The sequence below is a fragment of the Myotis myotis genome, unplaced genomic scaffold (assembly GCF_014108235.1).
Source record: "Myotis myotis isolate mMyoMyo1 unplaced genomic scaffold, mMyoMyo1.p scaffold_m19_p_18, whole genome shotgun sequence".
NCBI classification, from domain to species: Eukaryota; Metazoa; Chordata; class Mammalia; order Chiroptera; family Vespertilionidae; genus Myotis; species Myotis myotis.
In genome coordinates, this window is record NW_023416322.1 from 14,644,137 (window position 1) to 14,932,494 (window position 288,358).

At 41.5% G+C, this 288,358-nt stretch overlaps 3 protein-coding genes, 2 non-coding genes and 1 pseudogene across 22 annotated transcripts; 3 read left to right on the plus strand and 3 right to left on the minus strand.

Annotated features, from left to right (window-relative positions):
• Positions 1-1,965: 1,965 nt before the first annotated feature.
• Positions 1,966-40,375, plus strand: VASH2 (vasohibin 2). Of its 3 annotated transcripts, XM_036343033.1 has the most exons (9): positions 1,966-2,067; positions 2,435-2,477; positions 2,646-3,109; positions 11,804-11,892; positions 15,419-15,475; positions 16,025-16,099; positions 23,010-23,391; positions 24,754-24,869; positions 37,375-40,375. In XM_036343033.1, exons 3-9 carry the CDS (start codon positions 2,834-2,836, stop codon positions 37,445-37,447), a joined length of 1,068 nt encoding a protein of 355 aa, XP_036198926.1. In that variant the 5' UTR covers positions 1,966-2,067; positions 2,435-2,477; positions 2,646-2,833; the 3' UTR covers positions 37,448-40,375. The 3 variants fall into 3 exon arrangements, with proteins under 3 accessions (XP_036198926.1, XP_036198928.1, XP_036198927.1); XM_036343034.1 differs by lacking the exon at positions 2,435-2,477 and having other exon boundaries at positions 1,997-2,067; XM_036343035.1 differs by lacking the exons at positions 15,419-15,475; positions 16,025-16,099.
• A 496-nt stretch (positions 40,376-40,871) lies between these two features.
• On the minus strand, positions 40,872-55,933 carry ANGEL2 (angel homolog 2). 6 transcript variants are annotated; one of them, XM_036343028.1, is made up of 10 exons: positions 53,085-53,221; positions 51,377-51,627; positions 50,693-50,751; positions 49,745-50,001; positions 49,001-49,070; positions 46,824-47,245; positions 45,830-45,956; positions 45,350-45,407; positions 44,681-44,844; positions 40,872-43,276 (listed from the first exon to the last, which is right to left on the minus strand). In XM_036343028.1, exons 3-10 carry the CDS (start codon positions 50,697-50,699, stop codon positions 43,125-43,127), a joined length of 1,257 nt encoding a protein of 418 aa, XP_036198921.1. In that variant the 5' UTR covers positions 50,700-50,751; positions 51,377-51,627; positions 53,085-53,221; the 3' UTR covers positions 40,872-43,124. The 6 variants fall into 6 exon arrangements, with proteins under 6 accessions (XP_036198921.1, XP_036198919.1, XP_036198920.1 ...); XM_036343026.1 differs by lacking the exons at positions 50,693-50,751; positions 51,377-51,627 and adding an exon at positions 55,685-55,933 and having other exon boundaries at positions 53,085-53,410; XM_036343027.1 differs by lacking the exons at positions 50,693-50,751; positions 51,377-51,627 and adding an exon at positions 54,142-55,309 and having other exon boundaries at positions 53,085-53,410.
• Positions 55,934-64,837: 8,904 nt separating this feature from the next.
• Positions 64,838-224,592, plus strand: RPS6KC1 (ribosomal protein S6 kinase C1). Of its 11 annotated transcripts, XR_004973439.1 has the most exons (16): positions 64,838-65,072; positions 72,267-72,302; positions 78,282-78,402; positions 83,311-83,426; positions 91,665-91,758; positions 107,122-107,481; positions 129,908-130,023; positions 139,556-139,648; positions 159,461-159,508; positions 160,736-160,868; positions 170,192-171,769; positions 172,041-172,130; positions 190,832-190,914; positions 191,947-192,042; positions 199,240-199,369; positions 224,576-224,592. XR_004973439.1 is itself a non-coding variant. In XM_036344812.1 (15 exons), the coding sequence occupies exons 1-15, from the start codon at positions 64,968-64,970 to the stop codon at positions 199,288-199,290; spliced, it is 3,120 nt and encodes a 1,039-aa protein (XP_036200705.1). In that variant the 5' UTR covers positions 64,838-64,967; the 3' UTR covers positions 199,291-199,869. The 11 variants fall into 11 exon arrangements, 10 of the variants coding, with proteins under 10 accessions (XP_036200705.1, XP_036200703.1, XP_036200708.1 ...); XM_036344812.1 differs by lacking the exon at positions 224,576-224,592 and having other exon boundaries at positions 199,240-199,869; XM_036344810.1 differs by lacking the exons at positions 199,240-199,369; positions 224,576-224,592 and adding an exon at positions 197,636-198,608.
• On the plus strand, positions 82,093-82,198 carry LOC118673882. Its single transcript, XR_004973534.1, has one exon. It is a non-coding gene; the product is annotated as a U6 spliceosomal RNA (small nuclear RNA).
• Positions 117,191-122,263, minus strand: LOC118673177 (annotated as a pseudogene).
• LOC118673863 lies at positions 195,457-195,596 on the minus strand. Its single transcript, XR_004973519.1, has one exon. It is a non-coding gene; the product is annotated as a U4 spliceosomal RNA (small nuclear RNA).
• Positions 224,593-288,358: the final 63,766 nt, after the last annotated feature.

Sequence of the window (288,358 nt, forward strand, 5' to 3'; positions counted from 1 at the left end):
GGAAGATGAACGGATAACCCCTCTCTGGTCCCTAGGATTCTGATTCAGGCAGGGCAGGATCCAGGCCTTGGTTTAACAGGGTAATTGTAGTTGTTTGGACCTGGCTGAGTGCCCACACTGGGAATCGATACCAGGGAAGGTGACACTTGCCAGACATTCTTCGATGTTCACCAACGGGTCTGATCACTTGAGCTTTGAGAGCTCAGTTTTCTCCTGAGGGAGTGTGAGGCCAAATCCTCATCCTCTGCACACAAGTCGTCATCCTGAAATTCTAGTCTCCTGGACTTGAAACTCCAGGGCAGTGGGGAGAAAGGGACAGATCTGAGAGATGGGTGAGAAAAAAGGGAGGAAGGATGCTTGAGATGAGAAAACAGATTGCTCGCTGAGGCAGGTTTTCTTTTAATCAGGAAATGAAAACAGAGCCAATTATATGGTGAGAGGGTCATTTCCACCCCCCCCCCCCAATTTCCTGATACTTTTTCAGGTGTGATTCTCCCACTTGTATTATTCAGATAATTTCCAGAATGAGCCAAACCGTTTCCTTTGTGTTATTGGGACCTAAGTTATTATTCTCATTATTGAATGCATAAAGTCCTAGGCATAGGCTCTTGTCTGCAGCCATGCAGGGCTGGTCCAGAGTCCTGGGCTCCTCACCCATGTCCTGACTCTCAGCTATACCCAGTGACCTCTGCTGGCACTGGCCCCTCACCACGCCTCCCAGGGAAGAGAAGTTCCAGAAACTGATCTGTCATCAGTGGCTCTTTGACAACTGCATTCTTAATTCTAGGTTAACTTAGCATCGCTGTCACCACTGCTTTACCCTCTCAAAGCTGGCATGCTGGCTTGGAGTTGAAAGAGAAAGGAAACTAGAGACAGGTTCCTAAGTGCCCACAAGAGAGAGTCAGAGAATCACAGAACCTCAGAGCCAGAACAGACCTTGGAGAGTGAAGGGCTTGGCTTGCTCTCCTCTCCTCAGAAAGAGGAGCTAAAACCCAGAACAGGCAAGTGGCTTGTCCTGGGTCACACAGCTTAGCCCAGTGATAAATGTGGACTTAGAGCCAGCTCTCAGGTCAGCAGTCTGGTGCTCTTCCCATCTCTCCTTGCTCTTCTCTTTCTTTAAAGAGAAAAAAGAAAAAAAAAAGAGGCCTTTAAGGAAAAGTTGTTCCAGTGGGGAGTAGGGAGGGGTTTCCCCCTTCACCCTGACCTTGAAGCATCTCTCCAGCCCCTCCTCCAACTCTATAGTTCTGACCAAACGACCAGGGCGCGGCTGACCACCTGGGTTTTAGTGTTACATGTCAGCTTAGGTTTAAAAGGACTTGATTAATCACGGCTAACGTCAGACAGTACATGACTGTGCCCCCTTGTTAGTTTGGGGTAATTTGTCATGTGGGATTAAAAAAGAGATTGCTTTGTACCTTCCTGTACAGCCCCTGCCTGAACCCCCGGACAGAGGCAGGTGGCTGTGTCCAGCCTTCCTCAGGGAATGATGCTCAGAGGAGAAGCCCTCCTCTACTTCTGGGTCACTTCCCAGGTGACTTGTCCTCTGCTTCCCACAGCTGCAAACCCTCGCAGTGCCACGAGCCCTGGGGGAACTCGGTCTTCCGTCTCTTGGACAAACGCTCCAGCCCCAGGACACGACCGCGATCGCAATTTCGCGTGGCCGCGCGGCTCCCCCTGCTCCTCTCCTCCACCCCCACCCCCACCCCCCAGGCCCGGGAACCTCGGAGCCAATGGGAGCGTCGCGAAACTCCGGGTTGTAGAGTTCCGAGCCCGGGACCCGCCCCTCTTTGTTGCGGCGGCCAATGGACGCATTCGGAACATCGGCGGCTGCCCGGGTGACTCGGTTATATGTCACAGAATAACATTCGAGAATGGGACTTGGAATGAGGGGCCGCCCGCCGCAGCCGCAGCCGCAGCAGCCCCAGCCCCAGCCCCAGGCCCAGGCCCAGGCCCAGCAGCAGCAGCAGCAGCAGCAGCAGCAGCAGCAGCAGCAGCAGCCTCCGCCTCCGCCTCCGCCGCCCCCGCCGCCTGGAGTTGCGCCGCAGCAATGAGGCCAAGCGCCCGGAGGTGAGGTCCTGCAGCGGCGGCGCCCTTCCCGCGTCCCGCCTGCAGCCGGTCCCCCGGGGAACTCGTGGAACGCGGGCGGGTGGACCTATTTCCACGGGAGCCTGGGGGCTCCGGGAGGGCTTCCTGGAAGCAACGCGGCCGCCTTTGCAAGCCCAAGCGGCTGCTGCGCCCTCGCGCCGACCCCGGGCGCTCACGTGCGGGCGCGCTGCTGGTGTGCTCGGGGCTCGATCCCATCGGGCGACCAAGCGCTGCGTGGAGCCGTGCGGGGACCCCCTGCTCCTTCACGCTGCACGAGCCGCCTTTCTCCCCCCGCTACCCGGTCCACTCCGCACCCCCCACGCCTCTTTATTTCCCTCCCGGCGTGTAGGTGTGCGTGAAGCTTTGTGCCAAAATTCCAGTCGCCTTTCGAGGTAATTGCGGGGCTGGACGCTCGTAATTCAAATCTGTGGAGGGTCTGTCAGCGCGGGGGTGGAGGGGCGGGAGTGACGCGGGGACAGTCCGAGGCCCCACCGCCGTCGGGCACGGGGTCTCGGGGTGTCCACTTACCGCGGTGCGCGCTGTGTCTCCGCTGGTTGCAGGCTCGGCCCGTAAGCGGAGCGCCGGCCGCCGCTCCCCTTCGGCGCGTCCAGAGGCGGCGCGAGGCATGGAGGAGGCGGCCCCCGCGGGGCACTGATCCCCGCGCGCGCCCGCGCGCACACGCCCCCCGCCGCCGCCGCCGACGTCGCGCGACCCCCGCCCCGCCCCGCCTTTCGGCCCCGGCCCCACCATGACCGGCTCTGCGGCTGACACTCGCCGCTGCCCCCACCCCAAAGGCGCCAAAGGCACCCGGTCCCGGAGCAGCCACGCGCGGCCCGTGAGCCTCGCCACCAGCGGGGGCTCCGAGGAGGAGGACAAAGACGGCGGGGTGCTCTTTCACGTGAACAAGAGCGGCTTCCCCATCGACAGCCACACCTGGGAGCGCATGTGGGTGCACGTGGCCAAGGTGCACCCCAAAGGGGGAGAAATGGTGGGCGCCATCAGGAACGCCGCCTTCTTGGCAAAGGTCAGTGGCTTCGAAGCAGGGGGGTGGGGTGGGCGGCGAGGGGACATTTCGGTCTGTACAGGACAAATAGAGGCACTATCCACGTCCCGGGTTCTGCTACGAACACCCTTCCCCTCTCCAGTCTTCCCCACAATCCCCCCTCCCCTTTGCTTAATTGAGATGTTTGTCTTGGAAGCCCTAGAAATGGGGGAGGGGGAGGTGGTGGCTGGCTGTCCTGGGACTGTGTGGTCTGTAGTGCCAGGGTTTCCTTGAATCTCTATCCAAACTCTATTATTTATTTACTCACCCCCATGTCCATCCTCTTTCAGCAAGAGCTGTAGCCGCTCTGTTGCAGCGGTGATGCCAAGAATGCATAGGTCCCCTAGGGATCCCACCCTGCTTCTCCCCTTTGGAGTCTCCCCCTTGCAAATGATTTATTAGGCTGTGAATGAATTTGACTCAACCAGTCAGACTTCTCAGCGTGAATCATTTCTAGACTTTTTGCCAATTTTTTTTTTTTTTTATGACAGTGACTTTCACCTCTGAAACTTGCAAAAACAGTGAACTATCTCTTTTCCCGGCTTATCTGGGCTCCAAGAAAAAAAAAAAAAAAAGTTTTGGCCATGGCTTAAAGGGGACGTTCCAGTCGACTTGATGAATTAGTCTCACTGGATTGAGAAGGAGGCTTGGGAGTAGAACTCTTTTTACCTTGGAGAGAAGCCAGTGAGCTGATTGGGTTTGGTGGCCAAGGATCACTTAGCAAGACGGAGGGAGGGAGATGTGCAGTGGTCGCTATATGAAACATAAAATGCAAACCTGGGGGAGAAATGCTGCCAGAGCCTGCGAAGGGGGTGAGGGGGAATTGTAGCATGGCAGATGGTTTCCCTGGCACCCTGGGGACGCTGGCATGGCTGAGAAGATTCCTGGGCAAGTCTAGGAATGCCAGACCTGAGACCTGGAAGGCCATCTGGTCAAATCCCCAACCTGGAGCATCTGGTGACCTGAGCGTCTGAGCCCTACAGGCCAGAAAGCTGTGTGTGCCCTTGGGAGAAGTGGCTGAGCCGGTAAGCTTCCTGTCGCAGTCAGTCACAGTGTCTTATTACTCTGCCGGTCAAGGAGCTCTTCATTGTGCCCAACGAGAGTCCTGCCTGCTTTACTGTCAGCTGTAATTACCCTTGCTGAGACCTTCTTGAGCGTGAGAACAACGTTGGTCCTGGCTTGTGGTTTGGGCTTTGTCCATACTTAAGTGAGCCTTCTTTACTGAAGGACGAGCTGGGAGCCCTTAAACCTGGAGGAGAGGTGGCCACAGCCAACAGAGGCCTGTTCCTACTGCCCCATGCTGCCTTTCTAATTCAGCACCCTCAGCGGCGACCCTGCTTCTAATTGTGGCTTCATCCTTCTGATTTTGTGGGCGGTGACCCCCTTTCTCAATGGGAATCAGGAATGTTACTATCTCCCTTCCGCGTTCTGAAGACCTCCTGAGAACCGGGGGCTCATTGCCTCCCAGGGCAGCTGGTCCCAGGCCTGGCTGGATTTGATTAGTGGGAAAATCTTTCCTGAGATTGAACAGAAGTCCTCCTCCTCTCCCCTTAGTCACATGTCACCACGGATTCTTGTGTTGCCCTTTGAGCCAGAGTAGCACATGCCAACTTCCTTTGCTACTCACAGCTCCCTAGAATGTCACTAGACGGGGCTCTTAGAGAGGAAGGGACTGAATTCCAGTCCTAGCTGTGCCACTTCTAGCTTACTTAAAATCTCTGATCTCGGTTTTCTCATCTATACAATGGGAGTAGGCCAGACTTCAAGTAAAGTTCTTTCCAGCTCTCACATTCCATAATGTTATGACCCGTGAGTCTCCAGGTTCTAATGCTGACCTGTGTGACACCAGAGGTGCACGGAATTACAAGTCCTCAGAACGGTGACATCTGTCAGCCTGCACCTTCCTTTAGTCTCCTTTGTCCACAGGTAGTTCCTTTCACCTTTTCTTATTTGTTAGCGTTCCCAGATCAACTCACTCTTCTCTTCTTCTTTCTAGGACAATGGCTAGTTTGAAATCAGTCAATCCCCTAAAATAAGCACATATGAAACACAATATTCTAAATGCTGCCTGAGCAGCTTAGAACATAGATCACTGCTTCCAGAGACCGCCAATACTATGGCTGAATGCTGTGTTCTTAAAAAGGAGTGGTCCCTGCCCTGGCCGGGGGTTCAGTGGTTAGAGCATGAGCCAGTGCACCGAAGGGTTGTGGGTTTGATCTACGTGTATGGGAAGCAACCAATCAGTGTTTTTCTCTCTGTCTTCCCCCCTACACACACACACACACTCATCCCCTCCCTTCCACTCTCTCTAAAAATCAATGGGAAAAATACCCTCTGGTGAGGATCAACAACAACAAAGAGTGGTCTCTTTTTCTTTTTTTTTAATAGAGTGGCCATATTGTACTTTTATTTTTTTTTTAATCCTCATCAGAGGATATGTTTTTATTGATTTTAGAGAGAGAGGAAGGGAGGGGGGGGGAGAGAGGAGACTTATGGGCCCTGACAGGGATTGAATCCTCAACCTACGTATGTGCCCTGATCAGGAATTGAACCCACAGCCGTTTTTGGTGTATGGGACGATGCTCCCACTAATGGAGCCACCTGGCCAAGGCCACATTGTACTATTGTGATAACTCGTAGGTCACATTCGAACTCCTGCCAAGCCAGGACAACCCCAGCCTGAACGTGGGCATTGGCTTTCTGAACCTAAGTAAAGAACTTAACATTTCTCTCTCTTACATTGTGTCATAATGGTTGGTTCTCCACCCCCTGCCCCATCATGGGATCCTACCTCTCCCTGGTCCCGACATTCCCTAAACCTTGACTCCTACACAGGCTTTGAGCTGGGGACCGTTTCAAAAGCTCCTTTTTCTCGGTGCCACTCCTCTTGGATTCAAGGGCTATTCCTGCGCTCAGATTGGCAGACTTTTCCCTCTGGGACCAAGCCTTTGCTCCTTTAACCAAACCGATGCTTTACTGAGGAATTTGTAGAGAAGAGGAGGAAGTGGTGGAAGGGTTGGAGAGTTTCAGGGAGATTACGTTTTTTTGGCAATTGAATTTGGCAAAGAAGTGGGCGGAGGGAAGGTGTCGGAGGCCTAAGAGGGGGGGACTGAATGTCAATTCCTTTGACTGCCGGGCATTCTGTTAGCAGCCATGGTAAGTTGTGCCTGAAGGTCCAGGTACCCCCTCCTGGGGCGTGGAGGAGCTCACCTGCTCTGACATCTTCCTTCTAAATTTTCTACCAAAGACCCCTTCTCTGCTGGTTGCTACATCTGGAGTTAACAATTGTGTAGGTGAAGGCCAGGGTTTTTTAGGGATAGTGCAAAAAAGCAGCTCAAACCAGGTGGAGGATGATAGAGGATGGGAAGCCAGGGGCAGAGAGGGAGCTGGCCCAGAAAAAAAACAGCTGGGCTGTTTCTTGCAGAACCCACATTTGGTTGTGTGTCTCATTCTCACATTGATCCCAAATTGGAAAGTAATTCACATTTAGAGGATGCAGCTTTGCCTGAGTAAGGAAGTGAATGCTGTGAGGTGAGACTTTGCTGCAAGCAGGGCTCCACTCCTGCCCCCTGCTGGTTCACTGGGCAGCTCCCTCCCTCCCTTGTTCTGCATTCAAGACCATCCACTGGTCTTTCCTGCTCAGCCCAAGGTTGTGGCCCCTGGGCCTCCATGGCAGGCTACCACCAACAGATTCCAGGCTGCTGCTGATGCAGGGGTCTGGGGCCCATCTTGGGCTCACGAGTGATGTTCCTTGCTCTCCTCCAGGAGACTCTTCTGCCTGGTGTCTGCCAAGAACAGGGACAGCAGAAGGCTTTGCTTTGTCCTTGTTCTCTCTTGTTAAAGATCCCTGGTACCTGGGGTTCCAGCTGCCTCCCTGGCTCCTCTTTTAGTTCCCCCTTCTCTCCCACATGGTGATGATATGCACTTGTGTCCATCTACATCCCTTTTCCTTGCATTCTTCTTTTTCAAAAAAATATATTTTTATTGATTTCAGCGAGGAAGGGAAAGAGAAAGAGAGATAGAAACATCAATGATGAGAGAGAATCATTGATTGGTTGCCTCCTGTGCGCCCCCTGCCAGGGATTGAGCCCACAACCCAGGCATGTGCCCTAACAGGGAATCAAACCATGACTTCCTGGTTCATAGGTTGATGCTCAACCACTAAGCCATACTGGCTGGGCTCCTTGCATTCTTCTGACAGGTCATTGTATTTGGCAAGAATGGAGTGAAATTGAGTCTGTCCATAAAAACCTTGCCTGTGGTTTGTTTCATCATTATTCTTGAGCAACCCTTTTCCTGTCCACTCCACTTCCCCCTCCCACTCCCTGACCCCTGACCACAGGCATAGTATGGAAAGGGTCATTTTGACTTGTGCCCTCTAGATTCTGCCTCCATCAGTGGGGCTGTGGCTTGAGGGGACTGGATGCAGATAGCAGGAGGTGGGAATCTTGAGGGGCCATGGGAAATCTAGGCTGGCATTTCAGGTGAAATAGGGCAGGAAAATGACAGGAGAAGAGACTCTCAGGTCCCCAGTCATGGAGAAAACAAAAGGAGTGTGCCCTGGGCTTTTTGTTTTGGTAAACGGTTGTACCAATTTACACTCCCATCCACTGTATGGGAGCATCCTTGTCAGCATTGAGTGTCCACGCTTCAGAGCATCCCTGCTAAATGGAGAGGTGAAACTGACATTCTGCACTGGCTTTAATGTGCATTTCTTAAATTATTAGTGAGTTTGAACTTTTTTTTCCAACTATTTATCCACTATTTGCATTTATTTTTTTGTGTGAATTGTCTTTTCACGGACATTTAAAAATTGTGGTAAAATATACATAACATATAGTTTACTATTTAAGTGTTCGGTTCTGCCCATTGTTGTGCGTGTAACATCACCACCTTCCATCTCCAAAACCTCTTCTTCTTCCCCAGCTGAAACTCTGTACCCCTTAAACAGAAACTCCCTCTCCCTCCCTCCCACCCCTAGCCCCTGGCAACCACCCTTCTTCTTTCTGTCTCTATGACCTTGGCAATTCTAGGAACTCATATAAAGGAATTGAACGATATTCGTGACTGGCTTATTTCACTTAGCGTGAGGTCCTCAAGGTTTATCCCTGTTGTAGCATGTGCCAGAATGGCCTTTCTTTTTATTGCTGAATAATATCCCATTGTGTGTACATGCCCCATCTTGTTTATTCATTCACCTGGTTTGCTTCCACCTTTTGGGGCCATTAAAAAAAAAAGGACAGATTTATTTATTCATTTATTATTATTATTGATTTCAGAGAGGAAGGCGGATGGGGAGAGAGAGATACATCAATGATGAGAGAGAATCATCAATCTGCTGCCTCCTGCACACCCAACAGTGGGGATTGGGCCTGCAACCTGGTCCCTGACCAGGAATTGAACCGTGATCTCCTGGTTCATTGGTCGACATTCGACCACCGAGCCATGCCAGCTGGGCCAGTTTTTTTTTTTTCTCGAGGCCCCAAAGTTTTCTCATCACCTTGTGTGAACACTTCATGAATTAAGGAGGTTAACGCATGGTCCCAGAGAGAAGTGGATGGTTTCATCCTCTGTTATTAGGGTGAGAAGGCATCTCAGGAATGCTCCCGAGTGTCCAGGGACTCAAGCGCTGCTGATTCTGTTTTCCTGAAAAGTGAAGACATTTCAGGCCTCCCCGTTGTCTGCCCCTGAAGGCACACTTCAGACGATAATAACACAGCTCACACTTAGAGAGAACCCAGTGCCAAGCTCCAAGGTGCACGTTGTATACGTAGGTTATAGAATCCTCATGACCAGCCCAGAAGGTTTGGAGTAGGTGATATTCTCCTGTTTTATCGGGAAGGTAACAGAGGCTTAGAGAGGTCATGTAGCTTGACCAGGGTCCACAGCCAGCAGATGACAGAGCAGGGACTCCAACCTCGTTGTGTTGGACGCGTCATCACAACTGAAGGAGCCCACCTGGTTAATAGTTCATCGTCCTGTGGAGGCATTGGCAGCCTGAGGGGCCAGTTGGGAGCTGAGTCCCAGCCTGAGTCGCAGTCAGCTCTCCCAGATGTCAGAGTTGTAGCCAGATGACATCATCCCCTCAGCAGCCTCGGCCCCTCTTCCTGCCACAGCTCTGCTCCTCAGCTGGGGTTTGGGGGATGTGGCCACTCGCTCTCAGCAGGGGCTGAGGTAACCAGGCAGCTGTTCTTAAAAATCTTTGGGCGCCACTTAGCTTCTATTCTGAGGATCAGCTGCCGCCTGACTCCCACCCCGTCATCCAGCTCTTGTGGGCTCTGTTGGGTTTGCTGGAGTTGAAATAATTTGGTGGTTGGCCCCAACGGCCGGTTGACTCAGAACCCCGTCACTCTGGCCACCTCAGGGCTGTGGCCAACAGATGCCCCTCTGGGGATCCCTTAGGTGGTCCGTGCTTCTTTGGGGCATTTCCCTCTGCTTACCAGCTTTTCTATTAAATAGGTACTCTTCTGTGTGGAAGCTCATGACTTAATAAACTGTATCATCCCGCCTCTCTCTCTGTGCCCCTCCCCTTTGTGCCTGCTCTAGAGCTGGGAACACAACAAGTACTAAAGAGATGTTTGTGCGCATCTCCCATTCTCTCTGCTCTGCGGAATTTCTGGCACGTTCTTACACAGAATTCCCCGTTTGAGAGGATCAGAGGATGTTACTGCACAAAAAAAATAAGGACAAACCAGATACTTCTTGGTGTTTGTTAGGGCAGAAAACACAAAGGTACACTTTATTTTTTTTTAAATATGTTTTTATTGATTTTAAAGAGAGGAAGAGAGAGGGAAAGAGAGAGAAATATCAATGAGAGAGAAACATTGATTGGTTGCCTTCTGCATGCCCTCTATTGGGGATTGAGCCCACAAAGCAGGCATGTGCCCTGATTGGGAATCAAATCAGCGACCTCTCAGTGCATGGGATGATGTTCAACCAACTGAGCGACACAGGCCACAGCTACACTTCATTTTTTGACTGTGTGTGTGTGTGTGTGTGTGTGTGTGTCAGGGAGGGTGAGGGGCATGTGAGCAAATGTTCCAATTTGCTCCCAAAAATGACTCTCCAAGACAAGAATGTGATTTGAGTTGATATGTTGTACTCGAAATGTAGTTCACAGAACAGCTATGTGTGCACACACTCTTACATTCACACACACGCACAGCACCTTGGCTGTGAAGTAGGAAGTGTGACTAGTTTCCTTTCTGTTGAAGGGGCAGTTGCTGTGAAGTAGGAAGTCTCAGAGCCAAGAGAGAATAGAGGCGCGGAGAGAGGAAAAGAATGTCAAGTAGCATTATAAGTAAATGCAGCCTGGGGTACAGAAGTATGAGCAGCCCTCTCCATTCCCCCTCCTCCTCCCACCCTCCTCAGGCCCAGGGCCGGCATGCCCTCCAGCTTCACTGTGGGGCCTGAACCCAGGGAGCTGGGAGAGCTCTGGTGCCCAGCAGGCTGTCCAGCACTGCCCCCAAGTCAGTTGACCAGTGTCTTCACTGTCCATCAGCTAAGCCCTAAATCCCCAGGGCCTCCCTTTCCCTGTTTTCTCCCAGGATGGAACTAATCTGTCCTGAGGCCCTTTCTGCTCCTTCCTAAGCACATAGGCCTGCAGGAGCCTCCTCTCCTTCCTGACAACACACTGCAGCGGCCTCAGGCCCACATGAGCCCAGTGCCTCTGCCCCCAATGGCCCTACCCCACCAGCGAGGCCGAAGATGAGAAACTGAGAAACATACAGGGGGAGAGAAAGCAAAAATCGTCCCTCACTTCCCAGGAGTGACTGGATTGGAAGCCCCAGCCTGTTCTCACTCCCAGCCTCGTTGGCAGCCTGCTCAGCGCTGAGTGCTGTCTGAGCTCTAAATTCCAGACAAGAGGCGCCTACCTCCCCCTCTTGGCGCCCTTGCCTGCCATTGCTCCTTTCTCCTCCCTGCAGGGCTTAGCACTCTTCCCTGCAGGACTTGTAGACACTTGGTGAATGTTGACCAAGAGGCAGACTAGGAAACCAAGAGGTGGCTGGGCGGCCCTAAGGGGAAAAGGGTGAGGTGGCTCATGAGTCAGAGGAGCTGCACTTATCTGGGAAGAGTGAAGGCAAGAGGGGACTCTATCCTCATCCATCTGGGTCTAGACTCATAGGAGGGAGGAGATGGACATTGCAGGGGGTGGTGTTGAGAAGAAATGGTGGCCAAGGCGCCCAATATTGCATTTCTTCAGGGCACCATTCATCTTGCGTTCAATGGTGCCCTGGAGTGGGGCACCTAGAATGGGTCACACCAACCATGCAGCAAAAGGTTCAGTCATGCAGTAAAAAATGTGAGGGTTAATGGAGCGCCTCTGTGAACATCCTGGGCCAGGCTCAGTGGGGGACACTATAAGACATGGTCCTTGGCCTAAGTGAATGGCTGAGGCTCCCTGGGGAGGCTGGCTGTGTTCACACTCACAATACACAGAAGGCCATAGAGAGTCACTGTGACCCACGGGGGAGTGTGTATAGAAGGAATGCAGAGAGGGAGGACTTCAGCAGGGGACCAGCTGGTGTGGGGAAACCTTGTCCAGGAGGTACCACTTGAACAGGTGACCATGGCAGGGTGGCCATCTGCTCCCAGGAGCAGTTCTCCGGTGGTCTCAGTCCTGGACCTGCCACCAAGCACTGGGTCCCAAAAAGATCTCTCTCTACTTCTCTGCAGCCTTCAATACCCCAGGTTCCAAACTACAGGCTGTCGATGACGATCCCAGACTGGCTCCAGGCAATTCAGAACTACATGAAGACACTACAGTATCCTTCCCACGAGGGTCTGAGCAGACACAGCCAGGGGACGGGCGTGGTGATTGCAAGCCTGGTGGCCTGTCTTTCCCCAGCTGGTCAGCAAATACTCTCTAAGGTTGGTGAGGCCGGCATGGAGGGAGGCCACTATGTGAGAGTCTAGAAGGAGTGATAACAGAGGATGTAATTACAGTGATCAGACGCCCGCCCTTTAGAGCAGGATGTGGGCCAGGATGGCAAGAAGGCAGTGAGACAGTGGTGGGCCACCTCGAGCCCCTCTGCCTTCCAGCTTCTCTTTCTCCACTTCCTCCTCCTCAGTCATCTTTCCCTCTTTCTTCCTCTGCAGTCTTTCTCCCTCTTCCCTCCTAGTCTTCTGTTCCTTTTCTTTCCTCTCTCACTTTTTGCCTTCATCTTGACTGCTCATAATCTACTGGAGGCCCCGCTGGCGCTGCTTTTGGCTCTCTAGGTGGCCCCGACTGGTGGCCTTACTCCGTTCCTTGTGACTGAATGGGGCTCTCTCCCCTCATTTGAGCTTGACATAGAGCTGGGGATCCCGTGGGTCCAGGCTGGGTTCAGACCAGCCAGACTGTTTTTCTTCACATCCAGGGTTCCCAGGTTGTTTGCAGTCAGGTTAGATCAGTTCTGAGGGTCTGCGGCAGCAACATTGTCAGGACAAAGGGCCAGAGGCAGATGGCCCACTGGCTGCTCTGGTGTTTTATCAGGGGTAGGAGTCAGAGGGGAGCTGGGCTGACAGAGGTATATGTGAGAGGGACAAGCCATTTGCCCAAGCAAGTCAGTAGCATCTCAGAGCTAAGCCAGCATCAGATGCCCTGTAGACCCCCAGCACATTGTCCAGGATGCCAAGCCTCTTCTGGCCTCTGTCCTTCTTCCCTAAAGACCTAGAGTGTAGCAGAAAGGATTTCATGGGCACTGGCCTATATCCCACGTGCTGTCTGTGCTATAGGCAAGAGCCTTTCCTGTTGATTTATTGTGACTTCCCTGAAGGGATGAATACTACCAGGTGGGAACAACACCAGTTCTGCTGTTTGGGTAGGCAGATTACTCGATTAGCCTCTCAGTTTCCACTTTATAGATTATGAACTCCCCCACAGGGCATCTTCCCAGTGGAATCCTGAAGCGATGTTAGAAGGAGAAAGTAGCGCCACCCTCTGCGCTAGCCCTGGGAGTGTGTTGATCCCCAAACTGGACCCCACCTGGGGAGCTTTGTGTGGTCCAGAAGCATAAACTCCTACCAGGGTAGACTTGGACCCCAAGAACTGAGCCTTCCTGGATGTAACTGACTTCCTCACAGAACATTCTAGAAAGCAACAGAAATTAGAATGGCTCCTTCCTTCTGTCTACGACATGGGCTTCACAAGGACCATTTGAGCAGAGATGAAAGAGAATGAGCCTGGTGGGGAGAATTTGCACTCTCTCGTAAACCCAGCAGCACACCCTCAGCCAGGTTTTCATTGTTGCCCTGAAGGAGCTGCTTTTGCGCTTTTCTCTGATGCATTATGATGGTCACTGACCCAGGTCTCTGAAGGGAAGGCCCGGCCGGCTGCTGGACTGTGCTCCCTGTCACCTGACCATTGAGGCCACCACATAAAGAAAGCAGAGGGTGGTCTCTGTTCTAGCTTCTGTCCAGACTTTCACTTAGTTCCTTGGGATTGCCTATTGCTTTGTCCTGAACAACATGACCAGTGCTAGAGTACAGGGACCGTTCGGGGCCAGTCCTGACTATAGATGTGTGCAGTGGGTAGTAGCGATATGGAAAGACAAATCCTGCCTTCCCTTCTGACGGCCTCAGTGTCTTGGCCAGCGGGAGTGCTGATTTTGCACTATGTTCTGGGAAGAGGTGTCACCTGACTTTGCTGAGGGCGCACTCGGTCAGTGAGTCTCTCACCCTGAAGGCAATGTTTATAGGAATTCCCTCACCAGCTCACTTGCAGGAGCTGAAAACTCTTAGGAATTGAGAAAAGATGGCCAGATAATGTTTCATTATTTTATTACCGTGAGTTTGTCTCACTTTATGTACAAGATGTACAAACTAGATATACATACAGGGAAAGTTGGGCATACGCATTGCATTTTTGCCATTTGAATTCTACTTTAAATATACCAGAATCTCATTGTTTGAATGGCATCTTTGGTAAAGTAAAAAAGTCACCTAACAATGAGAGTAGATTTTTTTCTTCTACATCTAGGTTTTTGTATATTATTTTCCTAAAAACTAGGCAAGCCTATATTGTTATTGGTTATTCTTATGTTCGTGCCAGTACTTTCCAAACTGTGTGCTTATTAAAATCAGCCCCTGGTCCTCGCCCTGGAACTTCCAATTTAACAGTCCAAGATGAGGTGACTGAATGGCATTTAGGGTTAAAACCATGGCCTGAAATCAGAAACTCCCAAGGTCGAGCCCAGAATGTGCTTATAATGAGCTGCTCAGGTGGTGGTTCCGTGTGCTCGTGTCTGAGTGGCCAAGCACATCTGTGGCAGGGAGGACTCCCAGCCCTTCTCAGGAGGGTGTTCAGCACCACCCTCTGCAGCTGCCTCCACCACAGTAGGGGCACACATCGAACCTCACACACCCTCCCTGCCTGGGCTACAAGTTCACAGTTCGTTAGCAATTCCCAAACATGCCCTTTTTAAATAGAATTTTGTTTGAGGCAGTATAGGGAAATGCACAAAGCAATGTTTTTCAGGCTCAGAAAAATTAAGATCCAGTCTCAGAGAAGAGAGCATGACATTAAGGAATCTTTGTCATTCAGAATGACCTGGTACAGGCTCTCCAGTCCCTGAGACCGTCTGGGCAGCTAGCTAAATCCAAGGCTGTGGATAATGTTGTCATCTCACATTTAGTAATCAATGTCAAGTGTCAGTTCAGGCATGAAATGAAAGTAAGCTCTGCTGCAGTCTGAGAAACTCTACTGCCATCCATCTACTCTTCCGTATATATTCCCTTCTTCCTTCCTTCCTTCATTCATCTATCTATCCAGCCAGCCATCCACCTACCCTTCTATCTATCCAACCATTCATCCACCCTTCCATTCATCAGTTATATTCATCCTTTCTTCCTTTCATCCATTCACCCATTTATTAATCCATCATCCATTCATCTACCTTTCCACCCATCTATCCATCTATTTATCCATCCACCTGTCTACGCATTCATTTATTTATTCCTCATTCACTAGATTTATGCCGGGCTTTATGGTTGATATAAAGATGATAAACAAATGGTCCCAACTCTCAAAGAGCTTTTAGTCTAGTAGATGAATTAAGACATATATTCAACTAACCAGAATACAGAGCAGATTGAATATGGCTATTCTAAAGATCAAAGGTGCTTTGGGGCCTAAATTAGAAGTTAGATTTCCAGGCAGGACAGTGGAGGATGTTGACTACCTTCTGGCTACTGGACCCCTGGAAAGCTCTCACTTCCTCATCTCATTGAGAAATCAATGCATAGCTTCCTCTGTTGGATTCCTGGGACTTTGGAGTTTTCTCTTACTTTCCCTTTACATACTTCACACAGATACAATCATACAGGGACGCAGTTCTTTGAAATTAGAAAAATGAGGCCACTGAGTGGGTAAGTGGTGCATGATCTGTGGGCCAGGTGACCTCTTTCCTACCTGAAAGCTGCTAACTCCCTCTCCCGCCCTCCATCCCTGTATCCCAGTGCTCACTTTCCTGGTCTGTAAGGGCTGGAGACGGGGTGTGGATTGGGGGTGACCCAGGGCCATGTTAGAGGTGGGGCTTGGGTCTGTACCACCCTGGCAGCTGAGCTCAGTGGTGCAGACTAACTCATTCAGGGGGTGGGGAATGCCTATGAAATGTGTTTCATGTGGCCTCCTTTACTCCATGTGATGCCCCTAGTCCAGGGGCAGTGGGAGGACACTATGGAATATGGTCACTAACATCCAGGAACTAGTTCTTGGAGAGAGGAGTGGAGAATTTAGGATTTTATTTCTGCCAGGTGTGTATGTGCTTTGGTGTCCTCCTGCAAAGTGGGTCCTCCCTTTTCCCTCTGTATTCCTACACGGTGCCTAGTGTGAGGACAGGCATGCTGACAGATTGACAAGACAGACCAGTTGCATTAAGTAAGTCCTAAGACCCTTTGCTGTGCTCTATCCTACAGGTTAATGGAAACAGCGAAAGAAATGACTCGAGAGTCCTTGCCTATTAAATGCCTTGAAGCTGTCATCCTGGGCATGTATCCTTTAAGTTATGTTTGCTTAAGTTTAATCCACAGATGGACGGTGGCCTCATTGTGGGGCTGGTGTGCCTTCAATGTCCTAGGTCCACAGAGGTGATGACCATTGTCTCTTTGGAGGACTAAGCTCCCCTGTTGTGTCTCTTTAATGTCCACCATCTGGAGTTGAATCAAATCAGAGCTTGGCTCCTTGGACCATCATCACTGTAACCTGTTAGCTAAAGCCTGTATCAGGGCCAGCTCTTAGGCCAGCCTCACTAGTCGCAAGGAGAATTTTAACTTGGAGAAACTAGAGAGAGAGAGAGTGCATCATCGTTTTTTGCATTCATCTGGCATCGCAACAGGAAAGGCACTCAAGGGGAAATGGGGTCCTCCAAACCCATCTCCAGGGAAATTTCTAAGAGTGGATTGTGGAAGAGACCGTGTAGGGGTGTAGTGTCCTGACTGCAGAGCATAGAGCTGAAACCAAGGTCTGGTCTCTCTCACACCCTCTGTTCCATTTTCCACCAGACTCCTGGCTCCTCAGCTGAATATGGCCCAGAAAACTGTGATGGCACTGACATACTAGGGGTGAAGGCAGTAGAACATGATCTGATAGAAGAGCAAAGAAACTCCCAGTCCTTTGGGGTGATGGCTAGAAGGGCCTGTGACCAAGAGAACATGGCAAGACCCGGGCTTGAGAGGTGGTCCCAAGTCAGACCAGTTAGGTCCTTGGGTGCTGTGCCGAGAAGTGTGACCTTTTGCAAAAAGGTCAGCCCAGGTGAAAGATCTGGAGCAGGGCAGTGACATCATCAGGTGTGCGCTTCAGAGGAGGTAATCCTTAGGGCAGGTTGAAGAGCGGACGGGAAGGCTGGGGCTGGATCTGCAGAGCCAGGTAGGAGCTGTTACATGAGGGAAATGGTGGTGCTTGGACCATGGTCCTGGCAGCGGGAATGGATTGAAGAGACAGTTTCAAGAGATATGAAGGAGATAGAATTTGCAGGCCTTGGAGGCCAGCTAGGTGTAGAAGCTGATGAGGAAGGGATCAGCAAATACAGGTTTCTGGATTAAGTGACAGCCTGTGCAGGAGGGGCTGAAGGGGTGAGAATGACAGACAGGTGAGATACGTCAGCACAGATGTGAACGAAGACAGCAGCAATGAAAGTGAGGAAGGCGTTGGGGGTGTCATCAACTTGTGGACCGATCAGATGGGAGGAGTTAGAGGAGAAAGAGGCGGTGACTTCACATTTCTGGCTTGGAAAACCGGGGGATGGGATGATCCTTCAACAGTCCAAGGGAAGGACTTAAAAAGGAGGATTAGGTTTATGGGGAGATGAGTTCAGATTTGGCTGTGTTGGATTTGAGGTGCCTGTGGGGTGCCGGGTGGGGTATCGGGAGTGTGGAGCTCAGGAGGGGCTCAGCGCCCAAAATGCCACTTTGGGAGCCGTGTGTTTAAGGGGCTGTTCATGGAGAAGAGAAAAAGCTCAAGGATGAAATCTCATTATTTTTTGGTCTAGTTGACACAAAGCCCATAAACGACACTGACAAGGACAACTCCAAAGGTAGAAGGTAATCCGGCAAGGAGATACAGAAATGAGCGGAAGGATGGGTGGCTGAGAATCAGACGGGACAGTGGGACATTTTTATGGAAAGGGTACTTTCCGCCCTTCTGCAGTCTGCAGAGCACTGGCAGGCCTGGTCTGAACAAGAGTGTCCACAGGTGCCCGGGCTGACATTTCAAGAGTGGAAACTTGAGCCTTACAGAAGCCCCTCCCCAACCCCCTGTCAGACCTCCTCCCTGCTTCTCACAGAGATGAAAGGGGTGTCTGGGGAGTCCAGCAGGACTGCAGGATCAGGGTGGGTGGGGGCAGCAGATGGTTCAGGGCCCCACTTCCCCGTCCCCCCCGTCCCCCCCCGTCGCAAGAGGCAGCACAGCTGTTGGGCAGAGCCTCCTACAAGTTTAATGGGGGTGAACAGTTGTTGGGGATTTGCTGGGGGAGATCAGAGAAGGAGATCACAAACACAGACCCTTCGCTGGGTGGACAGTTCCCTTCAGACCGCCCGCTGATGGATGTCCGAGTGCACCTGGGCCATCTTGCTTTACAACAATCATGCACACAGTAGACTTGACCCTGTGCAAATTTATAAATTCAAGCCTTACTTGAAGTTACAGGAATTACCTAAAAACTTTTAGGCCTGGCCAGGGTGGCTCAGTGGTTGAGCATCGACCTATGAACCAGGAGGTCACGATTCGATTCCCAGTCATGGCACATGCCCAGGTTGCAGGCTCGATCCCCAGTGTGGGGCGTGCAGGAGGCAGCTGATCAATGATTCTCTCTCATCATTGATGTTCCTATCTCTCTCTCCCTCTCTCTTCCTCTCTGAAACCAATAACAATATATATATTAAACAACAACAACTTAGAATTGTGGGGCTAGATCTATGATGAGCCTCTGGGCCTGTCCAAATCCAAGGATATGCTCTTGCTTTTCCTCTGTTCTTACTGGTGTCACATTTAAGAAAACTGTGGGGAGGGTGGAGTAATTCGGCTCTCACTGCCGAACTCAGGGAAATTTGACCCTTGGACACAGACAAGAAACACAGCCCTGAATTCTAAAAGCTACAGCGTCTTTGTCTTTGCTCTTTGCTCTGTGTCAGCATCCCTGTGGCCTGCTTTGCTCACGGGCACAGTGAAGGACAGGACTTGGGTCATCTGTCTGGGCCTTCACCCCCCCCCCCCCCCCGCCCCCGCCACAGATCCTGGGAAACAACTGGTGCCTTGGCAACCTTGGCTCTTCTTTGAAGCCTGTGTCCTTCCTGTGTTCTCTCGTCTCGTTAGCCCGGAATTCGGGATTCATTCACAGAGAGCCACGGTTTCCGTCTCGCTCGAGCACGTGGGCGCACTTTCTCGTGCGTGCTGGAGTGATAGACCTTTGGTTCCAAATGGCTTTTTGAATAACGGCAGCGCTTTGGGGGCCCTAGCTGACCCTGGCGGGGCTTAATTGTGGTAGTAAAGTACAGTGGGGCCTTGACTTATGAGTTTAATTCGTTCTGAGACCGAGCTCGTTAACTCAAATTACTCTGTCAACGCAAAAAATCGGCAGAGAGACAGCTGGTATCTCAAAAAACTCGTTAGTCGGGACACTTGTAAAGTCAAGGCCACACTGTACTATGGTTTATTTATGTGGTTCATTAGCAGAGGCACGTTAGGCACATCCCCAGCAGGCTGGCTGGTGGGGCCCTGCTGGTCCCTCTTCCCCAGCAAACCTCAGGCTATTTCCCTGCCCTCACCACACCTCCTTGTTCCCCCCCCCCTCCCCCCTGCTTTGGTTCCCCACTGCTCCAGAACCCATGGCCTTACTGATGACTGTAATGATGGAACATGTCCTAGAGATAGTGACTTGTGACAGATGCACCTTCTGGTGGTCTCTCCCATCCCCTCCCCACGCCCACTCTCCCCATGGCTGACTCTATTTGTCCTAGGAGAGTCATGTTGGGGCCTCTTCTCTTAGGTCCCCAGGCTTGCCTCTTACAGCACACTTCATATTGTGAGTTTGTTTGTTTTTTTTAGTTTTATTGATATGTAATCAACATATAGTACTATGTACAGCATAATGATTTACATCTATTGTGACTGTGGGGTTTTAAAATTTGTGGTAAAATATTCATGATATAAACTTACCACTTCATTTAAAAAATTTTTTTTAATCCTTACTCGAAGATATATTTATTGATATTAGAAAGAGAGGAATGGAGAGAGGGAGTGAAAGAAACATTGATGTGCAAAACATCAATTCGTTGCCTCCAGTACGTGCTCCAACTGGGGATCCAACCTGCAACCCAGGTTATGTGCCCTGTCTGGGAGTCGAACCCTCAACCTTTTGGTGTGTGGGATGATGCTCCAACCATCTGAGTCACCCGGCCAGGGCTACCACCTTACTTTTAAGTGTGCAGTTCAGGGGCATTGCGAACATTCACATTTTGGTGTAGCCATCACCACCGTCCATCTCCAGAACTTCCTCTCCTCAACTGAAATGGCACACCCATTAAACACGACTTCCCATGCCCTCCTCCCCAGCCCCAGGCAACCATCACTCTACTTTTTGTCTCTCTGAATTTGACTACTGCAGATGCCTCATAAAATGGATTTATACAGTATCTATCCTTTTGTGACTGGCTCATTTCACTTAGCATAATGTCCTTAAGATTCATCTATGTCCTAGCATGTGTCAGAATTATCTTCTTCTTAAAAATTTATCGTTGACACTATTACAGACGTTCCCCATTTCCCCCTCCCCTCACCCACCTACACCCAGCCCCGTCAGAATTATCTTCTTTTTCAAGGCTGAATGATACTCCATTGTATGTACTGGTATATACCCCACTTGTTTATCAGTTCATCTGTCCATGGACACTTGGGTTGTTTCCACCTTTTGACAATTGTGAGTAATGCTGCTGTGAACAGGGTTGTGCAAATATCTGTCCTAGGTCCTGCTTTTAATTCTTTTGGATCTAGACCCAGAGGTGGAATTGCTGGATCATGGGGGTAAGTCTACGTCTAGTTTTTTTCAAGGAATCGCCATTCTGACCATATTGTGTCCCTTTTGAGTCTCTCTCTCCATCAGACTTGCAGAGAAGGGCTGCATTCTTCACCGTTGGCCCCACACCCCTGCCCAGCAGGCTGTTGGTCCAGGAGGCGCTCACTCAGTGTTTGTTACACTGACTTAAATAACTGAGGAATGCCCTTAAGCCAGCCCCAGAGAACTCGCCCCAGAAAGCAAGAAAGAATTTATGTAAGAGGCCTCAGAAGGATGTGATCTCACTCCCTGACTGCCAGTTCATCTCACATGACGAAGTGGCGAGAAAGCAGGAGAAGTCATTTTGGAGAGAATAGCCCTCCGTGATCACATTGAGGTCAAGGCTAACCTCGGGGCTGTGGGCTGAGTTCTAGGGGTGTCTGGATTAGGCCCCCCCCCGCCACACACACACTGAATGCAGTCCTTTTAAGTATAAGGGAACATATCCTCTTAATCTCAGGCTCAAGTACTTTCAGCAAGCACTCTGTGTGCAAGCACTCTGTGTGCAAGCATTCTGTGTGCCTGGAGCGCTATGCCAGGGAGAGGTAGCAGGATGCCCAACACAACTCCTGCCCTCACAATATACAAACAGCTAATAATCAGGATGCTGTATGAGTAAACAACAAGTGCTCTGGGAGTTCCTGGGGGTGGGTGGGGGAATACTTACCCGGGCTGAGGAAGGTCAGGGAGGCTATCATACTGGGAATGGGGAGGGGATACTAGTAGTAGTGAGGCTGTTCCAAGGGTGCAGGCTGTGTGAGCCCACAGCATCCTTGTCATCACGATTCTTAGGAGACCCCAAAGCTCTCTACCAGGTTTGAATCCCTCATGCTGGAAGGCCGATGTGTGAGTGGAGGCATAAAACAAGTTAGACCACAACAGGGACATGACGTAGAGCGTGTTTAGTGGCATGTTTCAGAAAGTTTCATAGATCACTTTGGCCTTATAGCTTGGTAATGTAAAAGTCACTTAAAAGGCTTTACATTTTTTAGTTATATTTGACTTTGCATTCTGGGGAGGAGGGGATGGGGTGCAGGATATATGTGCTGAGGGCAGCGGGCACAGATCTGGGCATTCATTATGGTCTTGGTGCAGCCTTCAAAAATGTCATGGGTCTGCTGTAGGTCAGGGTGCTAGTCCAGGTTGATGGAAAAATAAGACTACACGAAGGAATGACGAGCAGGGACCAAATTGTGGCAGGACTTTGCGAAGCGCTGAGAGGATGGCAGACACTAAAAACATAAGCAGGAGAGTGACATGTTCCAAATTCTGGCTTAAACATCCTTCTGGCCGCTGTGTGGAAAGCAAATTGGAGTGGGGGCCAGAAATGGTGAAGACAAGTCCTAGAGGGTGGAGGACTGTCCCCACCTCCTGAGCCCTTACCGTGCACAGGCCGCCACATTAAGCACCTGGATTGTTATTTACCTGAGGAACAGTCCGGAGTCACCAAAGATGTTCAGCCGAGGAGTGACTTTATGAGATTCCAGTAACCCTCTCCATAAAGGCTGGGTCTTTGGGTGGCCATGGCCTGGCCTGGGCTGTCCAACAGACTTCGAGATGGACTTGAGGATGCGGTGCCTCTTGTCCATCGTTCCCCAACGTGGAGCCGGTGGGGCAGTTACTTGGAGCTGCACCTTACACGGTTCCTGAGCCCAAACTGAGGTAATAACAGTAAGAGGCTGGGCTACTCCATCCAAATGAGCCCATGTGTGGAGAGAGCTGAGCTGCGGTGCCAGGTGGGTTGGGGACTGAGGGAGCCCTGAGGTTCAGGGGTTGCAGGCGGCTTTCTGTGTGGTCCCCAAGCCTGTGTCACTTCTGTGACGGCCATCGGGAGGAGAGGCGGACTGCACATATGACCATTCTGACACCTTCTGTCCCTACCATCTAGTTAATCAGCCAGTCTGTCCCTTTTACACGTCCACGGCCTTGCCTTGCTTCTGGTTGTCATTTCTCCCCTGAACATTTCAGAGGCCTTCGATTCTTGGAATGTCCCACATACTCCAGCCAGAATTAACATCTAGGAATGTCATTCCCAGTGCATATAAAACCCTTTAAAAGCTTGTCATTCGAGAGAGGAGAAAGTACTTGTTATTGTTTTGCATTTATTTAATTACTAAAGAAGATGGCCATTTTCCCTCTTTGTCCCACATTAATTTGGTTCTGGTGTACCAAATAGTAGGTACTCGAAGATAACTGTGAACCCTTTCAAAGAGGATTAGTCTGGAAAGGTTGGGTGTTGGCCGGCTCAGAGGCAGAGGGATGGACTGACCCATGGCCCCTTTCCCTTGCTGGGAATCCCAGCGCTGTGAATTTTCAAGGCCCCCTTTATCTTCCTTGATTCAGAATTATCTAAGATATTTAACCAATGGACAGCCTTCCATTGAGCGATTCCCCATCAGCTTTAAAACCTACTTCTCAGGAAACTACTTTCATCATGTCGTGCTGGGGATTTATTGCAATGGCCACTATGGCTCACTGGGCATGAGCCGGAGGGCTGAGCTGATGGACAAGCCGCTGACCTTTCGGACTCTGAGTGACCTTATCTTTGACTTTGAAGACTCCTACAAGAAATACCTGCACACAGTCAAGAAGGTCAAGATTGGGCTGTACGTCCCCCATGAGCCTCATAGCTTCCAGCCCATTGAGTGGAAGCAGCTGGTCCTCAATGTCTCAAAGATGTTGAGGGCTGACATAAGGAAGGAGCTGGAGAAATATGCCAGGGACATGAGAATGAAGGTAAGTGCTGGTAAGATCTCTCTCTCCCTTTTTGTCTCTGTCCTGTCTCCCCAATAACTCTTGCCTCATCCCCACATTTCTGAGATGAAAACTTTCTTGGGGTTATCTTGCTTGGTAGCCACCCTATTTTTAAAAAGAGGAGATAAGCCATTTGCTGTTTTACATGGACAATTAAAGTATCTCATTGCATATACTACCTCAAAAATGAGAGCTAAAGTCAACTTAGATGTCACAGTTAAAGCAATGTGTTGGTCTGCAGTTCTTTCTATGAAATCAATCTAAAATGTTAGTCATTTTATACTAAGGCTTTAGTTTTGTTCTGTTTTGCCTGTGTAATAGAGTGGCTGATCATCCCAGTTTCCCTGAAACTGAAGATTTTCCCAGGATATGAGATTTTCAGTACTTAAAACCAGGAAAGTCCTGCCCTGGCAGGGTAGCCACTTGTCCGGAGTGTCGTCCGTAAACACCAAGGTTATGGGTTCAATCCTCAGTCAGGGCACCAATGAATGCATAAATAAGTGGAACAACAAGTTCTCGTTCTCTCTCTCTCTCTCTCTCTCTCTCTCTCTCTTTCTCAATTTAAAAAAAAATTTTAAACCAGGATGAGTGAGTGGGTCCCCAGCTTTAGAAGAGTCACATTATATCTCTGCTTTGCTTAATAAACAGCAAAGCCCTTTGGCAAAAAATTCTGACCTGGTGTCACAGTGGCAAACAAAGGAGCACGTGCTCTGCTGGCTTTATATAAACTCTACTCATAAGTCCTTCTTCCTTCCACCTTGTCACTTTCAATGTGACATGATGCCTGCTTGTCCTTGTCCCTCCAGGGCCTGTGGAGTCACTGAGAGAAGCCTGTGCAGGCACTGAGGACCACAGGGGGAAGGGGTTACCACATTCAGACTTGGTTATGTTTAGCACGTGGGGACTTGTCATCTTCACTTGCGGGACCTGGAATGGAGATTCTTGGCAAATTGAAACCACTCTGTGCATGTGGGTGTGTGGAGAGCGAAAGGAACAAGTGATTTCTGGGGGAATGAAGATGGGACTTTGCCTGCACGAGACAGGAACTTGCTGAGCAACTAAACACAGCCCAGGAGGCGGAGGCACTGGGCTCTGCTCCTCTCTCTCTCTCTGCCTCGGTAAAGGGGGCATCAGATCCCCTGGGGAAGTGGTACCTTTGCTTCTCGCTTGTGCAGGATGAGAGAGGAACTCGGTGTCTCAGACTTCCTCCTGGAAGTCTCCCAGCTCAGGGCCTTCTAAACCATGTGATCATGAGGGGGCTGGGGGTTGGAGGCTGTGCTGTGGGAAGACTCAAGAACGGGGGCCGTTAGAAACCAGTGTGCCAACTCCTCATATCTCCCTCAGATCCTGAAACCTGCAAGTGCCCACTCTCCAACCCAAGTGAGAAGCCGGGGAAAATCCTTGTCCCCCCGAAGGAGACAGGCAAGCCCCCCGAGACGGCTCGGCAGGCGAGACAAATCGTGAGTAGTATTTCCTCACCTTTGTGGGTTTGTCCTGGCCCTGGGGACAAAGCTGTGTCCTGGGTTTGACACTTGAACCAAGCAATGCTATCCAAGAGGACTACCCCTCATTCGGGAGACATCTCATGGAAAAGGACCCACCATGCACATCACCCCTATTACCCGTACTCCATGACAGTCAGCTGTAGACACAGGTGGAGGGGTAAGCCTATGACTGTGTGAGATGAAGAGTAGCCCCAAATCCTGGCAGCATGGAAGGAACACTGGACTTAGAATTAGGATCCTGGGTCTGGACCCATCTCAGCTACGGGGAGCTCCGTGACTGAAACCTTTCTGGACTTAAGTTTTCTCGCCTCCCACAATGGGATTGTTGGAACTGATGAACTTCCTTAAAACCCTGTAGCCCTCCGTACCCAGCAGAAACTGTGATCACCCTCTGTGGGTGGTGGCATCAGAAATACCCACAGGCTCATCCTCTTCCTTAGCTGCCTCTACTCCCCCTGTTTTAGTCCTGAGGCTAGTGACTCCACACCTACTTCCTAGGTCAAAACGACCCACTTAGGAAATGACAGATTGGAGATGCTGAGGATGCTCAAAGTAACCAGTGATTAATCTACTGGCAGATATTTGGGCCATGATTACACTGGCGGGGGGGTGGGGGGGAATAATGCTTTCATTAACAACAGTGGCATGCTGTGTCACATGAGGTTCTGACCCTAATCCTGCCCCTGATGCTGACCACCACCCTTGACCCTTGACCCTGACCCTAACTCTATTTCCCCTTTCTGATCCAAACATCCATTCATTGCTTTCACTAACAAAGTAGTAGTTGTCTCAGAGGACTATGAATGTGTAAACCCTCCCCAGAGGGTCATTTAGCTTAGAGCGAGTGACCCAGAAATAGGAATCTGATTGCTCCTGAAGCAGGGGAGGAAGCCTTCTCATCTAATTTATTATCCTTTCTGCTCAAAGGGGGCTGAGTCCTTCCCTTAGGAGCTCCTAATCTTCAGCCAATGATGAGCAGTCCACAAAGCCTGCTCTTCCCTCTAGACCAGTGGTTCTCAACCTTGGTTGCACATTAGAATCACCTGGGAATCTTTTTAAAATCCTGATTTCTGGGCCTCATCCTCCAGAAATTCTGTTTCTTCATTATGGGGTGGGGCCACAACATTAGTAACAAAGAAGCAGAATTTCTAGAGGATGAGGCCCAGAAATCAGGATTTTAAAAAGATTCCCAGGTGATTCTAATGTGCAGCCAAGGTTGAGAACCACTGTTCTAGACTCAGGTCCAAAGCATGAGAAACCCTAAGCATTCTAGCCGATGAATTTAGGCACAGAATGGATGGCAGCTGTTGGCTTTTAAGATAATTCCCGTTGCTGAAACCGGTTTGGCTCAGTGGATAGAGCGTCGGCCTGCGGACTGAAGGGTCCCGGGTTTGATTCCGGTCAAGGGCATGTACCTGGGTTGTGGGCACATCCCCCAGTGGGGGATGTGCAGGAGGCAGCTGATCGATGTTTCTAACTCTCTATCCCTCTCCCTTCCTCTCTGTAAAAAATCAATAAAATATATTTTAAAAAAAACAAAAAAAAGATAATTCCCGTTGGATCCATTTTACTTGGACCCACAAGAACTTTGGAGTCCATGGCATGCTAAGTTTTTAATCAGAAAAGTTACCGTGGTTGACCAGGAATGGTAAAACCAATAAGGTCGCAGAAGTTGGTTGTGCAGACAAAAGTCAGAATGATAATAGGTGGTGGTGGTGATGGTGGTGGTTAAAGAAAAGTGGAGGGAGAAGGTGTCTTTGAGTTTGGACTGTGCAAATTGAGGTGCTTCTTAGGCAACCAGGGGCAGTGTCCTAGAAGCTGCTGAAAATGCAGATCTGGAATTTGAGGAAGTTGGGGTATAAAGATAATGATATGAGAACCATCTACTTAGAAGAGACCATTGAAATGATAGCTGGATGAGTTTGCAAGGAGAGAAAGAAGGGATGTCAAGGCCCTGCGTAGGCCAGAGGAAGAAGAATCTGAACAGAAGATTGCAAAGAGTCAGTCAGAGAGTGAGGTTGGAGCAGGAGTGTGAAGGGCATGTGTGTGCCACAGAGGACAGCTGTTAAGAGGGTAGCTGCATAGGAATCGGGGAAATGAAGGAGGGTTTGAAAACGGTAGATGAGGAGATGGAGGTGGATGTACTATATATTAAATGCTATTATCCTGCCTGTGAAAGAGGCCGAGTCATCTGGTGGGAGTGTCAGTACCAGATGAAGAAAGGACTGCACACAGCACGAGGGCCCAGTGGAGGAGAGAGAGAAGGGTCCTAGAACCCTGTCCTTCAACTTGAGCAAGCGGAGAATCACCCACAAGGCTTGTTAAAACAGATTGCTGGGCGCCTCCCCCAGCATTCCTGACGCAGCAGATCCGGGTGGGGCCTGAGAACATGGTGGTGTCCTAACGAGTTCCCAGGCGATGCTGATGGGTCAGGTCCAGGGACCACACGTGGAAATCCACTATTTTATCAGTCAGAACGGGAGAACTGACTGTGGGGTTGGCCTTAAAAAATAACAGGATATCAGCCCGGCTGGCGTGGCTCAGTAGTTGAGCATCGACCTATGAACTAGGTGGTCTTGGTTCCATACCCGGTCAGGGCACATGCCCAGGTTGCGGGCTCGATCCCTAGGTGGGGGCGTGCAGAAGGCAGCCAGTCAACGATTCTCTCTCATCATTGATGTTTCTGTCTCTCCCTCCCTCTTCCTTCCTCGCTGAAATCAATAAAAATAAATTTTAAAAAAATAACAGGATGTCAAGATGAAGGAGCAGATGAGGCCATCGAGTGTGGTTCAGGGGCTGAGCCCTGCCCAGTCCTGCCTAGGCTTCTAGATAGTGAGGTTGCTTAGATAAAGTTAAAGGGTGTGACCCTGGCCTGGACCCAATGGTTGGGCCCCACTGAAGTCTCTCTGGAAGCAGTCCAATGGCTCTTGTCCTGAGGGCCAGATAGAGAAACCCAGTTCTCAGTCCTCCCCAGGCCAAGCCCATACTCTAATCTCTGGCTACTTTGTTATGCAATCAAGGCAAGCGACCAGGCCTGTGCCTCAGAGGACAGATGTTAGACTACCGAAGCTGTAAGTGCAAAGCCACCTGCCAGTGTCGGGCCCACTCGCCCTCTCCCCTCCTGCCCACCTGAAGCCTGGGAGTGGGCCTGGGCATGGGGAGAAAGATCGGGGAGAGGACAGTAGTCACTGGAGGCGTTGGGAAGGAAGACCTGCAGGAAGATGGGGGTTCACTTCCGTCACCCTCCATGCCCAGTGGGGAGGCCCCTGGAGCACAGAGGTGATGATGGTTCATGGTTCAGTGAAAATAAACTTTTGCAAAATGGTGAAGAGTGGCTGCCTCCAGCCCCTGAATCCCCCACACCCATGCCCCTACCCCACAGCCCTTTCTCCTGGGCAGAGCCCTCATTCCCTGGAGTCTCTCTTCATAGATTCCTCCCAATGGGTCAGAATTTGGGGACTTTCTCAGTTGGCATTGGAAGAGTTTTATCATGAAGGGAGCCTAGGTGGCTTGTAGGTTCCTGTGGACAATTTTATATGAGCAAATCCAGTGAGACCACGGTTATCCTTGGAGTTGGAAGCCCCTGCCATTTCTTTTCTCTTTGCCCTAGCGGACAAATATCTTGACTGAAGTTTCAAAATGGATTGATGTGATACAGGAGAGAAGATTCTCTCCCCAGTTCCTCCTACACCTAAAGTCTGAACTGCAGGGCTGGGTAAGGGTTCCCAGGGCTGCCATGTAGGAAGAGAGGGAAGTGAGATGAGGAAATGAGAGTAGAACGAAGGGCTGCGAGAGGTGAGGATCACCGGAAGAGCGCAAGCCTCAAGCCCCTCCCTCCCTCTCTAAATCCCTGCTTCTGCCAGGGGTCACACTAGCACCCCAACACCCTGGTTCCCAGAGGTGTGTCCAGAGAAAAGGAGCGTTTCACTCGCCCAAGGCCTTCATCACGTAGGCCTTTCTGCAGGTAACCTTGCTGTGGGTGAGGAAAAAGTGACGAATTTTGTTATGACTCACTAATTCCGCCAACGCTGGGGACCCTACTATAGTCTGGTCAGGGCGCAGTAGGGTTGGGGACTCTGTCACAGAGTTATTATTTCAGCAATGACATAAGGCCATCGAGTCATTTCTAAATGTGCTGGGTGCCGTGATGCGGCTTTGGAGTGGCCCAGAGAGTGGAAAATGCCATAACAGGCAACAGGCCCATCAGCTGTGGGGCCCCAGGCCATCTGTGTGTGGGTAATTTTAGTGGCTGTACATCTCCCCTCCTCCCCGCAGCTGGTGCCACTGCCAGCCCTGCATGCCTCTCTATTTTTGCACTTGTCGGAATAATCCCGGCAAGGAGGATCCGTGTCACTGGGTTGACAGTCAGCTGAGTGGCACGTCACGAAGGGTGCACTAGTGCCAGCTGAGACAGTCTCAGGGGGAAACGACTCTCCCACTCTCCACCCACCAGTCCTTTCTCATACTCTCTCCCCGAGGAGAGCTGAAAGCACTGTCCACGCCGAACAGTCAAGTGGTTCCTGTGTTTTTTAGAGACAGGGAAATGGAGGTTGAGATCCCTGTTTAAAAGGTCTCCTGTGAACTCAGTTAAACCTCTGTCTTCACAGTCAGTTCCCTGCTAGCTCTTCTTCACGGAGGGGCGTCCATAGTGGTTCTCAACAGGGGCCAGGACGCCCCCTGGAGAAGGGTTAGAAATGCGGTGGGAGGGGAAGTGAGAAGGTGCTCCCCTCTAGGGTCCCGGGGTGCCAGGGACCGTAAATGTCCTAGGGAACTCAGGACCATCCTCCCCAGTAAAGAGCCAGTCCACCTAAAATGCAGCAGCGGCCCCACTGAGAACCCCGAATATCACTTGGGGGTCCTTTCCAGTCTGACAGTCCTCCCTCCATGCTTGCTGCCTGTGCCCTGGACCTGGGAGGATAGAGGTGAGGGGACAGTGGTGTTCTGGCTGGACTGTCTATGTTAGCATGGAAGCAACTCATACCCATTGGAGTGACACATGGAACGTTCTTCCAAATTGGAGCAAGAGTCACTGAGGACACACCAGAACCTCTGTCTTCTCTCCCTCTGTCCCTCTTTCACTCTTCGTTGCTGTTCATGATTCTTTTCCTCTCTTTTTTCTTCCTCTTTGATTCGCCTTCTTCGCCATTCACTCTATATGGAACAATCCCCGTCTTTATCCTTCTGTGAAGGGGCCAACCCCATGGTTCTTTCCTGCTGTTTCTTTCCTGTGTGCCTCCTTCACTTCTCACACAGACACGTCATCTCTGCTGGTTACCAGATGTGTGGTTTTCCCCACACCAAGCAATTCTCGGTGACGCCAGCTGGGTGTCCTACTCAATTCTGACACTACCTACCAGCTGGGTGTAACTCAGTTCTGACACTAACTACCAGGAGGTAGCGTCAGACCTCACAGATTAAGGGCCCAGCCTCACAAGACTACCCCCAACACATGCACTTCAGATGCCAGTCGAAATCCCAGGTTACCACTGATGCTTCTGACCAACAAGCTCTAGATCAGAGGTTCCAAGTACCTCCTCCTCAGGTTCAGTTAATTTGCCAGAGCGGCTCACTGAACTCAGGGAAACTCTTACCTATGTTTACCAGTTGATTAAGAACACAGATGATCAGCAAGATGAAGAGTTGCATAGGGTGAGAGGTCCCCGTGGAGTTGGGCATGTCACCCTTCGGTGTGGATGTTGTTCGCTAGCCTGGAAGCTCTCCGAACCCCATACTTTTGGGAAATTTTTGGAGGCATGATTGATCATGAGCTCCATTTTCAGCCCTTATCTCTTCTCAAGAGAATGGGGAGTAAAAATTCCAAGCTTCTAATCATGGCTTGGCCTTTCTGATGACCACCCCCCCACCACCCCCGCCCCCCAGCCAGGAGCCCATCCACAGTCACCTCTTTACTACAAAAGATGTGCCTAGTGCTCTAGTCACTTGGGAAATTCCAGTGGTTTTAGGAGCTCTGTGTTGAAAATGGGGTTGAAGCCCAAATTGAATATTTCTTCTTATAAATCACAATATCCCAATCTCTTTAGTGGGCTTTGCTCACCCTCAGGGTTGCAGAGGTCAGTCAGCCCCACCTTAATACAAGGTCGCCTTTCACTGCTGGGCCACAAGCTGGACAATGGAACTCCTACTGCACCCTGTGGCGAAGGATCAGGAAAATGTCTCCAGACATCTGGTTGAGTGAGGGCCAAGTCTGGTGCTGTTTAATGAAGTCACAGATAATCCATTTGGTTCCATGGTCTAATCACATTGACAGTGTGTTGAATGGGACCCAAGAAGTCATTCTGTTTAGATCCCAAATGAGAAAAGATCCCCAAGAATGGGAAGGAGAAAATTTCTTTAGCATGGAAGGCAGAGGGGAAGAGAGAGGGGGGAGAAGTGTGTGTGTGTAGAGAGAGAGAGAGAAAGTGAGAGAGAGGAGGAGAGAAAGTGAGAGCGAGAAGAAAAGCTATGGAGGGAAAAGTAAAACCTCCAAGATGGTGTGGAGTTTCTTTCCAGACTCCCAGAGAAGGTAGTTTCCAGCTCAGAGGATTGCCCAGCTCAGCTCGCCATGGGATTTCACATGGCCCAGGGTCCCTGGGGATGCTTGGAGAAACCAAGATGGAATGATGGGCCTCATCAGGGGAGACTGCCTTAGGCAGAGAGCCAGGTCTCCAGAGCTGACCACTGCAGACAGTCAGACAGGGTTGGGTCCTAGAGGGTTCTCCACCACAGAAAGGAGACGTGAGATCAGAGCCCCGAAGCTGTGCCCTGGAATCTCAAGAGCTGATGGCTCTTGGTCTCTGGCCAGAGCCTCCTGCCTGGGGAGGGCTTGGAGGAAAGGGCAAAGGGCTGGAGAGGCTCTTCAGAGCCAACCCTGTCTTGGCCGAGTCCTATTTACATCACAGCCTCAGCTGTCTGCCCTGTCAGCTGCCAGCAGCGGTGTCTGCAGTCCTGGGAAGTAAGGAATGTGAGCGAGGAGCAGGACTGGCCTTGAACAAGGGTGACAGGTGTGAAGGAACCAGTCCCCATCCCAGGGTTCCTGCAGAGGAGGAGGCCTGCCCAAATAGGCCACAGTCCTAAATCGGGGCCTGGTCTGAGCTGATTCCTTCCAGACTCTACAAGACAGGAGGGCCTGGGGTCTCCCGCTGAGCTTGTGAATGCTGGGCCAATACCACCCTGACCTCATCTGTTCCACGTCCTTAACAGACTAAGAGGCTGATGTTACAGCTGCACCTTTTCCGTGCAGGCCTTCCTAGAATCCTGAGTCCACAAAGAATCAAGTGTCTGGTTGTGAGGGCGCATGCACCCCACCCTAAGGGGCTGTGACCTCGGGAGACTGGAGCGAGAAGCATAGATGGACTGACTGGTGGCTGGTGGGTCCCCAGCAGGCAGCCCTGAGTGGACCCAGAGGTCCCATGTCCCTGAAGTGTCTCACACTTGAAGGGGGAGAAGCAAGAGGTAAAGTTGCATGGGAAGAAAGGGAATGGATTTGGCTCCACTGAGAGCACCCAAGACCTAGAAAGTTCTTGGCACAAAATGTTGCTAAATCAATTCTTGTGAATGAGTAAGTGGCGAGTGGGTCTCAGGAGCCCTGCTTTCCAGCTGCCACTTGGGTCCTCTGACGTGTCCTGACAGCAGCCAAGCAGAGTGAAGGCAGAGGGGCCGGGAAGGGACTGCATGGTTTAGGGGGAACCCTGGAGACTTGCCTTCCACTTACTGCTGCTTTCATGTATTTATTAAAAAATATTTTTATTGATTTCATAGAGAGAAGGAGAGGGAGGGAGAGAAACATCAATGATGAGAGCGAATCATTGATGGGCTGGCTCCTGCACGCCCCACCCTGGGGATGTAGCGTGCCGTACAGGTTTGTGCCCCCAACTGGGACTCGAACCTCAACCTTTTGGTTTATAGGTCGATGCTCAACCACTGAGCCATGCCGGCTGGGCACTGCTGCTTTTCTTAAACCTTAAGTCTCAGAGACACGCACCAACTCCTACATTCAGCCCCAGGATGCGATGTCATCCCCAGCTGGGTCCCCAACGTGCTGCCCACTTTCTGGTTCTGAGGCTTCCCTGGCATCAACATCCCGGCCAAAGCTCTTCCCCGCACTGAGGCACAGAGATGGTCCACCCTCCCTGCAATGTCGAGGCGTAGGCAGCAGTGGCGAACGCTGGAAGAATTTCCCACAGAATACCTTCCCTGGGGCAACTGCCTCTCCTCCCCAACCTGCCTCCTGAGTAGCCCGTCTCAGCTGACCCTGGACTGCAGGCCTGAGGTTGGGGTTCAGCGTAGATGTGGGACCAGGCCATTGAGCATCACCCTAGTTCTCCCTGGATACATTGACGTGAGAACAGACGCAGCTGGGGTTACCCCCAATTGGTGTGCCCCTGATTTCCTTCCACAGAGTGCGCATAGAAAACAAAGACCCCACCCTCTCTTCCCATAAAACAGAAGGTGGCCTGAGAGCCTTTCAGAGGAAAATCTTTTGATTTCTTTTCCTTGTTGGGGCTGGGGAGGGGTTTGGAGAAATATATTACTCCGTCTAAAAGAATAACTCTGGCTGTGATGAGAGGTTCTGGGCAAGTGCAGACGCGGCTGAGTCATCATCCTGGTGCTTGTGTTTCTTAAAAATAAATCCCCTGCAATGTTCTAATTATAGCCGGGGGAGCCCTTGGAAGAGCCTCTGCCCACACAGTCGTGCCAGCTCTGGCCCTGAGCGGAGCTGGCAGGGACGGAGCGGCGTTTCTGGCTGAGCCTGCAGGCAGGTGGCACTGCGATAACCCACTTCCCCCCTTCGCCAGGCCAGGAAATGGTGGCCAGTGTGGCTGTGAAAGACAAGGGTTTCCTCTTCCAGGCAGTTCACCGGGATTCTCATTTCCTGCCAATATTAGTCTTTTTTCCTCCCCTAGTTTCTGGGTACCTATGGGGACATAGGAGGGGCAGGGGTACAGCCTAGTCCCCTTCCTTCGGAAGCCCTCACTCCACCTGTCACTGCAGAACCACACTGAGCTTTCCAAGAAGGCAGGTTCCCCAAGTGGCTTCCAAGGTGAGGTAAAGCCTCTCCTATACGAAAAAAAAAACATGTTCTTCCTACTTATTGATTCTTATCATGTTGTCATGGTGACTTGAATTTCTGGCTCAGGGCCTTGTCTCTGTTAAAATGAAAATAGCCCCCGGTAAAGGTAACAGAATGAAGTCCTGTCCCCCATTTGCATGTTAGTGAGAACTGGACCAGTTTATTGAGAGATTTGGGATATTCAACCGTGGGGATTCACAGATGAATTTACTCAGTCCTGCTCTCAAGCTGATCACAGTCTCCAGGGCAGGCACAAGGTTAGGAAGCCGCAGGATGCTGGAACCGATGAACAAAAGGAAATGCCCTAGGAAGTCAGGAAATTCTTCACGGGAGAAGGGGCGTTAAGGCTGGGCCTTGAAGGAATGACAGAAAGGAAGACATGCGGGAGGGCGTTCCGGAGCCACGGTGAGGGGGCGTGAGTGGCGGGGCGCCGTTCTCCAGTGCGCGGGAGGATGCTTTGCGTGGGGCGCGGAGGACAGGGCGATTGGCATCTGGTTAAGGACATGGGCTCTAGATTCTGGGGGCAGACTCTGGCTCTACCACTTGCTAGCCATGTGACTTTGCTTTGAGCAAGTTCCCTAACTTTCAGTGCCTCTGTTTTCTCCTCTATGACATAGTTAGTAACTGTATCAACCCCATAAGGTTATGGTGAGAATGAATCCATATAACCCTCCTACAACAATGCCTGGCACATAGTAAGGCCTAATAAACAAAAGCTGTTTATAATGGGCATGTCTCTGCACCTGGAAGGCATGGGGGGAGCTGGTGGAAGTGCTCAGGGAAGGGTTAGAAAACGGAGGCCAAAGACCCCAAATTAAAGTGCATTTATTTTCAAGGGTGCCAATAGAAGAACATGAGTAAAGGTAAATGGTGGGGTGTTAGGAACACACAACCTATGAGAAATGTGGTGAAAATTCTGTTCCACGAGGCTGAGGGGCTCCAAAGTGAGCCCCTGAGGAGGTGGCGTGCCTGTGATTGGTTGCTGCGGGGACCCTGGGGACACCCACACTACAGGGCTGAGTGGGGAGGCTTTGTTCTCTCCTTTTTTTTTTTTTTTAAAATATATTTTATTGATTTTTTACAGAGAGGAAGGGAGAGAGATAGAGAGTTAGAAACATCGATGAGAGAGAAACATCGATCAGCTGCCTCTTGCACATCTCCTACTGGGGATGTGCCCGCAACCCAGGTACATGCCCTTGACCGGAATCGAACCTGGGACCTTTCAGTCCGCAGGCCGACGCTCTATCCACTGAGCCAAACCGGTTTCGGCTTTGTTCTCTCCTTGACCTACCCTGTAGCCGACCCTGCCACCGACTTTCCAGCAGGCACTGCTGGTGACAGGACTGAGGGAGAGAAAATATAGGTGGTGAGTGCAGATTTCTTTTTACCCCTGAAAAACAATAGTAAGCCGGTGTCTTACCAGCAGTTTTGTTATATAGGAAGGGCAGCACATTGAGAGTTTCAAAAGAGGTGTGACTTGGTGTGGAGAAGGGTCCCAGGCCAGGAAGAAGGGTTTAGAACCTGGGTTAGCTCATTGGTGGATGCTGCAAGGGCCATGGGACAGGGGTTGTCTTGTTAAACACAAGGAATTGCTTCATTTTCAGAGACAACCGGAGAGCTGATGAGCCACCAGGGCTTAGGTCCTACATAGGGTTCCAGGGAAGAGATGGCCTGTTAGAACCGTGGTCGGCAAACCCCAGCTTGAAGCTGTGGCTTAGCCATGATTCACCGTATGTGAAAGAAGCTCAACTGGGTGGTGGTTGGGGGGGCCTCTTACTACTCTCTGCCTCTTCAGAGAGCCACTTGAAGGGCCCAGCCCCAACTGTCACTTCCCCAAGAAAGACAGGAAAGGGAAAGAAGGTGAAGGGCACATGCCAGGTGTCTTTGAACAGGTGTCCTGGTAACTGACGGCCACTCCACATGTCTCCTTAGTCCAAGGCTACTAGCGCCCAGCGTCAGGGAGGCTAGGAAACATGGTTTGTATTCTGGGCAGCTCTGTGCCCAGCTAGAAATCAGGGGTGTCTTTATTGAGGAAGAAGGAGAAGAGTGGATGTTGAGGGGCAACTGACAGGCTCTGCCATACAGCGCATTAAAACCATCTGCTAAAAACAAGTGTCATTTATATCCAGGTAAGAAATCTATACTTACATAGTCAAAGTACTGGGAGAGGTAGTGTGGAAATCATATTTTAATTGCTCTAAGAAAGTAAAGATTAGCTACGAGTACTTAAAACGTAATCTTTGAGAAACTGAATTTTTTTTTTTTTAAATATATTTCATTGATTCTTTACAGAGAGGAAGGGAGAGAGACAGAGAGTCAGAAACATCGATGAGAGAGAACCATCGACCAGCCGCCTCCTGCACATCTCCCACTGGGGATATGCCCGCAACCCAGGCACACGCCCTTGACCGGAATCGAACCCGGGACCTCCCAGTCCGCAGGCCGACGCTCTATCCACTGAGCCAAACCGGTCTCGGCGAAACTGAATTTTTGATGACTGAATTTTCTAAAAGTGGGGCACACCGAGGCGGGGAAGACACATAAATGCTTCGGCGTAGCTGTCTGTTGGAAAGTACCGTAGAGAATGTGTTTAGGGAAGAAAGATGTTTTGCCACTGAATGATTTCGCAGTGTGCCATGCTTTTTCAGATGTATTCTCAAAGGTTCACTTGGTTATATATATACATTCAAGTCTGGAGTAACCCTCTCTCAAAGATAACAGCATCTCTCCTTGAGACCAAGTCACCTGAGACCTCTTGCAGCTGCTGGCTTCCCCCAGGGCACGGACACCAGGAAGCCAAGGTTCCGAGGAGACTCTGGCTCCAATTTTTAGTCCTACTGAAATAAATGCAATTCTTTAGACCCTTGTGAGGTCCACAAGTTAGAATGTGACTGAATTTTCAGGCTTAAAGTTGAACAAACTCATTCAGCAGCCCGTACATCTTTTTGAACTCTAGATTGAAAGCCTGTTAAAATGTTCCTTAAGACTTGCCCTGGCTGGTTTGGCTCAGTGGATAGAGCATTGGCCTGTGGACTGAAGGGTCTCAGGTTTGATTCCAGTCAAGGGCACATGCCCTGGTTGCGGGCTCGATCCCCAGTTGGGGGCATGCAGGAGGCAGCCAATCAATGATTCTCTTCATTGATGTTTCTATCTTTCTCTCCCTCTCCCTTTTCCTCTCTGAAATCAATAGGAATATATTTTTTAAAATGTTCTTTAAAACCTATAAAAGGTAGACAAGAACAAGAGGTAGAGTTGGGAGCTGAGGCTGGTGGGGTGGGGCGGGGCAAATATCTCAGGGTTAGGAAAACGGAGTAGAGGCAGCCCCTGAAAATACTAAGAATGATCTTTCTCCATCCCATCCCTTTGCCCCACCCCGTCTTTTACCCCTAGGCCTGCTCTGCCTGAGAAGAAGGTGGCTGACCTCAGCACTCTGAACGAAGTGGGCTATCAGATTCGGATTTAGGCAAGCCATACCAGCCGGTCAGAGGGCTTCTGTGGTGCTTCTCTCTGCACTTTACCCAGCATCTTCAGGAGGAACTGCAACTATTTATGAAGAACCTGTGGATTTTATTTTTAAGGATTCACTTGGAAATAGAATCTGAGTGGGTGGTAACAACGTAAAAAAAATTCACAAAGGGGCAACCATGAAAAGGCTAGTCATAAACCCCACTGGGGTTGGACTGTCTCCCTCACTCCTGATGGAAAGGATAATACTGCCACTGTAGTTCTCTATTTTTCCATTTACCCGCATTCTTTTACTTGCTTTCACCATTATCCCTCACCAAGTAAATGTTTCTGAAACCCTGCCTCCCACTTTTGATATATAGTAAGGTAACTCGATCAGTATTAATGTTTTTTGCAGCAATAACAGAGGCAAAGATTGGTGGGTGTTTTTTTAAGCCGTCAATATTACCTCAGCATTTTGACATCAGATATGCAAGCTTAATGGTGTTTTGTGTTTTATATTCTATTTGTATGGGTTCCCCAATATTTCCCATGGGGACCGCCACAAAGTTTGGAATTCTTTCCTGGTGCATACATGTGATGAGATTTAAGGTATTATATGCAGGTGTTTTGCTAAAAAGCACTGAAATTCTTCTGGCAATACGGGAAACCATTTTTAGGATCTTGGAGTCACTTCTTTCTTAAAGCATTCACTGACAGCAGCTTTTGTTCTTTCAAAACAAAACAAAAACAGCACAGTGAGAGCTAGTCTATATTCTGTCACTAACATTTAAACTTTGCAGCCTCTACAAAAGTAGAAGGGATCACGCAGTAGTGGGAAAATTTAGCAGTATGGCAATTACCTCTAATAACAAAACTCAGAAAGGGAAAACAGCAGGTCTTCAGAAACAGATCATCTTTCTGCTCACATTTCATCTGGTCCTTAAATTCTGAGCTGGGCCTTGATTCTGAAGGACTCACTGTTGTGAGAGACGTGTTCTGATGTCTTATATTAAGACCAAATGGGGTGCAAAGGGATTATTTTCCAGTACCTCGCTTTTCAGTATGACCTCATGACATTTAGGAACTGGTACTGGAAAAATCCAATGAATTAGAGAAGCATGGGACCTTTTTGTAAATGGAAAAGTCTTCAGGTCCCATGTTACACCTGAAAGCGTGACTTGGTCCATGTGAAGCACAGTATGACTATCTGGCCTGCACGTGGTAGTTACAGTGACTTCCAGCTGCAGATCATACAGCATAACTCCAACAGCATCCCAAGTCTGTATGTTATCAATATCAGGGGTGCAGCTTCTATTTCATTTGTTTTATCTTAGTAACCACGCCAACTCATGAGACCGAAAGGCAGAGTTAAGTGAAGTCCGCTAGTCAGCAAAAGTGTTAGTTCAGTCTCAGGGCTTCCCTCTGGCTTTGACGAGGTGGTTTTAGGAAAGGTTAAAAAAAGATGAGAATCTGCTCATTCAGATTCTTTACCTCTGAGGGTGACATGGAGAGCAAAAGGACTTCATTCTCTAGCCATCTGCACATGAACTTGTTACCCTTAAAGTCAATGTTATGACTGGAAAGTATTGTTTTCTAGGAAAAGAAGGAAGTCTAATGTCTTTACATAAACAGGAGCAGGTAGGTATACATCTCAATTAAAATATAGCATTAAGTTAACAATTCTGAACTTAATTGCTTCAATATATTATCAGTCAGCAGAATTTAAAATGAGTTATCTTTGTATATCTTCCCAAGGCAAATCCATTTGCAGCCCATGGCCACGTGCATTTAGAGTACTCAGTAAATCATTTCATTCTCATGCCGAAAATGATACTATCAATCTGAAATTTTATTATATATAAGAAGACTACTTATAACATTGCAATCGTTCTAAGAGCTTGGAATAGGATTTTCTAAGCATTACCTAAGTACTGTCCCAACTAAAATACAAAAAGTTCATAGCTACACAGCCTCTTGTTTCCTACAAGAGAGAGGAAAGTAGGGATATAAACTGTTTCTAATATGCTGATGGATGAACCTTAAAACTGCCAATTGACTTGATGACTCAATTTCTTCCATACTAACTTCCTGATTTTAATCATTTCCCCAAAGCAATAGTCACAGAAACATGAAAATTCATGGAAGATGTTTTAGTTGTCACTCTATTTTTAATGACTATGGAATGTTAATTTCTAAAAGATGTGAGAAAGAAACCAAACTTGTAAAGTCTAGTGCTGTAATTTAAAGTCAAAACGAACAAAAAAATCGAAAAAATCATGATATAACTTACCTCCCCAAAATTGATTTTGAAACCGGCTACAATTAAAAAAGATAAAAAATGAAACGGAGATGATTTGAAATCTAGTTTTGAAAAAGTTATTTATGTAAGAGAATTTTTATGCTTAAGCCACTGTGGCAATAAATGCAAAGTTTAAATGAATGACAGGAATCTTGATTTTAGACTACATGTTGTGCTGTTTTGAGTACACTTTATTTCAAAAAGTGATATTTAGTATTTTCTATACACTCTGAAATCATGAACATTTCACTTTTTCTAAGTCAATTATTTCATAAGGATTTTATTAATAGATATTGGTAAATAGAACTTTGGAAATCTTAATTCGGTATTCTTACTATACCCAAGGCTTTTGTAACCTAGTTTTATGTACAACCTTGTACAGTTTTTTTGACATACAATTCAGAATCTTGTTTATTCTCTTGGACTTTGTTCTGGCCAATACATTTTTTTTAAATCTTTAAGGAAAACTGTGATTGTTTTAGTGGGTATTTTTCTAAGTAAATGACAACTTGTACAATGTATTTTAGAGAATGCCAGATAGTGCATGTTTCAAGTTCATGTTTTTCTCATCACTTATATGTTTATACAGCATGAGACTTTAATAAAACCATCCTGGAAACTTAAGGATTGTTTTTCTTCTAAAAATGTGACATGATGTAATTTGTTTCCTTGTCCACTTACTTGTCCTAGTCAACTAGTTTCTCATTCTCTCAGCTTTGACTTCTTCCAGTTTTCAAACTCTACATTAAACATCACTCTGTTTTGGCACATCTTCATTCACTTATATTTTAGCATCAGCCTAAGTAATAAAAGCTGAAAAGGGTAATGGAATAGTTTAGAAGAGGCAACAGGCCAGCTTACTCAGCTTAGTATACCTTACCAAGAAAACCTCAGACACAGATCTAGCCAGTTTGACTCAGTGGTTAGAGCACCGGCCCTCAGACTGAAGGGCTACGGGTTTGATTCTGGTCAGGGATTCATACCTTGGTTGCAGGCTTGATCCCCGGCCCTAGTCAGGGAGCCTACAATCGGTGTATTTCAATCTCTGTCTCCCCATCCCTTCCACTCTCTCTAGTATCAATAGAAAAAATATCCTTGGATAAGGAGTAACAAAACAAACAAAAACACCCTCAGGCACAGATGGACTAGTATAATACTTTATTAGGTAATTTACAGGTACAAAGTGCAAATGACTTGATGGCTGTTTCCCCAACCCCTTATACTCTCTGGATTCTTACATTTTACTCAAGCAAAGGGTTAAAACCAGACTGGCTAAATTAAAAAAAAAAAAAAGATATAAAGGACAAGTTTTCAAACATGCCTATTATCTTGATATCAAAGGAATAATCAAACCAAAATTTCATTACTCCACAACATCCCTTTCCATTGAGAAGTTGGATAGTACAGCACTTGAGGTTGTGGGACTTAGTTTCAGCCAACAGCCAGATTCCATTGCTTTTGGCAGGTAAACAGTAGGCTCTCGCAGAGTTACCAACTCTTCTAACCAAAACAGACAAGTGGATAATTAATTTTAGTGAAGCTTTAAAAACTTGTGAAAAAGTTACATTGACCTTTTTGGCCTCCAGTCCTACAAACTAATACTTCTTCATTCTATAAGATAAAGGAGAAAGCAATTTTATGAATTAACTCTATAAAAGTGAAGCACATGAAAAGGGCCTAAAAGTCACAATATATTAATCAGGATATGAAAAACTGAATTTCCAAAGAGGTTTTCAGGGATGTTAGTCATATATTAACAAATAACTTTATATATAAAGTTATTTGTTAATAAATTCACACAACAGAAAGCAATAATCAAGGAATTTTCATTTTTCTTTCCCAAATACTAAAAGGGGATAATTATACTATCTGCTGTTATTATTTGATAATGATAATATCTGCTAATTAGGACAGATCAGAATATTCTGAAAACTGTGACTAGAAAATATGGAAAATCCTAGAACTATAGTTAATACCATAAATAAAAGAGCCCCAAAGTGAAAAATTAAACATTTAAAAGTATTTTCTTATTACAATTTTTACTAGCCAGATCCTTATAGCCCACAATGCCTTTTGGGGTATTCATCTATTTATTTTTTTTAATAATGGCAGTACAAAATACAAAAACTTTTAAAGTCCTAGACTATAAAGTAACTACTGCTTTCTAATTTAAAGTGAAGCATTATACTAAGAAAACTCACCGTAAAAACTTTACTAATTTAGTATAATTCAATATAAAATTATTCGGTAAAAATACACATAATTCTTTGATTACCATGTCTAAAAAAGGAGAAAATTTTCTTTTTATGGTTTAAAATTTTTGATTCAAACACATAGAGCCAAATGCAGAATTAATTATTAGACCCGCTCTTAACCACGTCCTAAAAAATGCCAGGACTATCTCACACTGCTACATCATGTTAAAACACACTTTAGAAACAGAACACTGAAACAGTTAACATTACTAAGGAATATTAGATCTCCAAGTCAGTATTTACCCACTAGATTTTTGCTGGCTTCCTCAAATTTCTGAGGCAAAACAAAAATAATCTTATAGCTGCCACTTTGTTCCAAAGACAAGTTTCCCAATAAAATAAATGTCTATAGTATTAGTTCACTAAAATAAAATCTTCCCTAACCCAGAGATCTTTTCTTGAAACTGAATAGAGAAAAGAAAAAAAATTGCTAGGGAAATGAAGACATAACCCCAATCTGCCTCCTATAATGGTCTGTCTGTTACAGGATGGAAAAGTGGGCTTGTGTAGTCTTCATCCCACTAGTTATGGGACCTTTTACACCAACAAAATGTAGATATATTACATGTCCCAGGATAGTAACAAGATGGATTAAACAATCTGTACAATTTTAAAAAGCATTATCAAGCCCCCTCAAAAACACATTGAAATGGTTGGAGACCTGAAAATGACCCAATGATTTCTGAGATTAACTAATTGGGACTTAACAAATTTATGGTCCTCACAATGAAATAAAGCCTTCTGGAAGGGAAATGAGTTGTGGTTTGCAAGAACTCAAAGACACTTTGGGATTCACCATAAAACTTGCCAAAAACATGAAATGGAATTAAGAGGATTAAAGATGCACTATTTTTAAAAGTCAGTCTATTTTACTAGAATTTAGAATAAAAAATATTTACAATTATTTTACAATAAAGAGCATTTAGATATCATTTGTCAGGAAAATATTCTTTCATTATGAAAACAGAAAATTGTTGTAAACTTGTGTCTCTGATATCAGTTTCAAGCATTTAACATAACCTCTTCAGAAACTCCACGGCGCAAAAATAAACAACATGCAAACTCTTAAGTACAACTTTACAGTCTTTGAAAAAAGAATATAAATTGCAAAGAAAAGTATATATATAATCAAAGAAGAGTCAGAGTTCAAGTCTGAACTTGGCCAATAAAGGCAGATGATCTGAAGAGTTGTTTTCATTTGGAAGTCCATTAACAGTCCACAAGTCTTGTTCTGTAAGAAGTGACAGTCTAGCTAGAAGTTTCAAGCCTCCAACCAAAGCAACTTCAGTTCCTACATTAAAGAAATATATTTAATGAAACTGTCAACAGGTTGTAAATTAATCATACGAAGTTTTTTCTTTCCAAACAACACAATACAGAACTTAAGACCCCTCTGGAAGTCTAAATGTCGAACAGTTTTCAGAATATGATAAAAATTTTTACTAATATAAGTTGTTAAAAGAAGTTTTGGGAATATAATTAAATATTTGTTGAATGTAACCTAATTATAGTTCTCAAATACACAGCAGTTTCAGATGCTTGTTTTTTTCTATTTAAGATATGTTTTCTATTTCAAGTTCTGAAAATAATCCAGAAGAAAACATCAATGTAATAAGAATGTTAAGATTGACTTGGTATTGACAACTACATAAGAAATTTATCCATCAACCATTCTATAGTTGTATAAAACCAGACAGGGACGGTCAAAGCTAAGTAGAAAGTTTATAAGGTGACTGGAGAATAAATTTATAGTCATTGCCAATTGGGTCAACAGGAAAAATAAAAATGGACATGCTCTTAAATGTTAAAATTGGAGGTGTTGGTCTATGGCACACTTCTGCCACCTAGTGAACAGTTCTTGCACGACAACTACCAGAACCTTATTACAAATTCAAAGGAGCATATTCTGTGGAGCTGATCTAGTGGGGAGGAGTAAGCCATCTCTTGAGTATTACTAATAATGTTATCCTCAGTAGGAAGAAAAAACAAACAAAAGGGGAAAAGAAAAGTAGCACTAAGAAATGAAAGCGAAAATAGGGAAAAGCAGAAAAGACAACAGCTGCCAACATTATGGACTTCCAAAGTTTTCTAAATGGTGTTTTCTGACTTCTACTTATATGAAACTGCATTTTCTTCTCTACGTTAAATCCTTGGTTAATAAAGTCTTGTTTTCATTGACTCATACCAAGAAATGTTTTATCACTTTTGCTTTATGAAAACACAGTCACAGACCTCTTTCGAGAAAAAAAAATAGTCTACAGTCAATATGACAAAACTGTCTATTGTTGGAAGTTTAAGCAAGGCCCTCCAATGAAGGCAGGGTGTGGCAATACAATTTAAGTACAAACAATATGATGTTGCTAGCACAATAAAACAGTAAATCACAGCAAGTAAAACAAAATGGCAATATGAAAGACCTAGAACTCAGAAGGTGACTGGGCTGGAGGGTAGAGCTGAGGATATAATTCCTAGATAATTTGTTTTGAGGTGTTCCACTGTCTCCATCTTTTTCAGGTGATTAAACGATTATTCAAATGCATTACCAATCTGTCAAATATATTACCAATTAAAAATATTTTTCACTTGTAAAGCTAGAACTTCATCTAGATGTTTAGCTAATAACTTTGCCAACTTCAGCCCTGACGTTTTGGTTACTGTGTTCTGGGCAGAACGTAAGCGTCCATGCTTTCTTTACCTGGCTCCCCAGCAACATCTTTCTTTTCCCCAGAATAGAAAATATAATCCACAGTTATGGCACTTCGGGAATGACAGGTGGTCACTTCTGGAATTCCAGTGTCAGGAAAATAATGCGAATACACAGATGACAAGCTGAAATGGTGCTGTAAATGTGAAGATAACCTAAATTAAAAAAAAAAAAGTGGTTAGTATCTATCAAGTTTTTCATGATTTATAATTCCTAATATTAAAGCACTTTTTCATTTAATTTCCAGACAAAGCCAGACATTAGGACAGCTTCACTTAAACAGACGATATCACAATTTGGCATGCATGCAGTGATATCAAAACCCATAAACAAGGCTGTGAAGCATGGCGGGGGGAGCTCAATAATTAACATATGCATGTGATTTTATTAATTCTATTCAGACCTCCACTTACCAATAAACACACATTCTAAAACAATTTACAGGCATTCCTCATTTTACTGCACTTCACTATTGCACTTTGCAGATGTTGCATTTTTTACAAATTAAAAGGTTTGTGGCAACCTTGCAAGTCTAATAGAGCCAACATTCTTCACCAGCACAGAGTATCTTCATTTTTTATCACTTTTTTAAAAGTCAGTTTTGAGGAACTCTTTTAAACTAAAGTCAGCTAATGCCCACTATTGCTTTTCAGAACTCACTTTTCAGCTGTTGCTAGGACTTCTGTTTTATCCAGCTGTGTTTGTGTCGGATCACTGTCTGTAAGAACAAAGAAAACTACATATTTTAATACTGTCAATATACTGTTTTATTCTAGTTTGCCTTAATACAGTCCTTTTATTCTAGCAACAATATTTAAGACATATCTAGTTTAGATACAATGCCTAGTTAAATGTTTCATACTAAAAGCTGTATGTTTTGATGATCTCCAAAATTAGCAAACATAAAATGCAAACATTTCCAAAGCAACATGCAAGTAATTCATGCAAAGATAATTTGGGAAGTTCAACTTTAAAAAGGTAAGTTTAGAGCTCTCTGAATAAAGGAATAAGTAAACAACTTCATGTTTTTATAGTATATGAATATTTATTCCTGAGATGTTATCCTTTTAAAATTTTAGTTTTATGTTCAAAGGGAAAGCATTATGAAGAAGACTGCCAAAATATATTGCAAACACTTACCTGTCTTTTCTACTTTTGGTACCTGCTGTACCTCATACACACAGTTCTGTGAGATACCTAGGTTTGGGGGCCAAATTGGAATAGATAAAATTCTTTGTCCCCGTGAAGACTGTTCCTGGCCAGATACCTAAACAAAATTTCAACAGGTATCTTAAGTGAGTAGATTTTAAATAGTTTATGTATTGAAAAGTTTGTTAAATGAAAGGGAATCCAAGAATGATAAATATTACTTTTTATTCATTATATTAAGTGACTATTTGTGCTTATAGGATCTTGTTCAACTACAGTTCAGAAAGCACTTATTTACATGGAAATGGCAATCTTTTCTTATACGTGTTTTTCTCTAATTTGGCCACCTAAATGATCTATCACTTTTGACTAATATTGCCCCTCCTTTTTGCTACCTGCAATATAGTTATTATAGAAAATACTAAGAGAGGTAAACTCTTACAAAGTTTTAAACTATCAAATGTCAGTGGTGAAAAACTTATTTGGTTAAATATACTGAAGATCAAGGGATCAAAAGTAAGCAGAAGAGAGCACAATGGAAATAATGGGATAAATGATACTCAGCTATGGAATTAAAATATTTATCATTATGCAAAGGAAATTATAAAGAAATATTAAATTACTATTTTGCTAACTGTATTGCTCACATCCAGCATTCCAAAGTCTATTCTGCCACCTTGTGAGTAGTTTCTTATTTATGAAGTATTCGTGTTTGTCAACGTTTCTTTTTTTTTCTCATCCATTTTGGATTTTTTGCAGCCCGCTAATTCCTCCAAGCAGAATGTTGCCACAAATAGATGGAAAAGATGAAATTCAACCACGTGGAGAAAAGTAATTATTAGTAGTCGTGGAAAATCAACATAGGTTGGTAAAGTGAGGGTACTGGATCATTCAAGGTTTCAAACAGGCCTGTGATGTCTATCCTCACGTGACTGTGTACAGAGAGCCAAGTCCACCTCTTAGTAATGATGACGTGAGGACTTACCTTTCCTATGGCAAGTCCTTCATAATTCAATTTTCCGTCCTTTATGAAACTATAGAGCGGAGAACCAGGAACAGAATTAAAGTCCCCACACATAATAATAGGGTAGAAGCTGCCATCTTTCTGATGGGCAACACTGGAAATCTCTGCCAGAAGCATTGCCAATTGGGTCAGCTTAATGTCACCTCGCCTTGGGTTATACAACAGATGTGTGTTAGCTACACAGATTGCAGGAGAGGCACCACTTGGGATTTTGGGCTGCAAGAGTAACACTAATCCAACATTGTCTCTGTCCAACAGAGGAACATCAGGGCGGTAGAATTCCACTGGGTTCACTGATAAAAGTGAAAATTTGGAATGTTTGAAGCAAATGGCACAGCCATCCGGTTTCCTTCCCGTACGCATCTTGTACTCACAGTGATAACCTATTAAAAAAAAAGAAATTTAAAACAATTTAAATTGGGACTTTTATATATATATATATATATATATAGAGAGAGAGAGAGAGAGAGAGAGAGAGAGAGACAGACCCAGTGCATGAAATTCATGCACTTGGGGGGGGGGGGGTGTCCCACAGCCCAGCCTGCGCCCTCTTGCAGTCCATGAGCCCTTGGGGAATGTCCGACTGCCAGGGAGCAGGCCTAAACCATCAGCTGGACATCCTTAGCGCTACCTCGGAGGCAGGAGAGGCTCCTGCCACCGCCACTGTGCTCGCCAGCAGTGAGCCCGACTTCTGGCTGAGCGCCACCAGGGGGCAGCTCATGTGTTGAGCGTCTACCCCCTGGTGGTCAGTGCACACCATAGCGACCGGTCATTCCACCATTCGGTCGATTTGCATATTAGCCTTTTATTATATAGGAAGTATACACACACACACACACACACACACACACACAGCTAATATTTTTGAACAATGTTTACCAAAGTGTTTTTTGCAAATACACTTTGTAGGAATAAGTGGAATCAAAAAAGTTTGGGACTAGGACTAAAATAGGTCTCTTTATGGGTAGATTTCAATCTTAAATATGCTAATGTGTAACATCATTGCTCTCATTTGCATCCTAGTAAAAATCAGTCATGACAAAGACAGCAGGGACTTATAATAACCTACCCACCAAGTACCTCTGATCTTTTTGCTCTAACTCTTCCCTTCTTGCTCCACTCCACACACACCAGTCTGCTCATCTGCCTTAAGGCACTACAACCTTAGGGCCTTTCCTTTGCTATTTCCTCAGTCTGGAATGGTTTAGGCATGGCCTTTTCATTCACCTCCTTCAAGTCTTTGCTCAACTGTCACTTTCTCTGATCATCTGTTTACAACTGAAATCTGATTCATTCCACTTTCCTGCTTTTCTCCAGAAAACTACCATTACTTCATGAACTATTTACACATTTATTTGATTTATTGTCAGCCTTTCTCCACTAGAATGTACACTGCACAAGGGCAGAGACTTGTTATCTGTTTTGCTCACTGCTGTATCCCCCCTGCCTAGAACAGGGGTGGGGAACGTCCAGCCCGGGGGCCATGTAAGAACTGCGAAATCCTTCTGTCTGGCCCTGCCTAGGCATTAGGGGTGAGTTCATTAAATGTTTGACCACATGTAGCGGGCTAATTTTTAAGTTGATAATTTTGTATGGACCACGAATGATGTTACAAATATGCAAATGGCCCTTGGCAGAACAAAGGTTCCCCATCCCTGGCCTAGAACAAACATTGCATGATGTTCAGCAGGTATTCAAAAAATATTTCCTGAATGAATGCAAAGTAGGCAGCATTTCTCAAACAGATAATTTAAAAGTGTTCACTCATCAAAGTTTTTAGTTTCTATCCATTAGGCACTTGTAAACACTTGTGTTAAAATAATGACCTAGACAGAATAGTCCCTCATTTCATGGAACTCAGAATTCTGAGTCTAGTAGTGATGGGCAAAGCAACTCCTACAAAGAAAGCTATTAAGAGATTCTTACACATCTTTCCCTTTGAATTAAAATTACATACCAGCACAAAAGTTTCACTTGAAATATGTCAATCTTTTCCTGGCCTTTTGAAATAGATATTACATTTTTCAAAATTAAGATTTTGGGCCCAAATACACCACACTTCTTTGTTAGCAAGTTATGCTTTAACAACATACCAATCTTCCAAAGTAAATTTGGCTAAAATAAAAGTTACATTGTACCCAACGATTCCAAACTTGGCCTGATCTCTGTTCCATAATGATCTTCTTGAACTTCTTGCAAACAAAGTACCTTGGAAGAAAAAAGAGGGTTTGAATTAAAAAAAAAAAAAAAAGAGACAGAGATAAATGTTCTGGTGCTTCCATCTCTGAACACAGGCTTTAAAATTTTAAAAGCCTGATGAAAATTGCAAAATCCTTGTTTTTCTTATAATTTACAGGTCAATCAAATTAATGTTATATTTCCAAATTTGACCAATGCCCCACGCCCTGGCCTTTACTCACATGAAGCTTTATTACTATGTAAAACTTAACTATATTCTTAATTTACACATCAGAATATTTTCCCTGAATTTATACATGTATTAGTACTAAATCCTTCTTGTCCTTTCTTAAGAAGTGATTTCTTTGAAAGTCATTTTTTAGATTAATTTTTGCATCAATTACTTAAATTTAAAATAAAAGGAAATATTTACTAAATGCTTAATATGTTGCTAGACCCTATCTCAGAACTGACCAATACTTAAGATTTTTGGATCTTTTTGAAAAGTTAGATGATTATTTGTACCAACAACCATTAGCAAATGATTCTTTGGAAGTCATGATACCTTGTTAAAAACTGTTCCATCACTATATTTAAATGTCTTCCCTTCTTATAAAACAACAGGGAGAAAACCATTTAGTTTACAAATAAACCATTTAACCCAACTCTTTCTTGTGTGAAGAATTTAGATATTTTGTACTTACATCTGCATCAAAGTTTTTAATTTCTTTCAGAATATTGGGAAACCTAAAACTCCAGTGTAATACTGGTCGCCGGCAGTGTCTATAGAGGTGTGAATTATCTTCCAATAAATTTTGTGAAAGTATATTATAGGACATCACTGTAAAGTCAAACTTGTTCTCACTGTCTTCACATATGGGGTCAACATTTTTGTCTCCGAGAATCTTCGTATTTTCTTTATTATGGTTACATATATATTCCCAATGCCGTTTGATGGTGCCTGTTAAAACATTGGACAAAATATAAAGAATTAATTTTAAAAACAGGCCATATGTTTTCTTGTATATAAATATTTTCTTGTCTTTTAAAAATTTCCATAAGCAACGAACATAATGTTTTCCCATAGAAAATGGCAATATAGCACTGAATAACCAGAAGTTGTCACCAAATTGATTAAAAGGCTGTAAAATGAAATACTGGCTAACAAGAGGTACACAACAGGTTAAAAGGATGTAGCAAGTCATTCTGGAGATGAAGAGTGTGTGTTATTAAAACTAAGACTATACAGGGGTCTGGTTTTTGACTTCTTTATGGTTAAAAAGTGACTTAGCAACTTTGTAACCATAATAAATATTTGTATGTCACAGCTGGCTTTCCAATAAGATCATTTCACATATTTTATTCCCTATTAGTAAGATAAGATCATCCAGTGATTCCATAAAGAACACATCTCAGAATTTTGCTTTAGACACAAATGGTGTATCCAGTGATTCCATAAAGAACACATCTCAGAATTTTGCTTTAGACACAAATGAAGGGTGATATATAGAAGCAGTATTTAGTGTCTAAAACTGAAGTGGGACGATGCAAACAAAATGAACAAAAAAATTCTTTTTAATGCATACCAAAGCAAAAGTTACATGTAACATAGTTACAGAATGCTGGTAAATGATAATGGCTGGTTGACGAACCTAGCATGCAGCAACCAGGAATGTGTGATGATTTATATTCTGCAAAGACATCATGTACCCTGAAAAAGTGATGAAAAGAGAATCAAAAAGCATGAGATTTTGCAATTACAGGCAGTCCTCAATTTAGAAATGACCACCATATATGTTTTCACCTTTGATCTTGTCTCCCTCATCCCACCACTAAAGGGCATACTTTAATGGCCTGGAAGCCATGAAGAAAAATGTGGAACTTTTAGAGAATGTATGAACTCAAAAGAAGGAGAAAACAAAAAATGGGAAGACTTTGGAGAAATAAACTAGGAGATGGACTTCCAAGCATGATTCAATAATATAAGAAATCTCAGCCCTAGAATCTCTCCCTTTTCTTGCACGAAGGTTTTTATTTTATCGGATTACACAATACCTAACATTCCACCAATACAGTGGCTTTCAACCTCTAGAGTTTGTACAACCCTTCACATTACGTTTCATGTCATGAACATCGATCCCTGGTATACTGGGACTGGGAGTGGAGTGATGGGGTAAATACATTTATCCTGACCACACTGCTTTGAATAAACATACAGAAATGTGTTTGAATGCTAGAGTTCCATGGAAGACAATTTGAAAACCACTGATAGAGTAAATAGTCTTTGGCCTTCACATACTTCACAACATAAATTCATACCACAAAAGCTTATATACCTTCCATGTCAGGAGGAACAAGGTGATCACAGCAGAGAAGACAGATGAATCAAAGAAAGTAAGCACTAGGCCTGATCAGGTTTTTAGGGTGCCTAATTAAAAAGTCTTAATTGTGTCACACAAATCCTTCAAATACCACTTTAAAGTGATAGGCAAGTTAGCAATGCTGTTCTCTTGATTGAAAAGTATTAGTGAAATATCGGAAGTCACAAATATGGCTTAACGAAGAGCATTTTCCTTATTCACAATACCTAGGAAGAATGGACATATACAGAGTCAGGTTGCAATCCAAGTTTATCAGTGTGTAAATGTAATTCCCCATCCATTAAAGGGAAAACACCACCACCACAATTTTCTGAGTACCTACTATGAAGCCAATAGTATGCTGGGCACTTTGACATATCATTTCATTGTCAACAGGCTTTGAAAGTAAGCATTACTTTACACTAGGAAACCAAGGAGCAGATTCAATAATCCGTCCAAGTTCACACAATCGGTGGAGCAGAATGACAGCAGGGAGTGGTTCCTAAGCCCATGCTTACGTCCTATGGCACATGGCACAGCTCCACCTGACAGCTACCAGATTTACAAAAGAGAAGTGTGCTGCCTCGATAGGCGATGAATACATCAATGAAAAGCAATCTCATATCATATAGCCCTAGATTTACAGACTATGGATTGTTCTTAGGAAACTAATTTTAATGCCTCTAAATCTTTCATTGATTCAAACTGTGGTTAATAGATTCTCATTTCTGAGTGAAAACAGATTTTCACTTCTGAGTGCTTAGAATTTCTACTTAAATGTGTAGTAGAATTTCATCTTAAAAGAACACTAACTAATCTTCTAGCTCTGACTTCCAGGTTAATGTCATCCTTTGACAAGGTTGTGTCTGCTCTCTACACATTAACACCTACACAGCCTACTTTCAATTATCTTCAGAGGCATCATCTTCAAGGAAAACCATAGCTCAGTCAAGAAGACAATTCCAATTATATCCTTGGGGGCAGGGTTAGGACTGGCAGCATAGAGGGAGTCTTGTTAATTGTTTAGAGTAAAAAGAATATGAGAAAAACAGCAATAACCAACACATTTAGAAAAAACGGTTTCTTAAAGTTGAATAAGATATTTTAAAAGATAAAACTTCCCACAGCCTCTCAAGATTAGATCAGTAGACCTCAGGATGAAAATACAGATTTCATAAGGTAAAATCCTATTCTGTGAGAAATTATCTTTCAATTGATTATTTCTATTTAAGAAAATTCTTTTGTCTTATTTTTAAAAGTTATCATTTTAAAAAGTTAGCTTAAAAATGAAAACATGAAATTTAGTTTTATAGATCTGTGGACTTCCAATAATACATCCACCAATTTCTAAGAAATCTAAGAACCTTTGTTTCAAAAACACTGGATTTAAAAATTATTCTTAAATTAAACTTAATGTTTTAATCTAGTCCTCCATTCTTTTCCACCTTATCCTATTTGTAAAGTCACTTCTGTTTTTACTGCCAGAAATACACAATTAATTGAAGATAAGAATAACTGCATTTAAAAAAATAATGTCCCTTTTCCTTACAGAAAACTACTGGCTGAAAGTAAAAACCAAACACCTCTAAAACCTGCAGGAGGTTTTCTTGAAGATTAGGCATGAAGGTTGCAATCAGTCCATGGCTTACATCTATTCCTGCACCAAGATAAATGTCACCTTTACCTTGGCGTTTTCTTCGTTTTGATGAAGGCTCATCTCCCTCAGAGTTCATGATGGAACTAGAGAGATGAATCAAAGATGTCTGGCTCAGGCTGTCAGGTCTCCAATTCCAGTACTGAAACTGAGTTCTAGACTCAAACAAACAAGGTGGTCTCCAATTTAATGAGAAATGCCTACTGCTGAAGTAGGGGTAAGGAGCACGAGAATAATGTCCAGGCCACCTCATACAACTAGAAATATGTCTGTTCCAGCAACACCTTTGCAGATTCTCCCACGGTGTAGTCCAGTCTCTGCCCAGACTCCTCTGGTGATGGGGTAACATGGGGTATCTAAAAGAAATAAATACACTCCTTGAGGCACCACTTTAGGTTCTGCTACAGTACACAAAACCCAAATCTGTTTCCTCGAGGGAAGTCAAGGTCTCATATTTACAATCTGACTTCTAAATCTGTGAAGGAAGTGGGAAAAGCAGCCATCATTTAACTATTAGAGCAGTATATCAATATTCTCCTAAACAACTAGGACTGGTATTCTAAACACTTACTGTAGAATCCACCAGTTTCCAAAACAACACATTCACTTCAAGAAGTCCACCACAGTTCAACTGAGAGCTAAATCAACCATCAGTTTAGCTTTCTGGCATCTAATAAAACGTAATGGACAAATAAAATCCACAGCAAGCATAATACTCATCAAATAAGTATTAACTAACACATAAGCTGACTACAATTAAAGTGAACCTGTCTTCCAACTTGGTTTGGAGTAAAAACTAAACCTGTTTCTGAACAGTTTTTTTTTTTTTATACCAAAGTTGTATCTTCCCAATGTTTGTATCGCTAAAACAAAACCCTATCACAACTTCACAAAAAGACCTCTCTGGCTAATCATTAGGTGGATAATTTATTTCTCTCTCTCTCTCTCTCTCTCTCTCTCTCTCTCTCTCTCTCTCTCTCTTTTTAAAAGCATGCTTTTCCTTGAGGGAAATGGAAGAGCATAGAGATTACTTACTAGAATTCACCAATTTAACCCATCATCCAAAATATCTCCAAAGTAGCATTACCATTATGTTCAGTAGATATGTTGCTCAGGCTCTATTGGGCACCATCTTCTTACTATACTATTCTGGCAAAATATTAGGATTGAGGACTTCTATCCTTCCCTTCCAGAATTCATTAAAGGTACATTTTTCCAAGGTGGTGTCAATAATGTCCACTTCTGTTACTAAAGGAATTTCGCTTAAAGTGTATCTTCCGTTACTTGACTTTTATAGGTTATGTTCTTTTCATTTTAACAACATCTAATTCTTATTACATATTTATGGTGTTTATACATTTTCAAACTGTTCTCTAAGTTCAACTTAACTGTGAATCTTTAAAGGCATGAATGGGCAGACTAACATGTCTGGTGACGACATTACTTGCTCAATATATTTTCCATCCTAATAAGCGACCATGTTGAAGTATCATACCTGCAACTACAAAACGTTCTCTATATTTGCAGTTAACTTTCAGGGTAGGGCAAAAGTAGGTTTACAGTTGTTCCCATGGAAAACAATACAACAATTAATAACTAATACAAGAATAAGTTGTGGTTCGGTACTCACAACAGGAAACCTACTTTTGCCCCACCCTGGTAGAGATGTCTTATGAGCTCCTGCAAAGCCAGAACTTTGTTCATCGTTATCGTTTTAACCCCCCGGCACTTCCCAAGTGCCTAGCACAGTGCCTGGCACACAGCTGGTACTCAAGAAAACATGGTTGAACCGAACTGTCATCAAGTCCCAGAACGACAGGAGTGAACACCCAATCCCCGCAACTGATGTCATCATTAATACAGGGCTGTGCTTCCCACGTGGGGGACACGAGCCAGTCCCATATGGCACACAATTAAACCGCTTGGTTTTTAACATCGGATTATTTACTTTAAAGGTGTATTAAGAAAAACCCCCCATCGGTCCATCCAAGCCAAGATTCCGCAGGTAACTGCTCAGGGCTTCGCTCCTGTGGGCAGCACTTATCCAAGTGCTTTTTCAAGTGAGTCAATTTCAAGGGGAACAAAAAATCTCCAGTAAATAACACAGGTGTGAACGAGAATTCGGTTGGTACACGAGTGACTCGAGTTTGGGACACACGAACACTCCAACCAAGCATCCCCGGCGTGTGTGCGGCGCGCGCCTCCCTCGGGGTCAGAGCGCGGGACCTATGGGGACCAGCGGCCTCCCGGGACCGTCAGCTTCCGGCCGGTGCAGCGGGGCCTGCGGGGCGCGGGGAGGCTGGGCGGGGGCAGTGGGCCGGGCTCCAAGCCGAGCCTGGTCCGGAGGGCACCCGCCCCGCCGGCCGCCGATGCGCTCCGCAACTGGGCCCGCGTCCTCGGGTCCCCGTGGCCCAGCGCCCGGCGGCGGCGGGCGGGTTTACCTATCCCTGGGGATCCCTGGGGGCCTCCGGAGGCTCCTCCCGGCAGCACCACCACCCGACCCTCTTCCTCCTCCTTCCTCCCCCTCCCGCCCGGCCCGGCCCGGCCCACCCCGACCGCCCGCGCCTGCCCCCGCCCCCAGCCGCCCCTCCCTCCCCTCCCTCCTCCCTCCGCCGCCCAGACCTACTGACCGGCCTCTGCCCACCACACAGCGGCCGTAGCCCCTCCTCATACAGCGCCACGCTTCCATCTCGCCCCCAGATGGCCGTCAGGGCCTCAGGCTCCCGGCTCCACCGCAACCTCTACGAGAGGTTTGGCGGCCGAAAGCCCCAGGGGCTCCCCATCGCCAGACACCGGCTCGCGGCCGGGCTGCAAAGCACGCTGGGAGGTTCAGTCTCGCCCGCGGCCAAGTCCCCATATTGCGCCGCGGAAGTCCCGGAATTGTGTTCCGGAAGCAGCTTCGCGGGGCGAGTGAAGCTCGGGCAGCCATTTCTGAAGAGGGCAAAACACCCGCCCTCCGCCTTAAAGAAACAGGAAGAAATAAACTGCTGACCAGCTTTAGGGCCTGTGGGAGGGGGTACAGGGTGGTTACTGTATGAGAGTAAAAAGAAAGAAATGTTATAGTCTCGCGTTTTTATAATGTCCTTGGGAGATTCGGAAGGTGGACGCTCAAAGTAGGGAAATACCCTTTTCTGGGTTCCCATATAGAACTTGGGCACCACGGATTTGGGCCATTAATTCTGCAGGAACACATCCGCAGAGTTCGCTTTGGAATGTACCTGTGCGTCGTGCCTGTCCATCTTTATGAATTTTGGCATATGACTCGATATGATTCTTGGAAAACAATATTTAAGTGAAGAACCCCCACTCCCCCTCCAAGAGAAAGAACTGCTCAAGAACAGAGGGGCTCTTTGGAGAGCAGTAGAGTCATGTCTTGGAAAGACTTTTTTCTCTCTTGGGTTTGTGGACGAAAGGGGCCACATGCTGACCTGACAAGCTCAGGAGAGGCCTGCATGGCAGTTTTGCAAACTCGGAGACCTAAAGTAACCACAAAGGATGGTCTGAAATTAAACTTTAACTAAAAGCAGTGATGGTGGGCAGTTACGTCCTGGGCCAGTATCTTCACTGACAAGGTCAACCTCTACCGTAACTGAGCCTATCTGTCTTTTTGCATCTATGATAACATACCCTTGAAATGTCTGGGTAACTTGTGACTTCTCTTTATCTGGAGCCCCTGGACACAACCAAATGTGCTGGGCCCCAGGACAGATACCACAAATTCCTTCATCATCATGTTAATTGTTCCTGCACCCACCTAAGTATGTGTCCATCATTTTACTTTTTATCCAATCCCAGGGGTTTCCCTGCTTTGCTTATCCCTCCTCCTTAATCTATCACCAATTAATTTCATGTAACCCACCTATGTTCCTTCTTTGATTGCTATGTATAAATACGGATGTAACCCCGCCATTCTCTGGAGCACTATCTCAATTCGTTGAGGTTCTGCTTCCCGGCATATGTGGACAGTTTGACTCAAATAAACTCACAAAAATTCTTCACAGGTTTCAATGGTTTTTTTTTTTTTTTTTTTTAATATATTTTATTGATTTTGTACAGAGAGGAAGGGAGAGAGATAGAGCGTTAGAAACATCGATGAGAGAGAAACATCGATCAGCTGCCTCCTGCACATCTCCCACTGGGGACGTGCCCACAACCCAGGTACATGCCCTTGACCGGAATCGAACCTGGGACCTTTCAGTCCGCAGGCCGATGCTCTATCCACTGAGCCAAACCGGTTTCGGCTCAATGGTTTTTTTTTACGTTAACAGGTTAATAAGGAAATAAGAGGCATTTGAAGAACACCCTTTTCCTTCAGTGTAAATATAGGTAATTCCCGTTATTTGTGCTAGTTATGTTCCAAAGCTACTACCAACACTGAATTAGCTAATACTGAACCATTGCTCCCAGGGGAAAACAGGGCTATTCCTGGTGAGCCACTCACTGGTCACAACGTTTTAAGTCACCTAATCAATACAAAACCCTGTTTTATGTGTTTCGGCTTAAAGACACTTTATCTGATATATGTTTTCCTATTAACATCGAATTCATGGCCAATAGCACTGTAACTCATGCCCGAGTGAAGCTTATCTACACATGCACTTCCTCCATAAGGCACATCGCAGAGATCTTGCACTTAAGAGCATTGGCTAGCACTTCAGCACTACCCTTAGGGACCATTTTAAACAGAAAAATTACCAACAAAAAGCACAAACGTGTGAAAAGCGTGGCACTAAATAGACTGTGAAGAGGATACTTGTTTACAGTGTGCGAGCTGAAATGAGAAGGCAGAGCTTTGCTTCCTTTGACCTAAGGAGGGAATGTGCACTTTGGGCAACTAAATTTTTCACCACTCTGCACAGATCTATAAACGGAGATAATAATAATTATGAAAGTGAGGATTTAATAAAAGGTAGCTGTGAAGATTCTGGTATAAGACACAGAGAGACAGAAATGTTTTATTTTTGCATCGATTTTGTATGCGAAATAAACGAATACATAAAATTGGTTAAATGAGCTATCAGATACTGAATAGATCAGGGGTGGGCGAACTTTTTGACTCGAGGGCCACAATGGGTTCTTAAACTGGACCGGAGGGCCGGTACAAAAGCATGGATGGAGTGTTCGTGTGAACTAATATAAATTCAAAGTAAACATCATTTCATAAAGGGGTACGGTCTTTTTTTTTTTTTTTTTTTAGTTTTATTCATTTCAAACGGGCCGGATTCGGCCCGCAGGCCGTAGTTTGCCCACGGCTGGAATAGATAATACACATACTTTAACAGAATTTTATGCAGATCCTTTGGGAAACTCAGAGGAAATTGAAAAGATAAAAGTGTTATAAAATCAAAAAGTAATATAGTGTAGATTCAATATATAAGGCATTTATTTAATACTTAGGTATTTTAGCCAAGAATGGGTATAATATGCCCTAAACCAGTGGACGGCAAACTGCGGCTCGCGAGCTACATGCGGCTATTTGGCCCCTTGAGTGTGGCCACAAAGTTTCAATCGCACTGTACGTGTGTGCCCACACGTGGTATTTTGTGGAAGAGCCACACTCAAGGGGCCGCAGTTTGCCAACCACTGCCCTAACCGGTTTGGCTCAGTGGATAGAGTGTCAGCCTGCATACTGAAGGGTCCCAGGTTCCATTTCGGTCAAGGGCATGTACCTTGGTTGCGGGCACAACCCCAGTAGGGGTTGTGCAGGAGGCAGCTGATCAATGTTTTTCTCTCTCATCGATGTTTCTAACTCTCTATCCCTCTCCCTTCCTCTCTGTAAAAAAAAAAAAAAAAAAAAAAAAATCAACAAAATATATTTTTTTAAAAAGGAATGGGTATAATAACCTATTTGGAATTATTGTTACAAATTTCTTCTGTTCTTCAAGAAACCTGTACCATTGCTGATGTAAACCTCCAAGTTAATGAAGTTACATAATCATATATACATGTGCCTAACATTCATATATGAATATAGAGTAAAAAATTATTTTTTCCCTTTGGCTCTTAAAGAGTAGAATTTAGCAACATGTGGATTGCAAGGAAAAGCTAAAAAATAAAGATAAAAATTCAAGCCCTAACCGGTTTGGCTCAGTGGATAGAGTGTCGGCCTGCAGACTAAAGGGTCCCAAGTTTGATTCCACTCAAGGGCATGTACTTTGGTTGTGGGCACATCCCCAGTAGGGGATGTGCAGGAGGCAGCTGATCGATGTTTCTCTTTCATCTAATGTTTCTAACTCTCTATCCCTCTCCCTTCCTCTCTGTAAAAAAAAAATCAATAAAAATATATTTTTTAAAAAAGATAAAAATTCAAGTTTGAAATGTCTCTCAACACCTACACATGTTCTTATACTTCACGCTCAACCTCCAAATTCTGGAAAATATTTCTATATAACCTACTAACTCAATAAAAATATCCCAGGTTGTCATGGTGACATAGTTCTTTCCCCTGCAGAACATTGTAGTCTGGTGCAGTGGTTTCCTAATTCCTTATGGTTGTGAAATCTTTCTTTTTCTGTGTTTCACCTTTCCAGCCTAATACTACATCTGAGCCTGCTAGACCGGTGGCAAATTAAAGATTTAATTTGGAATAAGGTAAACTTAATTAATAGTAAATCAGTCTGGAAAGCTGATGAGATCCTTTGTGGGTATATGTCCCGCAATGGTCCTTGATGAAAACATTACAGCATTCAGTCCTTGCTAGAATTTCTCCTTTATTTCTTAACCTGTATGGGCTGATTAAATTTTAAAAATCTTGTCCAGGTTTTTAGAACAATGATAGGAAATTGGTAGTCAGGATATGAACTTTGGGTTAGCTATTCTCTTCCCTTCACCACTAAACCCTTTTTTAGTCCCATCTCTCAGTCCCAAAATGGGAGCTTTGCAGGTTTGTGAGTTCCTATAGTGCAGAGACTTGTGGATGTCATGGATTTGAGCTCAGTTCTGACAAATGATCTTGCTGCCTACGTTGGTCTGCTTCAGGGCTCCTCGAGTTATCTTTGTGGGAAGGTATTCAAGAGCAAGGGCAGGTCTTGGCAAGGATTCCTTGGACACAGAGGAGAATGAAGAGGCTAAGAAATGGAACAGCAGAGGAAAGCAAGAGAAAGCCGCATGTAAGCAACAGGAAAACACTCTTTGTGGTTGTCTAATACCCATTTGAGGAGAGAAACCATACCTTTTGTTTGTCTATGTGATGAATAAATAAATGGCTATTTGGTGGTACCATTACCAAGTATTTTGACTTTGCCCATGCCCAAAGCACGTTCTCCATGAAGGCTAATATCAAAGTGTAAGGTATGTATCACTTTATTCTCTTTCATGAATCTTTAGTTCATAAGTAGTTATCTAAACCTGGAAAGTCTGGGATCCTAGAGGTAAAAAAAAATATTTAAGGGAGTCTTTGAGCTCTTGCAATATTTAGAAAGATCTAATTAAAATTGAGGGAAAATCTGCAACAAGGAAGCAAAGGCTTCCCAAAACATTGAGTTTCCTTGCTCTTGACTGATAATACATGAGTTTAGTATGGGCAAATATGTTATTTCATTTTGGTCACAAGCTCACGTCAGTAGTTATATGTCAATGACTTTGGTGAAGAAGATAAAACAAATCATTATAATTTAATATATTTAATTTTATTGGGAAAACAGAAACATCTTCAGAACCTTGGAGTTCAGACATTCCACAAATAACTCTTATCTTTTATTCACTGCAACACATACATGTCAGCCCTAAGTTAGCCAACATAAATATTACCACCCCGTCATAGGTGCTGTGCTTGAGAGGTAGATGAAATAGAGATGTGGGGGCAGAGAGGAAGGAGCATCTAATCCTCCTTGAAAAAGAAAAGAAAAGAAAAGAAAAGATGGGGGCTGTGAAAGAAGGCTTTGGAGAGAAATTAGTCCGTGAGAGAGCTGATTCCTGAACGCTGGTGGGGTTTTCAAAAGAAACAGATGGCTTGAAGATCTGGAGGTGCTAATTACAAAAGGGTTTAGCTGAAACCTGGAGAAATGAGACTGACAGTTGACAGGGACCAGACTTGACGAATCCTAAAAACCATAGCAGAGAAATCATGGCAACAGGATTCACTGAAGACTTTTACAGAGGAGTAACCTGATGACATATGCTTTAAAAATGGACAATTTTAATGATAATATGAAGCATGAATTGGACAGGGCTAGGAAGACCAGGCTCATTATTTTCTTAATTAAAAAACTTGTTAATTGGGTACAGCACACACACATGAAAGCGCATACATATTAAATGTTTAGCTTGAAGAACTTAGAGACAGAACCTAGGGAGAGAACATGGCAAAAGATCCTGGATAGAACCTGGCTACAGAACTTGGCTGGAGAACCTAGACAGAACATGGCAGGAGAACCTGGGCAGAACCTGGCAACCGAACTTGGCTGGAGAACCTACAGAACCTGGATAGAACATGGCAAGAGAACCTGACTAGAACTTGGTGACTGAACCTGGCTGGAGAACCTGGACAGAACCTGGCTGGAGAACCGAGCGAGGGAACATGGCTACAGAACCTGGCTGGAGAACCTGGCTGGAGAACCTAGCAAGAGAACATGGACACAGAACCTGGCTGGAGATCCTAACCAGAACTTGGCTAGAGATCCTGGCTAGGCTGCTGATCAACTGAAAAAAAAAATGTTCAGCTTGATAAATGTTTTCATATATATATATGTATGTATACATATGTATATATTTTTATGTAACCACTAACCAAATTAGGAACTTTTCCAACATCCCAGAAGAGTCTCTCTCCTGTGCTTCCCAGGCAATACCCATTGTAGCTTCCACTCCTTCACCCCACATTCTATGGAGAACCTCTATTCTGGCTTCTATCACCGTAGATTCATTTTTCTTTACCTTTATATAAATGGAATCATGGGCTATGTAATCTTATGCCTGACTTCTTATGCTCAACATTACCTGTGTAATTTCTCCTTGTTGATGAATGTAGCAGTTCATCCTTTTTAATTGCCATGTATATCCCATAGTATGATTTTATACCACATTTAACTTATCCGTCTTACTGCTGATTGACACTTGGGCTGTGTCAATTTTTTTGACCTTATGAATAATAGTGCTTAGAACGTTTTAATGTATCTTTTGTTAATGGATATACCCACTCACTATTCTTGGGTATATGTCCAGGAGTGAAATTGCTATTATAATCAGTATGCTTACTTTTAGTCATTCTGGTACCAGACTGTTAGGTGGACATCAGGCTATTATGAATAAAGCTGCTAAAGATATTCCTGATAGATCCTCCCTTCCCCCAACTGGTGGGTGGAATATGATGTAACCTGCAGCCCGGACATACCTGAGTGACTAACCATGTACCTTATATGGACTATACATTGGACGACCAACCCACACCTGCCAAATACCCTAAGCCCTTGTCCTATATGGATAATGCAGTAAGCCACCAATCAGTGTGCGCTGAGTACACTAAGCCCCCCACCCCTTCCCATTCCGCCCCTCAAAAGGCGTGCCCACCCCTGCACGTGCTGCTGTCCTCCCCTTTCGAGACAGCCCGGCAGGTCCTTCTCCTCTAATAAAGCCTGTAGTCCTGGTTTTCGGCCTCTGTCTCATCTTTCAATTCCCATATAGGTCTTTCTATGGACATATATTTTCATTCCTCTTGAGTTCAGGTACCTAGGAATGAGATTGCTGTGACATCTGGTAAGCCTATGTATATAAGAAACTGCTAAACTGTTTCCCAATGTGGCTGTATCATTTTGAATTCCCACTGGCAACTTGAGAGTTCCAGGTGCTCCTGTCCTTGTCAGTATTGGGTAGTGTCAGTTTAAAAAAAAACTTTAGCCATTGTTATAGTTCTAAGGTGATATCTCATTGTATTTTTTTTTAATTGAAATAAAATTTATATAACAAAATTCATCAGTTTAACCATTTTAAAGTGTATGATTCAGTGATTTTTAGTATATTCCCAAGAATGTGCAATTATTACCATTAATTACTGATTCAATAGTTTTAATTGTTGTAGGTCATGTATTCAGATGTTTTCTTTTTTCTTGAGCCAGTTTTGTTTTTGGTTTTGGTTTTGGCCAGTTTAAACATGCTTTCCTTTAGCTCTTTGAAAATATTTAAAATAGCTTCTTTAAAATCTTTGTCTAGTAAAGTCCAACATTTGGGCTTCCTCCTGGACATGGTTTTTATTGATTGCTGTTTCTCTAATTATGAGTTATACTTTCTTGTTTTTAGGATGCCTCATAATTTTTTTGTTGAAAACTGAACATTCTGAATATAATAATGTGACAATTCTGGAAATCAAATTATTTTCCTACCTCAGAGTTCACTGTTACTACTTGGCTATTCCCTATCTCTCTTTCAAGATTCAGCTATAGTTTCAGCTCTAACATAAGAAAACCTTAACTAATCTTTCATTCTGAATTAGATGTGCTCTACAGCTCTCTCTCTCTCTGTCTCTCTATATATATCCTGGTACTTAGCATGATATATTTTAATTACTCTCTGTTTTTTCCTACTAGATGCCACTAGATAGCAGGGACCATCTTTTTTAACTCCAATGCCTAATTAACATGTCTGGCATATAGAAGGTGGTGAATTCAAGTTTAATAAATGAATGATAGATTTATGCATATGTAGGCAGAGAAGGAGACAGTGATGAGGAAGAGATTAAAGGTACAGAAAGCAGCCCTAACCGGTTTTGCTCAGTGGATAGAGCGTCAGCCTGCGGACTGAAGGGTCCCAGGTTCGATTCCCGTCAAGGGCATGTACCTTGGTTGCAGGCACATACCCAGTAGGGGGTGTGCAGGAGGGAGCTGGTCTATGTTTCCAACTCTCTATCCCTCTCCCTCTCTGAAAAAAAAAATCAATAAAATATATTTAAAAAAAAAGGCTACAGAAAGCAGAGTTGGGATGCCATTGATGAAACAATGTCTGCCAAAGAGGATAGGTTTCAGTGCACAGGAGGAGTGATTAGTTTTAAAAATGAGATATGTCTACATCTCAGATCGGGATAGAAATGTGAGAACATGAAGGGATTGTTACTAAGGTTCATCCTTTTCTCCCTCTGTAAAGAAGTGGGGGCAGAGGGCAAAGGGTAGGGAGTCAAGACGAAGAGGAATAGAGGATTGAAGAAAATGACAAAGACTTGGAATGACTGTTATGGAGAATGGCAATTTCCTGATCAAGGAAAGGTAAAGGAATTGCCAAGCTGTGGATAGAATCAATTGAAACTGGAAACTCTATCTTCCTAGTTTTGAGAGCTCGTCTGATTCCCCCCGCAAGCCAGACACTGGCTCCCACTTTTAGAATCTGAGGGGATGAATTTCAAAATTGACACAGGGTTGGGGCTTGCGGTGCAGGCAGAAAGACAGGCGCACAGGTGGACAGGATGCCTGTTAGAGAGAAGAAAGAGTCATGTCTGCGGAAAGTTCAAATGCTATTGTAGGTATTTAAAACGATAGACCGTGAGTGGGGAAGGAAAGAAGATGCTCGGCCAGGGTATCGCTCCACCCTTAATACTTGTGCACACCGGCGGGGCAGGGGATGGAGGTCAAGCTGCCACCGGAATGTCGTGGCCGTAACAGCTGTCACAGAATCCGGAAGGGGACGGCGCTAGCGCATAAGCAGACTTGGGAGAGGCGTCTTGGTCCTCCGCCGCGGCGGTCCTCGCCTACTTGCCAAACCCAGGCTCGGGGCGGTTCAGAACCTAAAAGGAAGTTTTCCGTCCCCAAGAGGCTCCGACCCGGAAGTTCCTCTGCCGACCCGGAAGCAGAGCCGTGCGCCAGCGGCGCCGCGGCGGAGCCACCGCCCCCACCGCTGTGCGGCTGCTTCGCCCCACTGGGGACCCGGGGAGCGCCGCGCCGGGCGCCCAGATGGTACTCGGCCGGCGGCGGCGGCTGCGGCGGAGGGAGGATGACCTCTCCTCGGGAGCGGGGTGCCGACCTGGCCCGTTTCTACACGGTCACCGAGCCTCAGCGACACCCGAGGGGCTACACGGTGTATAAGGTCACCGCCCGGGTGAGTGCGGGTGTCAGGCGGGGGTGGTATCTTGAATTGGGAGGTGAGGGTCTGCGGTGGGGACCCTGGCGTGGGGGTGCCTGGCCCCAGTCGGAGCCGAGGGTGGGACTCGGGGCGCCTGGTGCCGGGCGTGTGTCAGAGGGGGGACTTGGGGAAGGCTGGGGAGCGCTGAGGGTGGGATGCTCGGGACTGCACCCGGGAAGGCTGCGGAGTCGTCCCCGTTCCCGGTGGGGCAGGGGTTGATGGTTTTCCATGGATGACTCAGCCCCCCATCCCATTTGAACTTTCTCTTCGGAGGCTGAAATTTGCAGAAGTGGGTTTGCTTGCTTCCGAGGGATGTGCAGGTTAAAGATAGAATTTATTGTCTTATCTTACTTATGTAATGGGCCTTTCTTCCCTCGGCCATTTATACAGCGTCATTGTTTGCCCTGAGGCAGAGGGACTCTCGAGGATGTCGGTGTTAGGGTCACAGCCCAGGACCTCTGCCGCCTGCCTTTTTGCCTTTGAGTCTTCCAGGGTTTACGGTGGGAGACAGAGGAGACATTCCAGGGAAGGTTACTTGGGCGAGCTGCCTTGAGAGCACATTTAAAGGCTGCGAGTCTCCTCTATGTTAACTTAACCGGGTTCAATTCGCAGTACCCGCTTTGGTACTAAAAATTGCTCTTGCTCCTTGAAAAGAGAGCTTGTGTCTCTCTCCTTGGGAAATAAAGAAGAGTACGATTAAGTAAGTCTGTGTGTAGGAATGTATGTGTGTCTGAGTATGCATATGTATCAGGCATTTTGTACGCGTCACCCAAGTTACTGCTCATTTTTACGAGGAGGAAACTGAGGTTGCCGGAGGTGGTGTAACTTGCCCAACTTTACGCTGCAAGTCAGCAGCGCATCTGGGATTTGAGGCCACTTCTGCCTAACTCCAAATGATACAAAAGGTTCAGAATTAGCTTTATCATTGCCATGAATTGCTTGAAAAAGGAGAGGTACAGATAGCAGTGATACCACAATACACGTTTGGAGGATGCAGTGATCATGTGTGACAGCTCAGGAACTAGGTCTTGAGAACAACTTGGCGTGTGCTTTATAGAAATGGTGCACAGTTGAGACAAATGTCAGAAGGTGGGATGAGCAAGTTTGTTTAAAGATAAGACCAGGCCTGGCCTAGAGGGCTGTGTTGAGAATAGAGGGAAATTTGCTACTCCCTGTTGTTTGCAAGTCAAGTTGTTATATAGGTGTAGTGTAAAAGTTTGTTTTTTTTAAGATTAAGGGCCCTTATTATACCATTCTTGAAACCATTGTAGGCCTTGGGACCTTCAAACATTGAGACTTAGTTTCCTAATATAATTTATGGAATTGGAACAATTTTCAACATAATGTAATGTTTCCCTCATGGCACCCCGTTCATCCCTTGTTATAACACCACAGTTATATTGTATTAATCTGTTATATGTCTGTGTCTCTAGTATATTCAGAATAGGTCTTTATCATTGGTATTTGTTTCCTTTTATAACAGCTAAGACAGTGCATGGCACACGGTGTCTAGAAAACATTGTTGAATGTTTTCCTCTCCATTCTAGGCAACACGCTCAGTAAGTGTTTAGTTCCAGGCACTACATGCTGCAAGGGATAGAGGCTGAATAAAACATGGGCCTTCTTTCAAGGATATTCATAGTAGAAGAGAGTTTACAGGTTTTGAAGAAGTATAGTACAAGACAGAAAGTGTTAAGTGCCACAAGAGAATAGAAAAGAGCTATGGGGTTTCAGAAGACAGAGATTGCTTCTGGCTCAAGGGATCTGGGAACATGTACCAATTAAGACCGGTGGTGAAAGATGAGAAGAATCCAGATAGGTGGTGACAAAAGGGGAGGGCGTCGTAGGTGGAAGGGTAGCTAGAAGGGAGAGAGCCAACAAGAGCTTGAAGGCATAAATGTGTTTGGAACTTGAATAGCAAACACTGTATATGATAATTGCTTGTATTCTTACTTTACAAAAGGAGAGGTTAACCCGATTCAGATCTTAAGTATCTTTTCTTAAGCTGTGAGCTATTTACTAGACTAACTTTTATGACAACATAAATTAGAACACAAAGTAGCACATTGCCTCAGGACTAACCAAATCTATATAATATGCATGCTACATATTGCTGTGGTTATTTGAACTTGAAAATTGCTTACACTGCTTTTCTTCTCTTTGTAAATGTTTATGTCCTCATTTGTTGCTTTGGTGACAGATTTTAATTTTAATGTTTGAGGGTCAACATGGAGATATACTTAAAAAGTAACTGTACTTAATATTATAAAACAAGTAAAATGTTGGTTAATTTTTTTTGAGACTTAAGGAGGAAAAAAAACATCTTTCCTCAGGAGAATTAACCAGGTAAGTAGTATTCTCCTGAGAGAACTTTATGAGATAAAAATTAGAAATGTCTTCTCTATGTTTCCTGCTACTGATTTACTTTAAGCTTTAAGGAATAATCTCTAAATTATTGATCCTTGCAGGGTTCTTTATGAAGGAGTAGATTTAGAATAATCAGAAGTATCATTATTAAATTTTGGGTAGCATAAAAGCTCTTGCATCTTCTTAAATCTCCCTTATACTTTTTTTTTTCTTTTTTAATATATTTTATTGATTTTCTACAGAGAGGAAGGGAGAGAGACAGAGAGTTAGAAACATCGATGAGAGAGAATCATTGATCAGCTGCCTCCTGCACATCTCCCACTGGGGATATGCCCGCAACCCAGGTACATGCCCTTGACCGGAATCGAACCTGGGACCTCTCAGTCCGCAGGCTGACGCTCTATCCACTGAGCCAAACCGGTTTCGGCTCCCTTATACTTTTAAAAAAAATAGTTTTCTGGAACCTTGTGGCCAGTTACAAGCTTGTTAACATATTTTCTAGTTAAACTCTGTGTTGCTTATTACTTTTTATCTAGAATAAGTACCTCTATTCAGAATTGGAAAATTCTTTTGTAGGTTTCTTTGATTCTTTAGTTGAAGGAGACAGAGATATAAAAAAACGATTAGCAGTTTTGGCTTGTTTCATCATGCTAAGTTTACAAAATTCTCATACTGTGATATAGATTTCTCATCAACATTAAGTTAATGGTAGTTCTTGCTTGTATTCTTTCCATGAGTATGGAAAGCAAAAGGTATGCCTTTATGTAAAAAAGACAGTGTTGCTTTATGACTTTATTTTGTTTGTATGACTTTATTTACTTTATATACAATAAAATTCACCAATTTTAAGTGTACAGTTTGATGAGTTTAGACAAATATATACATATTGGGTGTCCCCCAAAATATAGACACACATTTTGAATAATTATAAAGGCAGTGTGTATTAAAGTACATTTTATTTTCAAAATTGAGCTATCAGCCATAACAGTGTGTGTACATTTTTTGGGGACACCTGTAGTTGTGTAAGCACCACCACGGTCATCATGGCAGAAGCTCCCTGATGCTCCTTTGTGGTCAATTCCCTCTCTCCACTCCCTGTTTCTAGGCAAACTCTGGTCGCCTTTTTGTGATAGATTAGGTGTGTTTTCTAGAATTTTATATAATTGAAATTGTACAGTATGCACTTTTCTTTCTGGTCTGGCTTCTTTAACTTAGCATGATTATTTGAGATACAACTATGTTGTCTGTTTTTATTCTCTTTTATTGCTGACTGATATTCCATTGTATGGTTATATTACCATTAATCAGTTTACCTGTTGATGGACATTTGGGTTGTTTCCAGTTTTTGGTTATGAAGACAGCTATTATAAACATTTGTATACGAGTATTTGTATGGGCATGTGCTTTTATTTCTCTTGATAGCATATATACTTATAAACTGTAGCTTAATACTAAGTCCTTTTTTTAAAATATATTTTATTGATTTTTTTACAGAGTGGAAGGGAGAGAGATAGTTAGAAACTTCGATGAGAGAGAAACATCGATCAGCTGCCTCCTGCACATCTCCTACTGGGGATATGCCCGCAACCCAGGTACATGCCCTTGACCGGAATCGAACCTGGGACCTTTCAGTCCGCAGGCCGACGCTCTATCCACTGAGCCAAACCAGTTTCGGCAATACTAAGTCCTTTTTCAAAAAAAATCTTTCTTTTTGAAATTATTATATATGTCCCCCTTTCCCCCCATTAGCCCCCTCCAGCCTGCCCCCATCTCCCACCCCAGGCTTTCACCACCAAATTGTCCCTGTCCATGGGTTGTGTGTGTGTGTGTGTGTGTGTGTGTGTGTATATATATATATATATATATATATATATATATATATATATATATATATATATATATATATATATATATATTTAGTCTTTTGTTGATTACCTCTCACCCACCCACTCTCCCCTGCCTTCCTTCCTAAGCTTATATCCTTGTAAACTGTAGCTTAATACTATGTCTTTAAAAAAAATCTTTTATTTTTAAATTACAGTTAACATACAATATTATATTAGTTTCAGTTGTATAACCCAGTGATTAGACATTTATATAACTTAAAAAGTGATCACCCCGATAAATCTAGTACCCGTTTGCTTTTGACATTAACAGAGGCGGATGGATCACAAACATCACAGTAGCATTTTCCACTGTGTTCCAAATTTTAGTAGGTGTCACACTAAATACAAAAATAATAATAAATAAAAAACATATGATAAAAATAGAAAGTAGAGTAGATAGATGACCTTGGGAAATACTATATAGTTTCCTTTTGGAGATTTACAAGGCATCATAAAGTACTGTGTGTTTCTTTTTTAAACAAAGGTAAACTGAGTTCATCGTTAGTCTTTTGAGATCACTGATTTTAAAGAATACCAGTATTCCATGCAGTTTGGTTTGTGAAGCAGTGCTTTAGGGTAATAATTTTCAACATGACTTGGCAATAGAATTCTATCTATATCTATCTATCTATCTATCTATCTATCTATCTATCTATCTATCTATCATCTATCTATCGAGACTTCTCAAGTAAGTACTTAATGAGCCATTGGTAGTTAACGCTTGGAACAGAAATTTATGAACTTTAAATGAAAGATATCACTGCTTTAAATTCCAACTTTTATGGAATTTGTTGGCTGAATTTTGTGACAAAATATTGAAATTCACCTCAGGGAAAGATTACGAAGTAGTAACAGTCTATATCAGAGTGAATGTTGTATTTTTGTTTTAGAGTTGATATTACTTGTTGAGATCATTGCTAATATAGTATTAAAAGTTATAAATAGCTTGGTCTCAGGGTTCAACTTTGTTCATTTTCAGTATGGTCATATTCTTACTTCAGATTTCTGATTGGTTTTCTTATTTTTCATCAGTTTTGCTGAATAGAATTATATAATTAGAAAGAGTTGTTACTAATGGACATCTAGGCTCAGCCCATGTTATTCTAACCCCTTTGTTTTTGGTGTCCACGCCAGAGGACACATTCTTAACTGATTTAAATGAGATTACACCTGTGGGTCTACTGAACACCTCATAGTGGGTTGTCACTTGGTTGAACTTGGTAAGGTATCTGGCAAGTGATTATGTTTTTATAGTGTAGTGGCATAGGAATCAAGCCTGATGTATTCTCCATTATACTTCAGTACCTACCTGCAGAGTAGGCACTAATATTTGTTGAATAAGTGAAAGAATAAGTAAAATCTAATGGTTGACAGGGTTTTGTGGAGTACATAAACAATTACTGCTGTTTTTGTTTTGGGCTGCAGTAGTGTTGAGTTGATCCTAATCCCCAGTTCATGGTACTGTCAGTAGTTATCAAAAATGTTTTCTTCCTTTCATCTATAGGCAACCATTTTTATGTGTTTAATGTATCTTTTAGTTTTTGCAAAATGCGTATTGTAGCATCAAGTTCATGAATTTTACATTTACATAGATGTTATTATGTATTTAATGTGAGATTTTCCCACTCTACATTGCTTTTTAATGATTTAAGCACCCAGCCTTCTTTTCTAGTTTTGTGAGGAAATCTTTCTAAATGGTGTTAGACTTTTTGGCTTTTGTAATTAGAGAAATCTGAAAGAATCCTCCCTCCTCCTCTTTGCTCAGAGAATGAAGATAGCATTGCCCTTGAATGCTGATTATAATTTTTTATAAGTTACTTTTGTTTTCTTCACCATTAGGTGGTCAGTGATTACTTCTCATAGATATTGGTGTATCTGAGCATTGTGGCTGTATTTTTTTTTTTCATTGAAATTTTTATTGAGCTTAATTGTAGATTCACTTCCAGTTGTAAGAAATAATTCAGAGCAATCCCTGTATACTTTGTCCATTTGCAGCTGCTTTATATATTTTTAATTTATATGGAGTCTGAGAAGAGGATTAGACAAGTTTGGTAGAATAATGTCAAGTGAAAGTGAAGGCTGAGGCATTCTCGTGTAAATGTAATACATGAACTTTAGTATTTGGACTTTATTTCAGCTGCCTTTTTGCTGGATTTTTTAGTATGTGTTTCAGATAGTGAAGTTATATAGCTGAGTTCTGTGTAAGTGACATAATATGGTATTTCCTTCTTTTTTTTTAAATCCTTACCCGAGGACATTTTCTCCATTGAATTTTAGAGAGAGTGAAGGGTGAGGGAGAGACAGAGAGAAATACTGATGTGAGATGTGAGAGAGACACATTGGTTGCCTTCCGCATGCCCCTGACCAGGCCAGGAGCCTGCAACTGAGGTACGTGTCCTTGACTGGAATTGAACCCGAGACCCTTCAGTCTGCAGACCGACGCTCTATCCACTGAGCCAAACCGGCTAAGGCTATTTCCTTATGCTTTAAGTCAGTGGTTCTCAACCTCCCTAATGCTGCGACCCTTTAATACAGTTCCTCATGTTGTGGTGACCCCCAACCATAATATTATTTTCGTTGCTACTTCATAACTGTAATTTTGCTGCTGTTATGAATTGTAATGTAAATATCTGATATGCAGGATGTATTTTCATTGTTACAAATTGAACATAATTAAAGCATAGTGATTAATCACAAAAACAATATGTAATTATATATGTGTTTTCCGATGGTCTTAGGCGATGTGACCCCTGTGAAAGGGTCATTTGACCCTCAAATGGGTCGTGACCCACAGGTTGAGAACCGCTGCTTTAAGCAAATTGAAATTTTTATACAAATATTATTGAAAGTAATTATACAAATGTGAAATCTTAAATTTTGATAATGATGAGATGTTTCTGTGTATGTTTTGTTTCAGGTTATTTCACGAAGAAATCCAGAGGATGTCCAGGAGGTAACATGTTATATGAAAATTTTATTTTATATATTTGACAAAAAATTAACTAAATGCTCGATTGAACAAATTGAATTGTTTGTCAGTCTTTGTGTTGGTATGTTTGTGTAAAGATTGTCTTCAGCTCACAAAACAGTATCAGAAGTATCCTAGTTCAGACCTATTAAGTATATTTTAAGTTGTCATAGGTTTTAAGTTATATGACTAAGAATTTGAAGATTATTCAGATGTATTAAATATGTGTTAGATTTTAGTCGATGTTAAATTATAAAAATAAGATTTTTAGGAATTATAGTGCTATTTAATAATGTAATAATTTTTCTCATACTCATCAGATTTCAATATTAGTTAAGGGCTCCTATTTAACTATTTCTAAATTATGATGCCTGATTAATATAAACTTGAAAAGTATTTGGTAACTAGTATTCATTTTAAAGATTATAATATTAAGTTATGGGTTTCTGTGTACTTCCATTTTTATATTGAGTTGACATGTTGACATCTTGGAAAACTGCTTTGTGTGTAGATGTTTCTTTTTTAAATTTTGTAGATGCTAAGTTTCTTTTGTCAACTCTCCCTTTCTCTAAAATGATACCAGTTTGTTAAGGTTTTTGCTTAAAACTGTGGTTCTGTATTTATTATTATTTTGTACTTATATACCTTTAGGAATCCTATCTGAGGAGCTTACTTATTTTAACAGTTTTAAAATTTACTTTTATATTAGTGCTTGTTCATTTTCTTTAAAAAATTAATTTATTGTTTAGTTACAGTTGACATACAGTATTATATTAGTTCCAGGTGCACAACATAATGATTAGACATTTATATACCTTCCAAAGTGATCACCTTGATCTCATTTTCACTAAGATTAGAAGAACATAGCATGTTGGGGATTTTATTTCTTACTAAAGAAACAGACATTGTAAATGAGCAGTCTTAATTCTGCAACAGTATTTTTTTATTTTTTATTGAATTTTAATGTCTTTAGGTGGGGTATGTATTTTAGATTTAGCCATAAGCCCCACTACTTCTTACAGAAAAATCTTGCTTGATTCATACATTTAAGTGGATTGTTTGGTACTGCTTGGTTTGTGATGTGACATCAGATTTAGAATATATTTTGACTTTTATACATTACCATTTCTTATTATATCTAATATGGTATTTGTTTTTTCTCCTATGGTTAAAAATTAGTTCAATAAAGGACATATTTTTAAAAGATTCCTTACTATTTTCCTAGGGTTTTAAGATATCTAACTCCTCCCTACATCCTCTAGCCCCAATAGCCATGAAGAGACTATTGTAATGTTATTTTGGAAGAAAAGAAGATGTATCTATATATCTATCCTTCTAAAATGGCAGAGAAAGTGATTTGCACCATTGATTGAAGTACTCTCTCTACTTAAGTGTCAGCTGATTAGTATGAACTGTTCTTTAGGATTTAGAATTCTTTAGAGTGTTGAATTAGTAGTCAATGCCAGGGTTTTCTGCTTTTGAAATTTACAACTCTCTTAAACTGAAAGTGGGTTGTGTTTCTTTTGAAAATATTGTCTGATTGCTATGCTGTAGTTTGTAGCTTGATGTTCCCCTTTTCCAGGGAGAATCCTGAACCAACCTATCATGAACATACTCTCTGCCATTTCCTTAATCCTTTTTTTGGAAAAACTCTTTTATAATAACAACTGTTGGTGAACCATTCATCAGAAAACTCTTGTAAGTGTCCTTTAGTTAGATGATTGCATGGTCCTTTGTTAGAAATGCTATAAAAAAACCCAAAACAACCATGTCTTCTATTTGGCTTCTTAAAATATAGAATAACCTCAAAATTATAACAATATTTTTTAGTTTCCCATATGTTTCATTGAAACATTGGGATTCTCATTAAGGAGAGGAACTCACCCTTTATTTAGAATTTGTTTCCATTTCCTTTTCTTTTACTTTCTCTTTCTGTTAATTGATTCATTTAGTTATTGCTTTAGAATTTAGACTTTGCAGGAGTATTGAGGATTAGTCAATGTATACTTAATCTAACCAAATATAGGGCTAAAAATATGCTCTCCTTATAAAATGAGAAATTTTGCTGTTTGTTTTATACATACGTACATACATACATACCTACCTACCTACCTTAGCACGTGCAGTGTTTTCTTCCTAAGAATGCTTAAATACTAACATGGAATAAATAATTTTAAAATTATCAGCTTTTTTTTCTTATCTGTTAGACTTTTTCTCTAAATTTTTATTTATTAAGAGCAGCATGGATGAATTGGAGGGGGAGCAATAACAGTCAGTGTGGCCTCTTGTTCAGAAGAGTCTCTAGGGCATGAATACTTGTATCAAGTAAAGAGAGAGGTGGAAATATGCCCTCCCTCTCCCACCCTTTAAAGAGAGTAATCTATCTGGCTCTGTTTCTCTGTAGGTAGTACATTTTACTGGTGTCAGAAATGTGTCAAGGGAAAGAAAATTAGTAAGTAATAGTATGGTAGATGATTCAGCAGGTTCTAGTACTGTGGAAGAGTAAAAAGGAAAAGTTAATTGAATTGAGTGGTTTTGTAAAATACAAGAGATCTAAAGGTTTTTGGTATCATTAAATGAAGTTATCTTGCCCTAACCAGTTTGGCTTGGTGGATAGAGTGTCGGCCTGCGGTCTAAAGGGTCCTGGGTTCGATTCCCGTCAAGGGCATGTACCTTGGTTGCGGGCACAACCCCGGTAGGGAGTGTGCAGGAGGCAGCTGATCGATGTATCTCTCTGGATGTTTCTAACTCTTTATCCCTCTCCCTTCCTCTCTGTAAAAAACCAATAAAATATATTCTTAAAAAATGAAGTTATCTTAAAACTTTTTAATGTAAAAATAAGGGAATGTTTCTAATAATAATTAAGCTTTTATTAAATTTGTAGTCTATATATGATTGTCATTAAATTACTATTTAATTGAGGAATTTTACTCATAATTTTAATGAATAAGAAATTTCTGCAGAAATGGTTCAATACAGCAGTAGCTGTTAAACAGTGATTTTTATTTCATTTTATTTTTTCCATCACAATTTAACCCATCTATGTGCTCTCCCACCTCCACCCACTCCCCTTGATTTTTTTCTATAATAGGAAAAATTTGATTATTAGAGAAAATAATTTTTTGCATGTATCTGTTGCGACTATGTGTAGTCTAATTATAAACATTTATACTTGTTCATATAATGGGAGTGTGCTTCTGTTTACTTTTCCATTTTTAAGGTTTCTAGAAATGTCCAAACTTAAAAGGAGTCAGTAAATGGTGACATTTTGTGATGTTTTGGTTTCCTGCTTTCTTGAGGGTTTACATTTGTTCTTAGATCATTCAGTTCTAAAGTTGTAGTGTGAAAATAAGGAATATGGGAGTGAATAAATTAGGACATGGTGAAGAAACACAGATTCTCACCTTGTGGGGTGGTTCTTATTCTTGCTCTGACAATCTACTGGTTTGTATACCATGGTATTATTATCATTATTATGACTAAATTAACTTTTGCCCCTTAAGTTACACTGCCTTTATTTTACAGTGACCCTAAATAGAATATACATTTTATCTGCAGATTTGTTTCCATGAGCTCTATAGTCTATTGAATAGCTCTAATTTCTAGTTTATAATGGCTTTACATTTATCTTATGTAAGATTACTTTTACAAGCCAGTCACTCATTTTCTCCTTAAGCCCTTTGGCACTGTGGTACCACCATAATTTGCTCTATTTTAAAAATATGAAAGTAACATTGTTTTTTTCCCATGGCAGAATTATGTTCATGTATTAAAATTAAAAACTACAGAGAAGCACAGAATAGGAAAATTAAAATCACTTTAATTTTACCTATTCCAAGGACCTTTGCTTTTCAAGTATTGATCTGGCTCTCTCAATTCCTCTTGCTTTGTCTTTTACTGGAACTCTTGGTTCTTTGCCCTCAGCATTTGTCACATTCACTTCCATCTTAAAATAACATTTCTTCTTCTCTGTACCCTCTCTCACGGCATAGTCAAGCTTCTTAAACACTCTGCACTTGGTGTTCTTTTCCTTACTTCTCCTGGCCCCTGGGCGTTAAGGTTCCGCATCATTCTGTTGTTAGGTTCCTCATCTCATTACAGATGCTGAGCAACCTTTACTGCTTGACCCCAAATTAATTCATCTTGCTTAGTTCTTGCTCTCGAACCATAAACCCGTCCACCCTATGGGACATCTCCAATTAGATGTGTCACAAGTACCTAAATTAAATGTATCTAAAGTTGAACTTTGTTCTTATCGCCAAACAGCTTTTTCTCCCTTGGCTTTTCTTCTTAGGGAATAGCATCACCATTTATCCAGTTGCAAAGCTAAAATTGCAATAATTATATTTGGCACCGTTCTCCTTTTAAAAACTTCATCTACAACCCTTCTTTCTGTCTGTATTTTTGTTGGTTTAATCACTACTCCCCTTTAGGTCACTCACCGAAGGTAATACTTTCTGTGAAGCCTTCTTAGAGATCCAATGCTGGTGGAGGTGCTCCTTCCACATCGCCCTGGGCTGCCCCTTCTAGGGTTGATCGCGCTGCTGTCTTGTGATGTGCTTACTGTGTTGGCTTATCTTCCTCACTAGACTGGAACTCTTTGAGGGCAGGGTTTTTTTCTCATTTCTTCATTCTTTGTGCCAACACAGTACCTAGCACAAAGTAGGGCCATGAAATACTTGTTTTGATGACCACTTTTGTTGTTGAGTAAATGAATAAAAGCAAGCATCAGGAGGGAGCAGTTTACTTAAGTTACTTCATGCAACAGTTTGATTAGTCCCCTAGATTATGTCTGTGTTAGAAACAAGAAACTTATTAATCATGATAGAATTTTTGGTAGTTTGACAAAGTTTAGTGAAGGATTTCACACATACATAGAGTAAATTTTTAATATTGACTTTGTTAGAATTGAGGTAGTAGTTTTTTTTTTTTTTTTTTTTTTTTTTAGCAAAGGCCCCAATATATTAGGTGATGGAATTTAAAATGTAGTTTACTCATTTTGTGGAGACTGAGGGGGTGAATCAGTGATATCAAGGCCATGTTCAAGTTCTTTTCCTTTATAAAGTTTTTTTCCTAATTTAATCTGAACGAGGTTAAACAATAATTAGAAATAATGAAGGTATGTTTATTTTTTATATGCTGTATAATCTAAATGAATGTTATTTTTGAAATATACTACTTTTAATGGTATTCTGATCAAGATTCACCTTGCTTTCAGAAATTTATTACTACTTTAAATTGAGATTTATGAAATAAAAAGTTCATGTTAATTACTTGCTACATAGTTATTTTTCCCTCAGTGTTATTCACTTTGTTTATCCTTTTAGGCAAATGCTGAGTATGTACTTCGTGCTTAAAAATTGTCTAAATTAATTACTTTGTGTTTATAAATATGCTGTTTTTGAGACAGAATATATATTTTGACATCTAGCTCATTTCCATGGCCAGTAGTAATTGGATTTTGAAGAGGTTAAATGAGATTTTAGGTAGGATAGACCTTTGTACCAAGTTGAATGTTTTTCCAGTTTGAACAAGACAGTACTTATTTAAATGCAACTTTCATTTAAAAATGTAGTAAAACTTGATTGCTAACTATAATTAATGTTTTGACACAAAATGACATTTCCCCCTAGTGTTTTGCTTGGTCATACCATTATTTGCTTATTTTTTTCCATAGGTAGAAAAATGACTAAGCTTTAGACATAAGATGTTGCAAACTGTACAAAAGAATAAAGTGTTCTCATTATGGTTAAAAAAAATAAAATAATGAAATTTAAAAGTTGGGACATTTGGAGGGAAAATTGCTGTTCTATATTTTTAAAGCAAATGCTAGTTAATTTTAGACAGGTAACCATATTGGTTAGAACATACACTTGTTTGTCTTGGTATGACAATTTTGAACACTAAAGAAACAATTATGTTCAGATATCTGAGCCGAGATACACATTTTTTTTCTCTCTTTAGATAATCGTGTGGAAGAGATACAGTGACTTTAAGAAACTACACAAGGAACTATGGCAAATTCATAAAAACTTATTTCGACATTCAGAATTGTTTCCTCCATTTGCTAAAGGAAAAGTGTTTGGTAAGTGATTATTTTGAATTTGTGGTTTTAAAACATGATGATTAGCTAATTATGCACATATGCTGAAATACTGTGCCATGAAGGTAGAGGACCCTTTATTTATTACAATAATTCATACCATGTAGCAAGCATCAGGCACCTGAAGTTGTTTTCATGTTCTTGATATAGTTTTGTTAACTCAGAACACATTTACTCCTCTCTTCTATGAAACAGCAGCACAGCAACTCCAACCAATCAAATAAAAAGTGTGTGAGAACATAAGAAAAGATGATGTTGAATTATTATTATAGTTCTGATTTATTTTTGATTTTTTAAGGTCTATACTTTGCATATTTCTTGCAAATGTTGACCCATTTATCATATAATATCAAAATGTTGTTAATATCATAGATCTCTAAAGGAAATTAAAAAAACAACCAACCTATATTTAGACTTGGATAGCAAGTCTCAGTAGTTACAGTTTGCTTTTTCCCCCCACAGATTTTTAAAAAGAAATGGTCTTAAGGGTTGAGATTTAATAAATAAAGTTAGTAAATTTTCTGCGTTATCAAGTATATTCTTAAGTGAAACTGGCATTTAAAGAAATTTTAATACGAGTAAGTGGCAGTAAGGAATATGATCATTAGCAGTAAGTGTAGTTTGGTGCCATTGTCTTGATTCCTGCTAAGAGGCCAGCAGTTTTACTGCCATTGGTTTTAGATATCAGTGCAAATGTCAGTGTGGTGAAAAATGCAACCACATTATGAAAATTGCTTTGACCTTGTTGATCTCTTGTAAGGCCCTTAGGGAACCCTCAGCAGTCCGTGGACCATGTTTTAAGAACACTTACACGCACACACAAATTTGTGCACACACACGTATGTACATGTTCATGGGTGTTCCTTGCAGCATTTTCAATAGAATACTGAAAATAAACTGTATTTGTACAATATGTGATTGTATGAATGTGCCATAATTTAGTCAATGCATAGAATTCTTCAGCTAAAATTTTAGATATATTGGTATGGAAATATAGCCGAGGTATATTTTTAAGATATAGGAAACAAATATTGCCCAGCAATGTGTTTAGTAAGATCCCATCTATATTTAAATAGACATACATGCCGAAACCGGTTTGGCTCAGTGGATAGAGCGTCGGCCTGTGGACTGAAAGGTCCCAGGTTCGATTCCGGTCAAGGGCATGTACCTGGGCTGCGGGCACATCCCCAGTAGGAGATGTGCAGGAGGCAGCTGATCGATGTTTCTCTCTCATCGATGTTTCTAACTCTCTATCTCTCTCCCTTCCTCTCTGTAAAAAATCAATAAAATATATTTAAAAAAAAAAATAAATAAATAGACATACATATTTGTGTGAAGACGTACCTACACACATTTGTATAATGTGCAAAACCTCCGAGGTCATGGGAGGAGACCTATTTTTACTTTTTACCTTAAACCTTCTGAACTGTAGAATTTAACTGTGCACACATATCTTTAAATTCAATGTTGGAAGATACACAACCTGGCTTTTAAAACAATAAGCTTGTCTCTTGGTGAAAGGGAGTGGCTTCCGAATTGCTTCTTAGCTATTATTGTTTGCTGCTAAAGGATTATCTTCAACTTTTCTCCTCATTCTTACATATTATAGAGTGAAAGTTTCTTATTAATCTTAATAAGTAAGCAATTTATCACTCTCAGTGAATGGTACAGTCCATTTGTAATACTTGATAACTGCAATGAACCCTGTAGGCAGCAGCTGTGGTTGTGTGGAGGGAATTGTTGGTTAATCATCTGTCTTTTTAGTTACTCTCACAGTTTTAGTATATAAGCCTCAGCAACAAAATACAGACCTATTGTAATTTGCAGAACCATCAGATATGTAATGTTCTAATATTATAGTGAAAAGAACATACCTTTTGGAATCAGATAGATTTAGGCCCAAACCTCTATCCACTATTTACTAGTGGTATGATCTTAATACAAATTAACATCTGAGTCTTTTTTCTTATTGGTAAGATAGGAATAATACCTTCCTGTTTTGAGGATTATATCTGTATGTGTCTAGTTCAATGCTCAATACATTATCAGCTATTGTTAGCTCTTATCTGTTGCTCAGCTTACCATTTCCCTAACATACATACTCTCTTGTATCTCTTTCTTTAGTGTTGCACTGTTCCACTGTGAAATTTTTTTTTTTTTTTAAATATATTTTATTGATTTCTTACAGAGAGGAAGGGGGAGGGATAGAGAGTCAGAAACATCGATGAGAGAGAAGCATTGATCAGCTGCCTCCTGAACACCCCCCACTGGGGATGTGCCCGCAGCCAAGGTACATGCCCTTGACCGGAATCGAACCCACGACCCTTGAGTCCGCAGGCCGACGTTCCATCCACTGAGCCAAACCGGCCAGGGCCACTGTGAAATTTTTCGCTAACCTTTCATACTTTTAGATGTCTCCTCTTCTAGTAAGTTTTCTGTGTTTCCATCAGACTGAGTTAGTTGTTTTCCCTTCCAATTCTCCATTTCATCAATGTAGCAACTAATTTTCCTCCATTTTTTTTTAATTTGCAAAATTTTCCAACTTACAGAAAAAAGACTGAAAGAATTCAGGTCTAACTCTAAAGCAATTTCTTTTAGTTACCATTGTGGTTGACCGTTAGACTGACATGAGCAGAACAAAGACGTTGGCCAGATTACAGAAGGTCACTAGGGCAGAAAGGCCACGGTATGTAGTAATGGGTGAAACTGGAAAAACAAGGACCTCGCCCCCAGGGTAAATTTTCTTCTAGCATATCACTGGTCATGTGGTTTAGACCCCCTGACCTTTCATGTAGCTGGTCAGGAAGTTCTGACTCTCTCCTAACCTTTCCTGACATATTGCTAGTCATGTAGCAGACCCCCTGGGAGGAGGAACCGGGGCTCAAGAGTGGCCTCATGTGACTCCCATGCGGGCCCTTGCACTACTACTCCCTTAAGCATTAACCCCTAGGGATAACATATCGGCCTCAGTTGTGGTTTAGCTCCAGGCCCAGAAAAGCAGCAGAACCAGACTGGCGATGCCATGGCTGATATCAGGACCAGCTGTAATGACCCCCTGCTCTGATGCTGACGAATCATTAGAGGCCATGACCCTGTAAGGACACACCTAGAAAGCTGATGAATATTCTATTGGAATCCTCCCCTGAGCCCTCCAGATAAATACCCTCAAGACCAGGACCCAGTGTGGCTCTCTCTCCTGGGAGCATGCCTACAGCCCTCTCCCCACCCACCTCCCTGCAGGCGATCCTATGCAACAAGGGCCTTTCTTTTGCCTCTGTAACTTATTTTCTGAGCCCATTTCTTCTTTCTTTTACCTCTGTGACTTTCTAAATAAACTTTCTTTTAAATCTTGAGTCTTAGTAATGAATTAATTCTTAGCTAAAACTCAAGTATCTAGTACCTAAGTTGCTGAAGCAAGATCTGGTCTGACTCCACTGGTCTAACACCTGGTGCCATTATCGCTGCTAACATTATGAAGTAGATAGTTCACCGTAAGCATGAGATACATTGAGCTTAGATAGCACATCCTATATAATAAAACCCTAATATGTAAATCAACCGAACGGCAGAATGTCCGGTCGCTATGACACGTACTGATCACCAGGGGGCAGACACTCAATGCAAGAGTGTCAGCCAGAAGCTGGGCTCACAGCTAGCGAGTGCAGCAGTATGTTGTGCACCAGGCCTCTAGTATATTATAATTGGAATGATACAGAGGCGATTAGAATGGCCCCTGCATAAGGGTGACACGCAAATTCGTGATGTGTTCCATATTTTTGTAAATATATGGTGATGGAAGGAGATTTGACTTTGAGTGGTGGGCACACAATGCAATATACAGATGATATATCAGAATTATACACTTGAAACCTATATACTTTTATTAACCAATGCTACCCCAATAAATCTAATTAAAAAATATACAGTAATACCATTTCTTTTAGTTACCATGAAGTAGACACTTCACCATAAGCATGAGACACATTGAGCTGAGGTATTCAGTGGTTCGATTTCAAATTGTTGCATTGGGCAGTATAACTAGGAATCTCTTTGTGCCTCAGTTTCAGTTAACATTTTGCAAAGCTACTGGAAATGTTTAAGTAGGTGATGATGTTGCTCTTAATAATCGTATTTTTTTAAACCTGTATTGCCATCAGTATGATACATGGTATCAAACTGGTAGTCTGGTCTGAGAGTGGTTAAAATGGTCATGTTTGAAATACCTCATTAGCATTCACACTGTATATATAATTAAAATTCTATAAATACAACCTTTCTATCACCTTGTAAAACAGATCACTGGTGCTGTGTGTTCTCCTTTTTCTCACAAGCATGTTGTCATGGTGTCTGACAGCCTCACACATGGAATTTGGCTGAAAAAGCTTTTTTCTTCAAACTGAAGTTTTTGACCCTATTGATATACAGATGTTCTCATATTTTCCTCTCCTCAATTCCTTTGTAAATCGAAAGTAGGAAAGGGAAAATTATTTATGTAATTACATTAATAATTAATAATCAATGTGTATTAAATTACTATAGAAAACCTTTACAATTCTCTTTTCAACTTTAGTTTCAAATCGCCAGCTTTTTAAATGGTAAGTTGCTTATATTGACAGACCTTAGATGATGATGGCACCATTTATTTTTGAGTTGACATCTCTGCCTCTTTTTTTTGCCAGAAACATTATTTTTTGTTAGAAACATTATTTTTCTGGTGTGACTGCTGCTGATCCCAGTTGGGGAGACTAGATTTGACTTCTGAAGGTTGCATAATCAGCACAGCAAATAGTCAGTGATAGGTCTGCTGCTGCTTTCTGCTCTGTGAACATCAGTTGTCATAAACCGGTGTTTGATCCTTCTTTATTTGTGCTGATTCTTATTTAATTGTAGGACGATTTGATGAAACTGTTATTGAAGAGAGAAGACAGTGTGCCGAAGACTTGCTACAGTTCTCTGCCAATATTCCTGCTCTTTATAACAGTAAACAGCTTGAAGATTTTTTCAAGGTCTTTCTAAAATACTTTGTATTTTATTAAATACCTACGTTTTCTAGTGTTAATTTTTACTTTATTTGGGGGCTCTGTTGGCATATACATGTATGTTTATAATGGGTATGTTTTCCTGATGAATTGCTCAGTCTTATGCATTATCTCTCTCTGTCTCTGGTAGTACTTACTAAAGCCTTACTTTGTATGATTTTAATATAGCCACTCTAGGTTTCCTATAGTCACTGTTTGCATACCTTTTTATTTTTATTTTTTTTGCTTTCTATGTATTTGTGTTCTTAAATAAGGATATCTCTTATATGCAATGTATAGTTTGATCTTATTTTTTTTCTTTGTTTTTTTTTAATATATATTTTATTGAGTTTTTACAGAGAGGAAGGGAGAGAGATAGAGTTAGAAACATCGATGAGAGAGAAACATCGATCAGCTGCCTCCTGCACATCTCCTACTGGGGATGTGCCCGCAACCCAGGTACATGCCCTTGACCGGAATCGAACCTGGGACCTTTCAGTCCGCAGGCCGACGCTCTATCCACTGAGCCAAACCGGTTTCGGCTGATCTTATTTTTTATCCAGTCAGGAAATGACTGTTGTTGATTGGGGGAGTATTTAGTCCTTTTTTTGTTTTGTTTTGTTTTTGTTAATCCTCACCCAAGGATCTTTTTCTATTGATTTTTAGAGAGAGTGTTAGAGAGGGGGAGAGACAGAGAGAGAAAACATCGATGTGAGAGATACACATTGTTTGGTTGCCTCCCTCATATGCCCAGACTGGGGCCTGGGATCAAGCCTGCAACTGAGGTACCTGTCCTTGATGGGATTCAAACCCAGGACTCTTTAATCCTTGGGCTGACACTCAATCCAGAGTCAAACAGGCGAGGGCTAGTCCTTTTATACTTAAAGTAATTGTTGATTTGATTGCATTTGTCTGCCATTTTGCTGTTAGTTATGTCTCATATATTTTTGTTTTTCCTTTATGCCACCCTTGTAGATATTGATTACTGTACCATTTAAATTCCTTTTTTATCAATTTTTTGCTAAGTTAAATTCTTATTGGTTGCTTTAGGAATTAAAACATGCATTTTAATTTATGACAATTTACTTGAGATTAATACTCACTTAATTCCAGTAACATATAGAAAGTTTGCTTCATAAAGTGTTATTTACTCCCCTCCATTGCATTATTATAATACTAGAGGCCTGGTGCACAAAAATTTGTGCACTCAGGGGGGAGGGGAGGGGTCCCTCAGCCAGGCCTGTGCCCTCTCACAGTCTGGGACCCCTCAGGGGATGACCACCAGCTGGCTTAGGCCTGCTCCCCGGGGATTGGGCCTAAGATGGCAATCAGACATCCCTCTGGCAGCCCGGCAGCCTTCAGGGGATGTCCACTTGCCAGCGGGGAGCAGGCCTAAACTGCAGTCGGACATCCTTAGCGCTGCTGAGGAGGCAGGAGAGGCTCCCACCACCACCTATGTACCGGCAGCCATCAGCCTGGCTTGTGGCTGAGCAGAGCTCCTCCCATGTGAGTGCACCCTCACCACCAGAGGGCAGCTCCTGCATTGAGCGTCTGCCCCCTGGTGGTCAGTGTGTGTCATAGTGACCAGTCATTCCCAGTCTTTCTGCTGTTAGGGTCAGTTTGCATATTACCCTTTTACTATATAGGATAGAGGCCTGGTGCATGGTTGGGGGCCGGCTGGTTTGCCCTGAAGGGTGTCCCGGATCAGGGTGGGGGTCCCGCTTGGGTGCCTGGCCAGCCTGGATGAGGGGATGATGGTTGCTTGCAGCTGGTCACACCCCCTTCAGGGTGGGGGTCCCCACTGGTGTGCCTGGCCAGTCTGGGTGAGGGGCTGAGGGCTGTTTTCAGGCTGGCAGGCAACTGAAGCTCCCAGCCTCTCCTTTTTTTCTGTTTTTGTTTTTTTTATTCTGGGATTTATTTACCTTCTATAGCTGTCACTGGAGCTGAGAGCCGGCTCCAGCTCTGAGGCCTGGCTCCAGCTCTGAGGCTGTGGCTGGTTGAAAGCAGGTATCTGTGTTTGTTTAGCTTCTGTAATTGAAACATTGTTGCCATCACTGCCGCTCTAAGCTCTGAGGCCGAAGCTGGCTGAAAGCAGGTATCTGGAGCTTGTTTAGCTTCTATAATTGCAATATTGTTTCTTAGAGTGCAGCCCAGAGGCTGCAACAGCAGGCGGGAAACGTTGGCTTCCTCCATCACTGGAGCAAGCAAGCCTCCTGTTCGCTTCAGCTGCCTGGCTGCTGGCCACCATCTTGATTGGCAGTTAATTTGCATATCGCCCCGATTAGCCAATGGGAAGGGTAGCGAAGTTACAGTTAATTAACATGTTTGTCTAATATTAGATAGGATGTGTACCTTAAATATAATATAAATCCAACAATGTAGTATTATGATCTGATGTCTTTTAAGGAGTTAGGAGAAGAAAAAAGAACATATTTATATAGCCTTTTTTATACTTTAAAAACAGTGTATTAAAAACATTAGTGAATATAAAATATATAACATAAACAATGTATGTAAACTTAAAATGTGTGTACATAAAACAATAACATTTTCAAGAGCACATTCTGCCTTAGCCATCTTTGCTCAGTGGATAGAGCGTCGGCCTGCGGACTGAAGGGTCCTAGGTTCGATTCCGGCCAAGGGCACATGCCTGGGTTGTGGGCTCAATCCCGAGTGGGGGTGTGCAGGAGGCAGCCGATCAATGATTCTCTCCCATCATTGATGTTTCTATCTCTCTCCTTCTCCTTTCCTCTCTGAAACCAATAAAGAAGTATATATTAAAAAAAAAAAAAGAAAAAAAAAAAGAGCACATTCCTAAAAGGAAACAAAATAATAAACAAGAGGGGGCCTTCCATGGACCTATACATAGTCTTTTATATTTATCCTCATACATATCTTTTTTGTGTGTGTGTTCTTTATTTGTTCAGGTAGATTTGAATTACCAGCAGTTGTCATTTTCTTTCAGGTTGGGATTTCCTGTTGTTTCTTTTTGGTGTAAGCCTGGTTTGCTGGCAAAGATTCTCTCAGTCTTTGTCTGGAAATGTTTTTGTTTACACTTCACTTTCAAAGGATAGTTTTGCTAGATATGTGGAATTACTGATTGACACTGTTTCTTTTAGTACTTTGAATTTGTCACTCCACTGACTTTTGTGCTTCATTGTCTTTTTGAGAATCAGCCGTTAATTGTACTATAGTTCCACTGAGTAAGTCTTTTTCTATTGCTTCTTTCAGAAGTTAGCCTTGTCTTTCAACAGTGTACGTATAGGTATTGATCTCTTTCTGTTTATCCTATTTAGGGGTCTAATTTATCTTGTATTTGTAGATTAAATTTTTTTGGTTCAATTTTGGATGTTTTCTGTCCTCATCTCTTCAGGTATTTCTTTTTCAGCCCCTTTCTCTCTCTTACATTGGATAACCCTGTTACATGTAAGTTGGTATGCCATTATGTGTAAGTTGGTATGCTTGATATCATTTCACATTTCTCTCTGGTTCTCTTTATTATTTGGTCTTTTTTTCTTATAATCTTCATACTGGATAGTTTCTGTTGATCTTCACATTCATTGGTTGTTCTTTCTCAACTCTGTTGTTGAACTCCTCTAGTAAATTTAAAATTTTTGTTACAATACCTTTCAAATGCAGCATTTCTATCTGGTTCTTTTTTTTTTTTTTAATTGAGATTAAATGACATAACATAAAACTCACTATTTTAAAGTGGTGTATGATTCAGTGGTTTTTAGTATATTCACAAGGTTACACAACCATTATCGCTACCTGATTCCAGAACATTTTCATTACCCTCATACCCATGAGCACTTACTTCTTCCCCACCATGCCCCAACCCCTAGCAACCACTGATCTACTTTCCATCTTTATGGATTTGCCTATTTCTGGACATTTCACATGAATGGAATCATACAACATATAGCTGTTTTCATCTGGCTTCTTTCTCAGAGTTCAATATTTTCAAGGTTCATCCATGTTGTAGCATGTATCAGTACTTCATTTCTTTCCATTAAGTGGATTTTGTTTATCCACTCATTAGTTGATGTACATTTGGATTATCTCCACTTTTGGCTCTATGATAATGCTTCACTATTTTTTGTTTTTTAAAAAAATAATTTCTACTTATTTATATTTGCTATTTCATGAGTCATAGTCATTAGACTTTCCTTTAATTCTTTTTAAATGAATTCTTTTAAAAAAATATATTTTTATTGATTTCAGAGAGGAAGGGAGAGAGATAGAAACATCAATGATGAGAGAGAATCATCGATCGCATGCCCCCTACCAGGGATTGAACCCACAACCCAGGCATGTGCCCCTGATCAGAATCAAACCCGAGATCCTTCTGTTTGCAGGCCGATGCTCTATCCACTGAGCCAAACCAGCTAGGGCTCCTTTAATTTTTTTAATTGTTATTTCCTTCAGTTATTTGAACATATTTATAAGCTTGTATTGACTGTTTCCTCCCCACCTCTCCCCTTATGGAGCACACACTTTTCCTGTTTCTTTGTATGTCTTATTATTTTTTGTTCAAAGCTGGAAATTTTGGTTAATATATATTACAGCAACTCTGAATTCTGGTTTTTTCCTCCCTGAGGGTTGTTGCCATTATTTTATTAGTATGTTTATTAACATGGCTGTACTAAATCTGTGGAGTTTATTTGTTTAATGCATAGTATGTGACTGCTGATACTTATGGTCAGTTTTTAATTTTAATTGTATTTTAAAATCTGGTTTAGTAGGACTTAGCTCTGTATCGTCTTAGTTTATTGGACAGCCAGTGTTTGGTCTTGGCTTATACTTAAACACTTTGTTTCTTATATGCTTCTCTTTATGCTGATGATTCTTTGTGTGTTTTCAAAGTTCAAGCAGTTTTTAAGTTTGCCCTGGGTCTTACTTTCCTTTGAGATGTCTTACATTTCCTCTATCCAGTGGTCGGCAAACTGTGGCTCGCGAGCCATGTGCGGCTCTTTGGCCCCTTCAGTGTGGCTCTTCCACAAAATACCGGCTCTTCCACAAAATACCAACTTCTGTGCATGGGCCACAAAGTTTCAATCGCACTGTACATGCGTGCCTGCACGTGGTATTTTGTGGAAGAGCCACACTGAAGGAGCCAAAGAGCCGCATGTGGCTCGTGAGCCGCGGTTTGCTGACCACGGCTCTATGCATATGCACCATCTCATGGTTTGCCAGGGATTTGTAGATAGTTTGATCCCTCTCTGGTCTCTCCTGTATGGATGGGTAGAGTGCTTATTAAGAATCCCTATGGTTGTGTCATTTTCTGGATTTCCCTGGTAAATGTCTGGCTAATGTTCTGGTCTTTTGCTTGCTGCAGCTTATGCTTGCTGAGCCATTCACTTATTTCTTGCCATTTGTTTGGCACTAAGATTGCTACTATTACTGATAATGCTATTTGGGGTAGATTTTTTTTCCTGTGATTCAATCAAAATCATGGCAACCTCATCTACAAGTGAATCTGCTGGTTTTCAAGGTTCTTGTATAATTACCTTGGCCACCCAGCTGGGATGGAAGATGGGAGCAACCCCAGGCAAGAATAGACTTATTAAGAGTTCTTACCTGGGGTTTTGTTGTTTTCCATGAGTAACCACATCTTCATTTGCTTTATGTTTTTGGTCAAGTTCCGGAATCTCAAATGGTTATTTAGACAGTTTTCTCTAGTTATATTATTGTCTTTTGTGATGAGCATTTGCTCATATACTTATTTTACCGTATCTAAACTCCTTCCCCTTCAGACTGACTTTCATTAATAAAAACTTTGAGAAACTATATAATAAGAGTTTCTTTTTTTTTTTTTAAATATATTTTATTGATTTTTCACGGAGAGGAAGGGAGAGAGATAGAGAGTCAGAAACATCGATCAGCCGCCTCCTGCACATCTCCCAGTGGGGATGTGCCGGCAACCCAGGTACATGCCCTTGACCGGAATCGAACCTGGGACCTTTCAGTCCCCAGGCCGACGCTCTATCCACTGAGCCAAACCGGTTTCGGCAAGAGTTTCTTTTTACTGCATAATCAGGAATACTAAGAGGTTAATGTTTGAACTAGAGATTTAAAATAGAATTGTGGCATATTATTCTACTACTTCCCTTTAGTGCCTATAGAACAGATTTATTTATTTATTTATTTATTTATTTATTTATTTATTTCCTCACCTGAGGATTTGTTCATTGATCTTGGAGAGGAATGGGAGGAGGGAGGGTGGAAGGAAGGAAGAGAGAGAGAGAGAGAGAGAGAGAGAGAGAGAGAGAGAGAGAGAGGGAGGAAGTGAGAGAGGGGAAGAAGAAAGAAACATTGATTGGTTGCCTACTGTAGTCATCCTGACCAGTGATGGTCCTGACCAGGGATCAAACCTGCAGCCTGAGTATGTGCCCTGTCCGGAAATTGAACCCGCAGCCTTTTAATGTACAAGACGACACTCCAATACATGGAGCCATCCGGCCATGGCTGGCAGGGAACTTTTGATTAAGTAAAGATAGTTGTGAGCCGGAACCGGTTTGGCTCAGTGGATAGAGCGTCGGCCTGCGGACTGAAAGGTCCTAGGTTCGATTCCGGTCAAGGGCATGTACCTGGGTTGCGGGCACATCCCCAGTAGGAGATGTGCAGGAGACAGCTGATCGATGTTTCTCGCTCATCGATGTTTCTAACTCTCTATCTCTCTCCCTTCCTCTCTGTAAAAAATCAATAAAATATATTTTAAAAAAAAAAAAGATAGTTGTGAAATCTTTGTGCTGACATAGACAGGAAATCGGGGTTTTATATTCCTCTTGGGTTTGGCTATCTGGGAAGTAGTGTTTGGGAGGCATAGAACTGCTGGTGGAAGGTAGACAAAAGATGTTAAGGAGCAGAAGAGCTATTATTTTAATTAGTTATACTTATTCAAAGATTATAAGCCCATATATTCCTGATTGTAGCAGTGTATAAAGCCATGGCACAGACTCACACCACTATCACTTGCCTGATATTAGCATTCTCTAGTAACATGTAAGTAAGAGAAAGTAGTCTTTTAGGCTTAAATTTGCAAACTTAAATATAGAATTAAAATGATGGTCACATTGAGAAATCAATTTTATATTAAAATTGTGTTTTTTAATAAAAATATTTTAAACTTATTTAGTTTTACTTTATTGTATTTAAGTGGTTTTCAAGTTTAAGTCACTTCTGGAATTTCCTGAAGTGCTGTGTGATATATTGTAGTTTTTAATTTGAAAAATTACATGACTTTCTAATGGAGTTCATCATTTATCACTATTGGAATGACCAGTCACTAAGGATTCTGAACAATATTCTTTAGCTGGTGTGTGTTTTCTTTTTCTGTATTTTTAAATGAGTAAGTTTGAGAGATTTTTTAAAAATTTGCTTTTATAGCCCTGACCGGTTTGGCTCAGTGGATAGAGCATCAGCCTGCGTACTGAAGGGTCCCAGGTTGGATTCCAGTCAAGGGCACGTACCTTGGTTGCGGGCACATCCCCAGTAGGGGGTGTGCAGGAGGCAGCTGATTGATGTTTCTAACTCTCCATCCCTCTCCCTTGCTCTCTGTACAAAATAAAAAAAAAAAAAATTTTTTTAAATTTGCTTTTATAAAAAGCCATGTATTATTATAAACATTATAGTATTCCTATTGAATTTTTAAATAATTGACCATTTTTTAGAGCAGTTTATGTTTACAGAAAAATTGTGCAGAAAGTATTAGAGTTTTTCCATGTATTCCCCTACTCCCTCATAGAGTTTATTATTACCATACTGCATTGGTGTGGCACATTTGTTAACGTTGATGAACCAATATTGATATATCTGTTGATTTTTTTAAAGCAATTGTAATCTGCCCTAACCGGTTGGCTCGGTGGATGGAGCGTTGGCCTGCGGACTGAAGGGTCCCAGGTTCAATTCCGGTCAAGGGCATGTACCTTGGTTGTGGGCACATCCCCGGTGGGGGTTGTGCAGGAGATAGCTGATCGATGTTTCTCGCTCATCGATGTTCTACCTCTCTATCCCTCTCCCTTGCTCTCTGTAAAAAAATCAATAAAAAAATCAATAAAAAAATAAAAAGAACATTTTTTTAAAAAAAGCAATTGTAATCTCATTTAATAGATAGTTTTTGTAATCCTTATACAATACTTAGTTGAGAAGTCTATAGTTCATTTATTACTGATTTTTTAAAATACTGTTATTATGAATGACACACAATTACTCTGATCTTTTTAGGGTGGAATAATTAATGATGGTTCTGAATTGATTGGTCCTGTTGAAGCTTATTCGGATTCCCTCACTGATAGCTTTCCTGAGTGTAGTACGGAAGGTAAGAGATTTTATTTTTTTTCATTTCAGTGGTTTTTATTGTAGAAGATTAAATCATATTTATATTGCAAAAAAAATGGATATAGGAATTTGGGAATACTTCATTCTAATGATTTTTTTCACATTTTAATATCATTGATATTGAGTGCATGATACTGGGTTGATGATATCTTGCATTTAATTGACAGCTTTTTTCTTTCTTATTAATATATAAACGAAAGGCCCGGTGCATGGAAATTCATGCACTGGCTGGGGTGGGTCCCTCAGCGCGGCCTGCCCCCTCTCACAGTCTGGGAGCCCTCAGGGGTAGGAGACGACCCAGCGATCAGGGAAAGGCAGTGCCCCATCACACCTCTGCTGCCACCACTGCCGGCAGCGCAAGCCTCGGCCGGCCATGGTTACCTGAGCCTCAGGCGGCCCTGGGTGTCTCGGGCCAGCCCTGGGTGACTGGGCAGCTACCATCCGAGGCTTGCCTGTGCCTCGGACTGGCCCTGGGCAGCTGGGGGGCTGAGGGGACTGGGGGACTCCAGAGGCAGGTTGTGCGCCTGCTGCCCCGGTGGGGCTGAGGGGACTGGATGACGTCATCTTGTGGCTGTGGGTGCCACCATCTTTGAGGGCGGGGCAGTCAATTAGCATATTCCCTCCTTATTGGCTGTGGGCGCTGCCATCTTTGCAATGGTGTGAGAGTCAAGTAGCATATTCCCTCTTTATTAGGTAGGATGATTCCTCCTACAATTAATGCCATCTTAGATATGATTAAATGTGGTATAATGAGTGTTCAGAATTTGTATTTTCTACAGTAAGAATGCCTTGGTTAAATTTATTTAGTAGCAACTGATCTTTAGACAATTAATTTTTGAAGACTGCCTTTAAAGTTTAGTCATGTCCCCAGAAAAAAAATTTAAAGCAGTTTTAATGTTTTTAATATGTTTTATAATAACATGAGTTTAAACCAAAGCAATTTTTGTACTTTTAATCATTTTAATTCAAAAATGCTTAATCTCCTGTTTTATTTCTCTATTAAGCCATCCTTGATTTTTTATGAAGATTTAAAACACATATTTTTTGGATTTAATTAGCTAGTTTTTTTTTTTCAGGGAAAATTTTGGAATTAAAAAAAAAAGAGATTTAGGAAATAGGGATGGGGAGAGTCTTTAAAAATAGGTAATTAGGTTTGGTTCTGCTGTATTGAGAAGTGATTAACTTGTTTTTCATGGTGGCTCTGTTGACTTATAAGCAAAGCATCCATTGAGTCCTCAATATCTTTGGCTCCATCCTGAATCAGCCAGGGTCATAGAAAAACATTGTTGACAGTAATATTACTTTACAGTCTGTCATGTTTTGGGGGAAAAATATATCTGTTCTCCATGACCTGTTTTTATCTGAGATCCTTGTCAGGCTTTGGAAAATCTAGTCCCTGCTTGAGTTCTGAATGTGATTCTCTTTCTAGAACTGGATTCCTTGGAAGATGACTTATGGGATAACCTGATCTGGCTGTTGCCTCAGAGATACTCTCCTGAGAAAGAGGGAGGGTGTTTTCTGCCTGAAAAATGTGCTGATTTGATGATGTCCAGTAGAGGACCAGTAGGACAAATATTTGTAGGAGACTATTCAATGAGGAGAACAGCTCTTGGAAATGGCAGAAAAGTTTCTTTTCTCTCTCTCGTTTTTTGATATAGGAACCAAAGGTTGTGTGATTTGGGAATGGTTATGTTCTTTTGACAGCCATAATAAGCCCTTGTTGCTAGGTGGGAGTCTGCCATGGTGAGAGAAGGGTGTTTCAGGAGCCCATTTCAGTTTAAAATAATCAGCGATGGGAGCAATACAGAGGTCTTTTGTCCTTTGCTATCGTCTAGGAGGGAAAGGGAAGTGCATTGTTACTAGGAATGACTTTTCTGGGTAAAAAGGTGGTTGCATCCATGTTAAAAGAGATATCTAAAGCTAAGGTGAGTTAGTAATTTATTGTCCAGTCTGGGAGACTTTTGAGAAGTACAATAAAACAATAGGCATAAACCAGAGCTGCCTCAGACAAACTGAGCAGTATGGACTACCCTACCTAAAGCAGTTAAGAGTTTGTCTGTGAAATTTCAAACAGATGGCTTTTCTTTGGAAGGCTTTATCTTTTAGGAATATGCTTTAAGAGAAAAATTAGGGGCAACATTTTTTTTAAAAAAATTATGTTTTTATTCATTTCAGAGTGAGGAAGGGAGAGGGAGAGAGATAGAGACATCAATGATGAGAGAGAATCACTGATCAGCTGCACATGCCCCACTGGGGATCAAGTACTCAACTCAGGTATGTGCCCTGACCAGGAATTGAACCAGCAACCTCCTGGTTCATAGGTTGATGCTCAACCACCGAGCTATGCCAGCCAGGCAGGGAAAACATTTTTGTTAAAAACTTAGGAAAAGACTTATGATACCTAAAAGAAATAGTGAAATTTTTATCCTTTCAGGGCATAGTTTAGTTTTCCAACTGTATTACCATTCTAAAATACACTGATCCATTAAGAATGAAAAACACGGAACTGGAAATGCTGTTAATACTTAAGTTTTTTACCCCTCCCTTTAAACGACTCTATGTCTGGTTAATTAATCTTGCTCAGAGACACTTTGTTGACAAATACAGATTGGAATGTCAGACAGCTTGCAAATTCATTGCTATTTGAGAGGGGAAATGTTTTTATTGATATTATTAGAGAGACAGGAAGAGGAGAGAGAAAGAAAAACATCAATTTGTAGTTTCACTTTTTTTTAAAAAAAAAATATATTTCTTTATTGATTTCAGAGAGAAAGGGAGGAGGAGAGAGAGATAGAAACATCAATGATGAGAGAGAATCATTGATCGGCTGCCTCCTGTACACCCCCTACTAGGGAACGAGCCCGCAACCGAGGCATGTGCCCTTGACTGGAATCAAACCCGGGACCCTTCAGTCCGCAGGCTGATGCTCTATCCACTGAGCCAAACCAGCTAGGGCATGGGAAATGACTTTTAAATATCATGAAATTGCCTGGCATACTGGGCAAGTGTAAGATTTACTTTCATACCAAAAGGTCTGCACACCCTAGAGACAAGCAAGGGAGAGGACCTCTAGTACAAGGGCAGGAAAGCAGGCAGCCTGCCAAGCCTCACAGGTCTGCAGTGAAATGGAGGGTTGTAGAGGGATTGTGGTTGGCAAGTGCATTTAGAGCAAAAATGTGAGGAGGTGATTCACTCAATAACAACTCCTCTGAGTGCAGTATTTTAAATGGTGTTTTGAAAGGGCACGAGCCCGCAACCCAGGCATGTGCCCATGTGGATTCATTTTTCATACTTCTGATTTAGTTTGCTGGTGGAATGAGGCAGAAGGGCACATCTTAATATATAGTCTGCTGTTTCAAGGTCCTTCAGGTGGAGTTAGAATGACATGGCAAGTATATCACCTCTCAGAGAACAGATGTGGAAGCTAAGCGATCATTATTTTTATTAGTACCATAAAAATGCAATCAACAAGTTTTAAGTTACCTTGAAAGAAAGTTTTCTGAGGAAAACAAAAAGAGCTGGATTAGTGGCTTAAAAAATTATCATTATTTTATAGTGGGATCGAGGAAACCCCTTTAAGGTTTCATAAAACCAATACTTTGGTAATTAACTGGTAAATGTATTTTATCTAATATGAAATTGAAAATTATAAAGTTCTTCAGTAGGTTTTTAGATAAAAAGTTAATATCGTTTTATGTTTTTAAGACGAAATGCTGGTTACTCTTGATCTCCCTTTGTTCAGGGAAATTAAACTATATATTTTCTCAAAGATGAAAGGTTTAATTGATTAACATCTTATTTCCTTTTTAAACTTCCATCATTTGCCTGATTAAACTTAGCTATGAAGTTCCTGACATTTGTGGAAACCTGACCAAAACGATGCATGGGAATTGAGCTTCTTGACATGTTTCTCTCATCTGTTGGCCTGTTTGAAGGATGTAGTTTGCTTTACTGCCATGCTGGCCTTGATATTGGAGCCTTTGATGTTGGTATAGTCTCATCTGGTAACCTGTGTCATTTCCTCTTCCTAATACATTATTTTACTTCCTTTGCAGTTTTGGGAGGGACATTTTCCAGGTGTGTGCAGCAAATAAGAGAAAATAATTAGGTGATCATAACCACAAATACAAATTGAGAGATCAACATCTTATATGTAGCAGATCTTAAAAGTGAATATTTTTAAATGTCTCCTGGAATAGTTAAATCTGTCTTTTTTTTTTCCTAAAAATTTTGGGTTAGAAGCTTCTAAAACTTATTCTTACAATTGTAGACTCTAGAATGATTTATTAGGCTGTCTTGAATTAGTCATTTTAGAGTAAATGAGATGTACATTTCAAAGATAATGGCATCTCTTGTTGATCTGTGTATGGGAACTCGTAAAAGAACTCTTAGTCCAAGATTTGTATGTTTACTTGATGGTAGGATAATAATTTTTTTGCATTATGTACATAAACATGAAAATTATAATTAATATGTATTGAATAGAATAATGTGGATTATATTTGACATTAAATGTAATCATCATTATACTATGTTAGGGAGATAATTGGGAAGGCATGTAGTTATTTAAGCTTGAAAAAAATTCTGTTTTAAAATACCTTTTGTTTTACTTTTTATTATTTGTGTTATTTTCATTTAGTTGTTTTAAAGTTGATGCTTTGAGGCAGGATCATTTTAAAAAGTAATATTGTTCAGTTTATTGGCCACTTAATAACCTAAATATATTTTAAAGACAAACTTAAAGTCTACACTACAAGTAGTGTAAGATGACAAAATATAGAAAGTCTAATGAAAAGTAATTTACATTTACATAGAATTTATAGCAAATGTCCACTAGATGGCACCATGAGCACTCCAAATCTTTTTACTAGGATTAGTCTGGGTCCTCTATTATATTAGAGTATGCTTATTCAGTTTGAAGTTCCTTTTTCTCTTAAGCCTTAAGGGCTTCTTAACTTTTATTCACTGTTCTTTATTAGTTGAAATTTCTTTGGCAGGGGACTTTGAAATAAATAGGAAAAAAGAACAGGCCACTATTCTCAAGAGAAACACAAATGAGAATGTGTCATTCATTGTGTGTATGTGTATATGTATATGTAAAACAAATAGTACAAATTATAAATATTGACTCTTAAAATCCTGGGGCTATCAAGGATAATGCTGAACTTAGAACTTTAGGGGTTGGGTGAAGCAAATAAAGTTATGATATGTTGTGGGAATGGGTTTTAGAGTAGAAGGAACATTAGGGAACATATAGATGAATCTCTTAGTTTACAATTAAAATTGGAATTTCAGAGAAGGTGAGTCATGTGCCTCTGGCAGTCAGGGCCTTCCAGGTATTTAATAACAATCACAGAACTATATTTTATGAAATGAAGAGATTTAATTTTAGGAGAGGAAGGCGGTGGGAATGCTTATTTGTGAGCTGCTTGTGTGCTGGTAACAAACAGGTGTGATTCGTAGAGAAGATTCTGAAGAGGAGCACCATGAAAAGTTCATTAGGTAGAAAGGGAAGCCAACTCACAGATCTTCGTTGTTCTAATAAGGTAACAGGATTAGGGTTGTAATTGTGAAGAATGTGTTGTTTTCTGAGTTCATTCTGTTTTTCACCAAATATACAGAAGATATTCTGATGCTCTCTTCAAAAAGTCTCAAGGGTGAAGCATAGACATGTTCCAAGGATGTTATAAATGTGAATCATCAAAGAAATGGTTATTGTAGTAACAGTAGCTATTACTAAATGAGGAGTTGGTAATCAAGTAAGGAATCTTAACTGGCATCAGAATCTTAATTAGTTTTAGATTTAGGTTTTCACTTAAGTCATATTTATAAGGCGTTATTTCTTAATGGAGACTGATATGCATTTCTTCTGTCTCAGGGTGACCTTTGTTCTGCTGGCTAGGTAACTTGCTTTGTGTGTAAAGCATGAGTCATTGCTACTAGGAAAAGTAGAAATTCCCTTTCCTTGACTCTTGCAATATGTGAACCTCAGGGCTCAGTGAAAGCTATCAGCTAACAATAATGAGGCCATGTATTTTTATATATAGTCCACCATGAGAGACCACCTGTTGTTCTAAAGAAAACTGATATCTTTTTGCAGATGGTCTTCAAATACAGATTTCTGATAGTTTATAGTATAAAGATTTATTCTGTGGCAACTCAACCTTTTCCCCTGGTGCTTGTCTTTCAGAGATGGTGTCTTAGACTATACTGCCTACCTGAGCAGTTCAAAGCACAGAAAGTGAGGGTAGGTAGGTAGACTAGGATCTTAAATAAAACCCTTATGTCCGTAGCTGCTTTTTAACCGGTCACCTGGGGCCCTCTAATGGCCCTGAGACTTGAATGTCTGTGAAATGAATCTGGAGGCAGAATGCTTTCATAGAACCTTTGACTCCCCATCCCACCCCCCTGCTCTCATCCCTTCCAGAAAAGGCTTAGGTTTTTGACTTGATGGCATTGGGTGAAGGTTGCACCTTTTACTCTGATGATGGCCCAGAGGGCCCTCTTAAACATGGACTGACTTCAGGTTGGTTTAACTTTTGACAAATAGTTTCTGTATTGTCAATTGTTGCTCTGCCTCATCCACAGTTTCTTCCTGCTCACCTTAACCGAAAGCTTCTTGTTTGCTGCTCCCTATATCTTACTGGCTAACTTTCTTCCTGGGTTATAGAGAGCTAGTCTCCACTTCATGTGATATTTAGATTTATATAAAGTTTGTTGAATGACAGGACTGATTTCCAGGACTTGAGCAGGCACTGTACAAAGTAGATATATTAAGGATATCAGAGGAATAAGCTAGGTACTGAACACACACACACACACACGCACACACACTCACGCGTACGCGTGCACACACATTTATTGCTATGGTGGTGAAAGGGAGTGTTCTTGAGCTGTTTGGGAAGTACTTCATTGAGAAGAAGGGAATTTAGAAATTGCTTAAATATAGAAGAGGAAAGTATCAGAGAATACTAGAAAAGATGATTCGATGCAGTGCTTGGTGGAGGACATATGATAGGGTTAGGCTTTTTAGGTGTGGTAGGGTGTATCGTAACAGGAGAATTAAAGGAGGAGGATAGTTTGGGGTTAGTTTGCTTTACACAGATCTGTCTTTATATCATTTCTACCCTCTCTCTCTTAAGTTAGGTATGGCGGGGGGGGGGGGGGCTCCCTTCTCTGTTCCAGCACGGGGGGAGGGGGGGGGGGGACGTGAACAGGTTCTTTTAAGTAGGAGGCGCTTTTGGGATTTGAGAAAATGAAAAGACAGACATAGAAATAGAATAAAAGCTTGGGCCAGGCGTGGCGTCTGCCCTCTGAATGGAGGGACAGAACGACCTCCAACACCGGAAGTAGTTTTAATAAATACTCGAATAATAGGAAGTTACATCACATCTGGGTGGGCCTTGAGTTCCTGGGCCTTGAGTTCCCCCTTAACACTGGTCTGAAAGGTCAAACTGAGTGGCATCCCAGTCTCTTGACCAGGTCTGCCCCCAGGGCGTGGCTCTGCCTGCGCTCTGAGTTTCAGTGACAAATTTAAGCTGAGTGTTTGCTAGCGGCCCTCAACAGTTAGAAATTCCTGGGCACTGGCTGCTGGATATTTCATACAGGCCAGTATTTCATAAATGATGGCTGTGTAACATAGCTTTATACTCAATTCCCAGTTTTAGCCCTTACTGTTATCTCCTTTGATATTCTCCATGTACAGAGCCTGGAGAGCTTGTCATACACAAACAAGATAAATGATTAGCATCGCCTGTAATCTCACCATACTGAAAAAATTATTTTTAGTGTTTATTGTACCTTTCTGGCTCCCCCTTCCCCTCCCCCTCCCCCCCGTGTGTTCTTAAAAATGTGTTTTTATTGCCCTAACCGGTTTGGCTCAGTGGATAGAGCGTCGACCTGTGGACTGAAAGGTCCCAGGTTCGATTCCAGTCAAGGGCATGTACCTTGGTTGTGGGCACATCCCCAGCGGGAGGTGTGCAGGAGGCAGCTGATCGATGTTTCTCTCTCATTGATGTTTCTAACTCTCTATCCCTTTCCCTCTCTGTAAAAAAATCAATAAAATATATTTTAAAAAATGTGTTTTTATTGATTTTTAGAGAGAGAGGAAGGGAGAGAGATAGAGAGATAGAATCATCCATGAGAGAGAGAAACCTCATCCATCAGTTGCCTCTGGTACGCCCCCCTACCGGGGATCAAATCTGCAACCCAGCATGTGCACTGACCGGGAATTGAACCAGTGGTCTCAGTTCCTGGGTCAATGCTCAACCACTGAACCACACCAGCCGCGTTGTATTTGTGTTTTTAAATTATAATATATATACTATACACACACACACACACACACACACACACACACACACACACACAAGTACCACTTTGCAGTTTGTCATTTTTGCATAATAGAGCATGAATACTTTAGCATTAAACATTCTATAACAGTGATGGCGAACCTATGACACGCGTGTCAGAGGTGACACATGAACTCATTTTTTTGGTTGATTTTTCTTTGTTAAATGGCATTTAAATATATAAAATAAATATCAAAAATATAAGTCTTTGTTTTACTATGGTTGCAGATATCAAAAAATTTCTATATGTGACACGGCACCAGAGTTAAGTTAGGGTTTTTCAAAATGCTGACACGCCGAGCTCCAAAGGTTCGCCATCACTATTCTATAACATACTTTTTAATAGCTGTATAATACTTTATCATAGGGATGAACCATACTCTTTTGTATCTCTGATTGTTTTGGTAAAAACTGCTGAATTGCTTGGTCAAAGATATAAGCGTTTTTTTTGCATCTGACATGCATTGCCAAACTGTCCTCCAACAAGGTTAAACCAGAAGAAGTCTTTTTATTTCCCTTTGCTTCTCCGAATTAGGCTAAAAAAATTCCTCTTCCTAACCTGCTTGTTTTATTTGCTTGCTTACTTTGAAAGATTCATTTAGAATTAGGTAGAAATTGAAACAATTTGTATAGTATATTTCTTACTTTATTTTGCTATCTTACTTTCTTCCTCGGTATTTTGATGGTCTTACTTTTCTGATCTAATTTTATTTAACCGTGGTTTCCTTTGCTAATAAAATGAGGTTGGAAAGGTAAGAGGAAATGTGACTATGATACTAGATTTTTGTGGTCAAAAGCCAAGAAACTGAGTATACATAACTTTACCCTTTTGCCCTTTGGTGTTATTGTTCTTGTAGAAAGGAAAATCAGGCAACACATGAGACAGTACAATGTGATAGATGATGTGAAGGTTATAGTGACAAGACACGGGAGAGCTGACAAAAGATTTCTGACAGCATTTCCTTTCTTTTGTGATTAGCTGCATAAACCAGAAAAAATATTAAACTTGATAGTTGTTTATTAATTTCAATGGACTACAGTGACACCATTTAAGGAAATAAATTTTCATTGAAATACATAAAATATTTAAAAATTATTTTAGAAATCTCATAAAGTATATATATATTTCTCAGAACAGTGGATAATTTTGTAGATTGCTGGAAAAGATTTTGATTTTGAAGTACTGTGTACAGTTGAAATGTCATAGAAATGAAGAGATTTCCACTAGGTCCAGTGAATCTCATTGCAGATTATGCATTTAATGAAATCTATTGTTTTTAAGGAGCAAAAATTAATTCTGTCTATCTTTCTGTATCTATCTATCTAATCTAATTTATTGAGGCATAATTGACATAACATTAGTTTCAGTTGTACAACATAATGATTAGGTGTTTGTATTCCTAGTTGACCCTTGAACAACATGGGTTTGCATTGCACAGGTCCACTTATATGCAGATTTTTTTTTTTTTTTTTTTTTAGTAAATATACAGTTTCCCTTCATCTCCCATGTTGTTGTTTTTTGAACATATTTTTTTTAATTAAATCTTTATTGTTCAGATTATTACATTTGTTCCCCTTTTTCCCCCCCATAACTCCCCTCCTCCCAGTTCCCGCCCCACCCTCCGCCCTCACTCCCCACCCACTGTCCTCATCCATAGGTGCACGATTTTTGTCCAGTCTCTTCCCGAATCTCCCACACCCCTTTCCCCCCCAAGAATAGTCAGTCCATTCCCTTTCTATGTCCCTGATTCTATTATAATCAACAGTTCATTCTGTTCATCAGATTATTTATTCACTTGATTCTTAGATTCACCTGTTGATAGATGCATATTTGTTGTTCATAATTTGTATCTTTACCTTTTTCTTCCTCTTCCTCTTCTTAAAGGATACCTTTCAGCATTTCATATAATCCTGGTTTGGTGGTGATGAACTCCTTTAGCTTTTCCTTATCTGTGAAGCTCTTTATCTGACCTTCAATTCTGAATGATAGCTTTGCTGGATAAAGTAATCTTGGTTGTAGGTTCTTGGTATTCATCACTTTGAATATTTCTTGCCACTCCCTTCTGGCCTGCAAAGTTTCTGTTGAGAAATCAGCTGACAGTCGTATGGGTATTCCCTTGTAGGTAACTGAGTTTCTTTCTCTTGCTGTTTTTAAGATTCTCTCTTTATCTTTTGCTCTTGGCATTTTAATTATGATGTGTCTTGGTGTGGTCCTCTTTGGATTCCTTTTGTTTGGGGTTCTCCGCGCTTCTTGGACCTGTAAGTCCATTTCTTTCACCAGGTGGGGGAAGTTTTCTGTCATTATTTCTTCAAATAGGTTTTCAATATCTTGCTCTCTCTCATCTTCTGGCACCCCTATAATTCTGATGTTGGTACGCTTGAAGCTGTCCCAGAGGCTCCTTACACTATCCTCGCATTTTTGGATTCTTTTTTCATTTTGCTTTTCCGGTTGGGTGTTTTTTGCTTCCTCGCATTTCAAATCATTGACTTGATTCTTGCGCTCCTCTGGTCTGCTGTCGGGAGTCTGTATAATATTCGTTATTTCAGTCCGTGTATGCTTAATTTCTAGTTGGTTCCCCAATATAAGATCGAGGGTCTCATTAGTTTTCTTGTAGATCTCATTAAGTTTATCGGCGGCTTCTAAACAGTTCTTGAGAGACCTTAAAAGTGTGGTTCTGAACTCTATATCTTCCATTGACAATTTTGTCCTGTTTCTTTGTCTCCGCATTTTGTTATGCTTCCTTGGTGCACCCCCTAGTGGTCTTTGTTCGAAGTCTTATAGTTAAACCTTGATTGTTGTAGCTAATACCAGGGAGGGTTTGACCTCCAGGCCAAGTGGCTATGAGAATCAGCTGTGTCAGCAGTGAGAGAACTTCTGTCCTCTAGGGAGGTGCTTATCTAGCCTTTGCCTGAGGCTATCCGGCAAATGCCTCAGTGCAGGGCTTGGGCGGGGCGGGTCGCACAGGATCAACAAGGTGGGTTCAGAATTTGCCTTCAGCACTGCGCCTCCTCTGAGTGTCCGTATGCGTTTCTCTTTCCTCCTAGTTGTAGGACTTCCACTCAGCCAGCGTTCCTGTGGTTCTGGGTGATGTCCCTTCCGTCTTTTAGTTTCACTTTTGAAGTAGTTGTTCAAAGCAGCAAACTCCGGCGTTAACCTATGCCGCCATCTTGGTTCTCTGAACATATTTTTATTGATTTTAGAGAGGAAGGGACAGGGAGAGAGAGAGATAGAAACATCAATGATGAGAGAGAATCACCGATTGGCTGCCTCCTGCACACCCCCTATTGGGGATCAAGCTCGCAACCCAGGCATGTGCCCTTGACTGGAATCGAACCCGGGACCTTTCAGTCTGCAGGCTGAAGCTCTATCCACTGAGCCAAATAGGCTAGGGCCATTTCCCATGTTTTGCAATATGCGTTTAACCAACTGCATATTGAAAACAGTATTTTTGATTGGAGGATGCAAAGAGCTGACTGTATGCTTTGTTCTTTGCCATTCTTTATGAGACTTGAGCATCTGTGGATTTTAGTATTTGTGGGGGATACTGGAACCAATCCCTCGAGGATACTGAGGGACTGTAGTTAAGTTTTTGGGGGAGTCAAAAGTTATATGTGTATTTTCAACTTTATGGGGTTGGAGTTGGGGGCCCAACATTGTTCAAGGGTCAACTGTATCACAAAATGATCACCACATTAAGTCTACTTAATATTTGTCACCATACATAGTTATAGATTTTTTTCTTGTGATGAAAACTTTTAAGATCTACTCTTAGCAACTTTCAGATATGCAGTACAGTATTATTAAGTATAGTTGCCATGCTGTACATTACATTCCTATGTCTTATTTCTTTTATAACAGGAAGTTTGTACCTCAAAATTAGTTCTTTATGGGCATTCTGAGGATTTAAAAAAAACAAAACCCTGAAAACAGAATATTTTATTGACAGGGTGCCAAAGTTGTGTCTAAAGCTGATTTAAAATTTGAGTTTAGCTGCCAGTACCATGTTTTTACCCTAACTTTATTTGATATGAAATAAACAATTTGAGTCTATAATAGGGGTTGACAACGTATAGCCTGTGGGCCAAATCTGGCCTGCCACCTGTTTTTATATGACCTAAAAGCTAAGAATGGTCTTTATATTTTATTTTTTAAATATATTTTTATTGGTTTCAGAGAGGAAGGGAGAGGGAGAGAGAGATAGAAACATCAATGATGAGAGAGAATCATTGATTGGCTGCCTCCTGCATGCCCCACACTGAGGATCGAGTCCACAACCCGGGCATGTGCCCTTGGCCGCAATGGAACCTGGTACCCTTCAGTCTGCAGGCTGACGCTGTATCCACTGAGCCAAACCGGCTAGGGCTGGTTTTTATATTTTAAATGGTTGACAAAATTCAAAAGAATATTTTTTGGCATGTTCACTGATGACACAGAAACAATGGTGGGTAAAACTAGTGTGCCAGAGCATGAATTAAAAGAGCGACACCAGCCAGTAACTGAAAGCATTGACACACTTGTAGTAATGCCAGTGCTGAGTGTCCTTGATAAAGCACTAAAACTCAATTTCATTAAACCTCAACCTTCGGGTACATGCCTTTGTTGATATTTTGTGTGACGGAATGGAACTATACACAAAGCACTTCTGCATACTGAACTACCGTGGTTGTCTTAGGGAAAAGTTCTTGTGCAGTTGCTTGAGCCATAAACTAGTTCCTTTTTTTTCTTGGAACACCATATTTACTTGAAAGGATGTTTAACAGACAAACTGTCATTATTCAACTTGGGAATTTGGCACATATTTTTTTGAAAGTAAACGAAGTGAGCTGATACTTGAAGGAGAAAATAACTGACAGCATGTGTTGCCACTGATACAATTCAGGTTTGCAACCTACAATTAGAATTTTGGAGAACTTATATCTTCCACTTTGAGCTTGACAGTTTTCCAATACTTAAAGAATTTTCTGGTGAATTTGGTGGTGATAATAACAAATTCGGTTTTGGTGGTGATATTATAATATGAAATTTGTCATCACTTTATCTATGTAGCTCTGGAAACCAGTATTTTCAAAATGACCAATGTGTGATGTTACAAACTTATGATGGATAAAAAGATCCATTCTGTGTGTAAGACAGACCAATGGATTTGTGTGTAACAAAACAAATTTCATGCATAACCCATGGCCATAGACAATAGAGTGTGCAGGCCTAGGGTGGGGGTAGGCTAGAAGGGGTCAGTGGGGGGAAAAGAGGGACATACGTAATACTTTCAACAATAAAAATTAACAAAATATACAAACAAAAACAAATTTCGTTGATAGGAATTTATGTTATGTTCTACATGGCAACTAAGCTTTAAGAAACAACCACGTAATCAAGTTTGGTTGTAGTATTAAAAGATAGTCTCCACAATTATTTAAAAAGGCTACTAAAATATTTGCCCCATTTTCAATTATATATCTATGTGACATTTTATTCAAATCTTTCAACCAGAACAACATCTGACAACAGATTGGGTGCAGAGAACAGATATGAGGATCTAGCCATCTTTTGTTAACAAGATTTGCAGAAATGTAAAACAGTGCCACTTCTCTAAATATTTTTTGTTTTGGAAAATAAAATTTTTAAAAATAAAAATCATGTTAACTTGTAATGGGCTTTAATGTTTAATTAAAAAAATTGTCAGTTTTTTAAATATTAAGATTAGTAAATATTTATAAAGTCCACATAGAATCTCTTTGAGGTTATCAGTCATTTTTGAGAATGTAAAGGGAGGTTTTAAAACCAAAAAGTTTAGTAACTGTTATTGTACATCATGCTTATTTACCATGAAGTCAGTTATATGAAGTGGGAGAAGTAATTTTCATTACTAAAAATTTTAGCAGCACCTATTTTTCATTTTCTGTTAGAAAACTAAGATACAAATATAGACCAAAACTTTCTCCAAAAGCTGTGAAAGTGTCTGAAACAAAGATTTCTAATAATTCAGTTCTTTATTTTATTTAAAAAATTTTTTAAATATATATTTAAAAAAATATTTTTATTGATTCCCGAGAGGAAGGAAGAGTGAGAGATAGAGAAATCAATGATGAGAGAGAATCATTGATTGGCCGCCTCCTGCACACTCCCCACCTGATATGGATGGTGACCTAAAAACACATTTCTGGGAATATATTGTCTAAATAGTTAAATAATTATTATATAATTGCTAGAGTTGTAATTTAATGATAGCCTATTATGCTTCATATGTATTAACTTTGTTCTCGTAATGCCCTGCATAATAAGTAAAACTGTTAAGTAATTTGCTGTTGGTCACACAATAAGTTTCAAGAGCTGGGTTTCTAAACTTCTTTTGTACTTACTCTAAAGCTCTTACTCTTTTCCCTTCATCTTAATATTATTGTTCATAGCAGCTGTGTGTGCAAGCATGCGCTTGCTAAAAATGGTTTGCAAGATCTTGTGCTAAAGGCTCTTTTTGACAACAAGGCTAGATAAAAACTTAACTTCAGTTTTAGTTTGATAATTAAGGCAAGGAGATGTTCTTCCAGAGCTGTTGAGTGACAGTGCAAAAATGAATGAACTGCCCTGGCAGGGTGGTTCAGTTGGTTGGGGCATCGTCTTCTACACCAAAAGGTTGCAGGTTCTATTCCCAGTCAGGGCACATACCTGGGTTGTGGGTTCAATCCCTGGTCTGGGTGCATAGGGGAGGCAGCCAATTGATGTTTCTGTCACATCTTTCTGTCTGTCTCTCTCTCCCACATCCTCTTTCTCTAAAAATCAATAAACATATCCTTGGGTGAGGATTAAAAAATAAAAAATACAGATATTGGAAAAAAATGAATGAACTTATACTAAAACAAATTGCTAGACACTGACTTCATCAGTAAATATAGCCTTCCTAATTGACTTTGATCGATGAAAAAATTAATAGCATGATTTGTATTGTTTTGGTTGATTCTCAATTTAATGTTTACTATTATGATTGTATTTCCAGGCTTCTCCAGTGACAGTGACCTGATATCTCTTACTGTCGATGTGGATTCCCTTGCTGAGTTAGATGATGGAATGGCTTCCAATCAAAATTCTCCCACTAGAACTTTTGGTCTCAATCTTCCTTCGGATCCTTCAGCACTAGGGGCTGTTGCTTATGACAGTGAGCAGAACAAGACAGAAGAACGGGAAAATCGTAGCCTCTTTCCTGGCAGTTTAAAATCCAAGCTTGGCAAGAGAAATTATTTGGAGAAAGCAGGAGAATTCATAAAGCTGGCTTTAAAGAAGGAAGAAGAAGATGACTATGAAGCTGCTTCTGATTTTTATAGGAAGGGAGTTGACTTACTTCTAGAAGGTGTACAAGGTACAGTTTTATGTATATTAATGTTTCTTTTGTTGATATCTGGAAAAACATGTATACATATAACTATTTGTCTTATATATAATCCTCTAAAGAAAAAAAAAGACTGAAAATGAGAAATACTGAAGATTAAATGGCCTAAATATGGATATCTCCTGGTTACATGACAGTATCAGATACACTTAACTCTCTGCTTTGATAAATTAAGCAACAAAATAGGATTGAAAAAATAAGTCTCTGAGTCTCTATTATGAATAATAATGTGTGTTTTCTCTGATATGGCCAATGGTCACTAGCCTTCACCTCTCATAGGAGTGTTCACAGCGATTCTTTAGTGCACCTACTCTCAATGGCCTGAAGAGAGGAGATGAAATGGGCTTTTAAACCAAGAGTGTAAAAGGTCCTTGGATTTGCCTACTATTTTGTTCTTCGTTAGTTGCAGTAAATTCTCAGCTAATGCATGAGAGTGATTCAGGGCATGTAGAGTTGAATGTTGTTGAATGTCTATAAGTAGAAGTTACATTTTTTTTTTTAAGCATCAGTTTTTGTTTAATTATTTGCATTTTCCTTATAGAACCAGAGTGAAGCATGCTGCAGTTAGTTACATGACTTCCTGGACACAATAATCTAAGGTTGATGAGACCTTCTTCCAGTGGTTTTCTTTCCAGAAAATTACCATCTTCATTATTTTTTGTGTGTGATCTTTGACTTGTTAGTACCATTCAGATTACTACCATTTCCTGTATTACTAACACTTCCCCTGCTCTCACTGTGCCTGTGTCCTGAAGTCCAGAAGCATTCTGCTGTACTCTTCCTAGAGTATAACCTTCATTCTTTTAATGTGGTGTAAAGATGAATGCTTGGCTGCATGGAGTGGAAGAGGAAGTGTGTGTAGTGGTATCCTAACTGCTTTTTAACTGATTTTGACTAAGTTTCTTGTTTTTATTCTTCACTCTCCTGTCCACAGCTACTTAGAGCCACCAGCTCCTGAACTTTGGGAGAGATTTAGTGCCATGTCAGTCGGGCAGCTTTCTGGAGTTTCCCCAAGTCTGTAACCACTCACCCATCTCCTTGCTGGCTTCTAAAATTGTGTTGCTGCTATCTTTTCTCTCAGTCTCTTTGTCCTTGTGGGATTTTGCCTTAAAAATAATTATTTTACAGCCATGTTAATGGAGTTTCAGGAAGGAGCATTTCTCTTGGTTTGACTGATAATATATGTCATTTTAATACAAACTTGGTTTTCTAATAGTTTTATTATCTGTTGGAGTGTTTTTTGTTTTGTTTTTTTGCTAGTGGAGCATTCTGGTCTTAAAGATCTACTCATATTTCTTTGTCTTAACTGTTATTTTGGGTTGGGGGTTTAAAATAGGGATGAGTTGCAAATAATTGGCTCTGATATTTTTCTCTTCTTTTTAGATAATTTTTGTGATAAAACATCACTAGTATCTAATTGACATAGATAAAATACATCAGTGTGATTCTTTTGTCTAAAAGTTATTTGCATTTAACTCTAGAACACTTCATAATGTTACCACTTGATGGCACCAGAAAAATAAAAATCTTTGCTTCAAAATAAGAATTATAAATGCATATCAGCAAATAAAAACTACATCATTTAATTAGTTACTTTGTAATTATGGTGGTGAATTATTTTTCCACTAGAACTAGACCTCTATCTTAAGGAATGCTATTATTTAAACATATTTTTTCTATTTAACATATACCTTTCTGAAACCACAATAGCCATTACTGCCCTGGATTGTTTTTTGTTGTTAATGTGCCATCAAATCCAAAAAGTTATAATAAACTAATTGCTTATAGACTTATATTGTTTATTCATAATGTGATCAATTTTTGTTCATACAGACTGTAGAACTATAATCACAGAATTCTAATTTTTATCCAGTGTGTAAAATAATCTCTGTTTCAGTCCTCATGGTTACACATTTAATTGTGTGTCAAATGTAATGTCAGAGTAGTACTTCTGGTTCATGGATTATATTTATTTTAAAAATGTTTTTTAATCCTCATCTGAGGATAAATGGTTATTGATTTTAGAGAGAGAGGAAGGAAGAAAGAGAGAAAAATATTGATTAATGAGAGAAACATTGATTAGTTGCCTCCCATATGTGCCGTGACTGGGGATCGAGCCTTCAACCTGGTATGTGTCCTGACCAGGAATCTAACTAGCAACCTTTTGGTATATAGGACGATGCTTCAACCAGCTGAGCCACTGGGCCAGGGGATTCTATTTAAAGTATCAGTCTCCTCCTAACAGACACATGACATTATTTAAAAAAACTTTTCCCCCAGTTTAATCGACATGATTGACATATAATATCTAATTAAAGATATACAACATAGTGATTTGATATATGTATATATTGTGCAAACATTGCCAGCTAAGTTTAGTTAACACCTATCACTTCACATAGTTATACATTTTTTCTTGTGGTGAGAACTTTTAAGATCTACTTTCTTAGCAACTTTGATATACAATACAGTATTGTTAACTATAGTCACCATGTTTTACATTACATCTCCAGGACTTATTTATCTTATAATCAAAGTTTGTAACTTTTGACCACTTTCACCCATTTCACCTTCCCTCCGCTCCCTGCCTCACAACCACCAATATGTTCTCTGTTTCTACGAGTTTAGTTCTTTTTAGATTCCACATATAAAAGATCAGATAGCATTTGTCTGACTTGCTTCATATTTCACTTAGCATAATGCTCCTAAGTTCTACTTACACTGTTGCAAATGGCAGAATTTCTTTCATATTTATGGTTGAATAATATTCCATTGTGTGTGTGTATGTATACATATGTTTTCTTTATGCATTCATCTGTTGGTGGATATATAGGTTGTTTCCTTGGCTGTTGTAAATAATGCTGCAATAAACATGGGAGTGAAAATACCTCTTCAAGGTAGAGATTTTATTTCCTTTGGTTGTATACTTAGAAGTGCAATTGCTGGATTGTACTATATGGTAGTTCTATTTTAATTTTCTGAGGCTCTGCGATACTGTTTTTCATAGTGGCTGCAGTAATTAACAATCTCACCAAGAGTGTACAAGAGTTCCCTTTTCTCCACATCCTCTCAAATACTTGCTACCTATTGTCCTTTTTCGATAGCCATTCTAACAGGTATGATGCGATATCTCATGGTTGCGTGTGTTCTTTATATATTTTGGACATTAACCTCTTATCAGATATATGACTTGCAAATGTTGTCTCTCATTTGGTAGGTTGCCTTTTCATTTGATGGTATCTTTTGCTGTGTAGAGCTTTTTAGTTTGATATTGTTTTGCTTTTGTTGCTTTTGCTTTAGGTGTCAAATTCAAAAAATCATTGCCAAGGCTGATGCCAAGCAGCTTACTCCCTTATGTTTTCTTCTCAGGTCTTATGTTCAAATCTTTAATCCATTTTGAGTTGATTTTTTTCTATGGTGTAAGGTATGGATCTCGTGTCATCCTTTTGCATGTGGCTGTTCGTTTTCCCCAGCCCTGTTTAATAAAGACGCTGTCCTTTCTCTAGTGTATATTCTTGGCTTCTTTGTCATAAATTAATTAACCATAGGTGGGGGTTTATTTCTGAGCTTTCTGTTTTGTTCCATTGACCTGTGTGTCTGGTTTTATGTCATTATTATACTCTTGATGTTATAGCTTTGTAACAGAGTTTGAAATCAGGAAATGTGATACCTCCAAGCTTTGTTGTTCTTTCTCAAGATTGTTTTGGGGTCTTTTGTTGTTCCATACACATTTTAGGATTGTTTTTTCTACTTTTCTGAAAAAAATGCCATTGGAATTTTGATAGGGATTGCTTTGAATCTGTATGTTGCTTTGGGTAGTATGCACATATTAAACAATATTAATGATTCTAATTCATGAGCATGGAATATCTTTCCATTTATTTTTGTCTCAGTGTATTCCACTCATGATTTGTAGTTTTCAGGGTACTGATCTTTCACCTCTTTGGTTAAATTTATTCCCAGGTATTTTATTCTTTGGGTGTAATTGTAAATGGGATTATTTTTAAACTTTCTCTTTCTGATAGTTTGTTATTAGTGTATAGAAACAAAATTGATTTTTGTATATTGATTTTGTATCCCAAAACTGTACTGAATTTGTTTATTAGTTCTAACAGTTTTTTTGGTAGAGTCTAGCATTTTCTATATGTATTTGTAATATGTCATCTGCAAATAGAGACAGTTTTATTTCTTCCTTTCTGACTTGGATGCCTTTTACCGTATTTCTTTTTCTTGCCTAATTGCTCTGGCTAGGACTTCCCAGTACTATGTTAAATAAAATGGCAAAAGTGGGAATACTTGTCTTGTTCCTGATTTTAGAGGAAAAGCTTTCAACTTATCACCACTGAGTGTGATGTTGAGTATAATGGATATTATTCTTTGAATTGGGGGAAATGAAGCTGACTTGACATTTATGAGCAGAAGAGATGTTTCCTTGGGGAACGTTTGCTTTAATGTGGCAGAACTGTTATTGAAACATCACCCTAACCAGTAATACCTATGAGCCATTTTAATTTAACTCTTGCTATAAGTTTGTAATCTGTGACCTTGGTTTGGATTGCCATGCTTTATAATAAAGTCAGTATTTCTGGGTATCTGATAATTCAGAGAAAGATATCTTCAAGAGCTAAGTAGGAGTGCTTTTTATACAGGTGGCAAATGTTACTCTACAAATTACTCATCCTAACTAAACTGTTCATCCGAAAGGAGTTTATTTGGGTTGTTGTATTTCTGATTAAGAGGGCATGATGTTTTTCATACTTAACTCGTGTTTACACAGCTGCGACTAGATGCAAAATACAATAGCAACAGTCTGTTTGGCCATCCAGCAGAGAAAAAGCATACCCTGATAGTGGTAACTTTGAATTCTCCTTTTGAATCTGACACTTTTCTTATTCAGTCAGTCTAGAAATGGCGCTTAAAATTAAGGTTTTAAGTCCTCAGGTTTTCATGGATTTAAGAGAGAAAATCCAGAAGTTCAGATTGAAGAAATCAACTTGAATCTTTGAAGAGCATATTTCAGTGCATGTCTTTTCACTTCTGCCTTGTTTGTATATTTCTGTAAGTGGCTGGTGTGATTGATCTGTATTCTCAGTGTGGAGTTACTGGAATAATTGTGATAATGTAGAGTGGCAAAAGGATCCCATAAAGCTATTAATGAAATGTTTGACAATAATTTATTATTTATTACATGCCTGTTACTGTACAAGGGGGTTTTCCTAATATTATTTTTAATCCTCAGAACAAGCCTGTAAGCTGAACTATGGCTGATCATGCTGGACTTTGTCTTAGGACACCAAAATTTAGACGGTTCAAACATTTAATATAACGATTTTGAAAGCTTGGCACCTAGTTAGCAAGAATAATTATTTAAAACAGGAAGCTACCAGATGGTGAGCATTGTTAGTAACATCCATCTGTGGGCTACATTGTGAAGGATAGAGTTGATTTGAGATCTGGTTTTGTTTGTTCTGGGTGTGAAAGTTGCCGGTTTACTATGTTTATAAGGTAGCTACTGTAATCCTCATTTTACAGGTGGAGAAAACTAAGACTTAAGCAAAGTAAGCAATTTGCTCAATGACACAAGCCAGTAAGAGTTTCAGCCAGTATTTAAGTCTAAGTCTTTCTGAGTTCAAATCTTGTCTTCTTTCCATTATGCCATGCTACTTCCCACACATTTGTCCCCTAATTAGATTAGTGTTCATATTAAAATGGAGAAACAACAAGTCTTCTAGTATCTAATATTTTAAATTTTATTTTGAATAATCATTCTTTTTCTTTCTACCCACTTGTTTGTTTGCTCATTCAACCATCTATCCGTCCAGTTGACCATTCAAAAAGTTTTTATTGCTTAGATATACCAGGTGCTGTGATAGTGAATATAAAATATTTCTTTTGTAAAAATACAAAATAAAATTGAGTGATGGCCCTTCAAAATGAGATCCTCTCCTTTGTTCTTCTCCCTTTCCTTCCCCTACCCTTTCTTTTTGTTTTTTAAATATATTTTTATTGGTTTCAGAGAGGAAGGGAGAGGGAGAGAGAGAGAGATAGAAACATCAGTGATGAGAGAGAATCATTGATTGGCTGCCTCCTGCACACCCCCTACTGGGGATCAGGCCACAACCCAGGCATGTGCCCTTGAGCGGAATCGAACCTAGGACCCTTCAGTCCTTAGGCCGACGTTCTATCCACTGAGCCAAACCAGCTAGGGCTCCTCTACCCTTTCTACCTCCTGCATACATTATGTCTCTCAAAATGAAAAAGAGTTCCTGGATGTTATGTAATTTTTTTTGACAGTCTTGTTGATATTTTTGTCCAGTAAACTGTTCCTAATACTATGCCTCAGCTAAGAGATACAAACAATCTTCTGCAGTTTTCATCCTGGTAAATGCTATAATAAGCAATACCAAGCTATGTTTTTACAGTTTATGCCATCCCTAGTTACATGTGTGCTAGACACTCAGGGATGTCCAGACATATTTCAAAAACTGTGACCTAATGTGCTGAGGTACTACATCAGTCTGGGTCTCTTACTGGGTCTTGACTATTCTTCCTCTTCCCACTTAGACTAGCTGAGAATTGTAGGGTTGGTTCTAGAACATGTCCAGACCCTATAAATGTGGTTAGTTCCTGTACATGCATAATAACATACACCGAAGTGCTTTTAAAAGCAGTTTTGGGCCCTAGCAGGTTTGGCTCAGTGGATAGAGCATCGGCCTGTGGACTGTAGGGTCTTGGGTTTGATTCCGGCCAAGGGCACATGCCCAGGTTGCAGGCTCAATCCCCAGTAGGGGGGCGTGCAGGAGGCAGCCGATCGGTGATTCCCTCTCATCATTGATGCTTTCTATCTCTCTCCCCCTCTCCCTTCCTCTCTGAAATGAATCAAAATATATTGAAAAAAGCAAAAAGCAGTTTTGGCTTATTTCTTTGAATGAATTACTCAAATAGTAGGAAACCCAAAGGATCAACTTGTTTGCTTTAGAATGGATGAATATATGAGAAAGATAGTGGTGAGTTTGTGTTTCACAAAGGGAAACAAGTCACTTTTTTTTAATTGCTATATATATATGTATATATACACACATACACATACTAGAGGCCCGGTGCACAAAAATTTGTGCACTGGGTGGGGGGGGGGAGTCCCTCAGCCCGGCCTGTGCCCTCTCGAAGTCTGGGACCCCTCGGGAGATAACGACCTGCTGGCTTAGGCCTGCTCCCAGGTGGCAGAGGGAAGGCCCAATCCCTAGGTGCAGACCCTGGTCGGGCTCAGAGCAGGGCTGATTGGGGAGTTGGGGCACCGCCCCCTGTCATGCACAGGGCAGGACGGATCGGGAGGTTGCGATGCCACCCTTGGTCACGTTCAGGGTAGGGCTGATTGGGGGGTTGGGGCACCGCCCCCTGTCACACTCAAGGCAGGGTCGATGGGCAGGTTGCGGCGCCACCCCCTGTCACGCACAGAGCAGGGCCGATCAGGGGGTTGGGGAGCTCCCCTGTGTCAATCACAGAGTAGGGCCAATAGGGGAGTTGGGGCACCGCCCCCTGTCACACACAGAGCAGGGCGGATCAGGGGGTTGGGGTGCCGCACCCTGTCACACTCAGGGCAGGGCTGACGGGGAGGTTATGGCTCTACCCCGTCACACACACAGCAGGGCCCGTGGGGGGCGGTTGGGGTGTCACCCTCTATCACCCACAGAGCAGGGCCGATCAGGGGGTTGGGGCGCCGTCACTGTCACACTCAGGGCAGGGCCGATGGGGAGGTTATGGCTCTACTCCGTCACACACAGAGCAGGGCCCGGGGGGGGGGGGGGGCCCGCACCCTGTCACACACAGAGCCGCAGGGCAATCGGGGTTGGGGAGCTCCCCGCTATCAGGCACAGAGCAGGGCTCATCAGGGGGTTGGGGCGCCTTCCCCTGTCATGGACAGAGCAGGGTGGATAGGGAGGTTGTGGCCCCGCCCCCTGTCACTCTGATCGCGGTGCTGGGAGGCCTCGCGGCTCCGCTGATCCCGGTGCTGGGAGGCATATTACCATTTTACTATATAGGATAGAGGCCTGGTGCACGGGTGGGGGCTGGCTGGTTTGCCCTGAAGGGTGTCCTGGATCAGGGTGGGGCTCCCCACTGGGGTGCCTGGCCAGCCTGGGTGAGGGGATGATGGCTGTTTGCAGCTGGTCACACACCCTTCAGGGTGGGGGTACCCACTGGGGTGCCTGGCCAGTCTGGGTGAGGGGCTGAGGGCTGTTTTCAGGCTGGCAGGTGACTGAAGCCCCCAACCGCTCCTTTTTTTCTTTTTTCTTTTTTTTATTCTGGGCCAGCTTTAGCTCTGAGGCCCCAGCTCTTAGGCCTCCGCTGCTGAAAGCAGGCTTCTGGCTTTGTTTACCTTCTGTATTTGAAACAATGTTGCGATCCTGCTGGCTGAAGCCCAGCGACTAAAGCAGGTTTCTGGGGTGTTGTTTAGCTTTTATATTTGTAACATAGTTGCTTAGAGTTGCAGCTCAGAGGCCGGCAGCGGCAGGCGGGGAACGTTGGAGTCCTCCGTCACTGAAGCAAGCAAGCCTTATGTTCGCTTTAAGCTGCCTGGCTGCCGGCTGCCATCTTGGCTGGCAGTTAATTTGCATATCACCCTGATTAGCCAATGGGAAGGGTAGCGGTCGTACGCTAATTACCATGTTTCTCTTTTATTAGATAGGATATACACACACACATATTTATTTCCTATTTAACTGGTTTCTGCTTCTTCCCCTCTTTCTTTATTCATAGTTTGCTCTTCATTTTTTTAGATTTTTATCTTAAGAGGTAAAAACTTAGGTTATTGATTTGAGATCTTTTCAGCATAGGTATTTAAAGATATAATGTTCTTCTAAACACTGCTTTCGTTACAGCCTATATATTTTGATATGTTGTTTACATTTTCTTTCCCCCCCCACATGTTAGCCACTTTAATATAAAATGTGATCAAAACTCAATTACAGGAGTTCAAAAAGGCATAGAAAAACCAATGTTTCCATTTTATTACAAGTTTTAAAATCTGGGAGCAGTTGTTTTTTTTTTAAAGTATATGCTAATTTCAGCCCAGGGTTAATATTGTACAACCAAAGAAAGACTACAGGGCAACATCAATGCAACAAACAAGTAAAATGTGCAAACCCGAGTCATAAACTTACTACATAGATCTCATCATGACAGGGGAGAGCCAGAAAAACTGATGCTTCAGTTAAATGTGGAAGAAACCCTGCCTTCCGTGAGGGGAAACATGCAAACAGTTCTGCTTTGGGAAATTTGCATAGAAATAGAAAATGCTAGAGCTTTCCCGGCAAATGAAATTGCCAAGCCTCAACATGTTCAAGGCAACCCAAGGAGCAGCAAATGCTGAATTGGAGCCAAGGTAGGACGCCAACATCTAATTTCCAGACAAAGTGAGTGGCGCCCCAAGTGAAGCCCTGTTACTACGTTTCAATTTTCTGTTCAATCCATACTGTAGAGCAAGGGTCCTCAAACTGCGGCCTGCCGAAAACATTTATCAGGCCCGCAGGGTGTTTCTGCCGCCCCTGTGTGCATAGGAATTTGCTCATAGTTTTTTTTTAAACTATAGTCTGGCCCTCCAACGGTCTGAGGGACAGTGAACTGGCCCCCTGTTTAAAAAGTTTGAGGACCCCTGCTGTAGAGATACAAGGAAAACCACCAATTTGGTTCCCAGGTTTTATTCAAGAACTCATACAAAATTTGCCAGATAAATGAGCTTTAATCCTCATCTTCCTCCACTTCTTCATCCTGGTTTATCTGGAAGTAACGCAATTCGTAACTCTCTTTGCTGTTAGCAACTATGTGCAACCAGTCACGTAGGTTATTCTTCTTCAAATACTAGTATTTTTTGGTGAGATATTTCAAATACCTTTTGGAAAAAGGCATCTTAGACGTTACAGTGATCTTACTCTTGCTTCTTTCAATGGTTACAACCCCTCTGCCGAGATTCCCAGCTTTTCCATTCACTTTGATTCTCTCCTGAAGAAAGTGCTCAAAGTTGGCAGCGTCCATGATTCTATCTTCTATGGGGTGAGTGCAGTCAAGGGTAAATTCCACAACCTGCTTCTTTTTTTGCCCCACTTCGCCACGAGCTTTTTCACAGGTGCTAGTGCGGCTGCAGAGGCAGAAAGGCTGTTTACATTTTCATTAAGCTTGAAATACTTTCTAATTTCCAGTGTGGTTTCCTTTTTGAGCCATGGGTTACTTAGAAATTTTTTCTTTAATTTTCAAATATTTGTAAATTTCCCAAATTTTATTTTGTTGTTGATTTCTAGTTTAATTTTCATGTAGTTGGTGAATATATCTAAATTTCTTTAAATTTATTGGAACTTGTTTTGTGGCCTACCACATAATCTATCTTGGAGAATGTGTATTCTGGTTTTTTTTTTTTGTTTTTTTTTTTAAAGATATTTTTATTGAATTTCAGAGAAGAAGGGAGAGGTTAGAGAGAGATAGAAACATCAATGATGAAAGAGAATCATTGATCAGCTGCCTCCTGCACATCCCCCACCGGGGATTGAGCCTGCAACCCAGGCATGTGCCCTTGACTGGAATCGAATCTGGGACCCTTCAGTCCACAAGCCACGGCTCTATCCCCTGAGCCAAACCAGCTAGGGCATATTCTGGTGTTTTTAAGTGGAGTATTCTGTAGATACCAGTTAATTTAGGTTGGTTGGTATTGTTTCTCAGGTCTTCTACATCATTGTTGATTTTCTGTCTTTGTTTTAGCAATTATTGAGACAATTGTAACTAATGTTGAGTTGTCTGTTCCTCCCTTTATTTCTGTCAGTTTTTGCTTCATTTGTTTTAGAACACTTATTAAATACTTGCATATTTATAACATATCTTCTTAATTAAGTTAACTTTTTAACAATATAAAGTGTGTTTTTTCTGTAGTAACATTTATTTTTCTTGAAATCTGTTTTGATGGATATTAGTATAGCTGTTACACCTCTCTTATTATTACCTTTTTTATGATATATTTTTCCATCCTTTTACTTTCAACCTATTTATTTCTTTGAATCAAAGTTTGTTTCCTGCAGACAGGATATATAGTTGGATCCTTTTATAAAAAATCCAGTGTTATGCACTGGCTGGGGGACTCAGTTGGTTGGAGTGTTGTAGATTTGATTCCCGGTAAGGTTGTGTACTGGAGTTGATTGATGTTTCTCTCCCACATCAATGTTTATCTCTCTCTCTCCCTCTCCCTTTCTCTCTAAAATCAATAAAAAAGCAAAGAAACATATCCTCAGGTGAGGATTTAAAAAAGGAATAAGAAAGAAAAGTAGCTACTGAAGCAAAGTTTCTATATATTACTAGAATTAAGGTAGTTTTACTCTGAAATAAAATGTTTTGAGTTAAAAAGCTTATTATTACAATCTTCAGAAAAAATACCATGGAAAGAAGAAACTAAAGTCCAGCCTTTAGGAATGTCCATTTGAGGACAATTATTAATATGCAATATTATTATCCTATATAATAAAGAGCTAATATGCTAATTATACCAAACAGCAGAATGACCGTCCGGACAACCTTCCGGACAAAATCGGGGCTGCGAGGGGCTGCGAGGGGCTGCGAGGGGCTGCGAGGGGCTGTGAGGGGCTGCGAGGGCCGGCCGACATTGCGAGGGCCGGCCATGGCAGCTGAGGCTGCGAGGGCCGAGCCTTTTGCCAGAATTTCATGCATTGGGCCTCTAGTATAATAATAGTCATAATATTTCATGTAGTTAGAACTCAAGCAGGATAAATTGAATTATGAAACTATTTTGGACAGGATTTGGTTCTTCATTCATTGGTCTCATGTCAAAGATATATGTGTTTGGTGGGTTTAGATGGAATGGGTATTATACATTAACAATAGTAATGAACCTTTGAGCCTTCTAAACTTCTGATACCCAGGAGGCTTAGCCTACTGCAGCCGATTGACTTATGTGCTGTATTTTCTGCAGGATTACAACTGAAGGAAGAATGTCTGGCTGAATCACTTGCTGGCATATGTTTCTTGAATTGTTGACTATTTTGGTGTCAACTCTTAGGTTGAGAGTTTCATGTTAAATGCCAAAAATGTTTACTACAAAATATAACTTGGAAGAGAGAACCACTTTCTTGTTTTGCAAAAAGCTAGGTGAAGCATTGCTGTATGGGGTAAAGTAGCTGTGGAGTTTTTTATTCGGATTGTATGAACAGTAAACAGAGCATCTAAAATAACCACTTGCACATTGCAACAAACACATCATCATTTGCTTAAAAAGAGTTATAATTACAGTTGACGAAGCATGGACACCATAAAAAATGCATTAGTTTGGCCTGACACATTAATTACCTGTTTTTGCAGATGTTTTTATGTATTGTTGTGTGAACAGTTTACAAAATAATTACAGGAAAGTCATATGGAAAATAAACTAAGTGGGTGGTTTCTCATTTAAATATTTTCATTCATGTGAATTTGTGTGAGGCACAGCTGCTCTATAGCAAAAGCAGAGAGATGGATGAGGATTCTCGAAGAGTGTTTTATTAGATGGGCTCTGTCATCAGTATCACCACATTTTTCTATGTTTAGCAACACAGTTTCGAAACATTAAAATGAGAGGGTTGGTTTAATCTCTATGATTACTGAAAAAACCTTGATTCTGATCAGAAGAAATGGAGTTATCTCAGCATTTTAGAATAAACCAAAGGTAACTAAAACTCCCTACGTGGAAGACTACTGCTCCTTTAGTGCTAGCAAGTTATTAGACACTGCAAAAGTTAATCATTATTATTGTTATTTTTAAATTTAATTTGAGAGGGAGACACACACACACAGAGAAACATCAGTGTGAGAGAGATATATGAATTAGTTGCTTCCCGGAGGCACCCGAGGGGATCGAACCCGAAACCTAGGTATGTACCCTGAGATTCAAGCCCAGAGACCTTCCCATGCATGGGATGACACTCCAACCAACTGAGTGACACCACCAGAGCTTGTAATTACTTGAGTTACATGGTTTTATATAATATACCTTAAATTAAATCTTAATAATTAAACATTGAGTCTTGTATATAAAATGCACAGAAGTTCAGCGTATCCTCTTTTAGGAAGTTTTGACAACATCTGCTTTTCCTCAGAAACTTACTGTGTTGCTATTAGTGGTCTCAAAATGTGTTTCATTTGAAAAATAACCAGATCATTGTATAGTCATATTGTATTTTTGCAAACGATTAAGAAACACATTTCCCAAGATTGTAATTATCAAACAAAAAGAGTTCATAGACTTAACTCTATTTTACACAATCCTTTTTAATTAATTAGAATATCTGTGCTTATTTTCCTCATTGGTACTGTTCTGACAGTTTTTCATAAAATGAAATCAAAATGTAGATCTTTTTTTTGTTTAACCATGCCACTTGTATATTCTGTTCCACTCTATTCCTTTTTTATGCATTTGACTTATTACACAAATGATAAAGACAATAATTACACGCATTTTCTGATATTAATTTTATGTAACTATTGTTTAAGTTAGAGAAAGAGATAATTGGAGCATCTCTAGATATGAAGGTATTGTTATCTGACCATGTAATATTGGTGCAAAATCATTCATTTAGTTTTCCATTAATTTTTTCAATAAAATTTTATTGAACCTCTTCTATATGTAATGTTCTATGACAGCATTGAAATTACTAAACATTGAGATGACTATATGTCTGGAACATTATGCTCAGTAACTGAGGCATCTCTCTGAAAAGGGGTAGGAATAAGTGGTATGAAAACTTTCCTTTGCTGGCTGACTTAAAGAAAGCCAACTGCTGGGGAGGATTTCCTTTGTTATTCACAAATGGGCTCCTCTGAGAGTATTGCTTGACACATTCTTTGAATTGTTTAAATGCAGACACAAAGGAAGATGGGATGGGTGGAGTCTTCTAATTCTGGTATTCACTAAGTCAATTTAATGTTTAAGGTGGAGCTGCATTAGAAGAGTATATGAAAATTTTAGTATTGAGAAGATTAACTGCTTAGTCAGTAATTCTGTTGGTCACTTTATATCCTCTCAAAGGAAAAATATATGATTCAGTACACAACATCGAGGAAAACAGTTGCTGGACTTTAGAGTCTTCCACAGATTTGCTACTACTTGTCTTAAGATGGTTCTCTTGCCCAGCTGATGTGGCTCAGTGGTTGAATGTGTCCCATGCAGCAAGAGGTTACCAATTATATTTCTGGTCAGAGCACATGCAGGGATTGTGGGCTTGATCCCCAGTAGGGGGCATGTAGGAGGCAGCTGATTGATGTTTCTATCTCTTTCTCTCCTTTCCTCTCTCTCTAAAAAGTAATTAATATATACATACATATATATATGTATATATTTATATTTTATTTTTTTAAAGATGTCTCTCTCATAGCCAGTGAAAGAATGAGCACAAGTCTTGGTGGGGTTAGAGGCTTTTCATATTTACTTGTGTGACAGATAAAAAAAATTATTGTTTGTGGAGGTGTTACTTTTTATTTTATATTATAAGGTAAAATTTTCCCTGTTTTTAATTCTTTATTCCTTTTCCTTCATTATATCTCTAGCTTTTAAAAATCTTTATTTATTTATTTATTTTGAGAGAGAGAGAGATAGAGAGAGAGAGAGAGAGAGAGAGGGAAAGAGAAAGAGAAAGAGAGGTAAATTTTGACTTGTTGTTCACCTTATTTAGGCATTCATTGGTTGCTTCTTGTATGTGCCCTAACTGGTGATTGAACCTACAGCCATGGTGTATCAGGATGACCCTCTAACCAACTGAGCTACCTGGCCAGAGCCTTAAAAATCTTTTTATCTTGCCCTAGCTGGTTTGGCTCAGTGGATATAACATCGGCCTGAGGACTGAGGGGTCCCGGGTTCCATTCCAGTCAAGGGCACGTGCCTGGATTGCAGGCTCCTTCCCCGGTGTGGGGCGTGCAGGAGGCAGCCAATCCATGATTCTCTCTCATCATGGATATTTCTCTTTCTCTCCCTCCCTCTTTCTTCCTCTCTGAAATCAATAAAAAAAAATATTAAAAAAATCTTTTTATCTTAATCTTTTAGAAGCCATTTGATTCAGTGGTTCTCAACCTTCTGGCCCTTTAAATACAGTTCCTCATGTTGTGACCCCCAACCATAAAATTACTTTCGTTGCTACTTCATAACTGTAATTTTGCTACTGTTATGAATCGTAATGTAAATATCTGATATGCAGGATGGTCTTAGGCGACCCCTGTGAAAGGGTCGTTCGATCGCCAAAAGGGTCACGACCCACAGGTTGAGAACCGCTGGATTAGAACATGAAGGACTCTTAGGGGTTTATTTATTTATTTATTTACTGACAAGGGTTTGTCATAAAGAGACTGGCCACACAGTGTTGTTTTGAAGAGATTGATTAATTGTTTGGGTACTCCCGTTTAAAATTGCAAAACAAAGGAAAAAAGGTTAAGGAGCAGAAAGAAATTGTTGCATCTAAGAGAAGGCTGTCTCTGTGGGCATTTAGTACTCTATGACCTAATGATGTGTCAGTGTTCATTTAGTATTATTGGTGGTAGAAAACAGTCATAATTGAGGTAATGCGTGGTTATGAATTTTATTATGACTTTGGCTTTTACTATTCTTCGGTGATTCCTTTGACTTGTGAGGGTCACGTAACTTGGTTTTGTGAAAACATTTATGGGGGGTTGGTTAAATGCAAATGGAGCAGATTCCCTGGCTCACCGGGCTTGTGCTGTACACAGAGAGGCTCGTGGCTCCAGAGTTGTAGACGTGTAGGACAATAAATCACTGTTCTCTCAAGGTTTCCTTTTGTTGTCAAAACACTTAGCATAAGCCAGAAAGGTAGGCTATACCTGAAAAGAACAAAATACCAGTAACTACAATAAATCAGCACTTAAAAAATATAACCACCAAGGCCATCTCAAATACGCATATTCTTTCATCTGACTAAAGTTGTAAAAAAAAAATATGAAAGGGAAGTGCCGACAAACAACGCTCCAACAGACTTAGGTTGATTTGGATGTTCTTTCTAATGTGATAAATCTGAATGGAGCTACGTGTGTTTGACCAAGAGTACAGTGGCACAGGGCCTTATTAGTGAGTGTTTGTGGGGTAGAACTTGAGATAAGAACATAAGATGTGACTGAGTAGAGTCTTATGTGGAGATTAAAATCAAGTGCAGTTAAAATACTTTTAAAGATTCCTTAAAATTTCCCATGAAATACAGATGTCGGTATACTGTCACTGAAGAGCTCTAATGTGGCCAGTTCCTCCAGCATTGATTTTATTTTGTTGAACCAGTGATGAGGCATTAGCTGTGTTCAAACAGAATTGGAAAGACGACTTTTTATTCTAGTTTGTGCAGCTGATTTTCATTAGTTCTATGAGTAAGAATGCCTCTTTGTTGTTTTTTTTTGTGAGTAAATGAGCAGAGGCCTTTGTTTTATTTTTTTTGTTAATCCTCACCCGAGGATATTTTTCAATTGATTTTCAGAGAGAGTGGACAGGAGCGGGAGAGACAGCGAGAGAAACATCTATGTGAGAGAGACATCGATTGGTTGTCTCCTGCATGTGCCCTGACAGGCCGGGGATGGAGCCTGCAACCTAGGTGCATGCCCTTGCCTGGAATTGAACCCGAGACCCTTCAGTTCACAGGCCGACACTCTATCCATTGAGCAAAACTGGCTAGGGCAAAGGCCTTTGTTTTACAAGGAAATCCTTGGGTAAGGATGTTTGAGAGACCAGTTTTTCTCTGAAAGGCCCATTCTCTTTTACACAGTGTGAAATTCATAACTCTTTGCAGCTCTCATTTTCCTGTGTGTTTTGTCTGTCATCCTCAGTCTCTCCTCTCTGATTCTTCTGCTCTGCTATGTTGTCTGATAGGCTCCTGCCTCAAGCCCTATGTTTATTTTCTCTTCATTTTTGTTTCCGTACTCATCTGTACTTGTCCTGTGCTCTGTGTTTTGTTGTTGTTGTTGTTCTGCTCAGTAACAGAAGAAGAATGTCATTCAAATTCAGTTACCTGAAGTGTGATGTCATAAGAACTGGTTTAGGTTTAGGTTCTTATATTAACTTTGCAACTGAGAAAGGCATTTTATATCCCTGAACCTTAGTTTCTTTAGTGATAAAAGGAAGATAATATATCTCCTGAAAATAGAAATTGATATAGTGAAGGAGTGCCAAATCTTGGTGGTTTCTTGGTAAGTTAGAATTTCATGGTTCTGTTATCTATAGACTTTGTCTTCTATAAAACTTCTCTTAGTAAGTCAGAGTTGGCACTCTGAGAAATGCAGGACAGGCAACCCAGTGTTTCTAAAAATTTCAGCGACAACTTTGGTAGTTTTCCTCAGTTTTGTTTGGCTGCATTCTCTTCCTTTCACACAGCACACTCAGCTCCCTCTATCAGTCCTCTCTCCTGATCAGAAATTGATAAAGTATAGAGTAAAGATATACAGGCTGGCACAGTATATGCATAGTATACAGGTGACATATTTTGTGGTGCACCAGAACTTGTTGACAGAAAAGTTAGTATGTTATGGGAGCAGATTTCACTTCTGAATGCCGAAACCCAGTGGAAAATTTTGCTGTATTTGAATAACAGAAATGCAGAGAAACTTATTGAAGGTAGTGGTTTATCTTTAAGTAGAATGTAAAATATATATCCATTTTTAAGAGCATTTATTGCCCCAGCCAGATTGGCTCAGTGGATAGAGTGTCATCCTGCAGACTGAAGGGTTCCAGGTTTGATTCTAGTCAAGAGAGAGTACCTTGTTTGCAGGCTCGATCCCCAGCTTGGGGTGCATGTGGGAGGCAGTCAATCAATGTGTCTCTCTCAAATTGATATTTCTCTCTCTTTGTCTCTCCCCCTCCCTTCCACTCTCTCTAAAAATGAATGGAAAAATATCCTGGGGTGAGGATTAACAACAACAACAAAAAGCATTTATGAAGTGTCTACATGAATATATTACTGAAAAAATAACAGTCACATGACCTAGTGTGAAATTAAAATTTGAATTCCAGGTAACCTAGTTTTTCCTGAAAAATAATCCTTATCAGCTGTATAAATTTTAAAATGAAAATTGAGAAATTAAGGTTAGAATCGATTAAAATTTTTTAATCAATTAAAATCTGTTTAAAGTTACATCTATCTATAATGTTATCACTTAGAATTGTCCAGAAGATTGGTCTTTTTTTTTTCTTCTGGTTTTGTTCTGGGGGATTTTTTTTTTTAAATTTTTTTTTTAATTGATTTTTTATAGAGAGGAAGGGAGAGAGATAGAGAGCTAGAAACATCGATGAGAGAGAAACATCGATCAGCTGCCTCTTGCACATCTCCTACTGGGGATGTGCCTGCAACCCAGGTACATGCCCTTGACTGGAATCGAACCCGGGACCCTTCAGTCCGCAGGCTGACGATCTATCCACTGAGCCAAACCGGTTTTGGCAAGATTGGTCTTTTATTTCTGGTATGTACTCACAAACTTCAGTAAGTATCCAGCAGCAGAAATCTGTAAGAAGTAGTTGTCATCCTTGCTGCTGTTGATCAGCAGTGGTTGTGACCTGCTTTTTCTTTTTTTTTTAATTTTTATTGTTGATTGTAGAGAGAGGAGAGAGAAACATAGATTTCTTGTTCCACATATTTATGCATTCATTGGTTGATTCCTGTATGTGCCCTGACTAGGGATCGAACCTGCAGCCTTAGCGTATGGGAACAGCGCTCTAACCAACTGAGCTACCCCACCAGGGCCTTTGGTTATGACCTACTTTTAAGGTGCTGATAGGAAAGTGTCATAGTATGTATGTTTAAGGTTACATTTTAAAAGCCTTCCAGTTTTTCCATCACTTCATTGTTGTTTCCATGGAAGCGGAATCACTATCCTCAGCAGGAGTCCATTTCAACTGCTGGCTTCCTGTTCTTGACTCTCTGTTCCTATGGAGACTGCCTAGAAAGCAGCAGAGATACCACAAGTTAAAAAAACACTGGTTTGAGCACATAATATGGTGTTAACTCTAGCTTTAATTAGGTGGTCCATTATCTTGGCATTTTTGACTCAAATTATTTTGGGAGACAAGTTGATATCTTTGAATAAAGCAAAATTTGAAGTTTCATTAAAGCTTATTCACACTGAATGAAAACACTAAATTGGCACAGTTTCTATTAGAATTGAACCTTAGAGGAATAAAAAATTCTAAAATAGGGATTTCAATTAGGGCTTAAAAGACATAAGCTGAAATGAGAAGAGCCAATGAAAATGGGAATAACAGAGTCCATAAACAGCAAACTCAAAATCAAGGGCTGGTAGTGTGTAGAAATATGGAATGTTTCTTATTTTTGTGGCAAACTTTATCCTCAAAATATGTTATACTTAGGTGATTTTCATAGATTATCTCTATTTTTCAACTGAGAAAAATACAAACCTTGGGTTTAGAAATTAAGTACATTTTAAGGACAGGCAGGAAGCATACTGATTATTTTAATTGAGGTGTCAGGAGTTGGAGTGTGCCTAGAAAGCAGCAGAGATACCAGAGGTTTAAAATAGATTGTTAATAGATTGTTCCACAGTTAAAAAGCAGTAGAGAATTTTTCCCCTCACCAAAACCAATTATATTTGTAAATTTCTCATGAAGGAGAGAAGAGATGGAATAGTAATGAAAAAGCAGTGAAAGGAAAGTTACTTAGCAAAATTACAGTAACTTTATTGCAGTTTTTCTTTGAGGTCTATGTTCATTCAGGGTTCTTTGGTTTGCATGTGATAAAAATCTATATTTGTACTACTTTACACAAAGAATGGCAGAAATGTAGATTCAGTTGAAATCAGGGACCCCAGTCACGCTAGGATTTTTTCTTTCTTTCTCTCCTATCTGCTTCTTTCTGTCCAGTTCCTTCTTTCAGATTGGCTTTTGTGAGAAACTATGGCAGAAACCATTGGCAGACACTTAGGCTGCTGGCAGTTCCACTCTTATTTCCAGTGTCAATAACAGAGAAGGCCTGATTGGCCCAGTTTGTGTTGGGCCAGTTCCTCTCTCCTCCAGCTGTGGCCAAGAGGGTGGGGTTCTGTGATTGGCTCAGCTTTCAACCCTTGGCTAACTAGTAGTAGAGGGACTGAAATCTGAAACACGATAGCAGTTTTCATTCAAAGCAGTTGTTGGTGAGTAAGCGCTGGTCGTGGGAGGTGGGGAGAGGAGAGGTGGAGCAGTATCAGGGGAGGAGAAAGAGGCATTTCCCAGAAGAAACAGGAGATACTGTTCCAGGCAAAAATAAGAAGAGTTTTTGGGGAAAATGTCTGCTTTACTTTAGTAATTCAATTCACTTTAGTTCAGCAAACCAGTTAACATTATTTTGAAGGATTTAATTCTGAGAGAAAAATGAGGAATGGAAACTTTTACAATTTAGTGCTTCCTATAGTTTTGTCACTGTTGTAATAATACCTTTTATGTGTGTTGTCTCCTTTCATCTCCACAACCATTTGAGGTATATATTTCCATTTTAAGGAATGAGAAGACGTTCAGAGAATGAGATACCTTACCATTGGTCACATGACTGGTGAGAGGCAGAGCCAAAATTCAGATAACCAGGGTTTCTGGAATGCTATCCAGGACACTTCCCACTATATGACACTTGCTTTTTTTATTGACTTCATTCAGATGATGTATTTGGTCTGTTATAAAAACAGTGCCATGTGTTAAGTGCTTCGATAAAAATGAGTCATGAAAAGTATGAAATATTATTTAGGAAAGGAACCTTAGAGGTCATAAATAGTACAGTGGTTCTTAAAGTTTTTGACTTTGAGCCATGAAATGTTCACAGTCGAGTACCGTATAAAATGAACAAAAGCACAGGATCACCCTGCTTTGGAGAGGGGAGAGCCCGGTGCTCCATGGGCTGGACCTCCTCTCTATTGAGGTCTTGACTTCTTGGAGGCCACTTTATTTTATTTTATTTTTTTTTAAAAAAATGTTTTATTGATTGTTTACAGAGAGGAAGGGAGTGGGATAGTTAGAAACGTTTATGGGAGAGAAATATCGATCAGCTGCCTCCTGCACACCTCCTACTAGGGATGTGCCCGCAACCAAGGTACATACCCCTGACTGGAATTGAACCCAGGACCTTTCAGCCTGCAGGCCGATGCTCTGTCCACTGAGCCAAACTGGTTAGGGCTTGGAGGCCACTTTAAAAACCTTTTGTGTAAGGAAACAGAGAGCCAGACAGGGTAAATAAATGACTTGTCACTTTCAGATAATTACATATTACAGGGATTTAAATCATATTCTTGTTTTCATTTGTAAGGTGAGTGACAATTTGTTGTTAATGAAAAAACCATGAAGCTTATAAAAATCAATTAGAGTGAATTCAGAGTTACCCTAAATAATTGTATTCTTCAATTTGGTGGTACTTTTACAGCATGTCATATCCATATCATAGCTCTTATTAAACATCTGTGGACCTTAATACTATTTGTTGAGTTAGACAACTGTCTGGGTAAGGCTAGTCTTATCTGCAGAGCTTTTTTATACTACATTTCTCATATCTGCTATTATAAAATATGTTGAATTCTCTATATACATATTTCAATAGGAGAATTTTAGAATTTGGAAAGATAAAATACATGTAGGTAATATTTAGACCTTGCTCAGGAATATAAAGTACAGCCTAGAGAATATCTATACTAATAAAAGCCTATGTGGTCATCACGCCCTCATGCTGTAACAATCCATCACCAGGAGGCTGTGTGCGCAGTGGGCGTGTGTGGGTGGGTGGGGGCTTGATGTGTGTATAGCGTGGAGGCAGGTCCTATGGTTCTCTGTGGTGACGCCAGGGGGTCACGCGGCTCCACGCAGAGCCACTGGGGCGGGTCCCGGCGGGTCCGTGTGGTGATGCCAGGGGCGGGACCCCTGGCTCCGGCCTACCTCTTTGGGGCAATCCATTGAGGAGTCCCGGACGAGTGAGTGGGGCCTATCTCTTTGGGGAGATCAATCGTGGGGCTCCCGCACTGTGAGAGGGCACAGGCCAGGCTGAGGAACCCCCCCGCCCATCCCTGGGTGCACAAATTTCGTGCACCAGGCCTCTAGTAGTCAAAAAATGTAATAAATATATATGGTGTCAGGTGGCTACTAGACTTATTAGGGGATCATTTCCTGAACTGTATATATGTTTAACTACTCTACTAGAAACCTGAAACGAATGTAAAATAATATTGAATGCCAATTGTAATTGAAAAATATTTAGACCTTGCTGATATTAATAACTTTGGTTATTCCATTCCAGTTTTGAATTTCTCTTTTCAGTTAGAAATGTGAAGAAGTGGTACAGTGGATAACGGGAAGTTAATCTTCAAATTAGATAAATAAGAGTTTATTTATTTTTCCCCTGACCTGAGTTTTATTTCCTCCTTTTAGGAGAGTCAAGCCCTACCCGGCGAGAAGCTGTGAAGAGAAGAACAGCAGAGTATCTCATGCGAGCAGAGAGTCTCTCTAGCTTTCATAGAAAAGCTCAATTTGATGAAGTAGCTCAGGTATGTCTTACGTTTCATTTGCATTTCCTTTAGCCATTTTTGCTGTCTTTTCTCTCACTTTATTTCTATTTAGAGAGTTTGAGAATTTTGGTCTTTGGAATTTTATCAATAATTTTAAGTTATTGGTGAAAGAAAAGCATTAAAGCACCAAAAATAGAATAAAATGGGACTTCCTTTTTCCTTCTTTCTTTGTCCTTTTTTCTTATTCTACCCCTAATAATCTAATTTATACTGAATTTTATTTGAATTTTTTAAAGTTAGATTATGATCCTCAAACAATTTCTTTAATGTTTTTATTGCTTCATGCTAAAGCTAACCATTTAAACATAAGTCCTATAAGTAGCTGCTATCGATCACCTAGAATTGTAAAGGTATAATTCTGACAGTGATGTTTAGATTATGTAGGATTACCTTTAGTCATGTCTCAAAAGCAGGTGAATGAAACATTAGAAACATTGTGGTTTAATATTATTGTTTTTATATCCTATCTATCTGTTTTGGCACATTTCTGGAAAAAATTGTTATTTCTTTATATTAAACCAACTTTTTAAAAAAATGCAATTTAAGAATCATCTTCTGAGATGGGAGAAAGTATTTATTTTCTCAATTGATCTAAGAGGCAGGTGGGCTTGTTCGGATCTCAGCTCTCCATTTGAAGCCATGAAGAATGGACAAGCTACTTAACCACCTCGTAGCTTCAGTTGCTACATATGAATAATGAGGATCAGATAATTCCTTGCTGGGTTCTTGTTAGGATTAAATGAGTTTGAGAAAATCACTCAAAAAAAATGAACACACACACACACACACACACACACCAAGTGCCCACCTAGTAAAAAGACCAGCCTATAAGCCAAACTTAAGACTAGATTAATGAGTCTTAACCTTATTTTTCATCCCTCCTTGTATACTGCTTTATAACTCTTCACTGTTGAATTGTATCTTTTTAAAATGAAATATTTATTTAAAGATGACTTTGAATTCAATTCTTACTGTCTATGGGGTTGTCAACCCCCCCCCCCCCCCCCCCCCCGTATGCATTCCTAATGTATACATTCTCAATTCTATTTTTGGGGACATTGATAAAAATGTTAAATAGAATGGGTTCTTATCAACTTGTTTTATTAAATCACCTTGTACATAAATATTCTAAAAGTTCTAGGGAGTCAAAATTATCAGTTCTTTCCATTAACAGTAACTTTGAATAGTCTAACTATACTTATTCAAACTCCCTATTTGTGCATCCCCTGTTATAGTTGCTTATAATCACTTTTGTGAGCAATAATTTATTAGGAAAAGAAACATAAAGCTAATTGTATAGCTTTTGACTTAGAGAAAGGAACCATGAAGTATATCAGTCAGAATTTCCCTTCAAGCATAGCTTTTAATGAAACTAAAGAGGTATAATATAGGAAAGTTGATTTATATTGTTATATATTAATTCACTAGGCATCTGTTAAGACTCTGTGTGTATACAGAAACTAGATATATTCTGGAGTTATAGAAAAGATGATGACAGTCTCTGCTCTTGCAAACCCTGTAGCATAATTGAGGACTCAAAATATGCACCTAATTCAGGAAATAAAAGAGAGAATGGTAAGAGCCCTGCAGAATAATGGGAGTTTGGATCAGAAAGGGTAAAGAGGGGTACCACATTTGATATACTAGGATTTTTTTTAGCTTTTAGGCAAGAAGACTAGAGGAGAGGTTTTCTTGCTAGAGCAAGATGTTTTTCTTTTAGAGTAAGCAATTGCTTTTCATTTTCATTTTGTATTTTATTCTATTAAACCTGGACCTTACTTAGGTCAGGGACATGTTTGATTATTTTCTTATCTAAAATTGAACTTAAATGTCTTCTAGAGGTTTTTTATTACCTTGGTGAATTCATTATTTGTCTCCATTAACTTTCTTTGGGCGTCAGTTTCAATGAACACAATCAGAGGACTAGTATAAATGATTTCCTAGGCCCTTTTAACTCTTAAATTCTGTGCAAAGCAGATATTCTCTTTTATAAACATTGTGTAAACATTGTGTAAACATTTCTTTCTAGCCTGGTTGATTAAGAAAATAAAGGAATCCTTTCCAGTTTTAAATGTTTTGTTGATTGCTGTTTTCCCCTTTGGTCTAGGACTAGGTCATGACTCATTCCACCTGAGTTTTCTGTGGTAATTTAAGCTTTTTGCTTTATTGAATTTATATATGAGACTCTTTGGTGGTAAATACAGAAGCTCTGAATTTCCCCAGTCATTGTTGATAGCATTCTTTTCAAAAAAGGATAGAAAGGAGCAAAAGCACTCTCCTTTTTTTCTTCTTCTTCATTACTAAAAGGCCCCAAGAAAAGTACAGGTTTCAGAATAAAAGTAAATGATCTTCGTTTGAAGTAAAGGTGAAATCTTAACTGAAGGAGACACATATCTTTTTTTAAACTTTAAAAAATTAAGTGGTAGATAACTTTGAATGCTTTAAGAATTAATATTAAAAGGGAATTTCCCTGGAAAAGGCTGGATATAGCTTTTTTTTTTTTTTTTGCTATATTTAGCTCTAGGAATTTTAAACTCAAGATCAATGAAATTTAGAAAAATAAATAATCTAAATTTAGGACATCAAAGATGGTGTTTCTAAAGTGTAAGTACATTTTTTTGTTATGCATTTACAAGGTGTGAGTGAAAATACGTAGAATGTATGCCTTTCCTGATTATTTTGTAGATTTTGAATATAATTGCTATAATAATATTAAAAATAGTTTTCTGTTGTGCATTTTGTTTGCTGGTATTATTGGTATGTCTCAATTCTTTAGAAAAAAGTATTTTAAAATGAGTTTGTATCACCCTTAGTTAAACATGGGAAAGCAGAGCAGGGGCATTCCAGATCAGTAATAGGACTGCAATTAAAAGCTCTGGTATAGTTACACAATGAAATACTATATAGCCATAAAAAAGAAGGAGATCTTCCCTTTGAGACAGCATGGAGGGACCTGGAGAGTATTATGCTAAGCAGAATAAGCCAGTCAGAGAAAGACAAGTATCACATGATCTCACTTATATGTGGAATCTAATGAACAAAATAAACTGAGAACAAAATAGATCCAGAGACATAGAAGCATGGAACAGACTGACCAATCTCAGAGTGAAGGGGGGTGAATGGGTGGTTAGAGATTAACTAAAGAACTTAGATCAGCGGTTCTCAACCTGTGGGTCGCGACCCTTTGGGGGTTGAACGACCCTTTCACAGGAGTCACTTAAATATATCCTGCATATCAGATATTTACATTATGATTCATAACAGTAGCAAAATTACAGTTATGAAGTAGCAACGAAAATAATTTTATGGTTGGGGGGTCACCACAACATGAAGAACTGTATTAAAGGGTCACGGCATTAGGAAGACCACTGACCTAGATGTATATATGCACAACCCATAGACACAGAAAATAGTGCAGTAGGGTTGGCAGTGGGTGGGTGCGACATCTGTAATACTTTCAACAATAAAGATAAATTTTTTTTTAAAAATATATTTTATTGATTTTTTACAGAGAGGAAGGGAGAGAGATAGAGAGTTAGAAACATCGATGAGAGAGAAACATCGATCAGCTGCCTCCTGCACATCTCCTACTGGGGATATGCCCTTGACCGGAATCGAATCTGGGACCCTTCAGTCCTCAGGCCAACGCTCTATCCACTGAGCCAAACCGGTTTCGGCAATAAAGATAAATTTTTTAAAAAATAAAAAGGTGCTTGAAATGTGATTTAAGAGAGTCTTAGGAGGCTGGGTATTGAGGGTTAATAGGTTCCTAATGAAGGTCTTGGCAAAGCCAAAAATCTACAGGTGAAGCCAAGTTCCGAAAGTATGTAGTACTTTGTAGTTAGCTATCAGGGTTCGGAGTGTGGGTTCTGGGTAAATTCTTTGCAGTGTTTTCCTTTTGCCCTTGATTATTTATTTGCTCCCAAGTAATGGTGATTTATTCACAGGTTATTTAAGGAGGAGTAGCTAATCCTACTTCAAACATGGTGCTGGACCTGTAGCATCACATCACCTGGGACCTTGTTGGAAATGCAGAATCTTAGGCTCCCCCAGCCTAAGTGAATCAGAATCTTCATTTTAACATGGTCCTCAGGCGATGTGCATACAGGTTAAAGTTTGAGAAGTATAATACTAGTAAATTGGTAAGAATAGATACAGATCACATTGAGAACAGGGAATAATATCAAGTGAAAAAGATGATGGGTATGATAAATAGCAACTTAAAAAAACCCATGAAACAAAAAGAAAGGTAAGCTTCACTTAGCCATTTAGAGAATATAGAACAGGAACAGTAAGTAGGTTTTACTAGTATGCTAACTCTAATCCACGGTGGTGGCTGCCCAGGAGCACTGTATATATTGAGACTGAGTGTGGGATTAACAGCGATGTCTGCCATGGGCTTGAGCACTTGCTGTATTTGGTTTTGAAGACTGTTGGGTCATCAATATTCTTGCCTTTCTCTGCCCCCCTCCTTGACCTCTGTATTTAGTTTTGGTGTGGATGAATACAACTACTACTTGCTTCTATAGGCATCTTCTGCTATAGTAACTAATACATAAAACTGAAAATTCTACTTTTATTTATTAAGGAAATCAGCCATGCTGCCTAGAAATGCATTGATTTCTCCCCACCCCCTTAGCTTTGGCTGCAGTTTCCCCAATGTCATGCATTGTTTTATAAGTAAGATTTAAACCCCTCTTATCTGTTACCTAGTTTTGTCATTTTGGACAAATTGCTTCACCTTGCTGCTTCCCATATTAAAAAAAGAGAATATTGGACTTGATCTCTGTCTTTTTCTGTTCTTAAAATTCTATGGATTTATGTTTCATTTTGCCATCTGAAAAAAGGAATAGATCCATAGGGATTCTACCCAATTTAAACACTGCATATAAAAAATATAGGATTTTTTATTGATGATTTTATTTCATGATCTTTCTTTGTTCATTTCTTTGATCTTAAAGTTTTATAGATGGTTAAAGTAGAAAGAGAACTTTAATGATCACTTTATCTTTGGTCTTCCGCCATTACAATTTCACCATTCCTGTCTTTGCAGAAGTAACCTTATTAAATCACTATTTTTATTGAGTTGTTTCTCATACAAAAACTTGTTTTCTAGACTCTGGAGAATATAGTTTTGACTTTTCTTCCTGGCATTCAAGGCCTGTGAAAACTGACTGACCCGATCCTACTGTGTAATTTTATTTTCCTCTGTTCTACAATTTGACCATCCCCCCCTCCCCCCCCAACCAGGCCAGTTTCCTTCCAATCCTATATATAATACCCTTTTCCTAACCTAATTTCTACATAGCATTTGAAATCACCTTTAGTTCTGCTTCTTTCTGTGACCAGTTTATCATACACTAATAGTGCCTGTCTCTATTTTCTTGTATTTTACAAAAAGGTTTTATTGTTATTTAACTTTTCATGTATTTGGCTTATCTCCTCAAGTAAACTATAAATTCTTGAAGCTAGCAACTGTGCCTTTTGATGATTTAGATCCTTTTTAGTTATCATGTTCCTATTGCACACCAGTGATTATTTATTGGAAGGTGCAGAAGAGTTTTTGTAGTTTTCTATCTTTACTGTTGAGATTGCTAAAGTGAACCAATAATTTTCTTTTGGAAACTGATAGATCCGATGACACCAATGAAAAAGAAGGTACAAGTAGCCCTGGCCGGGTCACTCAATTGGTTAGAGTGTTGTCCCGATACACCAAGTCAGGGCACATACAAGAATCAACCAATGAATGCATAAATAAGTGGAATAACAAATCAATGTTTCTCTCTCTCCTCCTTTCTCTCTTCCTCTCTCTCTAAAATCAATAAGTAAAAATTAAAAAGAAAGAAGGTACAAGTAGGAGATGCAGATGTTGGACGCATTTGGCCATATTTTCAAAGACAAATGTAATAGATAAATTATTACTTATTCTTTTTCCCCCCTATACATTTTCCTTAACATTTCTTTTACCAAAACTACAGCACTTTTAATTTTTTCTCCCTCCTTCCCTCCCTCCCTCCCTCCCTCTCTCCTTCTCTCTCTCTCCTTCTCTCTCTCCCTCCCTCCCCCTCTCCCTTCCTCCCCCTCTCTCTCCCTACTTCCTTTCTTTACCCAAGGATATGGTTATTGATTTCAGAGTGGGGGGGTGGGGAGTGGAAAGGGAGAGAGAAACATCATCCATGTGAAAGAGAAACATCAATTGGTTGCCTCTCTCATGCACCTCTACCGAGGATCGAACCTGCAACCTTAGGGGTGTGCCCTGACCAGGAATTGAACTGGCTACCTTTTGGTGTACTGGGATGATGTTTCAACTAACTGAGCTACCTGGCCAGGGCCTTATTCTTTCTTGATAATGGAGGGGGAAATGGATTTTTAATTGTTAGACTATGTTGTGTGGTAGGAAGACTGCAAAGTATAGAGTTGAGGGCTAGACTAGGATCTTCCACTGTTCTTTCTGACCATAAACACTCAACCAGTCTGAGCTCCCCTTTATTTATCTGTAAAATGAGGATTTAATAACTTCTTGTAAGTACTCCATTCAGGGCAGGGTGAGGGATAATGATGTAAATTAAGATAGAAGAACTATTTCTGTTATATGTCTATTAAAGTACCCTGCTAAATATTTTTGTATCCTTAAAAATTCATCTTGGATTTTAAGCTTCTTAGGGGGCAGAGATGTATCTGGTTTTTTTTTGTTGTTGTTGTTTTTTTTGTTTTTTTTGTTTTTTTAAATGTCCTCTAACTCAGTACCTTTTGGCATATTAAATAAGTATTTTTTGAAATGTATCTTAGAAGTATAAATTAAATCAATTTTAAACAATTATCCAGTACAATTGCTATTATTACCAACATTCTCAAGTTAGATGTTTTTAAAAAGTTGTCTTTTTAAAAATTTTTAAATGTTTTTTTATTGATTTTAGAAAGAGAGGAAGGGAGAGGGAGAGATAGATATAAACATTGATGAGAAAGAAACATCAATCAGCTGCCTCCTGTACGCGCCCTACTGGGGATAGAGCCTGTAACCCAGGCAGGTGCCCTGACCAGGAATTTAACCAGTGACCTCTTGGTGCATGTCTCTTTTTTTTTAAATCCAACATTACTTCTTCAGGCATATTCAAATTAGTATTTGCTTGCTGAGCCTAAAAACAAACAAAAAGGAGAGCAGCCCAGCCAGCATGGCTCAGTGGTTGAATGTTGACCTATGAACCAGGAGGTCAGGGTTCGATTCCTGGTCACGGCACATGCTCTGGTTGCGGGTTCGATCCCCAGGGTGGGGTGTGCAGGAGGCATCCTATCAGGGATTCTCTCTCATCTTTGATGTTTCTATCTCTCTCTCTCCCTCTCCTATCCTCTCTGAAATCAGTAAAAATAAAATATATTTTAAAAAGAACACAAAAAAGAAAACAAACAAAAAAAACAGAGAGTGATTATAATTGCTGCTTTTAGAAAATTTGACAAGTACATTTTCTATTTGTAAATGACACCTAATTTATCTATGCAATCTCCTCTTTCTTGTTTTGCTCCTCTCTTCCTCCTTCCTCTCTATTCTGTTCTTCCTCTCTCCTTTCAACTAACATGCTAGGCATTGTGAATACAAAGATGAGTAAGGCGTATTTCCTCTTCTCAAGGAACTTCCTGTCTGGTGATGTTGGTCAGTATGAGGACTTGAAGTACCAAGAAAGATGTCTCAGTAACTGTTAATCTTGACAATGATTAAGCAGATATTTATCTTCCACTCATGGGGGAAACATGTTTCCTATATAGCCTAATAGATTTTTGACAACAAAAAGGCCTGCTCTGAGGATATAATAAAGCAAAACTTTGTGTCTCCTGTCATTCTTTGCAGCATCACCATTTTAATATAAGGATTAATATAGCATTGCTTTCTGGTTATTGATAGATCCGCTCTTCCCCCAACTGGTGGGCGGGGTATGACGTAACCTGCAGCCCAGAAATACCTGAGTGACTAACCAGGTACCTTATATGGACTATACATTGGACCACCAATCCACACCTGCCAAATACCCTAAGCCCTTGTCCTATATGGACAATACCAGGGGTGGGCAAACTTTTTGACTCGAGGGCCACAATGGGTTATTTATATCTCTCTCTCTCCCTCTCCCTTCCTCTCTTTCTAAAATCAATAAAAAAACATTTAAAATTTTTTAAAAAGACAACTTTTTAAAAACATCTAACTTGAGAATGTTGGTAATAATAGCAATTGTACTGGATAATTGTTTAAAATTGATTTAATTTATACTTCTAAGATACATTTCAACCCATTTTGTTCTGGAGGGCCGGAACAAAAGCATGGATGGAGTGTTTGTGTGAACTAATATAAATTCAAAGTAAACATCAGTACACAAAAGGGTACGATCTTTTTTTTTTTTTTTTTTTAGTTTTATTCATTTCAAATGGGCCGTATCCGGCCAGCGGGCTGTAGTTTGCCCACAGCTGGACAATACAGTAAGCCAACAATCAGTGTGCGCCGAGTACACTAAGCCCCCCACCCCTTCCCATTCCACCCCTCAAAAGGCGTGCCCACCCCTGCACGTGTTGCTGTTCTCCCCTTGTGAGGCAGCCCGGCAGGTGCTTCTCCTCTAATAAAGCCTGTAATCCTGGTTCTAGGCCTCTGTCTGATCTTTCCATTATAAATGCAAAATGGAAGTGTCTTTGGAGTTTATCTAGTCTAATGTCTTACTTTACTGGTAGGGAAAAACTAAGGTCAATGGTTGGGAAGTTAGGGTTATTCTTTTATTGTAAGTAGTACTGATACATGCTTTTCTCTGTTCACTGACCTTTTGGACTTTTTTGTAGCTAACAGATTAAGTTTTTCACATCACATATTTTCATATATTTAAAAAAAATTTTCTTTCTCCTGTAAATCATCTCTTTTTTTAGCTTAAACAAGGTTATTTCTAATAATTATTGCTTATATGATGGAGTTTTTAAATTTTTCATTATTATTGGCAATTCTTCTGGAATCTGCCAATCTCTCTTAAAATACATACCATGTATTTATAACACAACACTAATGGAGTGTAGTTTCATGAAGAGAGAGATGACTTGTGTGCCCTCACTCCCCAAGTTTATCTATTTTTCCATTGTTTTTAGTTCTCTATTCTAAATTACTCTTGAGCGGTCTGGGATAAATATAAGGCTGTGATTAATTGTTGGCTCAGTTATCCAATTGTTATAAAGTTTCATTATAGTTGTACAGTTTTGAACTGAATTACTGTGCGAGGAACTATCAACTCATTAATTTTTCTTTTTAAAATGTTATCATGATTTATTTACATGCAACTTTTTTCTTGCTTTTTCTTTTTGATTTTCTTTATTTTTGATTTTATTATTTTTTTTATTTTACATTACAGACAAACAGAAACTTCTTTCATCTTTCCATTCTCTGATTTATGATAAATTTAGTTTCCTTTGGCCTGGCATTTGCTTCAGCAGGCAGTCTTTCTTCAAGTACCTCCCTGATTGATGTGTAATCTTTGATATCTTCCATTAGCCTCCAGGATCACTAAGTTCAAGGCCCCCTTGGAACCTAAGGAGCCCTGCCGAGGAGCTGAAGGCCTTCAGAGTCCTTGGGGTGATTGACAAGGTAATTCTTCAGTGCCTCTTCAAGAGTTCAGTCATAAATCGACTGCATGCTGACATTATGTCTTTGAAGCTTTGGATCTTAAGGATATGAAACAAAAGGAGAAAATGACTCAAATGCATCTGCACTTTAAAATAACAAAAGCAGAAGAGAAAAAGCTTTTATCTAAGCAATTCATGTAAGGTCATGCAAAATATATGGGAGCTAAAGGAGAAGGTGCATATTTGTTGGCATTCAGTGCAGTAGGGGTTTGGTTTTTTAAACCTGTTATAGCAGGGTAAAGTTACACTTTGATAGTTACAAAATCTTGGGAGTCAGTAGTTATTCACATTAACTGGTGTAGTCAATACAATTAGTCAAAAAGAAAAATGGCATTCTCCTAATTACTATTTATTGAGCACCTACTATGTGTCAGACTGTATCTTAGGCATTTTATATAAAACAAATTACTTAATCATTTTCACAACTCTGTTATTTGCATCTTGGGGAGAAAATGATGTTTAAAAGAGGTTAAGTAACTTGCCCAAAGATCACATAGCTAATTTAGGGTAATGCAGAATTCAAATCTAGATCTTTGTGAGTTAAAAAGCTGTGCTTTTTTCTAATACACTTAACCCCCTTCTTCACACACACACACACATACACACACACACACACACACACACACACTTTTATATTTGGAACAAAAATACTAAGATAACAGATATCTGCTACTGAGTTTCCCCAATTTGGTATCATCTCAGATATGCCAAACATGTCCAGTACTGGGCCTCTTAGAAATTTAAAACTGTAATTTAAAAACTATACATAATAAGCTGTGTTTTAAATATATTTGATTAACCATTACTTTTACCTTTCAAAGTCAAAGAAAATGCCTTAGTTAATGTTAAGGTGTACATTAATTTAAATCTTTTTCACATTAACCATCTTTTATGAAGCACCTTAGTGATAATTTGTAACTTACTGAGTACTTCTTGTCTTCTAAAGTATGCATGTGATTCCATGCTAAAACCGAGCAATATGCAGTATATCGTAGGTAATTTAGACAGTAATTTATAGCTTGAGGTATTCCAAAAGGAACATTAGGTTGGATATTACATGAAGCTCTCAGTGTCTTATTAAATTCTTACAAGCATCATTTTTCTCAAATTCATATGACTGAATTTTGAACTTAAAGAATTCTAAGCAGTAAGATTTTAGAGGCTGAAATGATGCCTTAACCATGTTTTCCCTGGCTTTTCAGAACATTCAGTTTGAGAGTACAGAGAGGCAAAATAGGAATTGAGTAGTTTCCTGGTTCTTGGATTTCTGTTCATGGAAATAAACTTTTTTGATGTACAGTGTCTGCTCCCTCTTAGACTTGTTTATTTTGACAAAGTGTGTCCTTTCATTGCTATGCTCTAATTATGAGTAAGTCACCTGATTTATTCAATTTAGAACTTTTGACAATGGAGGAATTCCTAAGTCTTTGCTGAGGCATAATTTGTTACTGTCTTTACTCTGTTAACCTGTGTTTGGTGTTTAGAAGGTGACATTTAACTTTCTTAAGTAGAGATAAGGAAGTATGTATGGGAATTAAATAAGCTTTTTATTATTACTTTAAATTTTTATTTATTGATTTTAGAGAAAGAGAGGGAGAAGGAGGAAGGGAGAGAGGGAGACAGATTGAGACAGAGATAGACTGAGAGAGAGACACACAGAGAGACAAAGACATTGATTTTGTTGTTCCACTTATTTGTGAATTCATTGGTTGATTCTGGGAGTCATACCTGCAGTCTTGGTGTATCAGGATGGCTCTCTAACCAACTGAGTACCCGGCCAGGGCTGGGAATTAAATAAGTTTTGCAAGTAATCTTTTAAAATGTGTAACATAGTCTCTACTTTGCAAGAGCATCAATAGGTAAACTTTAAACAATTTGAATTTTTAAAAAATATAAATTCCTATCAATTGTACTGAGAAATACCTAAAATTTGGATTTTACAAACTTGAAGTTTGGAAGAGAAGTATTGAATAAATTCAAATGGCTAAAAAATACATAGGATATGGTAATCTAGTCCGTACAGAACATAGTTTCTCTGATTCTGTTTCATTATAGTATTTGTTCTTTATGAGTTATTTTGAGTGTTATTGTCTATTAACTTAGGAAAATAAAATTTCCCTAGGGTAGGAGTTTATAAACTTTTATATAGAAAGTAGATAAAACAAATTACTATATAGACCTTAAGTTCTTGAGAACAAGATTTTGTCTTTCTTGTTCACATCCGTATTCTCTCTCTCTCTTTTTTTTTTAAAATATATTTTATTGATTTTCCACAGAGAGGAAGGGAGAGAGATAGAGAGCTAGAAACATCCATGAGAGAGAAACATCGATCAGCTGCCTCCTGCACATCTCCTACTGGGGATACTCCCGCAACCCAGGTACATGCCCTTGACCGGAATCGAACCTGGGACCTTTCAGTCCGCAGGCCGACGCTCTATCCACTGAGCCAAACCGGTTTCGGCTACATCCGTATTCTCAACACTTACAAGCATGCCTGGCACATCATGGACACTCAAAAAATACTTAATGAATTGAAACTGAAAATAACTTTAGGTACTATATTATCTATAGAGTGATACCTACTGGTATAATATGAGACTGCTATCTAGTACCACTGTTCAAGACACTCAGATGTCTTTACTCAGATGTATAGTAATTCCAAAGCTGCATCTTGGTCTAGTATTCAAAGGTAAATAAGTGACTTTCTGTCCTTTAATTGGGATTAACATATATATGCAACAAGAAATTTAAGCAGAGGGCTCTTGGATTATAAATAAACTGGTGTGCATTCAGAAGCAAGAATGATAAGGCTGGTGAAGGCCTTCCAAATCATATATACAGAACAGCTGAAATATGAGTAATGGTTAACTGATAAAAACATGCATGATGTTTATATTTTTGAGGGCTCTCCAGTATAGAGGGACTATATAATGTTTTGTTCAAATCTGTGGGTGAAAAGGGATATTCATTATGCCAGAATAACATCTTGGACATACTAGAATGTCTGGTTTTCCTGGGAGAAAGATAGTAAGGGATGAGACTTCAACTAGAACTAAATGAGTATAAGTTGGCAAAATTTTGGCCAATGATTAGAGATACCTTTCAAGAATTAGGTTTGACCAAAGGCAGACTGGATTCCTTCATATCTTGTTTCATGTCATTATAGATATTCAAGTAAAGGCTGAAGGATCATTGGTGGGGATATTGTAGAAGGAATTCAAGCGTTGAATGGATTTTTTTTTAATTAAGAGAGGAAGTGTGGAGGTGTGTGAAGGGGGGGCAGAGAGAGAGACAGAGAGAGAGAGGAGACAGAGAAGAAAAGAAAGGAAAAAAGAAAGAGAAAGAGAAACATCAGTTTGTTGTCCCACTTATGCATTCATTGGTTGATTCTTGTACTCAATGTCCTGATCCGGGATCAAACCCAAAACCTTGGTGTATCAGGTAATGCTCTAACCAACTGAGCTACCAAGCCAGTGCCTGGATTTTTACATTACATAACTTATAAAGATTTATTTTAGTCCTCCGATTTCTTTACACATAATCTTCATGTGGTAATAGCAGGGGAAAATAGAAATTAGTGGAAACACCATACTCGGGTGAGAAGGATGGGTGGATTCCTGTGGTTTATATAAGTTTGTGCATGTGTGGGTGCACAAACTTTTGTGTTTGTGTGTGATAGGTATGAATATATAGGGTGTGTATATGTTTCTGTGTATAAGGATTATTTATATGTAGGTAATTTGTAGTTGAGTTAGGAATCCAGATTGGTAGTTTAACTGGTGGTAAGATGTCCAAGTGATGGGAGAATTTCTAAGAGAGTTCACTGTTGTGTAACTTATCAGAATGATGTCAGGAGAGAACAGCTAAAATAAAAAAATTAAATAAGATCACGAGTCTCATAATGGTGCATGGATTCGTGCACATTAAAAGGAAATTTATTAGCCCTAGCCGGTTTGGCTCGATGGATAGAGCGTCAGCCTGCAGACTGAAGGGTCCCAGGTTCGATTCCGGTCAAGGGCACATATCTGGGTTGCGGGCTCGATCCCCAGTGGGTGGTGTGCAGGAGGCAGCCAATCAGTGATTCTCTCTCATCGTTGATGTTTCTAACTCTCTCTCCCTCTTCCTTCCTCTCTAAAATCAATAAAAATATATTTTTTTTAAAAAGGAAATTTATTAGAAGAAATACTTTAATATTGCTATTCGCCCTTTTTCTATAATAGAAGTGTCAACCAAATTCACCATCAACAATGACAGATCCAAACACATGCGTGCGATTGGCGCCAGTGAGAGTGTTATATGTATCGCGCATGTGCGAGTCAACTTAGTCTTTTATATGTATAGAATAAACTTGCTTAATTAGACCTGCTTTCTGGCTTAGCTAAACTTTTTCCAGCCCAGTGAAGCACCCCAACTTCTCTTTCAGGTAATTGTCAGCAACACAGCAGTAAATATCAACACGAAGCAGATTATTATTATAGATCACGCAGGGAGAACAAAGGGTAAAATATTTAACTGCAGCAGTGTTTGACTATATTCTGCACAGTGAGAAAACCTGAAGTCATTTTCAACATCCACCATTTCTTAGTTCTTTTCAGTTGGGTCAAGTTTCTAAGCTTTCTAAATCTCTATTTTCCGGCTAATGAAAACAAAATAGGATTCCACTGAGTCTCCTCTCTACATACTCCAGGACTTCTGTGAGGATCAAAAGAGATGAGGCACGGGAAAATGCGTTACAAACATTTGGTTAAAGTGTACAATGTTTGCACCTGGCTATAAAGCAAATCATGTTCCTAGGCTAAAGAAACTCCAAGGAAGCTAGTCTTTAGAGAAAGGAAGCCGGGTGTTGCTACGTGACATCATTACCTGGTGCCCACAGCCACCATTTCCGGGCTGGGCTGGGCTGTGGGCCGCATTTTGCACCATGGGGTCTTGTCAGCGTTGGCTGTGATTTGGTGGGGTGTCGCTCTGGGGTGGTGGCGGGGCCTGTGTCCCACTTTGGGGAAGCCGAGTGTTGCTTTGTTGGCACCAGGTTTGTGGTGCCATTTCTTTGTAAATGGCCAGTGCGCATCACGGCAGCTCCTGCGTTAAGCGTCTGCCCTCTGGTGGTCAGTGCACATCATAGAGACCGTTTGGACAGTTGGAGGGACACTTAGCATATTAGCCTTTTATATTTATTTATTTATTTATTTTATATATATAAAATTTTTATATATATATTTTATAAATTTACATATATATATTTTTCAAAATGTCCAAGTTTCTATAGAAAATTATTGAGAAAAGATAATCCACTGATACCAACAGTGAGATGACAGAGATGTTAGTTATCTCACAGGATTTACAACAGCCATCATAAAAATACTTCAGAGAGCAATTGCAGACACACATAACAAAATAGAAAGTCTCAGCAAAGAAACAGAAGGTGTAAAGAAAAACCAAATGAAGATTTTAGAACCAAAAAATACAATAAGAGGGGGGAAAAAAACTCTCAATGGGCTCAATAGCAGAATGGATAGGACAGAGAGACAACAGTGTATTTGAATATAGAACAATAGAAACTACCCAATCTGAATAGAGAAATAGACTGGGGGGTGGGGGGTGGGGTGGGGAATGAACAGAGACACAGGAACCTATGAGGCTAAAATCAACAGTTCTAACTCTCATGTCATTGGGGTTGCAGATAAAGAGGGGGGAGCTAACAAGCATTTGAAGAAATATGGTGAGACATAATCCTACAGATTCAAGAAGTGAATCTCAAACAGGATAATACAAACAAATCCATGGCAAGGCACACATCATAGTCCAACTTCTAAAAAGTGAAGACAAGAAAATTTGAAAGCAACAAAAGAGAAGCACTTACAGAGGAAAAATAGTTTGAATGACAGTGGATTTCTCATTAGAAGCCATCAATGCCATAAGGATGGCACACCATTTTTTAAGTGCTGAAAACAATGGCACTGTAAAGATCCTTAACTATCCCCTCCTGGGGATCTAGTGCCAGCAGCATTTTGGGAGCTCACAGGGAGAAGGGGGATGTCCTCACCAATTCGGCCTGCAGGTTTTCATACAATGCTCCTGTTTTCAGTACAAACAGTTCCACCTTCAGCTGTCCGGTTTCTGATTCCATGTCTCTTGTCTTTTGCTGGGGAGGAGAGGGCAGCTGCCGGGCTGCCTGTGCAGTGGCCTAGAGTGTAGACTTTTCCCCAGTCCTCCTGTTTTCAGGAGATACCTGGTACCCCTCATTTCTGGAATTCTGCAGGAAGAATTGGCTTGCCTTTTGTTGTTGTTTTCACCTGTAGACATTTGGCATCTGTTTTCTGTCTACTAAAATTTTGCCCTCTTTTTACATCTCTCTTGTTTACAGTCACTCTACGTCTTTTAAAATCTGTTTACTGTTATTCAGTGGGGTTTCTATGGGAGGTTGTGATCTATATTTAAGAGAATGTTAAATTTAACACTTTATGTAGTCCTCTCAGCTTCATGGCATCCATAATTTTGATCACATGTCTTTGTTGATCTTTTTCAAGTTGTTAATTTTTTAAAATCAAATAGTACAAAGAGTCCTGTAGGTAATTTATGGCCAGAATAATTATTTCAAGTTGACCCACCACCCTCTGGGTATTGCTAGTTACATCGAACCCATCTTTCCTTCAGCTGGGTTTCAAATTAAAATGTAGGCATCCCAAACTCTTTCTAAGGTAAAGATGTACACTATTTTCTTATTCCCCTTTAAAGATGTACTATTGTTTTCCTCTAGTCTTATTTTTCTCCAGTTCATCATCAACACTGCTAGAGGATAATTTATAACAATTAACTTAAAGTGATCTTTCTAAAACTAATAACCCTTTTGCTTACAATTCTTAATAGTTTTTAGGGTAAAGTTTAAGCTTTTTAGCTAAGCCTATCGAGACCTTTGATTCTCAGTGTGTTTCTTCCTCCCCTTTTCCCAGACACCACAGCGTGCTCTCTGGCCACAGTCCTGTTGAACCCATCAGGTATGCAAGGCATCATGTTTAACACATGATGTCCCCCTCTGCCTGGAGTGACTTTTCCTTCTCTTCCTCACTTAATTTCTTCTCATTCTTAATTGTTGTCTTCTCTTGGAAGCCTTCTTTGTTTTCTGATTTAAATATCTCTTGCTGTGTTCTTTTTTTGTTGTTAATCCTCACCTGAAGATATTTTTCCATTGAATTTTAGGGAGAGTTGGAAGAGAGAGGGAGGGAAAGACAGAGAAACATCGATGTGAGAAAAATACATCTACTGGTTGCCTCCTGCACACGCCCTGACCAGAGCCTGAGCCAGGGAGGAGCCTGCAACCAAGGTACATGCCCTTGATCAGAATCAAACCCTTTGGTCTGCAGGCCAACGCTCTTTCCACTGGGCCAAACTGGCTAGGGCTTTTGCTGTGTTCTTTTAATACCTTGAACTTATGTGTGATAGCATTCATCCATATTGTATGGAATTTTTTTCAGTTGCAATGTATTTTGTATTTGTATGGTAGTTTTTGACATTTCTATGCCTCCTACAGTAAGCCTTCATATCCCTCAAGTGATCAAGCATTTTTCTTCTTCTTGTTAAAAAATGAACATTTTTATTTTGGCACTGTATTTACAGACATCTGTTAGACAGAATAGATAGTCTAAATCCTGTGCTCAAGATACATGTTTTTGGAGAATACGTCTCAATAACATATCAAACAGCAGCTTAGTGACTACATCTTATTTAATTTTGGATTCTTGGCATTAGCATAGAGATTTTCAAATAGCAGATACTCAATGTATAAGTTTTGAAACCATTTATTCTAATTTGCCTGCCTCCTCACCATTTCTCTGCATGTCTTTTCCATGTCTGTTTTCTCATTCATTCATTCAGCAAATATTTATTGAACTTCTGTGTGTTGGGTATTAGCCACTGGAGGTATAATGGTGAATAAAAAACACACCTAATCTCTACCCTCTCAGAGTTTATAATTGAGTGGGAAATAGAAATGAACTGACAGTTACAATACAGTGTAAAAGTGCTTTGGGTGAAGGGAAAGTGTACACTAGGGTATTGTGGGAACATACAGGAGGGGCACCTAGCTCGGGCTCTCCAGAGGCTTCCTAGAATAAGCAAAGCAAAGAAAGGAGGGGTGAGTATGATTTAGGTTATAGAAGAGTGTAAAGGGGTTGCTCTCTTGCTAGCTTCTTCAGCTTTTTCAGTCCTTCCTTCTTGGCCACTTATGTTTAGTCTATTCTTCAAGATAGCTGAAAGCTTGCCTCCTCCATAACTAATACCTACTTATCTTTTCTTTCTTTGAATTAAGTTTAGCATTCAATTATGTATTATTTTCACTTGTATAATTTTAGTTGCCTTAAATATATTGTTAACTTGTCCTGAAAGGCAGGAACTATATCTTCTATTCCTTTTTATTTTCTCTGATAATGCCTAACTGAACACAGTGCAGTCCATGCAATAAGGATTCAATAAATGCTTGCTGAATAGTTGTAAAGGGAACAAAAAGAGAAAATATATGGGTTTTAAGATTTCAAATACTCAGTGAGTCTGTACCTCAAAATATACTACACCAGCAGGATCAGAGCAAGAGGGTGGGTTGAATGGACAATTGTCAGAATGTTCCTCCACCTCCCCTTTCACCTTCTCTCACAGTGCACACCGTAGATTGTTGGCAGAGTACTTTGTTGCAGTCAATGAAATTGCCAGTTTGAGAATGAGCGTTGTGCCTTGTGTTACATATATGCTTTCAAATATTTTGGAATTTTTTAGAACATGAACACATTGTATTTTTATACTAAATAAATTTTCCAGGTCATCTTAAATCATTGTTCAGTTTTAATTCATAACAGAAGTTCAGCTCCATCTGCTATGAAAGTACAAAACTCATTAAAAACATTTAAAAGTAATAGCTTCCTTGCCCTTGAGGCATTTTCTTCTGAATTGCAATCAGGCTACCTTTGACATTGGCAACTTAGTTGGATATGTATTGATTGACTTGAAGATGTAGCCTCTGTGTCCATTATCATTATAAGGTAGCATTTATTTACTGAGTATACACTGCACTACTTCTGAACACTATATAAAAACTATGTAGACATACTTGCTGCTTTTTAGGGATTTATGTTTTCAGGACCTATAAACAATTCAAGTATATTTATAGAACACATCTAGCAGCAGAATAAAACCAGGATATGTATGAATAGACTTAGTTTGTATCAGCACTAGAGTATTAGGTTTTTCTAGCAAATGCAAGTAAGAAGAGATCTAAAGCTAAATACAATAGACTATACTTTTAATTGAATTAATTTTCATCTAAATTCAAGTCATTTAAGATTTTTAAAAATTAATTTTTAGAGAGAGAGGAAGGGAGAGGGAGAGAGCGAAACATCGATCAGCTGCTTCCTGCATGCCCCCTACCAGGGATCAAGCTTGCAACTCTGGCATGTGCCCTGAGAATCCAACTGAGAACCATTTGGTGTCGGGCTATGCCCAACCAGCTGAGTTTTAACCTCTCTTTAGCATAATCTCTTTGTGGCCTTGGGCAAGTTGCTTCACAGAAACGGAAAAGATAACCAAAATGAGAATGATGAAGGTGTAGAGAGGTAACTTTGGATCTGAGAAGAGGATGTTTTCCTAGCTCTTCAGCATTTCTATTTTAAACCCAATTGTTTCTGCCTTATATTCTGCCTTCTGCTATGTTTATATCGTTTTCTTACAAAGACACACCATGTCCTTTGGAAGCGGGTTTTATGAAGTAATAGGTGTATAGGCCTAGGATTTGAAAATTATACAAAATAAAATTTTCTTTTTTTGGGGGGTATAAAAGACATTTCAGTGTTGGCTTTATTGTTCACTAAATCACTAACCTCACATCCTAGTATGAGACATCATTGATATTGATGGTTTACATTTATTGACACTGACTAACAGGAATATAAGAAATTCTTAAATTCGTGTTTGTGGCTGAAATAATTACTTCTTGGGCTGTTTCTCTGGAGTATACAGGTATTTTGTATTGCTGTAGGGCAAGGCCTACATTTAGCTATTTGCCTAAAGATGAATAATCCAGAGGTTTGGCCGACTTTTAGATGGGAAGTAGAGAAACATTTTTAAAATCTCTTTTCTTTTCTGATCCTGATATTAGTCTGTCAAAGAAAACAAACTTTGCCAATCATATTTCAATGTGCTTTGGAGAAATGAAACAATGTAGGCTTTGAATTTTGAGTAAATTACTTCTATTGGCAAGTTTGTTTTAGTACCATCAAAATATACTTTTCTTTTCCTAATCGTATAATTCATAATGTTTATAACATATCTTAGGACATATACTGTGGTAGCATTTACTCTTAGTTATCACAGTGAAAAACTATGATCGTTAAAAAATCATCATAGTGCCCTCACCGGTTTGACTCAGTGGATAGAGTGTCGGCCTGCGGACTCAAGGGCATGTACCTTGCTTGTGGGCACATCCCCAGTAGGGAGTGTGCAGGAGGCAGCTGATCGATGTTTCTCTCTCATCGATGTTTCTAACTCTCTATCCCTCGCCCTTCCTCTCTGTAAAAAATCAATAAAAATATTTTAAAAAGATCATAGTTATTATTGAATTTACTAAGTATACAAAGGTATAAATTGAGTTCACGTGGGATACACACACACAGTACACAATTGTAGTATGTTATAGAAACCATCCCTGGTTGCATACAACAGTTTATGATTGCATTCCATTTAAACAGAGGACAGGACAAATGGGATTCATTGGCAGTTCTTATGGTACATGAATGCTTAATAATGCCCTAATTTTAAATTAATTATAACAAATTCCCTGTGGAACTTTTGAAGAACTTTAAAAAATCTGGATTTAGATTAGAATTATGCAAACTAAATGCATCTGTTGCCATTATCAAACCAAGAATAAAAAGATGCTTTTTGGCCATAACCGGTTTGGCTCAGTGGATAGAGCCAAAGACTGCAGACTGCAGACTGAAGGGTTCCGGGTTCGATTCCGGTCAAGGGCATGTACCCTGGTTGCGGGCACATCCCCAGTGGGAGGTGTGCAGGAGGCAGCTGATCGATGTTTCTCTCTCATCGATGTTTCTAACTATCTCTCTCTCCCTTCCTCTCTGTAAAAAATCAGTAAAATATATTTTAAAAAAAGATGCTTTTGCATTATTTTCTAAAAATTTATTTTCCATAATGATTTTCTTTTAGCTGCATTTAAAATATTAAAGAAAAAGCAGAAAGCAAAGCACCAGCCTGGTAGCTCAGTTGGTTAGAGTATTGTCCCTACACGCCAAGGTTGTGGGTTCATCCCCGGCCAGGCACGTGCAAGAGTCAACCAAAGAATGCATAACTAAGTGGAACAACAACTTGATGTTTCTCTCTCCCTTTCTCTCTCTCTCTTTCTCTCTCTCTCTCTCTCTCTTTTCTCTCTCTCTCTCTCTCTCTTTCTCTCTCAAATTAATAAATTAAAAATGAAAAAATTTATTTAAAAAAGCAGAAAGCAAAGATGAAGGATAAGAAAATTTCATATTAGTAAATTTCTTTCAAGATAATTGTATGCCAGTTATTCAGTATCATAATTGAATATAGCCAGATTGAGATGCTCTTTTTTAAAAATATTTTAAAACACATCACAGTATTTTGTTTCTATATGTGGTATTGTGGTAAATGTGATCATTACCATAAATAAATGGTTTTTTGAGTAGGCAGAAATCAGGATTTTTAGTTGGCATTTTGTGGATTTTATAAAACCTCTTCTCAAAGTACATTTTCCTTTGGTAACATTTGGATTGTGGGTGTGATGGTAACAGAAAACAAGCTTTTCAAAACAAAGTGTCTTATGACTACATAAAAGCATATAAATTGTTATCCATAGACAGACTGATTAAAAAAACCTTACATTTTATGTTTTATTTTACTCATTGTATACTTATTTTGAATAAAATCAGAGGGGATTTTAAATGTGACCAGATCCCCTCCTTTTTTTAAAGAGAACAGTCATCACATTTACTTAATTTACTTAAGTAAATTCCATTAGAAGTAGTATTTCTCTTGTCTTTTTGTGTAGCCATTGGAGTCCCCTGTGACCTTGGGTACATATTCTAAGGGTTCGTGATGTTGTGTATTTCCTGGTAGCTTGCCTTTTGCCTGCCTCTGGGTCCATCATCCCCCTTACACTGACTTAGGCAGTATTTCCTCCGTCTCTTATCTTGGGGCTTTGATGCATCTGTTCTGAAGGTGGCCACAGTGACTTTGGGTAGCAGCAGATGGCAAACCTTCAGGCTGCCACCGGCTATACTGGTGTTTAGTTGGAAAGTTAACGTTTGATGAAGAATCAGTAGTGCATATGAAAGAGCTTTCACTGCTGCAATATCTTTTAATTAAAAAATTAGCATACTAAAACCTTTGCACATGTCTGGGCATTTAAAGAAATCTAAAATTAGTTGCTTTCTTATAGATAAATTAGTTATTTACCAGCTTAGTTTTGTTGCTTGCTTTTCCTAATGTGGTTCTTTCTATGCTGTCCCTGCCCCAATTTGCCTGTAGTTAAGACGGATAAGATAATTAGCTAAACTTAAATAGGGGATTTTTTTTTAGGAGTTAAGATGTTTGGATAAACATTTAAAGTATACTTTGAATTACGGTATTTTGAATTTAATAACTAGAAAGAAATGTGAATCTTGAGTACTATCTCCATGCATTCCTGTAGATTTGGCCTGTTGTTTCCTACCTTTGAAGATGTCTCTAAGTCAGGGCTGGGGAACCTTTTTCTGCCAAGGGCTATTTGGATAGTTATAACATCATTCAGAGGCCATACAAAATTATCAAGTTAAAAATTAGCCTGCTATATTTGGTCAAACATTTAATTAACTCACCCCTAATGCCCTAGCAGGGCCAGACCAAATCATTTCTCGGGCTGGACATTTCCCACCCTTGCTCAAAGAGATATATTTCATCTTGTTCTGAGCTGGTTGATAATTTTTTGACTGCCAGCAATCCACAAAGCATTACCCTTTTTGGATTGTTTGTTCATTCCATGATAATGTGGCATATTGAAAGTTCTAGGACAAATAAGACTCCAAAGAATTTTTTTCTGTCCCCCTTAAATTCTCAGGTTATCTTTCATACTTTTCTTTACTGAAAATAGATCCTTGGAATAGTAAATGAAGATATTCTTTAGATCAGTTTATAGGTATCCATCTTGAATTTTACTTTTGTATTTCAATTCTCATCAGTGAAATAACTTTTGTGAACATATGACCACCAAGAACAGCTTGGTTTCATGGCATAACATGAGAGAAGTGCCTCTACACAGTCTGTTCATGCTGATGCTTTTGATGCTGCGACTTCTGATGCACTAACGTTGGAGGCTCAATATCTTCTGCTTTTGCAGTTCCTGGGAACATTGCTAGCCTTCTGATGCCACAGGAAGAGACAGTTAGACCCTAGTGGGGAGAATTATTGGTATTAAAAGTCACCTTTTCCTTGTCTTCTGGTTGTTAAATTTTTAAAAGAGATATCTTATGAGAATAAGGTATGGAATTAATAATTAACAGTTTTAGAAATACATTTTGAATATGATAAGCATACAAAATGAGATGGGTATTTAGTAAATAAATAACATTTAATTATCATCATGTGGTATTGGGGGGGAACCAAAGGTTTGTTGTTCAAAAACATTTCTACAGAAGAATAATATTACCAGCTCCGGTAATGCTGCCAAGATGTGTTTAGTTAATAACACTAAAATGGTTAAGTGTAAATGATTTTAAAAGAGAGCATAGTAAGTTTATCTTATTAGTCTGAAACTTTGTTGAGAAAAACTGTATTACAGTTGTGCCTGTATGTTTTCTCTGGCTTCTTTATTATTATGTTGATCGCATTCTTTTCTGGTATGTTCATTGGTGTGTGGATTCCTAGAGTTACAATTTTCACAGTTGAAGTCCAGTCAGATTGTATCTAGCAAACAAGAATAGTGCTTTGATACCATTAAGGGAAGGCTGTGTTGGTCCAAGATGACTCTGTTGACTTTTCTTAACATTTTTCTAACATTTATGAATTGTTCTGGAGTCCTGTGAAGTAACAAGCACCAAAGTAGACATAGATAGATATTCTCTCAAATTACGCAGTAATCTTTTTTTCTTTTCTTTTTTTTAAAGCTTTTATTTTTTAAAAAATACATATTTTATTGATTTCAGAGAGAGAGATAGAAACATCAATGATGAGAGAGAATCATTGATCGGCTGCCTCCAGCATGCCCCACACTGGGGATCGAACCCGTAACCCGGGCATGTGCATTTGCCTGGAATTGAACCCGGGACCCTTCAGTCTGCAGTCTGGCGCTCTATCCACTGAGCGAAACCAGCTAGGGTGGTAATCTTACTTTTTAAAGGCATTGCAGCTGAAGTTATTTTTAGAGACATACAGATTTTGAATGTCAACATTTAAATATCTAAAAAGATTAAAAAATGGGTGACACAATCTTCTGTGAAGGGAGCTCTCCATACTTCACCACAATCAGTGTCTTTATGGTAGAATCTCTTTTCTCCAAATTTATTCTTCATATGCTTAAAAAATTATCATTATTTGATGCTTTTGATATGCTCCTCCACCCCTCCTGTCTTTCCAAAGGTGGAACCTAGTTAACTATTAGGCCTTCCCTATTCTAGTTAATGGAGAGACCAGACTTCTAATCCATTGGAGCTTTTCCTACCACTGTTGTGAAGAAAGAGTGGAGGAGTCTCGTTGTGTTGGTGGAATTGAAGGACAGATGAGGCTAATCCTTATGGGATAAGTTGTCTGCTTTTTTCCCCAGTGAGGAGCAGTCCTTTTAGATACTACTACAGGCAAAGATGGAGTAATCTCTTCTATTAGACCGTATGCTAATATAGTGCTGATAAGTAAGTGTGAAAAATGAAAGGGAAATACATTAATTGTATTCTCTCAATAAGGTATGCTATCCAAGATAATTATTTCATGACAGTTTTAGTTATACTACTTGTTTTATTATGAAATAAGAGATGGGTTTAGGAGCCTTTTATTGGAAAGACAATTGTATCAAATTAGTACCAAATTAGATTTTTGTCTTTATAAAGGTGAGCAAACCCATGAGCAGTTTTTAAATTGATGTGTTCTATGCTACAAATGAACAAATTCTGTTTGAGGGTTAAAGAAGCTATTATTTTGTCCTTTATGCTGACAGCTTCATTACAGATTGGCCTACTATTGGCATTAAAAAAATGTTTGGCTCCTTATGATCTTTGTGCATGCAACTATAATATTAATGCAGCACCACAGCACTGTTCATTAAGAAATGACTTTAAATGAGGTTGAAGCGTGTACATTTGGAAAGATACAGATGTTAAATGCAGTCATTTCTCTTTGTATACAGCCGTATGGCTAATAATTTCCAAGTGGCTAAAGCTCTTGTTAGCAAGAGTGCTGGTGTGTTAAGAATGGCTCTATAAATAACTTTAAGAACTGAAGTTGAAGGTGCTTCTTTTAAAGACTATTGTTAACTAAACATTATTGCCAAACAGATGGAAAGCATTCACTGGCCTGATGTTTTTAGGTCTAATTATATTATCACCAGCCCTGTACGGCTCAGTTGAAGAGGTGTATCCAGAGGCCAATTTATAATCATTTAGCCAACACCTGTTTGGGAGAAATTGACAGTCAAAGGGCACATTTTAAAAAAACCACATATGTTCTTGTGTTTATGGCCTCAATGTGAACGTTGTCCAGCTGCAGACAAACTTGGTAGGAGAAGAAAGTAAATGTAAACAAAGCAGCACTTCCCAGGCATGTTTATCGGTTTTCATGTGGTCTTTTTATCTGATCCACTTCATGCTTCATGGCTAAGTGAGATGGCAAAGAGATACCACTTCTGATTTATGTGCATAGAGGCAGTTTAGTCAATTCGGAAGCTTCTGGTAGGAGAAAGAAGTTCTTTCCTTTGTACAGCTTCCATACCTTTTACCTAGTGAAACATATCTATTTCATAGAGATATATCTTGTTTAAGGTAGGACTGGCATTCTGGTGAGTGGCTTAAAGGAGTCACAACTTGATATAAAAACAAATGAGATCTGAGGAACTGATGTCTTCACAGGCTCACTTTCTTTTTTGCAGAGAAAGGGCAGGGCCCTGTGCCGCCTTTTGCTCTCATGATATGTTACTTTAACTGTCAAGGTTCAAGTTCTTTGAATGTGTTTCCATGCAGTGGAAGATTGGTGCAGAAGGTAGCTCAAAGGGAAATTATGGGGAGAATAGGTCTATCCTCCGAAAATAGTTTCAACCTGATGATCCTACCAACTCTTTCATTTTAATGTTTTTCCTTTTGATATATTTTTGTATTAAAAGATTTATATATGTCACCTCCATTTTCTTATCACCCATTATTAATTCAGAGGAGTCTGGCTCCTATCTCCACCAGTTCACTGCATAATGCAATATTTGTTAACAAGTTACCAGTGGCTTTATATTCCCTGGGCAGTAATCCCTTCTCCTTTTCAGTCTTCGTGGCTTCCAGATGCTTACACTAATTGAAAGCATTTTCTTTCCTTGACATGGTTTTATTATTTTTAAACCTCTACATTTTCTGGTTTTCTTTGTACCTTTCTCACTACAATTTTGGTGGTTATTGTCTATACTAGAGGCCCGGTGTACGAAATCGTGCATGGGTGGGGTCCCTTGGCCTGGCTGGTGATTGGGGCCGATTGGGGCCAGCTGGCCAGGGGTAGGGACTGTGGGAGATTAGCCAGCCACAGGAGGTTGGCTGTGGGAGCGCACTGACCACCAGGAGGCAGCTCCTGCATTGTCTGCCCCCTGACGGTTAGTACACATCATAGCTACCAGCAGGTCATCAGTCGTAATGGTCGCTTAGGCTTTTATATATATAGATATTCTCAATATAACAACTATGTATGACATAGAATTTAGACCTAATAGTATAGCTTAGCAATTAAAAAAGAAGAACCCTGTAGCCAGACTGCTAGGGTTTAAATTTCACCTTTACCATTTCTTAAATTCTTGAGCATGAGCAACTGTAACATTGGTTAAAGTGTATCTACCTCATTGGATTGTTGAGTGCATTACATGATTTAATTCTTTAAAACCCAAATATAGTGCCTAGGATAAAGTAAGCATTTTTTTTTTTAGTGGGGCATGTTCTCCTGCCTTTAGCTATTGTCTTTATGGAGAATGCTCAAATACTAGAATAAACCTTTAGTTTCAATTTATTTTCTAAGCTTCATTCTGATATTGCCGTCTACCTTCCATACTTTTATACCTGAATTTATTCACTTTGAACATTTATTATGGGAGACACATAGGTCGGAGGAGACATAATTTCTGCCCTATACAGCTTTCTGTTGCTGCCATAACAAAGTATTACAAACTTAGCAGCTTAAAACAGCTGAATTTATTGTCACATGGGATAGATGTCTGACGTATGTCATGTTGGGCTAAACTCAAGGTGCTGGCAGGGCTGTGTTCCTCACTGGAGACACTGGGGAACACACCTTTGGTGACCATTATTCTTCTTTCAACATGCTGATACAAACCTTAAATAGGGAGAGAGACAAGTAATCATAAAACCAAACTGAAGGATTAGAAATGCTATATAGAAGTTGGTAACGTATACAGGGTGAGAACAAAGGAAGAAAAGACTGTTACTGAGAGACATTTGAAAAGATGAGCACTTGTTTGGTAAGTGGATGGTAGAACATTTAAGGGAGAAGAAGCAATAATAGTGATAGCAGTAATAATAACAACTGGCTATACCAGTACTTTTACAAGATTATCTCTCACTGAAATTTTCACATACGATAGACACCATTATTATCTACCATTTATAGCTCCTACAGATGAAGCTGTAATGTCTTCACAGGTATAATAGAAATGGTAAAATTATCACATTGGGTAGTTAAAAGAATTAACATTGATTACACATGGTTAAAGCACAGCACATAGTAAACCCTTAAAGCCTGGTTAAGTGAAAGACAGTAGAGGATGGATAAGGAAATAGGTGGAATTGACTGTCTTAGTCATTGGTTATGAAGGTAGGGGGCAGGGGATTTATAGTGACTTAGGGAACTATTTGGTTTGGGGGCGTTCTGTGGATGGTGGTGGTATTCAGTTTTATAGGAGGAGAAACAGGGTTTGGTTTTGTTTTTAGTGGGGACAGGACTTTGGGAGAGAAAGGGGTGAGCTCAGGAGATATCTGTGGGAATATTCAATTGGAATTAAATGGAGACCTACATAAGTATATCAGGCACTCAGAAGAGAGGTCAAAGATGATGTCACTGTTACTTCAAATTCATCATGTCGAAAATGGAATTTACCATCTTCTCAAATTGCTGTCTCATCCTAACTTGCCACGTTTTCTTCTGACCACCAATTTTTTTTCATCCTTGACTCCCAGTGCTCTGGAGTTGAGGGGGGAAAAAATCCCTGTTTACAGTGCTTGCCGATTTCTGTGGTGTAAGTACTCCTGTCACAGCCCGTTTCAGATGGTGGCTGCTTTGGTGCTACAACGTGGGGTTGAATTGCTGCAGCAGAGACCTCCCGCATGGGCCTGCAAAGCTAAAATATTTGCTATCTGTCTCTTTATAGAAAAAGTTTGCCAACCTCTGGTTATTTATTTAATAATAAAATATTAAAATGGTAGGATAATTTTGTATCTCTCTTCGCTCCTTCCATCTATCAAGAGGGTGGGGAGTCGGGAGTTTGAGTGGCAGTGTGTGCGCTCATGAGGGGTCTTGAGATCATCTTTTGGACTTAGGTCTTTTATCTGAATGAGAGGAGTGACATGATCTACTTCTGTTTTAAAAAGAAAACCCTGCCTGCTATTTAGAGAACAGACCAAGGGCAGCAAAGATGGAAGCAGAGAGATCTGCTGGGAAGGCAGTTGTTCTAATCCAGGTGTGTCTTTGTTTGGATTAGGGAAATAGCCATGAAGTGGTGAGACACTTCAGTTCTAGATACATTTTGAAGATAAGGCTAACAGAATTTGCTGAGGGAAAAAGAGGAGTTAGAACAGTGATGGCGAACCTTTTGAGCTCGGTGTGTCAGCATTTTGAAAAACCCTAACTTAACTCTGGTGCTGTGTCACATATAGAAATTTTTTGATATTTGCAACCATAGTAAAACAAAGATGTATATTTTTGATATTTATATATTTAAATGCCATTTAACAAAGAAAAATCAACCAAAAAAATGAGTTTGGGTATCACCTCTGACACGCGTGTTATAGGTTTGCTATCACTGAGTTAGGATGAGTCCAGGATGGAGAAGTGGGACCATAAGGATGCCTCAGACTGGAGCTTGAGTTACTGAGATCACATTATAATAGCAAGTGGCTACATGAGGGGCTTAAGGGAGAAAATCGAGATTTCGGCAATTACTATAAAAGTTTTTTTTTTTTTTTTTTTTACTTCTTAACTAATGTTTCATGAGAAAAAAATTCTAAAGTAATGTCTAAAATAATTTTTCATTCACTTTTAAGAAATATATTTTAAAGTAAATCTAGGAAACACTAATGTTTCTAAAATACGGCATTTTTAGAAAGAAAACAATAATAAAACCTTTAGGTAAGACTACTTTAATCCTGTGATTTGGTGCCTTAACAAAAAAAAAAAAAATCTGTTCAGAAGTTAACAATCTTTTGTGGAGTCAATTTAGCACTTTCCCCCAAACCCTTAAAGTGTAGTTTTAAAAAGTTATGAGTTAATGTTGCATTGTATTGTGAATAAATTATTACTCATATTTTTTATGTAGGTTTTACTTGTAATGGACACAAGGACAGAACAGACCTTCATTTTAAAAGTAAGTAGAATTTGTATGTTTATTTATTTAATTTTTTAAGTAATTTTAAAGTTTTATTTATATGTTTAATGATCTTGAAATTTATTTTCAAATTGTGCTCTGAAAGAAAAAAAATAATATTGTTTTCCTGGGTGTTTTAATGTTCTATTTGGAATGTTCATTTATATTTGTGATGATCTGTATTTATTTTATCTTTTGTCCTTCCATCGCATACATTTAACAAGCATTTTAGGTAATAGAGTATGGAGGAAATAATTTGGATAAGTTGACTCATTTCATGTTGTTTAAATGTATAATGTACAGTTTAAATTCACCTCTAATACTTCTTGTATAATTTGTGGAGACCATATACCATTTAACCTATGATTATGATTAAGTGCTGACATTTTACCTTAAAGTCTTTATAACAAATATTTGGGAAAGTATTATCTACATCCCTGGCCTTCTTTTATATTTTTGTTTTGATTCTCTATATAACTCCATTTGTAACTAAATGAATAAGGAAGGAAAATCCTCTCAGTTTTAAAATTTCTAAGTTGTATTTGAAATGGATTGTGACAGTACATATTCTACAAATATCCCAATTTAAGCATTTCCACTGCATCCAGAATTAATCAATTTCATATTAATTTTATATTTCTTTTTTTGATGCACGGCAGTAGAGCACATTGACATATACTGAAACAAATTTCTTTTTATGAATATATTTTATCACTGGCATTTCCCCAGATTTTTAAACCAAGGTATGACACTAGAAACTACACACACCTGTTCCTTTGGAGAAAACTAAAATAATCTTTGTGCTTTTTTGGAATAGAACTTTAAAATTGCCTGTTTAATCTAGGAATACCTTTTGTGTCTCAGGAATTCGAATTGATCTCACAATGTCTACTGCTTTAAAGATATACACAAGTAAATAAAACTCAAGAAAAGGTCATAGAGAAATAACTGTGTGTGATCCTGATGACTTAGTTCGAGAGCATCTCTAATAAAAACACTGACCCACATAATTGATTTTAATGGCAGCTTTGTGGCATCTTCTGTTCTCTGGATTCTCGCCAGATGCCATCAGCAGAGCCTCCAGGGACTGAGGGGCATAGAGCAGCAGATGAGTGGTTTCTCTGAAGCCCAGAGTAACTCGGATAGATTAGTTTGGTTGATAAACACAGAGCACAGCAGGCTCCAAAGGCAACTGAGGGTACAACTGACCTTTTTGTTCTCTGTCAGGGTCTAAGGAAAAGCAGTGAATATAGCAGGAACAGAAAGACCATCATCCCCCGCTGTGTGCCCAACATGGTGTGTCTGCACAAGTACATCATTTCTGAGGAGTCGGTATTTCTTGTGCTGCAGCATGCAGAAGGTTGGTTTGTACTTTAAATTTTTTTGGAGCCAGGAATGTCACCTATTTAGTTTTTTGGTTTTTAGAATGTCCATCTGTCATTACACGAACGGATAAAACATATGAAACACACGTAAGAAACTGTTGTCTTCTTCCTCTGCCTTTCCTGCCTACTTTGAGTTGGGAGGGGAAATGAAAACCCAGGTGAGCAGCAGATTTCATTGGAGCTACAGGATCGTTCTGCTGATATACTTAACTCCTTGCTTTCTCCTAGACTTGATCTGATAGGATGGAAATGTGTGCTAAGAGAGCCAGGTTTAATTGTACAGATTTTATTTTGTTCTCTTGTTCTCTGCTGAAAGGATACATTAATGTTAGATGACTAAAATAAAAAGCATCCCTTGAAGAATTAATTAATTACCTCCCTTTTTAGAAGGCCCGGTATTTGCTTGACATTTGACATGACCTAGATATTCTAATCTGGGTTTTTGCGAATACAGCCATTGGCATCACATATGGGGACAAAACAGAGAGAAGCACACTACTCTACCTTCAAACTCTGTGAAATTTCATCTCTGAGTAGAGGGAACAGGTGGCAAAAAGACTATGTTTTGATTTGTTTTTGCCCTTTAGTGCCCGAATTAAAATTTTTTTCTTCTTAAAAATAACTGAATATAGCATATAAATATAAATCCACAGTATAAATATTGCCTTTTGGCTTTTAAGAGGTGTTCTTTAAAATGGTGAAAATACTACATTTTCTGTATTTCATGAAGGTGTTATTATTATTTTTACATTACTGAGAATAGGGAACTATTGTACTTTATTAATAGGCATAATATTTGAATTTAATGCATTTTCCCAGGAAAATGAGTGATTGCTTTACAGAATGAGGTTTCTTATGAGAACTAATGCAAGATTTTTGATGGCAGCAAACTATTAATATTGTTTATTATGAAGTACAGCACAAGATAACTACAGATGGAGGGAAGACCTCCATATGTGGTACTTAATAGGAAATTCAGAAGGGGCTTCATGGTCTCTCAGGTATTAAGAGAGTTAATTGCGTGTGTGAATTGGATAACTAATTCACCTTTGTTCAGGCATTATAGACAGCTTTTATCTGAGGATACCAGTGCATTACAGACATTATTGAATTAGAGGTCATGTCATCTGATAGCGGAATACAACCACCTCTGGTGTGGAACAAAAATAACTTGTGCAGTAATAATCCATAATAATTTAGAACAAGGTCAGTAGGATGAATGTAATTATAGTCAATGTTCTATTACCCAGGGTGGATTATTCATGTTGGAGATTATCTGTGGCAAATTTGTAATCCTATTTTACCCCTACTATTTACAACTTCCTCTTCCTGTTCTTCTCTTGCTTCTTCAACACATACTTCAGTTTTTCTTCAGCCGTTTTCTCACCTTCCCTTCTACTCTAAAGCTGATATTTCAACTGAATTTATTGCAGTATTATAGAAAGCCTTTATAATCTGAATTAAAGACATAGACATAATAGTTTTCAAATTTTCCACTATTTTAGATTATCTTTACCAAGTCTATTTTCCTTTGTTGTTGACCATATCTAAATTTGAATGGTCACATGACCATAGAATTTGTCTTGGATTATGTAAACACTAGAGTCCCGGTGTACAAAATTTGTGTACGTGTGTGTGTGTGTGTGTGTGTGTGTGTGTGTGTGTGTGTGTTCCCCTCAGCCTGGCCTGTGCCCTCTCGTAGTCCAAGAGCCCTCGGGGGATGTCCGACTGCTGGCTTAGGTCCCTTAGCTGGCAGTTGGACATCTTTAGCACTGCTGTGGAGGTGGGAGAGGCTCCTGCCACCGCTGTTGCACTCGCCAGTTATAAGCCCAGCTTCTGGCTGAGCACACTGATCACCAGGGGGGAGCTCCTGCGTTGAGCGTCTGCCCCTGGTGGTCAGTGCACGTCATAGCGACTGGTTCTTTGGTCAATTTGCATATTAGCCTTTTATTATATAGGATTTAGGGGTAGGGAATCTCTTTTTACTGTGTTTCTTAGGTGTCTATTGTTTAATTTTAAGAAGATTTTATAATGCAAAAATATTAAATTATAGTACAAATGGGGACTCTGGATTCATTTAACATTCAACATATTTATTGAGTATGTTTAGGTGAACAAAACAAGAAAAGAGCCTATCCCTTTGAAACTTACGTTCTTCTTGTGAAGAGTCAAACAGAAAAACTAAAAGTATGAGAATATTAGATAAATAATAAAGACTATACTAACCTTTTACTTTTTATCTATTGATTTCAGAGAGGAAGGGAATGAGAGAGAGAGATAGAAACATCAATGATGAGAGAGAATCACTGACTGGCTGCCTCCTGCACGACCCCCACTGGGGATCAAGCCCACAACTGAGGCATATGCCCTGACTGGGCATCAAACTATGACCTCCTGGTTCGTAGCTCGATCCTCAATCATTGAGCCACACTGGCTGGGCAATACCATACTAATCTTTAACAGAGAGAGATCCAGTAGATAAGGACTGGGGGACTATTTTAGAGTAGGTAGTCAGGGAAGTCCAGGTGACATTTAAGAATTCTGAATGACAGAAGAAGTAACCATTTGGATGGAAGGGGGAATCACATTCCAGGTACAGCATCAGTGAAAGAAACTGAAGGCAAAAACAAACTTGAAATGTTTGAGGAAAAGAAAGGAGGTCATTTGGTTGTAGTGTAGTAGGTGAGGGCAATAGTGGAATATGGGAGAAGCAGGCAGGAGACTTCTATGACAGAGTAAGGAAGTGCATTGGGAAACATTGGACATCTGAAGCAGTGGTCAGAAAAGATTTACATTAAGAAAAAAAATCACTTTGGCTGTTGTGTGGGGAATGGATTGTAGAAAGATAAGACAAGAAGCAGTGAGAAGGCTAATAGAGTAGTCTCAGGCAAGAAATTATGATGGCATGGCCTTCTAGCCTACTAGCAGAGATACTTAGAGTCCATGGCATCTGTAATAAAATAAATTTTGGGAGAGAAAAATCTATGGCAATTTCTTGGATTTGGCTTGAGCAATCAAGTGAACTAGTTGATGGACTGTGTGCTACCTTTTACATATTTGTGGTACTTTCTTTGTTATCTCTGTGAATTAGGAAGTTGTGCATATAGCATACAAATGTCACTTTCATATGCTGGCTACACTATTACTGAAAAAGTAAATGAGCAGTTGTTTTTTCATAATATGAATATTTGAATATTTATGATTTGTGGCTTTAGTTTCCCTCTGCTTACAAAAAACTGTTCATAATTCACATTAGTCTCTTTGACTTTCCTTCTTTCTTTCAGTCAGAAATGTATTGCATGCTTACTGGGATACAGTCTTAGTTCTAAAATAGATGAAGGCTGCCCACATGGAACTTACATTATAAAAGCCAGACAGACAGTAAACAAATACTTAAGTAAATATATGTCAGATGGAGATAAATAAAGGAAGGGAATGCCAAAAAGGCGAGGTAGGGGTTGCTATTTTATATAGAATGGTCCCTTTAGTAAGAAGGGATATTTGGCCAGTAACTTGAAGGAAGTGAGAGAGGGAGCAGTGTGGATACGTCAGGGAACATTATCCTGGCAAGAGAGAATAGTACGTAAGCTTGGAGGCAAGAGTGTGCACTTAGTGTACAAGAAGCAGGAGTGTCATTGTGGTGGAAGCAGAATGGGAAGAGTGGCAGGAAATGAGCCTAGCAAGATGGGGAGACAGGTGGGCAGATCCTGTGTAGTCTTGTAGGCCACTTTAAGAACTTGATTTTTATTGATAGATAGTTATTGGGGGGCATTGTGGCAAGATGGGGATCACTGTGGCTGCTTTGTAGAAAATAGAATATAGAAGGACAAAGGCAAAAGCTGACCAGTTTGGAAGTTGTTGCAGCAATCCAGGTGAAAATGATGGGAGGTTGGACAAAATGTTAATGGTGGAGCTGGTGAGAAGTGATTATTAGATTCCGAATATATTTTGAGGATAGAACTAACATGATTCTACCTTGCATGACTCCAGGGTTTTGGCTGAAATAACCGAAAGAATGGAGTTTCCATTTACTGAGATAGGAAAGCTGGGGGAGAGGCAGATGTAGAGGGAGCAATCAGAGATTTAGTTTGGACATGTAAGTGTGAGATGCTTATTAAATCTAGGTGGTATGGAGTAGGCAGTTGGCTATACCAGATGAGATTTTAGGAGAGAGGTTTAAAATGCTCGTTTCTGTTAATGAATCTCTTACTTTGACTCTAAGGAAGAAAAAGTGGGAAAGTCATTGTATTCAATAAAGGCCATGAGTGTTATTGAAACTTTTTAAGTTCCTAAGATTATGGATTAAATCATATTCATAATACATATCCCAGCATTTAGCAGAATGCTTAGAATATGGAAGGTGCTCAGTGTATAATTGTTGAATACTGAGTCAGAGGAAAAATGAAATGACTAGGTTAAAAGAAAATGATTGGAAAAGCTTTTGAATGTGCACCAAATAGATGGGAGATGGGAAGTAATTTCTACCCAAGTTATTTGGGGATCCAAGGAGTGAAATTATTATCTTTTTATTAACTAGTTTAAAAATTTATAAAACTAATATGTAAAGAAATTAATTTGAACTATGTAGGAGTATACAAAGTAAAATTAAAACTCTCCCTCCCTATTCACTTTAATGCCAAGTTTCATTCTCTAGAAATAGGGGGAAATTTCCTGTGTGTATAAACATATACTCCGTACCTGTCTGCTTAAAAAACAACACATAAATGAATCTTAAATACTGTTTTGTAGCTTATCCCTCTCCCCGCATCTTAACAGTGTATCTTGGACAGCTTTCCTTTTCAGTGTATATAGGTCTGTAGTATAGTGTAATGCTTAAAAACAAGGATTCTGGAGCCAGTTCACCATTTACTAGTTGTATGACTTGGGACAGGTTACTTAACTTTTTTGTTCCTATGTTTCTCTATCTATAAAATAGGGGTGATAATAATTACCTACCTCAATAGGACTGATGTGAGGATTACATAGTTGATATGTGTAAAGTACTTAGAACAGGGCCTGGTACATGGTAAACACTATATAAATATTTGAAAGTATTGCTCTAACTTTTTTGAATAGATACAAAGTATTTGATAGTATAGATTTACCATAATTTATTTAGTTACCCCCTGTTAATTGGTATTTAAATTGTTTCTAGTGCTTTTACTGATATATCTTTGTTTTTTGAGAACTATTTTTAGGAGAAATTCCTTTCAGTAGAATTGCTGGGTCAAAAGATGATTTTGATCATTGGTCCAGCAATATTTTATCATACATATTAATTTAAAGTTCTGATTTTAGTCAAGCAAATTTAAGTTTAACAAATTTCTTTGCAATCTTGCAAAAAACCCCCAAAACCCCAATAGATTAAAATTGATGAGATACAAAGAGTTTTAATTAAACCTTTTAAAATACTATTTTCATAGCTTAAAATAGCTAATATCTACTATTTTATATGCTTCAATGGGGCTTAGAAAGGTGTCATATCGATTCCTAAAGTGTTAAAAAGCGTAAATATGTTTGGTATTTCTATTTTGTGGTTTAGGATTTTTTTAAGGTTAATATTTTTAATGTTACAACAGTAAGATTGACTTCGTGTATGTTAGTCTGTTGGATCTGATCTTATCTCTAAAGAAAAGAAAGCCCAATCAGTTTTTGTGGGCGAGAAACTTCAGTAGGAATAATGTGTTCTTGTAAATTACGTGATTTCCATGATTTCGTAATTTAAAAAAAGTATGTGATAGGTCCAACATGTTTGTTTCTGTAGCTCCATATTGAGCATTAAATTTAAGTGGGCACCTAGGAAAGGATGGAGAAGAGCTAAAACAATTTATATTTTGCTTAAACATGCGGAGTTTTTATAATATAATTTGGATACTTGTTTAGGCTAAGAACAAATTCCATAAGTGCCAGCAAATACATTTAGAAATTTTACTTAATAATGAAAGAATAGAAATTAAATAAGATGCCGTATTTCATCAGCCAAATTGGTAAACTTGCTAATATCCAATATAAGCAAGTTGCTATAAAGATGGCACCAATGCACATTGCTTGTAGGAGTAGGTCCTGGGGATAACAGCACATATCAGAAGTATTAAAAGTATTGATCTAGTACTTTCATTTCTGGGACTCTGTTTTGATGAAATAATCAGAGATGCCAAGTATTTGTATGTAAAAGTATATATTATTTTAATTCTAATAGCAAAAGCTGGAGTAACGTAAGTGTTCATTGATAGATCATGATACCTGTCACATGTGCTATATATAGCCTTCCAGTTCATATTCTCGTGAAAATTAGAAAATGTTTATGAAATGATGTTAGTCATGACTAAAATGACTGAAAACAAATGTACTAATAGTTCATAGTGATTATGCATAATTTATATATTTTGAATTTTTTGTTTTCCTTGTTCTTTTCTTTATTTGAAAATTTTAAACAATAGAACTGTATATTTGTTTTAAAATAGGAAGATTACATGATCAAAAATAATGACATTATTAATACAGGGTATTTTGGGACCTTTTTCCTTGAAAGGGTTTCAAAAATTTGTAAAAGATATTATCTTCTTATAAGCCACTCTAATACCTATTATTTTATATGCTAGACAGAATTCTCTCCCTGTAGTTATAAAGGCTCTGGAGTCTGGTAAAGGAGATAATAAAAGCATAAAAGTATTATTAATATGAAATAGAATGTTGTATAGAGGATAGAGAGATTATAGGAGTTGTATCCAACGAGGAGATATAAAAAAGAATGGTGAAATAAAACAAATTCTGAAGGACCTTCAAGAATGAGTGGGATTTTGACAAGCAGATATTGGGGAAACTAGTAGGAAAGAAACTTCTGAGTGGTAGGGATAGTTTGAACGAAAGCCCAGCATGGTTATATGTGAATTTTGAATTCAGATGAATTTTGCAGTGAGTTGAGGGAGAGGATTAACTTATGGGTTGATACTGTTTTACTGAGGGTTTCAAATATTTTTATGGAGTTGGTACATCATTCAGTAGGTGGAGGGGATTTGGGTTCTTGAATGGAACAATGACATCATAAGATCTGTGCTAAATTGGAAGCAGTTATGGTAGCAATTAAGTTGTAGCTACAACTTTATTCCAGAAACACAGAGTGGTCAAAGGAATTAAAAGAAGAGGAGGACTGTGAGAAACATTATGGGTAGATCCTATAGGACTTGGAAAATTATAGAGAAAAAAAGGAAGAGAAAAGAATCCAAGTTTGGTCCAAAGCTTTTCTGACAGAATGGCTCAGAAGTCAGAAAGAGGAAGTGATTTGGGGGGCAAAAAGAAAGAATTTGAGCACCTTGAATTTTAGATTTCAGCAGCTCATCCAGGTGGAATTGGCCTAAGAATGAATGAATTTTTTTACTGGAACTTTAGTACATGCTATTTCCTGCTGATTCCTGGAACTTCATGCTGAAGATACTGTCTGCTTTGTGATGGCATGTCTCCTTCTGATGAGTTGCCATCCGAGTTAACAAGCATTGTAATGTCATTGTCTATCATGTCCTGTGCACTATGTAGGAAGTACATATGCAAAAATGAAAAAGACGTGGTTCCGTCCTTACAGTAGTCACCATCTAGGAGAATTGAAAATAACTCATCATTTTTTAAGATTGCATACAGGAATCCCAGCTTCAGGTTTAGGCATTATTGTTGGTGTGCCACAGTAGAGCTATTTGTGACAAGAAGGGTGTGGTTACTGTTGTCAAAAGACTTAAGATGGAACCAATGCATAGCTCCTTGTATGAGTGAGTGAGTTTCAAAGCCATATATGAATGTTTAAAATTAAGTTTTAATATGGGAAAATAAGAAAAACTAAGTATAATCTAGTGAGAACAGAAAGTTAGCTAAGGAAAAATGAGAAGGTAACATTTAAACACCATAATATCCTATACCACTAACTATTATCAAAATGGAAGAAAACTTAACTACATCACTGGTAGAGGAGATGCATGAGTATTTTAGGATTAATATTATGACAGTTACCCTTTATTGAGCAGTTACTCTATGTGAGGCATGGTATCAGGAGCTTTTTATATATTTATCAAATTTCTCTAAATGAAGTGAAATGAGAAGTAGAAAAAGTGTTTTTGGATGCTTCCATTGACCTTTTTACACATGTAATTGACTGTCAATGATTATTTTCCTTAATATTTACTTACCCTTGGTGTATGATAATATGGTAATTCTTAATAACAGCATTAAAAATGTGCTGAAAAAAGTTGCTTTCACCATATTAATAAAGAGTTTCATTTTTAACACGATTTCTCACTTTTGGAAGCTATAGTTATATGTTTACAAAGTATGCTTCTGCAATTACTGTTTTTAAGATTTCTGAATCAAATTTAACTAATCTTGTAATACTGTTTCTAGTCAGTAGAGCTTTGGTAGGTTTTGGATGCTTATAGTTTATTTAATCAATGATTCTAATTAGCAAAAAAGGTTTAGTTTTTAATAGTAAAAACAAAACAAATGAAAAATAAGGTGTAATAGCTACCTAACAAGTATTGCTGGTAAAACATTGGCTTATTTTATTTCTGTGATTTATGTGAAGTTGATTTTTGTGTTTTTGGTTTGTATAGGTTTCTGATATATATCAGAATACAAAATTAGAATTACAATAGCTTGCCTCATTAATGGCTGCCCAATTAATATTCAATTGCATTACTTGGTCTCATACCACACATGATGTATATGAGGAGGAGAGAAAATGGGAAAATATTATTAATATGTCATTTATAATGGCTTAATTATATACCAGATGCCAAATCTCCCCTCTAATCTTGGACTGGGCATTTTTAAAATGCAATAATATTATTGACTTTTTTTTTTAACCAGTGAAGTATACAGTTTTAAGCAGCACTTATTTATGAATTTCCACTTGACCAAGGGGCTATGCTTGAAAAAATTATTACATAAACAAATCAGAATACAATCAGCTATTTCTGAAGCTAAATTATATTTAACTTTAAAGCAGAAAGTCAGCTGTGAGATTTCATGTTAGTATTTGTTATAACTAATTTCCCTTCAAAGGAAGAAATAGGTTGTCATTTCAGAAATAATTGATATTAGGAGATATGTTGACACTGTACTCACCAGTCAGCAATAACAAAAGACATTTTATTAAAATACTTGTCTTCCAGAATACTGGATATATTAATGGATGGGTATCATTGACTGGCTCTTAGTTGATTATTCAAATACCTTTTGCTTTTCTAGTGACTTCAATAAATAACTGTTAATTTAGGGATCTTAAAAATTTTTTTGTTGTTGTACTTGTTCACAGGTGGCAGACTGTGGTCATATGTCAGTAAATTTCTCAACAGAAGTCCTGAAGAAAGCTTTGACATCGAGGAAGTGAAAAAACCTGCACTTACGAAAGTTCACCTGCAACAGCCAACTTCCAGTCCTCAGGACAGCAGCAGCTTTGAATCCAGAGGAAGCGATGCTGGACCCACACCTCAGGTTCTGCCTCTGAAAAGTAGTCTTACCCTGAGCTCTCAAGATGATAGCAACCAAGACGATGATGGCCAAGATAGCTCACCAAAATGGCCAGATTCTGGCTCAAGTTCAGAAGAAGAATGCACTACTAGTTATTTAACCTTATGCAATGAATATGGGCAAGAAAAGATTGAACCAGGGTCACTGAATGAGGAGCCTTTCATAAAGACTGAAGGAAATGGTGTTGATACCAAAGCTGTTGAAGGCTTCCCCACGCACCTTGTTGCTGGCAGCGACAGCCCCAGCACCCAGCTGATGGCACATGAGCTTAAATTCTTCCCTGGAAATGATGACCTGGAAACAGTTAGTTCTCCAAGGACATCAGATTCCCTCAGTAGATCTAAAACCAGCTCCATGGAATTCTTTAGGATAGACAGTAAGGATAGCACTAGTGAACTCCTAGGACTTGATTTTGGAGAAAAAATGTATAGTCTAAAGTCAGAGCCTTTGAAACCATTTTTTACTCTTTCTGACGGAGACAGGAGTTTTAATATTAGTGAAAGCAAGGTTATAGCTCAGGACACCATTAGCAGGGGCTCTGATGACTCTGTTCCAGTTATTTCTTTTAAAGATGCTGCTTTTGATGATATCAGTGGTACTGATGAAGGAAGGCCTGATCTTCTTGTAAACCTACCTGGTGAATTGGAACCAACAAAAGATGGTGCAGCAATGGGACCTACTAAGTTTACACAGACTAATGTCGGCATAATAGAAAGTAAACTATTGGAAGCCCCCGATGTTTTATGCCTCAGGCTTAGTGCTGAACAGTGCCAAGCACAGGAAGAAGAAGGTGCAGAAGAATTGAGTGACCCCTCTAGGCTTCCATCTGATGGTATAACAGAGAAACACTATGTAGAAGGGGGTCCTGGGATGTTATTTGTAGCTGCTGTTGATCATAGTAGTTCAGGCATTTCCTTGATGCATAGCCCACAACCTAACTTTCAAGGACTTGGAGTGGTCGAGTCGGCAGTGACTGCAAACAACACAGAGGAAAGCGTATTCCCTGCTTCTGACCCACTCTCAGGTGCTAACGCATACAATGCAGACACGGACACTTTAAAAAGTGAGGAAGTATTGCTGTTTACAGATCAAGCTGATGATTTGGCTGAAGAGGAACAGACTTTATTTCAGAGAGACTCTGCGACTAAGGAAGCCAGTGGGCTAGCACTAGAAGGAGACAAGGAGATACATCAGATTTTTGAGGACCTTGATAAAAAATTAGCACTACACTCCAGGTTTTACATCCCAGAGGGCTGCATTCAGAGATGGGCAGCTGAAATGGTGGTAGCCCTTGATGCTTTACACAGAGAGGGAATTGTGTGCCGCGATTTGAACCCAAACAACATCTTATTGAATGATAGAGGTCAGGAACTTTTGCAAATGCATTTCTTTTTATTCGCTGTTGCTTCCAATTAACTGAGTAGGCGTTTTATCTTGTAATTAGTATCTTCATTTCCTATCTAGAGCTTCATTATCAGTGCAGCAAATTCACCCCCAGTAATAGCTTCTAGTACTTAATGATGCCATTATTCTTAATGATACTGTTTTTAGCTACAAAAGGAGTAATTACAGTTCACTTCTGCAGAAAATGGAAGAGAAAAATGTTTTGATTTCTCCTGTCGTTTTGTTTTTAGGACACATTCAGCTAACGTATTTTAGCAGGTGGAGTGAGGTTGAAGATTCCTGTGACAGCGATGCCATAGAGAGAATGTACTGTGCCCCAGGTTAGAGTCATCTCCTACAATGTTTCGCTTGCAAAAGTAGTCCGCAGCTCTCATTTCTTTATGGAAGTTGTATTTGTCACTAGCAGTTTACATATATGTTGGATTTGGTTATCTCCTTAACCCTTCAGAAAAGGAAATTGAAACCATTATATAATCCATAGTTTGTGTGTGTGTGTGTGTGTATTGTTAGATGGGTTTGTACTTCTTGTTAGAAATGTCTTAACTCCTTAGTGTTTAGAAAGAACTTTAAATACCCTGAGCCTCTTTAAATGGATGATTTTTATTAAGATGTGAGAGGTAATTGATTAAATGGGTAAAATTCCTAAGGCTAAAAATATGGATAAAATATAGAATTAAAAAAAATGGAAGGGTGTGACTTCAGAGATGAGCCAACCTCACATTTTAGAGCAGATTTTAATTTAAAGACCTCATTCTATATTTTGAGAAATTTTAGGAAGCATGTTCTTGTTTTAAAATAGCTTATTTTTGTCAAATATTTGATATAACATATTTCTCTTTCTTTTACTGTATTTATTCTTTTAATTAGAGTTTTATTTCTAGGGGTATCAGATCCTTTGTTGAAAACTACAGTTCACTTAAGCATATGAATTGTATTTGAATTAGTTTCTCTTTGTCAGAATCCAAAGTTTGTTCACCTTTTGCCTAATAGTCAGCCTCTTTAGATAGCCAAAGTGTCTTCATTTGTCACCCCACCGGCTTTCAAAGGAGGTTCAAGCTGATTATGTTGACATGATCTGCTTAGTTGTTGATTAATACAGTGTTTAAGTACTTACTAGCTAACCAGTGTATTATTGATGCTAACATTGTTTCCCTCCATAATGGGAAATGATTATAATTAGGATGGAAAGAGCTATAGTGTTTTTAGTTACTAAGAATGATTTCTGTAATGGGGAATTTCAAAGTTTTTCAACTTGCAGAGCAAATATCCTAAAACTTATGTTCTAAAAACAGTGATTTGGATTTTCTTCTTACCTTACTCTCTTTCTTCTCCCAAATTAGGGCTCTTCATTTTTATGTCTTTTTAGGGGCAGTAGAGCATGCTTATATTTTCTTGTTTCTCTCAAATACATATTATGCTGTTTTTTGAAGCCTTATTAGTATGATTTAGTTAATGGGATAACAAAAATGTTTTTTGAGTAAAATCACTTTGTAAAGGTTATTTAGTTCTTTCTTTCTTTTTTTTTTTTTTTTTTTAACAGACTCTCCTCTTTTCTAGTTTGGTGAGAAATAACATCTTAGGTAGCAGTATAAATAAACATATGTACTAGTTATAATGAATTGGAGGTTTTAGAATCAAAATTAAATCTGGGGATTTTTTAAAAGCAGAATCCTATTAAACCTGGAAGTCAAGTGCAGTATAAACCTTAGATCAAAACCAAAGGTTTATGGAGCATTGTTTAATGTTTATAATTGACTCATTATTTCCTGTTAGTGTTGTTACTTTCTTACTGGAAACTCTGTAGGGTTGTATGTACTTTGGCATTCCAGCAGATTATTTTTCTTCAATTTAAAGTACAGTCATGTTTACTGTTACGTTATAGCATGTTGACCTCCCTAGAGTTTATGTGTGGAACAGAATCATACCGCACTTATTAATAGATACAACTTTCAGTTTTGTGTTCTGAAATACTGAATTTAATATATCAGTCAGTATCCAAGTTCTACTTTTTAAGCTTCCCCCCCTCCCAGAAATCACAGTTCTTACAGTTGACCAGCAGGTGGCAGTCTACCATTAATGGATTTTTGCTCTCATCTTCAGGTTGTCCTTCACTAACATTAAAAACAAGCTGTAGTCTGAAGAAGGGTTTTGTTTTAATTATTTGCATAAAAGAATTGTACTTTCAAGCTTTGTGAGTTGCAAAAGTGCCCTAGTATTATGGCTTGCATTGAACAATGTGGAAAGTCTCTTCATTCCTTGGGCTTTTTAATTTGTCTTATCAACAGGATAAAATAAAACCAATAATGGCCTTAACCGAAAAGTAGTGCTAGTGTTCTAATTTAGATGATCTTAAATCTAGAGAGTTATAGGATTTAGTTAAGTCTGTGTATTCCTGCCCCTTGCTTACAATGCAAAGGGAATTAGAGCAAAAACTTGTAAATTACTGCATCTCAAAATTGAAGGGCAGTCCTACTGATAAAAACTACAAGTAGGCTTTCCTCCTTCCCTCAAAGAGGTGGGAGTAATGATAATATACTAGTATTTCAACACATAAAAATCACAAATCAGTGAATACAGGGGGACATAGAGTACTTAGTTCTCTTTTGATCTATCCTTAGAAAGATTAAGGGTTTAACTAATTCTTCCCCACCTCCCTGTCCTTCCATTTCCCATCGCTAACCTTCATATTATTGTCCAAGTAACTCTAAAGCATATTAAACCGATGATGTTTGCTTAGAAAGTGAAGTTGTCATAAGATTACGGTGAAAACGATTCACTTCTGTTTAAACAGTGTGCAGCCTCTACCCCTACCACTCCTCCCTCCTGGGAATCCTTATCACGTATTTGTCCTAAAAACATTACCCACCTGCCCTGTACTTTATAGTATCAGCAATGTATCTTTTTATCTTGTGGATGATGTGCCTTTATATTTTGAGAAAAAATTTCCAGTAACAGATTCGATTTACATGGACAGAAACTTGAGCAAATGCCAAACTAGCAGGGGGGCCATTATTCTGCTCTATAAATAAGTTTAAAAAAAGAAAGAAACACACACACAGAAACCTGTGAATCAACATGTTTTGGTCTAATTGAGGGGAAAAGCAAGATAGATAAATTTTGAAATGCAAATGATCACCTTCTGTTATTTAAGTATAGGTTTGTGCCAACTTTGTGGTCTTAGATTTTAAAAAGACAGCCATTTCAACAATGTATATATACTGCCAAGGATGTCTGATATTGACAAGCTTAAAAAGTTGCGACTTTTTATTTTAAAGAAAACAAATCTAACAACAGAAAGACAAAAAACCATGGAGCGTTCTCTGTCTACATCTGTGAAAAAGCCAGCAAATAAATGGCTGCAGCTGCAGGCCCATCAAGAGGGTCTTGAGAATACGAATTCACTGATCAAACCCAGCCCTGTTTTCAAAGTAGAAGCCCTTCCTTTTAGGTTCACTTTGTATCCTTAGATTATCTAGGATGACTCTCTAGAAAGGTTTTACTTTAAATAAACATCATTCATGGTAAATGGGTTCCTTTCATACCAGAGAAACAGAAAGGAGTTCAGGAAGAGAAAAGAGCAAAGAAATTGTCCCCAAAGTAGGAATAGATTGTATAGCATGACAATACAAATATAACAGTGTCTAGTTTCCATATTAGGAGACTTTTAGATGCTATATTAAGAGACTTTTAGACAGGCTTCTCTATTTTCCATTGTGAGAGATTATAGAATAAAAACTGGAGTAAATTGATTCTTCTTCTTCAGAGGACTTCCTTGTAGTTACTCTGATTTTATTTCTATTTGCACATACACAGGCATGCAAAGGATTTTGTGTGTTTTATCATTGCAACTATTTATCATAATATAGAATAATTTTTTGTTATAAAATTTCAAATATTAAGATAAACTAAAATGTCAAGAAAATATTTTTCTTAGTCTTTTTTAGCAGTCTTGCTTGAGGACCTTTTAGACTTGAGAATTTATAGGTGAATATATGTATAAATTGACGAAGTCTAACATGCTCTTTACTACATCCCAATCTCTACGCCCCCAGATGTCAAATGACAGCTTTGCTTCCTCTCGTAGGCGATTTCACACTTGGAAACAGCTCACAGCTGACAGGGAAAAGTGAAACATAGAAAAATCATGCTGAACACTATCTCTGAAATTCAGTTTTAGAGCATGACATTTATTTACTACCATCCTTTGCTCTTCTAGCCTGACTTTATCAAATAGTCCATGAATATATTTTTTGAGAGTAGTCTCCCATGCCCTTCTCCATAAACATGTTTTACACACAGTTTGTTGCTTTTTAAGCATGGTGCTCCATGTGATAGTTACGTATTTGATAATTAGATCTAGGACTAAGATCATGAGTGGTTTAAAATATCATGAGGCCATCATAAGTTTAAAATTTTGAAATGGAATTGAAAATTGCTAAACCTTGATATTTGTCCCATGTCAGCCATTAACTCATTGCATGATCTTATTGTGCAAGTTACTTAAGACTTTCCAGGACTTACTTTACCGGTAGTAAAATAGATTAGTTGAGTATAAAAAAGATTACAGATGTCAAATCATCTAATTTCCTTCTTATACAAAATTTAGTCAAAATTCAAGTCCATCTTATTAAGGTAAGAATTTTACCCCCAAGGGCAAATATTGATTTCTTGTCTTACATTGGTAGGGTTAAAATAATTATTTCACTTGGGGAACTTTCTAAATATGTATTTTTATGCATGGAGTTGTACATAAAGAATGTATTGTGGAGCCTGGCTGGCTGAAGTGGCTCAGGTGGCTGAATGTTGTCCGTGCAATTAAAAGTTGTGGTTTGATTCCCAATCAGGGCACATACCTGGGTTGTGGGTTTGATCCCCAGTCAGGCACCTACGGAAGGCAACTGATATCCCTCCCTCCCTCTCTCCCTCCCTCCCGTCCACCTTTCCTCTCTGTAAGCATGTCCTCAGGTGAAGTGGGGGATGGGGGCGTGGGAGGGAAATAAAATATATTGTAGAAATGAGGGATTTATGGAAAATATTTTTATTTACAGGAAAAAAGCCAAGACAGCCTTTGAATAGGGCGAAATTTGAATGCCAAGAGTCTCAGCAAACAAAATTGTTTAAAGAGGAATCATTTAGATCTGAGAATTTTGGGATGAGGAGTCTAATTTTAGGAATGCAAAGTTGATAGAGAAAGCAAACAAATATTGATGTATATTTTGGAAATACTAATGATATAACCAGAAAATATAGCTATATTCCTGGTGTAGTCTCTCCCTATCCCCAACCCCCCAAAGAAAAAAGAAGAAAAAGTCAAGAGGTAGCTTTTATTTTTATTATTTATTTATTAAATATATTTTTATTAATTTTAGAGAGGAAAGGAGAGGGAGAGAGAGAGAGATAGAAACATCAGTGATGAGAGAAAATCATTGATCGGCTGCCTCCTACACACACCCTACTGGGATTGATCCAGGCATGTGCTCTTGACCGGAATCGAACCTGGGACCCTTCAGTCCGGAGGCCAACGCTCTCTCCACTGAGCCAAACCAGTTAGGGCGCAACAGGTAGCTTTCAGAAATAATTTTAAAAGAGTAAAATATTTGTGGTTAATACTTAAACATTATAGTTTACAACAGTAACTTCTGTTTGATGTATCCTTACGCAAAACTTCAACAGTAGCTTTCTTGTTCAGAGTAAATGTTTTATTGTTTCCCTTGAATGATTACCAAGTACTTTTAATGTTTTGCCCTCAGTTGCTATTGTTATAAAAATGAAATCTATAACTTTGAAGGAGAATCAGTAACTTTTCAAGTTTGTGATAGAGTAGTGAAAATTTTACACTAAGCATTTTTTGATGCAGTTCTTGTATATTGAAGAAACTTGTGCCCTGAATATAGAGCCTTATTAGGATAAACAAGAAGAGCTTCAAGTCATCTTGAGTCTTAGTTGTTCAGGCAAAGCCATTTTGAAGTGAAGATGATTAAATATGCATTTGAGGTTCTAGACCAGGGGTTCTCAAACTTTTTAAACAGGGGGCCAGTTCACTGTCCCTCAGACCGTTGGAGGGCCTGACTATAGTTTAAAAAAAAACTATGAACAAATTCCTATGCACACTGCACATATCTTATTTTGAAGTAAAAAAACAAAACGGGAACAAATACAATATTTGTATTTGCATGTGGCCCGCGGGCCGTAGTTTGAGGACCCCTGTTCTAGACCCTTAGGATCCATCCCTAGGTAGGATGTGTCCTGGAGCCCTCATAAACTGTTAGCTAGCTACTTTGACCAAATCACCAGTTTCTCTACCATGTGAAATATTGTCATTTCGAATCTCCATGAAGTAACCAGGGCTTACTCCTCCGAAGCAATTATTCACAAATACTTCTTCAAATCTTTTAAAATGCGAAGACTTTAAAAAATTAACGATGATAAAGCAAGTGAAATTGCTGAAGTTTCTTTACTAGCAGTGCATGTAGCTCTGCCCGTCTAACAGAGCAGCAGAGCTGCAGAGAGAGGGAACTGCGTCTGTCATCTCCACAATTTTCAGTTAGCCTTTTTCCCATCAATCAACTTTAATGGCGTTGGCTGGGTAACACTGTGACACCCGATGGCTATTCAGAATGGAGTTGTTGTTGATATGATCAATGGAAAATGGAGCATGCTGTTGGTTTTTTTCCTACTAGAAATGCAGGGTGAGAGAGTAAGCAAGATTGTATAGAGCTCAGAATTATAATTATAATCAGTCAACCAGAAGTCATATGGTAGTTACCCGTTTCTCATTTTATCTCACAAGAATAGAGTGTAGCAACGACACCTATAAACTATCTTGAGCACGTAATTCTTGGCCTGGAATGCTGAATCAAGTTAAATCAAGGAGTTTTGACTCAAGTTGAGCAGATAATTGCAGGAAAGCTCAGAACATGGCTGCCAGGTCACCACGACAACAGGAAGAATAGAGCTGGGTAGTGGGAGAAATGCAGAATTTGATATTTTGTCAAGCCTAGACAGCTGACGGTGGTGTGCACCTACACCCAGTTCCCCACGTATAACAAAACAGGCCCAGGGTTCCAGGTAATTAAATTACCTGTAAACCAACTGAATTAATGTGGTGTCAGAAGCAAAGCTAGAGAGTGGGATGAGCCAAGAAAGCATGAAAGGTGGACCCAGCCCACACCCCTCCCTTCACCTTTTGGCCACCTGGACAGCAGAGCCCTAGCCTTGCAGACTTCTCTCTGCAAAGTTCTAGCCTGTCATTGGCCTTCTCTGGATAATAATCTAACAAATTGTTGATACAGGCCACTTCTAAACAGTCTAGATACCCTCCTTGACAAATACTGTATTTGAATAATCATTTGAATACAATGTTGGAGGACTTTATGCGATGTAGAAATGCTAATTGGGCAGCCAACATTGTTTGAAATAGGATAAAATTAGAAAAAAGGAGGAAAATGGCCATTTGAAAGGCTAGGGTAGGAAATGCAAGTTCCAGGTTCTAGTTAGTCTCACACCCTGAGAATTGAGATCTGCACAGACCTTAGGCAAGTAAATTTCTTCTGCCTTTGACTACCTTATTTTCAAAGGCACAGTCTCAACAGCTGTGCACCAATAGATTTTTAAACTTTAAACTTCTAAACTTTGATGACTTAGGTTATAGGTATTAGAAGAACAATCCAAACTTGGAATTAAAATGAAATTTGATTCTCATAGTTGGTGTGGCTTTTAGTTTTGCTTTCATTCGAAACATTTAGTCTTATTTGTGGAAACTTTAAAAAAAATATGTCTTTATAAAAGCCTAAGCGACCAGCCGACTGGCCAGTAGCTATGACGAGCGCTGACCACCAGGGGGCAGACGCTCAGTGCAGGAGCTGCTGAGCCACAGCAGCTTTGCAGAGTGCCCTCTCGCACTCCAGGACCCCTCAGGGGATGTCGGACTGCTGGTTTGGTTTCCACCCAGTCTCCGCAGGCCAGGCCGAGGGACCCCACGGGTGCACGAATCCATGCACTGGGCCTCTAGAATCTAAAATAATAACTTTGGAGAAAACTAGGTAGCGTGGTTGTCCTACAGTGCACGTAAATGAATTTGATTTTGACAACATTTAAATAAAATTTTGAATGGATACTAAATATGTCATCAGGCCAGCAGCCAGATATTCGAGCCAGTTTACATCTTTTTATAGCACACTTCATGTCTTTGTGGGCCTGGATTCCTTACATCGAAAAGGGGCAGGGGAAACCTTCGGACACCTCCCAACCCTGTCTTCTTCCTGCTCCCAGGGCTTTTTAGCTCTTTCCTCTGCCATATGCCATTCGTGCCAGAACAAACTAAATGTAGGGATTGTCATCCCTACAGAGGGGAGCATTGGAAAGGGTCTCTGCAGCACCCGCTGTAAGCCACCATCATGTCTTGCCTGGACTACTGCAGTCATCAGCTGCCTGGCTCCATTCTCACCCGACTTTTGTTTCATCCAGCGGACAGAGCACGCTTTAGATCACGCCTGAAACTTCCTAGCCTGCCACATGTAAAAGTGCCCAGTGGGACCTAAAGAAATGAATGTGATGAGGCCTTTTTAGGTGCTTTGAAAGCCTTGAATGAACAGTGCTACCAAACACATGATTGATATATTTACTCAACAAACATTTATGAAGTGGCTCCTGTGTCCCAGGCACTGTGTCTAGGAGCTAGAAATAAAAGACATAATTGGCATAAGATTGACAGTTACTCTTGAAGATTTATATAAAAAAAGAAACTACCCAAACAGAAGACATATACTATTGGTTAAGTAGGACATTAATAGACCTTTATAGGTGAATGGTTGTATTTATAGAATGGTAATTTACCAACCTAACAAAAGATATGCTTAGCTGTCCCTCTTCTCGCAGTTTGGTTCCATATAATGTTGGATTCAAAAACATTCTTTCTTCTGTGTTTCTTTCTCTTTGCTCTTTAGTCATCAGCTGTAGTGGAAGACTAATGCTTGGCCCCTGCATAGAAAATCTTTATACACAGCAAGAGCTGGTGAGAGAAATTGACTAGAATTTTGTAATTCTAGTCCCTTTCAATTAGCAACAGATGCTGCAGGGAAAGGCTGTCTGTGTTTCCATGCTCTAGCTGACGTGGAACACTCACTGCAGAGAAAGATGTGCTTTTCCTCGGTCCAAGTGCGTCAGTATGTCACTGACGATAGATCAGATTTTTTTTTGACTGCCCTCTACTCCAACCTAAGGCCATTAATGAAGTCTGGCTCTCTTGGAAGCAGGTTAACAAATTTTTGATCATTTACAACAGCATTTTAAATCTTACTGAACACTTAGCGAGAATTTATAGAAAATTTACTCCAGTTTTTTTTTCCTGACACTATTAAAGTATACATAGTGTTTAATTGTAAGGTTCATAAAAATGTGGCTTAATTTTCATATTGTCTTATTCACTGAATTCCAAAAGCTGCTGTATTTTTGTTACTTATGTTTTTGTTTTGTTTTTCCAAAAGAAAGAGTTGGAATTCTTAGGGTCAATTTTTTTAAAATAAACTTTTTAATGTTTTTCTTTAAAAATTAATTTTAGAGAGAGAGAGGAAGGGAGAGGGAGAGATAGAAACATGGCATCAACATCAATCTGATGCCTCCTGCACACGCCTTGCTGGGGATTGAGCCCACAACCTGGGCATGTGCACTGACCCGGAATCGAACCAGGACCTCCTGGTGCATGGGTTGACACTCAACTACTGAGCCACACCATTGGGCTTAAGGTCAATTTTTAACAATTTAAAAAGTTATTTTGGAAAAAAAATTTTTTTAAAATTATTTTGGAAAAAAATTCTGTGGCATTAGAAAAATGTATTTACCCTTCCTCGCCAAAATATACTTACTACTGATTATTATTTTAATGTATTATATAGGTCTGTGCCTTTAAAATTGTTCTTTCATTATGATATCTGGATAGAGTGCTAAGTCATTTATGTGACAGATTCTCATAGCATCCAAATATTGGTTTAATTTGACTATTACATAAAAACTTATTTGTAACAATTGCTACTTTTTCATTGAGATTTATATGACCTCTTAATAACAGTTCTGCAGTTATAATTTCTTTGAGAGTGAAAAGAAGTAAGGCTTGTAAAATTCTCTATTTATTTATTTATTTATCTATCTATCTATCTATCTATCTATCTATTTATTTATTTTAAAGAGAGTACCAACTCTTTTTTTTTTTAATATATTTTATTGATTTTTTACAGAGAGGAAGGGAGATAGATAGAGAGTTAGAAACATCGATGAGAGAGAAACATCGATCAGCTGCCTCCTGCACATCTCCTACTGGGGATGTGCCCGCAACCAAGGTACATGCCCTTGACCGGAATCGAACCTGGGACCTTTCAGTCCGCAGGCCGATGCTTTATCCACTGAGCCAAACCGGTTTCAGCAAAATTCTCTCTTTTTAAAGTGGTTAAGGAAAACAGTTTAGGAAAAATATTTAAATACTTGTCCTAAATTAAAATAGAATTTCTTTATACGGGAAATTCTTGTCTAAGAAAATTCTGAACTTCCTATATGTTCTACCATGTACTGGAAGGAAGATAGCAACAGAACATACTGCCTGATGGAGGCTGTAGAATTGTCTCTGGAGATTTTTGGGATGGGTGTGGGCAACTGTATTGTTATTATTTGTAGAAGTAAGTGGAAGGATGAGAGGACATGCATGTGTGTCTCCCTTAGAAAAAGCACCAGGGAACAGAATCAAGTGACGTCACCAGTTGGTAGGTATACCTGGACAAACCCATCAAGGACTGCCTTTGTGCCACCAGGTTCCCTGATTTATCCCACATTGTAACAGGAATGTCTCTTAAAGAGCAAGTCCTGAGTTTGGGATGCCGAGGGCACCACAGTTGCTTGAAATGCGAGATAATTCTTCTTTATAAAGCTTTGTAGAAAGGTTAGTATTTAAAGCTTGAGATGCATTTTCTAGCTTTTTCCATTTTCTATAACATTTCCAGCATAGTTTTAGTATTATCTTTGGTTATTTTTGAGTCACATTTTTTGACAAATGTATATAATTTAAATCATGTAGTCCTAACAGGCAGGGCCTGAGCCTGTGGATACGCTGTATGATGTCAGTAGTGCTGAGATCACGTGGTCTGTCCCATGTCTTTCCTACTTCCTCAAGTCTGGGCGGATACTTTGTTTTTTTTCTTCACTTCTCACACAGATACAGACATTTTAGGGTTTCCTGAGTGTAAGCTGTTTTTATACTCCTTTACTTTACAGGAGTGAGGCTTATTATAGTTACGGTTTTGGGGTCAGGTTAACATGATTATTTTTGGCTATAGGAGGGAGACTCAGTAAACTCTGATTATTATCTATCTACCTATCTATCTATATAAAAGGTAATATGCAAATGAGGCTGGGTCTCTGTAATGGTCATGACCAGCTCAGGAGGAGGGGCTGGGCGCAGCCCTGAGCCTGAGAGAACCACACAGGTGTGGCCCAGAGCCTGAGAGATCAACACAGAGGGGCAACTGTTCTGAGCCTCCACAGCGTGGCTGGGGGCAGGTCCCCAGCTGACAAACACACACACACACACACATACGGGGCTCCTGTTCTGCACCTCCAACGGGGCTGGGAGCAGGCCCCAAGCAGACACACACACACACACACACACACACACACACACACACACACACACACGGGGCTCCTGTTCTGCACCTCCAACAGGGCTGGGGGCAGGCCCCAAGCAGACACACACACACACACACACACACACACACACACACACGGCGCCTGCTCCGTGGAGTGGCAGGGGGCAGGCCCCCAGTGGACACACACATACGCACATGGGGTGCCTGCTCTGAGCCTCCGCGGCCAGACAGAGAGTGGGCCTAAGCAGTCAGTAGGATATCCTCTGAGGGCTCCTGGACTGTGAGGGGGGCAGGCTGGGCTGAGGGACCCCCACCCCTCAGTGCATGAATTTCATGCACTGGGCCTCTAGTAAAGACTATAAAACTCTCCTATGTTTTAGCAAGCTCTTTGACAACATGGGTTATCAAGGCGGCATCATTTTTTCTGAACAAATTACCTTGGCTCGTTGAAGAGTGTTCTGTGATGTTGAACATGAGTAAAATCGATGTAGTCAAAGTACATTTTACGTTGCAATAGCTTTATTGTTAATCTGAACTTGTTTATTCACTTGTGAAATAAGAGTATGAATCAGTGAGATTCTGTGTTGTGTTAGACTATGATAATGTGCTCAAGGGAGAGTTCTAGAATTTTTCTAAACTGTTCTCACATATTTGATTTCCTTAAAATTCTAGATGATTGGAAATCTAACCTGGAGCTGATTCTGTCTCCATTACATTGAAAGATGGTAACAGGTTTAGTGACACTGATTCATTTCACTTGCTACCAGGTCTCTTAGAGAAAAGGAATAGTGGTTGGGTCTAGAAAGGAGAAAGAGGAAAATTGAGCATTGCTAGCTCATTTTAGCATAATCCCACTCTTTGGGAATCATGTTAATGGAGGGGGGAAAAGTTATGAGAAAAGCTCACGAGTACTTTTGAAAACATTTTCAGGATCATAAAATTACAGGTAGGAAGAATGCTAGAGGTCTGGCTGTCCTCATTTTTCAAGAAGCTTAGTACCACGCCGAGCCAGGCTCACAGAGGAGCATAGCTTGAGCCCTGTCAATCAATACATTTCTTTGACTCAGAAGGAAGAATATCTAGGATTCTTTGATATCACCATCTTTTTTTGAGGTTTTGTGGGAAAAATCTGAGACCTTGTTTGTCTTCTTAGGGAATAGTTTATTCCCCCCTAATCACTTTGTTCGATGCCTGTAGTGCTGCTGCACTTGTGGAGAATACGGCCGTCGGACATTGCAAATATAGAATGTAGTGGGGGTGAAAGGGACATGCATGGAAACTTAACACTTGGGTTTTATAAGAAAAATATTTTGAGGGTAGAGAAAACAGTGTAAACAGTGGTAGAATTTATCCTTTAAAATGTTTCTGCTTTTTTTTTTTTAAGATTTAAAAAATGGAAGGTAGAAGTTTAAAGGGATTTCTCAGCTTCACCGTATTTTATTCTGAAAATAGCTTCACAAAGTTATTTGGTCTTTATTTCTATAAGTTTTCTACTTTTGAAGTTAGGCACATCTACTGACTATTCACCTGGTGTTTGTAGTAGCTATCGTTTAGCTTTATATATAAGTCAGTATTCTGGGTTTATGCTTAAACTTTTTATATAGATTTTGCAAGTAAAGCAGTTTTAGAGAAGTGCTTTTGACAGCCACACAGCCTCAGGCTTCTTTTTGGCAATTCAGTTTCAGGGTATATCTTTACAATTTTAATCTAAGAATTAGAATTAGGGCTAATGTATAATAATATGCTAATAGGGAATATTCAGACACTGTGGCAGTTCACATTTGATGCAGTATGTTGGTCATTATCTACCTGTTTAAGGACTCTGGCAGAAGATTGCGAGGGATTTCAAAGCAGATAAAACCAATGAACCCAGTTCTCAGACTCCTTAGTTGAGCAAGTTCACAGAAATCAATGAAGGGATATACCTTGTCTGTCTCCTGAAGTGCCTCTAAAACTTTTCTACCCAAGTACTTATGACTGTAGAGGCAATATGAAATGGGTACCCCAGGGGACTAGTGAAATATGATCCTGAAGTCCCTTTGAAGTCTTTTATCTTGCAAATCCATGTAAATTTTACATTCTGTTCCATAATAGATCTCTGTTTCTTTTAATGGTAAAACAATATCCAGCTCCCTCCACACTTATAAAAACCTTTATGCTCAGGAAGATGTACTGTGCTTACTTGGTAGTTTCAAGTACCGCTACCCCCCCCCCCCCCACACACACACACATTTCATTCCCACCCTCTCACCCCTGGACCCCTCCTAATCCCAGCAGTGATATGCAAAACTAGCATAACATAGCCCTTTTGATGGTCTAGGCTGCGCTGGTAATGGCACTTGGACCTTTGGCTGAATTTAAAAGGGGCTTTATCAATTGCAAGCCATTGATACATTGTGGAGCCTTATCTCAATGACCCTCTGCTCAATCCTAACAGAAAACCTTTCTGAGCAGAGTTGGCGTTTGGCTTTAGTCTAGAGCAGGGGTGGGCAAACTTTTTGACTCCAGGGCCACAATGGGTTCTTAAACTGGACCGGAGGGCCGGAACAAAAGCATGGATGGAGTGTTTGTGTGAACTAATTTAAATTCAAAATAAACATCATTACATAAAAGGGTACGGTCTTTTTTTTCAATAGTTTTATTCATTTCAAACGGGTCGGATCCAGCCCGCAGGCCGTAGTTTGCCCACGGCTGTTCTAGAGCTTTTCAGGGCATGTTAGACCCTATAAAACCATCTTAATAATTTTCACTTCTGATTGGGTCAGATGTTCCTCTTTTCCCAGGGCACCCAGTTACTGTAGTCTCCAAAGCCACCCTACCCAAATAAGGTTTCCATAAAGTTGCTTGGAAATGTTAAATGATACATGCAAAATATTAGACATAGTTCCTTACATATAGTAAGTAGTCAGTGTTAACTGCTATTTTAGTGTTGCAATGATCATTTTTGCAGTGTGTGCCTACTGTGAGCACAGCAACAAAGAACGTGAGACTTATTGGGAGCATATTAAAAATAGATGACTGACCAATTATTTTGGATCTTGACTAGTGAACAGAAATAATCCTATCTAATAAAAGAGAAACATGGTAATTGGTGTACGACTGCTACCCGCCCCATTGGCTAATCAGCGAGATATGCAAATTAACTGCCAGCCAAGATGGCGGCCGGCAGCCGGGCAGCTTGAAACTAACATGAGGCTTGCTTGCTTCAGTGATGGAGGACTCCAACGTTCCCTGCCTGCCTTGCCGGCCTCTGAGCTTGCAGTTTAAGAAACATTGTAACAAATTTTAGAAGCTAAACAAAACCCCAGAAACCTGCTTTCAGTGAGCCCGGGATCTCAGAGCTGGAGTTATACATTGTTTCGATTATAGAACCGAAACAAACCAGAGGCCTCAGAGCTGGAGCCTCAGAACTGGAGCCAGAGCTAAAGCTGGCCCAGAATAAAAAAAGGAAAACAAAAAAAGGAGCTGTTGGGAGCTTCAGTCGGCCTGAAAACAGCCCTCATCCCCTCACCCAGGCTGGCCAGGCACCCCAGTGGGGACACCCACCCTGATCCAGGACACCCTTCAGGGCAAACCAGCCAGCCCCACCCGTGCACCAGGCCTCTATCCTATATAGTAAAAGGGTAATATGCCTCCCAGCACTGGGATCAGCGGAGCCGAGAGGCCTCCCGGCACCAGGATCAGCCTGACGGGGCAGCGCCCAAACCCCCTGATAGCCCTGCGGCTCTGTGTGTGACAGGGGGCGGGGCCACAACCTCCCTATCGGCCCTACTCTGTGAGTGACGGGGGAGCTCCTCAACCTCCTTATCGGCCCTGCTTTGTGCATGACAGGGGTGAGCTCCCCAACCCCCTGATTGACCTTGCTCTGTGTGTGACAGGGTACGGAGCCCCAACCCCCCTGATGGGCCCTGCTCTGTGCATGACGGGGCAGTGCCCCAACCCCCTGATTGGTCCTGCTCTGTGCATGACAGGGTACGGAACCCCAACCCCCCTGATTGGCCCTGCTCTGTGCGTGACAAGGGGTGGCGCCACAACCTCCCCATCGACCCTGCCTTGAGTGTGACAGCGGGCGGTGCCCCAACCCCCCAATCGGCCCTACCCTGAGTGTGACTGAGGGTGGCATCGCAACCTCCCAATCTGTCCTGCTCTGTGCATGACAGGGGGCGGCGCCCCAACTCCCCAATCGGCCCTGCTCTGAGCCCGACCAGGGGCTGCACCTAGGGATTGGGCCTGCCCTCTGCCACCCGGGAGCAGGCCTAAGCCAGCAGGGTGTTATCTCCCGAGGGGTCCCAGACTGGGAGAGGGCACAGGCCTGGCTGAGCGACCCCACCTCCCTCCCTCCCCGCCGAGTGCACAAATTTTTGTGCACCAGGCCTCTGATTATTATAAAACTAAGAGATTTGTATTACTTGCTGTACGATTAAAGAAAATGGAATGACTTAAATTCTTGAGCAAAAACAGTAAAAGACAAAGCCACAAAATATGCCATTGGGAAAAGTGATTTTTAGTTTCATATTATTTAGCATGTGGCCAGCACATGGAATTCTATGGAGGGATAGTGCCTAGTGCCTAGCGTAGTGTCTAGTTTGTACTGTTTATGTATGCTGGTTGAATGACTGATACAGTGAGACCTCATTGTGGAGGCCTGATTGTATACATGCTTGTTTAAGTTAGACATGTGAATGTTATTTAATGGTCAGTGAGAAGCCATTTCAGAATTTTGAATAGGAAGAGGATGCATTGACTGCTTAAACTGTAAGGAACTGTGCAATGGGAGGCTTGGGAACGGGTGTGGGGCAGTGTATTTGAATCTTGGAGGGATACTATAAGCACTATGAATGAGAGCCCCAATGAATTTTTTGTAAAGAAAATCACTATTTTAGGAAATCCTTGAGTGTCCAAACTATAGAATGTAGAGCTAAATTTAACATATAGACCCTCAGATCTAACCTTCATATTATGAATGAGATCAAGTGAATTCCTCAAAGCTCTTAGTCCAGGGCTTCTGATTCCTAGTCTATTGCTCTGAAATGTATAACAACATTCAAATTGTGGGGGAAACCATGTAGCCAGCAGAGTCTCGGGCAGGATTGACCTACATATAGCTTTGTCGTCCCTGCTCCAACAAGTCTGAATGTTTTCATGTCATCTGGTTATACATTTAAATTGTACTGCCCTAACTGGTTTGGCTGAGTGGATAGAGCATCGGCCTGCGGACTGAAAGATCCCAGGTTCGATTCCGGTCAAGGGCATGTACCTTGGCTGCAGGCAAATCCCCAGTTGGGGGTGTGCAGAAGGCAGCTGATCGATGTTTCTCTCTATCCCTCTCCCTTCCTCTCTGTAAAAAATCAATAAAATATATTTTTAAAAAAATAAAATTGTACCACTTGGCCTGGCTAGTGTGGCTCAGTGGTTGAGTGTGGACTCATGAACCAGGATATCAGTTCGATTCCCGGTTAGGGCACATGCCCAGGTTGTGGGCTCAATCGCCAGTAGGGGCGTGCAGGAGGCAGCTGATCAATGATTCTCTATCATCATTGATATTTCTATCTCTCTCCCTCTCCCTTCCTCTCTGAAATCAATAAAAATATATTTTAAAAAATAAAATAAAATTGTACCACTTGGTTATTCATGTAGGCTAACAAGCATGGAATGAAAGTAAAACTCTCACTACCACAGAGGCAAACCAGTAAAACACTTTGTCATATTTTCTCACCAATCTTTAGAAAAATACATAATTTTAAAATTAGAACTCTATTGTTTTTTAAAAATTTACTGTATCCAGACGTTGACTTATATACTTAAACCTTGCACAAATACATCATTTTAAATACTTATGTGTGCTGTGCCAGCACAGTCAAGGTTCAGTGAGCCTGAGGAGGGGCAGTGAAAGATTAAAGAAAAGACAGACAAAGAGAATATAGCTGGGGCTCGGTGGATCTCCTGTGCCTGGATGAGGGAGGCCACAGAGAAGGATCCAGCCAGCAAGCTGAGGCTTTATTTTATAGTCAGAGTAAAACAAGGTAGTGGTCAACATAGTTACAATGTTCTTGTGAGTTTCACTTGTTTTGGCAGCACTTGCAGCACCTCCCACAGCCCATTAGCTACCCAGGAAGGATCTAGGGCAGCCGTGGGCAAACTACGGCCTGCAGGCTGGATCTGGCCCGTTTGAAATGAATAAAACTAAAAAAAAAAAAAAGACCGTACCCTTTTATGTAATGATGTTTACTTTGAATTTATATTAGTTCACACAAACACTCCATCCATGCTTTTGTTCCGGCCCTCCGGTCCAGTTTAAGAACCCATTGTGGCCCTGGAGTCAAAAAGTTTGCCCACCCCTGATCTAGGGGGTGGCCATAAGGTCAAGCTTAATTATGCTAAGAGGGCTCTGCCCTCTAAGCTGGGACTTGTTTGTGGCTCTGCCACAGATCAATCCGAGGCTTAACTCTAGAGCGTCTCCCTATACTTATGTAGTAGTATTCCATCATAAGAATGTGCCTATATATACACAGATACGTGTGTGTGTGTGTGTGTGTGTGTGTTTGGCTTTGCAACTAATTGAATGTCATTAGGAAAGGGTAAAAATACATTGAACATGACTTAAGGGCTAAAAGCCTCAGAAATGGTGAAATGAGGAGTTTTTGCAGACTTGTGGAGAAACCTGAAAGATGACACCTGAGAATTCCTATTACATTTAAGGAACTTGTGCTGATGAGAGAGGGATTAACATAGATAAAATTGTAATTTGTAGACACTCTAAAATCACTTATTTTAGCCAGTAGTTTCCGTTGTGGCTTAAAACAACATATCTCTCTGTACTTGTAATAACAAAGTGGGTAAATCTGCATTGCACATGCTCCTCCTTTAGTTGAAAACAATTATATAGGAGAAGGATGATACTGTGAACTAGGTCTTAGTTCTGTTACTGATTTACTATGTGACATTGGACAAGGCGTGTCACCTCTCTGTCCAAGGATAATTAATACTGCTTTAAATGATTTTTGCAGTTCCTTCTGAAAGTAGAGTCTTTGTTTTTAAATCAAAACATGACCTCTTAGGTAGAGTTGGCTACACTTTCTCAAATTTGAAAAATTAAGCAAAATGCTGATATAGTATATTCATGTAACTTTTAAGTATAGTATCTTGAAGGTGTCCCTCTATCAACTAAAGAAAAAATGTCTCCATTTAATATATGACTGCGTCAAGAAAAAAAAAAATGCAACCACAGTAGGTGATCAAAAGGATAAGTAACTTTCAGGGATTTTGAAAGCCCAGTAGTATTTAGTATTTGCTCTCTCAGCATTAAAAAGGTCACCTTGCTAATACATGTTAATTTTGAAAGTTTAATTGACCTTTGGAATTTTAATATCAACCTTTTTTGGTGTGTTTAGAGGTTGGAGCAATCACTGAAGAAACTGAAGCCTGTGATTGGTGGAGTTTGGGTGCTGTCCTCTTTGAACTTCTCACTGGCAAGGTAAGCAGTGACCTGGACGCTTAATAAGTTTACCCAGATGCTACCTTGATTTCAAATTGAGACCATTTAGCCTTTGCCTGTAATTTTTAGATCAGAGACTAGGTAAGAAAAACTTTGAGATATATATGTGCAGTAAATTTATCAAGATTTCAGATAAAGAAATTAGAGTTGTATTGCACTGAATAAATCGATGGTAAAATTCTGTATGTCACAATGTCAGTACACAGTAAGATACTTGTATAAGACTAAATACTTTTTCTCTTTATTTTCCATGATTTCCTTTTAAATAGAGTTAAATCTGTAAGGTTCATATCAGGATGTATTATAATTCTTTAGATATTTTAAACATTTTGTCTGAAATCAGGAGGGAATTCTCATTTTAAAGAAAATTAATGTAGATATAAATGGTAACCTCTTTTTTCTCAATACTATAATTTTTTCCTATCTGTTCTAGCTTTAGGACAGAATTTATGCTCTCTCTGATCAATAACTTTTAAGTATCATATTTGAGGTTAGTAGACTTTTAATAGAGTACTGTGCAGATTGCCTCCTGGGAAGAAAACAGAGGAACAGTCAGTTTTATAAGTAGTCCTCTACCTTAAATATGTAGATAATATAGAATTCCCAAGATAGTTGTGGAATTTACAAACCATCTATACATACATTTAAACCATAATGTGCCACATATACACATATATATACATATATATTATTAATTTTGAAGGTTTTTAATACATTAAAATTATTTAGAGTTATCTAAAGTCCCTTTTTAGTTTTTATGTATAAATATAAGCTCTTCTACTTATGAGCCACTTTATAACTAAGGTAAAAGGGCTAGAAGCATAAGCTTATGATGTGATTTATCTGATTGCCTTCATTCCGGTTAGAAGTTCTATAGGCTTAGAGCCCTCGTCTTATACTGCTTATGTGGCACTGCTGATTACTACACCTCCAGTTAAGACCATTGCTGAGTTCTCTGCACTCACTGTCCATAAATCCTGGGTAAGAAGTGTACCTGATTGATTGTTTCAGACTCTGGTTGAGTGCCATCCAGCAGGAATAACTACTCACACTACTTTGAACATGCCAGAATGTGTCTCTGAAGAGGCTCGCTCACTCATTCAACAGGTAATTTAATTGACCTATTGGCCAAATGTGTCAAACATGCAAATTAGGAGAGCCTGCAGCTCTAAAACCTTAAAGAAATTAATTTTGGGCAAGAAAGACCCATTACTGATTGCAAATTCAGAATTAGTACTGTGTATCTTCAGGTTTATGCTATTATCTAAGTATTGGTGAGCTTATTGGTATTAAAATTTTTTTCTCTCAAAAATCTAGGCTGATATTTAGTCTGTCTGTCTATCTATCTATCTATCTATCTATCTATCTATCTATCTATCTATCTGTTATATATAAGCCTAATATGCAAAGTGTCCCCTCGGGAGTTCGACCGACTGGGAGTTTGATCGCTCACTATGATGTGCACTGACCACCAGGGGGCACTGTGGAACGAAAGAAGGCCCCGGAGCAGCCGCTAGGGACCCTACCCATGCACGAATTTTGTGCACTGAGCATCTAGTCTATATATTTACGTAGGTGTAACTTTTTAAGAATTGCATTTAGCTTGTCTGGAGCTGCTCTACTTTTGCTATTACATTTTGTAACTATTTATGAATAGCTATTTTCGCTCTTTAATTCATATTTATAAACTTAGAAATGGGCTCCTCAGGTTGCATAGGGGGGATGTGGTGTTAAAAAATCTTGCCCAGTTAGATCATTCTTAGTTAGCTTCATCCATTGATGGAACTTGGGCATTGATGTCAGTGCATATTTTGGTGGCTTTGAAGAAAGAGATAGTTGATAATTCAAGTTTAGTATTCCAGAGGGAAGCTTGAAACTCTGATGAACTTCTTAAATTGATTCCCTACATTTAAAATGCTCCTCTAGTTTTGAATAACGGATTTGGTGAGTACACTGAGGGTTGTCAGTGTTGTGGTATGATAGGCTCACAGTAAATCAGCAATAACTGTCAGGCCTGGGATCTGTACACTTTTATGAAAAACACAAAGGGAAAGGCTATTTGATAAACATAAGAACTAAAGTTTTTGTTTAATGAAACATGAATTATTTTTTTAATCAGGGAAAATGAACTTTTTTAAAAGGGGAGGGAGGGCTAATAGAACATATTAAGAAGAGAAATACCTAGTATCCTCTTGAAGAGTGACTTTGGTTCCATTCAACAAATGTAGGCAAGGCATAGTGCCATAAGCTGTAAAGGTAAGATATAAAAAACTGTATTGCAGGTGGATGTGATAAAGGCTGCCAAATAGGTTGAAAGAATACTTTGGCAAGTGAAAATACAGAGGGGTTATTGTTGATACAGTGGTAGTATTAGGAAAATTTTGTGTAGTGGGTGTTATTTTTGTGGAGACTTAGGTTTTCAGCATGACAAGGTGGGATGTGGGAGAAGAAGATAGGTGGAATAAATAAAGAAAAAGTCTGAAAGACTCAATTTGGTTTATCTAAAGTGGAGGAAGGAATATAGTGATGAGTGTGGAAAGATAAGTTGGGATTCTCTCATGGGGTTCTATTATCATTATCACCTGGTAGAGTGATAATATTTAATTTAGAAAAAAAACATGAGATTTTTGTACAGAAGAGTGAAAGAATCAGAACTGTACTTCATGAAGATCCTGAAAATATAAAGCAACATAATCAGTTTGGAAATACTGAGTTGAGAATACCATAAGCATTTTGTAAAAGAACTACTAGTAAGAGATTAATGCAAAGATATATAAAACATTTCATTTCAATGGGAAAAGGACAGTTATTTGTTTGATTTCATCTTATTTGTTGTGGCACAAAAAGGTAAATTTAAAATGAGTTTTTTTGGTAAATAATTTAAAGAATTCTAGTAACTGCCAATTTTTGTTTCTCTTCCTTAAAGAAGTAGTCATTATTATACATTGTGGGGCAAAAGTAGGTTTACAGTTCTATGGAAAATAATGCAATAATTAATAACTAATAATACAAGAATAAACTATGTTTTACCTACTCAGAACTATAAACCTACTTTTGCCCCACCCTGTATAACATCTAGAATAGAATTCCCCACATTAATTTATAAAGGTCTGTTGCTCCCATTTTTATTAGAAATTATAAAGGAGTTGTAAAGGAGTCTAGGCTGAAGGTATGTTAAATCCCCAAATGCGGGTACTTACCGCTTATATTGTAAATCAGCATTCTGTCATTGCCTGCCTAAGGAAACTACCACTCAGGTTGGGGAAACATCATCAGGAAAGGGAAGAGGGGTCTCTTGGCATGATTAGCCATTTGTCACTTTGACTTTCCTCTTCCACTACCTCACAGGTCATAGAGGCCATTTAAAAAAAAAACCCCACAAAATGATTTATATGGAAATAATTATTCTGCTTTGGGGAGATTTCCCCTCTTTGGTCTGTCACCTTCTTGCTTTCTTCCTAGCTTTCATATAATCCATGGTTCAGTCATCTTAGTCAAGGCAATGGTACTAAAGTAAACATAGTAAATGCAGTTTTTTAAGAAGATACATATATTTTACGAACCCTCAAATCATGTATGTTTGTACTTTACAGTGTACGTTTGGTTAACTATGACACAGTTGCTTTGTCAGTTGAAAGATTATCTTGGATTTGCCACTGGTTGACATATTCACTTAAGCAATGGAATCTTTGCATGATCTCTCTTGTGGCCTGGTATAGTATTTAAAATGGCAGAATAAACAAGATAGTCATGAGTAAAACAATTATACTTTTGCCTATAGATTTATATTTGCAAATTGAAAATATGAACCTCTATTGGAATTACATAATGAGGGCATGCTTTAGAAAGAATGAGGGTGGACAAGCCAATTGTAACAAGAAAGAATTTATACTTTCCTGAAATATTAAAAAATATGTGATAGTCATAGTTAATTTTTACCAATATTTGAAATTTTATGCTGGTCTGGTGTGGCTCAGTGGTTGACCATTGACCTATGAACCAGGAGGTCATCGTTTGATTCCCAGTCAGGCCACAGGCACAGTTGCGGTCTTGATCCCCAGTGGGGACCGTGCAGGAGTCAGCCTATCAGTGATTCTCTCTCATCATTGATGTTTCTATCTCTACCTCTCACTTCCTCTCTGAAATCAATAAAAACATTTAAAAAAATATTTGGAAATTAAACAACACACCTATGCCTCATATAACCTATGAGTTAAAGGAAAAAAATCCCAAGAGAAGCTGGAAAATGTTCTTAATGAACTAAAAGCAAATACAAACGTACAAATATAAAAATTTATAGGATGCAGCTAAAATAGTTTTTGAGAAAACTTTATGGCTTTAAACACCTGTGTCAGAAAAGAAGATCTCAAGTAAAAATCTTACCTTGCACCTTAAGAAGCAGAAACTATAAAAGTACACTTAAAGCAAGCAGAAGAAAGGAAGCAGAAATCAATGAAATAGAAAAGAGAAAAATCAAGGTATTTACAAGTTGATTCATTGAAAAGATCAGCAAAATTAGGAAACCTTTAGCTCATTCAAAAATGTACATGAAAAGGCAAGGGACCTAGACTATCCAAAATAAGCTTTTTTTTTTTTTCAATTAGCAATAATCACGCCTTGGATAAACCTCATTGGCTACAATACTGCCACTGTGCAAAGTGCAAAATAATCTTAAAGAGAACAGAGTTGGAGGACTCATACTACCTGATTTCCAGTCAGTATAAAGCCACAGTAATTACTTATTGTGTTATTAGAGCAAAGACAGGCATATAAATCAATGGAATGAAATTGAGAGTTCAGAAATAAACCCATACATGATTGTCAATTGATTTTCACTGAAGATGCCAAGATAATTTGATGGTGAAAAGGTCTTTTCAACAAACGGTGCTGGGAAAATAAAATATTCACATGTAAAACCAAAATGAACTAAGACCCTTCATATCATATGTAAAAATTAACTCAAAATAGCTCATAGACCTATGGGAGCGCAAACTATAAAAATTGTAGAAGAAAACTGGAAAATCTTCATAACCTTGGATTAGGAAAAGAGTTATTAGACATGATAGCAAAAGTAAAATAGATAATGTGGGCTTCATTAAAATAAAAAGACTTTTATATTTGAAGACATTAGTAAGAAAAGGAAGAGACAAGCCACAGACTGGGAGAAAATATTTACAAATCATATAACTGTAAGTGGACTTGTATTCAAAATGTATAAAGAACTCTTAAAAACTCAACAAGCAGACAACTCAGTATAAAAATGGAGGAAGATTTACCAAGGAAGCTATATGAAATGCTAATAAGGACATGAAAAATACCATCACTAGTCATTAGGGAATACAAATTAAAACCATAATAAGATACCACTAATACCCACTAGAAGGGCTATAATAAAAATGATAGATGCTAGGAAGTATTGGTAAGGATGTAGAGAAACTGGTGGGAATATAAAATGGTATAATTACTTTAGAAAAGTTTGGCAGTAAAAAGCTAAACATGAACTTAACACATGACTTTGGGATTGCACATCTAGGAATGCCCATAAGAGAAATGAAAGTCCACAAGGAGACATATACACAAATGTTAACAGCAAGTGTATTCATTGGCCTCAACCTGGAAAGTCACATGTCCATTAACCTGATGACTAGATTAACAAAATGTGGTATAGCCAACAGTGGAATACTGTTCAGAAATAAAGGGAATGGATTGTTGATACCTGCTACAACATAGATGACTCTCAAAAATATTATGCAAAGTGAAAGAAAGCAGCTGCAAAAGACAACGTATTTTATGATTCCATTTACATGAAATATCCACAAAGGCTGAGTTTACAGACAGAACACAGATCAGTGGTTGCCTAGGGCTGGGGATAGAAGTGAGGATTATCTGTAAACAGCATGAAGAAACTTTTTAGGGTTCAAAACTGTTCTAAAACTGAATAGTAGCAATGGTTTTACAACTCTAACTTTACTAAGAATCATTCAATTGTACACTTACAATAGGTGAATTTTATACTATATAAATTATTCCTTGGTAAAGCTGTTGAAACAAAAATTTGAGGATGTGTGAATGTCTCAATACACATTCTTCCCGCATGCCTATGGCCTACAATAATTGTATATGACTGCTTGTATTTTCCCACACTCAACAATTCTATTGCATATAATATTATTAACTTATACATAAATTCTGATACTGAATAAGTCAAAATACGTTTTACTCATTGGAGCAAATTATTCTATGTGAGTCAGCTATTCCAAGGAAAACATTTTGGAATACGAATTGGCCAATTCAGACTTTAGGTAAAGTTTAGACCTAGTACACATATAATCCACTAGGGGTTGAAAGACTTACTGTGCCGCCCAACCTTTCAAATCATGAAAGGAGTAATGGACCTCTCGGAATTTGGTGCAATATCAAATTAATGTCACACTGTACTTTTTGGAATTGGAAATTCACAAGTGTAACTATATGAGGATGAGAGAAACAAAGTGAGCCACTCAAGGTCATGTTTCAAATCAGTTGAAAAGCCACCACTAGAGTGATGTTAGACACAGCTCCCTTTCAAGAAAAGATAGTCAATTGGCTGTTATGTTCATTTGCTGCTGGGGTTGAATTACAAGCACTTTCCTTTCATATATTTTGTTTTCCTTTAATTTGCTCATTGGATTCCTGTTAGTCACTAAATCCTCTTTCTTAGCTCTTACAGTTCAATCCTGTGGAGCGTCTTGGTGCTGGAGTTGCTGGTGTTGAAGATATCAAATCGCACCCATTTTTTACTCCTGTGGATTGGGCAGAACTGATGAGATGAACATAATGCAGGTTATTTGCATGCATTCTGACCTTCTCTGGGCAGGCATCCCCAGCACAGAGGCAGCGCAGCCTCGGTTTCTTTGGAAGCACCAAAGCATTGGGATAAACACCTTGAGAGGAAATGGAGGATAAAAAGCCTAAAAGAGAACAATTCCTTACAGTTACCACCTGGACAAGATATCGGTATATTGCAAGAGGCTGTTTTGTACAAACCTTTAATGAAGGTGTGATCTTTTTTTAACTACACTTAGTGTTGCAGATGAGTCGTAAACCCAACTGAAAGGAATGCCCATCAAGAACTTCCTCTGGTATGAAACTCCAAGTGTACAATCAAGTGTTACTTGAGAGGAGGACCTTTACATGGCAGCTAACCACGCTTTCTGCTAACCAAGATTGGTTTATATGATCAAATTAATATTTGTTGAGTACTATATAAAAAGTGCTTCATGAATAATGACATCTGTGGAGATTAAAAAGTGAGAGAAAAAAGAATATACTCATCATGTCTGATAGGAAACTTGCACCACAATGCTGTATAATTAATATATGTTGAATATGATCCCGAATTGTTTCATGCTTTCAGAAGTCCACATGGAAAGAAAACACTTCATGGGGTCAACTTTGTACATGGTTGGTTGGTACTGCTTATGGAAGGGTTCATATAAACACTCTCTTCTCTTTGACACTATCTTTCTTCTTCCCTGGCCTATTCTGTAATATTCTGTTCTTCCTACCCCTACTAATACATAACAAAAAAGGGAAGAGGGAGTATTTATGTCCCCAAATTGTATCAGCTTAATAAGGACTAAGAAATCATGATGTGAAATAAATGTAAAAAATTAAATCTGTCTTTCATTTAATTGCATTTTTTTTAAAGAAAGGCTTCTCTTCCATTCATATTGAAAAGTTAGCAATTTCTCTGTCTTATGCTTGACTTCATTTTAGTTTTTGACTTGGTATACTAAGAACCAAAGGACCTCCTCTAAATGGAATTGAATGGCAATCCTATTTCATTACTTATAGTGGCAGGATTTCCAGATTTGACCTCCTAATCTACTTGACATTGTGTAGAAAGAATCTGAGTATTTGAACATCTCTAAACATTTGTATTTTTTCTTTATGTTGCTAAGATAGGTCCTGTGGTTATGCATTATTTACAACTTACAAATGTTTTAAAAGTGTTAATGCATGTTTTTTTTTTAAACTTTATTCAAAGGAAAGAGAATAAGTCACTATTCCCAAGTTAGCAGTTACCAGAAATAATGAAAGCTTTCTGTATGTTTTAATCCTTTGTATTTTTGAGATATGTGTGAGAGCCCACCTCTATTCCAAGAGCATCTGCCATCTGCCAATGGCCAGGTCCTCCCATCAAATTAATGGAAGCAGAAAATGCTTTAGTGTGAAACAAAGGAAATGTGCAAGCATTTTTCCTTCTTTTCTTATCCTACTCCCCCCTTTTCCTTTTTGGTCCCCTTATAACCTGAACCCCAGCTGAAGGGCTGCAACAACACCAGGATGGGGAACAGGTCACCAGGATCATAGCTCAATCAAGATGACATCACTCCCTGGAACTGGATTTCAGCTCACCAGCCCCCTGGCCTCATAACAGGAACTCATGCAGGTGAGACACAAGAATGACTTCCTGGTAGGACTAGTAGGAAATCTGCAAGTGCTTAGAGCTGGCCATTACAGAGCTTCCTTCCAGAAGTGCCCTATGACATGAAAGTAGGACTTCACAACTAAGGTGAAGCTCCCAGCCCTACCACATGATTTTGGTCCCTTGGATTCAGAGGACAGTAATGTCAACAGATGGTTGCTGTGTCAGTGTGTTCACACAATTCCACTGCTTCAATTTCTGTCTTTCTCTCTGGTTGGTTGGAACGTGTGCTTAATGTTAAATGCAGTATTCATAATCTGATTTAATGATGAACATTAATTATTTTAGTAATGAACACACAAGATAAATGGCTTTGGGTTGATGAACCCAAGTCTGTTTTTGTTTGATGGTGTATATTAGAAATATTAATATTTCTAAGGCTGTGGCCGATACTGCTTTTTTGTTGTTGTATTTTTTTGAGCATGTGTCATATGGGCCAAGATCATAAAAGAACTTGCCACTTAGTATTTCTCATTTGATGTATTTTTTTTATTGTGGTATGGTATACATACCGTTAACCACTTTTAAGTATACAATTTAGTGGCATTAAGTACATTCACATATTTATTCAACCATCACCACTATGCATCTCAGAACTTTTTAATCATCCCAAACTGAAACTTTATACCCATTAAAGAATAGCTTCCCATTTCCCCTCTCGCAGCCCTTGGTAACCATCATTCTATTTTCTACCTCTATGAACTGGACTCTTCTAGGTCTCTCATATAAGCAGAATCTTACAATATTTGTTTTTCTGAGAATAATATTTTCAAGGTTCATCCGTGATATAGTGTATATCAAAATTTCATTCCTTTTTGAGGCAGAATAATATTCATTGTGTGTATAAACCACATTTTGTTTAACCATTTACCTGGCAATGGACATTTTGGTGTTCCTACTTTTTAACTATTGTGAACAGTGTCATTATGAACATTGATGTACAAACATCAGTTTGAGCCCATGCTTTTATTTGATTTTATATTTTTATGTGAAATTACCAATGTTATTTACTATTATTTTACTATGCTCTTTATAAGAGAGCTTTTTCTAACAGGTTGCCAAATAATATTGTATATTGTCCCCTATCTTAAGATTATGATAGGAAAATCTACCATTTCTATTTCATAGTGGGGTGAGTTAAGCTCTCTAAGATTAAAAAAGAATGCCATCATTTTAGCAATTTGTTTTAACTATGACACCAGTTAATACTTTTTGAGGCAGATCTTTTCAATTTGTTATAACTGAACTCTCGGTAATCTATTTAAACCTGCCTTTTAAAATTTTTAAAACAGCTATAATTCCTGTTGTGTTTTGACCCTCCAGCTTTTCCTACCCTATTTTATTTCAGATTAATTGTGAACCAAGTTTGAGTTTTTCTTTCAAATAATGCTTGTACTGAAGAGTATAAAATTTATAAATAATATTCATGCTATGACCAGTAACACTATATTAGGACCCCACACATAACCTGCCCTGGTTGAAGTCACTTGCCCATAATTTATGAATCCAAACAAAGAAATCTGACTATAGTGTTGAAAGGCTCTTTGACTCTCAATGGGCCCCTTATAGTATCTTTGTTGGACTCACCTAGGAATTACTTTATAGCAAAGGCCAGGGCTTAAGGTGGGTCATTTTACTTCTTAGAAGTAGTTGATTTAACCTCTGGCGTATCTAAATGCTCTGGGTAACAAAGCCTGGTATTTCAGGTTCTTTTTTGAGGATTGTGGAATAGACTAACTAGACCAGTGATTCTCAGCCTTCAGGCCCTTTAAAACAGTTCCTCATGTTGTGACCCAACCATAAAATTATTTTTGTTGCTACTTCATAACTGTAATTTTGCTACTGTTATGAATCATAATGTAAATATCTGATATGCAGGATGGTCTTAAGGCGACCCCTGTGAAAGGGTCGTTTGGTCGCCAAAGGGGCCGCGACCCACAGGTTGAGAACTGCTGAACTAGACTTTAACCTTAATCAAATGACAGTATTCCAGACCTGTTCCTTACCTATAGAACGAAAAGGAAGGTGAATTCCAAGCTCCACAAACATGATGGATTTTCTATTTTTTAGAGTGAACTAATTTGATAAACCAACATTGTAGAAAGACAAGGTTAATGAAAATCTTAAATTGATACTTAACTGTGTCCTTATAATTATTTTTCTAGTAATCCCAGATACTTGGGTTGCTGCCATATACCCACTCAGTAGCACAGCCCTTAGTGGTTATGTGGCTATAAAAATTATAAATAGAATGAAATAGTAAAGGTTATTTCTAAGTCAACTCTGCACTGGAAAAGGAGAGTTGAAGGTCCAGATAGAAGTATGTGGAGGTGAAAGGAGGTTAGGACACACCTACCTTTGCCCACTTCTTAGACCTTTCTCAATAACCGTGATGGTATTCCTACCCTATTGCCCTCATCTATCATATTTTATGTGTTTATTTGACTCAGTTCTTTGGCAGGCATAATCAGAGTGCAAAATTGATACTTTCTGTTTGTATTTAATGCAGAACATTAACCTCTACCAGTCTAGGTAATTTGGACTTTTGAGTATTTGATGTCTACTCAGTTCATTTTAAGGATTTCATATTAGATCCTTATGTTGAAGGGTTACTAAATGGCAAAAGCTGTGAAGTCAGCTATTTTGAAATAAAGTTGTAAATAGAATAGCTGCAAGGAAATGGGAAGCAAAGTACTATGGGTTTCTGTGACTTGGCATCGCTTACTCTCTCAAGGACAGCAAACAGGAAACCAGAGTATAAACTTCCTGTTGGGGAAGATTTACGATAATGGTGATGCATAGTTAGTATAGCTGTGCATTTTTTGTTCCTATCATCCGACTTCTTTCCTTGATTCAGGGATCTCATTACAGGGGAAAATCGAGGCAGAGAAAATTTGTGGAGGTGTAATAACGAAAGTTGAGTAAGGTGGTCCAGGGTAATGCACTTGTCAGGTGTGTTGGCCTATGTGTCTTTGTTGAGCTAGGTTTTTAAAAAAAATGATCACATTTATTGGAGTGACATCTATATATATAAAAGGCTAATATGCTAAGTGTCCCTCTGCCCGTGAACCAGTTTCCATGACATGCATTGACCAGCAGGGGGCAGACACTCAACGCAGGAGCTGCCGTGATGTGCACTGGCCATTTACAGAGAAATGGCACTGCAGACCTGGTGCTCACAAAGCAACACTCGGATTCCCCCAAGTGGGACACAGACCCCACCACCACCCCAGAGCAATAGCCCACCAAATCGCATCCGATGCTGCCATGGCACAAAATGTGGCCCACAGCCCAGCCCAGCCCTGAAGCAGTTGCTGTGGGCACTGGGTAATGACATCACATAGCAACACCTGGCTTTCTCTCCCTAGCAACTAGCCTCCTTGGGATTTCTTCAGCCCAGGAACACGACTTGCTTTATAGCCAGGTGCAAATATTTTACACTTTAACCAAATGTTTGTGAAGCGTTTTCCCATGCCTCATCTCATTTGATCCTCACAGAAGTCCTGGAGTAGGTAGATAGGAGATTCAGTGGAATCCTATTTTCTTTTCATTAGGCAGAAAACAGAGATTTAGAAAGCTTAGAAACTTTACCTGACTGAAAAGAAGTAAGAAATGATGGACCTTGAAAATGACTTTAGGTTTTCTCACTGCACAGAATATAGTCAAACACTGCTGCAGTTAAATATTTTACCCTTTGTTCTCCCTGCGTGATCTACAATAATAATCTCCTTCGTGTTGATATTTACTGCTGTGTTGCTGACAATTATCTGAAAGAGAAGTTGGGGTGCTTCACTGGGCTGGAAAAAGTTTAGCTAAATCAGAAAGCAGGTCTAATTAAGCAAGTCTATTCTATCCTATCTAATAAAAGAGAAACATGGTAATTAGCCATACATCCGCTACCCTTCCCATTGGCTAATCAGGGCGGTATGCAAATTAACTCCCAGCCAAGATGGCAGCCAGCAGCCAGGCTACTGACACGAACAGGAGGCTTGCTTGCTTCAGTGATGGAGGACTCCAACATTCCCCGCCTGCCGCTGCTGGGCTCTGAGCTGCTAAGAAACATTGTTACAAATACAGAAGCTGCCAAAACCGGTTTGGCTCAGTGGATAGAGCGTCGGCCTGCGGACTGAAAGGTCCCAGGTTCGATTCCGGTCAAGGGCATGTATCTGGGTTGCGGGCATATCCCCAGTGGGAGATGTGCAGGAGGCAGCTGATCGATGTTTCTCTCTCATCGATGTTTCTAACTCTCTATCTCTCTACCTTCTTCTCTGTAAAAAAATCAATAAAATATATTAAAAAACAAAAAAAACAAAAAACAAAAAAAAACAAATATAGAAGCTAAACAAAACCCCAGAAACCTGTTTTCAGTCAGCCAGGATCTCAGAGCTGGAGTCGCAACAAAGTTTCAAATACAGAAAGTAAACAAAGCCAGAAACCTGCTTTCGGCAGCGAGGTCTCACAGCTAAAGCCGGCTCTCAGCTCCAGTGACAGCCATAAATCCAAGAATAAAAAAAAAAGGAAAAAAGGAGCAGTTGGGAGCTTCAGTCACCCCCAGCCTGAAAATGGCCCTCAGCCCCTCACCCAGACTGGCCAGGCACCCCAGTGGGGACCCCCACCCTGAAGGGTGTGTGACCAGCTGCAAACAGCCATCATCCCCTCATCCAGGCTGGCCAGGCACCCCTGTGGGGACCCCCACCCTGATCCAGGACACCCTTCAGGGCAAACCAGCCGGCCCCCACCGTGCACCAGGCCTCTATCCTTTATAGTAAAAGGGTAATATGCCTCCCAGCACTGGGATCAGCGGAGTCGTGAGGCCTCCCGGCACCGGGATCAGCATAACAGGGGCAGCGCCCAAACCCCCTAATCGCCCTGTGGCTCTGTGTGTGACAGGGGGCGGGGCCACAACCTCCCTATCCGCCCTGCTCTGTTCGTGACAGGGGAAGGCGCCCCAACCCCCTGATCGGCCCTGCTCTGTGCCGGATAGGGGGGAGCTCCCCAACCCCCTGATCGGCCCTGTGCTGTGTGTGACGGTGCGGCCCCCCACCCCCCATGGGCCCTGCTCTGTGTGTGACAGGGTGGAGCCGCAACCTCCCCATCAGCCCTGCCCTGAGTGTGACGGGGGGAGTGCCCCAACCCCCTGATCGGCCCTGCTGTGTGGGTGATGGGAGTGCCCCAACCCCCCAATTGGCCCTACCATGAGTATGACAGAGGGGAGCTCCCCAACCCCCTGATCGGCCCTGCTCTGTGCGTGACAGGGGGGAGCTCCCCAACCCCCTTTTGGTTATGGGATGATGCTCCAACCAACTGAGCCACCCAGCCAGGACTCCCCCAACCCCCTGATCGGCCCTGCTCTATGCATGACAGGGGTGAGCTCCCCAACCCCCTGATTGACCCTGCTCTGTGCGTGACAGAGTATGGAGCCCCAACCCCCCTGATGGGCCCTGCTCTGTGCATGACAGGGGGCAGCGTCCCAACCCCCTGATTGGCCCTGCTCTGTGCATGACAGGGTACGGAACCCCAACCCCCCTGATGGGCCCTGCTCTGTGCGTGACAGGGGGTGGCGCTGCAACCTCCCCATCGACTCTGCCTTGAGTGTGACAGGGGGCGGTGCCCCAACCCCCCAATTGGCCCTGCCCTGAGCGTGACTGAAGGTGGCATCGCAACCTCCCAATCTGCCCTGCTCTGTGCATGACAGGGGGCGGCGCCCCAACTCCCCAATCGGCCCTGCTCTGAGGCCGACCAGGGGCTGCACCTAAGGATTGGGCCTGCCCTCTGCCACCCGGGAGCAGGCCTAAGCCAGCAGGGTGTTATCTCCCGAGGGGTCCCAGACTGCAAGAGGGCACAGGCCCGGCTGAGTGGCCCCCCCTACCCCCCGAGTGCACAAATTTTTGTGCACTGGGCCTCTAGTATATATATAAAAGGCTAAGTTGACTCGCGCATGCACGATACATATAATGCTCTCGCTGGCGCCAATCACATGTGTGTTTTGATCTGTCATTGTGATTGTGAATTTGGTTGATACTTAGAAAGGGTGAATAGCGATATTAAAGTATTAAAGTATTCTAATTAATTAATTTTCAGTGTGCACAAATTTGTGCACTGGGCCACTAGTTGGTTAATAAAATGATATAGGTTTCAAGTGAACAATTCTATATCATTTGTATATTGCATTGTGTGTTCACCATCCAAAGTAAAATATTTGGCACCATATATTTGACCCCTTTTACCCTTTCCCTCTGGTGACTACCATTTCATTTGTTTGTCTTGTTCATTTGTTTATTTCAGTTTTATATCCCACATATGAGTGAAATATGTTTCTTAACTTTTTCGGTAGTGCAAATCTTTGTTCTTCCTCCAGGAAGAGTTAGGCAGAAATTGAAACTATTTTAACTATCCCAGGAAATAAGATGCTGTCTTTTTGGAAAGATTAAGTGACAAGCTTATCTAGAGTGAATTCTATCTCCACCTCCTTGGTGAAGACAGCTGTTGGCAAAGGAAGAGGCCATGAGTGTCTGTGAAGAGCTGCTGATTTATTTGGGCAGAAATACCTCTTACTGAATGTGGTAAGAAGAATGACAAGGAACCAGGTTTTGGTTATACTTAGAGTTGCTGGCATTCTGCTTTTGTAGATCTTAAGAATTTATATCAGAAAGGTAACTCTTTGAGGAATGTTAATCAAATTCCTCCTAAAGCTAATCCACAGGGTAGGAGTTTGACCAACCCCCCCACCTATCAATATAAAAGGAGATTGGATAGATTTAAAGGGATCTGAGCCAGTTTCAGTGGCAAAATAATGACCACAAGGTGATGTGCCCTGATTTATTTGACTCAGTAGCAACATAGGTAGAAAACAAGAAGAAAGGGAGGTGTATTGTTGGCAAAACAAAAGAAATATTGTACAGCTACTCAGTGTCTTGGGATTGTTCTAGAAAGAAAATGTTAGATATTTGGAGGATCTGTTTTCAGCCGAAAGTTTCTGAATGACTAAGAAAACTTTAAAACTGAACTTTCCCCCTCACCACGCTCTCCTACTGTTTTCTCATTTCTTCTTCTTCCTCTCTTCATCTTCCATTTATCTACTCCCCTCCCACCTATGTGCTTCTCCGGTCACTGAACAAAAGACATGGTGCCTGCCTCCAAGGACCTTAGAAAACCCAGGGGAAAGAAAGCATAAATAATAAGTAGGGCAGAGTGTTGTGTTACAAGGAACAAATAGGGTATGGTGAGCACACAAAGGAGAGATCTGAGGAGCTGCAGGAAAGCTTCCTGTATTGGGGCAAAACCTTGAAGTTAGATTCGTATTTTTAAACATAAGGACTCCCCCCCACCCCAAGATTTTGTTTGGGGAGAAGGAAAGTATCCAGGGGAACAAAAACCCAGTTGTGTACAAAGGCATGGAGGTGGGCAAAGGTAAAGCTGAGCGAATTCTGTTTCGGCCAGCTCATAGGTACAGGGATTTGAAAGATAAATTGGGGCCAGATTAAATGCCATGCTGCAATATTTGGACATCATTTTCTAGGTTGTAGGGAACTAGTGAAGGCTCTTAGAGAGCTGACAGTATTGCATCCTGCTGTTAAAAAGATAATTTTAGGGTTAGAATGGAGTATAACTTGGAGAGAAAGCGATAGAGGCAGAAAGATCAGTTAGGAGTTATTACGGAAATTCAGGCAAGAGATGAAGTCCTGAGTTAAGGTGGGTGTAGAGTCATCCTCTTGTCCAGGTCTCTCAAGTGTACAGAGTAGTTTCCCTATCAAATAATTGCTTTCCCCTTTTCTCGAAGCCAGTTTATACCAGGAGATGATGGATTTGTTGTTTGTCAAATTCCCCCCAAGGAAGCACCGGAGAGACAAACCAGGAGAGCTTATAACACTCCCCCTTTGACTGATAATGATACTTACTATTCAGAGCTTAACTTAAAACTCCTGGCTCCCAACTCACGTTCTTCCACATTTCGTGACACTTCTTCCCACCTCTTGCTTTTTTTAGTTGGTTTGCTTTCGATTTGGAGAGTGTTCCGCTCTCGCCCTCAGAAGGCATTGCGTCCTGCCAGGTGATTGTTCTCTTCATACCAGACCTCTGACATACTTTGCTTAGTTCAGTGGTTCTCAAAAAGTGGTCCCAATCTGGGTCAGAAAATAAGGTGATTTTTATTCTCCTTGCAACTTTTCGTTAGGTTTGAAATTATTCCCAAATAATAAAGTGTCAGGGAAATAAAAATTAAAAAAAGTGATCCCCAGACCATTAAGGTTAGCATCACTTGAGAACTTGTTGGAAATGCATATCTTGAACCCTGTCCTGAATCTACGAATTAGAACTCTGGAGCCTGTACAACAATGTTTTTCTAGCTCTTCTAGGTAACTCTGATGTACGATCAAGTTTGAGAACCACGGGCTTAATTTAATGTCATCTTATCACCTCTGCTTTGTATGGGCATGAGTATCCTTCCCTGTGGTGTTTTGAGTTGGAAGATTTAGCATATTTCCCAGGAGGCTGTCCCAAGGAGTCCTTGTGTCAGTGGGAACAAGTGACAGGAGAAGATAGATAACGAGGACAAGGAAAAAGGGAAAGGGCATGGGGAATAGCCAAGTGGATAAAGAGGAAAATCAGAGGAGGGGCAACAGGAGGAGAATGCGGGGGGCATGGTTCTCTTCCCCCAAGAGACTGGCCACTTCTGTCATAGTTCTCTGGAGTCAAATACCCGTAGGTAGAATAAACAAATTACAATTATAACTACCTTGATTACTTGTATACTAGTATTGTTGAGTTTTTCTCCTCAGGCAGAGCCACAATGGAAACTTAGTATTTAGTCCCTGCATTGTTCAAAATCTGAACTTAAAGACTCTAAGTTTGGGAAAGATATGTTCTCCTTGGATTCTGATGTGCAGCAGAGCTGCTCTGTGTTCTCTTTGTAACCGAGGGACTCAGCTGGGGGTGCGTCTGGGTAGACTTGGTTTTGCCTCTTGACAATGGGCATCAAGCTTCAGGGAAGCAAAGTGAAATGTACTAGATGGTCCCTGAAGTTTAAGTGTGTGTGATGCGGGTGGTGGTGAGGGGAGTATGGGTGGCCCATTGTCTTCTTATTTTCCACTTTTGTTTATAAGGTCTCAAGATTATTAGATGAGATTGTGAATGAAATAGAATATGACCAGACATAGATATATATATTTGTCCTCTCTGTGAGCATCTGCAAACTGTGTGGACACTTTCATATTTTTAGTGGGTGGGATTTCAGTGCAGCTGCTTCCTCTCTGTGCTCTTGCTATGCTTTGACTCACCCTCAATAGTCACGTGCTTCGTTCTTTTTATTAAAAAAATGACATTATTGCTTAAACCACCATCAATAAGGACATGCTTTGCACATTTTTTTTCTAATGGTGGGCAGAGGCTCCCACTAACATCCACACTGATTATGAGCAGAGGCACACCCGTGTGGTTTGGCTAGGGAATACAGTGTCTGCTGAACAGAGAGAAGCCAGTTTGCCCACCGGTAAATGACCATTGAGGCTGTTCCCTCCGTGGTCCGACTGCAGAGGCCAGGACTTTTGACCATGCAGTCTCTCATTCTCTTGCTCCTATAACCTGTCTTTCAAGTGTAAGGCTACTCTTGTCAAACATGCCATGGGTGAGGGGATGGTGGAAGAACTTGATATTTTGAGAAGAACTACTGCTTGCTTTTCATTCTCTCCTTTATTTCCAGCCCTTTATATCCTTCAGTTCAACTCACCCCACCTGGGCCATAGTCCACCTAATATGCCTCCAGCAGGACCCGAAGCCTCAGTCAGGCCGGTATGGCCTTAGTATCCGAAGGCACTTGCAGGCACAGGGCTTCCTTTTGCCTGCACCCTGTCACACCTGGTCACACCTGTCTCGGCTGTAAGGATTTCCGTGAGACTGCTGGTCCGGGTCTCACCCTCACCATTTAGTTGGCCTTCCTGGTGCTGTAAATCTAGGCACACCTCCCGGTGTGGCCATTCTTTGTCCCTATGCCGCAGATTTCAGCTCTATCCAGTAGCTCATCTCCTCCGGGGGCTCTCAGGGTTTGAGGGAGCGGAGGGGGAGCCGGAGCTGCCTGCTGCAGCTGTCTCCTTTTGAATCAACCACCCCCACTGCCCAGGTGCCAGAACAGCTCGCTGGTTTCCAGTGCTCCCCATCTCCACCTCTCCCGCCCATTGCAGCACTGGTAGCAGCTTTCCAACCAGTCTTTTGTTGTGGGAGCTCTAAATCCATGGTCGGGAAATTACCAGGAGACTCTTCCGCAGGCTGCCCTCCCTCCCCTTGCTCCGTCTCTCTATTTCCTTCCTTTGTCTCCTTCTGTAGCGAGGGTCAGAATCCCTAGCCAGACTGAGAACATGGTTGCTATTCCAGGACCCAGATGCCAATATGTGGCAGCATCTGGCTTATTGGCAAGCGTCGCCGGCAGTTGTGCTGGCTGCTCCTAGGCCTGTCATGTGGCTGAGCCTGCTAATGGGGCCCTGTCACAAAACAGAGTTTCTTTGAGAATATGGTTTCAAGCAAGGAGCCCCCCCAGAACACAGTGAGTGGCATGGAGAGGACATGGATTGCTGGACAGGGTGGCTGCAGGCTCCGACTTTGATGCTGATCCGGGGCCCGTTTTGCAAAGATGCCTGTTTCACGTTGCTGGAGTCTGCCCCTGCCGCAACCTCACCTTCTTGTGCTGTTAGTGTTTCAGGTGCCTTAAGGCATGGAGCTCCTTGAAAGAAAAACACAAATCACTAAAAACGCTGAGATAAAATCCCGCTCCTCAGAGGCGCCCAGTTGGCACGGAGAGCGCATGCTAACAGCTTGCTTTAGAAAGGTGACATTTCTGCTGAAGGCTGAATAATAAAAAATGCATTTTAAAAACTCAGCTCTTCCGTGTCTTCTGATGGCTGACACTTGGAGTGAAGGCCACTTCTTCGATGTGAAGGGTCTTTTTGCGGCTCGCCTCTCCAGCCCCCACACATGGGCATATTGACTCTTGTCATCATTGACGACGCTGAGGAGCTTTTAAAATTAATTATCACATAATAGGGCTGTTTGTGCTTTTTTGAAGGTGCAAAAAAGAATGTGTGCTCAGAATGTGTGCGAGGCATTGAGGGGCAGAGACAGATGTAGAACAAGGGGCTCCTGTCCCCAGGACGCCTGCAGGTCATTGCCCCCAGATGACGCATGCTTTCCATTATCTCCTTTCCTCTCCCCAACCGATGCGGATGGCCAGGGCACAGGATGTGCTCTGTGCTTTACCAGTGGAGGGACTGATGCCCCAAGAAGTTGACTCGCCCAAGCGGCACGGCAGGCTAGTAAGAGCTGGGACTGGCAACTGGGTGGTGCAGTCCTGCCTCACTGAGCGACACGTGTTGGCTTCTTAGGTTATAAGCTCCCAAGGCAGGGTCTGTGTCTCACTTTTTGCAACTCTGTCCCCAATTAGCAACCTCACCCATGATCCCCTTTCCACACACTTCTCCCAACCACACACAGGCACACAAATATATAAACATTACGGGGACTCTTGACAAGCCGAGGCCAAGTTCTTCCTGGATCAGCTGAAGGACGGAATCAAGACAAAGTACAGAGAAAAATCAGCCTGAATTAAAAGATGCTGATCCTGCCCTGGCTGGTTTGGCTCAGTGGATAGAGCATCGGCCTGGGGACTGAAGGGTCCCTGGCTCAATTCCGGTCAAGGGCACATGCCCAGGTTGTGGGCTCGATCCCCAGTAGGGGGCGTGCTGGAGGCTACCAATCAGTGATTCTCTTTCATCACTGATGTTTCTGTCCCTCTCCCTTCCTCTCTGAAGTCAATAAAAATATATTAAAAAGGAAAAAGAAAAAGATGCTGATCCTGGGAAGGTGGTGATGGCAGTAGCATGCCACCCACATAGACGGCAAAATAAAAAATCCATAGACAGCATTACAACACAACCAGGTGACAAGATGACACGAATCCCAAAATTCAAGCAGTAGGGGACAAAATACCAATGACCACAGGACTTGCATGAGATAGGCATCCATGTGGGAGACGAAAAGAAGCAGCAGTGTGGCTTCTGACCGAATCTGAGCACAGGAGAGCCCCAAATAGCCAACCGGAGCACTGAAGCTCAGTGGGCCAATTTGAGATCAGCAGCCGAAGGTGAAGGCGCTTTGCCCACTCTAACACCTGGGAAGTGTAAAGAGCTCGAAATAAGAGGGATTAAAGGCTCTGGCCCTTTGAACTCTCAAAATTGACCTGCCAGAACTGCCTTCTAGGACAGGGCCCTGCGTGAGGAGAAATTGCTGGGAATGGATCAAAATGGAGCAGGGTAGGGACAAGGAAAAGGCGCAGTTCAAAGGAAGGGAGAGCAGCCAGGAAATCTCAGAAAGCAAGATGTACTTTTTTTTTCCTTTTAACACTTCACAAAAACAACAGAAGAGGGAGCTCTGTGAAGTTAGAGCTTTTTAAAATTTAACCTGCTTCATTCTCACAGTTTAGGAAAATGAATGTCACATAAAAATGCACAACAGATAAGAATCCACATCAAGTCCCATACACAGTTATTGGAAGAAAAATAGAATTAGGAATGAATAGAGTTATATCCATTAAAGCATTCCAGAAAGATGTGCTTGCAAAACAGATCAAAACTAATTCACTGTTTCCAAATCAACCGAAAGACATTAAGGAAATTATATAAGACACGAAAGAACAACATACATCATAATTAGAAAACTCAGAGATGAGGTGACAGCTCAGGGGAGAATTAGAAATAAAAGAAGAAAACTAGAAGTGAAGACTAGGGGGAACAAAAGAGTGAACAAACAACAGATAATGCCTTCAGAGAAATATGAGGTGAAAAGGAAATATTTTTTACAGTTTTTACATTAAGGCTTTTAGTGCAGTTTTAGGTTCACAGCAAAACTGAGGGGAAGGTACAGAGAGTTCCCACAAACCCCTGTTCCCACACATGCACAGCCTTCCCTACTGTCAGCACCTCCCACCAGTGTGGCACCTTTGTTACAATGGACCTACTTTGACACATAATAATGACCTAAAGTCCATAGTTTGCATAATGGTTCACTTTTTTTTTTTTTTAATCCTCACCTGAGGCTATTTAGGAAGAATGGAGGGGAGGGGATGGAGGAGAGGGATAGAGGGAGAGGGAGTGGGAGAGGTGGAGAGAGATAGAGATCAACATGAGAGAGACACATCCATTGCATGCACCCTGATTGGGGCGGGTGATTGAGCCTGCAACCAAAGTATGTGTCCTTGCCTGGGAATCAAATCTGCGACCCTTCAGTACATGGGTCGATGCTCTAACCACTGAGAAAAACTGGCCAGGTCATAATGGTTCACTCTTGGTATTGTGCATTCTATGGGTTTGGATAAATGTATAATGACATGTAATCATCATCCTATATAATAAAAGCCTAATATGAGGGTTTGACCGTTCCATCAGTCACTGTGACGCACACTCATCATCAGGAAGCAGACGCTCTGACAGGTAGGTTAGCTAGCTGCTGGTTTCCAGCTGATTGGGACTGGGAGAGACAGACCGGACACGCCCTAGAGCCCTCCTGTGGTCCCTCTCTGGTCCCAATCGTGCACCGGTGGGGTCCCTTGGCTTGGCTTGCATCCTCTCGCAAACCGGAACCCTCAGGGGATGTCAGAGAGCTGCTTTTGGCCCGAATCCGTGCACTGGGCCTCTAGTTATGGTATAAAGAGTATTTTTTATATTTAAAAAAAAAAAAAGAGTATGTTTATTGTCCCCAGAATCCTCTGTGCACCACCTATTCTTCCCTTCCTACTCTGCCCCAACCCTGACACCTGGCAACCACTGAACATTTTACTGTTTCCATAGTTTGGCTTTTTAAAAAGAATGTCATATAGTTGGAATTGTACAGTATGTAGCCTTTTCCAATTGGCATCATTCATTTAGTAATATGCATTTAAGCTTCCTGGGTGTCTTCATGGCTTGACAGCTCTTCTTTTTAACACTGAATAATTTTCCATTGTCTGGATGTACCACAGTCTGTCATCTGCAAAGGACATCTTGGTTGCTTCTGAGTTTTGGCAGTTATGACTAAAGCTGCTATAAATATACATGTGAAGGTTTTTGTGTGGACATAAGTTTTCAACTCATTTGGGTAAATACTAAGCATGATCACTGGATTGTATGGTAAAAGCTTGTTTAGTTTGGTAAGAAATTGTCCAGCTGTCTTCTAAAGTGTCTGTACCATTTCGCATTCCCACCAGCAATGAATGAGAGTTCCTGGTGCTGCATATCCTCCTCAGCATTCGGTGGTGTCAGTGTTCTGGGTTTTGGCCATTGTAATAAGTGTGCAGTGGTACCTCATTGTTGTCTTAATTTGCATTTCCGTGTTGACATGTGATGTGGGGCACCTTTTCATATTTTCATTTGCTATCTGCATATCTCTGTTGGTGAGGTGCCTGTTAAAGTCTCTGGCCCATTTTTTAATTGTATTGTTTATTTTCTTTTTGTTGAGTTTTAAGAGTTCTTTCTATATACTGGATTAACAGTCCCTTATCAGATATGTCTTCTGCAAACATTTTCTCACAGTCTGTGGCTTGTCTTCTCATTCTCTTGACATTGTCTTTTGCAGAGCAGAAGTTTTAAGTTTTAATGAAGTCCAGCTTATCGATTCCTTCGTGGGTCATGCTTTTGGTGTTTTATCTAAAAAGTCATTGCCGTGTCCAGATTTATTTAGCTTTTTTCTTATATGTTATCTTCTGGGAGTTTCATAGCTTTCTTATTTATTTTATATTTAGGTCTGTATTCTATTTTAAGTTAATTTCTGTGTAAGGTGTAAGGTCTGTGTCTAGATTTACTTACTTATTTTTGCATGCAGATATCCATTTGTTCCAGGGGGTTTAATTTGCTCTTCTTTTTCTAGTTTCCTAAGATGGAAACTTAGATGACTGATTTTATTATCTTTCTTCTTTTCTAATATATGCATTCAATGCTATAAATTCCTTTCTAAGTATTTTTGGTACATTCTACAAATTTTGAATAGTTGTATTTTCATTTAGTTCAAAACATATTTCTCTTGTGATGTCTTCTTTAACCCATGTGTTATTGAGAAGTATTTTTGTTTGCTTAATATCCATGTATTTTGTGATTTTTTTTTTTTTTTGGTTATCTTTTTGTTATTGATTTCTAGCTTAATTCTATAGTGGTTTAAAAGTAGAAATCATATGATTGTTAAGATGTGTTTTTGCCGAAACCGGTTTGGCTCAGTGGATAGAGCGTCGGCCTGTGGACTGAAGGGTCCTAGGTTCGATTCCGGTCAAGGGCATGTACCTGGGTTGCGGGCACATCCCCAGTGGGAGATGTGCAGGAGGCGGCTGATCGATGTTTCTCTCTCATCGATGTTTAACTCTCTATCTCTCTCTCTTTCTCTCTGTAAAAAATCAATAGAATATATTTAAAAAAAAAAAAGATGTGTTTTATTGCCCAGAACATTGTCTGTCTTGGGGAATGTTCCATGTGAACTTGCGAGAAATGTATATTCTGCTGTTGCTGGATTAAGTAGTCTATAGATGTTCATTATATCAGTTGATTGATGGTGGTCTTACGTTCAACAGTGTCCTTACTGATTTTCTGTCCATTTCTTATGGAGGGGTTTTGAATTCTCCAAACATGTCAGTGGATTTATCTATTTCTCTTTGCAATACTGTCAGGTTTTCTTCTTTGCCTTGTATAGTTTAATGCATGTTGTTAGGCACATGCACATTAGGGATTGTTATGTCTTCTTAGAGAACTGACCACTTTGTCATTATGTAATGCCTCTATCGATTATAAGTTTCCTTGCTTTGAAGTTTGCCTTGTCTGAAATTAACATAGCTACTCCTGCTTTCTTTTAATTAGTGTTAGCTTGGTATATTTTTTCCACTTACGGTACTTAGTTTTAATCCATGTGTGTGTATGTTTAAAGTGGGTTTCTTGTAGACAACATATATAGTTGGTTCTTGGTTTTTTATTGACTTTGGCAATTTCTGTCTTCTAATTAGTACATTTAGACCGTTGGCCTTCAAAGTGATTATTTATATCAACCATATTTATTACTTTTCTATTTTTGCTCTGGTTCTTTATTCCTGTTTCTGTCTTTCACTCTTTTTCTGCCTTTTGTGGTTTTAATATGGCATTTTATGTAATTAGATTTTTTTCTCCTTTTTTAGCATATTGATTATACTTTTTAAAACCTTTTTGAGTGGTTCCCTAGAGTTTGTATTATACATTCACAGTTAATTCAAGTCCACTTTCAGATAACACTGTAGCACCTCACAGGTAGTGTGAACATGTTTTAATAACCAAGTAATCCTAATTTCTCCCTTTGTCCCTTTCATCATTGTTGTCATTTATTTCACTTATATATAATCATAATATGTAACATATCCATAAGCATGCATAATCACATTCATTGTTGGTGTTATTTTGAACAATAAAGTATTGAAAAGAAATGCTAGAAATAAAAGTAAAAGTGTTGTCTGTTAGATCAATTAAGAATAAGGAAATAAAGTTTCAATTTTACCTTCACTTATTCCTTCTTTGATGCTCTTTGTTACTTTATGGGTATCTGAACATATGGCCTATGTTGTTTTCCTTCTCTCTGAATAACTTCTTTTAGCATTGCTTAGGAGATAGATCTGCTGGCCACAGAGTCCCTCAATTTTTGTCTTAGCCTATTTTTCTTCTTGAATGCTAATTTTTCAGGATACAAAATTCTAGGCTGGTGGTTTTATCCTCCACACTTTAAATACTTCACTCTACTCTCTCCTTGCTAGAATAGTTTGATGAGAAGTCAGATGTGATTCTTACTGTTGTTCCTGTGTAGCTAAGGTATTTTTTTCCTAAGCTTCTTTCAGAATTTTTCCTTTATCTTTGAATTTCTGTAGTTTTAAATTATAACCCTCGGTGTAGTTTTGTTTTGTTTCCCCCTCCTTAGACCTGTAGTTTGATGTCTGACATTAATTTAGGGAACTTCTCAGTCATTATTACTGTAATTATTTTTTTTGTTCCCTTTTCTCCTTTTTGTATTCCTGTTACATGTATGTACCTTTTGTAGTTACCCCATGGTACTTGGATATTCTGTTGTTCTTTTTTTAATCTTCATTCTCTTTGCTTTTGGGTTTTTGAAAATCCTATTGCCATATCCTCTAGCTCAGAGATTCTTTCCTTAGCTGTGTCGAGGGTGCTGATAAGCCCACCAAAGGTATCCTTCATGTCTGTTAGAGTGTTTTTTTTTTACTTTTATTTCTAGCATTTCTTTTCAGTACTTTCTCAAGATTTCCATCTCTCTGCTTACATTCCCATCTGTTCTTGCATGTTGTCTCCTTTATCCACCAGAGCTCTTATTTCAAACAACTGTATTAACTGTAGTTGTTTGAAATTCCCAATCTGATAATTCCATCATTCCTGCCATGTCTGTTTCTGGGGCTTGCTCTGTGTCTTCAAATTGTGTTTTTGCCTTTGGGTATTTCTTGACATTTATTCATTATAGCTGGACATGATGTGCTGGGTAAAATGACCTGCTGTAAGTAGACCTTTAGTAATGTGGGGGTGAGGTGTGGGCGAAGAAGAAGTGTTCTACAGTCCAAGACAAGTTTGACCATTTCAGCGAGACATCCCTTGGACTGTGAACTTCACAAGAATTCCTCAGTTTTTTTTTCTAGCCCCTTAGGTAGGACAGGTAGGCTAGAGTGGGCTGGAGTTGAGCATTTACCTTCCCCGGGTCAGTTAGGCTCTAATAATATTCTGGAAGTTTAATTAGTTTTCCCTGAGGGCAGATCTTGTTAAAGAGGACTAAGGGGAAGAGAGTATAGTGTATAATGGCTGTATGCTCTGACAGTGCAGATGCAGTGGAACTATTTTTTTTAACTGGAGGGAAAGCAGGGGAGAACATGTGCAAATTTTTTTAGATATCTTTGATGATCATATTGGTGGTGATATGAGTATTGCAATTTTGAGATAGTTGTTGTGTAATGTCAGACAAAACAAGTAGTATTGGAATGTTCCAATCCTGTCATCCCCTCTGCTTTTAGGAACCATGATTCTCAGAATGGAAGAAAAGAGGTTTTGATATTATAAAGAAGTGGCTAAGTAAAAACTCTCTAGTATTGAATTTGAATAGAAAGTATCATTATGCATTTATGAGATGTTTTTATCTTTGAGTTAGTAACATTTCCTAGTTTATTCCTAGAGCATATAGCCATTATACACTACACTCTTTCCCCCTTAGTCTTCCTTTTGGCCTAGTTCTACAGCAACTAATATTTCATCCTTATGTTCTTATGCTGGTAGCTTCTTCATCACTTGAGTCATCTACAATTCATTCTCTGCTAGATTTCTCAGGAAGAGCTCATGGGAACAATACTTCCTGAATACTTGCGTCTATCTGTGCCCTTTATACTTAAAAGTCAGCTTTGCTGAATATAGAAACTCTGTCTCAGTTAGGAAAAAGCATCTTTAGCATCTAGATTGTGGTTTTTGAAACGCTATTTCTCTATAAGATAAATTAGGGCTTCTTGGAGAAATAAGTCTGAGGCAAGAAGTGTACAAAATGAAGCTGAAACATCTTAATTAACAAGGAAACTATGAAAGATTTGACTTTCAATAATGATAAGAATGAAACCCTCATATATTTTTAAGCCATGATTTTAATAATGATATTAAAAAGACTTGATCACCTTCATAAAATTATAGGAAACCAGTTTATTATATTGGAAACTGGGAAATAAAGGAAAGAATCAAGCATTTATCCTGATTTTTATATGAACTGTACCACTGGGTATCCAAATAGTAACTAAGAGACAGAGTCTATTATAAAAGTAGTCCAGCTACAGAATGAAAAAGTGATAGAATTAGAATACCAACATCTTGCTCTTTTATTACATGTATGTATCTGCTAGTCTTTATTGACATTTTTGTACAATTTATAAAAAGGTAGCCTTTCTTCAAGGCATTTATTGCTATTGGCCAGTAAATGACAACATCTAATGCTGATGATAATATGAAAGGTGCCTGCACAACTTGTACAACTTTGTGAGATGACCCTGAATCTCTAAATTGGTTCAAGCCCATCTCTGTTCAGTGTTATTAAGGAAAGGGACTTTTTTTTTTTGCCAGCACCATTTTGTCCTTCAATACAATTTATCAATTCAGTGGGATAGAGAAAGTGCTATTCTAGGTACTATTTCTCCCACTCATTTTAGCAGGAAGTATTCCTGAGGTAGAATTAAGTATTTCCTGAGATGTTATATAGTATCAGGAATGATTAAGAGGCTGGCTGGCCACAGAGGCAGGAAGTTCCATGGCATTGCGTCCCTGTGGTAGCTAGCACAATTTGGGCCCTTGATCCAGTCTTGGCCAGGTCCAGGACTTGATTCGCCATAATTCATAAAGTTTAGGGGGTAGACCCACATTAGCAAAAGTTCAAAAGAATGTGGTATAAACCAGAATGTTAGTTTATTAACTTTTCCATAATTAGTAACTGCTAAATGAACGAGAGAACTCACTTTAGCTCTATTCTTCTCCCCACTTGGCAGGTACCTTTGAAGCCAGAAGGTTGTATGGTTTGCAAAGGGGAGTGGATGATCCTAATGGTTGGTGACATTCTCATCACATTCTGATCCACCCATCTTCACTCCAGGGAGATACCTACCAGCTGGACCAAAGTACTTGTGTCAACCATGGCAACATCTTGCAATACACACACTTCCAAATTCTTGCTTTCTAGCTTGTCTTTTCCCAGGCTCCACATGCAGGGAGAAAGGGAGCACCTTCCCAGTCAGCCAGAACATCTGGGTCAACCCTAGTGATGAGTGGCATGACACTTGAAGCAGCCAGCTCACCTCACATGCAAAGAATTTCAGATAAATGAATCTAACAAACGTGGAGCACCTTCCACGGACTAGACACTAAGAGGAATCACCAGGGATGCCTGGTCTTAAGTCACGTACAGCCTGGTAGGGCCAGATTTAAACATTCTTTGCCCTCTCCTACTAGTTGATATGCATAGTATGACTGAATCAGAGAAAGCATCAAAGTATGAACTTCAACTTGGCCTTGTCTATGCTATTAAAAATTCAGATTACTGGATCTCTGTCTAAGTAAAGTTTTATTGGATTACTTCTCCTGGATTTTTGTATAACAGGGCTGAATTATATCAGAACCCATCCCATAAATTTTATTAGGTGGGATTGGAGCTACTGGATGCAGCCTTTTCAGGCAAAAGCCTACTGTTTGGTTGTGTATTTAGAGAAATAGCAATGACTTCCTCTGAGGGTGGCTAAGTACTGAGAAATGGGACTACATCTCTCCAGCATTCCTTTAATGCTGTAGGTCTGTGGGGTTGTGTTTGGTTGGTTCATTTGTCTGTTTTTTTAAATCCGGGATAGAACATGAAATGATTGCTGCTGCTTCAGGTTTCTGGGCTCATCCTGCTCTGAGTTCAGGTGATCATGGTATGTGAGCCCCTGCTGTTCTGCAGGCCCGCTAGTCAAACAGCCACTGAATTATCTTCTCATAGGCCTGGTGTCAGGTCTGGAAGCATAGTATCTAAAATTAAAGACTTCTTTCCATTCTGGAATTTTGAACTTATCATTAGAACTCAAATGAGAGTGTGGTGATGACAGCGAAATAGTTAATCTGGAGAGTTGGCTACTCAAAAAGAAGACTTAGCCCTGGCTGGGTGGCTCATTTGGTTGGAGCATTGTCCCATACACTGAAAGGTTGCCAGTTCGATTCCCAGTCAGGGCACATAGCTAGGTTGCAGATTCCATCCCCAGTCGGAACGCGTATGGGAGGCAACTGATCGATGTTTCTCTCACATCGATGTCTCTTTCTCTCTCTCCTTCCCTCATTTCTTCATTCTCTAAATCAAGAAACATATCCTTGATTGAGGTTAAAAAAAAAAAAGAAAAAAAAAAAGGAAGACTTAAAGGCCTCATCCTTTAATATATTGGCGTTGAAGTGGAAACTATTATGTGTATTTTGGATTTAAAAGAGTTTTGGGAAGGAAATTTCCTCCCTTCCCCCTGCCCCAACCCCACAAGTTTTTGGTTTAATTGCCTGGCAGGGTGAGAAATCCCAACACAACAGTGTGGAACTGGGGCATGAAAAGCAGCAAGTGAAACGGATTTATGAAGCCCATAAATAAAAATGAAAGTCATTTCATTGTCCAAATTGAGTGGAAAGGCACAATCTATCCCAATTCTGATAAATGGAAGAGTGGGACACACATAAGGGTAAGTTCTTTCCATTTTAATAAAGCCAGATAATGGGTGTAACATAACTGAGGAATTTCAGAAAAAGGGACGTTTCATTTTGCCAGACTTGACCAAGGAAGCATGTTACCATAACTACTCTATGGGGGAAAATGCACACTTTTCCAAAAGAAGTACAATCAATTGCATGCTTACCCAGTGCCCAAATGAGTGTTTTTCTATAAAGCCAACAGCAGTCAAAGGAATGACAAACAAGGTCAAGGTTGCAGCCATGTTCAGCAAATTTCCATACTTCTGGAATTTGGGGGGTTGCCAGCCTTTTACTATTCTTGCCTAAGAAGAACATTGGTACCTTACTCTTCTTTGAAGGTGTTTATTCCTGTACAAATGGATCAGATAAGACTGAGGTGGGTGCTGACAGTGAACAGCTCTATTGAAAGAAAGGGAGGTCTGCAGGTTGAATGGCGGGATCTTTGTGCTCTGGCTCCTCAGGTTTGGGCTGCTGTCTGCTTCCGACTCCTCATTGATTTCCAACCCCACCTTCTCGGGTGTGTCAATTCAGCCTGTTCTCTTTCCAACTAAATTCTTGTTGTTTTCTTCAGATTTTTGTTTGTGGTTTTTGTTAATCCTCGCCTGAGGATATTTTTCCCATTGATTTTTAGGGAGAGTGGAAGGAAGAGGGAGAGAAAAACATCGATGTGAGAGAAATACATTGATTGGTTGCCTCCTGCATGACCAGGGCCTGGGCCTGGGAGGAGCCTGCAACCAAGGTAAGTGCCCTTGACTGGAATAGAACCTGGGACCCTTTGATCCACAGGCCGATGCTCTATCCACTGAACCAAAACAGCTAGAGCTGTTTGTAGTGTTTTTTTGTTTGTTTGTTGTTGTTTTTTGATTCATTATCCGTCTGTGTCGGACATACTTGTGAAAAGGGCAAGTATGCAAGTTGGTTGGTCCAAATTAATAGCATAATCACTAGTCATGAAACTAGAGAGAAGCCAGTGGGCTGATAAGAGAATCAAAACCAGGCATGAATTTATCATCTTTAACATGGAACTAAAAACACACTTGTCATTCATTTAATAAACATGTTGAACACTTATCTTGTCCTACTGATTCTACTGGGCACTGTACATGATTTAAAGATAAATTAGACCTGGGCCCCAGACTCTAATCTCACAGCAAATGGCAGAGTCTTTCCTCCCACCCTCAATTTTCATCAGCACCCCTAGGCCACAGCACACTTAAGATACAGCCAATCTAGATAAAAATGACATGTTTGCTTTGCAAATATGGCTTTCAGACAAGTTTTTTAAAGACCTTTCCAACTGGATTGCTCCCTAAATTTGTCTTAAGTAGATTTTCTGAAGCTACCACAGTCTCCTGAGTAGTCACTGAGAATGGGCTCTGGCAACTAAAGGGCCATATAATCAGACCATCTCTTCATCCATCTCTTTATTCATGTATCATTAGAGGTTTAGACTAAGGCTAAGAAGAGGGTAGATTCCCTCCCACTTGTCTGGATGAACTACTAGAAGCATCTTGCTGTCTCTTCATGCATTGAGGTGAAACCAGCCCGTTCTCGGAGATAAAGTCTCTTCCACTGCCTCCTCTCGCCCTTTATCTTCAAGAATTGAGTCTGTGGCACCTTGGGAAACTTGACTTCAAACACGCCCAAAGCATACCCTGGAATTGATATTTCTTGTTTGGTGTTCTTGGATCATTAAAGACTGTGACTGTGAAGAGCTTCTCCCATGGTGAGAATTTGACTAATTAAATTACCACAACTGGAGGAACTTCACTGCTAGATAAAGCAAAATATATCACTGAAAATTGGAGTGCAGAGAGAGTAAAGTCATCATGTTTGCAGCACTGCGTAAGGGAGAGGCACTGTGTGCAAGGGATCTGAGTGCTTTGAGCACACGAAAAAGGTTCCCTGTTGTGTGGAGGGGCAATTCCATTGGGCAGAACCCTCCCACACCATTCTGCCTCCCTGTCCCGATTTCAGGTTCACCAAGGAGGCTTCTGATGAACAATTCAGCTTTCCCTCTTAAACAATTTTATATTGGAAAGGGGATCGCCTAGATAGGGAGCACGAGAATTGCAAAGCTCTAGAAAGGAATTCCTGAACTCCTCCATGATAAGTTATGATTTATTGGTCAATTGTATGTTGAGATGCTTGAGAACCCCTTTCCTATGAGTGACCACCCTATGGCATCTTCCTAGATGCCTCCCCAAATTCTAGCACCCACCCCCCCCCCCATCACTTTTCACTCAAGGATAAGACCATCCATCAGACCATGTGCTACTTAGGTTGTGGGTTTTAAAGATTTTATGTCTTTCTGCTTCTTACCACCTTATGATAGACAGTAATTTTCTAAAAGGAAGTAGGGTAGAGGGAGTCGGATTATGCAAATTAACATGAGTATTAAGAAACAAAGGAGGACCTGCAGGCCCCCTTCAATCACGATTGGGCGGTTGTTCTCATTTGCTGGCGTATATTTGAACAACACCTCTCTGACAATGAGTGCTCCCCAACAATGCTCCTTACAGAAGGTGGGAGAAAGAAAGAGCGACTCACCATTAAAATCAGACGAGGCTCCTCTTTGAGTAACTCTGACCTGGAAGAGGGATGAGCCCAGAAGGAAAAAATTTGAAAAGTTTACTTCAGGTTGAGAATTTCTACTGCCACCACTTTTGTGTGTGTGTGTTGTTGTTTGATAGACATGACAGCATCTCCTCATTATTATGGAAAATATAGGGTTGGTGGTAATTACTATCTGAATATGAATGGGAGCAGAAGTGGGCATAGCCTGCACTGGCCTTTCTTTGACAAGGTATAACTTTCTTCTGAATTTCTGTGTTAATTAATGCTTATTTAAAAACCACTTTAATTGGTAGTAAACACCTCAACTTTTTGTACTCATTAAAATGCAGCCATTGATGTGTGATGGATTTTTTTTTAAAGCTTAATTAACTTTCCTTCTGTATATGTAACCTATAATAATGACAAACATATTGGGAAAAAAAATCACCCCAGCTTTTTTCCCCTCTCCCTCCCAACCCCCATTATAAAGACATTTTTGGCTGTGGCTGTCTGACTTTGTTAGGATCAGACACCATTAATTTGGCGTTTTGGTGATGAGTAGGTGGCAGGAAATGAAGGCTTTTTGAGACATTGGCCATTTCTAAACCAAATATTCATGCCTCTATGGGAGAAATAGTAAATTTTTTAAAGTAAAGAAAAAGTTGAAAGAAACCAGTACCTCATGACTCAGGACATGTCTTAAGTATCTTTGTGGAAAACATCAAATTCTTAAGATGTTCTTGGAAATCATTTTTCGGAGTGGTTATAGTTGTGTGGGAACTGCATTAAGAGATATAATTACTATTGAGGTAAACGAACTAGCTTAGAGAAAATTTGGAAAATAGGAAACAATTCTTAATAGTCTCACTACCCTAACACAACAACAGTTTTTCATTTTTCATAATACCCTTGCATTCGTTGTCTGTAGTAGGTACAACATTGTTAATGGTAAAACCACAGTCAGCAGGTATAGAAGGAAATGGACCAAGGTGCAGTTAAAAGGTGAAATTGAAGGAATGAGGAGGAATTGATCTTGTGGTTTAGCAGTCATTGGATAGGAAATTTGGGTTTATCAAGGGGGAGTGCCAAGGGGGTGTGGCTGGTGGAGGGGAATAACAGCTATGGGGCCAAGTCATACAAGGGAAATTTTCAGTCTGAAAAGTCCCTAACAGCCCCTCCTCTTGGTCAATAGGGAGACCCAGTCTCATCATTTGATCAGATTCTGATTTATTTTTTCCTTCAAATTATATAACTTCTGTCCATTCCAGTCTCAGACTCATTGGTAAGAACTGCTGTCAGAGTTTTTGTGTGTGGTTTTTGTGTTAGTAGTTGAATTAAATTTTTTTTTTTTTTTTTTTTTTTTTTTTAGCAAGTGACTGAACTAGGAACATTTAAGACTGGAGAGAACACAGGGAATGACTGTGGAGACAACACATACTAAGAGAATTATCAAAAGGCCTTGGATATTGGATATCACTCATGAGTCCAGATCAGCCGTGGGCAAACTACGGCTCGCGGGGCTGGATCTGGCCCGTTTGAAATGAATAAAACTATTGAAAAAAAAGACCGTACCCTTTTATGTAATGATGTTTACTTTGAATTTATATTAGTTCACACAAACACTCCATCCATGCTTTTGTTCTGGCCCTCTGGTCCAGTTTAAGAACCCATTGTGGCCCTCGAGTCAAAAAGTTTGCCCACCCCTGGTCCAGATCCTGCCTCACTTGGGATCAGCCAGAAAAATTCCATCAAATCCAACAAAAAGGGAGGTTTGATATCAGTAAATTCACACAACACGTTCCTCCTCTTGAGTTACCAAGATTTAATCTTTGGTATCCAGAGTAATATTATTAGGGAAAGGAATTTTAAGAATCCTATTTTAACGCAGTTTTAAACAAACAGAAGGGAAACAATGGTTATGAAAAGAAGGAGGAACAAGAGACAAGGGTATGGTGGTCAGTAGCTCCCTGTGTCCTGGGGTCTTGATTTGGAGGTCATGGGCCAAATCTGTCCATGTCAGGCTGTCTACTGCTTGATCTGAGATTCCTGGAAAGCTGTCTGCTTTGTGATTGTCATCTGCTCCAGAATAATCCTGAGGGAGTCCCAGTTTCAGATCTCCTGTCAATATGGGAATTCCTATTAGCTAAGTTGGGGACTTTTTCACTGATTAAAAAAATATTTTTATTTTTATCATTTTTTTGAAATTTCTTCAGTTTAATGTCATTTCCTATTGAGTTTTCTTTCAGCAGTCACTTTTTTAATTTTCAAGAATCTTGTTCTTTGGATATACCTATTTTATAGCATGCCACTATTATTTTATGAATGATATATATTTATCTCTCTACAGAGAGAGGAATTATAGTTTTTGTTTTTCCTATTTCCAGCATGATTCCGTCTGTTTTGACTATCTGGCACTGTGTATCAAACTCCGCTGTGTAACTAATTTGTAATGAACTCCAAATCGGTTCCAGGATGGGAGGTGAGAGAAAAAGATAAAGAAGTCCTTGCTTTGTGCCTGGCAGCTTTAATCTATTTGGAAGCCCAGTAGCAATTTCTAGTGTTCCTTTCCAGACTCCTTTTAGGATTTTCCAGACAGAAACTGACCTTTGAGAACATCCCATTCCTAAAGAATCCTGAAAATTTGACACCATCCCAGACTCCTCCGAGCTCTGAGGTGACGTGGACATTGGAGCAGATTTCATGCTTGTTTGGAGGCCTGGACCCCTGGGCCTGTGGTGCAGGGTACCCCTACGACTGGAACGTGGGCCATGGCTCTTCCTGAAACATGGCCCACACTCCAGCTGTGCTTGCCCTGAGAAAGGCAAGTGTAGGGTGTGGCACAAGCCTGGAGAATCCAGCATCTTCCTCCCAGCCATGCCGAATTATTTTAAGAATCAATTGGATTTCAAATTAGCCAACTTGAAGATAGCTTTATATTACCAAAAGGTATTATAATTTAATACTGAGGCTCTGAATAGTGTTATAATATTATTTTACTTAATTAATATATCAACTGAAAAATGTAAAAATAAAACATCCCTTCAACAGAGTCATGATGTTGAACATTAGTGGCCATTGTATAGGATTGCATTAGAAGATGGTTGAGCCAAAGCTTTCCTCACCTCAGACTACCCTGGACTAATTAAAATCACTGAAACCATGTTGTATATTTATTTTGTTTAAAATAAAAAATCTCCCCTTATTTAAAGTAATATATTTATCGAAGAGAACTTGAAAAATGTAGACACTTTCAAAAAGAAATAAAAATCATCATAATCTGCCACTCAGAGATTATCACTGGTAACATTTTTAACATATTTTCTTCTACTCTCCTCTTTTTTAATCCTCACCTGAGGATATGTTTTTGATTTGTAGAAAGAGAGAAAGGGAGGAGAGAGAGAGAGGGAGAGAGAGAGAGAGAGAGAGAGAGAGAGAGATTGATTCATTGGTTGCTTCCTGTGTATACCCTGACCAGGAAATCGAATCCATAACCTTTTGGTGTATTAGACAACATTCCAACCAACTGGCCGGGTAGTCACCCAGCAGTATTTTCTTAAAATCTTTTTATGCATGTTATGTAAAGTTGAGATTATTTTGTCTAGAAATTTTGTATATTTTTGTTCACCGAATATTGTAAGTATCTCTGCATCTCAGTAAATATTCTTTAAAAACACCATTTTGCTTTGTCCCTCATGTTCTATTACATGGATATCCCCTGATTTTTTTGTTTGTTTTTAAGGATTCCTCTTTTGCTGATCACTTAGACTCTTTAATGTTTGCAGCTACAAGTAATGCCACAGTCTCCTTTCCTGGAACCTGTCTTTGGGAAACAGTCTGAAATTCATGCACAATCTTTCTTGTTGAGTCAAGTTGGGATTTAAACTTGAGACTCTTGCTATATACTTGCTAAATTAGTATTTGGAGTAAGGTTCCATGCTGCTCTGGTAGTTTGAAAAGTGCAGTATCAAAACCCCCCAGCTCCAATCCATGGAGTGTTCTGCTTCGCTCATTTGAACTGGGTGGAAGGGACATGCTGCCCACGACTGAGCTTGAGGAAGGCATCAGAGCATAGTGCAGGGGAGTAAGAAGAGTCAGGAGTGACTGCTGGGGGCTCCCGTAGATGGTGTCTGTGTTTCTGGTGTCTTAGTTAAGGGCAGATCCCATGGCCAGATGTATTACCTCAGATTCCTGGGAAAGGATTCCTCTGTCCATCTTTGTCCCTGCCAGCTCCTCCCTCTTGAGTCCTCTGCCCTCCCCATCTCTGCCTCTTTTTTGCACTGGCTGCTTTGACTGTCCCTTCTGAGAATCTGGTCACCACTCCAGACTAGACTGAGGTCAGGGGACAAGTGTTCCATCACAGCTGACAGAACTCATTTATTACTTTACCAGTCAGGATAAGCCAGGCAATGCTGGGGTAACAAACTGCACAACATCTTAGTGCCTTTACCCAGTCAAGTTCATTGTTCATTCAGGTAGCTGTCATCCAATGGGGCGTGACTCAACGATCAGGCGGCTTGGATTTCATGGCACTTTGATCTTAAGGCGTGATTTCAGGATGGCCATGGCAGGTGATGAGTGAACAGAAAATTGAGATTCAGCCTGGAAGTGACACACAGTTACAGCCTTTGGGTCAAATCTAAGAATGTGACCTCACCTAATTGCCAGGGGTTAGGGAAATATGATTGTCTATCTGGAAATATTGGTGAGCATTATGATGTCTACCTAAATTACAAAAACAACAACACACACCCCAAAAGCAAAAAAACCCTGATCTTCAGATATACTCCAAACACAGTAATAAAGAAAAACATCATTGTTAAATATGTGCAAGCAACATTGTAGTGACTTATGAGCGCATCCAGTATGTAGGCTTTGTGTTTCAAACAGAATTTGTTGTTAACAAATTATGTGAAGCTCTGTGCCTCATGGTGAAAACAATTGCATCAAATTAACCTTGATTTCATGATAGAGCTTAAGGTAACCCAGGAGTCTACTCACGTTTTTAGATACAAATCGCATCACTTAAAGCAGAGGGGTGGAACGTCTGGCCCCTGGAATCATTTGGTCTGGCCCTGCCTAGGCATTAGGGGTGAGTGAATTAAATGTTTGACCAAATATAGCAGGTGAATTTTTGACTTGATAATTCTGTATGGCCCACAAATGATATAAATATCCAGATGGCCTCTAGCAGAAAAAAGGTTCCCCACCCTGTTTTAAAGGAAGAGTTAAGATTTAGTTCCTTGTGAAGGGATGGTGAGCAGGTTTCAATTTGTGAGCCACAGCTGCCTGATTTGTTAGTAAACTCTTGGGACTCAACTGCTATGTTGAGCAGGACTCTCAGGCAGCACTGGGGAAGAGGTCAGTGACTCATTCACTCAACAGGTTGTGCAAAGCACTTACTAGGTAGAGGCGCTGGACCAAGTGCTGATGCTTGCAGCTCACGCGGAACTTATCACTTAGCGATGTGTGTCATGGGATGCCGGCGTGGGTGTGTGTGCGTGTGTGTGTAGGAAAGTGGAGACATTTTTTTCTTCATACTTCCATCTCTGAGCTAATGGGACTATTCAGTTAGTGCCAGATTAATTCAAGCAGTAGAAGTAACTGCTAATTGGCTGTCTCTCATATGCACTCCTATAAGAAGGATGTAGGTTTTGAAGTGTTTTCCCCTCATCATGATGAGTCCTGCAGAACTAACCATATGTTTCCTCCCTGTAACATGTGTTTTCAAGGAAACTAAAGGTGTTAATGGAAGACCGTCTCCTTTTATGTCTCTATCCCTGGCTCATTCCTCTGGCTGCCACGGGAAGCTTGGCTTATTCTTGTTAGCCCCAGATTCCATTCCCTTACACCGAATTTTCTATTTTCTTAAACAGCTTAAACTAGCAAATGGGAATGATATTAATTCTCCTCCTCGGTTCCTATAAGTGTTTGAATCCACCCAGCATGGAGCAGGGGGATGCCACCTTTCCTCTTCATTTGCTTCAGCGGAAGTGATAGATATAAAGATGAGCTGGATTTCCAGAGGGGCTCATTCTTAGCTGGGGCTCTGGGATGGTGTCTCCGTAGACTCAGTACCGTGAAACTCAAGTGAAATGGTAAACAGCGCAGAGACCAACATAGTCAACTCACTGGTTTCTTGTCTCCATGAGACATATCGAGCTACTGCCAAAATTAATAAGAAAAATAATTTATTTCCAAACAACAATAGGAAATAGATTGTTATACATTTTCTTTCTTCTTCATTATCTCTGTCTATATAATAAATATGGTAAGTCTCGGACCAGATTTCCAAAATATTTTCTCTGGAGTCACCCATTGAATATTTAGTACTAATAATTATAATGACATATAGTACATAATGATATATATAATACATATAATACATAAATATAATATAATGTATAATATATATAATATATAATATATATGTGTACACACACACACACACACTAAAAGACATTTCAGACCTTCAGACCCATTAGGGAAGCTTTTTGAATCTGTGTCATTGGGGTAAGGATCCTTTCGTTCATTATCTGAGTCTCCAGTTGCATAAGGAAGGAAAAGTCATTCTAACAAGAAAATTCTCAGTAATAATGTGACCACTTTTAAGATCAGTCTCCACTCAAACCTGCCTCCCTGTTTAACACTAGGGCTTTAACCCTGCCCATCAGGTCAATATCATTAACATTTTTGGCTTTCAGTCCATCGCTAATTTTAGGGTATGGTAAACATTTGACAACACTAATGAAAATAAAATAGAAATTGATGGTACAATGAAATCGGAAATCTTTCATAAAGTGTTAATAGTGATGTGGAGAACTGCTCTAGTCACAGGCAATGCCCTTGACAGCTGGGTATCTGGCAGAGCTGGATTAATTACACATGGAAGAAGAGACCATTTAGATGATAGGTATTTGAAAAGAGAATTGTTTGAACCCTAAGAATGCTGATGTAATGCCCGAGTATTTAAACAGTGATCTGCTTTATAATCTTCATGCCAGGCATGAAGTGAAAAATGTCAGTGTCCACAAGAACTTGAGAATTCTTTAGTCCGGCCATCTGGCTTTAGGGATGAAGGAGACCCAGAGAGGCTGAAATGTTGCACAAGGTCACGTTGTTGGTGCGGGAGCAGGACTAGACCTTGGATCTGCCCACTTTGCCAGTTCTTCTGGCTACTCCAGCTGCAGGGGTGTTTGACTCTTCTCACACCTCACATCCTACCCCCAAGCTATTCTTGCTGGCCTCGCATCCAAAGCATCCCGGACTCTAACCACTTCTTCTCGTCCCACCATCCCATCCTCCAAGTCCCTCAGCTGGATTTCTCTCTCACTGGGCTCCCACTCCCACCCTGTCCCTAGGTTGTCAGCTCTCCACATAAGTCATTGTGATCCTTGTAAAGCAGGCCAAATCTTATCCCTCCCCTGCTCAAACCTTCTAGCAGCTTCTCACTTCCCTCAGAATAAAATCCCAAGTCCTCCCTGGAGTTATCCGGTCCAACCAACTCTTGTTCCTGTTGACCTCTGTGCTGTCATCCATTCACATCCTCAGCACTGTGCCCCAGTTGTCTACTGTCCCTCAACTCCTTAAGCACACTCCCTGCTCAAGTCCCCTCTGGCTCTGGACCCAGACATCTCACTTCTTTCTGGTCCTTTGCCCATGACCTGAGCCCCTGTTCAAAGAGCACTCCAACTTATCATCCTTTCCTACTTAGTTTTTCTTCGTAAGAAAAACCATCAAGACCTGACAATATGTAGCTATACGTTTATTATCCACCTTCCCATTTCAGAATACACGTTGTTTTCCGTGTATGTTTTCAGTGTATTCGTCAGGCACCTTATCTCTTGTTGGCAAATACTGTTAGGACAACAACACTGTTAGTAGATGTTAAATAAGTAATTATTGAAAACAACAAAGAGATAACATGAATGATGAAATGGGTAAAATGTATTAGCTATATAGATGTGTCATGTAAGAAAATTGTTTTAAAGTCAAAAGGTTTTGTCAGATTTCTTCCCCTAAGTTCATCTTGCTGTGCATTGATCTCTGTCCCACCCCCTGTGCTGTGTGCCAGTGTGAAGCGTCACTGGGGAACCAGAAGACTGTTTAGGTCTCTACTTCTCACTCAGTCTCTTGTCAATTCGATGGGGGCAAAGTCACTCATTCAGAGCTTCAAGGCCACAGGCTTCCAAGGGCAGCAGGAGTCTTGCTCACCCTGAGCCATTGGGGTTGGGGAGAAATTTCTTATGTGGACGAAAGACATTGTTTTTAATTTTTAAGTTTAGAATTTAGGCAACTCTCTTTTGGTCAGATTATTTGTGCAGTTTCTGGGCGTTTGGCTCCTGTGTTTACTCCTGTATTTTGGCCAGAGGAAGGCGGGAAATTGCACCTACGTTTTCAGACTTGTAGTGAGAGTAGAGGTTGAAATCCTGGTCAACATCAGCTTTCTCGAATGTTTCGTTTTTGCTGGTGGGTGTGGGGCTGGAGGTATATCAGTGAGTTGGGCGGAAGAGGGGAAGCTTCCGTGTTAAGGTGCATGTACTGTTTGGATCATTAATGTCAAAAGTTTGGGAAACATTTAAGGACTTTTAAAACTGTTATCAATTAGCACTGAAAAAGGGCTCTTTGTGGGGCAGGTGAGGTGAGGAGATGGGGACTCAGCAGAGAATAAGAGATGACGGTGGAGGGGAGTTAGGTCAAGCACCAGGAAGAAGTGTGTGGTTTTCCACAGTGAAGCCAGGGTATCACCCGAGCAGCTGCCTTCCTGGGTACAGCCGGCCGCGCTCTTCTCAGGGGCATAGGTGTCTGTGAGCAAGCAGACAATGATTCAAGGTGACCTTCTTTCTATAACCCTTGCTTCTTGGTTCTTCCCCTAACTTTCAGGGTCAGCAGTACCTAACTCATTTTGATGGCAGTTGAGCTGACAAGTTGGCACCTGGAAGGTTTGCAATGTAGGAAGATTCTATGTCTCTCCAGCCCCCTCCCCAACAATAGAATCGACTTGGCGAAGTTTGGAAAGTGGTGGGAAAACTCGTTCTCTTTCCCTCGGCTTTGCCCCATAAACACACTTGCCTGTAATGTTCTTTGGTGTGGAATTCCCCTTCATTATAGAATGAGAGCGAGCCTGGCCCTTTCCTCAAACCCCAGTCTTGATTGAAAGACGAGTGAGCCTACGAGCTGCCATCTCGAGCAGCTTCCCCAGCCCCACAATGTGAGGACAGGGTAATGATGTCCAATTTTGCACACTTCAGATCCATTAGTAGCAATTACCTTCCTCGAGGTGTTTTGAGTTAGTTTTAACATAGCATTCTTACAGTTGGTGGATAATGACAGTAATAATGTACACAACATTTTCAAGTCGCTGTTTTTAGCTACAATAACACCATTAGTAGGTCTATTTAACAGATGCATTTCATGCTAAAAGTGAAGGTTCTCGTGATTCCTCTCCCTTCCCCCACACAAACCTTAACTGCTATTTTATTCAACAGAGATTTTTTACTCCAAAGTTTCAGAGACACATTTTTAAATTCTGGGTCTTCCTATTGAAATGGGATGGTTGTGTAACTGGTCTGACCTAGAATTATTGTGTAGTTATTCTTATTTAGCTCTTCTTTTAATGATATGCACGCTGACCCAGAAATCCAAAGCTCGCAAAAAGGGGAAATGCATGTACACTCGGGGATGTCTGTGAGAGGTTACTGGGTTTTACATGATGACTTCAAGACTAATGGGTGACCACTGAGCTGCCCAGGGAGAAATGCCTCAGTGGGGAGGTGTCAGTCTATTCTAGTGACTCCATCAAATTGTGTGTGTGTGTGTGTGTGTGCGTGTGTGCATGTGCATGTGTGTTTAACTCCCCCAGTAATTCAGAAGATCTGTGTTATTCCTCCCCACTCCCCCTCTGGAAGCCATTGCTGACAGCTCTTCCTTCTCAGGCCCTGCGTCTTTGTTTTCCACTCCTTTTTGGATACTTTTCTACAAGGCTTCCTTCCATCCTCAGTTCTTGTTGTGTTGTTATTTAGTCTGCATTTTCTAGCCAGTCATTCGCATATCTCACCATCCTGTATTAGTGTCCTAGGGCCGCCATCACAAAGTGGCTTAAAACAATAGACATTTATTCTGGAGGCTAGCAGTCTGCAATCAAGGTGTTGGCAGGGCCACAGCTCCCTCTGAAGCCTCTAGGGATGCCCTGTCCTTGCCTCTCTCAGCTTCCGGTGGTCCCAGGCTTCCTTGGTTTATAGCAATGTAACTCCAACCTCCGTCTCTGTCTTCATGTGTCTTCTCCTTGTGTGTCTCTGTCTCTTCACATAGAATTCTTTTTATCAGTACACAGGTCTTTTTATTGATATTTTTTGTTAATTCTCACCTGAAGATATTTTTCCATTGATTTTTTTAGAGACAGTGGAAGAGGGATGGGGAGAGACAGAGAGAGAAACATCGATATGAGAGAGACACATTAATTGGTTGCCTCCTGCACGCGCCACAACCAGCACTGGGGAACGAGCCTACAACCAAAGTATGTGCCCTTGACCAGAATAGAACTTGGGACCCTTCAGTCCACGGGCCTACGCTCTATCCACTGAGCCAAACTGGCTAGGACCAGGACACTAGTCTTATTGGATTAGGGGCCCACCCTAATGACTGCATCTTGACTTGATTACATCTGTGAAGACCCTATTTCCAAATAAGGTCATGTTCACAATAACAGAGGTTAAGACTTCAACATAGGGGACTCATACAATTTAGCTCATGCTATTCCTCAAATAAGTTGCAACTTCCTTAAAGCCTGGAGTGTTTGGGGTAGCCCCTTAAAGAATGTTTCCTAAAACCTTGCCTATGGAACAGGAATCCTTACGTTCCTGTTAAAAAGAATTGTCACACACATTAGAGAAGCTCGGCCTGTGTCCCTGATCCAGAGACCTGAGAAGCCTATTAGCGTATTAAGGCATTGAGAAATCTTGCTAGAAAGACAGTTGCTTAAATCAAACTTATTTTCACTAACTTTTTTGACCACAGAGGCTTTTTTCCCCTCCAAGTTTTCTCCATTAATAGCAATAGAATGTAATTTGGGGGAATATAGACCCATTGACTATTTTTTCTGCCGTATGAATTGTCCCTAATGACATCACCAGAATAATATGGCATTCAGTGGAGTGGTTTTTTTCTGTATGGCATGAAATGGGCACTGAGGAAGAGGAGCAATTGTAAAGACTCAATGCTGAGTGACACTCGAATCCAGCCAAGAGTTGGGCAGAATGTCTAATAGTTGCCTCCACGCTCAATCTGCTCCCCTGACCCCTGTGTGGCTTGAGGACAGCCTCCTTCTGGCTGTACCCTCACCTGGTGGGGAGGGAGATAGTCACAGTCTCTTCCTATCAGCACACTAATTCTATCAGGTCAGGGCCCCACCCTCACGGCCTCATTTTACCTTCCCTGCCTGGAAGACGGCTTTATCTCTAAATACAACCACACTGGAGGTTGGGGCTTCAAAATATGAATTTTCGGGGAACACAAACATTCTGTCCACACAGGAGGAAGTGGCAGTTTAAGAGTTTAGTTCTGTTTACCAGGATGGAGAGTAATGTAACTGGAATAAAATCTGTCACCCCTCTCTTAGGAGAAACCCGCCGTCACCGTCATTTGTCATTACTGAGGCATCACCTCTCGAAGTTGCCCCAGTTATGGTAACACCTGCCAGGGGATTGAGAGCTGGGGACCAGGGCTGCATCCCAGAAGCCTTCGAGGGGATGACTTGTTTAGATTTCACTTGAACTTGAGAAGCTTGAGGAAGAGACAGTCACCTGCGTCTCTTCAGCAGGGCCATCCCTGAGATTGCGCAGGCCATGTTCTGTGCAGGATCCCGCCGAGGGGGCCTGGGAGGGCCGAAATCCAGCTGGGCTCCTCTCACTGAGCCCTGTGGCCTCACGGGCCGCGTTGGCCTGGAGAGGGCACCCCTTTCTAGGTCACACAGAAGCACCTGTGGGCCGGCTGCAGGCTCCTTACTGTGCAGGTGGGATTGTGCATTGAACAATGTCTCATCTGTCCTCAGAAGTAATGTCTCTCTAGTGTGAGTGTCAGAGAGAGTTGCTCTTTCCTGGGGCTGTGGTTAGTTTTATCTTATGGGTGCTTACCACTGTGCTTTCCTCTTCCCATGGCCCACGAGAAAGCTTAGAATCAGGATGGAGCCTCCCCTCTAGCAAGGAGATGGGATTTCATGGTAGTCACTCTGGTGTAGCTGGTCCTTACATGGGACTCCTAGCCTCACTAAGTGCTATGGGTCGGGTGGGAGGCCTTGTAAATTTAGTAATTTGAGAACATGTTTCATGCACTGGTTAGACTGCATCCTACACTGAGTCTGGTCTGCTTACTTTAGGCGATTATTATAAGTTTACATTCATTCCATAAATATTTGTTAAGTATCCTACTCTGTGCTGGTCTCGTAGTAGGGCTGAAGAAGACAGGCTAGAGCTCTGCACTCAGGAACTTGTATGCTAATTAGGGAGCAAGATGATTCCAGCAGGGACAGTCCCACCAGGAAGCAAGCAAGGCGGTTGCTCATGGAGAGCAGTGTATAGGGGCAGGGGAAGGAGGGTTCTTAGGAGGAGTAATCGGGGAAGGCTTGAGCATTATAATGCAAGTAAGCGAAGTCCTGAACTTGTGCCTGGCACATGGTGAGCTCTCAATCCATGAGAATTGCTGCTCTTATTATTATTAACCGTTCCCCCTCGCTCCTCGTATGCTGCTCATGTGTGAAGGCAGGAGGAATACGCTGCCAAGTTTGAAGAAAAGGTGACGCCTTTGCGGTTGTGCAGGCTCTGGATGGGCGGGGAACTCCAGTTCATCACTGAACGTCTCCTTCCCTCTTCCATGTTGGAAGGCAGACCTTCCGGCGGGGTGGTACCGAGCAGCTTCGCTGTACTTCTCATCTTGGGCTTGTCCTGTGAGCCCTCTCTTGGAACCATCATCCCCAACCATTTGTCTGCTGCAGTTGCCTAGTAAGCAGGGAAGGCTTGAGCATTAATGTAGATAACACAAGTAAGTTAAGTCCTGAACTTGTGCCTGATAGTTATGGTGGTGCAAGTTTCAATTCGTGCTCATTTAGAACAGAATGAAATGAAATCCTGAATTAAGTCAAGGGCAGTGAATAGCAAAAGGCCCTCCTTGGAGAGATAATATTCAGTGGGTGGGGTGCCGCTAAATGGATTGAAATACATCCCCTCTAACTTCGTGTTTTTGAGCACTCTTTGATCTCACAATAGTCGGCCTATGTGGTGGAAGAGGAGGGAAGGATCAGGAGTTTGGGTGAGCGCAACAGTGACATCACTGTATTCCCAGGAGGGATTCTGGGCAAATGCTAGTACTGAACTAACCTCGTGGAAGAACGGGAAAGGCGGGAGGCCTCCATCTTGCCCACAACTCTACGCCTTCCCTTGGCTACCTAAGGGAATCCACTTACAACTCTATTACCCGGTAAATGAGCAGAGCGATTCAGTCAGGTGTATTTATCATGAGGAGGACTGAAGATAATTAATACATGGCATTGAATGCAAATTGCACCCACAGCACTTATCTCATTTTCAATTAGCACAAATGTTACTGCGCTGCAGGCTTGTTATGGTTTTACCATGGGCTGGGTAATTAATTTCTGTGAGCCACGTAGCAGGCACCTGGTAATGCCATTTATTAATAAATGTCACCCCAGGTATCGGTTTGTTAGAAGAGGTAATAAATGGAATGCGCAGTTGTCTGCCCTGTGCAAATCTATTTTTACACCTCGCTGCATCTTTTCACTTGTTTGTTTATTGACTAGAGTGACTACTGAGATTACAATTGCAAACAAAGGAAAGCCTACTCCTACTGTGGCTCAAAGGGGGATTCCTTTTCCTTCCCCCTCAGGCTGGGTCAGGCCTGTGAGTGGAGTTGTCACAGGCGAGTTTCTGTGCTTCCCAAAGCATCTCCCGTCGCCCCACATGAGAGTCAGAAAGGGGGGCCTTCTGGAGCGCCTCCCCTATCTGATCATGGACACAGCCCTGGCCATGCTTCCCCAGCCTGAATCTTTGGGGAGTGGAGATCTTACAGACCCATCTCATCCTGCCTCCTGTCCTTGCTCGCCATCGCATCTGGACTCCTAGCTACCTACCTCTGCCTCGTGGGCCTCTAGCATGAGAAGGGCGGGGGATTTGGCAGCCTTGGACAAGGTGAGCAGAAAGTTCCTTATTTCTATGAGCTTGTCATTTTTCTCCATATGAGGAGGTGACTTCGATTTTTTTTTTGATTTTTTTTTGGTAAGAAAACCCAATTAGCAGATTCTGACCACATGCCTACTGCGGGTCAGGTGCTTTCCAGAGCTGGATGGAGGGTTATCGGCTCCGACCCCATGTTACCAACTCTCTTGTGATGACATCAGTTTTGCCCAGTAAACAGTTCTCTCTTTTTGTCCTGAGCCAGCTGGGACCTTAATCAAGACTCAGCAATTCCCACCCTATATGTGGAATGCGGTTTCTCCTTGAGTTCCCTTGAACACCCTGTGTGACCAGCCACTGTGGTCTGACTGACCGAGTGGCTACATGTAAAGCATTTACTACAATTCCTGGCACCTAGTAAGTACCCAGGAACTTGGCTATGATTAGTGTGCTTGCTGTTTTCAGCTCTAGTTGTCAAGGGAAAAGCAAGCGGAGAGTTACCATTTAGGAGATATGTATTGAGCACCTACTATGCATCAGGCATTGTTTTGATGCTGCAGATAAAGCAGATCCAAATCCTGGTCCTTATGAAGTCTGAATTTTATTGGAGACAGGAAATAAGCACGTAAGTAAAACATGTAGTATGTCAGAGAGTTTGAGCACCCCAGAGAAACCTCCGGTAGGTGGGTAGGCTGGGAGTGGAGGGGGCCTTCAGTTTTAAATAGGCCCTCAAGGAAGGCCTCTCTGAGAGGGTGCCATTTTTTTGGGGGGGGGGGGTGTTAATCTTCACCCGAGGATATTTTTCCATTGATTTTTTTTTTTTTTTTTTTTTAGAGAGAGAGAGAATGGAAGGGAGGGAAGAGAGACAGAGAGACAAACATCGATGTGAGAGAGACACATCGATTGGTTGCCTCCTGCAAGTGCCCTGACCAGGGCTGAGGATTGAATCTGCAACTGAGCTATGTCCCCTTGAGTAGAATCAATCCGTTGACCTTTTAGTCTGAGAGCCAACTAACCACTGAGAAAAGCAGCTAGAGTGAGAGGATGCCATTTGAGCAAAGAAAGGGGCTGGAACCTGCCCTTCCCCGTCTCGGGGAAGGAGCCGACAGAGGGTGGACCAAATGGCAGGGCTCTGAGATAGGAGAATGCCCAGAGCCCCAAGGAGACCAGTGTGGCTGGAGTGGAATGAGTGGCAGGAGATGGCCTCAGAAATTATGATGGCAAGGCCAGGCAGGACCACCTGGTGATGATGGCAGGGGCAGGCAGGACCTTGTAGAGATTTTAAGAACTTTCTATTTATTCTGAGACAGAGTGCCACAGGAAGATGGTGAGAGGAGGAGGGACATGGTCTGACTTAGGTTTTAAAAAAGGTCGCTCTGGCCTTTGTGTTTAGAAATAGACTGTTCTCACAACCAGGGCAGAAGCAGGGGGTGCAGGGTGCAGGGTGCAGGGTGCATTCATTTCTTATGGCTACTGTAACAAATTACCACAAATTGAGTGCATAAGACAACACATATTTATTATTTTACAATGATGGAAGTCAGAGTCCTAAAATCAAGGTGCCAGCAGGGCTGCCCCCCTTCTGGGGGCTCGAGAGGAAAATCCCTTTCTTTGACTTGTCCAGCTTCTAAAAGATGCCTGCCTTCCTCTGCACATGGCTTCTCCCTCCATCTTCCCAGCCAGCAGTGTGGCATCTTCCCATCTCACTCTTACCCTCCTATCTCTCCCATTGTCGCCTGTCCATCTCCAACTCTGACCCTCCTCTTTCTGTATAAAGACCCTTATATTGGGCCCATTTGCACAATTGGGGATCATCTCCCCATCTCAAGAGCCTTAATTTAGTCACATCTGTAAAGTCTCTTTTGCCATGTAAGAATACACATTCCCAAATTGTGGGGATTAGGATGTGTTCATCTTCGGAAAGCCATTAATCTGGCCACCATAGAGGGTAATGCATCAATGTGGGTGAAGGATGAAGGTGGCTTGGGCAAGGGGGTGAGAAGCAGTTCGATCCTGGTGATGTATCATGCTGCCTCATATTTTGGGCCAATTTCAGTATGGAAACCTCTGGCCTGTGGAATGGGCATCCCCTTTTTCATTGTCATTTTTTTTTAACATTTTAAAAAATTTATTTTAAAAAATATTTTTATTGATTTTGGAGAGGAAAGGAGAGGGAGAGAGAGATAGACACATCAATGATGAGAGACAATTATTGATTAGCTGCTTTCTGCATGCCCCACACTGGGGATCAAGGGTGCAACCTGGGCATGTGCCCTGGCTGGGGATGGAACTGTGAACTCCTGGTTCATGGGTCAGTGCTCAACCACTGAGCCACGCTGGCTGGGCATCATTGTCATTTCAACTGACTTGAGGTCCACTTCTTAACCTAATAGTTTTGCCCACAAACTAAGAAACCATCGACAGTTGTAGCGGCAAGGGATTTTAGAAGCTCTCAGGTCCCCATTATCAATTTGTAAATTCCTGCTTTGACGTGGCCCCATTGAAGACATCTTGGGTTGTTTTCACCAACTTTATCTGTTTATTCTTTTGTCCATTCATTCAACATTCCCTGGGCATCTGTTAAGTGTACTGCTCTGTGCTATGTACAAGTAGAAACAGAAGATGTGAGAATCATCATTCTTATCCTTGGGAGGTAAGGATCTATTTGCAATTTCTTTAGAAAGAATCAAAGAACAATTAGAGAACTAACTATAAGTGAGTGGAAAATGAAATGCAAGATGTAAGCATCAGTACCAAGGAAGTGAGGAAAATGAAGAGGCTTCTTAGAAGAAGCATCAGGTCATGGATTTTTGTTTCTAAATTGGGGGCCAGTCAGAGAATTGCCAGCTTTTAATTTTGCTAAGAGTAGACATTAGGAACGTGCTTACCATCTCTTATTACCATCATTTCATAATAGGTAGAACATTTAAGCATCTGAGGTATACAAATGACATGGTCTCAGAATAAAGGGGAGTTCTTTGAATTAAACATATTTAGCTTTATAAAAACGCAATGCTCTGGCTTTATTGTTCTCATTTCACCGACGACGGTCATTAAAACTCCGTTGTGTATTGGCACAGGTCTCCACACCTCAGCCTAGAGACAAAAGGCTGTTTGGGTTGTTCATAGTTTGGGATTCCGACTTTGTTGAACATATATTTCTTTGGGCTCCGACATCAGAAAGCTGGTGACCAGAGGACTACGAATCTGGTGTCTTACTTGTAGATACTCTCAAATCTGTCACTGCTCATTGGCTCCTTCACTAGAGGGCAGTTTGCAGGCAGAGAGGGGAAGAGAAATGCAGACCAGCTAGTGTTGTGGCATCTGTGGGCAACCTGTGGTGAGCCAGTGGTTGGCTCAAGTGATAATCTAATTCCACATGGAGATTTTGGGATTTTCTGTGGGTTTCAGTCACTGTGCTTGTGTTAGTTTCCTGTGGCTGCTATCACAAATGACCACAAAGCAGGTGGCTGACAACAACAGGAACTTACTGTCTCATGGTTCTGGAGGCTGAAGTCTGGAAGCAAGGTGTCAGCAGGGCCATTCTTCCTCGGAAGGCTCAAGGGAAGACTTCCTTACCCCTTGGAGGTAAGGCTCAAGGGAAGACTTCCTTACCCCTCTTCCTGGACTTGTAACGGCATCACGCCAACCTCTGCCTCTGTCACCACATGGTGAGTTCCCGTGTGTCTGAGTTTGTTTGTCTCCTCTTTTAAAAGAACACCAATCATTGATTTAGGGCCCGCTTGAATTCATCTTTACTAATTACATCTGCAAAGGCTGTATTTCCAAGTGAGGTCACATTCTGAGGTTCTGGTGAACGTGAATTTGGGGGGAACCCTGTTTTGGGCTGAATTATGTTCCCTGAAAATTCATGTTCAGAATATGGCTGTTTTTGGAGATAGGGCCTTTAAAGAGGTATTTAGGTTAAAATGAAGCCATTTGGCAGGCCCCAATTCAGTCTGACTGGTGTCCTTATGAGAAGGGGAGATCAGGACACATAGAGACACCAGGGATACGTAGGCACAAGGGAAAGAACTGCGAGGATGCAGCAAGAAGGCAGCGTCTACCTGGCTGGTATTGCTCAGTGGTTGAACATCGACCTATGAGTGTGACCAGGAGGTCATAATTCTATTCCTGGTCAGGGGCACATACCTGGGTTGCAGGCTAGAATCCCAATGGAGGGTGTGCAGGAGGCTGCCGATCAATGATTCTCTCTCATCATTGATGTTTCTATCTCTCTCCCTCTCCCTTCCTCTCTGAAATCAATAAAAATATATTTTTTTAAAAAGAAGGCAGCCATCTGCAAGCCAAGTAGAGAGACCTCAACTGATCACTTTGATCTAGGACTTCTAGCATCCAGATTGTGAGAAAATAGATTAGTGTCATTTAGACCAGTGGTCGCCAACCGGTGGTCTGTGAGGTTCGAAAGGTTGGCGACCACTGATTTAGAACACCCAGTCTGTGGTATTTTGTTATAGCAGCCTGAGCAGACTAATCCAGACACTATTCATCCCAGTACAACGCCCAGTAGCCTTCATTTTTAGCTTAGACAACCCAGCGTGCAATGGAAGGATTCCAAAATGGATTTCCAGATGTCTGTGTTACACCTGTCCCTTTGGTTGCCATTTGCTCTGCATCGATTCTCACATATGGAATAGACATGCTGTACTTGGAGGGTGGGTTTGGAGCAAGGAAGTGAGTGAGCACTTTTACACGAGACGCTGTGAGATGGTGGCACCCAGATAGACAAATGGAGGCCACTTGGGGGGGAAATCCTGCCTAGGTAAACTATGGATTTGCCACATTGGGGGTTCTCTTTAGTCCCAGGTTCAGCTGACATATGTACCCAATGGGGGGAGGGGGCGGGTACGTGAGGGGAGGGCTAGGCTGGGGGTGCTAACAGCACCGGTTTCCCTGCTCCCAGCCTCATTATGGCTCTCCAGGGACCTCAGTCTCAGCCAGGCCAGCCCTGCCCCATCTCTGCACCCAGTAAACATTGCTGTTTGCTTCCTCATGAATATGGATTTCCATCATCCCTCCCTGTAGATGTTGGGGGCAGAGCTGTCGAGTACATTTCCAGCCAATCACTGCCCATTAGCAGGGAAGAGCGGTGGGCATTATGCCTCTTCAGTGAGGAGCCATTTGCATTTGGTTGGGCCTGGCTTTCTTTCTGAGCATCTCCGGACCCTCAGTGCACTCAATTACTCCTGTATCCGGCTCTTCCTCTGAGATGCTCGCTCGCTTTCTAAGTCTCTTGATTGGATCCGCCAAATAGCTTGGTGCTAACTGCAGCTGTTCAGCATAGCCCTGGGTGGTGGGTGAGAAGGCCATCAGGGCTTGGGGTGGTAGTACCAGCAGGAAACAAATACTGTTCCCTTTCTGCCCATCCCTCCCCCCACCATTTCCCCACCCCCCACTGAAAGAACCCCCAGTTTGGAGGGAGCAGCCCCAGCAGACAGTGGGGTCATGCTCATATACTTCGCATCTTTGTAGAGGAGGCTGGGGGCTCTTCATTCCAGGGTTCTGTGCTCAGTGACCGTGTTGGTTTCTTGCCTGCTTTGTGGGGGTTGGGGGATCTGTGGGGTCTGGCACTGATAGAAACTGAGTTTCCCTTACCGCGTCCACTGCTGAGAAAGGGGAGAGGTGGGTCTAAGGAGAGCCCATTGGGAAAGTGCTCTCCCCGCCCGTCCAGGACATGCCATGGAGTCACTGGGCCATGAGGGAAAAGGAAGCTGACCTGGGAGCAGGTATTTTCACATCCCGGTCACAAATCCTCATAATCCTGGGAAGAAAACGTGGGGAGAACTGAGGGTCTCTCTCTGGCAGGATCACACTCATGGGGGGCCCCTCTGCTGCCCACCGTCCTCTGGAAAGCCCTTGCCCAGGGTCACAAACATTTGTTTGCTCTTGTGAAGGTTGATGCCATTCCTCCTCCCTCCTCTGGGCATCGCCTGTGCGCCCCCTCCCCTCTGCTGGGTTGCCGGCATGCTGTTTTGTTTTGTTTTGTTTTCCTCTTTCCTTTCGCCTCTTCAAGAAAATGAAAGTGAGCACCTGAGAAAGGGAGAGAGAGGGAGGCAGAGCGGGGGGAAGAGGCTGCGAGCACCAAACGATCCGAGAACCATAAAGGAAGGTTACCTGTGTGTTTGTCAACAAGACGAAATAAATAAGAGAAGAAAAAAAAGGGGGGACAGCAGTCAAAGGCAATCAAATATGTATTTAATTAAAGCAAACATAAAAATAAAAGTTGCATGTTGAATCAATAAACAGCACTTTTTTCTACATGCATTTTGAACAAGACAGATCAGAATCTTGCATGATGAAGACATAATGTGTCATAATAATTAGGAACACAGACAAAAGAACAGCTAATCAGCATGCAAATGTATGCAGTTGTGGTGATTCAGATGAGGCAGATTTCTACCTCTTTTTTGCTTGATTCATCTTCATTGCTAATCATCTGAAGGCTGCCAAATGTTCACTGACACTAATGTATTATAGGTCAAGAGAGGCAGGTCTTCACCTATTACCCCCCCGAACAATACGCTTCCCTTCCCTGTTTCCTCTTCAGGATTCTCAGCAATCACTGCCAGATGCAATCAGACTCCTTGAATAGGAGCAACTGAGGCTTGTTTGTGGCTCAGATTCATTAGAATCAGGAGGCTGAAGAAAGGAATAAATTACTTAATTGCACAAAAAAGTTGCAGCCAAAGTGATGGTGAGAGAAAGTGATTGTGTGGCTACGCATTAGGCCACTCTTGGAATGGGGCGTCTTAGAATAGCTGGTAGTTTGGCCTCACAGATTCAGACAGATTTGGGTGTCCTCCAAAACAGATGGCTCCTCGTACCGTCTATTCTTCTCTTTGTCAGGTTGCACCATTTATTTGATCTTGGTCCCTCTCTGATGCTGGTTGTATTAGTTGTAACGCAAATATGCATTCAGATCATACCCATTTAGTCTGGCCTCTCCCAACTTTTATTCTTCTTCATCCTTTTTCTTTTTTCTTTTTCCTTTTTCTTTTTTCTTTTTTTAATTTCGAGGAGATGATCAAGTTGAATGAAAGCCTTGTTGCCACCTCTTGAATGCTCCTTCGCATGAGATGCTGGAAATGGGAAGATCCCACAAGGCTGAGTGCAGGGACGTGAAACCCAGCCTGAACCGAGGAGGGAGGAGCTGCCCACTGGGGCAAAGAAAGAAGTCGCTCTGTTTTTCAGCCACCAGGATACCTTTCTTGCCTCAGACTAACTCTTAATCTGTGTCTTTTTTTTAAAAAAAAAAAAAGCTCACTATTCATGAGCGCTGTTCACATAGAACTGAGGAAGAAGAAACAAAACCACACGGAACAGTCTCACAAACGCGTCCCCCCTTTTCTCTGACGCTCTGGCCTGTGTGACCAGCCCTGGGGCCTCTGTCTCAGGCCTTCCACTCAGGTTGTTGGTCATGTGCCTGGCTTGTGGGTGGTCTGAAGGTCTCGAAGAAGGAACTTCCTTTTCTCTATGAAGTCCCTGCATTGTGAGTAGTTGAGTGCCTGTGTGAGTCTGTGTGTGTGTGAGTGTTAGGGGAAGAGGCCCTGGCAGGAAGAAATTGGGAAAGAAATCATTATGATTGTTCTTTTTTTTTGGGGGGGGGGAATGAAAGAATTCAGAAAGGGAGGGGTCTTTTGTGGTATTGAGGAAAAAGTAATTGGCAAAAGTAATGGGCTAACCTCAGGTTTGTTCTGACACTTCTCCCGCAGCCTCCTTTGCTCTGTTCCGTCCGCCTGCCAATCCCTCCCCCAGATCTCTCCAAGCCTGGTGGTCTCATCACGCAGCCTCACATCAATTCCATGTCCTCCAAGGGGCCAGCTCTGCCCTCCACAGGTCCATTAGTGGTCGCTCTTCCACCTCCAACTCTATCTTGTTACCAGGCTTTTATTTCCTTCATAGTTTTTACTATTATCTGAAATTTCTTTGCATAAATATTATTTACTTTTATTTACTTGTGTATTATCCATTAATTCTATAAGAAGGTGGGTTTTGTGAGGGTAGAACTATCTTCTCCCTCTGTTTTAGTCCCATATCCCCAGTGTCTACAGCTGGGTCTGGCCTTCAGAAGGCATGTGATCCAGACTGGCTTGTGTGGCTCAGTGGTTGAGCATCGACCTATGAACCAGAAGGTCATGGTTTCATTCCCAGTCAGAGCACATGCCCGGGTTGCAGGCTCGATCCCAAGTAGGGAGCATGCAGGAGGCAGCCAATCAATGATTCTCTCTCGTCATTGATGTTTCTATCTCCCTCTCCCTCTCCCTTCCTCTCTGAAATAAGTAAAAATATATATTTTTTAAAAAGAAGGTATGCGATCCATATGCTGCCCAGAGGTCAGAATACATTAACTGTCAACTCCAAGAGGTTGCTCAAGTTATCTTCCTGAGCTGTGATATAGTAGCAAACTTTTCTGGTTCTTGTTTTTTAAAATTGTTGTTAATCCTCACCTGAGGATTCCATTGATTTTTAGAGAGAGTGGGAGGGAGGGTAGGGGAAAGAGAGAGAGAAATATCAATGTGAGAGAGACACATTGATTGGTTGCCTCCCTAGTCTGCGATCGAGGTATGTGCCCATGACCAGAATTGAACCTGGGACCCTTCAGTCCACAGGTAGGTGCTCTAGCCCCTGAGCAAAACTGACGAGGGTGCCCAACCCCCTTTTTAAGTCTAAGGCTCATATGATGGATAAGCTAGACAGTGAATTCTTGGGAAGGAAAGCCATTTCTTTTCCCAAATTCATCGTCTGTGCTGTGTCCACTTTGTACGAGCCGGTGGTCAGCCATCTCTACGCTTCTGTGCTGACCTCTGGGTGGGAGTGGGGCTGGCTGGGAAGTCTGGGAGATGTGAGGAGAGTGAGGAGGAGGGAGAGTTGAGAAGAGAAGGGAGATGAGGAAAGAAATACATTTTAAGAGGGTTAGAAGACTCCTGGAGGCTTGCCTCACAAACCTTAAGAGACCACGGGAGTTAGGGACACTGCCCATGGACCCCACAATGGCCAAAGTACTGAGTGAAGTGCTGGGTTGATTTCTATTAAATACTAGTAAGTGGACACGGGCTAATTGCCTTTTTTCTGAATAAACCGAGACAGTCTCGTGGAAAGGCATTTCCTCCCCTGTTTGGATCATGCCCTTTAAAAATCTGCATGACACTGACTAGGGTCCAGGTGCTACGTCCACCCCTCAGCCCTGGCCCCTGGCAGGGCAAGGGTAGCTGTCGCTTTTCCAGGGAAGTGGAGGAGAAGTCCTTTTCTGCTCCTTTAGAGTACCACCTGGGCCATTCAAAGCAAAATAAGTTCCGTGTGTGTGTGTGTGTGTGTGTGTGTGTGTGTGTGTGTGTGTGTGTTCGGGAGCCTGCCATGACTGATATAAATGGAAATTGGATTCATCTTGGGGCTTGTTTGTCTTTCTCCCTCATTCCAGTTGGAAGGATTCCTTTCTCCCAGGAAGCTCAGCAAGGCAGCTCCCTATGGCCTTGATCTCATTTCCAAATTCAGGGAACCCAAGGGGTCACAGATCTATTGGGAGTGGGGAGTGGCATGGGGGGCGTGTCTGCCATGAGCAGCTCAGCTCCGGGCACTTTAATTCCATGTGGAGTTGGCAGGGAGAAGGCCAGAGCAGGCCCCCAGCCATCTAATCCCTTATCGAGAGGGCCCCAGCTCCATGCCAAGAACTCGACTTTCTGAGAATGGCTGTCGTCTTGGGGGCGGCTCTCATCTCTGCAGGAAGCCAGCAAGCAGAATGGACACCACCAGATCGAGCCTTCTGTAGCCAGTCCAGAGGCATCTGATTTGTGTGTTTGGTTTTTTTTTGGGTCCACATAAGCCCCCAATCCCTTCATCAGAACAAAGCCGAACTTGCCCACTCCCCGGCTGGTGAGATCGCTGTCTTAGGCTCCTTGGAAAAAGCTCCATGGTTACCTTTCTTTCCCTTTTCCTTAGATCTTTCTGTTTGTTTGTTTGTTTTCTTTCTCATAAAGTAAGAAAGACCTTCTTCTATTGGGGTCTCCCCGTTGGAGCCCCGGCCTCTCCCTCCTGCTTCGCCTTTCACATCCCGTGTCTGAGGGAAGGAGCCGATCTCCGTGCCAGCGAGTGAAACCTTGGCACCCTCTCAAAGAAACCTGAAGAGAGAAGGGTTCAAGAGGGAGGTCACTTTGTGCGGAAAAGCGCCCGCCACAGACCTCTCCACCAGCCTGTCTGAGGGCCCCTGTGGGTATTGTGTCCCCCCTGGCTCCTCTACCCATTACCTTAAACAGACGCAAGGAAACGGTTTCTGTGGGATGTAGGAGAAGCCTAACCCACTCCCCTCCCATTGTGTCTGCTCTGGATTTGGGATTTTAGTCTCAAAAAGCCCCATTTCCCCTAACGGCCACGTGAGTTTACCAAGCCTTTGCCTGGGAATGCCATAATCACCTGGCCTCTCTGTTCAGGTCTCAGGTTAATGTTGCTTTAGCACAAATATGTAAAATTATTTGTTTTTAATTTTTTTATTTTTTGCCAGGTACTGGGGAATCAGATAATTAAATCATTAGCCTGTTGGAGTCCAGTAGGGAAGAGACACATAAGCAATGAACTTACAGGGTGGCATGCTAGGTGGCTGTCTGTGACTTATCCTGGAGGTGTCCAGAGAGAAGCTCTTTCCGCCCAGCACCTGGTCCACATGCAGTTGGGGTGGTTAAAGGCTCACGGATCCTGGGGATGGATGGTCCCATCCTTCTCAGACTCAAGGGTGGGGCAGTTGGTGGTGCTGAGACCCAGTTGGTGTGACTATTGTAAGAATAGAGATCCACCCTGAATCCCTTCTGATTTCTCACATACGTGGTGGTGACCAGTTTGGAGGGTGGAGAAGGAAATTTCCATGACGTCATGGGAACAGGGTACTGTCTACTTCCACCCCTCCTCTTGAGAAGGTGACTGGTGAGGACTCCATGGATCAAATGTCCAGCTCTTGGGTTTGAATATTTTCATTTTCTCCTGGGAGTAGGAGAGCTTTTTGTGGCATCAGCAGCTACTTTCAGAAGTAATTGTTAAAGCGAGAGGAGATCAGATTTCGGTGGAGCAGTTCATAAGCTAGGGGGACTACTGGGCGAGTTGAATCTGAAGGTGACATTTTCTCTTGGCACCTGGAGGGAGGAACAGAGATGAGGTGGTGGAGGTTGGCTTTTTTGTCATTTGAAGAAAAAATTAGAGAAATAAGCATTTAGCCATTGCTATGCCCATGCAAGGAGGTGAACCAGTGTCCCTGTGTGGGGGTCGTGGCCTGGCACAGGTGACTCATGAACTAAAGTTTCTCTGTTTGAAAAGAAAGTTTCTCTGTTTTCACGATATATAGAGGATTCATGTCTAAGAAGAGGTTGGACTTGAACTCTAGGTGCCCATCCAACACTTAACCTTCTACTTGTCCATGAATTAATCACCGACATTGACTGAGTGCCCACCCCATGTAGGAGGATCCTCTGGGTGCTGCCCCTCTCAGTTGTGGTTGGGCGCTTCCCTCTGGTTGGAGCTGAAAACTTGGACTAGGAAATGAGAGCGATGTGGTAACAGTATTGGGTGGTGGGGTCAAAGGCATCGTAAGTTCAGGCTGGGCAATTATTAATTGAGCAACTAAGTATCACGGGCCTCGCCCAGTGTTAGTGCAGAGCAATGGAGGAGAAGGAGATAAATGAGGGCCTGCGGAGGGCCTGTGTGATGAGGCCGGGCAGAGTTAGAGCAAGGCCTCTGCACCTGAGTCCCCTCCATGTTCTCTCGTGCCTATTACTGTCTGGGGGCTGGTATGTCAGCTGCTGGGGAGGGAAATTGATGGTGTTGCTGTTATTTGGTTTTGAAGGGGGCCATGACTTTTGTGTAAAACAGAGGTGAAAAGGCTGTGGTCCTTTTGTGTGGCCCTGGCACTACGTCACCCTTCAATTCTCTAAAGGCTCCTGAGGAACTCCTGCCGGCAGACGACCTCGTGGCCTCTCTCCTGGCCCCTCCCTCGCCGCCCGCCCAGGCTGCCTTTGTTTTGACATCTTTTTACTCTCCTCTCCATGTTTCCTGTTTTCCTGGATCTTCCCCTTCTGCTGTATTTTTCCTGTGTCTGTTAGGTCTCCCAGATGTTGTAGCCACTGGTTATTTTGGTAGCTATGTGGGCATCACAAGATCTAAAAAACAAAAAAGACAATGGAAAAATTTTATATTGGAAAAAAACTTTCCATACGTGTGTCCCAGGTTGCATAATGGACCATCCCAAGGTTTCCAATGCGTAGCCTGGGTGTTATAATGATGAAAACCAACTACCTGAAGTGCAGTAAACTAAATGGAAATGTTCACAGTTCTTTCACATTATGCTGCTTCCTTGAAGCACATCACAGTACCCCGCACATGGCTGGCTCTCATTAAACTTCGGCTGAATTAAATTTATTAGGTATCCCTGGAGTTATATTGTTAGGTGTGGCAATTCACAGACCTTTCTAACACTTTTCTCCATTCGCTGCCGTACAGGAGAAAACCATCGATGCAGCGATCCAGTCAGATGGCGGTGGAGGCCGTGCTTGTATGAACGTGCAGAATAAAGGCAATGCCACAGAAGCCATATGCTGCTCGGATGGGGACTCTAATAGGTCTCTGGCACCAGGACGGCCAGCAGCGCCTGGGAATCTGGCCTGAGAAAGGCCTATAGGAAGAGTCTCATTAGTAATTCTGTGTGGGCCAGCTCCTGCAGGTAGGTGAACTCTTTCCTCAGACACCATTTAGTCAGCTCCTCTGCGGGTAGCTGTGTTGGTGGCATGGCTGGCCCGGGAACTCCTCTCTGTGTGAAGGGGTGTCTTCTCTCTGTCCTGACCACAGACCACATGCCATTCCAGAAGGCCGGCCTCTGATGGTGTGGCAGGACACCTTGCTCCTTACCCCCCACTCTTTCATACCCACCGTGGCATGGATCCAGCATAGCAGTTGACATGTAATAATTGACAAAAAGACACCAGTCCCTCTGTAGATTTTCCCACCGCTCCATGGGCTAGGTAGAGGAGGTATTTTATCTTGTTTGGTTGGAAAGAAACTCAGGGCTCCAAGGGGCCAAGTGGTACAGCTGAGAGAGCAGGGGATGAAAGTCAGGCCTTAGGAGTTCTAACTGGGTCTCTTCCTGTTCTTGAGCCCCTCACCTCACCTCCAATCAGTGGGAAAGTCTTATTCATTCTATCTCCCAAGTTATTTCTCTAATCCATTTCTTTCTTTCCATTTCACAATCACAGATGACCCTTACTTAGGCTGATAGTTACATAGTTAAAGAGAAACAGCTCTTCTAGCATTGGGTGTAGACCCTCAAGTCTTTACAAGGAGACTTTCCTAGTGATCGGAGCCAGCCCACTGGTCCTGCACATTTATTGTCATACTAGAGGCCCAGTGCATGAATTCGTGCACAGGTGCGGTCTGGCTGGCTTGCCCCGATTGGGGCCATGGGGGCCAGCTGACCAGGGGGAGGGGCTGCGGGAAGTTGGCCGGCCAGCCCCGCCCCAATTGGGCCAGTTGGCCGGCCACAGTGCACATCATAGCAGCTGGTCATTCTGGTCGTTCCAGTCGCTTGGCTTTTATATATATATTTGTGACCATAATTCCTGGTATTTTTTTCATTACAAGGAGATCTACATTTCCTAAAAGTGAAAAGCTGAAGTTGGAGGAAGGAATGCCATGAATTAAGGGACAAGCCTGATGCATCACTGTATTAAGGGTATAAGACTTACTGATGTGGTGATGGTCTCATGTTTAGTGAAAGCATCCATGTCTGTCATCTCATATACATAAGAGACTTCAGTGGATCTGCAAAGTAATCAACCTCAGTGAACTATCTAGCTGTGTTGAAATGTCTTGTGAGGTGCTCAGGGTGAGATTTTGGGATGTGAGTGTGTATGGCTTTTGTTTTGGTTGCTTGTTTTTCTGCAGCTTCATGAGAAGTATATCTGTAGGAATGTTCCTAAACTCTTGTCGTATGTCCCTGTGATGCTCCATGTTGCAGATCAGGGACATTTTGGCAACAGAAAGGACTGGCTTTTTAATGGTGAATAGGGGACACTTGCTGGAGAACTTCAAGAGCAGGATTGACACCTCTTGGGCTCCAAAAGGGAAGCAGACAGAACACTCTTCCAATTTCAGGATAAGAATAGCAGGAGCATTTACTGAGGCCAGGCCCCTGTTCGAAGTGCTTCCTATGAATCATCTCCTTTAATCTGTACAACCACTCCATGAGGTGGACTCTATAATCTTCATTTTATAGATGAGGAAACTGAGGCACAGAGAGGTTGATCCGCTGGCCCAAGATCACACAGGGGATGCTAAATTTTCTCACATTTGGGAACACATCTATTAAGTTTTTCTCATATATGATTTTTACATGCTCTATTAATTGAGTATTTTTGGCAGCCATTCCTACACTAGAATCACTAGTAGTAAGTGTACAAGGTGTCACAAACCACACAGATACACCCTACAAAACCCAAACTAACTGTTGGAAGGTGTCTGATGGCTGCCTCTGCAGCCAATCCTTTGGATATTGCTCTGACAGGGACCATCTTCACTTGAGATAACATGAAAAGGCTACATTTGAAAACATTTGTGAAGTTAAGGATTGGATCAAATGACTTCTGCACCCCACCTCTCCTTCAAAGAACGTTAGACAGGGATTATTACCCTGTTTTGCACATGGGGGAGCTGAGAGGCTCAGAGAAATGTTGAGGGTGAAGAACTAGCTCAACAGTCACTTTTTACTCAGATGAACCAATGATGGCCTCTATCAAAAGCACAAATAAGGATCACATTTCATGGCTTCAAGAGGATGGGATGGTAGAGAGCTTATTGCTCCTTAGGGGGAGTTAAATACATAATGATAGGTTGTTGTATTAGTTAGGATTAGTTTTGGCTGCATGTGGCAAAAAGTCCCTACATAACAGTGGCTTAAATTAGATGTATATTTATTTCTCACTCATGTGAAGGTCCAGGTAGGTGGTCTACCAGTGTCAGGACTCAAGTTTCTTCTATTTTTAATTGCTCTGCCATTCTTCACATGTTACTTCTAACTCATGGTCCAAAGTGGCTGCTAAACTCCAACCAGGAGGTCCATATTCTAACCAGCAGGAAGGAGAAAAGGACAGAAAGAAGACAGACTTCTTTTTAAGCACACTTACTGAGAACTTTGTGTATACACACATACATACAACTTCCACCCCTACCTGTAGTCCCATTGGCCAGAACATGGTCATATGACCACACCACGATGCAAGGGAGACTGGGAAATGTAGGTTTTATTCTGGCAAGCATGTATACAGATGACATTGTGGGGGAAAGGAAGGAGATGATATCAGGGGACAGCTGTCATATCATAGTTGTCTTGTGCTGTATTTTATCATATTTTGCTTTTTATCTCCTCAAGAAGATTGCATTCTCTTTGAAGGGCAGGGATTCTGTTCTGTATTCATCTAGAATCAGAGATATTTCAGTCGGAGAAGGCTGTAGATATCACCCAGTTCAGTGATTTTTTTAAACTTGTATTTATCAGTATATTTTCTTTTTCAAAAGAAATTCTTTATGGGACCCCAATATGTAAGTCATAAAAGCAACATATTATTAAAATAAATTTCTTAAGTTCAAAGTGATAAGATTTTCTTATTTTAAAATCAATAAGTATTTAAGTTAAAGTATCAAAGGTGTCTAATATGCTAATATTTGATGCATGATAGATTTGAGTGTGTTTTTTCCCCACTGGTTTATAAATAATTTAAAATCCCATTTTATAATGAAATGAAATTCAAGATTTCAGAACCTTTTCAAACTTGAGCTTGAAAATGACCAATCTAGCCAGACTTCTCATTGTATAGCAAGTATTGTGAAGCTTACAGTGGTGAGGTGATTTGGTCACATCCCAGAACTAGGCAGTGACAGAATTAGACGAAAATCAACAAGTATGGGCTAAGGTGCCAAGATGGTGCCAGGTGCCAAGTACTTGTTATTAAATCCCTTGTTATTGCCTAGGAGACTATTGGGCACAGAGAGGTTATGCAATACATATTTGTTGTAAGAGAATAACCTATTCTTACAGATGGGTTATGTCCAATTAAGGAGAGTGGAGACCCTAAGGATCACAGTCATTCTTTCCTGTGAAGGAAATAACAAAACTTAACATTTGTTTGGCTCTCTACATATTTACAAAGTGCTTTTACATACCTTTTTCTCATTTAATCCTCTTCAAAACCTTTTCAAAAATTAGGGCAAATATTATTTCTATTTTATAGATGAGGAAACTGAGGCTCAGGCTGTTGAGTGACTTGCCTAAGAACATAGGGCAAGGGAGTGATGCAGCCAGGAGTGACACCCATATTTTCTGACTCCAAATTCAAATCTCTGTTCCTAGTTATCACCCTACCTGTTGGTGGAGTTTTTCATATACTCACTGTCTTTTCCTCTGTTGCACAACTCAGCGGGCTACCATTCCCACTGCAGTCCATGGAGTCATGGCCCAGTATTTTTACATAGACACATGATATCCTTACAGTGCACAGGGACAAACCTTGTCCTCTGCCCCATTTAAGTCCTGCCCTCCTCATTCTCCCCGGCTTAATACAGAGTAGGGCTCAGAGTGCTCACTCAGCCACTCCATGTATCGCAGCAGCAAGTGTGGTGGTGGGATAGGCTCTGATCTGAAGCCAAAGACCTGGGTTTGAGTCTCACCATCATTAATGAGCAATGTGGCCTTGTCTCTCAGAGCCTTACTTTTCTCCTCTAAGAAACCATAATGGTTGAAGATGCTCTACCACCGTTATGGTTACGGTAATACTTTATGTATCCAGACAGCATTGTTTACATGCTACATGCACCCTACCCTGTCAGCCCATGGAGGATATAGGTGGTAGGACTGGTGAGTGGAGAAGGAGGCAGGTGATAGAAGTGGTGAGTGGAGAAGGATGAAGGTGATAGGAGCAGTGAGCAGGGAAGGACTCAGGTTGGTGCGGTGGGTTGATTTTGTAATGCACTTGAGGAATGACTATGAATATCATGCCATTTTTCCCAGTATCTCATGATCACTACCGTTATTGATTTTGATGCTGTTCTTGGTGAAGACTGGACCCAGATGATTGGCTCCTAGCATATAGTGTACATTCCTTTTATCATTGGTTCAGTCTGCTACATGCCAGGTATATTCAAGTGGCTGGGGATGATATAGCTCCACACAAAATGGATCAAGTCCTTGCCCTCATGCAGCTTACAGTCCTGTGGGGGAAAGGACAGATAGACCGGAGGCAAAGACACATAGAAGTATGTAAGATGGTATAAGGTAGTGAGTGACAGTTTCTGAAGACAGTAAAGCAGAGTAAGGGATTAGTGAGGGGGGACCTTTTGTGTATGGGTGATATGTGTATAAGTGTGTGTGCACATGTGTGTGCATGTGTTGCAAGCGTGTGTGGGACAGTTGGGAAGATTTCCCTGAGAGGTGACCTAAATTAAGAGGAGTGAACTGTGTGGTTAACTGGGGGAAGGGCTGAGTTCTTAGGTTCTTGGAAAATGTTTGCTTAATGTTAAATAATTATTCATGGATCAGTTCAAACCCACTTTGCCTCCCCATAGACCCATATCAAGCTCAAAAACTGCCAAGGGCCTTTCCAGCATGAACCTCGCTCTCTTCTTTGTCTGATTGTCTCACTGCTTCCTATATCAGGCCCATTCTCACCACCCACTTTTGGCCCAGCCTGTGACTGTCTCCTCCCCTTGACTGCTCCAGTCCTGCCTGCTCCACTGGTCTCTCCTTTCTGAACATTTTTATTGACCCTCTCAGTTTGCACGTACTTTTTTTCTGTTTCATTTATGTTCGTTGGCTTTGCCTCTTCAATTGCTGTTCAGTCGCTTAGGAGTGATCTGTCTAAAACCTCTGGGTCCCCTGTGGGTTCTCCCACAATGCAAAGTCCATAGCAGATGCTCACTAAACCTTTGGTTATTGATGAGCAATGTGGCCTTGTCTCTCAGAGCCTTACTTTTCTCCTCTAAGAGGAGGAAAATTGAATATTTAATTGAATATTTAATTTTCTTCTAGGAAATAGATTGGAGGTCAGCCTGGAATGATACATTGCAAGTGGCACAAACTTTTCCCAGTGGGGTGTGGTGTCTGTTTCCCCAGCCCTTGAATCTGGGCTGGATTGGTGAGGTGTTTTGACCCATAGCATGTGGCGGAAGGGACACAGTGTAAGTTGTGGGTCTAGAAACCTTGTAGAGTTTGATCTTGGGCTGGAAATACTTCCAACACTGAACATGCCAAGGGCAGCCTGGTAGAGGACAAGAGGCCATGTGGAGAGAGGTCTTGGTCATCCCAGTGGTGGTCACGGGCCTGGGAGTGAGCCTAACCAAGGACAGCTGAGTCTGGGTCAGTCCGGAAAGGTCACCCAGCTGAGCCTGGCCCAAATTGTCCATCTACACAATTATGAATTAAATAAGATGGGGTTGTCTTAAGCCACTGAATGTGGGTGGTTTGCTCTGCAATACTGAATAGCCAATGCATTCAGTGAGACCACTCAGGTAGCAAGACAGAGTGGTTCTAGAAAGAATCCCTTGTGTTCGTACAATGCGTTCATTCTATATTTCAGATCGCTCTCATGTCCGTCCATCTTATCCTTGAAGCACTATTTGAGGCGACTGGCAGTTGTCATTGTACCTATTTTGTGGATCAGGAAATCAAGACTTAGAGAGGTTGCCTCCAACAGGGCCAGCAGGAAGAGGAGATAGGACCAGTGCTCAGGCCACTGTCCTGCACAAGTGCCAGGACACCTGGTGGCCTTCCCTGCTGGGGGCAGGTTAACACTGAGGGCAGTAGTCTGAGTCAGACAAGGAAGCTGAGACCCGAGGGCCTCACTCTGGAGCTGCCTGTTCTAATGAGCCCTGCCAATCCCGGCTCCTCTAACCTCAAGGTAGGAAGGTTGTATAACGAGAAACTCATAATGAGGCTTAGCAAGTCCTTGTTTTTTTCCAGAGTAGCTCTGAGCCTCTGCTTTGCTGCTGGATTCTGCTTGTGAAGGTTTCTAATTTGGGGTCTTACTTTTTGTAAAGCGTGAATTACAAGAAGTCAGAAGAATGATGCAAAGAGCATTTAATAATGCACATTCACAAAAGAAGTGGTGTAACTACATTAATTAGGCAAGTCTTGCGTAAAGATGCAATGTAATTATATATTTGAGACAGTTAATTAGGGAGCTACTTGGAAATTTCAGTGAATATTAAGGTAATTATACATAAATACTATAACCATTAAGGCTGCACCCATAATGAAAGCAATAACTAATTACATAAATAACAGCATACTTATGTTTTTACATTACCAACACCTAACAATGCTTCCTCTCCCCCGCCTCCCTTCACCATGCAAATGACAAATCTTCCATTTTTATCTCAGATAGATATTCTTGCAAATGGTTGGGAACAGTGACCTTTCCTCTTCTTTCCTCTATTTTGACAAATCTGGGCCCATTGTGGGAGCTCCCAGTGAATGGACGAAAGGTGGGATGAGAGGGCTGGTCAGCCCTGGCCAGCTCCGTCTGAGTGGTGGTGGATGGGGGTGGGGTTAAACCAGAGCCAAATTGGGCAGTGACTGGAGAACCCACAGACAGTCAAGTTGTGGGCTTGGGAGACCTGGATTCCACCTTGTCCCTACCCTTCATCGGTTGAACCACCTCAGAGAAATCACTTAGCATCTCTGAGCCTCAGTTTCCTCCTCATAGCAAAGGATGATAGTAACCCCTGCCTCCCAGGGCTGTGCTGGAGAGCAAGTATGACACTGGGAAGCGCCATCCTGTGAAGTTGGCCCAGGTCTGCCTTTGAAGCTCCTGATTGCTGACCTGTGTGCCTTTGGCTCCTTTCAGCATGCCCCCCTTTATCTTCAGGGTCTTGGCTAGTCCTCAAGCTGCCTATACTCCACCCCCACCCCAATTAAGTACTGCTTTTATGAAAGATCTGGAGCTCATTCACACTTAAGGGTGATAGACTGATGACTTAAAGTGTGGGGAGGGCCTGGGGATAGGGGAGTATAGTTATATTTTAAAAGAAAGCAACACCGTCAGCTTTGTAGAAGCCCAGTTACCAGGTAGTTCATGAGATGTTTGAGCAGGAGCACGTCTGGGCCCTCCAGCCTCTGACCATATAGGCATTTGCGGTTCCACTTGAGAGGGGCCACCCAGAGTAGTGGGTCAGAGTGGATTCAGGAGTCTGAGATATCTGTAATTAACATCTTGCTTCCACCAGCTTAGCCCCTCTAATAATAATAAAAAATTTAAAATCCACATATAAGTAGACCTGCACAGATCAATTCATGTTGTTCAAGGGTCAACTGTATTTTTGATTCATGTTTGGGAATCTGAGTAAGGGAGGGTCGACTAGTAGTTATACTTGGATTTTTTACTGCATGGGTGTCAGTGTGTCTAACCCCTGTTCAAGGGTCAAGTTTCCTGTTTATTTTTCAAGAGTAAATTATTTTATTTGAAGTGTAATCTACAGTCACACATCAAAGGGTACGGATTGATGAATATCATTACCCAGATCAAGAAGCAAAACACTACTAGCATCCTAAAAATGTTTCAATCACTTTCTCAGTTTGACGAAATTATAGATCTTTTCTTCTCCTTTCTTAAACATAAAAAGAATAGTTATTTCAAAGTTCTTATCTGAAACTCCAATATTTGGTTTTCCTGTGGGTCTGTTTTGTTTCTTTTTTTTATAGACTATTTTCCACTTTTAGGTTCACACCAAAATTGAGTGGAAAGTGCAGAGAGTTTCCATATACCCTCTTCCCCCCAATACCCACAGACTTGCCTACTATCAACATCTGGGACCACAGTAGTACCTTTCACAGTAGTACATTCAGTGAACCAACAATGACACATCATCATCATCACCGATGTCCATAGCTTACAGTAGGGTTCATTCTTGGTGGTGCTTGTTCTGAGTTTTGACAAATATGCAATGACATTATAGTATTCACCATTATAGTATCATGTAGAAGGGTTTCACTGCCCACCTATTCATTCCTCCCTCCCCACAAGCCCCTGGCAACCACTGATCTTTTTACCATCTCCATAGTTTGGCTATTTCCAGTTATCCTTAGCAGGAGGGCTGATCTGTTATAAGCTACTATGACATGGCTGGAAGCAGAATTCCTGTTTATTGTCTTTAATGTTTTATAATTAACCTGTAGATAAGGCACAGGAGACTTCATATTGGATATTTATTATTTTAAAGGTAACCAATAAAAGAATGAAAAAATGTAACCAATAATGTAATACTCTTTTTAATACTTTAAGCAATAAAACAAAATTAAACAAAAAAAAAGAAAAAAAACCCTCTGAGAATACAAGTGAGGTAGGAGGTAGTATAAGGTAGTTAAATTTTCTCATTTTTAATAGATAAGAGTAGTTGATACTATAAAATTCATGTCATGGCACAGAATTATAAGAATTATGATGAAAATTATTAGAGAGCAGAAAATAGAAAGAATTGGTTATCTTTGAGGAATGAGACAGAAAGTTGTGAAGGCATAAAAATTAGCTTTTTTAAAAATTGAAGTTGGTTTGCTTAAAATTGTTCTCTCCTTAAATCATATGAAGTAGAATCTATATATACTGACAGTATAATTCCTATACACAGTGTAAGTGGAAAAAGACAGTGGGCAACAGATAATGTATAGTATGATATTGTAGATGAAAACTCTATGTACATACGGATGCATATAGAGGGGTGGGCAAACATAGGTTTACAGTTGTAATACAAATAAATAATACAACAATTAATGAATAACAATACAAGAATACACTCTGTGTTTTTATTCACAACTGTAAATGTACTTTTGCCCCATCCTGAATATGTGCTCTTGTGCTACTTTCATTCCCATTAGAAGAGGATGTCCAGGTTAGCCTGCTGGTCATGAGAGCAGGATGAGACACATGGGGCAGAGCCGACCTGCAAACTACCTACAGGAATTTGGTCTGGATCTGAATTACCCAGTCCTTCATTACCAGTAGTGGAAGTCAAGGATGACAAATACAGTCGTTATAAATTTCTCATAACTAACAATAAATACAAACAAAGATAATATTTTGTGTTAATGACAAGAGGTGTTGACCCAGATTTCATAGCCAAAAATCCCCTAAGATTTAAGATGGTGCATACACCTTTTCATACATGCAAAAACCAAGATAACTAACTCTCCAAGACCTGTCCAGAATAACTTCATAAAGGCTGTACTTCAAAAGAAGAAAAGTGATCCCAGAGGGAAGGTGGTAGATGCCAAGAAGGTGGTTAAAAATGAAATAAAAATCATTTGGTAATAAGGTTAATGATTGTAAAAACTTTTTCCTGTTTACCAAAAGTTCTAAACAAGAAAAATTAAGGTTATTGGTTCTCAGGAGATAGTTAAATAGTTCTTGCTTTATTTTGGAGGAGATTAGAGACATGGAACAACTTTAGTATTAGGAAAATATCTAGTTGTGTATGTATATTAAAATGTATGGGTAACTAGGATAATAGAAACAAAAGTCTAACTTTCAAAAACCAGATGGAAAGTAGAGTAAAGACAACTCTATCAATCTACGGGGGTAGGAAATGGGAAAGAAACATGACTTAATCGTAGCTGCAAAGTCCCTTAATATGCCCACAGGTGTGGGGATAGAATATGCACATTCTCGGGGAGCTATTATTCAACCTGCCCCAGGAGCGTAAATGCAAAGGCCCGAGCTGAGAATGTGATTGGCCTGTTGTAGGAGGCCAGTCAGTGTCTCTGGAGGAGGGGGGGAGTGAGGAGGGCAGGTAGGAGTGTCTCAGGAGGGCCTGGTAGGCCACGCTAAGGACCTGAGTCATCTCTCTCTAGGGTCTAAGGGTGGACTTTAACATTCTCAGTCACCAAACCTGAGAATCAACTGCGGAGCTTGTTAAAATATACATTTCCTAAGTGAAATAAGTCAGTCACAAAAGGACAAAAAACGAATGATGTCACTCGTGTGGACTAGAAAACAAAAAAGAAACAAATGAACAAATGAAACAAAACAAAACAAACTCGTAGATACAGACAACAGATTGGTTGCTACCAAAGGGTTCAATGTATGGTGATAGGTAGAAACTAGACTTTTGGTGGTGAGCACCCTATAGTGTATACAGAGTGAATTATAGTGTTGCATATCTGAAACTTATATAATGTTATTAACCAATGTTACCTCAATATAAATAAAATACCCGTAACTGGTTGCTCAGTAGTTAGAGAACTGACCCTCAAACTGAAAAATCTTTGGTTTGGTTATGGTCAAGGGCATGTACCTCAGTTGCAGGCTCAATCCCCAGACCCAATAGATTGGGGTGCATGCTGGAGGTAACCAATCTATGGGTCTCTCTCACATTGATGTTTCTCTCTCTCAGTCTTTCCCCCTACCATCCACTCTCTGAAAATCCACAAGGGGAAAAAAAAAAATCCTCAGGTGAGGATTAACAAAAACAAACAAATAAATAAGAATAAAATAAAAAACATTTCTGGGCCAAGAAATTCTGATTCCAGAGTTCTGAGGAAAAGCCCCAGAGAATGACACTTCTAAAGCATCCCAGAGCATTTCAGGGATGGTTCCAGGGACCAACCTAATTGCTCCCGTTGAAAACGCCCCCGAGGGTTGTGTAATAAACTCCCTCCAACTCTTCCTCCTCTTCTTCATCTCCAGCGTTGCTTTTGTTTCCACTGCCAGTGACAGGTTTTGGAAAGGATGGTGACCTAATTCTGGGCTAGGAGACATGGGGAGAAGTCTTTCAAAGGTGCTTCTACAGAACTTGTCTTTTTCTTTTAAGATAAAAGAAACACTGCCTAGATATAGCAGCTGCCATTCTGTCACCTTGAGGATGAGGCCAACCCCAAGGGTGGTAGGAAGGAGAAGAAAAGAACCCACACTTGGCTCTCTTGAGCTGCTGAATCCTCCCATTCCAAGTGATTCTGCTCCTTGGATGTTCTGCGCGAGAAATAATACATCCTCATGTTGCATAAGGCAATTGGAGTTGGGAATTCTGCAACTTGCAGTGGAAGTATTCCTTGCTGATGTAGGAAGATCAGGCTTTTCTCAGCTGTTGCATATTTCTCCTTTTGGGAAGAATAGAAAAGCTATAGCTTTCTGCTTCTCTTCCTCCTGTATAGAACAGTAAACCCTATTGGGTAGGCTTACGGAGGGTGTAATGAGATAATATCTTTACGGTGCTTAGCGCAGGGTCTGGCCCAGAGTAAGTGCTTGAATTGATTGGATTTGTTGAAGGCTTTAAGGCTGTTGCATAGAAGTAAAACCACCACACACTAGTTTTCATTCTGAGATTCCTTCTCAAATCAGGACTGAGATTACTTTGGCTTTCTTTGGCAAACGTCCCGTTGTACTCATGACTCTTGTTTTAAATTTAAATATATGTTTATTGATTTCAGAGAGAAAGGGAGAGGGACAAAGAGATAGAAACATCAAAGCTGAGAGAGAATCATTGATGGGTGCCTCCTGTACCTCTCTCCCCCCCTCCCAACCCCCGGGGATGGAGCCCGCAACCTGAGCATGTGCCCAGACTGGGAATCAAACCGTGACTTCCTGGTTCATAGATCAACACTCAACCACTGAGCCACACCAGCCGGACACTCATGACTTTTTTTGTAACAAATTTTCTCTTAGCTTAGAAAAGGTTTATTAACCAGGTGCGGTCTTATGGATGTTTTTACATACGAACTCTCTGCCCACACCCTGTGCAGTTCATTGCCACCAGACTGACCTATTGGAGAGTAGCACACTGCCACGGGGGTGAGCTGGGGTGGCAGAGTGAGGTAGGATGGATTTCGGCCACATGATACTTGGGTGCATTGCCAAGATGCTTATGGAACAAGCCTGTTTTCCCATCCTAGGTTTCCCCAAGGGTCTGAACACTTTGCTGGCTCTCAGTAGTCACAGCAGGCCAATTCAGCCTGAAGCCAGATGCTGAGTTTATCAGACCTTTTGAAGGATCATAGATTGACTAGATCCTAAGGCCAAAGGGGGAGAGGGGGTGCCTCTTAGATGATTCACAGTCATCTCCTGTTTGAACCCAAATTTGTAAAACCTGAAAACCTTCTCAAACACAAAAACAGAGATCTCATGGGAACAAAACAGTATTGTATTTCAGTATTTTTAAAAATCAAATGGGAAAACAGGCCCCCTGTCTTTTAGAGTGAACTTGCTGAGGGTTAGCTGTGCCCCTGGACCTGATGATGATGACTTGACAGGCCCACCAGCATGTGATGAAACATGATGTTGTTAGCAGTTCTGTCCCCAGAGACAGAATTTCATCATGGGAAAGATAAACGTTTATGTTGATGGTTAGACTGTTTTCTTATCGAAGGTTATGACTCTGTACCCCACCCTTACCTAAATCCTCACCCAACTCCTGGCTGACCTCTGGGTGGTTTGAGTACTCTCGTTAGTCCCCAGGGACTTGGGAACAGGGTAACTTGGGAGGTGTGGATTTAGACCCCCAGAAGTTATGGGATGGCATGCTACTTCATCCTCAGTTATCAGCAAAAGAGCATGTAAGGGTCCTGGTAAGTAGGATGGGCACGTCTGGGGCAGGTGTGTGTGTGTGTGTGTGTGTGTGTGTGTGTGTGTGTGAGAGAGAGAGAGAGAGAGAGAGAGAGAGAGGGGGAGAGAGAGAGAGAAAGAGAGAGAGAGAGAAAGCTGCTTCTGAGAGTGTAAGAAATCAGATTTGCCCAAAGCAGACACCTGGAAAACCCTGTGCTGTATTAGCTACTGCTCCTTAAGAATGACATAATGGAGCTGGAGGAGAGCCAGGAAAGGAGAGCTGAATTAATTGAAGAGTTGGAATGGTTTTTAAAAACACTTCTATTTTCAAATTATAAAAGTAATATGTATTCATTATAGAAACTTTGGAAAATATTTAAGGCAAAAAGAAAGCAAAATTATATAGTATTCTACCACCTAGAGGTAACAGGGGTTAACATTTTCTTGTATTTCCTTTCTGTCTGTTTTTGTGTACACAAACATACATCTAACAAAATTGGTATATACACAGGGTGGGGCAAAAGTAAGTATACAGTTGTTCATATGGAAAATAATCTTATCTAATAAAAGAGAAACATGCAAATTGACCATACCCCGCTATGCCCACAAGCCACACCCACCAGCCAATCAGAGCAACTATGCAAATTAACCCAACCAAGATGGCGGCCGGCGGCCACAGAGCTGGAGTGAGCAGGAGGCTTGGGTTGCCCCAGCAATGGAGGAAGCCAAGCTTCCCGCTGGCCCTGGCTGGCCGTGGCCCCTGCTCAAGGCTACAAAGTTTCAATTATAGAAGACCAATAAATCCCAGATACCTGCTTCCAGCTGCCCTGGCCTCTGCTCACAGAGGTGTTGAAAAAAGAAAGAAAAGAAAAAAAGGAGGGGCTGGGAGCTTGGGTCACTAGGGGGGCTTGGCCAGCCTGCAAACAGCCATCAGCCCCTTACCCAGGCTGGCCAGGCACCCCAGCGGCCCCCCCCCCCCAAAGGGGCTGTGGCCAGCCTGAAAATGGCCCTCAGCCCCTCACCCAGGCTGCCATACCCCAATGGGGTGAGGGTCCCTGCTGGGGGCCTTGGCCTGCCTGCAAACAGCCATCAGCCCCTCACCCAGGCTGGCCAGGTGAGCAGTTAGGATCCAGCAGTCCTGGATTGCGAGAGGGATGTCCAATTGCTGGTTTAGTCCCAATACCTGTAAACTGGCAGTAGGACATCCTTCGAGGGGTCCCAGATTGGAGATGGTGCAGGCCGGGCTGAAGAACACCCCCACTCCTCCGTGCACGAATTTCGTGTACTGTGCCACTAGTACAATAATAAATGATAACATAAGAATAAACTCTACTTTGTGTGCTCTGAACTGTAAACCTACTTTTACCCCACCCTGTACATGTATTGTATCTCTCTCTCTCTCTCTCTCTCTCTCTCTCTCTCTATCTCTATCTCTCTGTTTCTGTCTCTAACTCTATCTCTATATCTATCTATAGTTTTTGAAACATTTTCATGGCTGTATAATACAGCAATTAATGGGTCTAAAAAATTGAATTTGACTACTCCTATAATAGATTTAATTTATTTTTAGATTATATGTAATAAATTAATTACATATTTCCTTTCTTAGTGAAATGTTTTCCACCCAATCCTTCATGGGTATTTCTGATTATTTTCTTAGGATAAATTCTTAGAAGTAGAATTATGGGGCGAAAAGTTTCGAACATTTTTAAGGCTCTTGCCAGATTGTAGTACAGACATAGGACATGAAGTTAGAAGTTGAGGACTTGTCAGCATGAAAAATTAAGTGCCAAATGGAGACATGAATGAAGTCCATAAAGGCACAGAGGGTTTCAGTTGGTCACGTAGAGATTTGCTAACTCAATCCTGAAATATTGCAAACATACGGCAATTCTGGGAATCCAGTGAGCATAGCTTTGAAGCCAATACAAAGAAGGTATGATTTGTAATTCTTTGCCTTGGACAGTGGCTGAAAGTACAGACTTCTTAAGATTTTAGATGGTGGTTTGGGGAGTGGAAGAGTGTTCTGGTGGGTTTGTCATTTTGAGGTAGTGTCGTCAGCTGTCATTAATGCGTGGCGTGCTGGGCGAGCAGCACAGGGTCTCTGTACGCTTCACACCTGGGAACTCTGCAGAGGGCCCCTAGGCCCCCGCATGGCTTCTGGAACTCTCAGACTGGGAGCAGGCGCGAGGATTTTCCTCTGGGAAAGATTCTTTTCTTTACTCTTGGGAGTGGGTCACTTTTGAGCAGATGAGATTCAAGTTATCTACCCGTTCTTTTCAGGGAGAAGTGATCAAAATGTAGATATTGGTATGTTAAGTATTCTGTTTATTAATATCAATCTGTCCCAGGCTGGGGCTGATGCTAGGATACTTCAGGTTTCCTTCTTCTTTTTAATGTGAGGAGATTGGTGGTTTTTCCCTTGTGGTCTGGGAGATAGAGATTTTGGGTAAAAGGCTATGGAGGAAAAAAGTAGGTCAAGAATCAGCTCCAGCCTGGCTGGTGTGGTTCAATGGTTGGGCATTGACCTACGAACTAGGAGGTCACAGTTTGATTCCCAGTCAGGGCACATGCCCAGGAATCCCTCTCCCTTCCTCTCTCTCTCAAATCAATTTTTTAAAAATCAGCTCCAAATTTGCTGAAATTACTTTAGCATTTGGACATCAATTTCTTCCATTCCTGTTCCTCTCCCTCCTCCCTCTTTCCCTTCCTCCCTCCATCCTTTCCGATATTCCTTCCTTTTTACTGCAGGTGCAAGGAGAATTTTCAGTGTAATGAACAATATGTGGAAGTATGAGAGAAACAGAATGTGCATGGAAGAGGTGCAAATGAACTTAGGTTTTCTTCAATATTCTTTGCTATTATTCAGAAACATGAAAACTATTTTTTTTTTCAATTAAAAGACCCTTTTATTCACATAAATGCAAAATAAAACATGGAAGACCCTCCCCTTCTACCCCCCTCCCGTTCTTAAATTGGGAAACTTAAGGGGAAAAATGCCACCCAATTTTGACCAGAGTTGGGGAAAAAGTCACTACTGGAGGTCATGCTGAAATATTTTTATTAAAATTTTTCCCATTACAGTTTACTTTCAGCATTATTTTGTATTGGTTTCAGGTGTACAGCATAGTGGTTAGACAGTCATATGCTTTACAATGTCTTCCCCTTGATATTTCCAGTCCCCCCCTGACCCCACACAGAGTTATTATAGTATTATTGACCATATTCCCTATGCTGTGCTGTACATCCCCAGGACTATTTTGCAACTGCCAGATAGTACTACTCAATCCCTCTCCCTTTTCACCCAGCCCCTGTGTCTATGAGTCTGTTTCAGTGTCGTTTGTTCATTTATTTTGTCAAGAAAACTATTTTTAAAAATAAAACAAAATAAAAGCTGCATGGGAAACAATAAGCACACATTATCAGTTGTAGTATGCAAGTGACGAAGAATTAAATGGGTTCACTTTGAGATCCTGTAATCTCCAAATTGCCTGCTTTGCGAGAGGGGAGTGCTGTTGGTAATTCCCAGGCTCCGGGGACAGAGGGGTCAAAAATGTTACAGAAAACAGGTGGAGGGAAGGTTTTTTCTTTTTTCCCTAAAGAAATTAAGGTGAAATAATCATAGAAACGAAAGGAAATTACAGTCCTGCAAACATAAGCTCTTTGAAGCGACTCAGCTGGGAGGCAGCTTCTGAAATTCCTGGCTGAGAAAGGGCCAGCAAACAGATCGAGAGGTGATGTGGATCCGAGTGTGGTCCCGTCGGGTTTGACCCTCAGGTCTCCCGATGACTAATATTAAGTCTCTGGCGTGAAGCCGGACAATCCTTAATGCTTACCCTCACCCGCATGCTTTGGTGTAGCTGTCAGCAACAGAAATCCCACCTGGGTGATTAGAGAGACTTGGACACCAACCCCAGCAACAAGCTAACCCTCCTGGCCCCGGCGCTCAAATGGGCTTAGATCCATGCAGTTCTGGGCCTCTGGGAGCTTCCATTTACCGCCAACACCATGGCACTGACAAGGTGAGCAAAGTATGTATTGTTCGATCGATACTATCTATTACTATCATGCTATCTATTTAAAAATCAGTCAATTTATATTTAGGTTTCGGACTCCAGGGTGACTGCACTGGGGAGAAAGAGAGGAGTGTGAATGAGGGTGAAATGGGTGCAGGGGGTCCAAAGGTCTTGCCCTGTCCCAATCGACCAGGCCCCAGCAGCAAGCTAACTTACTGGTTGGAGCGTCTGCTCCTGGTGGTCAGTGAGCGTCATAGTGACTGGTCAAACGGTCGGACACTTAGCATATTAGGCTTTTATTATATAGGATAGGTCTCTGCAGATACTCTTATTTTCGTATGTTATTAACATAAACGGACTCACTTAGCATCATAGATCCTCAGAGTTGAAAGAAGCTTTCAAAGGTCACTTGTCCATTTCAGTGACCCAGGTAAAAGCTTCCTTCAAAGGACACCATGGCCATGCCTGCCTCCTTCTCCTGCTCCATCACTGCGCCAGCAGCTTCACTGTAAAAGGGAATGAGTGTGTCTCCCGTGTGTGGAGGGACCCTGGGCGGCCTGCAGGAGTAAAGGGGCCTGGCCTTGAGGGTGTCACTCAACATTGCCCCTCCCTCTCAGGGTATCTGTGAAATCCGCTTGCCCTTTTCTTGCCCAGCCTGGCTTCCCCCATTCAGCTTAGCTCAGAGATGTCAACTGCCAGTCCTGGGTTCATGTCTGCATAGCTTGGAGGGAGAGAGCAACCCTCACCTCCAGTTTAGGAAATTCTTGGGAGGACTCTGATTGGCTGCTGGGTGCGGGGGGGGATGTGGTCCTCGGACTGGGCCTCCTGAGGCTGTGCACCCACCCTTCTTCCTGGGCGATAGCAGATAAGGATGAGGTGAAAGGTTGGGTGTGAGAGGAAGTCCCCACCTCACACAGAAAACTGATAACCCAGAGAAGAAGGGCGAGAAAGAATGCTGATCGGAAAAAACCAGCGCGATCACAGTGTACTATGGCTTTGCAGTTAGGAGTTTTCCCTGTGGTGACTGAGAGATGATGTGTTATTTTCGCCATATCCCCCCACAGGGGGACCAGGTAAGGACATAATTGATACAATCTACATTAAAGGCCCTTTATTAACCTACACTTAATAAAAAGATCAATATGTATATTTCAAGTCACAAGTAAGTATAAAGCACTGTGCTAGTATGGACCCCAAGATAGGAAGAATGGTTCATATTCTTTGGGAATTACTAGGGAGGTTATATGTAGTACAACAATGCCACAGACTATGGTGCTTTGTGGTAAACATGAGAAGAAAGGTACTAAGTCCACTGGAAGTTCAGTGGGAGAAGTGGTTACATAATTTATTAGAGGCTCATTGTGGAATTTCCTTGGTTACTAGAAAGAGACCTGGCCTCGGTGGCTTAAACATCTTTGGAGGCTCATCTCCTGTAGGCAGCATGACAGCTCCAACAAAGTCATTGGGAGTCAGGCTTCTTGCTTTTTCCTCCTATATCCTTAGCACTGGTTTCCATCCTCAATATCACCTGATGGCTGCTAGAGTTCCAGCAGTCTCAACTGCATTCCAGGAATGGAAGGGAGGGAGAGGGGGAGGGGGTGAAAGGGACTCTTTCAGCGCAGTCAGCTCCTTGTAAGCAGTTTTTGCATTTGTCTTATATAACACTTTGCTTTCCTTTTCTTGATGAGAACTTGGTTATGTGCCTATACCTAACTATAGGGAAGGATATAAAATGCAGTCTTTTAGCCATCTATAATAATAAAAAAAGCATAATATGCAAATCGATCAAACGGCCGAACAGCAGAACGACCGTCCAGATGACCGCGCTATGACACTCACTGGCGCCAGGCCTGCCATCGCCCCACGATTGCCCCGTAGAGGGAGGCCCAGGCCACTGGCCAGTGGGGTAATTAATCAGGGGGCTTGTGGAACCAGGGAACCCGGGGTGTGTGGCGGCGGACGCAGGCAGTGCCAGGTCAGGGCGAGTGCGGGTGGGGCCAGGGCTGCGAAGCTGGGGCTGTAAAGAAGCCGGGGCTGCGAAGCCAGCAGCTGGGGGAAGGAAGGCCTACCCTTGCAAGGAATTTCATACATCTGGCCTCTAGTATTGAATAAAATCTGTTTTTTTTTGTTTGTTTGTTTTTTTAACAAAGAAGAAGGGAAGAATGATCTGGGGTCAATTGGCAATGTCTGCCAATCCCACACATCTCCTAGAATATTGGGCTTTTACTGCCATTACCCATGTAAGAAAATTTATTAAGCATGTTCTGTTTGTGCATGCTGACATAGATGCAGTGGAGGTGGAGAGAAAAATGGTTTCCTCTAGTTACCAGAGTCTAGTAGCATATGGTTGGGTCAAGAGGAGGGAAGAAATACTGCAGCACAGTTTCTGTAAGCCAAGCTCTTTGCTGGATCCATAAAACAACAAGGGAGTCTGAGAACATAGATACACGTTCTTATTGCCTCTCCTACACAGCCATAGGAGGGGCTGAGGCTCAGTATTTTGCTTTCTGGCCTCTATGGTAGAGGAAATCAAACCGTAGGTGGGTCAGAATGTGCGTGTTTTGTGAGGCTCAGCAAACTTTTCTGTGAAAGGTAAGAGTAAATATTTTAGGCTTCGTGGGCCATATGGTCTCTGTCTACCATTGTTGCATGAAAGGAACCACAGAGAATACATAAATGCACAACTGTGGCCATGCCTCAATAAAACTTTATTTATTAAAATAGGCAGTGGGCTGGATTTGGCCCATGGGCCATGATTATCAACCCTGGTTCAGTGATTTAAACTACAATATCTTCTGTTGGGTCCAAATATTTCAGCCAAAATGTGATTATCACAACTTGGGGTGCAGACATCCCTGAAAGATGAGAGTGGAGAATGGATTGCGTAAGACGATCTGGTGATCCAGGGTTGACTTTGAGTCTGATGGCCTCGTAGAGTGGCCCATCCCTCCTGCGTTACTCACTGTGTGTCCCTCCCCAAACCACAGGGCTGGTCACAGAGATGACCGAGAGCAACCCCACCTGGGGTTGGTAAATGCTGTAACTAAAAGTCTGAGTTTTGAATGGGCAGATAGGATTTATTGAGTGCCTTAGCTATGTTTTCATATTCTCGCGCTCTTTGATACCCAGAGAATAAACTAACAGCAGATGTTTGGGATGGGGGTGAGAGAAAGTGCCTCTAATTTTCCTAGCCTCACAAACTTTCACTTTTGTACTTGGCTTCACCTTTGCTAGAGTAGAACCAGCATTGAGACAGTATGTGTTATATAATCTCACATCAAACCTTCGTGTTTATCATTAAAAATATGGCAACATCATTGCGGTTATACACAGTTACCAAGGAAACCAGTTTATCATAATTAGCTATTTATTCCGTCGTCTTTCTTTCTCACTCTCTTCCACCTGAGCTTTCTTCGGGCTGAAAGGTGTGATAAGCTGTTATCAGCCTGGGCTCAGTGGCTAATGAGGGTCCTAATGTTGACTCATAGAATTTCACTGTTCTTTCCCATAACTGTGCTTTAGTGCATTGTCTGTACTTATTACAAACAGACACAGAGATGGAACAATTGGTTTATTCTATGTGTTTTAAATAGTCACAATAGCTGTACTCAGGGCAGTGGCATATCAAAACCCAACAGATGGGAGATAAAAACTTTGGGTCTATAAAAGACTTGTGGCTCTTTTCTTGCATTAGGAAATGGTTTTAAAAGGAATTGCTTCCTGGATGGGGCTTCCCAGTCCTGCAGGACCTTTCTTACATTTGTTGTTCATTACAATAGAGGCCATTAGCTGGTATTTCTACTCCACACGGATGTCCTAGAGCAGGGGTTGGCAAACGTTTTCTGTACAGGACCATGCAGTAAACATTTCAGGTTTTGCAGGTCTCGTGTCTTTTAGCAGGAAAACAGCCATGGACAATAGGTAATGAATAGGTGAGGCTGTGTTCCAATAAAACTTTATTTACATAAATAGGCAAGGGGCCGTATTTGGCTCACTGATTGTAGTTTGCTGACACTGGTCTAGAGCCTCAGTCCCCAGTGCAGGGAATGAACTTCCAGCTGGGTCTCTTAGAGTGAGAACAACACCTGGGTGAGCCACCAGGAGCCAATGTGCTCCTACTCAGCCGTCCTCTGGCATGTCTTTCCTGCTTGTCCATCTCTCATCGAGAGGGGAGGTTTCTCATAGCGACCTCCTCCCCACAGAGGGGTGGACTAGGGATCAGTAATCTGGGGTGCGTGCTGACTTAGATACTTAATTGGATGACAACTTCTCATCTGTAATCCATTCTACCTGCCCTAAAGAGCTGTATGAGTCCACAGAAACAATGAGTGGTCAACTCCAAACCGTGCAGCCTTGTAAGGTGAGACTGTTAAGACTTTGCTTTAAAGCAGAGGTCACAGATATGATGGGAATGACCCTTCAGGTTTTACTCCAACTGTCATTTTTGAGCCTCGAGCCCAACCTGCACTGCACTTCTGGGAAACTGTCCAGCCCTAGTTTTAATCCCCCTAACAGCTGAGTTCAAGACCTTCCAAGATAGCCTGCTCCATCTAGAGATACTTCTGGTTGTCAGAAATGTCTTGTTGATATTGAGCACAAATCTGTCTTTCTAGATCTTCCACCCCCTCAATTCTGGTTCTGTGCCTTAGCATTTTCCAGAATAAGATTCACCTCTTTTACTTGACAGCTTTTTGAACATTTGAAGATAGGGGTCATGGTCTCCAAATTAAACATCATGTCAAATCAAACTATATGACATAGTTTTGAAGCTTTTCACCCTTCAGGTTGCTCTCCTTTGCACAAGTTCCATTCCTCAGTGATCCTCCTGATTGGTATACCCACAATTTGACATGACATTCCATGCATGTTCTGACTAGGACAGAGTACAGTACCATTATCATCTCCTTTGTTCTAGATTTAATGCTTCTGTTAATGTGGCCTAAAGTCACCTGTGACCACATAACAATGTGGGATTTTGAGTTGAAGTTGACTAAAACCTTTGTCTTTTTCCACATATTTATTAACTTATGGCTACCCCGTCCTGACCAGCACAGTTTACCTAGATTTCCAATAACATTGTTTTGGGCTGGATTTGGCTCTTTTAAACACAAGGTCAGAGTCCTTTGAATTGTGACTCTATATATTTTTCAATTTGGGTAGTGTGTTTTAATGAATATGCTGACTGGGATGACAACCCTGTCTTCACACAGCCTACCATGGCTCTGCTGCAGATACAGCCTCTAAATCAGTGTTCTTCAGTTTTCACAGGTCTGTGAGACCATAAGGAGCTTATTCTAGAATGCAAATAGAAGCACTGCATCGAGGGAGTCTCAGCTGATCTAAACACCGTGCTTAGTAACAGAGTTGATTTGCAGTTTGCAGATAGGCGGTCGTCTTTAGATCACACTTGGACTAATGTGGCTCTAAATGACACTCTTGGATCTTGATTGGAACCCTAGAAGCTGGTTTAAAGGAGGGTTGATGAGAAGAAAAAAACATCTTCAGAAAGAATAAAAAGGATCACGATGATTAGATGAAAATTATCCTTGAGATTCAGTCTAAGTTAGGGTCCTAATGGAAAACCTCTTCAGCCTGGATTCCAGTGATTATTCCATGCACATTTGTTGATTTCTCAGCCTGTGAGAGGCATTGTGCTAAGCACTGGGGGTCCCAAAATTTAAATAAGATGTGGGCTGAGCCGTGGTAGGGGAGCCTTAATGCAAACAAATAACAAATGATGGCATAGGCTGCTGGTGGCCCCCGCCAGCCTTCTCTCCTTTCATCTTCGTAAGATGATTGTTTAGAATCCTGATTTTTGTATTTATTCATCGCAGCAATGTGGTCTCAGGTAAAAGACCACATCTTCCATCACCCCTTGCAGTTATACTTGATCATGTGATTTCCAGCTATGATGGATCCTGAGGGGACCTTAATGATGGGAGTTTCCTGCCACAGGGGTATTGGAGAAGGGATCTGGCTCTGATGACTTCGGGGAGCTCCCAGCCCTACCTTACTGTGGACTTCTTTTACAAGAGAGAATAAATCGTCGTGTGTTCCAGCTTTTGCTACATGCAGCTGAACCTCATCCTTAGTGATAGAGAGTTAGACACTTGGAAGGTGGTTGAAACAGCATTTAAAGTGCACTATTGACTGAGCGGAGGAGGTGGGAAGACAAATATTTGGAGCTCAGATTTCTGCAAACTGGAAAGCTGTAGTCTAGTTATGCATTGGTAGAGCATTTGATTGCATCGCTCCTGCTCTAACCCGGAAAAATCGCACGTTGACTGAGGCTCTTGCTGTAGGGGAAATGGCAGGAACAATCCAGTGTGCTGGTCCGCTCTCTCCTTCTCGCCACTTCCAGTAAAGCCCTGCGAAGGAGAGCTGGCCAGGCAGAGGGCAGATCAGGAAAGACATGCCACTTCGCTTAGGACAGAGGTTCTCAACCTGTGGGTCGCGACCCCTTTGGCGGTCGAACGACCCTTTCACAGGGGTCACCTAAGACCATCCTGCATATCAGATATTTACATTACGACTCATAACAGTAGCAACAATACAGTTATGAAGTAGCAACGAAAATGATTTTATGGTTGGGTCACAACATGAGGAACTGTATTTAAAGGGCCAGAAGGTTGAGAACCACTGGCTTAGGAGGTGCGCTCTGCCTTGAGGCCTGCGGTCTAAGTTGATTGAGAATCAACTATAATATGAAACTTTGCTGGCTCTTCACAGTGGCTACCAAACCAACACCATCTCAGGATATAAGGCTGCTGCCACCACAGTGAAGACGAGATGAAGGGTGCTGTCTTCCATGGTGTGCACTGCCTGCATCTGAATGTATTTATGTTAGAGATTGAACGCATGTCTTTAAGCTTCTGAGATTTTGCCTTCTCTGTTTATATAGTGGAACTTAATCTTATTGATACTTTGATAGTCTTGGTGGCCGAATATGGGCGTTTTCTCTTGTCATGCTGAGGACTTAGGTACATTATTGTCCTCTGGGCAGGGCCAGTCCTGACAAGACCATGGTTTAGAGAGGTAAGGAGCGGGCAACCTCAGAGATGCTATAGGCTGGAGGGTATGGGCAAGGCCTGCTATTTCATGTCTTCCTGCACCTCGGCTTGTAAGGTTCCTGGCATCAACCATTACACTTTTATTCCTTTCATTCTGAAGGCCTTTCCAATGTTGAAAGTCTCTTCTTAATGACTTTCAAATACTCAGAGTAGGGACAGACCCAAGAGTCACAAGAATGCCACAGCCCCTGGCAGTTGCCAAAGACCCTGGCCCTGTGGCCCTGAGCTCAGGGAGGGAGACAAAGATGCTGGGAGCAGGAAGGGCATCCCCAGGGATGGAGAGGGTGTCACAGGGAAATGTGGCCACACTCACAAATTCTGCTCAAGGCCAGTGCCGCCTGCGATGGGGGCACTGGGACCTGGTTTTCGGTGAAACCCATTCTCTAGGCTGAACCTGCGCTGCATCCGGGAAGTGGAATTGGATCCATGTAGACAGCTGATCTGGATCTTGTGGGCCTGGATTATTTGTTTGGCTGTCTCCACTGATCAAATTAATGGGATAATTGCCAAATCTCTTCTCAGGTGTGCTCCCCGAGGCAGCTGGTGCGGCCAGCAGGAGGGGTGGGCCTCCAGGGACAAGCCAGATTAGAGACTTAGCACATGCTTGCTACCTGGTCAGCCCAGGGAGCCAGCCATTTAATCAGGGCTGAGAAGGGAGGGCCTGGGGTGAGGGAAGTGGGTGATAGATGGGCCTCAGCTCTCCTGGCTTCATGAAGATCTAACAGTGATGCAGTTTGCGCTGCCCCAGGCAACCCTCCAGACCAGCAGATAAGATGGTGCCTGATTACCACAGAGTCTTATCTCAAAGCAGTTGTTGTCTGGGGGGGAGGTGAGTTTCTTAAACTCCAGGGCCAAGAAAAGCTTAAAAGAGGCTGTGAAATAGACAGGGAACAAGTCTTTCTCTTATCCCTTCTCGGGATGGTTGGGATCCCCAGCACCAGCACGCTCTGGACCTCAACGGTTTCTCTGATTACTTTGCATGTCTCTTCTCCTCAACCAGGATACGTTTTCTTTAAGAGTGTGGTTTTTAGCACCTCGTAGAGTGTCCAGCACATGATCAGTGCTCAGAGAGCTGTTGGTCTGTCACGTAATGCCATAAGATTTATTGAGCACTTATTATGTGCTTGTGCACTTTGGGGAGAACAAAGATGGCCAAGATTAATTTATGAGGAGCCCCCCTGGCTTCAGGGGGTGACAGTACAGTGATCATTAGGGGTATAGAGTGCATTGGGCGCCAACACACTCTCACTGAACCGGAGCCCTGTGAGGGCTGAGGAAACAAGGGAGGTGTTGTTAGCCCCATTCAACAGAGGACAAAACTGAGGTTCGGAGAGATAAATGACGTGCTCAGGATTATGCACCAGCAAGAGCCAGAACTGGATTGAAGCTCAGGTTTGCTGACTCCCCTTGCATCTCTAGACTGGCCCCCTTTTAATGGATTGCATCTTAGTCTTAAGGGGGTGGGGGCAGGGGCGTTTGGTACCTGGGTGAGGCAGAGATCTCAAACTTGTGCCCTGTAGCCCCCGGCAGTCTACAGATGGGTTTGTTAGCTTCAGACAACATTGTTCTTTTAAACCAAACCAATATTTAAAAATCAAGATATTTCAGATAAAGATGCAGATCTCTGGGTTCGCTTTTAAAAAATGAGAATCCTGACATAATACTCCTGCATAACTACGGTTTGCTAGTGCCCAGCGGTGGCTGCTTGCCCTGAAGTGGGACACAACTTTCCATTAGCTGTGGCATACTTGCTTCCCCCCACCCCCACCCCCGTCCCCTTTCCCTCCCGCCTGACCTCTTCAGGCCTTTGAATTTGGGAGCCTGGGATTGAGGGGTCAGAATGCCAAACCCACCCCTAACTCTTATCCCTGAATACTCTTAGCATATTCCAGTAGATAGAGCAGGGGTCCTCAAACTTTTTAAACGGGGCCAGTTCACTGTCCCTCAGACCGTTGGAGGGCCGGACTATAGTTTAAAAAAAAAACTATGGCCGAAACCGGTTTGGCTCAGTGGATAGAGCGTCGGCCTGCGGACTGAAGGGTCCTGGGTTCGGTTCCGGTCAAGGGCATGTACCTGGGTTGCGGGCATATCCCCAGTGGGAGATGTGCAGGAGGCAGCTGATCGATGTTTCTCTCTCATTGATGTTTCTAACTCTCTATCTCTCTCCCTTCCTCTCTGTGAAAAATCAATGAAATATATTAAAAAAAATAAAAATTAAAAAACAAACAAACTATGAACAAATTCCTATGCACACTGCACATATCTTATTTTGAAGAAAAAAACAAAACGGGAACAAATACAATATTTGTATTTGCATGTGGCCCGGGGGGCCGTAGTTTGAGGACCCCTGAGACAGAGCACTGGGCCGGGGGTCAGAGGTCTTGGGCCGCTGTTCCCTCTGTGATCACTTCCCCCTTCCTCATTGCAGAGTGAACACCGGCTATGGTCTGCGTAGCCCCCGCATTTCTGTGTAATCTGACAGGCAGCAGAGGGAAAGCTGTTCACAAACTGTTGACCAGGAATAAAGGACAGGCAGGTGGCTGTGATGAATGAATAGTTGGGATTTGTGAAGGTGGGTGCTGCAGAGAAAGGGGCTGTCTGCCTGCACCCCTACATTCCCTGGGCCAAGGCCTCCAGCCTGCCCTCAAATTGGGTACCGGGAAGTGGATGTCGATAAGTGTCGGCACAGCTTCTGATCACATGACCCAAATGTTGCATCAGACCCACTGAGAAACCACCGGCCAGGTGGGCGGGTGGGTGCAGGAGGCTCCCAGAGGCCTTCGCCCACAGAATCCTTGGTCCCCAGGCTCTTGCACCTGGGCCAGCCCCGAGGGCCCGTCCTGGCAAGGGGGAGCGGCTGGGTGTCCGCCCGTCCATGTCCAGTCCAGCTCTGTCCCCTTTTGCCCTCACACCATTCCGGTTGGACTCTCTCTCTCGGGAACTTCTGCTTTGTCATTTAAAAGAGTTTGGGAACTTCAGATGTAGCTGGGTGTCAAAGCAGTTTATTTGGTCTGTAGGCGTTTTTGTTTTTAAAATTCATGGCATGTTCCTTGCAACATGTTTTATTATATTTTCACCACCTGTTCTACCTTGGGGGTGGTTTTAAAATCTGGGACTATCTATCTATCTGTCCTTTTTTACGTTTCCTTATTTGCCATTTGTATGTGTCTTACAAACACATACACACATACACAATGTGAATTTAAATATGGGGAAGGAATATATTATCCCTCTTCCTTTGTGGCTCGATTAGCTTTAAGCTCCGGTTGTAATGTGGAAGGTGTACATTTTACCAGGCTAATTATGGAGTTTTAAATGATACATTTGTAAAACAAATAAATACTTGGAAAACCCTTTGCCAGTGTGAAGTGCTATTTCTCCGAACATTGAGAGCAAAAAATATATCACAATATTTAATCCTCTAAGGAAAAAAGCCTTTGAAAGCTTTACAAGTTCTTCCCACTGAAGTGGGAATGGGAAGTAATGTGCCTGTTTTTACAGATGGGAGTTAAATGTCTGTAAGAGTAGCTGGAGGACCAGTGGTGAAGGTCGCGGGGTGGGGGAGTGTCCATCCTCAAACTTACAACATCCATGTAATTATTTGCAGTATTTCTCGATGCCAGTAGGACAAGGGACCACGATGTATTTGTAGCACTATATCCCATTTCCTTTCTCTAAAAATACAAGGACCATACGTTCAGTTTTAATGATGGTCTCATTTGAGCCCCTGGATCCCACTGTGCCTAAGCCTGGACTTTTTAAGTTATGTGAGCCAAGAAATTATCTTTGGGCTTGTTCCACTTGAAACTAAAGAAAAAAAAAAATCGAAAAACCAAAAAAAACCCCAACCTATGCAAATTAGTTAAACTTTGAACATATTATGACATTAAAATGTGAGATATTTATTATCCCCGCCTCCCTTTTTTTAATACTAGATGAAACAAAACAACCATATATCTATGTGGAATATCCTATTGCTTATAAAACCAGGTCAACAGTTATCTAAGACTCAAATGAAATCAAGCTTCTTTTAGGAGGAATAAAAAAAAAGTGGTGTACTGTATTTTCCATAATATCATTGGAAAATATTTATTAGGGTCCCTGACATGGTGCCCTTTTGCTGAGATTTTTCCAGAAGGATTTTGTTTGTGGCATTGAGATAGTGACTCTCTCTTTGTTGCCATGGAAACAAAAGCTTCCATGGGCAGTCATGAGCCCTCCATATCCTCTGTGGGCCCGCTCTTCCTGTTGCACTGGGACTTGATCTGTAGACCCACATGACTGGTCAGACAGGGAACAAGTAGCGCAAAGTGCACAAATTCCATAATTTATGCAAGTGGAATTTGCAGAGTAATGTCCTGGAACTAATATGAGGCTAGGATCTTGTAATGGATAAGAACATGGACTTTGGTGTCATAGAAACCTAACTTGAGCAAGTTATTTGACCTCTTTAAGCATCAATTTCTTTACCTATAAACGGAATACTATGATTGGTAGTATATGCTCAATAATTGGCAGCTATTATTTCCTGAAAGTCTGACCAAATAAATCTGGGATCCACTGCATGCTAAAATCTTATCTTGAGATTCATAATATTTATTAGCATATTAAAGACTTAGAGGAGTCCATCAGTAAAGCAGACTGATTGCCTTTATTTATCCAAGTGTTTTCAAACCGAACTAAGGCATAAAATACTTCTCTGCTGTTTTCCTGCAGAACTGGGATCCCATGGAACACACTTCGAGAAACCCCAGGGGTGAGTAACCTATAATAATTGGGGGGGGGAAATTCATTAGGCGACCACTAGGGGGTGTGCCAGCCAAGTTTTCTGCTTCTCAGTCAGAAAAGAGGGTTTGCTTTGGGCTTCCAAAGAAGAGAGCTTTTGAAGGCTCTGCTGGGGAGGAAGGAGAGACCAAAGTGGCAATGGTTTATGGAAACAACGGGAGAGAAGCAGTCATACCATGTGGAAAGATGGCTGAAGTTTCCTGCCCTTCCTTTCTGGTAAGACGTGCAAATGGCTGGCCTTTGGAAAATGGATCAGTAGAGACCCCAGAGCAGACAAAATGGGAGGCGTGACTTGGAGGCCAGGCCAAGGCAGGGGTGAGGACAGTGAAGGCCGCCCCCAGCAGAGCACCCAAGGCCTCCAGGAGGGGGCGTGTCAAGAGACTAACATTTTCCAGGATATTGGATTCTGTGTCTAACAGGAAGGTTTTTTATATGTAGATATACACACATATGTAATCCATAGAATATATATATATACACACACACACACATATATATGATCTTAAGATAGATTATATATATATAATCTTAAGATTAGACATAGCATATATATTTAATACATATATATTTTCTGTTAACTATACGTTTTTCCTTAACCCTGTGCAAAGTATGAGCTTATGTGTAAGTGAATTAGAGTGGTGGATTTGAGGGTGAACACTGATGATAAAAATGTTCTTAGTGGCAAATCTGGGAAGTTCTGAAAAGCCATCAGACACCCCTCCCCATAGCAGTTGGAGGTATGTGGGGGGATGTCTATGTAATTGGGTACCTGAGGGAGCACATGTTGGTTAGGATTCTTCTGGTTACAAATGACAGAGATCTAGTCCCCACGGCTTGGGTGACAAAGGAGGCTTTATTAGGAGGATCGTGGACTCTCCAGGCCTCAGGAGCAATGAGACCCGCAGGGACTCACCTGCTGTCAGGACACCCTCCTCCTCTTGTTTCTTCCTCGGTGCGTCGGCCCCTCCAGCTCTGCTCTCTGGGGGTCTGCTGCCGGGGTCTCTGGCCCACAGGGCAGGACACGTGGGCCCACATCTGTAGCTCCGGGTCACACTGTCCTGTTGTTTCTGCTGCTGGAGGGACCGAGTCCCTCAGTTCCAGATCCAGAATTACTGGGAAAGGAGAGGCTTGTCCTGGCTGGGTCAGATGTCCACCTGGACCAGTCAACCGTGGTCAAGAGCCAGCCATCCTGTGCTCATTGGTTCTTCTGTGCAAGAATGTGTGTGTGTGTGTGTGTGTGTGTGTGTGTGTGTGTGTGTGTGTGAAGTCCCCAGAAAACCTGGAAGTGGGAGGAGAGAAGGAGATACTGACAGACAAAACATTATCTAGTACAGTGTATATTTTCTATATTTACATCACTGAGATGAAACCGTATGTAAATAAATCCTGTTTTGATTCAAACATTCTGTCACCCACATTTCCTTAGTCCTCAAAATCTTGGTAAATAGCATGTTAAATTATTGTATGGTATTCAAGTATTTGGATTTACTTAGGCAATTTCCAGTTGTCACATATTTAGATTATTTCCATTAAGATTTTTTTTAAGGGCTATTATTAGTAGTGCTACAGTAGAAGGAAACCTCCTGACTTTATGCAAGGATTAGCTACCTCATTGTGAATAAAAATAAATAGGATTTGGCCCCACTCTCCCCCTCCCCATTTCATGGGTGATGCAAACTGCTCTGGATCTCACCTCCTACTGGGTTTCACGTTTCCTTTCTCCTCTTCCCCCAAGTCAAAAGTGGTGGAGGGAGTTGAGGGTTGCGCAGTGTGGAGGTGAGAGGGCAGGAACACGGCTTTGCTGGTCCCTGGGGCCTCAGGTCTGCCTTGTCCCTGCCTGCTATCCTCTGGAAGCAGGTCCAGGTAAAGTGACTCATTTGTGAATAAACCCTTGCACTTGTCACCCAAGAGGTCAACGGTGCCCAAGTCAGGCATCTCAGGAATGAGGCTGCACTCCGATGGGGCTGGGCTGGTCGGTGCAGGAGAATCAGGAAGGCGGGCAGGCGGGGCACCTGAGCGAAGGTTGGCTCCTCGGTCTCTGTGGAATTCACAACCACCCTGGTCTGGGGAGCAAACAAGAGTCACCCAACCGTTAACCTGCCACATTCTCCCCTGGGAAGGGCAATCTCAGAATGGATGTGGTTTTAACATCCCGTGGTTTTTCCCAAGTTGGAGTTAAACATTTGCTCGGGTTGAACTGTGGCTTTAGAGGCCCTTTGTGGAATAATGAGATGTCCTGGTCCTTGGATGCTTTCTCGTGGGGAGCAGAGGATGCCTGAGTGTGGTACCCTTAGCTGGAGAGTTCAGACTATTTGAAGAAGCACCATTGAGATGCCACTAGGGAGGGAGGGAAGCTAAAAGTGATGTCCTACTGTGTTGGGCACTTCTGAGGTTGTCAGTGGGGTTAGCCTGGCCAGCCCTCTCGTGCCGATCTGCCTGGCTGTTTAGAGCTGCTCTATTATTTCAGGTGACCGCTGTTTGGGGGGAAGGTTCAGAATGTCCTCTGCCATTGTTTTTCTGCATTTTTAACACTTTCTATTTGTGGAATACTATGATTTTTTTATTAGATATTCTAGTTCCTTCTGTCCTGGGGTGGCTCCAACTGATGTTTTATCACTCCTATTTGTTTTGAATAATAATAAGCACATAATACTACTAAATGCCGTGACTCCAGGAGATGGAACATTTTTCAAGCTAGGGCTGTATTTAATTTTGTTTTTGTTTTGGAAACTGCTGAAATCATTCAGTGCAAGAGGGCCAAGAGACACTACATTTATGTTTGGGGGAGCAGGGCCCCCCCAATGAGAAATGTAGTATTGGTGCTTCATTTGGGAGGAAGGGAGTCTGATACCTGAACACGAGGCTAACCTCCATAGTGAGGCCAGACCTGTAAGTCTGAGAACAAAACTGGAACGTAAAGGAAAATCCCAATGATTTGGACTTTCTACTATAAGTTAGAATTTAATGACATTGCTCTATACCAGCGGTTCTCAACCTGTGGGTCGTGACCCCTTTGGCGGTCGAATGACCCTTTCACAGGGGTCGCCCAGGACCATCCTGCATATCAGATATTTACATTACGATTCATAACAGTAGCAACATTACAGTTATGAAGTAGCAACAAAAATAATTTTATGGTTGGGTCACAACATGAGAGACTGTATTTAAAGGGCCAGAAGGTTGAGAACCACTGCTCTAGACTTTTATATGACATAGGGAAGAAGTGTTGGTAAGCAAAGAGCAAATAGGGTACTAGGAACCATGTTTACCTGCTAGACCAGTGGTTCTCAACCTTCCTAATGCCACGACCCTTTAATACAGTTCCTCATGTTGTGGTGACCCCCAATTTCATTGTTACACATTGAACATAACTAAAGCATAGCGATTCATCACAAAAACAATATGTAATTATATATGTGTTTTCCGATGGTCTTAGGCGACTCCTGTGAAAGGGTCGTTCGATCCCCAAAGGGTCGCGACCCACAGCTTGAGAACCGCTGTGCTAGACAATAACTACATTCGCTGCTCCTGTGAGGGAGGGGGGCTCGGCCAGGCTTTCTGTCTGTGAACCCAGGGGCGCTACCTGAGGTTAACTGAGGTGTGCTGTTTCTCACCAATAAAACGTCATTTCCTGCAAGACACCCCACTATGACTCTCTCCTAAGTCAGTGAGGAGCTCTAGTCAGTAAATCAATCACAGGGCTCTCTGTGTTAGTTGGCTTTGTTCAAGGCATTCCAGCAAGTCGCTTAAACTTTTTAGTCTCGGTTTCCTCATTGTTAAAGTAGGGATAATAATGGGCCCTCCTCATGGGACTGTTGGGAGGATTAATTGAGATAATTAATGTAAATTGGTTGAACAGTGACTGGCATAAAGTGATCAATCAACGCCATTTATTTACTTACTTAGGTGACTGTAGTCACATAGCGTTGTCTGCTGCCTTGGGTGGGTGTTCTGCCTGGACCAGTATAACCATGAGCTGTGTTCTCTGAGCAGGCGGCCATGAGAGTGGGGAAAGTTCGGAGGCATGTTGAAAAAGGAAAGGGGAAACTGACATTTATGGACCCCCCAGCCATGTAGCATGTACTGTCCCACCATTATTTTACAAATCAGAAGTTAATTCTGAATACTGCATGAATGAATGCTCATAAAGTACAGAGTGTTTTGTCTCCTTTAGAGACCAAGGGAAGCGCCTCTTGCCAAGCAGGGGCAGCATGTGCATAAGAGCGCCAGGCTCCATCCAACCCACTCACCTCCCACGTGCACGCACAGACCACCTGCCGTGTGCACTCTGGAGAAAGCGTGTCCTTGTGAATGATCATGTTAGCGTCTGAGGGAACCAAGTGATCCCCGGCCAGGCTCCTCCAGACAAGGTGGCCCATCAGGAAAAGGCTGAGTCCTAGGGGAGAAGTGTGGCCATGGCCAATCCCAGGTTCTCAGCAAAGCTTGGGGGGGCGGGGGGGTTTCTTTCAATGGCCCTATTGTGGTCTAACTTCAGGAAAGTCCCTTGACCTTTTGAGTCCTACCTTCATTCTCTGTAAAATGGGGACGGTAACATCCGCCTTGCAGGATTGTTAAAGGGTCAGAAATAATACCTCAAAGTACACTCCATGCACAGAGTAGGTATCAGCTGTTATGGAATGAGTTGTGTCCCTCAGTTGCATTTGCTGGTCCTAACCCCTAGCTCCTCAGAATGGGACCTTCTTTGCAAATAGGGTGGTTACAGATGTAATTAGTTAAGAAGAGGCCATATGGGAGTAGGGTGGGCCCCTAGTCCAATATGAATGACGTCCCTATAAAAAGGTTCCCCTGCATTTGTCAAACACAGAGACAAATACCAGCCTGGGGAGAATGCCACGTGAGGATGCAGAGAAATCAGGGCTTAGCTTCTACACACCGGGGAACTCCACAGAGTCCAAGGGAAGCAAACCACCAGATGCCAGGAGAGAGGCCCGAGCAGCTTCTGCCCCGCAGTGCTCAGGAGCCACCACTGACGCCCGGCTCCCTGACTTCTCGCCTCTGGGACTGGGGGACAGTACATTTCTGCTGTGAAAGCCGCCCCGCCTCTGGGACCTGCGGCAGCCTGAGAAAATGAATGCGCCCACCCACAGGGCTCCCAGCATCATCCGCGGTGATCACCGTGGCTCCTCTCTACCCGCCCGCCTTCTGTGCTTCCTCCGAGGCCTCTGCAGGCAACCCGAGCCACCATTTAGAGGGACACGCAGTGGGGCGGGATGATGGGTGCTGAGACCAGAGAAGTGACTACTCTCCCTTCGTGTCTGAATGTCTTCGCCGCTCAGCGAGCCTAGCCTGGGCAGCGTCTACCCCACCTCCCCGTCCTCCCGTGTCCCTGTGCTCATCTCCTGCACCTCCTCTGCCCACATTCCCGCTTCATGCCCATCTGTGCGGTGCGGTGTTTTTCTGGGTCCCAGCAAGGCTCCTGGGTCCGCCCAATAGGGTGGCTGGCTTGGCAGAGGGCTCACAGAGGATTGTCATGACAACACCCTGCACTTGGAAAGTGCGTCTCTAAAGTGCTCTCTTAGCTCTTGGCTCTCGGGAGCATCCCACAGGGCAGGGAGGTACCTGGACCAAACTGGGCTTCTGGGAAGGTTGGAAGGGGCATGGCAAGCGCGAATCACTAGAGTGAGGGGTGGGAAGCAAGATGGTGGTGTTCTGATCCCTTTAAAATTCGGTGAGCCCAGGGAATCAGAACCGGGTCTGGTCAGGCGTGGGAGTGGTCCTGGCGCACAGGGTCTCTTTCTCTTTCCTCCTTTGCTCCCTGTCTTCTATGCATTGCTTCCTCTCCTCCTATCTGGGTGATTCTGGGGCCAACCTTCTGTTGCACCCCCCGAGTCATCCCATGAATCTGGTCTGGTTCCCAGCGTGTGATTTAGGGGGTGCTGTGTGCCCTGAACCAGAAGAGGGGGGTGACGGGAGGGGAGGAAAAAAACGGTATGATCTGCTGAAGCGCATCTTAAGAGCAAACCTATGCACATGACGGAAGGTATCAGCTGGGTCCTGCCTACAGTTATGTCAAACAAAGTGTGCTGCGAAATGCCAACTCCCCCTTTGTGCTGTGACACCGCGAGCTGCCAAAAGATATTAAAAAGCTTGCATGAACTAGGTGATGGCAGCTGTAACTATCTAAGTTATTGCCTGGCAGCTGCAGCGCTGCCTCACTGCTGCTGGCCGCCTTTACGGCTGCTTCTCCATTTGTTTGCCCTTTCTCTAGCAACCAGAGCGCAGAGCCCGCGGTGGGCGCGTGGCCGCCCCGGCCCCCTTGCGGCTGCAGGACAGGAGGCTTGCAGCTCCTGGCCGTGCAGACACCCTGGTGCAATTCCTAGGAGAAGTTGTGTTTCTCTTGGCCCGGCCCCAAGCCTGGTGTTGTATCGGTCAGCTCGACTCCAAGGAACCTTGGACCAGTGGATGGCACAGAGAGAGGCGAGCACGCACGCCCAGGCACACACACCAAATGCAGCTTTTTGTGTTTGTGTGCGTGGCTTTTTTCCCCTTCCCTGTTGGCTCCGGGTGAGCTAGAACAATATCGCCAGCTCCAAGCCCTGCCAGTCCTACATCTGCTCCCTAAAACCTCCAGCAAATAAGAATACGGTGGGGTTGTTTAACCAACACTTACAATACACACACTTTGCAGCCTCTCTCCCCCTGGGTTGCCCAGGCTCAGAGATCTGGATGCTGGTGGCAAAGGGTTGAGAGATAAGGAGCTAATGATCCCTGTGGGCACCTGTCTCCGAAGCCTCCTTCTCTGGCATGTTGAGCGGTGGCATAAAATACATTTCATTGTCATGGGCTTCGGGGAAGGTGTCTGTACCGAGCCGGTTTTTTTGTATTCTTCTGTTGAGTTTGGTCTTTTCAGCTGTCTGTTAAATAATTCATACGGCTCATGAAAGTAATATTTCTGGGATGTAGGGGGTTCCATTTTTCCAATTCCCTTTCATTCTATCTTTTTTTTTTTTAAGTGGTTGTGGGGAGAACTTGGCAGGCGAGGCCTGAGTGGTATAATAAAACCTTCTGTCTTCTCTTCTCACCTCTGCAGCTCGGGCTGGGAGGGCAGGAGGGGTTGCTGACCTTCAGTAGGCCAAGTCAAGGTCAAGGTTGAGCTTTGAGCTTGGTTTTCATGTCCAAGTTCAGCCGTCAAGGGGAACCAAAGGCATCGACCTTTTTCATTGCTGTTAGAGTCATTTTTCTGCTGGGAGGCTCTTTCTTTTCAATATCCTCCCTAATGCTTGCCCAGTGCCTAGTGTGGGGCTTTGGCCCTGGTAGAGAGTCAGCGAGTGTCCAGCAAAGTGGACTGAACTGAGGCCATTTGGGAGGAAGGCAGGACTAAGCATTTTTCAACTCTGTTATGGTCCAATCAGTCAAATAACTGGACTGGCCATTTGTTTGTCTTCACCTGTCAGGTTGGTATGGAGGCATTGTCACTGCAAAAGCAAAGCCTTTTCGTCCTAGCCCCGCAGAGCCCCAAGCCTGGGCTGTGTGCCCCACACCGTGCTGGCCCCATTTCCCGCACTGGGCTGTGGTGGTCTATTCATCTGTAACCCAAGTGCGCTGAGAGTCTCCAGAGAGCGAGGACCAAGTCTACTTGGTTCGCGTGGATGGCCGGCATCAAACATAGTGTTGGAAGCATAGCAGGTGTTCGCTAAGTGTTTGTTGAATGAATATGTGAAAAGATATTTTTTGTAGACAAAACAGGTTATTTTGGTGTCACGTACAACCTTCCTGAAAGTCTGAGATGCAGGGAGGTTTCTCAGAGACCTCCCACCCCACTGGAGCCCCCCTTTATCCTGGGTCTCCTCAGGGGGGCTCTTGGGAGTTCCATAGCTGGGTGCTGTGGCCTGCAGGAGGCCCTGCTCTTGAACGTGGACTCTAAGACGAGCTCTGAGTATGTGACCTGGGCAAGGACTTCATATCCTTATCGGTAAGTTCTATCTGCACCTCAGAGCATCATTGGGCAGTTATGGACTGAATGCTTGTTTTCTCCCCACATCCATTTGTTGAAGCCCTAACTCTCGGTGTGGCTGTATTTGGAGATGGAGCCTCCAGGCAGGTCCTTAAGGTAAATGAGGGCCTAAGGGTGGGGCCCTGACCTGATAGGATTAGTGTTCTTATAAGAAGAGACAACAGAGTGCTCCCTCTCCCTCTTCCTCCCCTTGCTCAGAGGAAAGGCCCTGGGAGGACACTGTGAGCAGGTGGCCACCTGCAAGCCAGGAGCAGGACTCTCACCAGAGACGCAGTCGGCTGACACGTCGGTGTTGGACTTCTAGACCCCAGAACTGTGAGAACATAATTATGTTGTTCAAGTCACCCAGTCCATGGGATTTCATTATGGCAGTCTGAGCAGAGGTTAAATGATACAAGAATCGCAACCTTCGCACAGAGTATGGCACCCAGGAAGGAACCTAGTCAAGGTTAGGCGTTTTTCTCTAGTGTTTGTGGTCTAGGCGTCAGGGCACATGGCTGGGAGAGGGAGAAGAGGAAGGAGCCGAGGAACCTCCATGTCTGGGAAAGGCTGGGGTGTTTTCAGATGAATCTTGCAGGGCTTGTGGAGGAGGTGAGATTTTAGTGGGTCTGAGTGATGGTTAAGGAGTCTTTGGAGGGTGGAGGCGAAGTGAAGCCTCTTTGACCTGAGGTACAGACAGAGGGAGGCATGGGGAAGGGAGGGGACTGCCACTTAGTGAAGGCTTTCTGTGTGCTAGACCTGGGCTCTGCACGTCACGTGTCACCTTGCTCAGCTCTCCACTGCCCTGTCTCCCCTGCAGGTACCCTTCTCCCTAATCCCCATCTACAGACTAGGAAAGTAAGGGCAGTAAGAAGAGCAGGCATTTACTGCCACTGGGCGGTGTCAAGGCACGTGTCCACCCTCAGTCCTCTCAGCAATCCCATGAGGTGCCTTGTGCCATCAACCCATTTTACAGACGGGGCCAGTAAGGCAGAGCTTTGTGAAGTGACCTGCTGGGGTCACATGGTTAGTGGTGCTGGTGCAGGGATTCAAACTCCGCAGGCAACGCCTGAGCCTGTGCACTAAGTCACATGCTTTACCTGCTGGGTGGTGCGGTATACCTCCTGGGGGCTAAGTAACAGGTCCAGGTCCCTCATTGGCAGGACTTGGATTTGAACCGAGTTCTACCTGGAATTCAAACCTTTCCACTATGTTGCATCGCCCTGGAGGCAGGACTGTGATCCCTCAGTAGTGGGGTCTGCTCCAGTAGCAGCAGCAGCAGCAGCAGCAGCAATATGAACACTGGACCAGAGAGGTGACGAGTGAACTAACAGCGTCTGGGGTCCATGGAGTGGGGCACAGGAAAACAACTGTGGTGTTTGTGGGACAAGGGGTGGGTTAATTCTTACAACAAGCCTGGGAGGTGGGTCTGTTATCACCCCCGTTATATAGATGAGGAAACTGGGGCACAGAGAGGCTAAGAAACTTGCTCCTGGCCACACAGCTGCTAAGTGGTAAAGCCAGGATGTGAACTTAGGCGATCTGGCTTCTGTGCCTGTCCTCGCTGTGGTGCCACACT

Coding starts and splice junctions, on each gene's coding strand:
- VASH2 (XM_036343033.1), top strand. CDS start 2,834: ATGACCGGCTCTGCGGCTGACACTCGCCGCTGCCCCCACCCCAAAGGC. Junction 3,110..11,803: donor ACGCCGCCTTCTTGGCAAAG/GTCAGTGGCTTC, acceptor ACTTCTCTGCAG/CCTTCAATACCCCAGGTTCC. Junction 16,100..23,009: donor GAAGCTGTCATCCTGGGCAT/GTATCCTTTAAG, acceptor GAATTATCTAAG/ATATTTAACCAATGGACAGC.
- ANGEL2 (XM_036343026.1), bottom strand. CDS start 55,743: ATGGAAGCGTGGCGCTGTATGAGGAGGGGCTACGGCCGCTGTGTGGTG. Junction 45,957..46,823: donor AAGGACTTGCCATAGGAAAG/GTAAGTCCTCAC, acceptor AATTTTGTTTAG/GTATCTGGCCAGGAACAGTC. Junction 43,277..44,680: donor AGATGTTGCTGGGGAGCCAG/GTAAAGAAAGCA, acceptor TCTTTAATGTAG/GAACTGAAGTTGCTTTGGTT.
- RPS6KC1 (XM_036344810.1), top strand. CDS start 64,968: ATGACCTCTCCTCGGGAGCGGGGTGCCGACCTGGCCCGTTTCTACACG. Junction 139,649..159,460: donor TCCTTGGGGTGATTGACAAG/GTAATTCTTCAG, acceptor TTTTTTATGTAG/GTTTTACTTGTAATGGACAC. Junction 192,043..197,635: donor CTCGCTCACTCATTCAACAG/GTAATTTAATTG, acceptor CCTCTTTCTTAG/CTCTTACAGTTCAATCCTGT.